This window comes from Lonchura striata, chromosome 3 (assembly GCF_046129695.1).
Source record: "Lonchura striata isolate bLonStr1 chromosome 3, bLonStr1.mat, whole genome shotgun sequence".
Lineage (NCBI taxonomy): Eukaryota > Metazoa > Chordata > Aves > Passeriformes > Estrildidae > Lonchura > Lonchura striata.
In genome coordinates this window covers 18358045-18639786 of record NC_134605.1, presented here as the reverse complement: position 1 = coordinate 18639786, position 281742 = coordinate 18358045, and the positions used below count along the sequence as shown (strand labels likewise).

Here is a 281742-nt window from a genome sequence, read left to right as displayed (position 1 = left end):
AGCACAGCAAGGACAGACAGTGGTTTCCTGACGACCTTGTGATACAGTTCTTGTTCCTGGAGCACTAAAGACAATAATGGAGCCAGGAGATGCAGTCACAGCCTGCAGCACTGAGGGTGAATGTGGCAAATGCTCTTCAGAGAGTGGATAAGCAGTGCTTAGCTCACTTTCCCTCCTGGGGAAAGAGAAGCAATTCCCTGAAGCTGGGGTTGGGTAGCTCAGTATTGCTGGGAGAGCAAAGTCTGCCAGTATGTGTGGGACAGAGACCCTTTCTCTTATCAGCTGCTTTGCTTGCCCTGAGCTTGCAGGTGGAAATAAAACTTCCTTTCTAGAGGGTGTTGAATAGGCTACCACTTCCTCTGAGGCTGCTTGGTCCCCATCCAAAACCAGAACAGCTTTTGGTGGCAGGAGGTGGTGGCTTTCCTGTGAGAGGGGACTGGTTTGTGGTTACTGACCAAGTTCCACAGCTGCATGCCCTGTGAGAGCAGCTCTGTGGTCTCCCAGGACGTGGTAACGGTGGGGGCTTCTGATGCAGCACCAGGCTGGCTCTGCCACACAGGGCAGCAAGCACACTCCAATCCTGTACCACAGGTTTTGCTGACTAAAGGCTCCAGCATCCTCTGTGACGGATCCAGCAGTGCTCAGGGCCATGTCTGATGGCGAGTCTTTCACACAGTACTAAAACCAGTATTTTGGAGGCTGAACAAACCGGCTGGAAAGCTGGTGTTCAGAGTGACAACTGCCAAAGCCGGTGGTGCAGGGCTGGAGCAGGTTCCAACCAGAGGCACTGGATCGGGCAGAGAGGCTCCAGTCTGGACCATGAAAATGGCCAGACCAGCTCCTCGCTGCTGTGTCTCAGCTGGGTCCTGCAGAGGAGCAGCCAGCGTGCTGTGCATTGGGACTGTGTCCAGCCCTCTGCCTATAGCAGGGTGCAAAGCTCCTGGCTCCTCGCTGCCTCGGTACCTTCACAGGGTCTGTCACAGCGGTACAGACCGGGATCTTCTGCCATCAGTTTAACAAACAGCCCGGCTACAAGGAGCCCTGGGCGGGAGGGGAGCTGCGTCGCCTCCTCGCTGCTCGGGGCACTCCGGGGGCGCTGGCAGGAGCCGGGGGGTTCGCAGGAGCTCGGCGGGGCTCTCCCCGCGCCCCGTGCCGGCGGGGCTCTGCGGGGGATGGCGCCAGCGAGCCCCGAGCTCCGAGCACCGCGGCGGAGGCACGGGGGGCCGAGCCGGGCGCTGCCTGGGGTACCCCACTCCTCCCGACCCCGCCCGGTTTCCGGTGACCGCCCCTCCTCCGGAACCCCTCCCGGCGGCAGCGGGCGGGGCGGCGGCGGCATGGCTGGGGTCCGGCGGGCACGCTGACCGGCGCGGGGGATGGCGGCGGTGCGGAGGATGGCGGCGGTGCGGGCACTGCTGGTGCTGGGTGAGTGCGGGCCGGGACAGCCACCGCAGCCTCCCCCGCGCAGGGGACGCGGGTCCCGGCGGCGGAGCTTCGCGCCTCCCCTCGAGTGCGCGGCTGCGCCGCGCTGGGGCCGGCGGGCGGGGGTCCACGGCCGGCCTCGGTCGTGCCGCCGTGTCCGGGGCCGAACCTCCGGCGGTCCGCGCCCCCCCGGCTTCCCGTGAGCCCGGGGCGATGGGGCCCGCTCGTCCCGCCGGACTCGGGCGCGGAGCGGGGGCTGCGTGCGGCCCCATCTGTTCCCCCGGCCGGCCGCGCCCCCGCCCCGCGCAGCCCCGCTGGGCTGCGGGAGCCGCCGGGGCGCCTCGCCCGGCTCTCCTTCCCCGGCGTGCGCCGGCTCGCCCGCTCCGAAGGGGGAGCGTCATGCCGGCATCCACGGGGATGCAAATACGCCAGACATTTGCCGTCTGGGAGACGGCGAGCAGGCGGCCCCGGAGCAGCGTGCACCTGGGTGGGCTCCCGGAGACCCCTTGGCTCCGACCTGCGCCGCTCCGGCCCCGTGGGCAGGGCTGACACCGGGAAGGCTGCGCGGAGCAGTGCGTGGTTTTTCCTATGAATTCAGGTCAGATCAGAACCCGGAGGAAAAACAGGGCGCGTGGTGAGTTGCCACCCATGGAGATGGACCTCTCGGCCGCTGAGGGGTTTTGTCCCTTGCTGAGCGCATCTGGAAGAGCCCCTCTGCCCCGCCCCCCGTGCCACCCTCCTGCCCGTCCCGAGCTCCGCGGCCCCTTGGTTTTTCTGGCTGCTGCTTTTCACAGTGTTCAACTCGCCTTCGCTCGCTCTGCTCCGTGGTGTTTCTCCCCACTGGCCTCCTAGCACCGTTTTCCTTGTCTGAGGAACCCGAGGTCTTGGCTGTGCTTGAGTGAAGCTGTCTTCCAGCCCGGCTTTGAAGGGTCCCACGGCTGCCCCATGCCACATCACCTTGTTTCTTCACTTAGGAGCCCTGGCAGTAGCTGTTTGTGGTCCCTTCTGTCTCAACGTGCACAGTTGTAGAGTTTGCATAGCAGTTTCTGCTATAAAATCAAAAGCAATATTAGCTTAGCACCTGGGTGGAATATTGCCTCTGAGAGAAAGATGCCTACAGCACTGCTGCCGTCCATATCTGGAGCCGTGGCTGAGCCCTGCTGCCAGGAGGCAAGTATTGTCCAATTTACAGCTGATAAGCACGAAAAGCAGCACTTACTTAGCTGATTAGCACCGTGATTGCCATCCGCCTTGGCAGCCTTCTGGGAAGGCTGTTTCTGGCGAGGGAGTGCGTGCTTAACCTGGGCTCTGTTTTGAAGTTGAGTGCCAGGAGGCCACCACTGGCAGCTGGGATGTGCAAACCTGCCTGTGAGGACTGTGTGCTCCCTTTCCTGCCACTCTGCAGTTGCTGGAATTTCTGTACTGCTTCAATCACGTATGCTCCCCCTTGTTTCTCTTGCTGAGCAGGATCACATCCTACAGCACTGGGGGCAACATGCAGCTGTCCAGCTCACAGACACTGCAAAAAATCTCAGGCACCATCAATGTAGCCAAAAAGTGCAGCTTGATGTCTAGCTTTTGCAGGCTGGTGGTAAGAGACTGCAGGGCATTGTCTCTCTGCCTGTGGATGGTGTTTGGAAAGAGCACTGGAGAAAGATCTGGAAGGTGTGGAGTATCCATGGCTGACGAGGTCTTTGCCATGTATGTGTTCCAGAAGTGTTTGATGCCTGGACTGCTCCTTCTTCCTCCACTTCATTGTTCAGTGAAGCTGTGATCTTTCTGGCAGTGGCACTGCAGCATGCCAGATGTGTGCTGACTTCTGCTGGAACATGTGGTTGAAATGCTAGCAGAGGAAATATTTGCTGAGTCAACTTTCCTTTAAAGGAAAAAAAAAAGAAAAAAAACAAACCCAAAACCAAAAGGTCTATTTTGTTCTGGAATTGCCTTCATGTCCTGTGTTGAGCTGTGTGTTTCTGTATGGAAGTCCTTTTCTCATGCTTCTTAGCAAGCCTGATCTTAAAGAAGAAAATTTATGAAAACAGGAATGATCTGATCCCCCTTGGGACTTGGCTGTGTTCAGACAGTGCTCTGGGCAGGCTGGAACCTCCAAGTGGCAGGAACTTCAAAGGCATGGCAACTCCGTGGTCATGGCCATAGGCACTTCTTTGTCTGCACAATGGGCTCCAGAGCCATTGGGAACTGGCACTGGTCAGGGGGGTGTCATGTTTAAAGATTCCTTAAAGATGTGTTCTGCGCTCTTAATTGACCTGGGATGAGACCATCTTCTAAAGGCAGATGGGCAGATGTTTAAATGCAGCAAGCACCTGTGTTTAGTTGCTGTGCTAGGTGATGCATGTTCTTGCTGACTGGGAGCGTGTTTCCTCCCAGTCTGCTGAATCCCTCTTGTTCAAGGGAGGTGAGGGGATGGCAGCTCACATTGCTAATAGCTCAGATGGTAGGTCTCACCTTGTTTGGCCCAAGGCTGGTTTATGCTGCATCCAAGCAGATAGGCAGGGAAGGCAGATTGCACTTCCTCTAAAGGCCATGGAGCCCAAAGGGAATGGAGGGAAGAAGGTAGGAAAAGTTAGAAAGAGAATAGCCTCACCTTGAGGCAATGGACAAGAACATAAGGGCTAGTTTGGCTGTGATAAGGCCTTCAAAAAGATCTGAAGGCTGTGGGGTCTGGTTACAGGTATTTACTAGAGGATCTTTACACTAATATTTTTCTTGTGTTCATTTCAATTCATCTGCTATTTAAGTTGCAGAGATCAAAGCTATATTCCAGCAAGCACACGTGGACTAAAGTAAATAGCAGGACCTAGTACACCTCTTCCCAGTGAATAAACACTCTTTCCTCTCTGAACATTTTCAAGCATACCTCTCAGGCCTGGAATGCAAAATATTTCACATTAACAGTGGGTGTTTCCACTGCTTTCGATATTTGGGAACTTGGAACAAATGCTTATTTAGAAGTAGACAGACCTGGGTACAAATGTGCTCTTTGTGAAGGCAGTTGCCGCTGTGGTGTTTGGAGGGAAATTCCCCTGAGATTGGAGGACATGCAATTGTTTGTCCAGACCCCAAGGAACAGTTCTCATTCTCCTAACATACAGTGTCGGTCTCAGGGGTTGGGACAGGCAGCTCTTTGGAGGGCAGTGACACTAGCATGATGCTTGGCAGACACACAGGAATATTCTTCTTGATGAGGTTTAAGGTGCACAGGGTGTTAGCTTTGTGTTTGGTGGGGTTTGCAAAAGCTGTGAACCAGCACAGTGGATTTTGCTGTGTAAGGGAAAGAGGCAGCCCTACCTTTGGCATGGCAGTACCTGCTGCAGAAAGCTGATAATGTCTGAGGTGGGAGAAGGGCAACTGTAGTGTCTTCTTCCTTTATAAAAATCAACTGTGTCTGTGAGAAGAGGAGGAAGAGAGATGGAGAAATGATAATTTGACAGTTGGTAACATGTTGTTTCCTGGGCTCAGTGTGTTTCAACATGGCAGAGGTGCCAAAGTGGGTGGCCTGATTCCATGTCTTGCTCCTTGCCTGGAAGATATTGGGAGCTCTGGCATCCCAGAGCTACTTAAAAATACTTTTGAGTCTGTTGGAAGAGCAGATGTTGTATTGCACAGAGGGGTTAAAAGGCTGTGCTGTGCCTGTGGCATACCTTGTGTGCTGCCTTGCCTGAAAAAAAGCAATCATACTGCTGGACACTGAAGGATTTGTTCTCTGGGGGAGACTTGATGAGGAAGGGGTGGGAATGCTGCAAGTTTTCAGGCTTTTCATGTGGCTGCTGCTAGAGCGGTGGCCATTCCCTGGCCTTTGTCATGGTTTGGAGGCTCTGCACATGGTTCATGTTTCTCCTGATGTCCATATGAGCTTTCAGCAGTTCAGAAATGTTGGGCTCTGGTTTTTAGGGAGGCTGTTCAGAGGGAGTTGCTAGTAAGGTGAGGGGTGCGGGGTCTTCTAGAAACTTTTTTGCTTGCTTCCTAATGCTGACGCTGCTGTACCACAGCATATGGAAGCAAGAACACAGATTTTTGATTCTGGAGGATGTGAGTTTGATTCTGGAGGATGTGTGTTCAGAGTCCTGCATTTCCACCTCCTTCATCCTACCAGACCCTGTCAGGATCTGCTGTGATGTGTTGATGAGCTGTCAGCCTTCTCCTTTTTCTTGCCTATCACAGTGACTGCTTTCCTGCACTGCTGTTGGGTGTTACAGGAAGGAACAGTGTCAGGTCACCTCTGAAGTCACACAGGACCAGCAAATCCACCTTTGCATTGCAATGGGAACTGCTGACTTTGCCATTTGGTTTGGAGTGGACAGCTGGTGTGTCTAAAAAAGGACCAGACTGAAGGAAGGATCATCTTTGTGGAGAAGACCATCTCCTGTTTCAGTCTTCCTGTGCCTTCTGAATATATCACTATGCAAGCAGGAAGGAAAAGAGGCTTGCAAGGCATGTGGATGTAGGTTGGTTGGGAGCTAGACCAGAATCTTGCTTTTCAGGAGGCACACAGGTGTCTGTAGTCTCAGGGAGGGAGGAACACGAAGAGCAGTTGTTCAGGGTCTATTCTGGAAGAGGGTGAAGAAGAGTGAAAGCTGATTGTAGTGAAGCTCCTGTAGGCTCTTGAGGTTGGAGGCACATTCAGTGTTTTAAGCAACTGCAGCTCTCCAGGTTCAGCCTCTGGATCCAGGTGCTGCTTAAATAGAGGCTGAATAGGTTTGTCCAGCATTTCCTATTGTCTCTGCCTTATTTGGCACAGGACAACACAGTGAGGATGAACCCATGCCACCCAGTCAAGGCAAGGACTCAATTTCTGGTCATTCCTTTGTTCCAGGGAAATAGTTGGCAGTAAGCACTGTTCTGTGTTTACCTGTGTCTCCTTTTAATCTGTGCAGCTCTTGATGAGTAGCTGTGGAAGACCTTCAAGCCAAAACACTAGTGGTCTTTGTTTCAAAGCATCAATTTGTGTTGGCAGCCAGGTCTGCAGTGCATGTGCTTTTCATTGACTGCTGCTTCGGCTCAGTTTCTCACTCTTGCCAGCTCTTTTTTAAAACTTAATACAGAAATGTTTTTCCTGAGCTTAGAAGGCTGACCTGTACAGTACTTCTAGTCTTAACTTAAGCCTTGTCTTTCTCAGGGAAGCAGTCTCTGTCTGGTCACAGAATAGAGTGCTTACCTCTGCTTTGAGAGATGACTAATACACACTGTCTGATCAGCAAAGAGAGTGGCAAGGGGGTGCACTTCAGAGTGGTTTGCAAGTTTCTGAAAGCCTGATCTGTGTGCCTGGGATGAGCAGTTTCGGTGTGCCTGCTCAGCTCTGACTTTTCCCAAGCTTGCTTGTCTTAGCAGTTTGGGAAAGTTAATGGGTGGGCGCTATTTTGATACTCTTTACAGACTGTTACTGCCTGGGGCTGCTCCTTTTATTTGATCAGCTTTCAAGAATCCATCCTCTATTCTCTGATTTTGACCTTCTGAAATTGTTCTGCAAGGGCCTCTTTTGAGAATGCATGCTAATTCTTAAAAATTGTAAGTGCCATCCAGGCAAGGCCCGTTGTAATTAAGATATTTCTGCTGGTAGTGAACAGATGAATGCTGATGTGTTCAGGTGCCTCCGAGAGCAGACTGAAAACTGTCCGTGTCCAACTGCGCAATTTGGGATGAACAGTGAGGAGCACTTGTGAACTCCTGTCTCCCTGCACAGGGGGTGTGCACAGGTTGTGTGCCAGGAGAAGAAGCATGGCTGGTTTTAGGTGATGATTCCTCCTGTGAGATAGTGCTTGCCGGCGGGATACCAGTGGTGTGTCTCCTCCTCGTCAAATTGTCTGACTTGAATGGAGCAAGCAGGGATTTTGGCACTTGTGAACTGGAGCATGCACAGGGCCCCTGGGCGTGCACAAATTGAATCCACCACTGTCAGGTGGTCTGCACCTCTGGGAGGTTGGGATGGCTTGGATTGATGGTCGTATTGTGCGGGTTGATGAATGAAGAAAACTGATACGAGCAGATTCCTGTCTGGAAAGGTGGTGTGACACATTTGATTTCAGGGCATGAACCTTCTTTCTCTGGAAAACAAGGTGTTGTGTGCTGGGAGAAAGCAATGACGTAGGGCTGTCATTGCTGGGATATGTGTGCTGGGACCCGGTGCAGAAGGGGGCTGGGGTTTAAGTGAGTGAGGATGACAAGGCTCTTTGTATTTCAGCCCCTGGTTGACCTGTGTTCAGTTCCTAGGTGACTTCTGTCCTGTAAGACAGCAGTGTCTGTGAGCACTGTACTTAGACCTTGGTGCTAATGCCCAAGATGTTTGTAGCTCTAAGATATAAGGCTTTGTAACTTCTCCTCTCCTGTGATGCTGTTGTGAAATGAAATTTGCCCCAGCAGCAGGATTTTACATTTTGATGCAGCTCAGGCCACTCTGAAGAGCAATCAAGACTCCTTCTGTCAATTTGGGCAGACCAGCAGGTTGGCTCTGTCCTCTGTCACTAGGGAAGAAAGCCAGATGAGTCTGTCCCCAGAGCCATGGCAAGTGGAGGCCAAGTCCCACTCTGGCTGCAGAGGGGAGGCTGTTGTGCCTCTGGGCAGCTCTGGGGGGCTGTCCTTTCTGAGAGTGATCCTGGCACAAGATAGGCGCAGTATTGCTTAAGACCTGCTATAAATGCTCTCCTCCTTGCAGTTGCTCATTGGCTTCTTTGGGAGCACAAAGGAAGCCTTTGATTCAAACCATACAGTGGCTGTCCAAATGGTTAAGGGCAGGACAAGCTGCTGCTTGCAAGTGCCTTTATTGCTCCATTGCAGCGTGCCTTGGTGTGTGCCCTGGATCTGCTGGGGCAGCCTGGCACTCCTGTGGCACAGAGCTGCTCCATGCTGCTGGGTCTGTTGAGGTCACTGGCAGTGCCTGGATTGCTGGGAAGCATTAATTGGAGAAAAGATTATGGATTTTGTCTTTCCTAGCAAAGACGAGACCAGATAGAGTAAAGCCAGGCAGTCTTGCAGGATGCCACAAAGGGCAGTGCATCCAGTTCTCCTTAACTATTCATGGGAGCATAGGTGGGTTTGTGCTGCTGAGATCAAGCTATGCAGTTGCCTTTGCAGAGGGACCAACATCAAAAATCTCTTTCAGCAGTCGCAAGAATTGTACAAATTGTCTTGGACAAAAAAAACCCCAAAGCTTCTCATGAGTTACTTGATGTTCTTTCTTTCTGTCCATCCATATGGCCTGCTGTAAACACCATGAGCCTGGCACACATCTGAGCACCTGGCAGGAGCTATGAGACTGGCCAGTTCCTGGGTTGAGACTCCTTCTGTAGCAGCGAGGTCTTGTTCTGTGATCATTCTTTCCTCCAGCTAGGGTCAAGCAGTTCTTTGTCCACCATATTCCAAGCAAAAGCTGAGCAACAAAGGCAACACATCTGATTTTTTTTTTTTCCTCTTCTGAGTTAATTCCTGCTGGCTCTCCCTGCATGTTGTGTGTGTGCTTGTGCTTGCAGCTTCCCGATATGTAAGAGCTATTTGTTGGGCCCTCGCCAGCACTGACCCTCCTGCCTCTGTCCTGTCTCTGTCTTGCTGCCTTTTTCTGGCTCAATTGCAACTGTTTCTTTTCCAGTTGTGCCTCCTATCTCCACCTCTTCCTGATTCTTCTTCTGTATCCAGACCTGCCATGGCATGCCACACGCCCCCTTCTCAGACTTTGCTGTTGCTTGGTTTCTCTCCAGTGCCTGCCTCTGGGCACTGCTGTTTTCCCAGGTGTGGCTGTGGCTTCTTCCTGCCATCTTGAGATTGCCTTTGTCTCCGTGAGCCTAGCCTCCAGTTCACAGCAGGTGATGAGAAATCAGAGCAGAGCTGGGGCAGGGCTGCTGAGATGTTCAGGTGGTCCTTGGAAATCATGAGACTTTCTGGATGCGGATTCTTCCACTCAGCTGAAGAAAAGTCTCAAAGCCATGTGGCCTGAAGCAAAAAACATTAATCTGAGTGGTTAACATTTTGGCAAGGAAATAACAAAAGACTGTCATCCTGGGCATCCTTCACCATCATGTTTTGTTTCTGTGGCCTTGCTGGGATTTTGGCCTGCCTCTCACTGGCTGGAGATGCATTCCTGCAGACATAGGCCTGCCATGGGTTTGATGGAGCAATCCATTATACCTGGGTTGCTGAGTGGCCACACTGAGCAGCCAGGGAGCTGCAGGTATCTCAGCACAGCTCTGTGCTCTCCAGGACCTGGCTGTGTGCTTCCTTGGCATTTGGTTGCTTACGGTGTCCAGGTACTCTTTGTACTGGTGGCTTTGTGACTGTCCCGTAAGAACTATTTGTTCTCCAGATGTATTGGAAATCAGCTTTTCTGCTGCAATGGGGAAAAGTACTTACTTTTCAAGGAGATCTGGTTAGTATGAATTTCTGCCTCAGTGAGACTGTTATAGCCAAGCTTTTCTTTAATTTGACATGGGGGCTTTGCATTAGATTTATCTGTAGCAAACATCCTGCCTAGGTATTGATTAGTAAAATATTCCAGAAAGTGCCCTGCTGCATAGTCTTCCCACTCAGGGACTTTTTTCCATTTTTAGCTGCGATAATGTAGCAATGTCTCATAGGGAAGCTACCTCTTAATTAATATTGCATGAGCAGAAGAAATATTAGCTTCTCCATCTGCTTTCCTATTTTTGTGGCTTTTAATATAGATTCGTAAATGGCTTTAATGAAAATAAACAAGGAACTGTTCTTTTCTGTGCCCTCTGCTTTCAGAGGTGATACTGCAGGTCCAGCCTCCCTGGTGATGTTTTCCCAGGAGGTAAGTCATGGACAACAGCGCTTCCCTGCACGATCATAAATTATGATTGTGAAATGGGGCTGATCTTCAGCTTTCTAGCAATGGAAAGAGGAGGATCTAGGATAAATCTGCAGACCTGTAGGACATAGCTGGAGGCAGCTATGGGGAGTTGTGGATGGTGCTTTATAGCCAGAAAGAAGCCAGTGCCACACAGATGGAAAATGGATGTGCAGTGCACAGCAGGGAGTGTTTATGAGCAAGTGTTCCTGAAACACTCGTGAGGGTTGGCACAGAAATCCCATGAATCCAGCAGGAAGCCCAGTCCATCCTCCTAAAGTTTCAGAGGCAGCCAGAGGTCAAAACCCAACCTTGCAGAGCCCATATAAATAAAAGAGGCACCAATGCAGGTAATGGAGTGAGGCCTATTTCAGGTGTCTCCTCAGTGCCTTTTCACAACAATTTTTTAATTTGCAGCACTGTGGTGGCTGCTAGAAAAAGTGATTGCCTCTCCTGGGAGCTTCTTTCCTTCCTGTAGGAGGGGAACAAGCAGGTTTTTACCTTTGGTGAACCAAATGGTGAAGCAGGATGCTCCAGAGATTCACCTTGAGCAAGACCCACAATGCAGCTGTGCTCTGTGGGTGCCCAGCAGTAGGATTGCCCTGATGTAGTGTTGTATGGTGGCATTCTTGGGAAGGCAGAGTGGCTGGGTGCATGCTTGTGGGTGGGCTATACAGAGGCAGCAGCAGGAAGGAGTACACAACTGAATCCCTGCAGCAGTTGCCAGAGCATGGGTGTCATTTTCAAGACCATGGCACTGGATGAACCATTTCTCCCGTGAGCTGTAAGCTGTCTGGAAAGCTTGGCCAGCTGGATCTTCATGGCAAATCCATCTGAGTCTTTACAGGCATATAACTAAGGGAAACTTAGCTGTAAATATACTGACATGACCTGGAGAGAGATTTAAAATATTTATCCTAGAGCAGAGCTTGGGATATAAATAAGCTCCCTGTCTGTTTCCCTGCACGCAAGGCTCAGAAGTGCAGCTGTCCCTTTGTCCCCAGCTCGCAGAGTCTTGTTTGGGACCAGCAAGTTGCTTATGGGTGGGCTTGAAGTCCATACAGATGGTGTAAACGTGGAGCTGTCAGCAAAATGGAGAGGGTATTTACAGTAGTATAGATGGGAATTTTCGACTGCAACTTCTGTCCCTTTGTTGCTCCTACAGCTGCTGGCTCTGCTCTGTAGCTCTCGGGGTGTTTGTGGAGTTTGCTGGTGAGCCATGTCTTGGGGTGTGCTGGGTAATGCTGTAACCCTCTCACTTGGGCCCCTGAGCAAGCAAGATTTGCAAGATGTCCAGACAAGCATACCCAAAGGAAAGCACAGATTTGGGTGGTACTGGAGATGTTTTCTTCCTTCCAGTGGGTTTGGTGTCAGCACACAGAGAAACAGCTCACTCAGGCACTTTGAGTGGCAAATAAGCTTCGTTCCCCAGCAAAGTCCTGGGAGGGCAAGGAGGGCTTGCTGGCAGGAGTGCTCCGTGGCCAGTGCAGCCTTGGTGACCTCGCTGTGTGGAGAGGAGCTGGCTCTGAGCAGCAGCTCTGTCTCCAGTGGTGTGTTTGCTTGCAGGCCTCATGCATGCTGCTCCTCTTTGCTCGGCTTCCCTTGCCCTGGCCTCTTTCTACCCCCACCCCCACGTCCTTTTGTCTTTACAGCCTGAGCTTCCATTCTCTGGAGCAGCTGGCTGGGGCTCCTGTTTGCTGCAGGGAAGTGCCAGACAGTTTTATGGAGCTTCTTCTGGCTTTTCCCGTCATCTGGAACAGTGTTTCAGCTGGAACGGGAATAACACAGAGCCCTGGCCAGGCGCTCCATCCACACACACACACACACACACACACACACACACACACACACAATGCTCTTATGGGGGAATCCCTCTTGGCTGGACTTGGGATGGCAGGAACAACTTCAGCCTTTGGCCCTCAGCCTGAGTGCAAGGATGTGGAGATGGATTGGCAAGAGCTGGTGTGACACCTGGAGATGCTGGCCCCGGCTGCCGTGGGATGAGCTCTGAACCACACAGACCCTCACTGCCACTGGGCCTTGCTCCCAGCCCCGGGGCAAGGCGTGATGAGGCAGCCCTGTCACAGCTCTTCCTGGCTGGCAGGACCCTGTTCAGCACTGCCTGGGCTCTCCTCTGCCAACAGCAGTTTTGCTTAGTAAAGATATCTTCATTCTCACATGGCCCATGCTTAAATTGTGGGGGAAGCATGATCTTTCAAGGCCACTGCACAGGAAGCATGTGGCTCATCCTGGTTCCACTTGGCATCTTTCTACTGTGTTTCCTTTAGGGGGAGAAAAGTGCAGTGCCTCTGCTGTGCTGGCCAGAGAGAGCCTTCAGATCCCTGTGCCTCCTGCCAGCAGCAAACATCAGGTGTTTATGAGGAAAGCAGGGAATTGCTCAAGGGCTCAGAGCAAGCCTGGCAGAGTTGGTTGGCAAGACCGGTGGGTGCAGCAAGTCTGTCAGTGGTGCTGAGTCGCCTTTGAAACATTTGTGTTTCTCACTGGGGCTTGGCAGTGCGGCTGGCAATGTCTGCTCGGGAGCCCTTGGCTGATGCCCCATTGAAGATGGTTTCATTGAGCCAGCAGGATTCCCAGCTCCTGTGCTGGGCTTGAAGCCTCCTGTCTCACTTGTTCCTCTGTCTCTCTTTATCTGCTATGAAGATGTTGACCTGGGAGTCCCATGGCCACCACTCACTGTGATGCCCAGCAAGCAGGCATGGTCCCACTTACTCAGCCAAAGCTTCCTTTTCCACTTTCCCCAAGTTCCAGGGGCCAAGTGGTGCTGCCAGCACCAGCTGTGCCCTGAGTGTTTGTGCAGAAGTGGTGATCTGGCTGCTGTCTCTGCCCTTTCCCAGCTCCACTGCAGTGCTGCACTCACGGCTTGGGCTGGTTCTCTGTGCTGGCTGCTCAGGGTATCTGGACTTAGGGGCCTGGGACCACACAGTGACCTGAAAGAATGGCATTCCTTCCCTGGTGCAGTGTCCTGTGGAGATGCCTGTGCCCCCTCTTGCAGCAGGTGCCAGGAGCACAGGTGCAGCAGAGCATGGCTCAGAGTGGTGTCAATGTGCTCCCAGGGCAGACAGGCAACTCCTGCAGCTCCAAGTCCAGTTGTTCTGGTTCAGCAGCCCCAGCAGTTTCAGGGAGCCAAGGAGCTTGGCTACCACGGGGAGTTCTATCTCTTGCTCCAGTTTTTTTCAGTTTGAGTGAGGTGCTGAAATGTTGGGAGAAACTGTGGCACAGAGCTCAGATCTCAGTTCAGCCCAGACATGTTCTCCGTAAGGACAGCTAGCAAATCCCACAGCCTTGGGGACAAACTGTGCAACATGCTGTCTGTCCCACAAGATCAGGTCAGCCTGCAGTGGAGTGTTGGTTTACAGCAGCTGTGCTTGGCTTGGGAATGAGTAGGAACCTCCCGAAATACTCCCATTGCTCTGTGGCTGCAGAGTAGCACCCGTTTGCTGTTCTTGTTCATTGCCAGAGTAGCACCTAGTTCTTCCCTTACTCCCCACCTACCTGTCCCTGCTTTCAGAGGGTATCATGGCATTCTGCTGCTTTGGATTGGCTGCTGCTTGGCTTTGGGCACACAGGAAGGCAGTCTCTGTTCACTGCTGGTGTAAAAGTGAAGCAGGGAGCTCCTATGGCAGAGTTAGGAAACTGAGCTTGGAATGGTCTTGGTCCTGGAAGCAAGCCTGTGGGATGTGTGGCTGGGGAGAGAACTGGGGTTCAGAGGGTCTGGACTGGGGAAGTAGGAAGGGCAGCATGAGGAACAAAGGCAGGGAAGCCCCAAACTAGTTTGAACTGGACAAGTGAGTGAGGTCAGTGCCAGGGTAGCCTCGCTATCCTGACACGTGCTGACAGCTGTCAAGGGTCTGCAGCTGGTTTCCTGGGCTCAGTGTCCTTGTGCTGAGCCTTTTTTCAGTTCTAATGGCCTTTTCTCCTGCAACACATCTGTGAGCAGTACCTGCCTGCCTTGGAATGGGGCTGTGTGCAGCAGAGCCTGCCCTGCTGTGTGTGGCAGTGAACTCTTCCCAGGTCCCAGATGTACCCCAGCACATCACTGGCAGTGCTGCCTTAGCATTTGCTCCAGCAATTGATTCAGTATTCAAACACCAGTGGCTTTGTTCTGGTTTCTTCTGATAACTTCTCAGAAACTGGGCTTGGCTGTTCCCATATTGGGATCCTGGGCCTGGAAGGGTAGGGATACCCTACAGCTTGCAGCCTCTCTGAACAGTTTTTGGGAAGCTAATGGGAGTTGTGCTAAGTGGTTGCTGCTTTATCCTTTTTTTGTTTGTTTTTTGTTTTGGTTTTGGGTTTTGGGGGTGTTTTTTTGGTTTTTTTTTTTTGTTTGGTTGGGGTTTGTTTTGGTTTTGGTGTGGTTTTTTTCCAATTCTAAAGCTATGTTTGAAGGGCAGAATTAGTTTCTTAATGTTTGCTTAGTTGTGCTCCACACAGAAAGCAATAGAGAGAGGTGCTGTGTGCCACCTGGAGTGAGCTCAGTGGTGGTGTGAAGGCGTTATGTCTCTTGCAAATCTGGAGGGAACTGCCACAAAGGCAGAGGTTCAGTGGCCATCTGAGCAGACCCACACTCTCACAGCAGAGCTGGTGGATCCAGGTGTGTGATACAATTGTAGGGGCAAATAGATGATGTTTTCCCAAGTTCCCAATCATCCAGATCCACCACAGTATGAGCTGCAGCTCCTAAGTACTGGTTCAGTTTCTCCTACCTCATGAAGCCAAAGCCAGTCTAGCAGAGCATTTCTTGGAAGTGCTGCTTTGTGCCCATGATTGCTTTCCTGGGTGCAGAGTGAGTTTTTGATTTTACTTTAACTGGAGTGGGAAAAGATGTTGTTTTAAAAACCTTATGTGATGAGTGCCCAAAGACTTTCCAGATGTTGTGCTGCTTGCTGTGTTCAGAGCTCCTTGCCTGAATCAAACCATTTCCATCTGGCCTGGTGGTTTATTGCAAGTCTACCCATCTGAGAGGCTTTCTCAACTGGAACCTCTGGCATGGAGGAACACACTGGCTGGAAATAATTTGGAGATGCAAATATCTCTGGGTGTTTGGCTTGGCTGCTGTTGCTGCAGTGTCTGCTAAGCAGTGGAAGAGGCTGTGTGTGGAGCAGGCATGCTCCCAGCAGCTGCTTTTCGTGGCTGTAGGGGCCAGCCCAGGAGGCAGGGGGGGGTTGCTTGCATTTACTGAGCATTCATGATTTTCCTTGCTTGCTTCTATGGTTTCAGCTGGTGCAAGTGAGCCTGCTGGCTCTGTGCTTGTGACCAGGAGGGGAGGAAAAGCTGACCCATGTGTCGTTCCCTGTTCTGGCATGCCAAAAATCTGCTTTTATACGAGCATGTTCATAATAAGCTGTGCCAGGAAACACATGGCTTGCTGGAGACATGAATGGGAGGTCTGTATGGGGCCCTCTGCTCTCTGAGAGCCTCGCAGGGACAAAGAGCAGATGCTGGTGTGCTTTGCTTGCTCTCTGGCAGTCAGTGTCCTGTGGGCTGCAGAGGATGGGGAGCAGAAGATGGGATCAAAGTACGAAGTGCTTGGCTGTTCCAGTGGTGGCAGAGAGGACAGGACAGGAGGCCAGGTGAGTGGTTTTACTGCCTGCTGCTCTTTGTGGCTCTCCAGGTCTGGAGAGGACTGGCTTGCTGCTCTGGAGATGTGGCTGTTTGCAGTGAAGGCTGGGTTGGAAGGAGCCCAGGCACTGCAGGCAAGCAAAGTGCTGCTAATAACTTAGGATGACAGTTGTGGATGGGAATGAGGGGAGAGCAGGAGAGATATGTCAAGCCCATTGTGTCCTAGGTTCCATGTGGGCAGAGGGGCTGTTCAAGCAGTGCTGGCTGCAGCAGGAAGAAAAGGCTGTCAGGGGAGAGTTGCAGTCCTGAGCATTAGCAGCACTTATAGTGTCTTGAGTGTTTCTCCCTTGTAGGAAGTGCTGCCAAGCCTGCATGGGCTGAGCTGCTGCTGAGCAGTGCACACACAGCACATGAGGAGTTAAACCTGCCTGCAGGCAGTGGAGCCTTGTTCTGACAGAGGGCTTGTCGAGTCCTCTGGACCAGCAAGCTCAGGATGCTCTAACTCAGTGATTTCATTGCCCAGCCTTTGGAAGCATGCCAGGGCTTGAACACAGAGTTTGCTGCTCTTTGATCCAAGAGTGACTAAAAGCAAAGCCTAAGTGCTGGAGCCATTCCCGAGGACCTGGCAACTGAAGGAATTGCTGCCTGTAGACAATGACGTTAAAGTTGCTCCTAAAGACAAGACCTGTTTGATATTGCTTTCTGGGAGTGTGATACTGAAACCTGTGAGAGGCCAGGACCGCAAGCCCTAACACCATCTCTGTTTTGCTTTTTGTGGCCTTGGGATGGAGCACAGGTCATGGTCTTTTCTGAAAATGTGCCTATGGTTGCCTTTGACACCACACTTCTGCTGTGGCCCAGTGTCTTTCTCAGAGAATAGGTGATAAATTAGTCCTGTGTTTGGGACATGGGACCTGAGTGTGAGCTTCTTAGTCTCTTCTGCTCTTTCTCCTTTGGGGACTGTCTTTCTTGTGGCCCCTAGCTCTGCCCCTGGGCTTGCAGGGAGCCAAGTCGGCCTCCAAGCTGTGGTTCTGGTTTGTTGGTTTTGCTTGGGGTTAGCAGCAGCTAAACGTGCTGCTGAGGGGTGCAGTGGCAGCTCTGCCTGTGTCTGCCTTGCCTCGTTACAGGTTTACAGAGCTGGGAGCGAGTGCAGCACCATGATAAGAGTGAGCGCATTAGCTTATCCAAATCCTCCTTTCCTTAGTGGTTTCTCATCAAAGAGCAATAGCCTGTATTGCTGCTGGACAAATTGCAGAGGCTTTGTTTCTTCAGTGGTCTGAGCAGTGGCAGGGGCAGAAGCATAAAGGTCACAGTGTGGATATGGTGGGGTGGTCGTGTATTGAGAATGGATTCTGAGAGGGCTAAAAGCTGTCACTGCCACCTTGCTTTGCTGAGGTCTGTTAGTTAGCTGACACATCCAGAGTTGGCAGCTGAGTTAAAAAGTGGTGAAAAGGTCTCTTAGTCCTGGTCTTTCAGTCTGAATCTGAAGTGCTGCAGCCTGAGGTTAGATTTAGGCTACTCCTGCTGTTTACCTCAAGTTAGTGGTGGGGACTAGGGCATCTCTGACCAGGTCAGCTTGCTCTCTCCCAGCTGTATCCCTGGACTCCTTTCTGCAGGAAAGTGCACTGTGTGGTTGCTGCAAGGGGCCCACGGCCTTCCCTTAGTGAACTGCTGTGCTCCTGTGGGTCTGCAAAGGGCCCTGCAGGTTTGGGGAGCCATGGGGATCAGGCTTCCCAGCCGTGTGCTGCAGCAGTGCCTTCCCAGGGAACACGGCATCTTTGCTAACCATGAATGAAGATGGACAGGGAGCCAATGTTTAGCAGTGTGTTGCACTCTCTCTCCTTCAGTGCTGAGCTGGTGGTGTAAATACATTCTGCTCCTTCCTCAGGTCTGAGACTTGCACCCTTGTTGTGCAGCCGCAGAAAGAGCTGGCTCCATGGTGGAGCTGGGACAGCTGTGAGCTCCTTGCTCTGGCATGGGAGCATGTGAGGTCCACTCTGCTTTCAGAGGCCAAACAGATGCTGGCCAGTCATGTCCTCTGCCAGAACAGGTGGCTGGGCCAGTTTTTGCAGCTGGCTGCTTCCATCACATCCTGGTACTTATGGGTCTTAGTTTTGTTTCCTCTAAGCCAGATTTTTCCCCTCCATTGCTGGGGTTGGTCCAAGGCCTCCTGCTGGCAGGGAAGAGGAGGAAGAGGATGGTTCCCTTTTGGGGAGAAAGGATGGATGCAGTTTGGGTGCTGTGGGCTTTGCTATCCTGGGCACTGGAGACAAATTGCAGCTCCTCTAAACTGCTGTTCCAGGTGCAGAGCATTAAAGAAATTGGCTTGCACATCTGGCTGAGCTGACCCAGGGTGAATTTTGCTGAAGTGCTCCTGGAAGCAAGTCTGCAGAATAATGCTCCTGGGACCTGGCTGGAGAATGGGGCTGGGCTACAAGCTGCAGAAACATCACAGTGCTGGGCTTGCTTTCCAAACCAGGAAACCTTATACTTGCACAAAGCCCTCTCCTGAATCCCATTCCCATGCTTTTAGTTCCTGGTTTGGTTGCAAGCAGCTTTGGGATTACTCATATCCTGTGGTGTCTCAGAGATTGGTAAACTCTTGTGTACGATGTGAAATGGATCCTCTCCTTCTCCCTTTCTGTCCTTTGTCCCGAGCTCTGTTATTTTGGAGGAGCTGGTGCCCAGGAGCTGCGTGCTGGGCATGCCTGGATTGGGCAATTTGGGGTGGATGAAAGCATGGATCTCCCACAGGGCTGGGGATGTGGAGCACTGCATTGTGCTTCCAGCTGCCTTGCCTGTTGCTTCCCCAGTGGGGCTGTAGGTGAGAGAGGTGACTGTGGACTCGGCAGGAATCTGAGGCTGTGCAGCAGCTGAAGGCTTTGTGGTTGAGGCTGCATTCCCATGCGATGTCGTTAGGGAAGGAGACCATGATTTTTGGATTGTTTCAAGATGTAGGCAGCCTGGCCTGTCAAGCAGGGCAGGAGATGTGCTGCCAGGTTTCCCCAGCTTGCACGGTTCCTCTGCAGCACCCAGATGGTGTTGGGCTGCTGGAGTGTCCCCAGGTGATTCTATGTGGCACTGAGGCATTAAAGCAGTGAATTCTAGCTAGCAGTTCTAGCTCTGGAGAGTGGTCCCAAAGACATTCCCAGTCTGTGCTGAGTCTGCTGCTACATCACTGCATTAAAGCTGTGGCAGCCTTCAAGGAGCTTTCCTACCATGGGGCTGGGTGTCCTTTACCAGAGCTGTGGAGAGTTCTTTGCTTCCTGGCAATCCCACAGGATTGAAAACTTATTCTGCAGAGCTTCAGACAGCAGTGACTGACTTCATAGGGCTGCTCAGAAGACTGTCCTGGATATGGCTTTGTTGATTTTATTTGTCACCCTGAAATGCTCTGCACGTGCTCATGCTGGGGTCTGGCAGTGGCTGAGTCTTGGGGGCATCCCAAGACAAAAAAATGAATTGACATACACTTGTTAGAAATGAGGACTGGTATGCAGATATATTAGTGTCACTGTTTTTCCTGGGAAGCTGCTGTTTGCTTCCCTAAAAAAATGAAATTAGTTTTGAGCAGGGGGTACCGCTGCCTGAAGGATGCTGTATTCCTGCACTCAGATCTTTGCCAGAAGGATGATCTCAGAGCCAGGATGGGATTTGAGCCTGCTCTTCTCTCCTCTTTGTGTATCCTACTAGTCCATGGCCCCTCCCTGCAGATGATTTGCTTTGTGGTGTGTGGGAATGATACCCTGTGGACCTATAGGTACCAATTCAACCTCCCTACACAATTCACTTAACCTTTATCTATTACCTCAACAGGAGGGCTTTGCATTTTAGTTAAGTACCCTTTGGGTAGCACACCACTGGATGTTTTCAAGTGTGCTGCATTTCAAACATCTTTATCTAATCTGGCTGAAGCTTTCCTGAAAAGCTTTCTGTAGCCACAGTTGAGACAGTTTTAGGCCAGAAACATGTGTGGGGGTTCTTTTTCTTCTAGCCAGGGGTGGCTTGTGTCACATGCATATGCAGAGGCCGGATGTTTGCCAGCACACACATTGGAGACTGCTCCATGCTGGCATTGGCTTTGCAGGACCATGGCTGGCCCAGCTGTGTTGCTGGGGGAAAGCTCTGCAGTGGCTCTGTCTTGCTAAGGCTGATGTGGCATTGCTGGATAGTTTTTGAGGTGACTCTCACTAAGGGAATCATTTTGCTTTGTTCAGCAGCTCCTAGCAATGTGTCCCAGCCCAGATGAGCTCATGAAACCACAGCAGAAGCTATTGGGAAGGTGTCCAGTGTGAGCTGGGGTTCCCTTTGCTCTCTCCTCTGGGGTAGCCTCCAGTGGCTGAGCCACACATGGCCATGGCTCTGCCACACAGGAGAGCTGGGAGGTCCTGCAGCGGCTGAGTGGAGCAGACTATTCAGCACAAGTGGAGATTGTTGGCTTTGTACAGGTTTTACCCAAACTCTGACATAATGGCATCCCACACAGTAGCCCTCTCCTTAGACAGCTTCCTTAGCCTCTGTCCCAAAAGCCCAGGAGGTGGAGGGGGGTGCATAGACCCTGCTGACTGCAGCCTTTTCCTGGGCCGGGGTTTTGCAGCTGTTCCAGGCAAGTGCAGCAGTTCCCATTTCCGAACGCTGGGCCCTGGTGCTCTGGATTGAAGTACTGTGAAAAACTGTGTCCAGCTCTGGGCTTCCAATGTTTTCTACCCCAAAACTGTCTGGACCATATCTAGCTGTGCTTTGTCTTTTCTTGTAGCCCAAATGTGCTACATGGTTGGGACAATGGTTTCCAGCATGTGTAGCGAGTTCATTGATGGCACCTTGGATGCTATTGTCAAAACAAAACAGGTTGGTGGCTCTTGCTGCACTTTGTACATTTATCCCAGTTTGCCTTGACATCTGTGTTCATGAGGTGTTCATCACAGGGATCTTGCTTGAGCTAAAATCGTTGTGTTCATTTCCCCAGCATGGAAAACAACAACATAAATAATTCCTCCTGTTTCACCAGGGAGCTGGATCCCAGTGTTTCCTGGCACCTGGTAAAATCCCTGCTTCCCATGTGGGACTTGTGCCAAACCACCATCATGTCCTCTGTTCACAGAGCCATGTCCTCCCACCTGGACATGGGGCATGCTGAAGCAGCAGGATGCATGTGATGAGGCAGCTAAAGCTCTCAGGTGATCAGTGCTGAGAAAAGTGCAATTGTGCTGTCAGTGGTGGGGTGAAAGCAGCTCTGTTGCTCTTTGATGTTGCATTGGTAATTCTGATGATGTAATGTTAGAAGTGCATGTAATTTAAAATATGACATCTTAATACCTAATGGTCTGCACCTTCAGAGAGAGGTGTCTCATCACAAATGAGCCCAGTAGGCTGACACTCCAAGCCCTAGCATGCCCAGTAGGCTGACACTCCAAGAACATGAGCTCTGTGTACCCTGCCACTTTGCACATGATTTTTTCCATACTGGTATGGTTTGATGGACATATGCCTGGTGTCCTGAGGCCTGTCTGGGGAAAATGACAGACCTGGGTCCTGTAGATTCAAACCTGAGTGGATTTGACTGTCTGTTCACCTTTCCTCCCACCTGTCTGACCCAGCAGCTTGCTCTGGCGTGAGCTCAGCTCCTGATGTTCTGGAGATTTTAGGCTATTGAGGACATGGCTGTATTTGAGTGAGACTGGCTGGTTGCTGCCTTGCTGAGTGCTGTCATTGGGACAGATCTAATGTGACATGTTCCTGCACGTTGTATCACCTTGAGGCATGTGTTCATCTCAGGTTCATGAGACAGCTGTCACAGACTGATGGATAGCTCCTGCCTTTAGGGGAGGTACATGGCAGCTGGCCATGGAGACTTCACTGGACTTGCTGACCCTTGGAGCACAGCATGTTGATGGGACTTGTTGATGAGACCCAGGAAAACGGGAAAACCATTCAACGGGTTCCGGAGAAATGCATGGAGGTGGCTGTTCTGCTGCAGAAGTCAGGACAGCCAAACTCAGAGTTCACAGCTCTGGGATCAGAGGAAATTTAGTTGGGAATTCAGTGGCAGAAGGGTCACTGCAAAATCCAGCCCCTGCTCCTGGCTGATGTGTTTGGTACAGGTGTGAAACCCTGTTTGAGTGCCTGTGTCAGTGCCTTGCTGCTGTGAGTGGGGTAGCTCAGACCAGTGCTGCAGGAAATGTGTGGCTGATGCTGGAGTGCCCATGAGCAGTATTGCCTTGGCCTCTGTGCTGTGTAGCAGGCTTCAAAGGCTTTCCAGCATGGGAAGGGCTCTTGTGGCTTTCTGGAATTTGATGGTCTTCAGAACATCTCTTTTGGAAAAGGATTCCTTAGCCCTAGCTCTGTCTGACTGAGATGTGTTGTCAGATTGTATCCCTTCACCAGGCTCTTACAGAAATGTCAGGTAAGAGGATGTGGCTGAGCGTCCAAAGAGGAACTGCCTTCAGCTGGACTTGGATACTGCTCTTGTAACTTGTCCAGGCAACCACTTTCTGAAGCGGTTTCTCTTGCAATGGTGGGAGCAGACTCTTTTGACCACGCTCTTGTTCATCATCATTCTAAGAAGCTCAAAATCTGCCTGGCTTGGCCCCTTTCCCTGCAGAGCATGGCTCTGGTAACAGAGTCCAAGAGCCATCGTCATGTGCTCAATTGCCTTTTGTTTGCTTCCCTTGCTTTTCCAGCTGGTAACCAGAGCAGAGCGCCTGCAGGGCTGGCTGTGGGCAGGCAGCAGCCACATTTGGGAATGTGTGAGCGTGGTCCCTCAGCAGCCATGCCAGGCACTGCCCAGGGAACTGGCTGCTCTGTCCCCAGGACCCTGAGCTCTTGGGCAGGCATTAGTGTGTCAGGGAGGGTGCTTTGGGGTTTCCATCTCTGTAGGGAGATGCCTCCAGCCCCTCAGGCCACTACCAGATCCTGAGGACAATCGCCATTTGTTGTTTCCGCTTCAATGTGCGAGTGGGCTGAGTCACCAGTGCAAGTTTGTGGTGTCTCTGTTGCATTCTCTTGTGCTATGTTCCAGCAACTGCTGTATTTATTCACATAGGTAATCCTTGTTCCACACCAGTGTTTCTCTGAGTAATTGCTGGGGATGTGGAGGTGAATCAGACATAGTCCCAAGGAGAGGGACTTTGAGGAAAACCTGGAAACAGTCTGTGGTATTTCTGATCAGGGATAATCTTGATGCAAGGCTGGAACTTGGGATGCATCCCAACAAACAGGACAAGAAACACTCGAAGAAACATTCCAAGTGCTCAGGAAGCTGCTTGATCTCTAGGGTTTTGGTGACTGCCTTCCTGGCTCGTACATTGCAAGACACCTTTCTGTTCAGGCTGGCAGTGTGACACTCAGTAGTAGGTCATGGGAGCTCCCTCTTAATGTCCCTGTTCTCCAGGGAGCAGAGGGCTTTCCTTGGCTGTGGCAAGCTCAGGCACCCCTGTTCCAGTGATTGGTGCAGACAGGCTTAAAGCAGCTGTGCTGGCATCCAAGCACAGATCTGTTAAAACTCTGAATTAGTTCTGACAGATGTGCTTTGAGCTCTGTTTCTCCTAACATGGCTCGGACTGTCTGGAGACCCTTGAGAGCAGCACATGCTTACCTGATCCATTCTTCTCCTTCCCTTGCTCTAAACATGCTCTGCCTTTTCTGTCTTGCAGCCGTGGGGACCCAGGCAAGCATTCTTTTCACAAAAGAGCCATACTCCCAGGATGCCCTGCACGGCCGCAGCGCCATCCTCCGCTGCGAGGTGAAGGAGCCAGCGGACATGGAGTTCGAGTGGCTGCAGAACGGGCTTCCCGTTCAGGACACGGAGCAGCGCTTCAAGGAAGGCAGCAACCTCCAGTTTGCTGCCGTGGATCGGCACCGGGATGCCGGCGTCTTCCAGTGCCTGGCAAGGAACGTGCTCAGCGGGGAGGAGGCGCGCTCAGCCAACGCGTCCTTCAACATCAAGTGTGAGTGTGGGGCAAAGGCAGCGGGGCACACGCCGCAGCCTGCTGCTGCCCACTGTGCTCAGGGAAAAGCATTCTCCTGGGGGAGCCCGAGGCTGGAAATAGTTTTTCTAGGCTAATGGTAATGCTTGTGTGGGTCAGACAGGGATTGGATGGCTTGGAGTGCTCAAGTAGGATTCCTCGCCAGCTGCCATGTCCGTCCTGCCCTGTAGTCCTCTTGTATCTTCTGGTGCCCCTGAGGCTGTCAGAGATGCTTTTTCCTGCTGCCTTTCCTATTTGTGCATATGCAACTGGGACATTACTGCAGCAAGTGTCCTGGGCACTGCACGTCCTTTCAGAACTCACCTTAACCCTCAAAGAGCAGCTACACAGGGCAAAGTGAGATCTCTGCAGTGTGGGTGTCTCTTTACTCCATGCTGGCTTGAGGGCATATGTATCTCTAAGCATGCTTGTGCCCTTGCTGCCTCCTCTGGTTATCAGTGAGTCACTAATAACCACAACCTGGGCTCTGGAGGCTTGGAAAGCCAGCTGTGTTGGTATTCTTTGATCCCACAGGGATTGAGACAGGCAGTGTGGTTCTGAAGCAGCCGGCCAGCGTAGCTGAGATCCAGCCCTCCTCCACAGTGGTTCTGCGGTGTCACATCGATGGCCACCCACGGTAAGGGTTGCCTCCTGAGGAGTGGACCCTGCCAGGGGCCCCTGCACCTTGGCTGTGTGGTCTCTCCTTCTCTCTCTCTCTCTATCCCCCTCCCTCTCCCCCGCCACCTTTTTCTTTCTGCTCCTCCCCCACCTCCCCTCCTCTCTCCCGCAAGAATTCAGTAGAGTCAGGGAAGGCGAAAGGCAGGATTGAGCCTGTGGCTGAGCGCCGTGGGAGAAGGCAAACGGCTTCCCCAGAGCCGCGTAGCGAGGAGCACAGTAAGGATGGGCTGTCACAGTCCAGCTGCTGAGCTGCTTGGTGTGCTGCAGTCACTCTCCGTCGCTTCCCAGTCGTGTCCCGTCCACTTTGGCTGCATGTCTCATGGCTTCGTGTCTGTGTCGGGGCCAGCAGTGGGGACGGAGAGCCAGGGAAATGGGCCATCTCTGGGCTGTCTCCTCCGCACACCTGCTCTCGGGGCAGCCCTGACAGTGCCGTGCCCCTGTTCACCTGCTTGCCCCTGTCTTGCAGCCCCATGTGGCAGTGGTTTCGGGATGGTAGCCCCCTCCCGGACAGCCACAGCTCCTACTCTGTCAGCAACAAGGAGCGGACGCTGACCCTGCAGAGCGCCAGCCCCGATGACAACGGGCTCTACTACTGCTGCGCCCGCAGCGCTGTCGGCTTTGTCTGCAGCCACAACAACTTCACGCTCAATGTCATCGGTGAGTTGTGTCCCAGCTGTCACACTGCGCTGCTCGCAGCCTTCCCTCTGCTGCAGGGGAACCTCAGGCTACTGTGACTTTTCTCTGTGCTAAGTCTCTGGACAGAGACAGACCTGACAGATCCTGGCCAGGCTGGAGCCCAGGCCTGTCTGTGTGTGTTAATTCACCCGTGTCTTTCTGGAGCAGATTTATGCTGTCTTCTCTTGTAATGGAGCAGCCTGGAGGCCGTAGGTGCTTCTGGTTTTGCTAATGTTATTGCCATGTGGGTAGATGCCCTGTTGGCCTTTGGAGGCAAGACCTAAGGAGGGCAGGAATTGTCGACATTAGAGGAGTATTTGGAACTGGATAACGGAATTTTGCTATCCAGTGTCAGCTTTGCTCTATTCACTAGGAACCAGGGTGCTCAGGGTGTTGCTGGAAACAGAAGGGGTTTTCCCCTTCTGAGCAGCTCCCACATGCAGTCCTGAGCTCTGAGTCTGTGACTCTAGCTGCGCCGGCACATTTGCCTCCTTTGGTTTTGTATGGCACACCCAGCTCTTCTTTGAGCTTTTCCCAGAGCACTGGTATGGGGACACCACAGGCCCCTCCGTCCCTCTCACCCTCCTGTGTTTTCTGCCATTGCAGATGAGAGCTTTCCTCAGGCAGTGATCGTCCCACAGGACCTCATCGTGACCAAGAACGAAGAGGCCATGTTTGACTGCCAGTTTGCAGCTGTGCCCCCTCCCACACAGGAATGGCTCTTTGAAGACAACCCTGTCACCAACAGATCCAAGTAATAGGGACCCCAGTGATGTGGGCAGGGCTGGGAGGAGAGGGGCACTGTGTTCCAGAAGAGAGAGGTCAAACCCTGTCTGTACATGAGGGCAAGCACGCAACATCAGAGTGGCCATGGGGGTTGGTTTCTCAGCTTGACTGGCTTGCGTTTAGTAGGGACTTGGTCCTTGTGCATGGCATTTACCTGAGCAGGACTCAGGGAGCAGTTTGTTCTCACAGTAATCTATGGGGCTATCACTTCTAGATGCTCATGCATGATGGCCCCACAGTTAGGGATGTCTCTCATCCGCAGATGTGGTGATTCTATAGAGCCAGGGAAGCTCAAGCTCCAGACACTCACTTGTGGCAATTCACAGTCAGGGATGTGTCCCAGTACTAGATGCCAACACGTGGTGATTCCCAGACTTGGGAATGTCTCCCAGCCCCCAACATCTGCGTAGCAATCACTGGGCCCATGGCTCTCTTGCACTTCCATATCCAATTGCATGATGATCCCCAGAGCCAGGAGTATTTCTGAGCCCCAGACAGCCTAAGCATGGGGCAGTCTGCAGAGCAGGGACAGTGATCCCGGAGCTGGGATGTGTCTCTTGCAGAACCTGGAAAGCAAGCAGTGCCATCTGGGTGCTGCCCTCGGCCTGGCAGCCCCTGGGCGCCACCTTGTGTCCCCTGCCCCTTCTCCTGGCTCTCTGTGCTCCCAGAATTGGCTCATGCTTGGTGATTCATTTTCTGGTGGGAGCCAGCTCTTCACCAAGAAAAAGACTTCTATGAGCTCATTTCCTCCGTGAAGAATGTGTCCCAACCATCTCTTTATTTATGTGTGGTGGGAAGCTTTGGCATGGCACTCTCTTGGTTTCACGGGCTCATGCAGGACGTCTCGGCGCTGTAGCTCTGGCCCGTGTCCTGCAGAGATGCCCACTGAGCCCTTCCTTCCTCTCCCCACGTGCCCAGGACCACCGTGTTTGCCAATGGCTCCCTGCTGATCACCCAGGTTAGGGCTCGCAGCACCGGTGTCTATAAGTGCGTCGGCCATGGGCAGAGGGGGAAATCTCTTGTGCTGAAGGCAACTCTGCGGCTGGCAGGTGAGGTCTTGGGGCTGGTGACAGGGTGGGGCGTGGGTCCCAGAGTTCCAATGGATCAGTATGTGCAATGGTTCATCCTTGCTGTCTGGATGAAGGGAGCAAACAGTTTGTGTGCTCTCACCTTTAAATGGTGCCTCCCCTGTGAATGATGGTGCTGGTGGGTTGGCTATATGTTCTTGCCCTCTGAGCCCTGTCGTTTCTTGTTCCTCTCAGAGATTGAAGACATGGCACCCTTCTCCCCGAAGGTGCTGACAGCAAACCAGGGCCATCGCGTGTCCTGCACTGCCCCACAAGGCATACCCACACCCCAGGTCTGGTGGGAGAGAAACCAGGAACGAGTTCCCACTGCTGGAAGGGTGTACCAAGAGGCAGAGCAGCTCATTTTCACCAGTATCACCGAGATGGATGCAGGGATCTACACATGCCATGCTGCCAACAAGGCTGGAGAGAAGAAACAGGAGCTGAGCATCACTGTGGCTAGTAGGAAACTTTTTGAAAAGGGTGGGAGCAGAAGAGGGGCTGGATAGGGGGTTAGGGTGAGCTGGGCAGTGGCTCATTACCTCACTGATACAGAGAGGCACCTCTCATGGCGGAGGTGCGGGGCCCCATGGATGGTTACACTCTGCCTGTGTGTTCTGTTCTGCACTGCTGCTGGCCAGGGGGGTAGTGAGGGGCTCCGTGTAACCCCTTGCCTTCGTGCCCAGCGGTACCCAAATGGGTGGAGATGCCCAAGGACAGCCAGCTGGAGGAGAGCAAGCCAGGATACCTGCACTGCCTCAGCAAGGCCTCCCTGAAACCCACGGTCACCTGGTACCGCAATGGCGTCTCCATTTCTGAGGTGAGGCGACAAGGCAAGCCCCTGCCCCTCATGGGCACTTCTGCTGGGCACGTGCTCTGCTGCTGCTGTTTCTTACCTTGTTTCTAGGCCCAGCTTCCCTGTCACCCCCACTTTGGCCATATTCCTGGCACTAGCTCCATCCTACTGATGTGTGGGTGCACAGTTGGCTGTCTCTTGCCGGTTGGCTGGCAGTCAGCCCTGTGCTTTTGGGGCAAGGGTGAGAAAAAGGTCCCTGCAGCTTGCCTCAGTTCTCTGTGTGGGTCTCAGCAGGGATGTGTTTATCTGTGGCATGGGGAATGTCAGCAGTGCTACAAGTGAGGGCTAACCTAGGGCTGGTGACAGTGTCATTTCTGTCCCGCTCCTTCCCCCGCTCTGGGCAGGACTCACGCTTTGAGATCTCGGAGAACGGGACACTGCGCATCAACAACGTGGAGGTGTACGACGGGACCATGTACAAGTGTGTGAGCAGCACCCCGGCAGGCAGCATCGAGGGATACGCGCGCGTGCACGTGCTGGGTATGCTGACAGCGCCTCACGTCCCTCCCTTGTGGGTGCAGGTGTGATACCTCCAGCTCCAGGGTCTCCTGTGGCGGGGAGGGAGCCTAAACATCCCCTCTGTCTGTTGCAGAGAAGCTGAAGTTCACCCCACCACCTCAGCCCCTGCAGTGCATGGAGTTTGATAAGGAGGTTACAGTGTCCTGCTCAGCCACAGGCCGGGAAAAACCCACCATCCAGTGGACTAAGACAGGTCAGGGGATTTGGTTGTGATATGCCTGCTTCTGACCTGAGGCTGTGGGAACTTCATGTTGTCCCACCTCTAGCATGGGTGAAGCAGCAGTGTGGCCCAGCGCATCCTGCATGACTGCTGCATCTGTCTCTTGTGTCCTGCAGATGGGAGCAGCCTGCCTTCCCACGTCAGCCACAATGCTGGCATCCTGTCCTTCCACAAGGTGAGCAGGAGCGACTCGGGGAACTACACGTGCATCGCCTCCAACAGGCCGCAGGGCGAGATCCGTGCCACCGTGCAGCTCGTGGTAGCAGGTGAGGGCTCTGTGGCAGGCAGGAGCGTTTCCTGCTGTGCTGGCCTTGCACTGGCTTTGCCTGGGTGGCAGAGAAAGCAGCGTCTGGCCTGACCCTAAGCTGTGTCCCACGGCATCCGACTGTCTGGTTTGTCAGTGCTTTGCATACAGCCTGGGAGGGCACGTGCCACTGTGCCACCGTGCTGGCCGTGCTCCGTTGTGGGAGCTTAGCACCATTCCCAGGAGCTGACAGCATTCCTGTCGGCCTCTCTGCCTTCAGTTTACGTCACCTTCAAGCTGGAGCCAGAGCCCACAACGGTGTACCAGGGCCACACAGCCATGTTCCAGTGCCAGGCAGAGGGGGACCCTGTACCGCATATCCAGTGGAAAGGGAAGGACAAGATTTTGGATCCCGGCAAGCTCCTGCCCAGGTACACAGCCTCCATTCCAAACTGACACGTGGCACAGCAGGATGTTCCCAAGTATCCCTTATCCCTGCCCAGTATGAGGGTGCCGGTGGTGCAATCCTGGGTTCCTAGCTTGGTGGATACATAACTGACTCCACGTGCCAGGACCTGGACTCTTCCTGGCCCCAGGCTTTCCCTTTCTGCCACAGCCTGCCAAGCTGTGATTAAGCTGCAATCATCTGTTCTTAAGTGTTGCACAGCCTGAGATGGAAGCTGATGGCTGTGGGGACATGGGGCTGAGGCATCCTGGGGAGATGGGGCTGCAGGTGCCCCAGGCCTGCCTGTGCCCTCTGGTGTTTGCAAAGAGCTCTGTGTGTGGTTGGCAGGATTCAGATCATGCCCAATGGCTCCTTGGTGATTTACGACGTCACCACTGAGGACTCTGGGAAATACACCTGCATCGCTGGCAACAGCTGCAACATCAAGCACCGGGAGGCATTCCTGTATGTTGTAGGTAAGGAAGGTGCCCAGTGTTAGGACATGACCTCCTGGAATCCCTGGCAGTTCTAGGCCCTGCTTCTGGCCCTAGCTGTGCCTGCCACGTAGTCACAGCAGCATTCCCATTGGAATGCAGCAGAGTGTGCTGTGGCATGTGCCCAGAGTGCTGTGGCTGGGTGAGGAGGTGGTCACAGCAGTGGATAGGGGGCTGGGGGCTTTTCACATCCTTCCACCACATTCCTGAGCAGGATTTGGGAAACCTCTCCACACCCCCATGTGTTGGATGCTCTCTGCCCCACAGACAAGCCAGCAGCAGAAGAGGATGAGGGACCTGGCAACCACACACCCTACAAGATGATCCAGACCATTGGGCTCTCAGTGGGGGCGGCTGTTGCCTACATTATTATTGTGCTGGGGCTGATGTTCTACTGTAAGAAGAGGAGAAAAGCCAAGAGGCTGAAGAAGCACCCAGAGGGCGAGGAGCCTGAAATGGAGTGTCTGAACGGTGAGGCCGGTACGCCTGAGGGTGAGGGCTTCACTGCTGATCCCCTGTCTCTGTGCTGGAGGGGCTGAGGGGCAGGGAGCTCCCAGGGAATAGGATGACTCCTAAACCATGGTCTCTCCCTCTGGTTTTTGGCTGGTGGCAGAGACCTGCTGCCAGGTGAGAAATAAGCAAGTTAGTGTGAACCTGACTCCCAGCCTCACATTGTGGTCATCTCTGTCTGCCGAGTTATGTCTCGCTCCTGCATCCCAGCACCTGCACATGGGATCACATGTACCAGGGGAGGGAAGGATCCCTGTTGCAATGTAATGAAATAGTAGTACTCTCCTGGCTTCTTCAAATCTCAAAGGGGAGATGTTTCACTGAACTCCCTCTGTTATATCCAGTGAGGACTTGTAAGCAGTCGGGTGCAGTTGAGTTTGCTGTCCCTAATTCCTTGGTTCTCCCCATTCATACTCCCCATAAATGCAGATGTTCCCTCTCCCAGTTCTCCAGCACACAGCCACATCCTGATCATGTGCAATTTGCTGTGAGGGCCTGGCAAAACATAACTGCTAGGTTTGCTTCCTAGCTTTCTCCTTGCATTGGCACTTTGAACAGAGACAAACCTCCAGAAGAGAAGTCTGGCTGTGGGGAACCTTCTAGGAGCAGAGATGCAGGAGCATCTCAGCAGCTTTGTGCTCTGCATGTCACCGCTATGAGATCTTTCAGTGGAAAAGTCACAGGCAGCTCACCTGTGCCAGCAGGCTCTCGCCAGTATCCCCTTCCTGGGAAAAAGTTTATTTCAATTGTTTCTGAGGTGGTCTCAGATTTTTATCTTGGCCTGTATTTATTATATTTATTTTCTGCTGGAGTTTGCCTCTTCTTATTCGCTTCATTGGAACCAGGTTAGCTGCCAGCTGCATCCTCATTCTTACAAGCAGACCTAGCTTCCCAGATGTCTACACTCCTTTTTGTACCTTTGTACCTTTTGGTACTTCTGTAGCCTCTCTGGAAAAGTGGTTTGTGTTTGCTGTCAGCTCTAGTAGAGTCATTCCATTCACCACAGTCTTCAAAGATCTGTCTCTTTGCCTCTTTGATGCCTCGTTAGCTGGGTGACCCAAAGTATTTCAGCACCTGCCTAAGTACCTACAAATACTCCCTGACTGACCACCAGCTGACTTTTCCAGTGCCCTCAGGATCCAGACAGATTTTACCTCTCCATGGACTTGCAGTGGATCTTTGCTATGTATTTCCTATGGATCTTTGCACTTCTAATCATCCAGTTACTTTCCAAGGTCATGTCGTTGGTGTGCCACATCCTGTGTAACGAGATCTTGCTCTCAGTATCCATGGCTGATTCTGCTACTTTTTTTTTTAATTGTTGAATACAGACATAGCATTGGGGAGGTTCATGGCTGTGGGGACTGATTTCCATGCTAGTGTCTCTAGGGCAGCATGGCTGTGTCTGTTTCTCCAGGAGATGCTCCTGTATCTGTTGCAGGCAGGTGGGCAAAGCTGGCAACTTCCTTACGCTTGGTTCCCCTCTGGACTGCTGGATACATAATTGAAGCCTCCTATCCCTTTGTTACCAAGTGCCTTGTCCAGACTCTATGAAACGTGGGAATATGTGTTCTCAAAGGTGTCTCTTGTTGCTGCCTGCTGGTGCTGTCTCTCAGTGGCAGCACACTTACTCTGCAGCTTTCAGGATTTTTTTGGCACAGTTGCAGTGGTCGTCTTGTGTTATCCTCTTGGCTTCAAGCTTGTGGTCTTGAGACACGATTAGTCATGTGTGCAGACAGCACAGGGTCAAGCAGTCCTGCTGATAATGAGTGTAAAAACAGGGTAAGTGCAAGGAGCATCCAGCTTTGATTTATAGGATAAGTGGTGGTTTTTTGCTTTTATCTTTGCAAATCTTACTCCACCATGTGAGAGCAGACAGCTGGCAGTAGCCATGACTCTTAAGTCAACATATCTCAGTGTTCACAGCTCCAGTCCTACCTGTGACAAAGCCATGGTCCCTGTCACGGTGGCCAGGCCTGCTCAGGATGTGCTGGTACCTGTCTTGTACATGTGCATTGTAAGCAGGCACGTACACACACTGTGATCCAACAGCCTGTGATGGAAACTACATGCAATAGGACTCCTATTGGAGTTACTTAATGCTGGGTTGCCTTAATTTCGTTAAAAAATTCCTATTGCGTGGCTGTTTGTCTAGTGCTTATTCCAGGAGCAGATGAAATGGAGTAGTACAGAGTGATGCTGGAGGTGTGTGTGACCCTAGCTCAGGGTTGTTCCCTGCTTTAAATTCCAGCTCCCGCCTTCATGTTATGGAAAGTACCACTTCCTAGTAACCAGGTCTGATCCAAGCAGTAAACACATTCAAAATCAAGGTTTGCCATCTATGCCATCATTTCCCTACAAGATATCTGTAAAATGCAGGGTTTTTTACTTTCTCAAGGCAATCATGTTTTGTCCTGTTCTCTGGCTTGTGTTTGTGCTAGGGAAATTTCTAGTGAAGTTTCTGTGCAGAAGGCTTGCTGGGGCTGATTGCAAGGACAGTGCTTCCTAGCACTGCTTTAACCCAGCTGGTTAAAATCCAGACTGGTCTGGTCTTACAGGTTCAGCACTTCCAAGGACATTCCCAAGGCTTGCTGGGAAGTGAGTAAGGATCAGGGACATCAGACTGCAGCAGCTGATGTCAGATAGACTTGAGAATCTCTTGGGTATCAAGAGACTGGTTATAGCAAGCAGTGTTCATCTGTTCTGCCTCTGCCTTGCCCATCCCATCTCCTACTGCTGTCCTGCAGAGTTTTGTCAATGGTAGTTTGCATGTAGCCACTGCTTGGGGATGACTGAGTGGGATGGACAAGGCCAGATGGGGCTGGCTGGCTCTGGGACCAAAGCCATTGCTCAGCATCTGATTTCAAGGGTGGCTGCCGGGCTGCCAGAAATGGGGCAAAAACTGAGGCCAGGCCACTTGCTGCCTGGGGCTGGAGTGCTTTGAGTGTCAGAGCCCCAGGAGGGGTTGAGCCCTAGAATAACTTTCACTGTGTGGCCTGGCAGGATGCTGAAGCTGTTTGTGCTTCCCTTGCAGGCGGTGCTTTGCTGCAGAATGGGCAGATGACAGCAGAGATTCAGGAAGAAGTGGCCTTGACCAACCTGGGCAGCAGCTCGGGGGCCAGCAAGCGCCACAGTGCTACTGACAAGATGCACTTTCCACGTTCCAACCTGCAGACAATCACAACCCTGGGTATGCTGGGCTGCCCTGGCCTTGTCCCCACTCCAGCAGGAAACCTGTGGCTGAAACCCCATGTCCCAGCCAGAAAACAGGATGTGCTGAGTACAGAGGGCTCTGCAGCCCCTGGAATATCAAGCACACCTGCTGTCCTAATGCACATCGCCTTCCCTTGTGCTTGTCTACACTTCCAGGCAGGGGGGAGTTTGGTGAGGTGTTCCTGGCGAAGGCCAAAGGTGCAGAAGATGGTGAGGGTGAAGCGCTGGTGCTGGTGAAGAGCCTGCAGACAAGGGATGAGCAGCTGCAGCTCGACTTCAGGCGGGAGGCAGAGATGTTTGGGAAGCTGAACCACGCCAACGTGGTGCGGCTGCTGGGGCTGTGCCGCGAGGCAGAGCCACACTACATGGTCCTGGAGTATGTAGACCTGGTAAGGGCTCTGCCAGTGGTAGAGCAGGGACATGGCAGCAGTGGGTGTGGGGCCTGCAAGTGTGGCAATGGACTGGCAGAACAGGGCAGCCAAGGTATGAGAAGACCAGGTTGAGCTCACTGCTGTTCCCAGCCTCTGCAGCAGTCTCAAGGGGAATGGGAGTCTCTTGCAAGACCTGGAAGTGACTTTGTCCTCTACAATCTCCTGGTTTCTGGTTTATGTCCTGGACTCAGCTATATAAGCTAAGCTGTGGGACTTCATGCTGCAGAATGGCTAAGGGCTGTGAGGATTCTGGAGTTTGTAGGAGAGAAATAAATTTGGGGCATGAAAAATCTGGATATTTCAGGCCTACTTGCCCTAATCTTAGCCCAGAAACAAGATACTGGCTTGCCCTACAAGGCAGGGACCAGGAGGACAGGAACCTTGGATCGGGAGATGAGGATCTGTGGTCCTGCCACATCCAGGCACTGCAGGGACCAGTGAGCCTTGTCAATATGTAGAGGTGCTGACTCTGAATTGCTGTTTGTTTCCCAGGGGGACCTGAAGCAGTTTCTGAGAATCTCCAAGAGCAAAGATGAGTCTCTGAAGCCACAGCCACTCACTATCAAACATAAGGTGACCATGCAGCTTTGGAAGTGCTGTGGGCCTGGGGACCCTAAGGAGGGCAGCCAGTGCTGACAGCTCTCTGGGGTCAGGTGTCTCTCTGCACACAGGTGGCTCTGGGCATGGAGCACCTCTCCAATGGCAGGTTCGTGCACCGGGATTTGGCAGCCAGGAATTGCCTGGTCAGCGCCCAGCGGCAGGTCAAGGTCTCATCCCTGAGCCTCAGCAAGGACGTGTACAACAGGTCAGGGAGCCTGACAGGGGAATGGGAGGGGATGAAATGGCACCAGTCTCACTGCCTGCCTGTCCTGCCCACAGCGAGTACTACCATTTCCGCCAGGCCTGGATCCCACTGCGCTGGATGCCACCTGAGGCTGTGCTGGAAGATGAGTTCTCCACTAAGTCAGATGTGTGGTCCTTTGGGGTGCTCATGTGGGAGGTCTTCACGCATGGGGAGATGCCCTACACTCCGCTGGCAGATGATGAGGTCCTAGCAGGTATGTGGAGTACCTGTACTGTCCCTGGAATTGTAGCCCACTTGGTTTTCATGTGGTAAAGATGCGGTAAAAGAGGCCAGACAGGCTGTATGACAGTACTGGTCTGGCTGGGGAAACTGAGTTCTCCAGCCTGCATGGAGAACTGCTGGTCTCGTTGCATCTCCCAGAAAGGATCATACCCCTTGCCAATGGTCCTTTGGACTTTTCTTTCATGCCAGGTCTGCAGTCAGGAAAGACGAAGCTCCCGCACCCCGAGGGCTGCCCCTCCCGCCTGGCCAAGCTGATGCAGCGCTGCTGGGCCCCCAGCCCTAAGGACCGGCCCTCCTTCAGTGAGCTTGCCACCACCCTTGGGGACAGCCCAGCTGACAGCAAAGCCTGAGCACCCCAGCCCTTGCTGGTGAAGGATGTGGCGGGGTGGACAGGGGTCTGTCTGTGCTTGGGGAGCCCCTGGCACTCCCACAGCCCCTTGCTGAGCCCGACCCCAATGCGCTAGCGAGCAGCTCAGCATCAGCAGCTGCTGGACTCAAAGCACAAGCCAGTGTACCCCAGCCCCACTCCCCTCCCCTGTGGGTCCCAAAAGACAGCCCTTGCTGCCTCCTGCCCCCTGCCTGCTCAGCTCATGCCCTTAGGCTGCTGGTGTGGATGGAGTGCAGCTGCCCCTCCCACGGCAAGAGCTTGGGCGTCCCTGCTCGCCACATCCATCTCTGCCGGCCTGGCCCGGCTCTCTCTCTGTCCGTCTGTGCTAGGCATGCCTGCCTTCCCCTTCCCCATGGGGACAGGCCAGCCAACAGGAGCACAAAGTGCCTGGCATATGAAGGAGCTCACTACCTTTCCCAGTTACCCTGTGCCTTTTTTTGTACTTATGACTCTGGGCAGAGCCCCTGTCTCCCTCTTCCAGAGCGCTGACTCCTCCCTACCATAGTATTTCTGTTACTGGAATGCAGCCTAGAGTGGGTTAGTTTGTTTGCTTGAGTGGAGGGTACTGCAGCCAAGAAGGGTTGGGTTTTGTTGGGTTTTTATGTGCTGCTCTCAATAAAGAAGGCGCTTTTTTTTTTGTTTTGTTTTTTTTCGTCTTTGTAAAATACTGCTGTCAGATAGTGATTTTCTTCCACATGGCTCCTGGGAAGGGTTTGGGGCTCATTCCTCAGGCATCTGTCTGCTGTGTTTAACCCCTTTGCCCCCTTCTCAGGTGAATCTGAGATGCTGTTCCCAGCCCTGTGTGCTCTGAGGGAGCACTTTCCCTCAGCACTTACTCTCTCTCTGGGCAGTCATGAGTTTCTCTCCAAGGTCTTCTCTCAAGAGAAAACGTCCTTCCTAAGACTCCAAGCAAGCAATCACTCATGGATATGTTGATACCCACTTCAGGTATTGATTTGGTTTGTGCACCTACCTCTGGCCTGGGGCAGCTTCACAGCCCACACTGGGTTGTGGTTTTGTACAGGAGATTTCAGCTGCTGCTTCTTACAGGATGCTACAGGGCCAGGCCTGGATGGGGACCCTGGGGGATATCCTGCTGCCACATGTAGTCTGCAGCCCTCTCCTCTGTGTTTATGGCCCAGAATAATGGCAGGGTCCTGGCAGGCTCTTCTTGGGAGAGGAAAGGTGTGCACATGGTGTACAGGAAGCCCAGTCCCCACAGGATTAACATGAGCCAGGCCAGCATGGGTTTGTCCCTTGGAACCAGAGCACTGGGACCAGTTTCACTTAGCTGTACAGCCCTGTGTTGAGGGGTTATATAGATGGATCTGAGCTTTTGCAGGAGGCCTGATGGGAGGTAGAGGGCATAAGCTGCACAAGTGACATTCATTCTAGGTATTAAGGGAAATGCTTCCCCTCAAGGGTAATACAGGTATGAGTCCTAGAGAAGCTGTGGCATCTCCATCATCATCATCAGAAATACCCAGTCCTGGACCAGAGAAGTCCTGAACTACCCAGTGTAGTTTGCCTTGCTTCAATCAGGGATGGACCAGAAATGTCCAGGATCCTCTTCCCATCTCTCGTACCCGAAGAGGTTATGGAGATGCTGGAGGGGGAAAAGTGGTCATTTCTTGGAATATGCTAGCTGACTCTGAGCTCAGATTTGGTCTAGGCTTGGAAACTGGGTGCAGGTAACTTTGCTGGCAGTTGCTCTGCCAGTTATCAAAGGTGTTTGTCCTTTTTCCAACACTTGCAGGTGGGAGATATGGACTCTCCCCAAGCCAAGGTCTCTTGGCAAGCTCAGCTGTGGCAATGGCTGGCTGTTGTGCCCCACTCTAGAGGAGGACAACCAGGTCTGGTTCATTGGACCTGGTGCTCTCTGGTGTAATAGGCTTGGCAGCAGGTGACTGCCACCCTGACCCCTGGCTGCTTCCATGACCAGAGAGCCTGGCCACAGAGTGGGGCTGGTGGCACTGTGCATGCTCGACAGACCTGTTGGGGACAGAGGGATCAGGATGTGCCTTTCCTTCTCTGCCCCTTGCAGCCTCATGTCCCTCTTGTTGCTCTCCCAGTCCCTCCCAGTGTGTGTGCAACCCTTCTGAAGTGTGTGAATGTTGTGGCACTGCTGCTTACGTGCTCTCCAACTTGCAAGTGACCTGTCTTGTGAATTTGCTGTTGTTTGATGTCCTTTTGTTCCACTTCTCACATCCATTCCATTCCTGTGGACTTTCCTGCCTGCTGTCCTTCCTTCCAGGTAGGAACACTGCACTCTGTGGGCTGATTCCTGCAGCCAAGCCACTTGTGGTGGCCTAGCCAAGCAGAATCTCAGCTCTGCCGTGGCTAAAGACCAGAGATGCCAAGGATTTTGGGGATACCACCCTCGTTCTGCCAGCTCTATGCATGCAGGCATCTTGTGTGGTGGGAGGATATAGCATGGGTGCAGGGAACTGGTTCTGTGAGCAGCATCAGAATTAGGGGCTCCGCTTTATCCCAACACATCCTGGAAGCTCCATGGCCTGTTTGCCATGCAGTCAAGACCTGGTGACTACAGGGAAGCACCCAAATGGAAAGCCATCAAAGCTAGGATAAACTCCAGACCCAAAGAGTACAGAATGATGGGGTTTGGCATTGTGTATTTTTGGGAGTGATGTCATGAAAAAATTGGGGAGGGGAGAGATGTTGGCCAAAGTAATTGGAAACAGCAATCTGAGCAAATACAGTCCCAGCTAGAGGCGGTGGAGCAGAGCAGGGAATCAGAGCCACTGAAGGAGAATGAAAGCATGTAGGCAGTTGAGAAGAGGTGGGATCCAATTGCCTCAGCCCAAACTGAAGGAACATCTTACAGAAGACCATGTGTGGTATCCAGGGCCAGAAAGATGGCTCCATCAGAGCACAGGTCCACCTAGAGAGCCACCAGCTGTGACCAAAAAGGAACATTACAGAGCGGTGTAAGAGAACAGCAAGCAGATGAGTGTTAGTCCCAATGAAGAACTCCCTAAAGCACAAAGACATCCACCAGACATTTCTGGCAGTCCCTGATGTTTTCTCTTGCCCTGAAATTATCCAAATTCTCCCTGCACTGCTGCACCCTTTGAGCACCCCTGGTCTGTGAGTGCCATGCAGTTTGAGGAAGGGCTTTTTGGTTTGCTCTGATTTCCTCTGCTGCCCGTTGGGTCTTCTGCAGCTGTGTCAGGCACTTGTTTGGAAACTGTCTTAATTGTCCTGAGCAGCCTCACCTGGGACTTCCTCACACTCCTGAGCTGCATTTAAGCTCAAGCCTGTGTTTTCAGGTTTGTTTTAAGCAAGTTTGTAGGTGTTCGTGTTTTGGCCTTGCCTCTAGCCCTGTCTTGTAGGCATATGTGGTAGCTTTATTATCCAGTCAGGATTTTGGCTCTATCTCACAACCAAGTGGATGCTGGATTTAGTCCATGGTTTGCTCTGTGGATGGCTCCTGATACCAACACCTGTTGCTGCTCTGCTCATGTACTGTGGGTTTATACCTGTTCATGAGGACATGGAGTCACTCCTCAGGGAGCAGCCCCATTCTTACACCTGTGTGTTGAACAAAAAAAAAAATTAAAAATTAATAAAGGCTATTACCTAGTTTTGCATGTGCAACAGTACCTCTGTTCTAGTTGTTACTGCTCATAGAAGAGATCTGGCTGTTAAAAAAATGAGCAGCTAACTGTATTCAGCAGCAGTCAGAAAAAGCAGCTGGATATCAATAGCAGGAAGATCAGGAACAGGATGGAAACCATCACAACCCCAGCACCCAGCTGCAATATGGATGAAGAGCTGGAAAAGGGTGAAGAAGCACTTGTTGCAATGGCCTAGAGAAGGATTGAAAAGGGGAGGTAGAGGGTGGGTGTCATGCTGGCAGCAGGATCCATGCTCCCGTGGAGCTGTCAGGCAGCTTGTCTGGATGGAACTTTGGGGGAAATCAGGTAAGAGACTTTTAAGGTATCGTATCAAGTGCTGTGCCCTAAAGCTGCATAAGAACAGGGCTAGAAATGGGAATTTTATTATGTGGGGTTGTAAATGAGAAAATCCTTGAAGGCTGAAAACTTGCTTTAAGCTGCTTCCAGTTGTCAGTGGCTGCTGGTTTGGTTAAGGGAGGACCTGCTGGTAAACTTGTGTCCTGTGGATGATGGTGGCTTGGGGAAGGGCTTGGCTCTCCAGGGTGGGTCTGATAGCCTTGGTGAGAGATTGGCATCCTGGGAAGCTGGGGTAGGCTGAAGCTCTAGGCCTGTTCAGAGCACAAGGACAGACATCTTGGAAAGGATCCACAGGATGAGGCTTAGGAAGGAAAGGAGTAGAGCAGAAGGGATGAACCAGCCCACAATGACCCAGATCTCACCTTTTGCCTGTGTAGACATTTTTGCAACTTGGGAAGCAAAAGACCTTGCAATTGGAAGGCCCAGGGAAGAGGAGGAAAAGAGTGTGTAGCTGTTCCATGAACAAGAGAAAACCAAATCCTGCTACCTGCATTGACTGTCCTGCCTGTGGCTATCAGATCCATGTGCTCATTGTTCCCAGCCTAACTGGTGACCCCAGCCAGGCTGAGGGTCCTGCTGACCCTTTCTCAGCCTGGCAGGACATGGCGAGGCCTTGGTCTCACCTGTGCCAGGTGTAGCTTGTGCTCAGCTTGAAGGGAGGGTGGCCAGGGCATGTGATGGGAGGCATGTGAGCTCCAGCAGCCCTGCTGGAGCTATAAATGGCATGTGTGCTCACTGGAGGAGCATGGCTGGCGGGAGGAGGGGGAGGCGGTGGTGGCAGTGAGGGGGGTGTCTGGGTTTGCAGTTACTCCCTTGCTCTGTAGGAGGTTGGCCTGGGCTGTGGGGGACAGCTGTGAGGGCTGGTGCTGAGCGTGTGTGTCCTCTGAGTGGTGAGGCAGATATGGAAAGGGCTTGTGCGAGCTGCACAATTCTCCATGGGGTGCCCGGGAGACAAAATGGGTCTGTGGCAGGACTGCTGCTTCCAGAAGTGGGGTCTTGCCCTGGGTTGCAGTTCTTGTTTGCAGCACAGCGTGTGGGAGGACCCTTTTTCTCAACTAAGAATTCTCTGTTCTCACAGTTTGGAGCTCTGGGGCTGTGCTATTCCTCTCACAATTTTGCTGACCCGCACGCAGTGTGCCTTGCACACGGTTGTCCCTTTGCTCTGGAGGTGCTGGGTCACACCTGCACAGAGGATGTGACTTGTGCCAAAATGCTCAGAGCCATCTGATGTGCAGAGCCAGGATGGGCATGAGCCAGGGTGAGACCAGCCCCTTCCCGCCTGTACAGGTGCTCTGTCCCACCCGTGGATGGCGGTGGTACAGAACCCCAGCCTCGCCTCCTGCGGGCTTGAAGGTATCTGCGGCCCATCCTGTTAAACGGGAGATATTTTTTCTGCTAAGTAGTCATCAGCCCGTGCCTCAGCAATGCGTGTTTTGGACATATCTGCTTCAGTCCTGTGCCCTGCATGCCCCTGGGCACCCACGTGTCCCCCACACCCTCTCGGTGCCACTGCAGCCACCGGAGACAAATGGACGGCAAGTTTTCCCTTGCGGGCTGTGACAGCAGCCGGGGTGCGGAGTTGCCTGGAGCAACAGCTGGTGGCATCGCTGGCAGTCAGGCGCGGTGGCGCGGAGCCGCTCCTGGCTGGATCCTGAGGCTGGCGAGGCACGCAATCTTTGAGCCACGTGGTGTGTCCCCTGCGAGGACCCGCGTGCCCGGAGCTGGCGGTGGGAAGGGGCCCGAGGCAGGGCTGACAGCGGGATGTCCCAGCTCGCTCGCAGCCCGCGGTCTGTCCCGTCCCCGCCCCGCCGCAGCCCCGGCCCGAGCGCCGCGTTCCCCGGGCCGGCCGCGCGGTCCCTTTAAGAGCCGCCCTGCGTGTTCCAACCCGGGCGTGACGCGAGCGCGGTCCGACCGTATGCAAATCAAACGCCAACCGACGGCCAATGGGCTCCGGCGCTCGGCGGCCGCCAGCCAATGGGGTGACGCTTCCCGACGGGGCGCCGTCTCGCCCCATATAAGGAGCGCCTTCGCCATAAAAGGCAACATTGTATCGCTTTATATGGGGGCGGCGCGGCGCGGCGGGGGCGGCGGCGGAGCGGGGCCGTGAGCGCGGAGCGCGGCGGGGACATGGCGGGGCCGGCCTGACCCGGCCCGACCCGACCCGCGCTCGCCGCCGCGATGTTGCCGAGCCAGGCCGGGGCCGGGAACGGCGCCGCCGCCGCGCTGGCCCGCGGCTCGGGGCTGGGCCGGTCGCCGGTGCCGCGTGGGGCGAACGGCGGCGGGGCGGCGGCGGCGGGGGCGCCCGGGGGCTGCCTAAAGCGGGAGGCGCTGTACAGCGGCAGCGAGGGCGACTCGGAGTCGGCCGAGGAGGAGGAGCTGGGCGGCGAGCGGCGCGGCGTGAAGCGTGGCCTGGCCGAGGCGGCGGCGGCGGCAGCGGCGGCGGGGCCCGCGGCGGGAGCGGCGGCGGCGGCCGCCTACAGCGGCGGCGGGGGCGGCGGGGCCGTGAGCGGCGCCAAGCCCGGGAAGAAGACGCGGGGCCGGGTGAAGATCAAGATGGAGTTCATCGACAACAAGCTGCGGCGCTACACAACCTTCAGCAAGAGGAAAACCGGCATCATGAAGAAGGTGCGGCCCCGCGACTCCGGCCGGCGCGGGGGGGCGGCCCGGCCCGGCCCGGCCCGGCCCGGGCGGGGATGCTGGCCGGCACCCACCTGTCCGTGGGAGTCCCGGCCGGGTCCGAGCGCCGAGCAGGCCAGCGGGCTGTGCCCGGAAACGGCGGCGGCTTCCCCGCCCGCGGGACGGGGAGGCGGCTGGGCACCAGCCCCTTCCGGGGGGCTGCGCGGGAGCCCCCGGCGGAGCTGCGGGCAGGGAGCCGGGCGACCGGCAGCGGGAGCCCCCGGGGCCGGGGGATGTCTGTTTGCTTGGCGGTCCCCAGGCGTGTGATGTGTTCCGGGAGGCCCATCCCGGTGCAGCGTCCAGACTCGGGCTAGAGCTGACCGGTGCCCTCGGGGCTCCTCGCTGTGAGCCACCACCAAAACGCCGAATGTTTGGTGGCACAGCTGGACTGTCCTGCCCTGTCCCCGGCAGGACTGCCTGCTTCGGCCGGTCCAGAGTGCTATCCGTGGTTCCCGGTGTGCAAAGACAGATTAGAAACCTGGGGGATTTTGGGTGCTGCTGGCGGATTTGTATCCCTGGTGATGCTTATAGCATCTTTTGAACAACTGGGTAGTGCTGCATAGCAGCTCAGCTGGACATCATGCACTCTGGGAAGGTAGAAATGGGTGCGAGTTACTGCTGGGGCACATCCCGGAGGTACAGGACTACGGGATGTGGAATGAGGCCATCCTGTCTGTAGAAGCTTGTGTGAGACCATTGAGTGTGCAGTGATAGCATATGAAGAGTGTACCTCCTAGTCCACAGGTATTCACCTGGGGCATAGTGACCTTACTGCAGGGCTGTTTGGGTGCAGCTGTGCTCAGAGTTCTGGAGCCTGAGAGGAGAATCTGGGTCGGAGCCTGAATGGGGTGTTGGTGAGGGGAATGAGGTAGCAGAGACGTGTGCCAAGTAACATCACTGAGAGGTGAGGTGAGGGAGGCATCCAGACATGTCTGGAGAAGCTAGTGGGATTTCCAGAATGGAGACAATCCTGTGTTCCAGTGTTATCAGACTTCTGTACTGAGGGGAGCACTCTATCCATGGCGTCTGGGCAGGCACATCTCCTAGGGGTGTGCTAAAGGGGATGGGAGCACAGCACGGGGCAGTTCAGTCTGTAGGGAGCCAGTTGGTTTTAGAGGCCACAGTTCCTCTGGGGTGGCAGGGAGCTGAAGCTGGTGTGAAGAGAAAGAAAGCCATTGTGGGAACGTGGGGACATGCAGAGACTTTTGTTCTGCACTGTCTGTTGTCCCTGTCACCTGTGACTCCTTGTTCTTCCTTGTCCTGCTGGCAGGCCTATGAGCTCTCCACGCTAACTGGCACTCAAGTCCTGCTGTTGGTGGCCAGCGAGACGGGCCATGTGTACACGTTTGCCACACGAAAGCTGCAGCCCATGATCACCAGCGAGACGGGGAAGGCGTTGATCCAAACATGCCTCAATTCCCCGGACTCGCCCCCACGCTCGGACCCCACCACTGACCAGCGCATGAGTGCCACTGGTTTTGAGGAGACGGACCTCACCTACCAGGTGTCCGAGTCGGACAGCAGCGGGGAGACCAAGGTAATGTTCCTGGGCACTCAGGGAGGTGTGGGCTGTGCTGGGAGCCCTGATCATCCCCAGCCCTCTTTAAATAGCAGTGTTGGGCGCTGAGGATGAATCCCCTTTTGCTGCGACTGCAGCGAGCTTGTGTCATGTCATCTCTGTGCTGGCTGGCTCCGTGGCTGATAGCAGCAGTGATTGAAAGAGGGAGGGAAGTGCGTGGCAGGTATCCTGGTCCTGGCCCTTGCAGCATGGCTCCCCACTGGCCCAGCCCACCCCCCTGGCCAGCTTTCAGCACTGTTATCTCTCCCCAGGCGTCTCCTTGCTCTCACACTCATTGATAAAAATTTGATTCTGCCTCCATGGCCTTATAAGGCCTGGTTTCCCTCGCCAGAGTCCCTGGCAGGGCCCCTCACATTCCTTATAAGCTGCAGCTGTCTCTTGCTTTGGTGCTGTTTTGGAAGGGGGCAGGGAGGACATGGGGAATGGAAACATTTGGCTGGACAGACCATTTCTGCTCCCTGCCTGTTGTCCCTGCAGACGCTGGCCCCTGCCTGCCCGTGTTACTTGTGGCCTTTTGCCCAGGGTGGCCTGGCTGTGGGTGAACGGTTGGGCAGAGTCAGCTTTTCTGCTGGAAGGGCCCCTTCTTGTCTCTGCACTCCCTGTTGCTGTTCCTCAGAGCTGTGTCCCACATCCCTGCCACTTCCTTTGCAGGCCGATGCTCAGATCCATAGGTACTTGGAGATGGGAGGCAGGAAATTTTATGGTGCAAGACAGGTGGGATGGCATGCTGAATTTAGGGCTCTGCCACAGCTTCCCAGGCCTGTGTGCAGCTCTGCTGGGTGCTGGGAATTAGAACAGCCCTGCTGTACCTGTGCTGGTGTCATGGGTACTAGGCTTGCTGCAAAAGTGTTCTTCCATTGTCCTTGTCATAGGAGCCCTCCAGCTGTCCATGCTCAAGCCACAACATTGTTGCCGTGCAGTAGCCTCTAGATATTAAGCAGACAGAACCTGGAAACCTCTGCTGTAATTGCAAAGGTACTGAGTGCAGCCCTGAAATATGCCCAAAATGTCTGGGGCTGCTGGGGTATTTAGGTGCCTGTTTTTATGACAGCATAACAGCTCTGGTCATGGTGCTGCTGGGTACCCCCTGTTCCTTAATGTCCACTTCCCCACATATGTGCAGTGCTGCACCAAGCAAAGGCTTATTGCTGCTGAGCCCTGAGACTCATCAGCAGCCCCAGAGATCTCTGCAGGCAGAGGAGCTGTGGTGGGCCAAAGTGTGGCTTTGGCCCACCACTTTGTGGAGTCTCTTTGCTGTAGCCTTTAACAGTCCTTTAGAATGGCTCCTGCTGATGGGATCCCAGCAGCAGTCCTGGCTGTTTCAGTCTGTCATATCTTCCCTCGTTGCTAGTGTAAACTGTGCCAGCCCTATCCAGTAGGCAAAGAAGCCTTCTAACACCAGCAATCTCTCCCTTGTGCAGCCTGTGTAAGGTATCCTGGTCCTGGCCCTTGTACAAGTCCTTTGTAAGGACTTGTGCCTCCTGGGCTTCTCCTGGATGAAAAGGCAAGTCCTGTGGGCATTTCGTAATGAGACAAATTACCTGTCTTTGGCATGAGACCTGACCACATCATATCCCTTTGCACTCTTCCTCGAAGTACTGCTGGTTGGCCCCAGGGGAACTGTGCCCTTGGGGTGCAGTTACTCTGCAGAGACCTTCTTAACACAACTTCTCTATTCTCACTGTCTGATGCAACCCTGAAAGCTCCATCCCAGCGCTAATGCTTAGTGTGGGGTGCTTTGTGGCCACAGCCAGCATTTGATGAGAGGCTGGAGGAGCCCTGTGGCCCTGTCTTCTGCTTGACATTCTTACTAAATCCACCCCTGGCTGGCTGAGAGTTTCTGTCATGGCAAGCCCTGGGGCTGGGGACAAGGGCTGTCCTGTTGTGCCTTCTGCAGGCCTGGAAGCCTGGTGGTGGTTGGGCAGAGACCAGCTCAATTCAGATAGATCAAGAAGTCCTCTGAGGATGAAAGGAGCCTGTGGATGGACCTTGCTGGGTGGCTGGTGCTTGCTGAGGGGTGGGTGGTGCACAAGGCTGGGTTACTGGTGCCTCACTGGAGGAGGTGGCAGGAGATGTGCCTGGACTGTCAGGTCTAGCCATGCAGGATGCTCCAAAAGACTCCCTTCTGGGCCTTCTTGTGTGAACTCTGCTTCCCAGATCTCTGTATGGACAAAACCTGCTTGTGTTCAGTGCTGCAGCATAGTGGGGAGAGCAACTCAGCGGGCTGTCACCTGCAGTCAGCAGCCTGCTGGTTATTCCTCTGTGCTACACCAGCAGCAGCTCTGAAATCCTCCTACTGTGCCAGACCCAAACTCCCTGCTGTGGTTGGTGCTGGGATTGGGGCTTGCTGTACTTTTGAGACAGTAGCTGTATCCTCATGATGATACCTCTTTCATCTTTTGCAGGCCCCAAAGGACACTGCCTGCATGCAGTCTCCTGGGTGTGCTTGTGTGGGAAAGGATATTTTGGAAGGAGCTCAGAGGCTCTAGACTGGGGTGAGAGCATGGGAGTAGCCCTGATCTGGTCATCTCTATGGAATGGGAAAACGTGAGACTTTCTGCCACATCTGGAACACAGACCAGGTGTTGGAAACCAAATTGGGATTTCCCATGTACCTCTGAGGCCTGTTGTCCTGCTATACCTGTGTAATAATTCTGTCTAGGAGGTCTGGGCCATGCTGAACAGCATTGCCTCAGGCAGTCCCTAAAAGCTGTGGAGTGGGATCGTTTCTGTCCTCAAGACCCTGCTGTGGTCCAGGATGGGCATCAGCTGGCCTGGTCTGTATGCTGTGACCCACTCATGCTGCAAAGCAGTGGTGAGGGTCTGGGCAGACACCTGTTGCTGTACTGCAACTCTGCTGTGTGCTGCTTCTGCAGACACTGAGGTTTGCACTGAGCTGGAATGGATGTGCAGCTGGGTCAGGAAGGGAAGAGCTTTCAGGGCTGCTGTCCATGGCCCCTTGGGTGATGTGTGCTTAAGTGACCTGTGACTTGCCTCATGAATGTGGTCTGGGCTTTGCAGGGTGCTGGGAAGAGCCAAGGTGCCCAGGGGATCACTGAGGCATCCCAGACACTCATGAGGAGATGGCAATGGATGTCCAATCCCAGAGTCTCTCCCAGCTCTCTTTCTGTATTGGGAGCTGTTGCTGCAGCCCAAGAGAAGCACAATAAAATGGGAGGAATCTGAGTCTCAACAGGGTCAGAATAGGGGGGACAGAGGTGGGCTGTGCATTATTCAAGTCTGTTGCCACAGCATCTCTCCCAAACGCCTTTGGTTTCTACTGAGATTTGCCCTTGTGCTTCTAGGGAGCCCTGAGAATCTCCCTGAGATTCTCCCTGAGTAGAGTGCTGTGAACTTTCTGGGATGCCTTGTCCAGGCCTGGGAGTATGGAGTTGACTGGGTGCTAAATGCCCTGTCTGGTTGGGGGTTTTATCTCATGGGTATACTACTCTAGAGCTATAGCTGGGCATGAGGAACCATGGCTTTTCCAACTGGGAGCAGCACCTGTCCTGCCCAACTCTGCTCTGGCTCCCTAGTGGGCTGGGGAGCTCTGCCCTGTCACCCACGTGGGGAGGGCACCCACAGCCTCCCATGTCCCATGTGGGATGGCAGGAGTTTGTGGTTGAGCTAATGGAAAGTGCCTCTGTTGGGCTTTGCTCTGTTATCACGTGCCTCTGCTAATTTGGACTTCAGGGACTGCAGTGCCAAGGCAGAGGGGTGTTGCTCTCCTCCCTCCCCGGGCCCTGGGGCACAAGTGAGTGCCTGGGATTGGATCCCCCTGTCCAAAATGGGCTGCCTTCCCTTTTTTAGCTGTTCGTTGAGCTGTGAATTCCTTGCTCCTGGCAGCTTGACAAGCTGGGAACAAGGCTTAGCACGTGGGAGAGCTGGGCCCACCAGCTGCAGTGGGAGGGGTGGGAGTGTGGCAGCCTTAACTCTTCCCAGGCGTGCTGGCAGCTGTGTCAGGGCACGGGGACAGCAGGTCGCCTGTGGTCTGTGACATGGGCTTGGGTGAAGCAGTGCATTCTCAGTGTGCTCTTGGCCAGGTGAGAAGGACAGGAGAGGAGTCATGGGCACCCTGGCTATTCCAAAGGGGGTTTGGGGGATGGAGAGAAGTTAGGTGACATGTGACTGCCAGAGGCAGCAGGAGTCATGCTGGGCTTGGTTGGTTCCTGGAGATCCAAGGCACATCCAGCCAAATGCTTTGTGGCTGTGGAAACTAAAGTGTTACCTCAGCTTGGCACACACGTTCCTCCCTTGTTCCCACACCTGGGATGCCAGTCTCTCAGTCCAGTGTTTGCCCAGCACAGAGCCCTTTTCCTGGTGCTGAGCTCCTCTGGCAATGCTGTCCTTGGACAGGCATGGAGCTCTGACATTCCTTGCAGGACCATGCTGGCTGTAGTGAACACGTGGGGTCCTTCAGAAGCATTTGCCTCATGCCCATCTCCTGCCAGTGGATTGGCAGATAGGTGTTTCCTATGGTCAGGTTCTCCTAGCCTCTGCTTCAGGAGGTGTGTGGAGGCATCTCCCAGGGCTTGCCAAAGCTGCTGTCAGGGCTGGGTTTGGGCCTCCCTAGTGTCCAGGTTTTCCTCTAGACACCTCTCCCCTGTCACTTCCAGTGTACAACTGCTTTTAAGAGCAAGTTTTCAGCTTGCTCTTGATCGTGTGTTTCCTGCCTTAATGGAAGTGGTGTGTGTTTCTGACAGGAGACTCTATGCCTTTATGTTTGTCCCTGCAAGGGCTGCTTTTCCCTGGTGTGTGCCAAAAAGAGGCTATTCTCTTAGACATTTTGGTGACTCCTGGGGAGTGGAACAGTTGCTTTGTCCCCTAGTGTGTTGTAGGGAAGGCTCTCAGGGGACCTCTGTGGCCCTGGGCCAGCATCCAAAGTTTATGTGGAGCTCTCTTCAGCCCTCCTCATGTTTGTGCAAGCAGCTTTTCTCTGCTCCCCTGGCTCTGCTCCATGTGCTGGCAGCAGGCTGTGAGGGGTATGGTTTGGCAAAGGGATGATGCAACCTACAGAGCCTGGTTTGGTCTCATGGGCAGATGTCTCATGGGCTGGTCCGAGCTGTCACAATCTCTCCTTTTGCAGGACGCCCTGAAACCCGCATTCACTGTCACCAACCTGCCGGGAACAACGTCCATCCAGACAGCCCCGACCACCTCGACCTCCATGCAGGTCAGCAGTGGCCCGTCATTCCCCATCACTAATTACCTGGCGCCAGTGTCTGCCAGCATCAGCCCCAATGCCGTCACCAGTGCCAACGGGACAGTGCTGAAGACTACTGGAGCCAGTGCAGTGACGTCTGGGGGCCTCATGCCGATACCCACTGGCTTCACCCTCATGTCAGGTCAGTGCCTTTAGGGACTGAAGACTCTGTCTGTCCATGCCTGCACCTGGAGTGTGTTGCTGTTCTCTCCAGGGGAGAGGAGACCTAGTGGCAGAAGGGAAGCAGAGTGGTTGCTGCTGTAAGGTGAGCCCGGCTGTGATTCCATGCTCAAACCCAGCCAGGCCAGTGGCCGGAGAAGGGTCATGTAGTGACTGTTTCTTTAGAGTGCTACAAGCTGGCCATGCTGCTGGGAGGTGGCAGGGAGCTGAGCTGGGACCCCAGGGCAGCACCGAGAAGCCTGGAGGGAGTGAAAAGAGCTGGTGGTGACAAAGCCTTTCTTTCTCCCTCCTTTTGGCAGGTGCTTCCCTTTCTCCGGGGACCCCTACCATTCCTCTCACTCAGTTACAGCCGCACTCCCTGGCTCTTTCCAGCCAGCAGGGCCAGCTGGTCACGGGTACAGCTGGACCGCTGCAGCAGGCACAACAGACAGTCTTCCACTTCCCTGCCAGAGCTGGAGGGCATATTGTGTCGCTGACAGGTCAGCACTCGCTTCTCCTCCTCTTGCTAGAGATGGGGGGATTGAGGTGTCTCTGGGGTCCTGGGCCTGGCTACAGAGCTCACCCCTGACTCTGGGAGCACAGAGGAGGCAGAGCACAAGGAACCCTGGCTATGGCTGCTGGGGAGAGATGGGAAGATAGGACAGAAAATGCTTGACATAAGCAGGAGCAGTGTCCTGGGGGATGCAGACTCAGAGGAAGCAGCAGATTTTCAGTCTCATGCCCCAGGGCGTAGCCTGTGGCTAGCAAAGGCAGTAGAGGCAGGTCCCTAGTGCAGCTATGCTGAGGATGAGCTGTACTGCTAGAACTGATGGAGGGATAGCACAGGGCCTGAGGTGCCCAGTGGTTTATTGACTGATGGCATTTGGCTGTGAGCAGCTGCCCTTGCTTCTCTGTTTCTATCTGCAGTCAGACACTGAACCACAATGCAGAGGATAGGTTAGGGGAGACCCAGGGCAGAGTAATGGTGCTGCTCTGCTACCTTGTATGCACTTCCCTTTGTAGGAATTTCTTCTTGTTCTGAGTTAAGTCTCTCCAGGTGTTTTGTTTTTTGGCTGGACATGTTCTGGATGGAGTTTCAGAGTAGGGCAGGGCTCTCCTTTGAGGTGGTATCCATCATCTGAGGACCAGCGCTGAGTGACACAGTATTTCTCGTGTCCTGCCTGTTTGTGCCCAAGTCCATGACTCTGGCAACTCCTGTGCTTTCTTGGAATGCTTAAGGCTCCTGGGGGCCTGGGCTGACAGCAGGCTCCCATTCAAGGGAGCTGAATTTTCCTCATGATCTGGAGGAGGAGAATAAGTGATGTGTGTCTCTGGGGTGTGATGTGTGGGGAAATACCCAGTCTGAGAAAGCTGGCCAGTGATTCTTGCTCTCTGGCATCCCTTGCTCTTCCCTCTGGAGGCAAGACCTCCGCCTTAGGAGACCTTTCTGTGCCAAGCTGTGTTTCTCGATCTGAAGTGCTTTGCAGAGAGTGGTCTGGGACAGAGGCCGTGTGGCCTGCACCTCTGGGATGCACACCTTGAGACCAGCTGTTCTCTAATCCCTCTGTAGGGCACTGTGATGTCCTTAAGGTCACAAGAGGGGCGAGAGCTGCACCCTGAGTGCCATGTGGAAGAGGGAGCTGGGCTCCAGAGTGTGAAGGCAGCAGAGCCCAGCTGATGTAGGCATTTGGGCTCTTGTGGTTCCACTCAGTGCAGCAAGGTGATCCTTGCAGAACTGGCTTCCCTCTGTGGAGGAAAGGCTGGCCCCTCTCCTCCCAGCATCTGTTCTGTGTCTTGGTGGAGCCAGGAATGGCAAGGAGGATCTTGGATATTCTTAAACCACGGCTGGGAGTTGGGCAAAAGGTGTTGTGGCCTTTTCTTCATTCTTGGAGCTTTGTAGGCCAGTTAACCCCTTCTTGGCCCACATGCCAGGAAATGAACAGGTTTTGATCTCTGCTTTCTGCCACACACTGCTGCTGTGTAGCCTCCCCTGGTGCAGCACCGAGTGGTGCTGTGGAGCTGTGTGCAGCCACAGAAGGACTGCAGGGCTTCCACATGGCCCAGCGTGCCTGTGTCCCTGTGGAGCCGCAGGCTGACAGGCTCCTCTCTCTCCCCAGGTGGTACCATGGCTCAGCAGGTTCCAGTCCAGGCAATCCAGGTGCACCAGGCACCGCAGCAAACGTCTCCCTCTAGTGACAGCAGCACTGACCTTACCCAGACCTCCTCCAGCGGAACAGGTATCGGTACCCGCCTTCTGTCTGCCTTCCTAACCTCTGCTGAAAACAACCCACACCAACACGCCTCACACCTGCTCCCTGGCCAGTTTCCTTCTTCAGCTCTATCCAAAGCTTTCTGACAGTTTCCCAGGCCAGGTCCTGTATCCTGCACAGGTTACAGTGTAGTCACTGTATCCTATGCTGGGCATAAGGCACCTTATAGGAGATTTCAGAGCCTCTTCAGATACATCAGCTGCTCTCACTTGCAGCACAGATCTGGGAACAGGATGCTGAGTTCTCAGAGGGTTCAGAATTGCCTCTAGCACGGGGCATCGGTTCACATCTGCTTGAGACTTCTACTGTCTATGCAGAAGCCATCTCTTTGTCAGCAAAATCTGAGTTCAGGTGCCTGGATGCAGGCTGAATCTAGTTCAACAGCTCTATTAAAGTTTCACTGGGGAATTGAGATACAGGTTGAATTTAGTTCTGCGATGTTTGGCTACCGTGTTTTCCTGCCCCTTCATACTCACGAAAGGAGAGGTTTGAGCTCTCCTGCTTGTTTACCTGAGAGCTTGGAAGACAGAGGTGGGTATCTCCATGCACTGTGCTTCAGACAGCATTCCTGGGGTGGCTGTGGTGGAGGTGCTGAGCTGGTAGGTGAGCGTGGCAGGTTCCTTTTGTGTGCTCACGTGTGGTCTGTCCCGGTGGCAGTGACCCTCCCTGCAACCATCATGACGTCGTCTGTGCCAACCACCGTGGGCGGCCACATGATGTACCCCAGCCCGCACGCGGTGATGTACGCGCCCACCTCCGGCCTGGCCGACGGCGGGCTCGCGGTGCTCAACGCTTTCCCACAGGCGCCCTCAGCGATGCAGGTGTCCCACGGCCAGGTCCAGGATCAGGGTAAGGCAGCTGTCCAGGTCAGTGCTCCCTGAGAGTGCACTGACATCCTGGTTTTCCTCATCCTGTATTTATGCTGCATGCTGATCACAAAGGGTTTTCTTCCCAGCAGTCCTGGTGGCCGCACAAAGACCTGGCAAGGGCGATGCTCAATGTGCGTTTTTAAGCCTCGCCACTCTCTTGTGCAAAGGATTACATGAGCTGTTGATGGGTACAAAGGAGGGTGAGGGTCTCTGGGATGAGAGCAGCATGTGGGCTGGCAGCAGAGGGAGCCAGGAGGCTCTGGAGAGGATATGTGCTTGCCTGATGGGGCAAAGTAGCATGAAGCCATGTGGGCAAGACTTGGATTGAGGCCTTGTGCCTGCTTCTCCCAGCATTTGGAAAACTATTGCATGTGGCTTTCTTCTCGAATGTCTCCATGTATGCAAATAGGCACCTTTGTCCTTGAGTAGCTCCACAGAGCTCAAAGAAAGAATCCATGGGGGAGTACTTCTTAAGGGACAGTGTCATTTGTGCTTCTCTCTGTGGCAGGTGGTGTCCCCCAAGTGTTCCTGACAGCCCCATCAGGCACGGTTCAGATCCCTGTCTCAGCTGTCCAGCTTCACCAGGTAGGCACAGAGAAGTACTTGCAGGTGTTCAGGGCTTATTCTCGCTCTTCTGTCTGCACATCCTTTGTGTGTCTGGGTGGACCTGGCTGGGTAGGATCAGTCCCTGGGTCTGGGAATGCGCTCTGTACTACCCACCCTTGGGTGAGGGAGTGTTGTCCTCCTTGGACCGGTGCTGGGAAGGACGTTGCCCCCTGGCTGCTAGCACACATGGTCTCAGGGCGTGCTGTCCCCCAGTGGTTCCTCCTCCCTTCTCTCTCTAGATGGCTGTCATCGGGCAGCAGAGCAGCAGTGGCAGCAGCCTGACGGAGCTGCAGGTGGTCAACTTGGACACCTCACACAGCGTCAAGAGTGACTGAGAGGCCTCTGCTGCTGGCCTTCTGTTTCTGGCTTGTCATGCCAGTGTTGGAGCTGGCAGCAACTCCTTCTCGTACAGACTGCACCAGTTATTTATTGTTGCCTTTTCACGTTTCCTTCATCCACACATGCACACACACACACACGCACTCACCCACCCCCACACACACAGGCATGCGCGTGGGGCTGCAGGACCCACCCGGGGTGGAGCTGTGCTGGGGCCGTGCAGGGCTTTGGGGCATTTGGATGCTGCAATAGCTGTGCTTGTCTCACGCCAGCCAAAGAAATTTGTCTTTTGAGGGGAGGATTGCTCTGCCCTGTAAATAAATACTGCAGGCCATTCCCACCTGGAGGCTCTGGCTCCTTCTGGGTGCTCTGAGTCACCTTGCCCATGAGTGTTTACTCTGCGTGGGGCTCAGCTTAGACCTGGAGCCATCGTGCAGGTGCAGCTTGGAGCAGAGTGGGTTGTGGCTGTGCTGCTGGCCTCAGCAATGTGCCTTTGTGGGGTGACAGGTCCTGGCCGCAGCAACTCACCCTGGGCTCTGGACCCAAGAGAGGGGCCAGCTTGCATGTGCATTTCTGGGCCTGCATGCCCTCTCCCCAGAGGGCAGGGCACTGCCGGTGGCACATGGCCCTGTCCTCCTCGTATGCACTACAGTGAGCCCTCTGCCCTCAGTGCCTCCTCGCTGGGCTGCCTGGCAGACTTTCAGCCTGACTGGCCCTGCCCCACTGGCTGCCCTTGCACAGGTGAGGTGGTGAGATGGATGCCCAGGAACACAAAGATGCCCTGGAGAGCTCCTCAGGGGCCCTGTGGTCTGCTCAGCCCCACACTCTCAGCCCTCGCACTGCTTCTGGACTCCATACACCCAGGGGAACATGGCTGGATCTTTCCTACATCCCCCTGTGGCTCCAGCCAGCGCTTTCTAAATTTCTGTGTCCAATGCAAGGTGGAGAAACACCTCAAATGTCAAAGGGAAGAGCCTATGGGGCACTGAGCTGCTAGGCAGGTGGCAGGCTGTCCTCTGAGCACCAGGGTGATGTGCAGGCCATCCTGGGCTGTGGGGGAGCTGCTGTGATGCCTGTACAGGCTCAGCAAGGCTGGGGGAGGAGGGCTGGGGCATGCTTGGTCCTGCATGGGAATTGCTGTGAATGGCTCTGCTACCTAGCCCTGTCCCTGGAGGGAGAGTGAGCAAGTGAGAGAAGCTGCTGAATCCTTAGAAGAAGCAGCTACTGTAACTTTTTTTTTTTTTAAGTTAAAGACAAAAGAAGCCTTGGAGAGAAAAAAAAAAAGAAAAAAAAGAAAATTACTTTATTTTTCTAAGTGTTAAACTCAGTATTTATGTAATTCTTTAAGGAATAAAAGTTTGGCTCCTGTACAGTTTTAATGGGGTTTGTACCAGGGGGATGGGAGAGGGGTGGGTGGGCGGGCATGGAGGCAGGAAAGGGGCCTTGCTTTTGAGTTTGTATTGTAACCTTGGACATGTTCCCTCAGCATTAGCGTTTAAGCTGCACTCTCCATCCACCAGCATGTGCCAGGGATCAAGCTGAACTGAGTGGGATGCTTGTTTCCTACTTACCTGTAATGACGACTTCATACCTATAATTTTGGGCTTAATGGGCAGAAGGCAAGTGAAGACCAGCAGTGGTTGGTCTCTGGAAGTGGTAAACCCATTCCTCAGAAGCAGGCAGTTTGCAGTGTGCCCAGGAGCCAGAGGTGGGCTGGGTTTTCTGATGACTGCCCTGTTCACTTCTGATCCAAGGAGCTAGAGCTGTTCTGTCACTGCTCTTGGCACCGAGCAGTGCTGCCTGTGACTGCCTAAGGGATATGGGTGTCCCCACTCCTCCCTGTGGTGAGTGACCAGCAGTGGCTAATCCCTGTTCTCCCTGCTTGCTGTGCAGGCAGCATCTCCTGAACTCCTGGGTGACAGTCTGGGCTGTAGTTCCCCTTTACTGCCATTCTGCAGCACACAGACGGGGACAGGTCTCCTCCAAGCTCCCTGTGCAGAGTTCCCAGAAGAGCCTTTCAGCCCTTGATCTGTTAGCAGCCTGTGAAGGGCTTGTGGGGAGTGGCCCATCTGGTGAGGGTGATGTTGCATGCTGCCTCCACTTAGAATTCTTGCTCTAAGAGTGATGCAAACCCTGCAGCTCAGAGCATGTGGGAGTGTTGAGCCATTTCCCATGGCTCAGTGTAGGAAAACTGTTCCATGATGCTTCCAAAACCATGTAGGTACCTAGGAGTTCATCCAGGGAGAAGTGTGGGATCAGAGTTTGCATTGTCCTTTGCCCCAGCACATCACTGTGGCCTGGCTTTGCTCTGCTTTGCTTCTGCTGGCACTATGGAGCAGAGCTGTTGGGCCAGAACGGCAGGAGAGCCCCTGCTGCTACAGGGTGTGTGACTGCATCCCCTCCCTGGCTCCCCAAAGGCAACTGCTGGTTAAACGCTAATGGTGTATTTTATTTAAGTGCAGACTTGTAAGAACACTTGTGTATCAGGGATGAAATGGCATTTATTGTGTGGTGACATTTTTAGTTCATTTTGCTGGTTTGAGGGGGGTGTGTGCGTGCGTGCGCGTGTGTGTGTGTGTGTAAGCATAAGTGTGTGTGGGATTATTTTTTTTTCCCTCCAGTTTCCAGGGTTGTGTTTCTGGAAGGATGTGGAAGTAATCACAGTACTATGTACAGAGCTTTCTTTTGTATTAAAAAAAATTTACTCTTTCAATAAATGTTATCATTTTGTGCACAGATTTGGGATCTTGACCATGCTTTGCAGCAGGGGATGACACACGCCTTAGGGCAAACAAATGGGGATTGGGGCAGATTCCTGCACCTGCTTGTGTTCTGAGGAGGATGGGGAGCTATCTGAGCATGACGTGGCAAAGAGGGGCTCTTTGCAAAAGTTTCTATCCATACTGCCTCCTGCACAGGTTATTCCTGACCACCTGGACTTATCCTCTGGAATCTCAGCCTAATGTGTGGGCCAGACAGGGCCAGTGCCTGACAGAAGGGCTGTGAGGGCTCTTTCCTGAAAGCTCTGGAACAATCTCCCTGGTGAGCAGGGCATGGTGTCAGTCAAGAGAAGTAAAAACCAGCAATGAGGAGGAACGAGGTATTTTGAAAAGGAGTTGTTGTAATTCATGTGTGTTAATCGGGAGGAACAGGGAGACTTAAATTCCCTGCAGAAAACTGCTATGAGATGATAAGGCAATATTCAAAATCCAGTCTGGAGAGACATCACTTAGTCAGAGGCCTAGAAGCCCGATCAAGGACACATGGAGGCTCAGCAAAGTGTCCAAAGGTATAAATAAAAGCAAAGAGAGAGGCTTATTGCAATCATCAGGGCTGCTGGAGCCAGAGTATGCCAGCTAAAAAAGCAACTAGTGGCCACTCCATAGCATCAGATCCTGGAGCAGATGCCAGTGTAGTGTGAGGAAAGCTTGGCACTGATAAAAGTATGCAGTTGGGAGAAAATACCTCAGGAGGGAAGAGGATTGTGCAGAAAGTACTTAGGAGCAAAAGATGTCTGAAATGGCTCTTTCCCCATTAGGAGGTGAGGTGCCTCTTACAGTACAACCTCACTTTTAGCCCTGTGCCTACACAGGTGTGGCTTGTGGTTCAACACCACAACCACTCTTTCAGCACAAGCAATCCCACATCACCTGTGCACAGGGGCTTGTGTGTCACTTATACACCATGGAGCAAGATACCACAGATACATATATATCTTTGTTTTTAGGATAAATGACTTACTAAGCATGGAGGCCATCAGAGCAAAGACATAAACAGGCTGTGTGAATACCACAGAAAACCTCTCACAGAAAACAAGGATGTCTTGGTAGTGAACGGGGAAGGAAAATGACATCTTAATTGAAAACAGAGATTTCAAGAGCATCCATGGGATTCTTGAAAGAAATTATCAACAGAGATCACATGTACTAATGGAGGAATCAAGAGTGTAGCTTGGAAACATAAACCTTTACAATCCACCAATGGTGCCACAGATTTAGAGGATGGTCTCCACAAACTGATGTAGCATTTCACTGTTTTATCCAGCCTATAATTAATTGCAATTATATTGTTTGGATTAATTGCTGACTGCTATTGTAAAATGTGGAAATTGTCTAATCCATTTCATTAGTACTGAGGGTAGAAATTAGGTTGGGCACATACAAGTTACTCCAGGATCAAATAAAAAAGCAAATACTCATCCAGTTAGCTGGTGATTTTAATGACTGTTTATAATTTAAAACAAATCTTATCAGACTGATAGAAACTTGTATCCCAAGGAAGGGAAGTGTGGGCACAGGATAAGAATTTAGATTTTATGGTATGGCCATTTCATATCAGTGTAACACCAGAGCTGGAAAGGAGCTGGAAGCAGGCCAAACTTGTGTGCAGCTGGCTTCAACTGGCTCTGCAGCAACACTGAGAACAGGGCAGTCTCAGAGCCCCAAACCTGCCTGGAGCCAGCACAGCTGTCACTGAAGCCAACAGGGTGGATGGAGGGTGGGTGCAGGGCTGGAAGCACCCCAGGGCCAGAGGCCTGACATTGCCGCACTGTAATTCTTGATTAATGGTGCATTTGCAGTAATAATATTAGTGCTGACATGACATGCTTTTAGCTTTCCTGCCACACATTCTGCTACAATTAATCACCAGAGAAATGGTACCAACACACAGCATAACATTGCCACCTTACCAAAAAGCAGCTCGCTCTAGCAGATGCCTTCTTCAGCTTGCAACTTCCATTTGTTCTGGTTTCTAACATCAGCCAGGGGAATCAGAAGATATTCCAATCTTTCATCTTTTTCTGCCGCTCACCACCATTTCTGGTGTGGGGGAACAGCAGCTTTGTGACCCATGGCCACAGACAGGCCCGGGTGCCAGCTCAGGCCTGGAAACCCTTTGGGAGCCATGAGCTGTCCTGAGGGACCCTGTGGGGCAGCCAGCAGAGCTCCTGTGGCACATTCCCAATGGAATCCTGGGGTGCACTGGGAACTGCAGTGCCAGCAGGTCAGGGAGGTGATCCTGCCCCTCTACTCAGCCCTGGTGAGGCCAGTCTGGAGTGCTGTGCCCAGTTCTGAGATCCTCAGGACAAGAGAAACGTGGAGCTCCTGGAGAGGGTCCAGCAGAGGGTGACACAGATGATGAAGGGACTGGAGCACCTCAGTTCTGAGGAGAGGCTGGGGGAGCTGGGCCTGCTCAGCCTGGAGAAGAGACACTGAGAGAACCTCATCAATGTCTGTCAGTGCCTGCAGGGAGGGGCCAGAGCATGGCCAGGCTCTGCTCGGCGGGGCTGGGCAATGGGACAAGGGCAGTGGGACAATGGGGCAGCAGCTGAGGCTCAGGAAGCTCCACCTGAACATGAGGAAGAACTTCCCCGTGCAGCGCCCGAGCAGATTGCCCAGACAGATTGCCCAGAGAGGTTGTCACTGGGGATGGTCAAGAACCATTTGGACACTATCCTGTGCCATGTGCTCTGCGATGACCCTGCTTGAGCAGGGGGGTTGGAGCCGATGACCCACGGCGGTCTCTTCCGACCTGTCCCATCCCGGGATTCTGAGGGACGGCGGGGACTCGGCGGGGACACGGCGGGGACTCGGCGGGGACACGGCGGGGACTCGGCGGGGACTCGGCGGGGACACGGCGGGGACTCGGCGGGGACACGGCGGGGACACGGCGGGGACACGGCGGGGACTCGGCGGGGACTCGGCGGGGACTCGGCGGCGCGCGGGCGCGGGACGCGCGGCTCCCGCCATTCCCCTGTCCCTCGCCGCCTCCCGTAGGGGGCGCGGAAGCCGCGCGCTGCTTCCGGCGCTCCCGGTGGCGCCGGGGCCGCTGGAGCCGCGGGCAGGGCCGGACGGCGCCTCCAGGGCCGCTTCCTTCTCCCCCTCGGGGCTGAGCCGGCTCCCCGCCTGCCGGGGCTGGGCCCTGCCCGGCTCGCCGTGGCTCCGAGGGCAGCGGGACAGCGGTGAGCGAAGGGCCGGCACACGGGCGCGGCTCGCCGGGGTGTCCGGGACGGCCCGGAGCAAAGCCCGTGTGTTCCGCGGCGCCAGGACCGAGGCGCGTCGCTGCGAGCTGTCCTCTGTGTGTCTGTGCACTGTACGAACTCATTTAAGGAAAGCAATTCTTTGGCTTGTGGTGTGGCATCTAAAGGCTGTTAGAAAGCACAGGAGAATAACTTGTTTTTTTTATTACAGAGGCTGCAAGAAAATTCCCATCTGGCATGCTGCAAATTCCAATGAAGGCACCACAATTGAAGGTAAGCATGAATGTCTTGGGAGTTAAGGCTGCTTCTCTCTGCACCTGGAAAATATTTAAAATGTGCCTATCATAGTCTTTGATGGCTGGTATCTTCTTTGGTTAAGCATGGATTGACTGTTTCTCTGCTATCTGGCTTCACTGCTTCTCTTGCCAGTGTGTGTAAGTGGTAGGAGCATTTCCCCTTTCCACCTGGCTGAGCTTCTTGCTATCGGCCTGATCTGGAAGCCTTTGTGAGCTCAGTCCCTGGTTTTGACTGCAGCTGGCTTGCTGATTGCTGGCACTCAGTCCTGGACAGCAAATTATTTCCATGCTGCTTTTTGCATAGATGAAAGCAGAGAAGCACTTGTCTTCTTTATGGTCCCAAGATGCAGAACAGTCAGGAAACAGAGAGCAGAAATATTTTAGTTCTGTGGAATTTGTCCATTGATGAAACATTGTAAAGGCAAAGAATTCTGAGAAGAGGGCAAGGAGGAAATGCTGAGAGACTTTCAGGTAGTGAGTCTGATTTGATGTGTATGAATTAGATCTGAGAAACTGCTAGTTATTTTCTTCGGGGCCTGGTGATGTGAAGGTTGCTGGGCACAGTGAGAGTACCATGAACTCTAGGTGAACTCACACTCTAAAACAGTTATAAATGGTAAATAGGAAGAGGGAAGACAGAAGTGCAAAAACAGCAACTTGTAAGGGTCATATTATGGGCAGTGGCAGGGATGCGAACAGGACTAAAATCTCTCGTCATCTTTTGCTGTCTTATAAAGGGCCCTATTTTGCCTTCATGTTTTGTGTTAGTTTTCTTATTGAGGAGAACCTCCTTCTATGTGTGCACTAATGCTTGGGACTGTTTCTTTTAATGAAAAATTGCCTTATTTTCTTGGAAAGGGAGTGTGAGCCTCTGTAAAGTGGGTTTTCCTTCGAAGCATTATTCTAGGATCTCAGAATCAAAAGCTGTGCCACGACCACTTCTACTGTCAGTGCTAGCTCATACTTTCCCCAGCATGCAGCTCAGGAATAAAAGCTTGACCCTGCTTTCCCTCTGTCTCTGCAGACACATCTGCTGCCATGGTGAATGAGAAGCACAATGGCACCCTGCTTGTGCAGCTGGGGCCCAAGCTGCAGGCCCGCCCAGAGAAGCTGCTCCGGCAGCGGCGGGGCCACGACGACCGTCCGGAATACCTGGTGCAGTGGAGCGTTGTTAGCTTGGAAGAGAGAGCAGCGGGAGGCGGCAGTGCCTCCTCTGGAGAGACCAAGGCAGAGAACATCTCCATGTGGATGTCTGCAGAAGAGGTCTGCGCCAGCTGCCCGGTGCTGCTGGGCCAGAGGAGACCGGAAAGGCCAAGGCTGAAAGAGGAGAAGGCGCCTGGTCCCTTGGCCACGGAAGCCTCGCTGGCCGAAGCCTCGCTGGCCAAAGCCTCGCTGGATGAAGCCTCGCTGCTGGAGATGAAGGCCGATGTCAGGAGCCTGGTGCAGCGAGCCAGGCGCCAGGTGGCCGAGGCCGGGACACCCGAGTGCTCCATCCTGAGCACGGTGCACGTGCTGGGTGCCTACGCCAGCATCGGCTCCCTGGCGGGCGCCTTCAGGGAGGCGGGAGCCCTGGAGCTGCTGACGAGGATGCTGTGCCACAGGGAGAAGCAGATCCGCCGCAGTGCCGGCGAGATGCTGCACGCTCTGGGTGCACACGATGCAGGTGGGGGCTGCTCCTGCTCGGTGCCACTGAGGAGGGGTTGCTGGGCAGCTGAGGGGTGCCAGGCCTTTGGGACGGGTGAAATGCCTGGGAAGCAGCATGTCTTGGGGCTTCTTGGCAAAAGGGGAAGAATCAGTGTGGATCTTCCAGACTTCCATGGTTGCAGTTGTCTGGACCGCTCTTGGAGTTAGAAACTCTTTCCCTTGCCAGGTTTCTGAGCTGGGATGCTGATTAACTCTTAGGAGGACTTAGGCCAAAGAGATTGGCAGAGTGTGGGGTGACTCTGCTCCAAGCTGTTAGTTGGAAAGTCTCTGGCCTATTCTTGGCAGGGAGCCTTTCCTCAGGCCCTGGATAGAGGCTACTACTCATTTAAGAGGAGCTGCCATGGCTTGGAAGTGCCTGATGAGACTTGGGTGCACCTGGAATGTTGCTGGTTGTGGTGTATCCCACAGGAGATATGGCTTTCCCTGTCCTAGTGCCTGAGTTCATGCAGCTCTGCAGTGGGGCAGAGGAGGCGCTTATTCAGCGTAAAACCTGACTTCTTTTCTTCCCTGGAACCCTGTTATAGAATCAGTTATTTGGGGTTGCTGCTTTGTGAGAATCTCACAGCTTTAGGGGTAGAAAAAATACACTGTGGAGCAAAATGTTGCCACTCCAGAGGAAGGGCCAGAACGTGGGTCAGGTGACACTGAGCAGCAAAGCTGTTCCTTCCCTGCAGCTCTGTCTCTGTCAGGGAAGGTGGGTGAGGGTTGTCTTTCTGGGGCCTGAAGAGTTTTTGTTGTTGTTGCAGGGAGCCGGGCCTATGTGCTGCTGTCCCTGAGCCAGCAGGATGGCATTGAGCAGCACATGGACTTCGACAGTCGCTGCACCTTGCTGGAGCTGTTTGCTGAGGTCATGTCCTCTGCAGAGCACTGCATGTCCTTCGAGGGGATTCACCTCCCGCAGGTGGTGACAGAGCCGCCAGCAGCCCTGGGCCTGCGGGGCATGAGGGGCCAGGAGGGGTGGGAGTGGGGGCCAGGGCTGGCAGCTTGTCTGGGACAGGAGGGGAGCTGAAGGTGGGCAGGTGAGCAGGACTGGCTGGGGGAAAGCTGGCACAGGACCTGGGTCTGGTGAGAGGCTGGGGGTGGTGCAGAGGCACCTGGAGAGCCTGGTCTGCGAGCAGGGAGGGGAGGGTGGGCTGAGAGGTCTCTGCTGTGCCAGCTGGTCTGGAGATGTCACAGGAGCCTGCCTAGGAATGAGCTGATGGCTCAGAGAGCTGGGGGCTGGAAGTAATCTGCAGGCCGAGTGTGAGAGCTGTGCTTGTTGCAGATCCCTGGGAAGCAGCTGTTTGTGCTGGTGAAGCACTACCTGTGTGTGACTTCTCTCCTGGACAAGCTGAGCAGTGGCGTGGAGCAGGGAGAGGAGCAGCAGGGCTGTGCTGTGCCCAGCCCTGTCCCTGAGGAGAGGAGCCGTGTGAAGCAGGAGTTTGAGTTCAGCATGGCCATGGCAAACCTCATCTCGGAGCTGGTGCACGTGATGGGCTGGAGCCACAGGCACAAGGCAGAGCCGCTGCCCCAGCGGGACCTGCAGCCTCGCCCTGTCCGTTCCATCTTCCAGCACAAGACCCCAGCCAGCACTGCTGTCCAAAATCCTGTGTTGCCTTCAAATCCCGGTCCTCACAAAAAGCAGGGCTGTGCCTTCCTGACAGCATCAGACTTCGCAGACAGCAGTGACTACACAGAGTACTTGCGGGCAAACCTGGTGCGTGGCATGCGGGTGCGCTTGCTGGCGGACTGCGGTGACATTAGAGCTGGGGAGGAAGGCGAGTTTCTCCAGAGCACGGATAACATGCACACAGTACTGGTAGGTCATGGGGAGACTTCTGGCTAGAATGGCAGAAGGGCATGACTGGGTTGACAGATGAATTCCTAATTATACTTTTATGTGCAGGAAATTGGACAATAGGCGTGGCATAATGTGTATCACTGTCTGCATCTGTCCTAGCAAAATACTCCCCTTTCAGAGCTGGAGGGATGGGTTGCATGGAAGGCTAGTCTGGTTTTGTATGGGTTGTGCCACTAAGATTATTTATCCTCTAAAACAGGTCGTACTAAAAAGCCTCTCCCCGTTTTTCTTACACCTCCCCTCTAAGAACTTGAGAGGTCACTGTAAGGTTTCCCTGGAGCCCTCTCTTCTCTGGATTGAACAACCCTAATTCTCTCAACACTTCCTCAAAGCAGAGGTGTTCCATCCCTCTTACTCTCAGAGGCCTTCCTCTTTACCTGCTCCAACAGGTCCATGCCTTGTACTGAAGTCTTCAGAGCTGGATGCAGTTCTCCAGGTGGGGTCTCACCAGAGCAGGGCAGAGGGGTAGAATCATCTCCCTTCACCTGCTGGCCACACTGCTTCTGATGCAGCCCAGGGTATGGTTGGCTCTTTGGTCTCCGAGTGCACGTTGCCCGGTTGTGTCCAACTTTTCATCCACAATTTCTGCTAAGTCCTTCATAGGGTTGCTTTCAATCCCTTTGTCCTCTGGCCTGGATTGGTAGTGGGGTTTGCCACAACCTAGGTGCAGGACCTTGAACTTGGCCTTGTTGAAGCTCATGAGGTTCCCACTTCTTGAGTTAATCCAGGTCTTTTTGGATGCCATCCCATCCGTCAGGCATGTTGACTGCACTGCTCATCTTGGTGTTGTCAGCAAATCTGCTGAGAGTGCAGCCAGTCTCACTGTTGTCACTGATGAAGATATCAAATGGTATTGGTCCCCATACAGACCCCTGAGGGACACCACTTGTCACTAACCTCCAGCTGGACATTTGTGAGAACTCCAGCCTTATTCTGGGGTCCCATTTGGTGGTGAAATTCCTCCTCCAACCCGTGCTTCCAAAGAAAAACTGCGCAGGCTCTTGCTGTTTGGTCTCAAGGCAGTTTATTGTGAGTTATCTAAAAGATTGTCTTCTCGGGCTGCGGCTGCTTGGTCAGCAGCCTGGGCAGAGGCACACACACACCCTGACATCCTCTCTGTCTGCTGTCTTCTTCATCTCTCCCCGCGCCCAGGGCTGCTGCTATCTTTTATATGATATATTACTTATTACATGTTTACAGTTATTCCCCAATACCTACTACCTATATTACAAAGTGCTTTTCTACTCTAAACCAATCTGTGAGTGCCAACATCACCAAGAACACGGAGGCAAGGAAAAGGAAGGAGGAAGAACAGGATCAGCCCACTTTCCTCCATCTTAGAACTTCTGACCCCCATGTACAAAGTAAAACCCCCCCTGTACATGTGCTGAAACCCCCCTGTAAAATACTAAAAAAAATTCCCCTCTGTTTTGTAACTACTTTTACTATACTATCTAACCTTTTGTGACTGCTTGTTCCACCTTCAAAGTTGGTAACTCATTCCATGGCTCAAACTCAACATCACAGCTGTTTCCAGCTGCCTGCCAGGATCTAAAATGCTTCTGACCAAGGCCTGGAACCTCTAAAAATGTCTGAGAGACATTTTGAGTTCCCACAGACATTGAGCTGTTGACCTCTGAATATGACCATTCAATCAATTCCTCATCAACTAATAGTCCATTTGTTGAATCCATGTCTCTCCAATTTGAAGAGAAGGATGTTGTGGGATTGCTGTCAAAAACACTACAGAAGTCCAGAAAGGTGACAGCCATAGCTCTTCCCTTGGCCACTAATGTAGTCACTCCATCATAGGTGGCCAGTAGGTTAGCCAGGCAAGACTCTCCTCTGGTTTTCTGGAATCACCTCCCTGTCTTCCATGTACTTCAGTTAAAAGGCTTTTCTAGTTCTGATCCATGCATTGGTCGTGTTTCTATTCAGGCTTCCTCAGCTGAATAACTGCTTTGCATCTTAATTTTAAGTGGTTTATAAACCTCTTTTATAACCCACTCCATAAACATAACTTGCAAAGGAAATGTATTTCATACTGATTCTTTCTTTGTCCTTATACTTCTTGGTTTCTAATATTTGGGTTTTCCTAAAATTGTGATATTTGTTTCTTACAAAGTTGTACTTGCTTTTAGTCTTAATTATCTGGGCACTTGGAAAGGGCACCAAGGTCTTTTGATATTTTCTCCTGTTGCCAGTGGCATAAATTTCAAAGGGTTTTCACTTCAATGTTGAACTAAAGTGTACTGTTACCTTCCATTCCCTTTGTCCTGTTGGTCCCTTGGGTTTCCTCTGCTGTCTATTTTTCTGTTTAATTAGGTTGAATGAATTTGCAGTTGCTCCATTCAGGCTTATTTTCAGTAAGTTATTTTTAAGGCTCATACTATTAACAAAATCAGATCTGAATGGCAATTGGACCAGTCCATCACAACTCTGTTTCTTACCTTGTCTCATCTTTCCTTTGTTGCTCTGATTTCTGTTGCTGTCCTTTCTCTCCAAAAAAAGATTTTCACTGTTGTGTCTGGTCCTGCAGCCATATCTTTCCATGACTCCTTTGAGATGGTATTTGGTACATAACTAGTTTAGGTCAGAGATACATTGAAAACTATTTGGTGTTGTGTGTAGTTTAACTCAACTTATTCCATATGGTGCTTTCTCAAAGTCAGTCAGCATCTCATCTGCCCAGCACAATGAGTTCTTAGTAGCACTGGTGTAACTCCAAAAGAGCTCAGTGAAACAGGCAAACCATATGTTTTTCTGCTGGTTTTTTAAGCTGCTGACATGTTGTACTTGCTGTTGCTGGGTTCTCCTGCTCAGAAGGTTAAATGCAGCACTATGGTACGGGAAGCCATAAAAAGTCCTTCTGACCTTTGAGACGCAACTTGGACAAAGCAGAGGAAACAATTGCTGCCTTTGAGACACACTTATCAAGAGCCCAAAAACTGTTTGAGAAGGTTGATGAATGACCAAGGTTGTAAAAGTGAGGTACTTTATATAAGGCTCATCTGCCTCGAGATAGTGTTGGTTATGTCCTTTGTCTGCTTTTCCCAAGCACCTGCAGCTTGACATTTTGGGAACAGGTGTGATTAGCTGGATGTACTCATGCCTCTGCTGCTGTACTAAGTGAGATCTGTAGTGGTTGCAGGCAAAGTTAGTGTTTCTTTAAAAATAAAGATCCAGGTGTAACCAAGGCAAGAATTTAGTAAAGATAGTGTGCCTCAAAACTGGACAATGTGTGTGCTGAAATTTGTAAAAAAAATGTGTAGTCTTCTACTTCTTTGGGAAATGGGAGGACAAATGTATCAAGAGGACTGAGCAAGTGAGCAGATCTGATTGTCTGGATTTGTTTCACCTGTAGGTTTTACAGCAGTCAACGGGTCGGACCTACTGGGTGCATTGGCACATACTGGAGATTATTGGCTTTGGGGACCAGTGGGAAGATCCTGCTGCTCAGGTGAAGGAATGTAGTGTGAGAAAGAGCTTCACTGTGGACACAGGTGAGATTGTGATGCCTGTGTATGTAATCTCTTTCTGATTATCCTGTGGGATAGGAGTGGGGATCTTTATATGGCCAAACACATAGCAAGTAGTAGGCTGGGTTTAGAAAGCACTATCAGTTTGTGTGACCATGTAAAGCTAGTTAAGGAATTACATGCCTTGTGATTGAATGGAGTATTTTTGAACCCTAGACTTCTGTAAAGATGTGTAATGCAAGTAATGATATAAAAAGTATAAAATTTAATTTAAACTCCAACTGTCAAAACTTTGTGTTTGAATGAACTCACCGAACTGCCAAAACATGAACTTGGAATTCCTCTGAGATGAAGCTGTATGGGGGCACTCAAGTCCCCTTAAGTAAGTGATAAGTATTTTTAAAAGCATCAACATAGCAGCAATTTGTTTAACTTCATACTGTTAAGATTTTAACAAGGTGTTAAAGTATTAAGGAACTGTTTTTGTAAGACATCTGCAGCATCTCCTAGAATCATTTAACATTTCCCTTGTGCTGGGAGAAAAAATGAAAACCAGAATCCAGACTTCAGATATGCCTTTCTTGTTCAGCATCTGACATGATTCTAGCCAGGGAAACCTATAAAAGTAACTCTTATCACAGCAGTGGTCTTCTAGAATATTTTTTGTGTAGAGTGGTTTGGATTTACTGGCTGAAAGAGAGAATATTGAGATCAGCAGCTAATTGCACACTTTGAAACTATTCTTTTTGATGGTTTCTTAAATGGCTTTTACCTCTTGTATTTAAAGGCTTAACTTCATGTCAGTGTGCAGTGTCTAAGTTAAAACAAACTTAGTTGGATTTCTTCTTTTCATGGTCTTTCTGATTCTGGGAGAAGCAGGAGCTCTGTTTCACTTCTGTGTATAACTCTTTCCAGGCATCATATCCAACTTAGAATATGAATTGAAATGTGGGTGTGCAGCAGAGGACGGGGGAGTTGGCAGAGTTGACAGTGCCCTTCCTTGCTCTGCTCCCCTGCAGTTCCACAGCCATTCCTGTGCAAGCCCTTGGGGGGGCTGTACTCCCTGCCTTACCTGGGGCAGCGGCTGCCCAAGGCTGCAGACACACTGAGCCGTGCCGAATGGTGGGAGCTGCTCTTCTTTGTGAGGAAGCTGGAAGCACAGGAGCAGAAAGAGATCACCTGTCTGATCCAGCAGCACCAGGGAGAGCAGGTAGGGGCCAGTGCCTGCAGCAGGGAGATGGGAGGGAGAAGCAAAGGGAGCATTAGGGAAAGGAGCAGGCCCAGAGGAGATGGCAAGTGTGAGCTGTGCAGGGACAGCCTGAACGGGGCAGAAATGGGAGGGTGAGTGGGGATGGCGAAAGCTTGGAGAGCTTGGCCCAGCAGAGCAGTGAGTGGAGATGAGAGGAAAGGCAGTGTCCCCTGACTGGAAGAGTGACTGTCCAGCAGGGTTTGGGCAGGCAAGGCAAGGCCGTGGGGTCATTCTGCCAGTTGCAGTTGGGTGGTGAGCATGGGTGGGGAAGTGTGGGCTGGTGGGAATTGGGCTGGGGACAGGCAGGGGAGGGTGGCAGTGGGGAGTGGCCCTGGGCATCTCTGGCGGTGCAGCCTTTCTGTCCGTTGTGCCAGTGGCTGCCACAAGGGCCGTGGGGTGCGTGGCGAGCCCGAGATGAACTTGCCCCCGTGGGTGTGGCTGTCACAGGTGGATGAAGAAGCCCTGATGCAGCTGTCGGTACCTGTGGAGCTGGCCCAGAAGGTGCTGCAGGTCCTGGAGAAGCGGTGCCAGGGCAGCTCTCTGCGTGACCTGCGTGGCTCCCGTGTCTATGCCAGACACTTCCTCGGGAGACGGGCAGAGCAGGATGGTGGAGGGAGCACCGCAGCGTCCTCAGAGGGTGACAGGAACACCGGCCCTGAAGGCACAATGGCCAAGGCAGTGGAGGGAGACCTTTCTGCAGCCCCAGGGTCACCCCAAGGCTGCAGTGAAGTGGCAGTGAAGTCGGACTCCCAGCTGTTCAGCGAGCTCTTGGAGAGGGAAGGGCTGTTCTTGCCAGAGGTGACGGAGGAGCAGAGCCAAGGTAATGTTCTGCTGCACGCTGGGGCGCAGGTGCAGTGCTGGCAGCAGCACTGCTGCCTCCACAGGGGAAGGCTCTGGGCAGGGCTGCCTGAAGTGGGGTGCCTGTGGGTGCTGGGTGTGTGGGCGTGTGGCGCCCTGGGAGCTGCTGGAGGTGTCACCTCCAGGCTGTCCTGACGCCTCCGTCCCTCCGGCCAGCGTTGGGCAGCTCCAAGGGGCTGAGTGAGAGCGGCTCGCTGGCCAAGGTTGCGGCTGTGGTGGAGGTGATCCAGAGCAGCAGCTCAGCGGTGGGGCTGCGCTTAGCTGGGCTCAAGCACATCCTGAAGATGCTGGAGGAGGAGCCCAAGTCGGAGCAGCAAGTCGGCACAGCCCAGGACAGGCTGGGCACCGGGAGAGCTGGGTGAGTGCTGGGGTGCTGCGCACTCCTCCTGCTGCCTGGAGAGGGCCCTTTGGGCAGGGTGGGGGACCGTGCTGAGCTGGAAGAGCGGGAGTGTGAAGGGTGGTATGTGCAAGAGGAAAGGTGGATTTTGTGTCCCTTTGTCCCAGGCAGGCTCATTGGCAGGGCTGTCCCAGCTGCAGCGTGGGCAGGAAGGAGGTGGCTGGCAGGGCCCAAGGGTGCTCTGCCTGAGGTGTCCTGTGACACGCAGGGAGAAGCTGGTGCAGGTGTCAGTGGAGCTGCTGAGCACGGAGGTGGCAGAGAAGGCGCTGGTGGCGGTGACGCTGCGGCTGCTGGCCGTGCTGCTGGCCCGGTACGAGTGGCGCGTGCCCTTTGCCACAGAGGGCGGCGTGCGGGCCGTGCTGGCCTGCATGCAGCAGCACGGCTGCTCCGCCCTGGTGCAGCAGGCCGGGCTGGCGGTGAGCGCAGGGGGATGCGGGGGTGGGCAGGGGTGCGCGGGCTGCCCCGGGCGTGGTGGAGGGGCCGCTCCCTGTGCGCCGCTCTCGTCCTCGCAGGCCCTGAAGGTGCTGGTGGGAGCTGCGGACGCTGAGCCGGAAGGTGCCGGTGGGAAGTGCTTGCCCTGGAACCACGGCGACGCACAGATGATGCGGGAGATCTTTGCCAGCATCGGCTCTGCCTCCAGCAAGGGCTCTGCCGGCCTGCTGAGCAGCATCCCTGCTGCCCTGAGCACCATGCAGAGGGTCCCAGGGTAGGGGCAGAGTGTGGGGAGCGGCTGAGGTTGGGGGGAAGGATGGGCAGGGCGGGCAGGTGGCTTGTGGGTGCAGGGGAGGCTCTGTGCCTGGGGTGGAGAGTGGCACGGCTGTGTTCCCACAGGGGCTCCTCAGGGGTGCAGAACGGCCTGCTGGTGGTGAACATGCTGATGGATGGGCACCGGGGCCTGGCGGAGCAGCTGGCGAGCTGCGATCTCCTGGCAGTGCTGCAGAGCTGCTGGAGGGCCGGGCAGAGCAGCGGCTGCCCCCAGGCAGTGCTGGCCCTCAGCGCCATCAATCGCCTGGCGGAGCACGGGCTGCCCCTGGGCCCGGAGGCAGCAGGTACCGTGCTGCCCACCCTGCCCGTGCCACGGCCCCGCGGGTGCCACGGGCAGGGCTGCCTGGCCCGGCAGGGCAGAGCACCCTGAGGGGCTGCTGCCGCTGGAGTGAGTGCCTGGGCTGGGCTCATGTGTCCTTGTCATGGCAGGCAGAGAGGTCCTCTTGGACCCAAAGGGCGTGCAGATGCTGCTGGGTGGCCTGGACGATGGCGGCTTGTCCAAGGAGGTGGTGGTGGCCCTGGAGCGGCAGCTGTGCAGTGAAGGCCCTGTTCCCTCTGGCCACGTGGCCCAGCTGCTGCAGGACCACAGCTGCTTCAGGCTGTTGCTGCGCAGCTTGGAGCTGCTGGAGACAGAGAAGGCCGTGAGCCTGAGCATCCTCAGGTGGGTGCAGGGCAACTGGGGGGAGCGTGGGACCCCCTGAGCAGGTGTGTGAGTGCTGGTGGTCATGCTGGGGAGACCCAGGGCAGGTTTGTGGGATCTGGTGGGGGTATTCTTCACTGGGGGCAGGCTCACCCCAGCCTGTAGGCAGGTGCTGATTGGTGTGTTCTGGGGCACAGGGCCACATGGAGCCAGAGCAGCTGTGCCTGGGTGCTGGTGGGGACATATGGGGCAGCAGAGGACATGCCTGGGTGCTTTTGGTGTGTGCAAGGTGCCAGGGAGCCTTGGTTCCCAGTCCTGGAGAGGTGCCTTCCAGGCAGGGCAGGGAAGCAGGGCTGCCTGTAGCACTGCTGTCCCTGTGCCCCGGCCTGAGCCTGCCCCCTCCGTCACCCAGGATCCTGAACAAGTTCCTGGACAGTTATGAGGAGGATGTGCTGCCCTGGCATGAGTGTGTGGAGCCCTGTGTGTCCTTCCTGATCACCCACAGCAGCAGCTGGGAGGTGAGGGGGCCCCGGCACTCCCAGCAGGCAGGATGGCTGTGCTGGCTGTGCCTCAGGCAAGCAGGGCCCCGCGGGTGGCAGGCTGGCCTTGTGTCCAAGGTGCTGGGAGAGGTGGGGAGCGGCTGTCCTGGCCATGTCCGTGACCTGGTGGCCCTGTGCCCAGTCTGGCTGTGCCTGGCCAGGCTCTGGTGGGGCTGGGATGAGGGGAATGGAGCTGCAGCTCCGGTTGCTGGGGGGCCCTGGGGAGTTGCCAGCAGTGCCCCACGTCTGCTCATGGCTGCATCTCAGTAGGTGCTGCAGGAGGTCGTGGGCTTCCTGCACCGCCTGGGCAGTGCCAGCAAGGACTGTGTGGTGGTGATGTGCCACGTGGGCACCCACGAGGCTCTGTGCAAAGCCCTGGAAAAGCACAGCACAGTCCTGGCGCTGGCGCCGGCCCTGCTCAACCTGCTGACGGAATGTGAGAAGTACGCCGGCCTCTACAAGAAGCTGATGAGCAGCATCTTGGCTGGCTGCATCCAGGTGAGCCTGGGGAGGCACAGCTGCCTGAGGATTTGGGTCTGGGGGCATCAGGCTGTGCCTGCTGCTGAGGAACGGCCTTGTGCTCTCTGGCTGGCACAGCCCTGCAGGGGCTGAGGGGAGCAGGACCTGGGGCCCCTGGTAAGAGCCTTGCCCCATCCCACAGCTGGTCCTGGGACAGATTGAGGAGCACCGCCGGAGCCAGCAGCCCATCAGCATCCCCTTCTTTGATGTCTTCCTGCACAACCTATGCCAAGGTGAGAGGAGGCAGGGGGAGTTGAGCCCAGGCTTGGTGGCTGGAAACTCCTTGTGCTCTGCCCACAGGCTCCAGCATGGAGGTGAAGGAGGACAAGTGCTGGGAGAAGGTGCAGGTCTCTTCCAACTCGCACCAGGCCAGCAAGCTCATGGACAGGAACCCCAGGACCTACTGGGAGTCGAACGGCAGCACCGGCTCCCACTTCATCACTGTGCACATGCAGTGTGGAGTGGTGATCAGGTGGGGCTGGGCCGGCAGGGCTGTGTGTGGAGGAGAGGGCTTTGGGGATCTGTGCCAGCCCTGCCAGTGTCCCCATCCTGGGGGCAGCGGGACTGACGGGCAGGGCGTGGTGCTGTCAGGGTTAGGGCAGGGAGGCGGGGATGGCCGGGCAGCCTCGTGTTTGCTGTGCTGCAGGGAGCTGAGCATGCTGGTGGCCAGTGAGGACTCCAGCTATATGCCATCGAGGGTCGTGGTGCTGGGTGGGGACAGCCCTGCCACCATCAGGACAGAGCTCAATGCGGTGAGTCCCCGTGGGAGTGGCGGGCTGGTCCTTGCCGTGCCCCGGGGAGGTGTGGCTGTGGTGTGAGGCCCTGGGAGGTGCCCTCGGGGAGGTGGGAATGGCAGGAGCTGCACTGTGGGAGCCTTCTTGGGCTGCCTGTCACGCTGAGGGCTCATGCCTCCCTGCAGGTGACCATCCTGCCCTCGGACAGCAGAGTGATCCTGCTGGAGAACATGACCCGCTTCTGGCCCATCATCCAGATCCGCGTGAAGCGGTGCCAGCAGGTAGGGGAGCTGGGCCTGGGGCTGGGAGCGGGCAGTGTGGGGCGCTGGGGCTGTGCCCCAGGAACTGAGGGTCCCGCTGTCCTGCAGGGTGGCATCGACACACGCGTGCGTGGCATCGAGGTGCTGGGTCCCAAGCCCACCTTCTGGCCCATCTTCAGGGAGCAGCTGTGCCGGCGGACGTTCCTCTCCTGCACTGCTCGGGCTCATGCCTGGAGCCAGGAGATCTGCCGAGACCGGGGGCGGCTGCTGCAGCTCTTTGGCAGGTGAGTCGTGTCCTGGCTGTGCCATCGCATCCCTGGTGTCCCGGGGGGACATGGCTGGCAGCCTGTAGGGAACTGCGGGGCTGGGAAAGGAGCAGCTGGCTGTGTCACCTGGATGGGAGGGGCCCTTGCTCCTTCCTGGCCACCAGAGATCCTTCCTGGCCAGAGCCACCTTGGGGTCATCTGGGTTTAAGCTGGGCTACCCCCCTAGAGCAGGATGCCGGTCCCCCCAGGGCTGGCACGTCCTGACAGAGGTTGGCCAGGCACAGCAGGATCTCGTGGCCACAGGCACTGCACAGCCCCCATTTGGCAGGAGGGGCGAAGGCCCCAAGGGCCATTGGGGGCAGGCCCCGAGACAGCAAGGGGCTCTCCCTGGCTGCTGGTGGCTAGTGGGGCCAGCGAGCCATCGTGCCTTGGCAAAGGGCAGAGCAGGGAGCCACCACTGTATTCTGCTTTCCCATGGGAGTTCTCCAGCCCTTGGCACCGTGTGCTGCCCGGTGTCTGTTGCAGACTGAACCGGGCGCTGCGGCACGAGCAGGGCTTTGCCAACCGCTTCCTTCCCGACAACGAGGCAGCCTGGGCACTGGGCAGGACGTTCTGGGAGGCCCTGGTGAAGCCCTTGGTGCAGAGCATCACCAGCCCAGGTACCCTGCGCTCTCCGGGACCCACCTGTGCCGTGCCCCAGGCAGAGGCACCTGGCTCTGAGTCTGGTTGGCCTCGCAGACCCTGATGGTGTCAGTCCCCTGGGCTGGCTGCTGACTGAGTACCTGGAGAGCGTGGAGCTGCCCCGCTGTGCCACAGGACACAGGGCTGCCTTTGCTTCCTGCGTGCGGCGCCTGACCCAGCTCCTGGTGCACGTGGACCCCGGCGGCCCCGAGCCAGAGGAGACCAGAGCAGCTGGTGAGCCAGGGGCTGCTCCAGAGTGCCAGGCTGTGGCCCTGGGGCTCCTCTTGGGAGCATCCTATGGCACAGAGGCTCCTGAGCCGGATCATGCTCAGGTCATGCTCATGCTTGTGGTCATGCCCCAGCAGGGCCGTGCCTCAGCCCTGCTGTGGCAGGTCAGTGTGTGGGGCCTGCTCATGGAGCTACACTGAGCCTGAGGTTGACCCTTGGCAGGTGGGAAGGAAAGGAAGAACAAGGAGGTGCCAGCCAGGACTGCAAAGGCGGTGGTGGAGAAGTCGAGAGGCCTGTGGGGAATTTCGCAGTGCTGGCGCGGTGTGGTGCAGCAGCAGGTAGAGCTTGGAGGGCTGACTGGGAGGGGTGTGGGACCTTCCCTGGGTGGTTGGAGCAGGGAGCGGGGTCTGGCAGTGCCATGGGGAGGGCAGAGGGCTGTACCTGGCCTCCACAGAGCCTGGAGCGATGTGGGGACAGCCCTGCTGTGCTTGTCACGCTGGCACGGCTCGAGTGCCAGCCAGGCCAGGAGACAGGTCTGGTGCCAGGCTGTTACTTCCTGCTGGGCTGCTGCTGCGTGTCCACAGTGCCCGCACAGCCCCTGGGCAGCCCTCAGAGCTGCGCTCCCACCTCGGCAGCCCTGCAGCGGCAGCAGGGCCCCGAGTCCCGGGGAGCCAGGCAGTTGGTGTCGGCAGGGCAGGGCTGGGGATGTTCCAGGGGCACGTCCCGCTGCGGGCTCAGCCCTCGCGCTGCTCCCGCAGGTGCAGCGGTTCCTGGAGGCGGCGGGGCAGGCGCCGGACCTTGCGGAGCGCTACTGCCGGCTGTACCGGCGCCTGCGCGGGGCCACGGAGGAGCTCTTTGGGCAGCAGGCCGCCTTTGTGCTGGCCCTGGGCCAGGGCTTTGCCGGGGCTTTGCTGCAGCTCTCCTTCCTGACTGCGCTGCACGTGAGTCGAGGGAGCACGGCCCCGGTGCTGTGTCCCTGGGCAAGGGCTGGGGAGCTGCCCTGGCCCACGGCACTGGGGCAAGCTCTGGGTGGGTGGTGTCCTGTTCCCTCTGAGCCACAGAGCCCTGCCCCGGCACCCCGGATGGTGCCCAGCTCAGGTGCGTGGTGCTCATCCCAGGGTGGGCCCAGCCCTGGCACACTCTGGCCTTGGGCTGGTGCCTGGGCACCCTCGGTCCCTGGGAGTGCCAGAGTTTCCCAGCTGCTCCCTGTAGGGACATTCCCCCATCCCGGCCCTGTGGGCACCTGGTGAGTCCTGTCTGTAGCCAGCCCTGTCCCTTGCAGGTGAGTGAGCAGTTTGCCCGCTACCTTGACGTGCAGATCCAGGAGCTCCGCAGGGCTGCGGGCAGCACGGGGCCTCTGGAGCGGCTGCAGCAGTTCTTGGAGCCCTTTGTCGTCTTCAGTGGCCTGGAGTTTGCCCACACCTTTGAACACTTCTACAGGTGAGGCTGCTGTGTCTCCAGAACCAGGGGCCTGCTGCAGCGTGGCCTGGTGTGCTGGGGGAGCTTGGCCTGCTGTGGCAGTGGTGCTCCCACTTTGCTTTTATGGGATCATGGAGTGCAGAGGGCCTGCGGGTGCTGCCAGTGTGTGGAATCACATTCCCTGCTGGGGACAGGGAGGGGCCACGTGCCGTGGAATACGGTGGGCTCGGACCTGTGGCTGTCTCCTGGTGGGTGGCTGATGGCCACAGGGCTCGGGGCCAGCCCTGACTGAAGCTGGTGGCCGTGGCAGGCACTACCTGGGGGACCGGCTCCTGACACAAGGGCCGTCATGGCTGGAGGAAGGCATCGTGGAGCAGATCGGGCTGTGCTTCCCCAGCCGCTTTCCCCAAGATATGCTGAGCAACTTGGCCGAGTCGGAGGAGCTCCAGCGGCAGTTCCGCCTCTTCCAGCTGCAGGAGCAGGATAAGCGGCTGCTGGAGCTGGACATGGGCCTGGAGGAGGTGAGAGGGAAGGGGGCGTGGGGAGGCCGGAGGCCGCCGGCTTTCCTTGCGGGGATCCCGGAGCCTGACTTGAGCTGCCCTCGTGCCCCTGTGCCCAGGTGCTGGGAACAGCCACAGTGCCAGACGTGCCAGAGGTGAAGGTGCTGGCCCTGTCCCCGCGCTGCTGGCCTGTTTCCCCGCTGTGTTACATGGATAACCCTGGGAGGTTTTTCCCAGCGGTGCTGAGCTCCCCACTGGATGAGTTTGCTGACTTCTGCTGGCAGAGTGAGTTCTGTGGCTGGGGGTGTGTGCCCAGACCCTCCAGGGCAGCTCAGCCACAAGTGGTGGTGGGCTGGGAGTGCCTGGCAGGGCTGGTCCCCGTCCCTGGCACTGACACTGTCCCTGGCAGGCCAGAGCCAGCTGGGCTGGGAGTGCACGAAGCCCCGTCGGCTGCAGTGGACGTGGCTGGGCCACGCCGAGCTGCAGTTTGGAGACTGCGTTCTGCATGTGTCCACACTGCAGATGTACATCCTGCTGTGCTTCAACAGCGCCCAGGTAGGGGCTGGAGCCACGATGGGGCCAGGGAGGCAGGGGAGGCTGGAGCATGGCAGGGCTGTGTCCTCCCTTTCCTTCTGGTGGGGTCTCCAGCAGTGTTTGGGGCACAGGACCCCATTCTTAGGCAGGGCCCGTGGCCAGTGAGTCTTGGCCATTGCCCTCCCACCCTGTGCTGCAGGAGGTGGCTGTGGAGGCCCTGCTGCAGGCTACAGGGCTCCCTGCTGACCTGGTGCACCAAGCACTGACACCGCTGACCCACGGCCAGGGCATCCTGGTGGGGAGCTGCACGCCAGGGGGTGAGTGCGGGGCTGGGGCACCCAGGGGAGGGGCTGGCCTGAACCCCGAGGGGGTGCTGGGCTTAGGGGTGCAGGAGCTTGTAGGGCTGGTGAAGGGGCTGGGTCCACGTGTTGGTGCTCAGGGCACGGGTTGTGTGTCAGGGTAGGGCCTGAGGCCAATGTAGGGCTGGGGGTGATGTGTGGGGTGTGGCTTGGGGCCATGGACGGGGCCTGGGTCAGTGTGGGTGGGTGGGTCTCAGGTCTGTGTATGGGTTTGGGCTGGGGCCAGGGGCCGTGTGCGTGGCTGTGGCTTGGAGCCACATGCTGGGGACAGGGCTGGGGTGGCCAGCGGTGCAGGCAGCTGCAGCAGGCCCAGCTTGGGTCCCCCAGCCCCACGTGTGTCCTGGGGCTCCTTCAGGGCTCAGCTCGAGGCTTGGCTGAGCCTGGGTTGGGGGCTGGCTCCAGGTGCACTGCGGCTGAACCAGGCAGCCCTGGCCCAGAGCTCCGACCGCCAGCTGAGGCTGCTGCCCCAGCAGAGGTACCTGCGGACAGAGAGGGCCGAGGTGAGCGCCCTGGAAAGGAAGAGGAACGTCCTGTGCTGCCTCATCACCCGCATCCTCAAGGTGGAGAAGCAGCTGCACATCGACAACCTGGTGTTCAGGGTACGAGGGTGGTGTGGGCAGAGGGGGCACAGGGGCTGCGTGGGGCTGCAGCCACTGCAGTGGGGCTCCCTTGCTGCTGTAGGTGATCGATGCCTGTCAGAAGGGCGAGCTGGGCCCCGGGGTGCAGTTCCTGAGCTTCTGCTGCCACAGTGTGGACGTGCTGTCCTGCATCCTGCACCTGCTGAACCAGGGCTATCTCCAGCGCCAGGAGGGGAGGCCTCATGTCTTGGAATACATCTCTGCTGAATCCACAACACCTCTTGGCGGCCAAGCACAGATAACTTTCCAGTGCAGGCCAGCCCAGGCATCCCTGGAGGAGGATGGCAGAGACAGCCTGCATTGGTAGGGGTGCATGCTGACCAGGTGTGGAGGGGTGTGCATCTCCACCCTGTCTGAACATGGCACATTTCTCCATGTCAGGTGGAACCCTGGAACAGGCAGAGCAGAAGAATATCTCATGGCAATGCTGCAGGTGCCAATGGGACACACGCTCAGTCCAGAGGAGGCAAAGCTGCTCATGAACCAGACAGTACAGCAGGTCCAGGATACTCTGAGCATATCGGATGATGTTGCTCGACACCTCCTCATGCACTGTAGGTGGAATGTGGATTTCCTGATTCAGTGTTACATGGAGAACCGTGAGGCCCTGCTCGTTTCCTCAGGGCTGCAAGTGCAGGATGTCCAGCCTCCCCCAAGCCCTGGAAGCCACTGCCCAGTCTGTGTGAACCAGCTGTGTCCTACTGAGAAGCCACCAACCCTTTGCTGCATGCACTACTGTTGCAAGGTGAAGAGCCTTTGGTTCCTGCTGCTTGACAGGCAATTGCTGCTGTCTACTTGGAGCAGATGTTCTTTGTCTTAAGGTGTTATCAGGGGATTTTTCAGAGCTTATACATTCTCTTCTCAGCTCACTTTTTTATGATCCTTCACCCCTGGTTTGTCTATTCCCACTTTTGTGCTTTGGGGTACTTACCTGTGATCTGTGGGGTTTTGTGCACCCTCTGCTGGGTGGGGAGGGCTTCCAAGGTCACATGGCCCTGCTTAGGTCTGATCTCTCCTCTTGTGCCCTGACAGCCCTGTTGGAGGGAATATCTCACAACTCGCATTGAGCAGAACATGGTTGTCAACTGCACCTGTCCCATATCCGAGTGCCGTGCTCAGCCGACCACAGCCTTCATCTACTCCATCGTGTCCTCTGAGGAGGTTATAGCCAAGGTGAAGCAGGAGGGGTGGCTGCTGGGTGTTCAAGCTCTCCTGCATTTTGGTCAGCACTATCAGATGATTTTGTTGCTGCTTTCCCTCTTCCTGTTTCCAAGACTGGCAGCATGATAATGGTGGCCAGCCAGATTTTGTCTGTTTTCTCTGATTATGGTCAATTCCAGCTGTTCAGGAAAGCATAACATCAATGAAAGAGCACAGTGGTGTTTCCTCTTAAGTATATCTCTAGCAAGCAACACTTCAGGGACATCATTAGTTCAGGACTAGATGAGAGCCATGGTAGCAAGGTCATGACAAATATCCTCCACTGGTGTGCTGGAAGCAATTTAACAGTAACAATAATAATAATAACAATAATAATAATAAATCAAGGCCAAATGACAACATGAGTAAGTTCATTTTACTGCTGCATCAGTGACCCCTATGTCCTTCCTCTTCCATTGGTCTCTGGCTTTGAGCAGTTCAGGTTTTTATGAAGATGGCAGGAATTGCCACATCACATCAGACTTAATCTTCACTGTAAGTCTGTGTGAGTCTGCAGACTTATCTAAATCAGGCTTTCTGAGCTCTGCTTACTTTAGTACTTGGTCATCAAGCTACAGCAGTAGATGCTTGTTCTAAAACCTACTTTTTCTGTTTTCTCAGCTTCTAGGGCTGAATGCCCTCCTGACCTAATAGCAGAGCTGTAGCTGTCACATGACAGACTCTTTTTGTTAACTGCTTGGAAGAACAGTCTCTTTCCCACTGCTCTATTCTTTGACAGTTGTATCTTTTGTCTTTCTTTTAATAGGAAGTGCTTGGAGAATTAGTGCATATGTCTGGACAGTTAGTCCTTAGTGCATTTGCAAATCCCATAGTCACACCTGTCTGAAAGCAGGATTTAGTAGCCTGTTGGTGTGACTGTTTTATAAAAAGAAATAATTATTGCAGATTGACATAAATAGCAGCTAATTTTAACAAGTTGCTCTGATGCTCTCACCAAAATGTTATGTTTTCCTTTTGATCAGTAAGTGGTGTGGCTGGAGTGTTAATGTCTGATGCAGAGTCACACATACAGTCATAGAATATTTTGGGTTGCAATAATTTGTGGAGTTCTCTGGTCCAATCCTGAGCTCAAAATAACTAGATTATTGTGTGAAGATCTAATGCTGGAATTATATTTAAACATAAGAAAACTGGTTGTTGGGGTTGGGGATTTCTTTCCAATAGTAAGGGTAGTGAGACATGGTACCAGTTTGGGGGGAGAGATCTGTGGTCTCTGTGCTTGGGTATATTCAAAATTCAACTGGACACAGTCCTGAGCATTCCTGCTTTAAGCTGGACAGTTTGAACCAGGTTTTATTTCCAGAAATGCCTTCCAACCTCAGCAAATCTATGAAATGCTTCCAGATATGACATGGGCGGGGATAGAAAAATGAACACAAAGGGAATGAAAGGGTAAACTGACTGAGTGCTCTTTTGTTGGGTGCAGCTGTTTGGTGAGATGCATAGCCCAGAGCACCAGACACTACTTTTAAGGCCTAACCATGCAGCTTCTCAGACTTAAATCTTTTCTGTGGCTTCTCATTGCAGTATGAAAAAGCCCTCCTTAGGCGCTATGTTGAGTGCTGCTCCAACCTGACATGGTGCACCAACCCTCAGGGCTGTGATCAGATCCTTCTTAAGGATGGACTTGGTTATGGAGCAGCCTGTTCTAAGTGCTCCTGGATATCCTGCTTTAACTGCAGCTTCCCAGAGGTGAGCCTGAGCTGGATCACAGGCTGTACTCACTTAGGTTTGGCACCCACCCTTCTGCTTTTTTATGGCTGAGTGATTGTCTTTTCCTCTCTCTCAGGCCCATTATCCTGCCAGCTGCAGCCACATGTCTCGGTGGGTGGATGATGATGGATACTATGAGGGAATGACAAGTGAGGCCCAAAGCAAACATCTGGCTAAGCTCATTTCAAAGCACTGCCCAAACTGCCAGGCTCAGATAGAGAAAAATGAGGGGTGCCTGCAGTGAGTATACAATTTTGTTTGCTACTGTGTTTGTGACTGGGTGGCACAGTCCCTGGCTGTAGTGTAGGGGAGCACTGTCAGGAACTGTCTGCAAGTGGCTTTCAGGACTGAGCAATTGCCATTGTCCTTCTGCAGTATGACATGTGCAAAGTGTAATCATGGCTTCTGCTGGCGCTGCCTCAAGCCCTGGAGGCCGAATCACAAGGATTATTACAACTGCTCTGCTATGGTGAGTGGTTTGCTGTATCTCCTTGGTTCATGATTGTGTTCAGAGGCCCCTGTAGCCTCTCAGGATCTCCACTTGGGCCCTTTACTCTGGACTTCGTCATTTTGCCTGTAATACTGGCATTTCCAGGTAGCCCTGCTACTCAAGGGAAATTGCTACAAGTTCCTGTACCTTTCCTTCCAGGTGAGTAAAGCAGCTTGGCAGGAGAAGCGTTTCCAGGATTACAATGAGAGATGCACTTTTCATCACCACGCAAGGGTAAGGCCTCCTCCTTCACTTGCAGACACTGACTGCTGCTCAGCCCTAGTGAGCAGGGCACTTTCTTGTTTCAGTGGCACTTTTGTGTCAGTGTCTTGTCTGCTTAGAAGCAGGCTTCACATCCAGGCTGGGATCACTGGATGATCATTTTTCCCTGGCTCTGACATTAAGGAGTAGTCCTTGGCTGCTTTCTTCTGTCCAGACTGTTGTGGAAACTGAGCACTTGACTAGTGGTGTTGAGGGGCTCAGAGTGGTGCAGGAGTTGGAAGCATTGGTGACTGAAGGCTGAACTCTGCTCAGAGCTGAGGTGCTGTAAAAGCTTGAAGTGATGGCACAGTAGAAATGTCATAGTTGGATGCATTAAATGCTCTTCTGCTGCCTACATATTCTGGGATGGCACTTCAGAATGCTTAGCAATTATTTGTGTGGAAGGTGCTGTTTTTTCAATCTTGTGAACCTTGACAATGACATTGACCTTTTTTCCCTCTCCTTTGCTTTTTGCAGGAATTTGCTGTAAGTCTGAGGAACAGCATTTCTTCCATCAGAGAGATGCCAAAAATTAGGAACTTGAACTTTGTCCTTGATGCCTGCAAAGTGCTAGAACAGGCACGGAAGGTAAGGCTGGATAATACAGTTTTGCTGAGGTTTAGACTTAATTTTGCTGGTGTGAGGAGACACCAACCTTATTCTCCAATCAAGAGGATACAGAGAAAGCTTGAAGGAAGGAGTAGCATCAGGATAGGGGAAGAGCTCATGTCTGCCATTCCCTGCTTTGAGTCTGAGTTGAGCTCTCTTTGGAAGCAGTGAATTACCCCACTACATGTCCTCATAGCCACATTAAAAAGGATTTGTGGTACAGCCACTGTACATGTGCAGTAAGCCTGTGACATCTCAGGTCTGTAATACCTGTTCTGTGCTGAAACATCGGCAGGAGGTGGGAATTGTCTTTGCAGTACTGACTTTGCATATACACCCTGGTTTTGCAGGTAGGCTTGATTTTGAGAGAGGCATGTGGGACAAGGGTGCCTGACCCTATTTTGTCTTCTAAATGTGATGGCCCCTGAGTTTTCTGGGGTACATATCATTGTTGCTTGCTGCTGCTGTTGAATTTCTGGCCCATTTCTTTCAATGGAAATGGTGCTCTCATTCCCTGCTGGGTGTCTATATGGCTTTAGGGGTCATTCATTTAAAACTGGAGTTTGCCACTTGTTGAAATACGTTTGTTGTGGGCTCCTGGTGCTGTACAGCACCATGCCTCCTCATCTCTACTTCCCTCTGGGCTCCATTCTCTTTGTTGTTCAGCCTGGGCTGCCCAGCATTGCCTAGTCCCATGTGCTGAAGGGTTTGACTCTTTGCCTGCTGGTCAGTCACACTTATTATGCATTTACAGTCTGTGTTCTTGTGGTGGTTTGCAAGTGGGAAAAATCAGTTGCTTTAGACTTCAATATAAAATAATTGCACATTCATTTCCAATCCTGCCAGTAGCTTGAGTTAGCCTGGTACTGCTGTCTCTTGTCATAATGGGTCATTGGGCTATGGCCACAGGCCAGAGGCCACTGATAATAATGAGGTCTGGAAGGGTTTGATACTGCTCCCTTCTTGCCCGCTCTGAAGCTGAAGGAGAGTGCTCAGCAACATGATATGTACTTTTCCAGGTGCTGGCCTACTCTTGTGTGTACAGCTACTATAACCAGGACACTGAGAGCATGGATGTTGTGGAACAGCAGACTGAGAGCCTGGAGCTGCTCACTAATGCTCTGCAGATCCTTCTGGGTAAGTCCTGCAGCCTCTTTGAAGTTGTGACTAACATTTCCAGCTGTAGTCAAAGGGCAGCAGCTCTAGTGGGGCGATAGCATATATACCAACACCCAGCTGGCCTCACTTCTCCCAGTCCAGTCCTTGCCTTCTTGATGTAATTTCTCAGAAAGTCCACTGGAGCAGTTTGGCTGCCAGTGGAGATGGATGCAGTATTGAACAACATGTTCTGTTCTGAAAGAGGGGTGCGTTTGCGCAGGAGATGTAAGCAGCTATGGCTGGCTTCACAATCAGAGCCAAGGACTTGGTCTCTGTTCAAGAGTGTGGGATGCAGCATGACTTTGTTGGCCTTGAATTGCAGAGGAAACCCTGCTGCAGTACCAGGACCTGGCCACTTCTCTTCAGCTTCTGAAAGCAGAGCACTTCCGTGTGGGTTTGGAGTTGGTGCGGCAGATCAAGGAGCGTCTCTTTGCAATTCTCTGGCACTCCACACAGGTGAAGGCCACATGGCTGTTCGTGGCTTGTCTTGCTCTGGTCTAATTTGATTGTGGGTAAACTAAAGGGTTTGATCAGCTGAGAGCATAAACTCAGGATTGTGTGTCTGCATGGTAGGGGTTTTGAAGCACAAAATACACCCCAAATTACATACTGTTTCTGTCTCTTTTGGCTGTTTTTTCCTACTAACAGGATTTCCATGTTGGGCTCCAGACTTCAGAAGATGCTGTTCAGAGAAAGTTGAAACTTGCAAATGTGCCTGCTTCAGCCCTTGCATGTACAGGGTGAGTTTTCTTAGTGGAGTAACAGAGGAAGGTGAGTGAGTACGCACAAAAAGCAGGTGTGCAGAGTTTTCTCCTGTGCTCACCGCCATACAAAAGAGTGAATGACAAACACTGATTACTTGTGTCCTGTTTTGTTGTTTGAAGTAGCAATTTAAGTGATGTAGTGGTGTGGGGAAATGAGCAAAACCTCTGCTTGTATGCAGCTATGATCAAGAAAGCTCCATCACTGGCAGACTCAGTTATGGAAGTTGTTCTGCCTGGACTCTCCTGAGTTTCTGTGGTGGGGATGCTGAGACAATGACAGTAGGGTGTTGTGGGGCTGGGTTGCGGCTGATGCTCACAGCAGTCTGTTTTTATGCTTTGTTCCTCAACAGGCAGAAACATATCATCCTGTGTGACTCCCCCAACACAGATGAAGGTGGCAAGGATGTTGAAGATGAGGAGTATGAGCCACAGTGGCAGGAAGACTATGATGATGATGATGACCTTGATGAAGATAACTTTATGATGGATAATGATTCAGATTGTGATTCTTACTTTGATGATAATGATAGCTATCGTAGCTAACACTAGAGTGTTCTGTTACCTAGCCTGCCACCTTGGACCTCTGCCTCTACTTTGTCTCAATCGGTTTGTGTTACTGTTTTTCCTCAAAGCAGGGAGGAGCTCTCAGATGGAACAAAACATTTTCTCTGGGAGGTTTCTTGCTCAGTGCCTCTTGAATTGCAGGAACATGCTCTGGGCAGCTGGTCTGTGTTACTATGGCCACCTCTCTCAGAAAGACATCTTGCCTTTTTCCCTTGTCTCCAGTTCTGCCTATAGCTATTTAATTGAGTTAGAAAGCCCAACTGCAGAGTGAGGACCACTTGCCACCTGTAAAAGGCCTGCTCCTTGTTCTTGGTGTGCTGTCCCCAAGGGCACAGGGGAGGGTGGCACATGTCCCAGCACAGCACTGTCTAGTAAGGGCCAGTGTCTAGAAATGCTGTAAAAAGATGCATTTACACTCAAAGCCTCCCAGCTGGAGCTGGTGGAATTCTCTCCAGCCACATGGAGATGGATGTGGTTTGGTTCCTCTGGTTGAGAGGAACTGCATTTTTGCCCTTTGTTGGAGTTTTCTTCTCTGTTATGAAGCAGGAAGGGCTACTACGAGTGACACAAGTTTGCAGGATTGTTTAAGTTTATAAATATATGCACACACATATATTTTATATACATATATATATGCAGAGGTTGTTCAAATAATACTGTATCTTTGCAGAAGAAAAAAAAAAAAAAAAGAAAAACCCTGAGGAACAAGGGTTGAATAAAAGTTCTGTTTAAAAAAATAAATAAACAGTTTTCTTCCAGCACAAGCCTCTTGTTGTCTGTGGGGAATGGGGGAGTGGAGGAACAGCACGATATCTTAAAGTAAGGATGTGACCAGGATGTGCTTATCAAAGAAGTTCCTTGTGAAATTAATTATTTGTGAAATTAGTTAGAAATCACAAATTAGCTGGGTTTGGAATCCTTACCCAGACCACACAGTCTGTCCTGCAAAATGGCTTTTCCTTCCTGGGCAGTTCAGGGAACAGTGAGAGGGTGTGGGGAGCAATGGGAAAGAGGGCAGGGGACCAGACCATGCAGAGTAGTGGGGCTGGTGTTTCTGGGACCAGGTGCAAGACAGGATGCCTGCACGTTGATGGAGGTGGTAACGTTTGGTGCCCCGCAAAAGGCATATGTGGGAACTGCTATCAGGGCTTGAGGGGTGATTTGGGCTTGTTTTGGAGATACAAGGCTCTTAGGCCTTGGATATCATCGGGAAGGGATGTGGGGTTCTTGTGGACAGGGAGTAGCTGCCAGACAGACCATGAGGGAAAACTGATTTTTCCACTTCCCTGCAGCTGGTAGCTCCTAGTCCTGCTGAATTTGTCCTGGTGGAAATCCCAACCCTGCTCCCCATATGTGGCAATGGGTTCCCTGTGGCGCCACTGGGCCCTCTCTTCAGGGCTCCTTGCAGGAGCAACCTGAATTTCCCAGGTTGTTGGGGATGGAGCAGAACATCCTAGATGCCAAAGGTGCTTATGTGGAGGCTCACACCTGCAGTTCCTCATTCACTGTCTCCTGGATGTCTGCTTAAAACCCAAAGAATCAGGATTGTGAATCTCTGCTCTCATGGAGTGTTTGTACTGAACATCATGATCAAACCTTGCTCTCCTGCTCTGTGGGAGGTTTCTGTCCTCCCTGAGCCCGTAGGACACCTGTGTTAGGGTGTGACAGGACAGTTTGTGCTTTGCCAGTCAAACTACCTACCTGATACTGGCCAAGGAGTCAAAGGCAACAAGAAGGGCTTCTTCAATTGTCATTCCTGTACCACATGCTCTGAGATCACCCGCCTTGAGCAGGAAGGTTGGACCAGGTGACCCACTGCGGTCCTTTCCAACAACACTCCTGTGATTCTGTACTATATGGAGTGCACCTGAGAGTACTGACAGTGTTGGCAGATGCCACAAGGCCACTTTTCATCATCCTTAAAAGGTCATGTCAATGAAGAGGGTGCTCCTAGTGACTGGGAAAAGGCAGATAATATATCCATTGTCAAGAAGGACAACCCAGGAAATGAGGCCAGACTCACCACAGGGCTTGGGAAAGAGATGGAAATGCAAATTGCACCAAATTGCCAACTCGCTACTAAAACAATCAAATTGATAGTTCATCAAGAAGGTACAGAGAATTAATTCAGAAAGTTGTGGATTGCTCCAGGAGGAGGAGAAAACTAAATTCCATCAATCTGGAACCAAAAAAGTAACATAGTGATTCCAGAAGCAGTCTGTAGTGAGACCCTAGTTTCTGAACTGAAGGTTTTCTCTCCAAATACCATCCTTTGGAGATGGAGTGACTGGAGGAAAGATGAATATTTGCACTGTACTAGATTGCCATGTCAGGAACATAAGCGAAAGAAGCAGTAAGATACAGTGTTATATAAAAATTAACATAATACAATTAAATTCACTGCCTGTTAAATCCCCCCAATGTACACACCACACTTAGCCATCTTCCCACATTACCAGCTTTGAAAAGCACAAAATTAGTAATAACTGGAATGCATTAACATTTCCCTCCATCCATTGGAGGCATTCCCAACAAGAATATTATTAGTGCCTTACCATTTAGAATGAGCAATATACCCCACAAGGTAATTTCTAGCTGAAAGTCTCTTGCTTACCTCTTGGTAGGCATTGTTCTGCAGATCAGGAACTCAGGTTCAAAAAGCATAATCAAGAGTGTGTTCTGCTGCCTGAAGAAACTCAAAAGAAGGGTTGGCAACATTCTAACCAGTCACTCCAAAGAGATCACAATCACCAAAATCATCCTTCAGGGATCCCTGCTCAGAGGACTTGATTATTACACAATCCCAGGCACCAAAGCAGCCAGCATCATGCCCAACCTCATGCTGCTGGGACTCAGGGTTGCCTGCCCAGTAGGCTCTGTGGTCCTTAGTCCCAGGATTCTGCAAACTTCAGGGGCCATGGTCCCAAGGGCACTGTTGAGGCACTTTCTGTAAGTCCTCACCTTTGCTTTGTAGTCATTTTTTGTGTGGTTTTGTTTAAGAGACATTAGGTTTAGGTATAGCAAATAGTGCTGAAGAGAGGGTGAGGGTTAGGGTTATGGTCAGTGTTGGGGTTTTAGGTGACGGGTTTGTATTATAGTTAGTCTTGAGTTTAAGGTTGGGGTTACAGTCACAAGGGATAAAGTTAGAGTTAGCTCTGAATTTAGGATTAGGGTTACTGTTTATAGGGATAGCATTAGGTGGTAGAGTTAATATTAGATTTACAGTAATTTTGGTTATATTTAGGGTTAGGACAAGTGTTGGACTTAAGGTGAGGGGTTAGTTGAAATATTGTTAGGGATAGAGATACAGTCATTAGGGTTAATGCTAGAGTTATGCTTAAGCTTAACTCTATTAACTGGGTAGCAGGTGCAGTTGTTACGACTCATTTTTTGTTAGTTTTTTGGGATATGATCATCTAGGTTTATGGATTTTGTTGTGAGGGATTTCGGTTAGTGATAGCCACAGAATTATTGTTAGGGCTTTTTTTTTTGGAGTGGTGGAAGTGTGGTGGGTATTATGTGAGGAGAAGGCACAGGACCAATCCTAGTAGTGAGAGTATGATAATGACTGTGTCTGTTTTGGTCATTATGTACTTAGTAAGTTTTTCAATAATAAGTCATTTAAACAGGAATCCTGGTAGCAAGGGAAGTCCTGCTAGGAAACCTAAGACTAATATTGAGATTTTACTGTGTATGTGGATGTTACAGTGATTGACAAGGGTGTTGCCCAACAAAATATCTCCCAAGGCTGCAGCCAATCTTGCTGGCCAGGACCTGAAGGGGTGTGGGGTTCAAACCAATGACAGCATCCAGACTGGGTCTTTCAAATGCCCTATATAAGGGAGAGGTTGGGAAAGTAAAATTTTCTGTAGTTTTCTGTTGCCATGTGAAGTTTGGGGTGAGTGGTCTCTGTCTCCTGTCCCCTCAACACTCTCCTCTCTCCCTGCTTCCCCCCACCCCTGACCTAACATGTGGATATTTTCATTCTTTAGGCCATTATCATTGGTAGTTTTTGAACTTTGTTTGCATTGAGAGCGAGGACTGTTGTGGCAATTATAAGGAAGTATAAGTAGAAAGTTAGTAGTGGGTGTTTGGCTATTACAGCCATAATTATTAGGCTATTCAACCCAAGTGAGAATTCCTAAGACTTTTCCAATCTGTTTTTGATTTAGTCCAGTTCAGCCATCAGTCTCCTAGAGCTGCTGAGGCAAGGATTATGGTGATTAATAATTTTGAGTAGAGTGATTTAGGACAAGAATGGTGATGGGTGGCAGTGAATTTAATTATTGCTGATAGCCCAGTTGTTGATAATCCCAGTGATTAGGGATTAAGTACTTCTGTGAATCAGAAATGGAAAGGGACTGGGACTAGTTAGACTGCAATTGCTGTTGTCAGTAGGGGCAGGACATTGTGTGGTTTGATTTGTTAATGTCACACTGGTTCTGCTTCAAAAGAAGATGAATGCTGAGGCGGCTGCTTGTACTAGGGAAGTATTTGATTATGGCTTCAGTGGCTTGTGGGTGGTGGGATTTGCAGATTTGGAGGTGAGTGGAATGATAGTGAGGGTGTTAATTCCTGTTCTTGTTCAAGCCATGATTCAGGGCTGCACAGATCATTGGTATGCTGGTGCCTGCTTCATTCTAGCTTGGATTCACCTTCCAAAGAGGCTCAGTACAGAAGAGTGGGATTCCATTTCCTACTGCCTGGAGTAATCCAAAGGGGTCTACAATGTCTGGGCCTTATTAGGCTTGTATGTAGGATTTTTCATTCTTCTAATATTAAGAAGGCTAAAGCAATTAAAATTGGGATACCATGGGACTAGGAACATGACAAGATAAAGATATTTAAAAGTAGAAAGTCAGCCCAAGAGTAGCTATGGTGGGAAAAGAGATGAGGTAGAGAAATTATTTGAACCTCTGGATAATGGGATTAAATTTCTGACCTCTGCTATGGGAGCAGTCCTTTTCCAGGACAGGGGATAGTACACACTTGGTAGTTTAATTGAGTTTATTACTCACGATTGCTTGTACTCACTTTATTTGTCCTTTTATAAATGAAAAAGTTCATTGTAGAGAGAAAATGACCTGGATTGCTCTGGTCTGAACACAGCTTGAAGATACAAATCCCTAAGAGCAGCTGCTGCTTTAGGATGTTCTAATACAACGTTGAAGTTGTAAACTTCATGTCAAAATGGGCTCTTGGAGGACATTGAGCAGTTTTCCCTGAGTGGTTTGTTCAACTGCAGGGAAGGGGGAAGGATAAAGAATTTGGGCTGGGGTTGAGTTAAAATGGCACTTTGCTGCTTCAGATTTCCTCCCAGCTTTTGCAGCAGGGTGGCAGCTCCATCCCTGCAAACCACTCCCTTCTACAAACTGGTCCATGGTGGTCAGTGCTGTCTCGGTGTCAGAGTAGGTGGCTGACAGCTACAGATGATCCTGCAAGGACACCCATGGCATCACAACATTCTATCATTATTTAGTTTACTCTGCTTTCTCCTTTTTGACAGTGGCCAAATCACTCACACTGTCAGCCAGGACAGGGACTGTGGCCACAGCTGATCACAAATTGGACATGGTCATGAGCTACAAGTCCTGTTGCTTTCTTTGCCATCAGTGTCGGCTCTCATGACAGATAAAATTCCCCTTGTTCCTTCTCCTTGCTGATGGGGTCCAACACTGATGATGGTATTACAGTGCTATAGAAACAACATAAGGCCTGTCTGCTTGCAGAGAGGTCTTTGTGGTTTGCAGAAATAGCAGTCACAACTGTGTGGGTTTTTCCTGTGGATTCACAGAAGGCCAACCTCAAGAAAGAATCTTTTTTCCCTTCTTATCATTGGAGCCTACCACCTTTCCCTTCAGACTTGCTAACTCAATACTGTTGAGAGGAATTAAACACAGGCTAGTTCAATGAAAAATAAAAACAAATATATTTTCTCAATAATTACAATTATTCCCCTCGAGTGTTGCACCCATTAGATGCGTTGATGGTAAAGATCGGAGTTCACCCAACTCACTTCTTCCCTTGAGAGCAAGGCTCAGCCTCACACAGAGGTGAGGGGGAGCTGGGCCGCTCTCTGGTGGGAGGAAGGCTCCTGTGGCAGCCCAGAGAGCCTGTGCACATTGCCAGGAACAGCTGTGCCCCGTGTGCCCCTGCAATGAGCTGTGCTCTGCCAGTGCCCCTGGAGCTGTGGGGCTGCTCAGCTGTGGGGCAGGGAGAGGAGCAGGAGGCTGCATGTGCAGCTGAGCCATTCCTGGAGAGCACAGGGCTCTGGGCTCCTGCTGTCCCAGGGCAGCCCCGAGGCCAGGCTGCTCCCGTGGCAGCCCTGTGGAAGTGGCTCAGGGTTTTCCCCGTGGGCTGCTCCAAGGGGCTGCCAGCAGGAGCATGTTTCCATGTGCAGCTGTGTAGCGATTTCTGTCGCCGGGACGGTGTAGATGGATTGAGGCAAGAGATCTCTGAAGGCTGCCCTTGGGGAATGAGGTTTATTTGGGATGGAGAAAGGTCCTGCCTCGAGCTGCCAGATGCAGCACATGGTGAGGCTTAAGGAGGTAGAGAGACAAAAGGATGCTCTAGGAGAGGGGGAGTTCTAAGAGGAAGGGAAGTTCCAAGAGACCGCATGGCTCCTCAAAGCCCCCTTTTCAAGGAGCTTCAAGGTGGGCTGGAACAAGGCATGGGCCAATGGGGTTACAGGCACTTCATGTTTTGGGGGAGGGAATACAGGTGTGGGGTGAGCCATACATCTTTTGGGGAGTGAGATGGAACAGTCCACTTGACCCCTGGACCCATCCATAGGCAGGGGCATTGTCCGGCTAGCAGGGAGGACTGTTTTATCTTGGCTGCATTATTTATGAATAATTATATTTATCCATCCTCTGCAACACAGCTGTTCAGAAGTTTCCAGGAAACATGTCCCATGAATTATGGAGCTTCAGAAGCTTTAGGTTTGCATTGTGACCTCTGTTATATTTTGTGTCTCCACATTGCAGGCCTGACTGGCTACCCTCTTACCAAGAGGTTTTCCCTGGCAAGTCCCTCAAAGCTTCTTCCCTCCAAGCCATTGCCTCCCATACAGAAGAGCTCTCCTTCTACCAAGCCAAGCAAGATTTGCAGTGGAGAGCAGAAGAATGGGAAAAATGGCACCGGATGTGATGAGGAGAGTAGAAAAAAACAGGCGATGAGTTCAGAGGGAAAAGGACGTAAGATAAGGAGAGTAAACTAAGTCCAGTGTGTTAAATTTTCAGTTTATGTGGTGTTTGGCAGAGCTCTGAGACCTTTCCCCTGACAGGAACTGACCCATTCACTGAAGTTTGAACAGGTCCTGATTTGGCTCTTTAGCTGGGCCAGAAATGACGGGACACTAAGGAAAGATGTGCATCTGCCTCTGCTGCCTCCACCTCCCTTCTGGGCCATGGCATGGGGGCCCTGGAGGAACTCAGGCAGGCAGAGACCTTGCAGAGAGCAGCAGGGCAGGGAGCTCTGCTGAACTTCCTAAATGCCAGTGAGCCTGGGATGATGCTTAGGGAAAATTAATCAGCTTTGCATCATTTAGGAAAAACCCAGCAATGTTTCCAAATTTTTGGGTGGGAAAAACACAGTGAGCTACTGGAAGTAGCCACAATTGGAGGCAATTTTCCATGGGAAAGTCAATTCTCCAGGCTCTGGGTACCTGCTTAGAGGTGGCATTTGGGGCTGTAAGATCATACAGGTTCCTAGTTGCTGACATCTGTAGTTTGGGAGAAATCCTGCTAAATTTGAAAATGTTGAGGTCAGGCACCAGACGTTACCACCTCCATCAACGTGCAGGCATCCTGTCTTGTGTCTGGTCCAGAAACACCAGCCCCACTACTCTGCATGGCCTGGTCCCCTGCCCTCTTTCCCATTGCTCCCCACACCCTCTCACTGTTCCCTGAACTGCCCAGGAAGGAAAAGCCATTTTGCAGGACAGACTGTGTGGTCTGGGTAAGGATTCCAAACCCAACTAATTTGTAACTAATTTCACAAATAACTAATTTCCCTGTTTTACATCTTCCTGTTCCAAATCTCTGCTCTGCTACCTTCCCACCCCTTCAAATAGGAACGGGGAATGGAAAGCCCTTTCCTAGGGCTGGTTCCCAAGGGTTCCAGATCAGCTGCAAAGGAGAAGCCGTGGTGGGAATGATGGGGGGTGGTACCTCTGGAGGGCTTCTAGCACCCCAGGGCAGGTGCTGCTCTAGTCTGGGTAGGAGCTGGGGAGGGTTGCAGGTGATTTCAGAAGGTGTATTTCCCAAATGTGCTCATTAGTTTGCATAAAGGCTACCAGAGAGCCAAGAACAGTTTCTTGATCTAAAATAGAAACTTGAAAAGCATTTATTTCAAGCAGATCCTCATTCCTGATCCTGGGATATGCCCTTCTCCCTTGCTCAGGGAGATATTCAGCCTAAGGAATGCAAGTTTTTCCTCTAGCAAATCAATGTCCTTGAAACATCTAACATCGTCTTAGCATGGCTGGGGGAACTTTTCCTGTGAGAGGCAAAAATGATCACAAAATTGTCATTAAATTTGATTTCCTTTTTGGCTTTAAATTAACCTCTAAGCTGGAGGATTTTGTATCACCCAAGGAAAACTATGGAGTAATATTGACATTTCTTATTTCCTTGGTGCTAAACCTTCAAAAATGCAAAGCTGCACCCGTGCAATTCAAAAAGAGATGCAGCACATTTTTGTGCCGCTGTTAGCTCAGTGTTTCTTCTTCTGGAGCAAAGAGATGCCACTGCTTCCCTCAGCACAGCCTTAGGGATCCAGAGGCAGAGGAGAAGCAGCAGCAGGCCAGTGGTCAGGCTGGGGTCTCTCCTTGCCTGCTTCCCCTGGGCGGTGGAGACACCTGGGACCTAGGACTGGCATAGTCTGGTACCTCAGCAGAGCACAGTGGGCAATTTTTTTTCAGAATTTCAAAATTTGGATTTGGAAACAGGTGCCAAATAGGAAAGTAGCCCCAGTCTAGCAGAGACTGGAGTTAATGTGAAGGTGTGGTGCTAACTGGCTTGCCTTGCTAAGGACCCAAACTCCCAAGAATCCAAGTCCAGCTCTCACTGTCCTATCTACCCCTCTCATGCAGCTCCTCCCTCTCACTTTAACTGATGCCTGACGTGCCTCTTCCTGCAGAGACAAGGAGCTGGACTTTAACCTCCTGATTCAGAGGCAGAAAAGTGGGTTCAGTGTTTGGTCACTAAAGCCTGTTGGCTAAAACCCTGGGGAGTTGGGCACTGGGCTTCCATTGAGATGTCTTCCCTAAAACTGTCATCCTGCTTTCATGTGTTCAGAGTCTCTCCTGTTTATGATTCCCTTAACCTCTCTGCTGTAGTACTTAATTTCCAGGAAAGATCAATAAAGGAGTTAAGCTAACTGGGTCTGGGCATCTGTAACAGTGGCTCTTCCTTTTGGCCTTGCTTTTTGGAGGATTTTCATTAAGCTACTCAAAAACAGGGCAAAAGTTGTTAGACCCTGTTCACTGACTGATTTTTTTCTGTGCTTTCCCCCCCCCCCCCTAAACAAAATTTATGATCCAGCTCAAATGCTGGAGGGCTGCTAACTGTAATGCTTCTAACAAAATTTATGCTGAGATCTCCTTCTCCCAAGTCATCTTGTTCCTCTGGCTTTCCTGGAAAAAAAACAAAACAAAACAAAAAAATCCCACAAAAATATCTGTGAAGCCAAACACTGTGAAACAGAATAGAAATTTAACAAGGTAGAAATCCATTTCAGATTTAAGTGAAATGTGCTGTTTTAAAGTCTAGTAACTCTACTATGCTCAAGGCTCCCTGTTCTCACAAAAAACTTGTACTCACAAAATTACCTCAACCAAAGAACAAAATGCAAACTTCAAAAATAAAAAGAGCCCCTTGAACTTTGAAAGACAAGAGCCTAAAGCTGAGGCTTCAAGAGATGAACAAAATGACCAGAGTTCTCTCTGTACAAGAACTAATAAAAACTAATTGCACATTGTAATGCGAAACCACTAAAATAAATATGCATGAACCTATTGTGAAACTCTATGCATATAACAAGCAAAGAGAATAAAAAAAGTTTTCAAATTCTCAAAGGTGCACATGTCCTTTGAGAAGAACAATCCCCACATGCACCCAGTGCTAAAATAAACATAGGGGCTTTAAAAGTTTTACAAGTTGTGAAGTAAGTTTTTTTTTTCCACAAACGAACAGTGTACCAGCAGCCAAAGCTCCATCCCTGGAGGTTATTTGCCAGCATGTTCACATCAAGCTTTCTGGTGTGTTTCCTCTTGGTCTGATGAGGCTGCAGATAGAGAGGGAGAGCAGGAGCAGATCCCTTCAGGGTGGGAGGAACAGTCCCTGTGAGAGGCACAGAGCAGGGGGACCAGCAGAGCACTGCAATGATCTTTGCTCCACATCATCACAATCCACAGAAAACTGCACTGTCAAGCACCATGTGCTCTTGTGCACAAAGTCTTTGGGGCTAGCCCAGGAATAGATGAGAGACCTCTCAGGAAAAAGACCCTTCTGAAGAGCTTTCCTGGGTTGACTTCCCTGCCTGAAGCACTGCTAGTCTGGGAGTGGGATGCCCACCAGCCTGGAGCAAGCATTCAGCCGAGCATCCCTGGGCCCTGCATGTGGGGCAGAGGCAGGAGGCAGAGATTCCCAAGCTACAGCTGGACTTCACAGCTGCAAAACCTTCCTGCTGGAAGTGATGAAGCCAAATGGCTGCATCCTTTCCTGGAGCAGTAAGCACCTGGAGGTGACAGTGGCACTACTGTGATGGAGCAGGACAGAACTGCCCAGGTCACAACCATCACCAGGCCTTGCCTTACCTCTTCTCCTGTTGGTTTGCCTCACCCTATGAGGTAGGTCTGGAAAAAATAGTGGAGAAAGCCCTTGGCTCAGCCTTTTTCTGAAGCAGAACAGATGACTGGCACACAGCAGATCCACATTACTTGGGATGAGAGCCACTGTTCTGTGAAGGCAAAGCTCAGCCCAGCAAGGGCTGGAGGCAGCCACTGCTTAGGATTTGTCATGCCAAGAGCTGTGCTTTCACCCCTGGACATGTGTGCATGGACACACACACACACACACACACACACACACACACACAAACACACGTCCAGTTGCCTCAGGGCCCTCCCTGCACATGTAGCCATAAATGGATTCCAGCATGATTACATGAGATTTGGGAATAGGCAGATTAGAGGGCTAACCACAGGCAAATGCAATTATGGAAAAGTAGTCAAATAAATAGAATCATGCTCCCCCACCCCAGTAAAGGATTCCAGCCAGGCCTTGGGTACATTTAGGATAAGGGGATCAGGCACTGGACATGGAGATTACCAAGGATCTGGAAATAGGACATGCTGCTGAGAGAAAAATCCCAACATCCTTACCTGCACTGGTCAGTGTTTGCTTGGATGCTGTTTTGGATCAGGGTGATGGTTTTCCAGTGTGGAAAGCCAAGGCCAGCATTGAGGTAGGTGCCTTCTCCCTGTCCCCTGCCACAGCAGCAAGCCAGGGCAGAGCATAAGCAAAGATCAGACTTGTTCTGCTTTCTGGCCTGTCAGTCACCAAGTGACTTTTCTTCATTACCTACACAAGGTGAAGAAGAGCTTATTCTGCCAGCATAACTTCACCAAGCACAGGTGATCAAAAAGATGGACTATTCATTTCCTGTAGTTATCAATCAACAAGCAGCAGATTTTTTCACCTTGATAGTCCTCTTCATTGGCCAGTCAAAAAAAAAAAAACCAAAAAAAGAAAATACCCACCAAAAAAAAAGACTCCAAACAATCTTGCAAATGATCTCACATCAGCACACACTCCATTTCCCTTGTAATGTCACTCTCAGCACTGCACCTGCCTTTTAAATACTTGCAGGGATGATGAACCCCACCACTTCCCTGGGCAGTCAGTTCCAATGCTTGGCGAATCTGCCCATGGAACTTTTTTCCTGACATTCAGCCTAAACCTCCCTTGGTGCAACTTGAGGCCATTTCCCCTGGTTGTAGCAGATTTCATAACCTCATAACACTGAAAATCTGACTACGGACAGGAACACTGAACTTTTTGTCCAACCACATCAGACAGCAAGCTAAAGAGCCTAAATATCAAGTCCAGTCAGGAAGAGCGTGAAAGGTTGTTTGGCTGATGCCAAAAAGCCAATCAATGGACCTGAGCAATTTTTGATCAAAATTTCCTTATTATCTAGTTGTTAACACTGGGGCTTCAACACTTCTAGGGTTTAGTACTGAGATCCTGCTACTCTTCTCTATTGCTTTTAAAGGCACTGCTGCCACCATCCCCACCATGCTGCACTAAATCTAACCCTGAATTAGGGTGCTAATTCTAACCCTAATTAGGGCTATGAATTAGGGCTGTTCCCATATCACCAATTGAGCCTAACTAAAAAGGGAAAAGAGTTGTTTTTTCCCTCAAAGAGAAAATAGATTTTGAGAAAGACACTAACTTGGACATTGTTGGTCTTCCTATTTTTCTCCTGCTTCTCCTCCTCCTCACACAGATCCAGACCTTTTGGTAGGAAAGCCATGCTGAACCCAGGGTTTGCTTGCTCTGGCCTTTCTCTGCACTTGGCTAGCCAAGGGCAACCCAGGAGGCTCAGAGTGGATTTTATTGTGCTCTGCAACCACCTGGAAGGAGTTTGTAGTGAGCTGGGGGTCTTCTCCCAAGTAACAAGTGACAGGACAATGATATTAGGGAAAATTTTTTTACCAAGAGGGTTGCCAAGCACTGGAACAGGCTGCCCAGGGAGGTAGTTGAGTCACCATCCCAGGGGGTATTTAAAGACATGGAGATGTGACACAGGGGCATGGCTTGGCACTGCTGAGTTGGACTCAAAGACCTTAAAGGTCTTTTTCATCATAAATGATTGTGTGACACTTTACAGCTCAACAAGTCTAATACCAGGGACTCACCCTGCCTTTCCCTACTGGTTCAGTGCAAAGAGGTTTAAGAATAGAGTGCAATGCTGCCATCCCATGACTTTGGAAACCCCAACCCAGGAATTCCATCTTCTCCACTTCAAAACCCACTTAGAAGTCAAAGAGATATTATTTTTTTGTATAAGCACATTTTCTGATCTTCTAGCCTCAGAGCTCATGCAATGCCTCTGGGTCGCAGCTCGACTTTTGTCCTGGAAAAGGAATTCTGAAATTTAAACCTGATCAGCTCACAGCATCCCCTAAACTGCATCCCCAGGTCAGGGCCACCAAAGTTCTGGATCAGATCAGCTGAAAGTCTCCTGTCTCCAGGAGCAGACCCTGAGAAGGGCTTAATGCCTGGAATTAATTTCCTCATGAACAGGAGGGGATGCCTTTGAGTATGGTACCCCGATTGATTCTTCTCTATGAAGCTGCTCAATCACTTTTCAAAACTCTGCAAAGGTTTGGCAGCCACAGCACCTCTACCATTCCAGGCCATGGAAAGCAGTGCCTCACCTGGCCTATTTGAACACACCAGAAGAGATTTATCTGCTGGCTGCTCCTGGTTCTTCTAGTACAGGACATGAATGGTCTTTTTTTATCCATCTGCTCTCTCCCATCATTGTAAGTAGCTCTTCTCCAGGCTAAGATAACCTTATATATTTACTGATCCCTCAACCAGAAGCTGCTCAGAAGACTTTCATTAACTTTGGTACCTTTCTCTGTACATTTATTTTTACACTTCTGTGTGTGGAAGGAGGTGGGTGCAGCACCTATCAGAATTTGCTCTGCGTCTGTGGAGGAAAATAATATTTTTCCAAGAGAGTTTTACGCCTCCAAAGCAAGCTTTGAGCATGGTATTCCCAGACTCACGGTCCTACGTGTTCCTTGGTCCCTCGGCGGAAGGAGTTTGTTGGTTAGGAGAGCAAAGAGTGCGGGATGGATCGGAGTCTGCAGTTCAATCCTGCCATCTGCAGCTCCCAGCTGGAACCGCGGCAGCAGCTCCTGCCCGCCTGCAGATGGGCAAACAACCCCTTCTTTAAATATCCTTCCCAGCTGAAGTTTCTGGGCTTCAAATTCCCGGTGGCGAGAGAAACAGGGCTTGAAGAGGAATGAATATACTGTAAATGAGATAAAGTCTTTTATCAAATTGACTTAAGCAGTTAAAACACACACTGCTGACAATTTAAGATGAGATTAGCCTCGGGGGAGTGTCTACTTATCAGCAGTACAGGGGGCTTTTAGCTGTGTTGTTTCCCAGAAGTTCTTACACAATCTTTCAATTTCAAGGGGGGAAAATAATGTTTGTTCAAATACTTTGTCTAGAAAATTTCAACTTGCCCAAACTTTGCATGCCTTCAACGCTTTTTTCATGAAATTATAGAATGGTTTGGGTTGGAAGGGACCTTAAAGATCAATCCCCTGCCACTAAACCAATTCTTTTGCTGGCATGACCTGTTGATTTCTCAGGGTTCAGAAGGTCAGGGTGACCCTGAGATCATAAAGAGTCTTTGCTTCCCTAGCCCGACACAGCCAAATGAAGGAGCCTGGAATGCATCTGATTGTGTTTTCAAGGTTGTTTACTCCTTCTTTTCTATATTATTCTTTCTCTGACCTGCTGAGCTCTGTCCAGAAAGGAAGCCATGGCAATCTGTCCCTGAGCCTCGGGCAGCTCCCACCTTATATACTCAAAACTGCGTGTCTATGTATACAATTTCTTCACCAATTCCTATCACCTATGTTAGACTGTGAATCTCTGCCTTGAACCAATAGAAAAGTGCCACCATCTCACCAAGACATGGAGGACAAGATGAAGGAGAAGAAGACTAGGACATGCCCAAATTCCTCCATCTTGTACCCCCTTGAATCCCATTCTAAAAATCCTAAATTTCTACTTTTCCACTCTGTGTTAGTTCAAATATCACACTGCTAAAACAAAACCTTGTGACTTGTAATTCCTCATACAAAATTGAAAGCTTTTTCCACAGGCTAAAATTGAAGCCACAGATGTTTTTGACTTCTTGCCAAGGTCTCTGAGACCCCTGCCAGGGTCTCGAGATAGCCAGGGCAGCCAGAGGGACGTCCTGGACTCTGACAATGACCCTCTGAGCCATGCCCAGCTGGATCCCAGCTTAACTCTGCGAGCTGTCATCATCCCCATCCAGATCTCACCACTTCAGATCCTTGTGATGGAGGAGAACATTTTACTCCATCCATCTGAACTCCTGTACTAGAATGACATGGCAAATCCCTGGATTAATTAAGTCTTCATTAAATCACAGCATATCTCGTCAAAGTAAAAGAGAAACAACCTGTTCCTGACCTAAAAATTTCTACCTCTGACTTTCTGCCACTGGGTACTCTTGAGTTTCAAGCCTCTCTAAAATCTCTCCCATGTTCAGTCAATAGTAAAAGGGAGTTTTGGAAATCCTGTCCCCTTTTTTATTGATTCACTTTGGAGCTGGAGAAGGAAATAATTCTTTTATGCCTTGTTTGATTGAACAGAATCAATACATCCATAAAGTGTCTTGAAAGCCATGAATATCTGCATAAAAGTCTAATGCCAGTTACTTTTGTTAATGCTGTGTTAGAAGTACATCATTATATTCAAATAATCAAAGGCTCTTGCTTAGTATCTCACTCAAAATTCCCATCTCAGTAACAGCAGTCTGTTCAATAGAGAAATGATTTTTTTGGATGCGTGACTCATGAGTCCCTCTAATGTAGGTCAGTGGGAATGTGTGTCAATCCACCACCAGCCTGGCAGCACAGAGGACACATCCTGAGGCACAGCCCTGATGGCTCAGTGATGATACCACAGCTTCTTGAATCTTTCAGCAGTTCTGCAAGCAGCTCCTGGCCCTTGTCTTTCCTCAGTTTGGTGCTTCCAGCTTGACAAAGCAAAGCTGTTTGCTCAGCCTGCTGCCTCTTGGATGTGACTGATGTCCCACAACATGACCTTCTCCCAGCCTTGGAGACAAGGAGAGTAATAAGGCCTTAAAGTGAAATTGCACAAGGGTAAAAGACCAAAAATTATTTTTACAAATGTGTTTTAATGGGAAAAGGCTTCTTCTATCCCATATTCTGATGTTGGCTTTAAACCCAGCCTGCTGTCTAAGAAGCACCTGCAAAGCCATGCCTTCACATCTCGACAGCAGAGCTGAGTGATTGCAGATGTCTGCCTTTCCTAGGGCTTGTTCCCATGAAGTGAACATGAAGTAGGAGAGCTGGATCCGTCACCTGCTCCAAGAGCTGAGCCAGAGGTGCTGGTTCCCAGCATCTGTCAGCATGGAGCTGTCAGGTCAGCTGTCTGATGGTGCCTGGAGGGACACGAGGCTTGTAAGATCTCCAGATGGTTCTCCCTGTCAGCACCAGGAGCAGCAGCAGAACCTGCAGGAAACATTTTCCCATGGATGTGGTGACCCAGGCCTGCATGCAGGAGTTTGCCAAGCCCTCCTAGTTTGCCTGGTGTGACTTTCCCAGGCCCCATGATTTTTCCAGGGCAGTAAAACACAGGAACCTCCCAGAGCATCTCTGCAGTCACCTCTGGCTGGTGCTTGCACCAAGAACCTTCTGCAGTGGCACAGAAAGTGCTGCCTTTGCTCTCCCGTACGCAGGCCCAGCCATGCCCAACTTCATACTCCCTGCTCCTCTTTATTCCAGCCAGGCCACCTGGTGTCCTGCCCCATTAAAAAGGGCTGGGAGTTTCTGATGCCTCCTTTTGGGAAGGAGGGAAGATGTCAAACCCTCCCCAGGCCAGAGCCAACGCCCAGATGAGGAGTCTGAAATGCTGAATGTTACAAAGGCCACTTAGAAGTCCAGAATTCCCTTCTGCTGCCTTTAAGGAGAAATCTGCCTGGCATCCAGGGCCCAGAAGAAAATGTCCAGGTCCACCACAGCACATTGTTGCTTTTGGTTTCCTAACATCTTCACACTGATGTGGAAGACTTTGTCCAAGGGACTTCTGTGGTAACCAATGATATCTAGGAGCTATGGGTAAGGTGTCCAATTAATCTTCTAAATTTGATTAAACATTGTGCTGGCCTTCACTGATCACCCTAAAAGCTTGAAACTGCTTATTTGTTCCCAGTGATGGGGAAAAACCATTTGGTTTCATCTGATACAATAATAAAAAATGAAAATTTTATGCCAGTGTCTAGGAGGAAAATAAAATCAGAAAAAGAAAAATCTGGCACTCACAGCTACAATTTTCTTTTAGCCATTCTTTCTCCAATCCAGTAAAATCAAGACAGCCTGACAATCTCAGTTTCATTTCATAACTCCTATCACCTCTGAGTTCTAGAGCACATGGAATGCTGGTTTGAAAAAAAAACAAACCCCAAAACAAAAACCAAAAGCCCAAACAATTAGACACATTAACATTTCTCCACATCAATGACTGTGTTTATGTCTTGCAAATCATATACACCATTGGTAAGCAAAGCACCTTCCTGCTCCATGGATGGAGATGTAACTTGTGTCCCTCAGAGATAAAGAGAAGGATTTTATGCCACAAAATTCAAGGGTGATGGAGAAGGTTCACCCCACAGCTTTGCCTCCCACCTTGTCTTGGCATTTCTTCCTGTGTGGAGCTGGGAATCATCATTACAGCCCAACTCCTCAGCATCAGGCAGACAAAATAAGTAAAGAGGAGAGGAGGGTGGATCTAAGACATAGGATGGGCAAGAACCATTCCTCACACTTTTCACTGCAATATTCTGCAGATTTTTTTATTGTGAGAAAGCTCTACTCCACTAAGCTGCTTTTTCCCTGATTTCAGGCTAGGACATCGTTTGCAGTCTGCTCTGCTGACTCAAAATGTCTATGTGATATCACCCTAGAGAATACTCATTCTACAGAATACCAAGTGCCTTTCATATAGGCAATAGTATTCCCTCTCTCTCTCCATGGTAGGTATTTCTGCTCAAACCCTGGGAATGCTTCAGGAGATGCATTCATCATCTGGCTGAATAATTCAGCCTATGGAGATGATATATTTCCTCCCCTTTTTCTTGAATGCATTGCTTTAAAATGCATAATACTGCTTGCACAATAATCTTTCATCTTGCACAGCCAGCCATGATACAGAGGTATTTCTGTGGCAGCTTTGCCTTTGATGCTGGATGGCATCAAATCTAATGGATGACATGAAAAGCAAGGAAATAATATTTCCTCAAGTGGAAAGCTGTATGTAATGTTTAACCAGCACCAGCCTTATGTGGTCCAGTTCTTCTTTCAGGGAAAGGACATGGGCTGGCTCTCCAGACCTTTGGTATCCCAGAAACAATGTCAAATTTTCTTGGGGTGCTGCCACAAAGATCCTTCTCACGGTGGCTTAGGGAATGAGGGGCAAGGGAAGGACTTGGATTTAAGCCTTGCATCTCCTTCCTTGAAGTACTTCAGCCCTTCCCAAGGGCTTTGTGAGGAACGGGTTTCTGCTCGCCAAGAGCTGCGAGCAGTGAGACAGGAGCTGAGGGCAGGGAGCCTCTAGATGTCACTGCCAGACCGCAGAAATGGAGCCCAGAGCCACGGCGGGCTGGGCACATCTGGGGGCGCAGCTGGCGGCAGGGACACAGGGGGGCATTGGGAAACCTGCTGTGAAAAGGCTGCTGTGCTTTGGGTTTGCCTGGGCATCCCCCTCCCTAGGGCTGAAAAGGTGCAGCTATTGCAGGGTGGGACCAGGTGCGAAGAGAGCAGCCAGAAATTTCAGGTTAAAGTGTTTAGTGTGAGGAATTGCCAGGTAAGAGTGAAATGTTTCAGCTGCAACCCTGCAGCAAAGAGATCCTAAATACAGATGCTAAGACTAGGCTCCACAGTGCCAAATAGCCCTGGCAACCCACACCAGAGAAATGATCCCATTATTTTTCTATGCTCTTGCTGAGCCATCTGAACATGGGGAGGGGTCTCTCTTGACAGAACTTCCATCTGCTTCCTACTCAGAGAAGGACAAGTACCTCTTTTGAGAAAGGGTCACCATCCCGCTGAGGGCAGCAGTCAGACCTGAGCATTCCCAGGCACCCCTCCAGGCTGGCATTCCTCCATTGGAATACCAGTCCCTCACTGCTGCACCCCTGCTTGAGACAGGCCTGTGAGTCTGCAGCCCGCAGTCAGGACATTTGCTGTGGCATGGCACAGCTGTTCCCTGCTTTGAGAAATGCATTGCATTAAGAAACAAAAGTAAAAATCATTAGTGCACACTATAAAGGGGACAGGCCGCTGGGCTGCTCATAGGCAGGGTCTCACCCAGCCTTCCCCTCTCCAGCCATGCATGTGGTTATGGAATAATTAGCCCTTTTTTCCTGTATAATTTGCAACAGCCATTTCTCTGTGAGAGACCTGAGGCACAGCCAAATGGAGAGAGGGAGGTTCGGTTGCTTCAAAACTGGCCATGGACACGCTCAATCTCCCATGCCACAACAACAAGATGTGTTCACTGAGGTGTGGGCATCAAACCACAGCCTTCAATGTGCCTGGGAAAGCCTTGACCCAGGCTGCTTGCTCAGGAAACTGACCCTGTAGGTAAAACATGTGAGAACTTCCTCCTCTGTCCATCTTGGCATGATTTGGGCACAGCCTTTGGCAGGCAGACGTAAGACATGAGGCCTTTGGGTCTCAGGAGAAGGGCAGTAAACAGGAGGGCTCCAAGATCCAGAGATGCAGAGATTATACCACTCTGCCCAAAATCCTTCTAAAGGTAATGGTTGGCTTAGATCCTACCTAATTTCATCAGCTTTATATCCCATCTTCTGTGCTAGCGAGTTCAGCATCACTAATCTCATCTGCTTCAGCCTGCTTCTTACCCTCTTGAGGGCTTTAGCCTCATGAAGATTTAAAAATAGAGCATTTGTTCGAGGTCCTTCTCTTCAATTTCTAACAGCAGATTCTCTTAGGGCTTTTCAGACTTGTGTCCCTGAGGACTAGGAACTGATTTTAATATAAAAAAATTAGAGAGGATATTATCATAATTGGATGACTCTCAGAGCCTTCACAAGTGCCAGAAACCTCATGGGGACCGCACTCACATTTCAGAGCTGGCAAACACAGATGAAGGGGCCTGAAGATTTTAACAGGGGCACCATCCCCATAAAGTTTGCCTTCACAGCTTAATCACACAAAGATGAAATGTAGACGTTTTCTCTCTTTATCTAACATCCCACTGATCTGAGCTGCCTTTGTTTTCAGTGTTGGCTCCAGTATTTGTGAAATGTATTAAGCTTCTTGTTGCTTTTGGAAATAACAGTCACCACTGTATTTTGGCCAGATCATTGCTTTTCTTCCTTATTGACCCCTTTTTTTCTTCAGGCTACCAAACACCCTTGACTTTGTTCGTGGGATGGTTAATCAACAAGTCTGTCACAATGATGGATTCCTCCTGAATTGTTGCTTAATTAGCTTGGTTGGAGGTATAAATCAAGTGGAATACCAATTCTTCCAATGCCACAGACAGGCAGCCATGCTCAGCTTGACAGCAGTGAGTTATTACTCTGCCCCAGTGCAGGATCAGCCTGCAGGCACCAGCCTGCAAAGCCAGAGGGGCCATGGGTTGGTCCCTGAGAGTGCTGGTGTGCACAGAGCCACACACAGCTGGGTGAAGGGCTGGTGGGATGGAGCTGAAGATGGGCTCTGTGCCTGGGGACACTTCCCAGAGCATCAGCCCCAGCAGCTGCTCAGGGGGAGACAACTCATAGATAGGTGATGTTTCTCACCAGGGGTGGCTGGTGTCTGTGTCTGCTTTTTAATGAAGAGGAGACATTTCAGTCCACGGCCAGGCTGAGTTATGAGACACGAATCTTTGTCTCCTGACAGGCAGAATTGCCTTCCACAGAAAGGCAATTATGCATCTCAACAAAAGGAGAAGTAATACACAGGCTGCAAATTAAGATTTTTAAGATTAATCTAAATGGCTTGGTATTTTTATAGATGAGACTTTCACATAACAAGAATTTAAGTATTTAAACCAGTTGACTTGAACTGAATTTTGCAACTTGAACAGAGATGACTTCTCTGTAGCTACAAAGAGCTTGTTTTCAGCAGGTCTGAGCCATCTTGAGCACCACTGAACTGTGTGGTAGAAGTCATCCAAAAGTACTTGGAGTTTTTAAATTATCCTTTTTGAATTCCCAGGCTAAGCTACATAAACATTCCTCTGAAATTATTCTACTAATAAAGCTTTTTTAGCGAAGCATATTTATTTTTCCATGCCCCCCTTTTTATCTTCTCTCTTTGCCAACATCTGCAGAGGGCTTAATTAGTGATTAATGATTTCAGGTGGGATGTGTAAGTCTTACTCTGGAGAAGGAATCCGTTTGTTCAAAAATTACTGAAAAAAAATTTAAATAATCTAATTTTACTGATTTCCCCTTGCTCTAATTTTCAGTAGAAGAGTGGGTTCAGTGGCCCCTCTTGCCCAGGACATACCTACATGAGTAATGCTCTCCAAGCTGCTGAACGAGGCAGTGACACAACACAGACTGTCCCCATGATAACAAAGATCTGGGTTTCATCTTTACCTTGTGATGTAGTTGTTGCTCCAAGTGTGCAACATCTCCCTGGCAAATGGGTAAATCTGTTGCTAATGTGTGGATGCCTCAATGGAAACCTGTGCAAAGGGTCTGGGTGAATTATATTGCCATGGCAACCCAGGATTTCTTTCATCCATTGACATTTGCATCCTTTTTTATGGCATTTTCACAAATACAGTATTCATATTTTTTTTTTTTCCCCAATAGTTGAGTGGAATAGATCACTAAACTTGCTGTTAATACCATGATAAAAAAGTATGAAAGTGAAGCTCATGTGTGGGTACAGAGAGGTTACAGTTATTTTGCAAGTTTAAGATAAATTTTTGAGCAGGAATTATGTCTGAAGAAGCCCTACATTTTTAAAGACATCAGGAAAGAGGAAGAGAATGCAGCTCAGATAAACTTTTATACTCCCAAACAGTCCTAATATAGATTCTGGAAGTCAGAAAAAAACACTGAACAATCTGTTCTATATCTCTAATATGCCACTCTATTTCTGTAGCAAATAAAATGGAATACCTATAGTTGATGAACTTAAAAATGCCTGAGACTTTTCTTATTTCTAATTTATTAATAAAAAGTATTAAGAAAATAAAAAAGCTTCTGGTGTTATTTATGAGTTATGACTAATTTCTTCAATCATTTTCTGGCACATATAAATGGCACACAAGAAAATTAAAAAATAATTAAAATAAAACTGTGTCTTAATTGTTTATGTAACCTACATCTTACACATTCCTTTCACACAAAAGGCATGGGTCTGTTCTTTTTCATAGTGGAGTTAATAGAACTATTCCTAACTTCTGTACTATTTATGAAAGATGAGAAGAGGTTTCACTCAACACTTCCAGCTTGCCCAGACCATTAGGCACTGCCAGCTTGCCCATGGAGTACTTTCATTAGAAATTCTTCTATCTCCAAGGCACCTCCAGTTTGCCTGGAAAGGACTCTTCATCCCAGCATCTGAGTACCACCAAGCACAAGGACACCTGGCTTCACTCCTTCACAGTGGTTTTTCAAGAACTCCGTGGATGGCTTTTGTATGGGATGGTCTTGGGCACTGCTCTACTGAGGAGGAAGAAAAGTCACCTAAAACAGAGGTAAAGAGATTCATTCAGAACACAGCCAGCTTCAGGTCAGCCTTTAGGAATCACCAATGGGAATATTTTTGCCAAGATAATTTTTTCAGCGAATTACAAGTGTGTTTTCCCACATCAATCATAGTTTGTTAGGCTCCAGTTTTAACAGTTCTTGATCCTCTGAGGGTCCTGTGCCACGACTGCCCAGGCTCCAGCTGCAAGTGAATGCTAAATTGCTCAAGTGAACTGCTTACAAACACCCTGCAGGCAGGATTTCATTCCAAACTGGTAAGTGAAAATTATGATTAATTATATATTCCCAGAAGTTATGATCAGTTTATGAATGATTCATAAAAAAAAAAAAACTACTAAATAGAATATGAATATAATTTGCAAGCAATAATTTAAGCAACTTTATCTCTAAAGGCAAGGTCCTTCTCATATTTACCTAATGATAGTCTGCAGTGCAAGTGCTGGGTGCAGCGTTGTGAATATTCTGTTTCTACACACCAACACATCAAAATGCAGGTTTGCACTGTCCACAGCTCTGAATGCAAAGGGCAGACTTTCAAACAAAGAACTGTTTGCAGGCAGAGCTCAGGGGGTGAAGGCATCACAGTGCTGAGTGCTGAAGCCCAGCTCCTGCCACAGCTGGACACACTGGGTGCAACCAGGAGCCAAGAGGAGCAGGAGCCAGGAGCAGCAGGGCACAAATGTTGTCCTGGAGTCAAGGTGAAAGACATGGAGCCATCCCTGCCTTGGCTCTGAACCTACCATCCTTTCTCCCCAGTTATACACTTCCCCTTCCAGCTTCTTGCCAAAGATGGCATCCAATGCGAACTTCCTTCAGAAACATGGATTTCAAAGAATGTCATGGGTTTGATATTTTGACTCCGTTTTTGTAACAGGCTGATAAGGAAAGTCTGATTTGCCCATGGATACTCCACAAATTCCTGGGGAAAACTGTCCCTCCACTGCACATTTTACTAAGGATTTGGTTTGCTCCCTGCTTTCTCCTCAGTGACAAATGTTTGAGACCAGCATTAACATTTTAACACACTGCAATTGGAACAGTTGCATCACAGAAGGTTAGCAGAAGCACCATGGCCGAGATGGTTTTCGGATGTATAAACAGCACAAGTTTTGCAGGAAAAGGCAGAGTCTTTCACAAGAACCAAGCAGCAAAATTGGGAAGTCCAGAGAAAAAAAGTCCCTCTCTAGGCCTGACATGAACATCAAAAGAAGCACAAGGTAGGGATTGTAGTTCAAATGTAAACCAAATCATGTAATTCTGTTTAGAATGTGAAATCAGACTGACCAAGAAATCTAAGTTACTTTGTATACCCACCTGCTATTTGACTATACATTTGCTGCTGTGTAAAATATACAGAGGTAATTGCACCCCTCAGAAGCCAAAAAGTAAGTTATGCTCTCTCATCTATTATTTCAGGTAGAGGCAAGTTTCTAGCTGAGCTATTGGTGGTCTCCTTGACTGGTAAGGTCATCAGCAATTCCCCAGGAAAAATTAGCCCAAAGTCCAATTCCCTTTGCAGCCCTTCTCATGCTGCAGGTCTCACCTCTTTCCCTCTTCCTCTCACAGCTTCTTGTCTCAAAACCCCCCATAACTCCAGCCTGAGCTGGGCCCCACCCTCTCTTGTCAACACTGAGGAGATTTCTTACCATGACCTCTGGCATCTCTCTAGGTGTACATGACAAGAGTCAGCCACTGGAAAAAGGAAAAGAAAAGGTGCATTTAGACAGTGATGGTACACCAAGTCTTCAGGCATGTCACAGAAGCATCAGGGGTGACCCAATGACTGTGGTCCTTTTGTACTGCACCAGATAGTTAAGGGATTTTGGAACTGCCTCTTTCCCTTATTACAATTCAGACCCAGAAACTCTTTCCATATGTTGTTTTCCATGATAAATTATTGCAGCAGCTGCAGCGGGAGCAATTGCTGGGAAAGGGTGGCACCTGCCTGATTGCAAGTGGAAGAGATAGAACTTCTGGGAACCTGGCTGTCCTACAGACTACCCTATAAAATAGGTCCAGGTCCTCTGCTTGCGAACTGTGCTCTGCCCTTGGTGCAAAACAGATTTAATGAACAATGAGGCTCTGCACTAACCACAGAGTGTGAACAGGAGCTGGTGAGATTGTAAAAGGCTCTTTTAAAAAGTCTTTTTAAACACTGGGTTGTCAAATAACAGTCCCCAGACTGATAAAATGCAGTACTCAGGCATATCACTATGGAGCACAGCAGGATTTTTGCTTCAGACTAGCTGATAAAAAGCCTGATGCATTCCCATTCAGTGAGCTATCCTTCAGGCTGTGCTTTTAAGACAAACAGCAGCAGCAAGCATTTGTTTGCTGTTTCTTTCTTAAAACCAAGATGTTTTGCAATTCAGGATTAACAGATGGGGCAGTAAGAAATGAGGGCGTGGATTTTATTTTTTCTTTCTTTTTTTGTCACTTTCTCAAAGTCACTTTGTGTAATGTTTCCAGCAATGACAGAGTTGATGTCATTAAGGGAAGACTCCATGCCTTGGCCAGGGATGGCCACCTCTGAGCTGTGCACCAGTGGGGCCAGGGAACCCCGGGGAAACACCTCCCACACAGGATGTACTTCCAGCCAGGCAAAACCTCCACCACTATTTGCTAGGACAAAAGCCTAGCAACACACATCACACATCATCTTTAACTTCACCCTCCTGACAACATGTGCTCCCACTTTGGAACTGGAGAGAAGAGAAGGAAGGAGCATTCTTACCTCCATTGCTGTCATCAAAATTTGTGATCCACCCTCTGCTAAGTTTTGGAATGCATCTAGGGGGCAGAACAAAAAAAACCTTATTTCATGAGGAAGAAGCAAGAATGCAATGCAGACATAAGGCTGTGGCAGCTGAGGAGCAGAGCTGTAATCCCTGTGTTGGGATGCTCTGCCTGGCTCAGGTGTCCTACCTGGCTACATCTCACTTCTGTGCTGCGTACCCCTTCTGACTTGGCCCTGGGATCACAGCCTGGGAAGGCATCCCAATTTTGGGGCCAGAATTTGGCAGAAGTGTAGGGACAGGCAGTGCTCAATGTGGCTGCTTTCATCTCTCATAATTTGTTTCAATTGTTTTCCTGCCTGAAGAGTGACAGGAGGACGGTGAACTAATGAAACACATCTTCCCAGAGGGAAACTTTCTGCTGGTCCTTTTCCATCCTCCCTGGCAGTGAGTGAAGCCTGGCCCTAAAGAAAGTGATTCTCTTGAAGTCATTAGTATGCCTTGCAAGCCTTTTGCAGGGAATATAAATGCAGATGCTGCTGTTATTCAGCTAGAGTTTGAAATTAACATTGCTGAAAGTTTTTTTGACAGAACACTTTGCCATCAGGAAATTTAAATCCATTCAAATATTGTTATTCTATGTGCATATTTATATTGCAGTATGTCTAGGAGAAGTTTTCAAACCCAAGTGTTTGGATAAACTCAAAACACAGTATTTTGAGGGGTTTTATTTATTTTGAAATTACTTTTCTCCTAGAAGTGTGCTGTTACAACAGTAATAAAAAAAGTTGAAACAAATTTAAGTCTGCCTATCCTTGAATGACACATTTCTCTGGGAGCCTGGAGTTTCCCACCCTGAATGGAAAAGACTTTGTAAGATTACAGGTGTTTTGAAACCTTCCCAGCCTTTGAAAAAGGCTGCTGGGAGAGGGTAGGAACAGGGCACAAGGGCTCATTGCTCATCTGCCCCTTAGGAGGCCACCAGAGCTCCCTGTATGGCCCAGAGCAGGGAGGAAAGGTGGCACATCCAGCCCACACTGCTCTGAAGAAAGGCACGGAACAAGGAAATCCTCATGTTGTCCAGTCCCTTGACAAGGCTGCAAATGCAAGGCTGGGCTTGCACCCAGCAGTCTTTTTAGGAAAAAGTGGCAGCGCTGAAATTACCTCCTCTGGGCAGAGGTAAGTGCTTCTTTACTGCTTCATTAACTCCAGTTAAATAGAATTTGCAAAGAAGATGCTGCTTTTGATTTGGGTCTCATCTCTGGCTATCTTGAAAGGATGAATAATGATTTAATGGGACAGATTTTATCTTCCCCGCTGCATTCACATCATCATAAAGGTTGACTGCCTTTTATTCTCACTTGGCACCCTTATCCTCTCCTGTAACAAACTTATTCACAATGATCTAAAAAGTTTGAGAAATGTATTCCACATTAAACCCTCTGTAAAATGATAACTGAAAGAGTGGAGAGCATTTTAAAATTCTCATTACAGACAGCAGTGAAACTTTTAGATACTCCTTTCCACATGGATGCAAAGGATTTGTCTATACATTGGCTCTTAAAATGCAAAAGGATCTTTTTTAAATGAAAAAAAAATACTATGGCACTAATTTAGGCATAAAAATTTTCATCTACAGCAAGTGACATGTATAATCACAAAAAATGGGTGTTTACAAGCTTTTTTTTTTTTTTTTAATGGAAGCATTAAAATCGGGACACGCTCTGATTTTACAATGCTTTCAGAGCTGCTTCTTCTGTACTCCCTTGAAATGGGATTTTCAGCAGTGTCATCCAAGCAGATCTGCTGACCACTATTGGCCCATTAAACATCAGTGCTACAAAACACATGGGAGAAAATGAACGCTCATTTCCATGCACTGTTGAAACCCAGCTCATTCCAAAGATGAAATAAATTGCTGAAGCAATGTTCTAGCGCAGGGGTCACAGTTGCTGACTTTATTTAACTACCAGTATCTCCAGTCAAAATGCTTATTATTAGAGTAGCAAAAATTACAATTTTGTAAAACAGAATTTCATTTCCATTCAGGCAAAAGCTCATTTACAGACACTCCCTCCTCACAAGTGCCAGGCAATAGCTGGATGCGACATGGAGAATGGGTTTGTTTCTCCACAGAGGACACTGGACTTTCTCCTTACCAAAAAACAGAGAACTTTACTGAACACTGAACTGCTCTCTAGCAGCCAGTTGCTCCAGTGCACAGGAGATAAATCCAGCTCCTGGCAAACAGGCTGCCCAAAGAGCTTCCAGGCCACACCTGGGCTGGGGTGTGTCACTCCAAGCTACGCTGTTAGACGGGTATTTTCACGCCTCGTGTTGTGTCCCTCGTCCCTTGGCGCTGCTCTTAGCCTGGTTTGCAGGCTGCCCTGCTGCCACGTGCCCTGGCAGTGCTGGCACTCACGGGTCATGGTGTCGAGGCGCAGCATGCAGCACACGAAGTCGGAGAAGCCAACCCTGCCGGAGGCATCGCCGTAGCGCAGCGTCATCAGGCGCAGCAGCTGCGCGTCGCTGGCCAGACCTGCCGAGGGAAGACACGCTGGGAGGGCATGGAGCAGCTCAGATGGCCTCCTGCACCCTGCCAACAAGCTGGGGCCACCCTCAGCCCCCTGCCCTGTCGTACATTCCTGGACAGCTCTTCCCCCACTTTGTGCCTAGGAGTTGGGGTAGGTTAATGGAAAGCCAAAAGTCACCTTACTCACTGACTCCCATGGCGGCTTAAGTCAGCAAGCTGCAAACATTGAGCTAACTAATCTAGTGTTATCTTGCTTTGCCTTTCTAGCTTTTATTTTGTATAAGAAAGGGTGATTTTCTTTGGCTCATAACTGTAAAAGTCTGAGTGTAGCATTTCCAATACCACTGGCTCTTTCTGCTAAAGAGGCAGATGCTGCATTGCTGCATGATAAGGCTATATGCTGCATAGCATGCTTGGGATTCTTAATTTTTACATTTTCTCTTCTATTAGAAAATGGTGAAGGGTGCATTTCTTTTTTAATAGCTGATTATTCAGTATTTGTGTCACAGTCTGTTTGGATGGAAATTGGTATTCAATTGAATGAACAAAAATTGCTTTTTAGAATGATTCTTTTATTAGTTAAATAAAACTACCATAAATGTGCTGGCTATATAAGAACAATGATTTAAATATATTTTGCACTAAAAGCTGATTTGCAAAACGAAAGGGAAATTTTCTGCAGAGATCTGGACTGATAGCTTTGGTTTAATGTCTTCTCTGAGACTTCAGAGAAGTCTCATTCGCTCACTCCAGGTTTTAGTAGCTCAGCTGGATGTGAAGTAACTTTCTGGCTTTTTCAACCAGCTCTAAACTTTTCAGTTTTAAATGAACTCATCATGGAGCTAAATTAGTTGAAAAAGCAGAAATAAAAGAAATGGCTTTTCTACACCTGTGTAAGGAGAGAGAGAGCTGATGGAAATGGTTTAGCACCACCATTGACAAACTCTGGTTGCGCGAGCCTAGTTGGAGGTCTCCAGCAGGAAGCAGGTACATTATGCTGAATACTTAAAGAATGGAAATACATTTGGGCTCAAGATACATTTCAAATTAAAGTAAACATGATTTTATATTATTTTCAAATGAGATAAAGATAGTAATTAAAAATTAATCTAATTAATTATCTTCTTTGAGTCTGGTTTTAAACCACTGTAGCAGTGAACAATGATTTCTATTTTTAACATTTTGAAGACAGCAGGATTCAATCAATCTCTCTTCAGAGACTGGATTCCAGCAAATATTACTTATGGGATGCTACAGTCAAATCACACCAGTAAAACACCAAGAATTCGGCCTGGTCAGTCTGGGATACACTTTCTTTGAAATCTGCTCACTCGGCAATGTCTCTCAACCTCATCAACCAGACTGAAGGGTCAGTCCTCTCTGTTCCAAAGACTTTTCAGCTGATTTGTAAGACTACTCCCCAAACCTTTTATCTGCTGGATTCCTCCCTCTGGTTTTAGCCAAGCTTTTACTTGCTGACTTGTTGTTTCCCTATTTATAAAAATTATTTTGAATCATTTGCTGTTGCCAAAGAGGAGTTTGTAAACACATCAGGCCAATGCTGCTGCGTTTCAGGGCAGCACTGCTGTTGATGCAGCTAGCCTGCTTTACTCTGATCCATTATTATTATTGGAAGCATTAGGAAAACAGTGAAAATTAAGCACACATTGAAGTGTTTTGTTGGGGAAAGCACTGAACACTTCAGGGAACAGCTGACTAGGAGCTGAATTTAGATACATTAATACCATTCCTAGAGGTAGCACAAAGCTCCCATACACCTTCTGGGGTTCCTGCTCAAAAGCCAGGACAGGGATTGTCCCATTGCCAAGCCAGATTCAGATGTCTGGCTCAGAAGGCAGCAAGAACGAGCTTGTAATTTTCTTCCCCACTCAGAACTACTTGTAGCCAAACATGTATTGAATTTGACACTTAACAGTGCCTTTTTATCCCTTCAAACAGCTGCACTGTTGTGACTGACAGGACTTTTCCATATACAATTTTCCTCCCAGTTTTACATTTTAGCATCTTTCTCACAGAATGGCCCTGGAAACTTCTCCTTTGACATTTGGCACATCAGTACTGCACTTCTCAGACAGATGCTGATACTTTCCCCAGCTCTCAAAAATATTATATATGCATATATAAAAAAGCTCTCTTTGCCCAGCAGCAAAAAAAATTATATATGCATCCCCTCAGCTGATGGCTTCCAGGGAGAGTAATCGTGCATCAGTTTTCTCCTGGGACAGCACCCCTCCGAGCTCCAGGCAGCCAAATGGGAGCTTCTCTACTGTACTATTACAAGGGGATCGCTGTGTCAGAGAGGTACTTCACAGATAAAGTCTCCTTCGAGACGGCTCAGCTGAAATACTTCACTGGTGCACTCAGTAGCCAACAGAGGTCAGTGCAAACTAAACAAATGCATGTCGGTGTGGCATTCCCATCTAGACTTAATCACTGCCCTGGAGAGAAACTGCAGGAACTGAGGAAAATGCACGAATCCACTCTTCTTTTCTCCCTTCCTCTCTACTGGATGTTCCATCCATGACCTAGAAACAGGTTTGGCCAGTGCTGCACTTATCTGCATCTCTCTGCTGGCCCCCCAACACAGATCTCTCGGCAGAGCTGTGATCTCACTGGCATCTCTGTGAAATCCAAGCCACTTTCTCCCTAAAACTATTTTTTTATTTCCTCTTTCTTTTTTATCCTTTTCTTCACTGCCAGGGGGAAAACAAGGGGAGCTGCTCGGCAGCTCTGGGCGTACCTGCTGCCTGTATCGCATTCTTCAGTTCAGCAACATCAAGAAATCCAGAATGGTTTCTGTCTTCCTTGAAGAAGATATCCTAAAATATAGTGCAAAGGCATATTTCAAGCTCTTACCACCCTTCCCCACATTTACTACTACAACCAGTTCTCCTCCCTTAATAAATATGCTGCAAAGTTCAACAGGTGAGATGGGGTGGCTGTGACAAGGGAGACGCATTTTCAGAAGGCTCTGACAATGTTACTGTGTAAGAAATCTCAGAGTTAGGGGTGGGCAGAAGCATTTTTGCTTTCCTAACACACCACAAACCACATTTGAGGAGCTGTCAGTGGGAAGAGGACCCCTAACTAGCTGGTCTCAGACCATCTCAAGAGGAATGGAATAAATTGGAGTCCACCTAAACCTGAGACTTCAGAAAACCCTCCTGTCTTGCACCAAGGCTGGGGGAGAAGGACCTGACACAGAGAAGCTGCCATGCATGCCTTGAAGAATTTAGGTGGGACCCTAAATACTATGTCAATGCTTCCAGTGCTTGTCCTAGAGCAGAAACATTTCTCCCAGACAAACTCTCATTAGATCCTATACATTGCCACTAGAAACTGCAGAAATGAGGAAATGACATTTTTCAGGTGACTCTGTTCAAGAAGTAATTTCAGCTTAGAAAGTTTTTCTGATTAAAAAAAAAAAAAATGCTAGTGGTGGCACAGACAGAGAGATTTCCATCAGATTCTAAGCCTAAATGGCCTTCCTGCCTTTCCCCTCAATGTTCCTCAATGTTCTCTGTGCTGGAAAATCCTGGGCTGTGCATTTGGTGCGCTTTACACACACCACTGCCTCCCTTGCGTGAGAGGAAGGAACTCTGTCCCGCTAAGCAGCCCCCGCAGCGCTCCGAGAGCACGGAGCATCTGCTCCCCGCTGCTGGAAACCCCCGGGCTCAGAACCCACAGTATCCACATAATCCCAAGTATCCACAGCCAGGAGAGAGCCACCCCCTCCCCCGTACCATGTACTTAGTGAGACTTCGCCAGAGGCTCCCGAACTCCTGCAGGGTGAGTCTTCCGTTCGAGTTGAGCTGCGCATTTAGTTAAGAATCGAGCACTTAATGAGAGCTGAACCTGGCTGTCTTTGTTGCCGGGGATGCTGCCTGCACAGAACTGAACAGATAAGATGCAGCCTCTCCTGTCGGTTACTTCGTGCTGAGAAAGCTGAGAATTTTCCTGCTCTCAGTCGTGTTTAAATCCATCTTCTTTGTCACATTGTACAGCTGCTCATGCCTGTGCTCACAAACCACAGAAGGTTTCTATTTATAAGGTGCCTTTAACCACAAGGGAAGCTGCAGTGACATTTAGCCCTGGAGCACGGACACCCCTGTGAATGAACATGGCCCCATGGTCTTGCCTCTGCACGGGGCACCACAGGATTTGCTCTGCCTGGATCCTCCAGGAGAACAGGCACTGAGGAGTCAAGAGCATGAGGCGATGATCCCAAACCTGCTCCCCTCCATGCTCCAGCCTGGAGTCCTGGCAGACACACAGCACCCACCCCAATGCAGGATGGTAAAACCTGCCCGAAAGCAAAACTCATCACCAGTGAAATACAAACAGATAAGCACCACTGTCATGGAACCTGAGTGAAAAAAGCTGATCCTGACTTTGCAGGCCAGCATAGGTCACACTGTACATGGGTTATCTGCAGGCCAGAGAATTAAAAATCCATCCTGAATTATAGCAGAGCAGAGGCTTTGTCAGCTCTTTGCACATGCCATGCATTTACAGTACCCACTTATCCCAGGACAAGATTTGCAGAGTGGGAAAAGTCTCTTTCATTGGCTAGATGCTGAAAGCTGGAAAGAGAGAGGGACTTCTGGTCATTTTTATTCATTCTCTGGCAGTTTTTAAAGGTCTGAAAATGTCTCAAAGCTTTTTCAAGGCATGGAGGAAAAGAGACAATGAGCAAGCAAAGGGAAAGAAACACATGAGGGAGATGTATGTTTCCATCAAGGAGCCCTCTTGTTCTATAATGACCAGAAATGTATTTCTTGTGTTGTCTTGTTAAGAGTAAAAAGACTGAGTCATTCAGCTAAATAGGAAAGATAACACCAGAAATATACTCTGGGATGGCCTGCCAGGCCAGTGCCTGGGATTCAGCAGTGACAGTGTTTCTGCCCCTGACACCAGCACTGTTGGCACCCTGCTAAAGTGCCACCCCAGGCCAGCATGGTGCAACCTCCACAGAACAGCTGAGCTACACCTAAACTCTCTTCTGCCTCCTTGTCTCAGCTCTGCCTAAAACCCCCACCCAAGGCTGAAGCTTAGCCAAGCCCCAGAGAGGGCAAAATGAGAGAAAAGATGGTAGCAGAAGGTTGATCCTCACCTTTCAGCAGACACACCAGTGCCAAGGCATGCACAGCAAAGTCCTGCATGGACTATGGGCCAGTTATTTATAGGGAATTGGGGCTAATATTTACTTGCAGGTCCTCACACTGGGATGCTCAGCTCAGCCATAACTCAAGGCAAGGATGGGCAGCACCAGGGAAGTTTATTGCTTCTGCTGAAAGGATACATCCATCAGAGCTAAAATGCCTCTGCATGAATCAAAGCTGAATCTCCCTCCCAGGCTGGTCATTTCATCTGCAAGGATTGACAAAACAGAAGGAATTAGCAAGAGCAAGGGCTGTGACAGGCATCAGGACACTGTTCTGAAGGAAGGAGGACACCAGGCTGAAGGCTCACACAGCTGAAAAGCCCCAGCTCTGGTTCAGGTTCTCAAACAGCAGCAAGGGCTCTGTGCCAAGCTGAGAGAATCTGCACATCTCAGACACCTCTACCTTCCCCAAGGACAGTTTGGGCACACTCTGCACAGCCCCTGCCCACGGATGGAAACACTTCCCTCTTGAAATAAGGAAAATTACAATGACAAGAAAGGCCATTTATGCTGATTTAGCAAGTCCTAAGAGCACTTTGAGCCTTGTGCATGGCTGAGTTGGCTCCAGCCCCCCAGCTGTGCCCCTCTGTCATCCCACAGTGCAGTAAGCCACAATGAGGACTGTTTAAGGACCATGGGGACACCATTAAATCCTATGTCTAAGGATAGGGAAGACAAAAAACAGTAGTTGGGCTGTAAAAGCTTTACCTTGCAAGATCACTTCATTAAGGAGTTGTTGCAGCTGCGAGGCATCAATAGTTGAGCCCTGATGCAAAATAAAACACAAAGAGAGGTCTGTGAGCATAAAGTTTTCTCCTGTGTCACTTTTCCCCAAAACTTTTTTTCTCAGGCACGGTGGCAACCAAGAACCTCTGTTAATACACATCAAAGGAGCAGCAGCATCCCCTCTGGAGCATAAGAAGGCTCTCCACGCTGCTGGGCCACTCCAGGTCCTTCCCTACAGCTGCAGGGGAGTTCCAGGGATGGGGAGCTGTGGATGGGCAGCACAGCAGGCACTGTGTGAGTGGGCTGGGAGCACAAGCACTGCTGCCCATCCGCCATCCCTGCCGAGGCACCCCGGGGTGCCCGGCGTGGCAGCCCTGCTCATTTTCACCTTCACGCATTGATATAACCATTAACTGTGAGGGGTTCATTGTGCACAGGCTTCTGACAGCGATTTTTTTCCTCTTGACTAAGTCAAGGAGTTCTTTATAACAGTTTATTAAACCATTAAAAGCATCTCCTGTGAACACAGAGCTTGGCTCTGAAAGAGCAGGAATCAATTACTCAAACACTGACTGATGTCTGGTTTCCAAGTGCTGAGAAGGCAAATGGAAAATGATGCTGATGAGGTGGAGGGGGGGGGGGGGGAACTACCCAAGGCTTTCTAATTGCTTCAAGCAAATAAACAAACCAAAGCAGGAAAAAAAAAAAAAGGAAGTACACATGCAAGCCCATCACCAGCTCAACAATAAATCTCTGATATTCCACTGATATATGGCACTAGACAATCTATCCCAGCTGAATGTCCCATTTTTCTGGGGGTTTTGGCAGGTTAATCAATACCATTTTCAGGGTATCCACTTGAGGATTGAGCAACATTTAAAAATAAAAAAAAAATTCTAAATGGATTTGTATCAACATCATAGATCAGTTTTTCTTTTTGCAAGTCCACAAGTGGTTTTTAATTTTTTTTCAGCAGTATGTTCTAGAGAGGGTACCTGCTTAGCGTATCTTAGGAAAAGAGCCTTATAGGAGATGTCCTGGTTCTGTCTTGGTACATCCTGCATCAAAAACAAAGGGGCAGTCAATAAATAATTCAGCTACAAAACAACTGGAGGCAAAAGTCTGCGGATCCAAACAGCACTTTAGAGGGGCAGGGAATGTACAGCACAGGCTGCAGTTTTCACACCCCCAAAATAAAGTGGAGTAGGAGTGAACAACTGCTACTGCAATGAAGGAAGAAGCATATTTTGGATGTTAGCAGCTAGTACAACCAGGAAGGAGGAGTTCAGGGCTTAAGGAAGATGGCAGAACACATCCAGGATGGAATTCAGCAAGTCAATACATGAGTATGGAGATACAAGACCTGATGCTTATTGGTGGACCTTGGTTGGGACCACTGCTCAGGGCATGGGAAGATTCATGTGAACCAAGAAAAGGGAGCATAAATTGACTTCCTTGTACCTTCTCAATCCCATGACAAGCTTGGACTATATCTGAGCAATTGCAATTCAATGGTTAAGTGATTTTTTTTTCAACCTTCCGGTGAAAAGATCCACCAGACAGTAAGGGGAATTATCCTTAACATTATAAAGTTTTCAGAAAAAAATCTAACTCCAAGACCCAATGCCTTCATCTCTGTGTGAGATACTTCATACCAAAGAAGCCCAAATATCTGAACAGGAGCAGAAACAGTGGGTACCACAATTCATCAAAGTCAAAGCATTGGCTAAGGACAACAGCCAGGTAAACTGACAGCTTGTCAATGGAAAAAGATAAAAAGTCACCGTTTACACTACCCCTCTAATGGGGCTTAATTGTGTGCTTGAAAATGAATCACAAGGAAAGGACTCAGTTTTCAGTTCTCCTGAAGCAGCTTCACACCTCTGGCTTCAAAGATCTCTGTCTTTGAAGGTTGTAAATAGCAGTCTCTCAGTGACAGGGTTTTGCTGGTGGGACCAGCAGGGGCTGGACCAGCCCTGGCAATGTGCACAGCTCACAGCAAGAAGTTAAAAAATCCATGGTAGCTGGGCTGGAGAGGACAAAAAGTGGGTTGAACTAGAGATGCAGCCAGTTTCAAAGTGTAGCTTGCTTTACGTCTCTGTCTATGAAGATATCCTGATGAAAATCAGCAGAAATCTGATTTGAGTCTCATCCCTATGGACACCTGTGCTTTATAGGGTACAAGCACTTAAATTGAATCATTCCCGTGGGGAAGGCATGTCCAATCCCACTCACATGAATTGTTTCCCTCTCTCTCCCCCGTAGATATATACTCATTTTACAGACATTGAAAGAAATTAGAATCTTTTAAGCATTCTCTCCCCTGCTATATTTGGTTTGTCAAAGTGTTAAAAGGACATTTGGACAGACTGACAAAGGGACTGTATAAGACCTGTTTCCTCAAAAATCAGGCTCTGAAATAGACATATGAGAAGAGGAAGGGCTTTGTTGTCACTCCCATCTCTCCAGAGAGGTGTCCTGCCCTTCCAGCAAGGTTGCAGGGTGCCAGAATCAAACTCTGGGACAGTAGTAGGTGGTAAAGAGAGAAAAGAGCAGATGAAAAGCAGTCAGTTGAGGTGACCAAATGATCACCACCAGAACCTACACCAATTTTCAGACTCTTACCATTGGCAGCACTGGGCTGGTCGGGGAGTTTGAGTTCCTAGAAAAGAGTTACAAGAATCAAACTGGAAGAAAAGAGCCCTTTCCAGAGGGTTGTGGTGCAAGGCAGGCACCACCAGCAGCACTCACCCAGCCCACAGCCCCACAGGATGCTCAGCACCCATGGCCCAGCCTGGCCCAGTTCAGCCAAGGCTGCTGCACCAGTCCTGGGTGTCTCTGTGCCGCCAGGTCTGAGTCTCCAGCTGCTCTGGAGTCACTGCTCTCCCCAAGCCAGCTCTGTTGATACCAGCAGCAGAGAAAGGGTAGCTTGTCTCACCCTGAGCATGCCAGGACTAACCTCACCAAACACAAAGCCCTGTCTTGAGCCACAGAAATTTTTCATTTCCTTTCTCTTTGCTCACTTTAACAGTCAGGAATAAAAACAGCACCCAGGCTTTTAAAAGGCAACATCTAAATGTCTTCAGACTGCCTGGAATTGGGCCAGGGTCACCATTTCTAAGACACACTTAGCAGCCACATTCAGTACTTGAGTTTTGCTTTCAGTAGAGAAATTAGACAAGCCATGTTCTATTTTTATAACTTCAGTATGGGTAAGTGCTGCAAAAACCCACTGGAAGGTCATCTCCACACTTGGCCGAGCTCAGGAAGGTCTGTGAGGGTCAGAGGCTCTCCTGAAAAGCTCAGCTCCAGGGCTGAGCTGTCTCACACATGACTCAGTCTGCTGAAGGCATTCCAGCCCACAGCACCGATTCCTTCTGTTTGCTTCTATAAGTCAGGAGCTGCCTCAGTTGGTTCTGGGCTATTTTTGCCAGGGGCCAAAGCCTGGAAAGCAATCTCATTATCAAGATATGGGCCAGTGAGGTAAGAGCAGCAATCACATCCACTCTAAAGCTTGCTGAGGGAAAGGCAGTGCAGGGGTGATGTTTGCAGGTCATTTGGTGAATGCCTCAGGTAAGCTTGCATACCTGCAGTAAACCACACCCAAATGTAATACCACATCCACGTGGTAATGTGAATGTGTGTGTGTAGTAATAGCTGCCTTTGCATGAACTCAGACACCATTTTTCCACTAAACTTATCTTCAAGGCTGCTCTCCTGCCTACAGGGAGCCCTGCCTATGAGGTGGCTGAGTGAAAGGATCAAGGCCTTTCACTGCTCTTGGATTCTCCAGGTCCCACTCCAGGCAGAATGGGATGTGATCCATCTGGCGTCCAGCCAGCAGAACATAAGAAACTACCAAATAGCTGTTAAGAATTAGGGAAAACAAACTCCCAATCCTCCTCTCAGCAAATGTTCCCACAATCAGGGGTAGAGGACAGATCTCACAATTATTGCTCTCTTTGTGCCAAGCTGAGACCCTTGGTGGCTGCAGATGAGCCCCTGCCCTGCTCTGCAGTGGCCACCCTTGCACAACTGAGTGTACACTGATCCTCCTCAATTCCTTTACATTCTTCTGTGCCTTCCTCACCCTCCAAGGATACACTAAAAGCAAAATGCCACATCAGTTATCTTGACATTAAATAGTTAATTCCTGGCACACTGTGAGTTTGGGGCCTTTAAGGAGTGTGTATGATCTTACTCATGGTAGTCTTGATTCTTTATGAAAATTCGTAAGAGAAATTCGAATTCCTGGTCCTCTGTTGCAGCAGGAACAACTGCATAGGTTCCTGGGCTCAGGATAAAGTAGCTGGTCACATCTCGAATCCGGAGAAAGATTTGCTTCAGAACTCTGGAGTTCTCCTGAAAGAAAAATACAGCTGGCTCTCTTCCTGTTAGGGACCAAAGTAAATCAGACCAGCAGCCTGCCATTGCCACACCTCTCTGAATGCACACTGCCTCTATCACGCCTCGACCTCCCCCATGCCTGAAAAGCCCCTTCAGGGGACAGGCTTTTTCCAAGGACATATCAAAGTTGCTCAAAGGTGGAGAAACTGAAACAAACAAAAGCCAAAATGAATGTAAGGAGATTTGAAGAGAACTTCAATTAATGTTAAGCAGAGTTCATAAAGGAATCAAGAATGAATACTATTACTAAAAATTTCCCTGAGATCTTCTGTGACTCAAAGAGGTCAGAGAGCCCTCTAAGCATGTCACACAGATGACAGTGCTTCAAGAATCCCAATCCAAACTAGCAAGTGTCACAAGAAAACGGAGTATTCTGATCTTTCATCTGTTATTCCAGTATTTTTTTGCTGAGATGAAACAAATATAATGCAACAGCTATTACTATGATGACATGTAAAGATAGCATAATAAAAAACCCTTCCTTAACATATTCCCCAAAATATATCAGCATGTATAAATTCCATTTAGAATGGTTATACAGCGTGGCAGAGTTATTTATGAGCCATGCCTTTGGGAGACAATAACATAAAACTGCTATTTTGGAAGAAAAAAAAAATAGGATGACTAGTGTTACAGATGGCTGGGAGGTACACAGACTGCCAAGTATTATGGGTCAGATCTTGAGCAGATAGAAATGGGCACTGCTGCAAAGAAATAAATGGTGTAATACTTTTTTTTCCTCCACTTTTGAGCCTTATTCTGCATTCCTTCTGGTAAAAAGCAGAAGTAGATTAATATCTCAATGGAATCAAAACTGGTGTGAGATAAGAATCAGCCTCTACACATTTCTCAGCTCTATCACACAACATTAACCTTCCCTCACAGCCATGTATTAGTGTTCCACGTCTATATTTAATCAAAGGCTTCCTAGAGCTATCAGATATGTCCATTCTGCTTTGCATCCTTGCCTGCACTGCATTCTCCTCTCATCCTGCCAAGGGATAATACTCCTTTTACTTCACAGCAACAATTTGATGCATCTCAAAAGGTACCGAACAACGGATGCTGCTGCTAATGAATCATAGCAGGGAAAGCAGATCTGGGAGGAAGAGTGAAGCCACATGAATCTTGCCAACTGCACTCTTCCTTGTGCAAAGAAACCCCTTGTAAACTTCTCCCCAAAGGTGTTCTGACTGCTCTCAGGCACTGAGGCTGAACAATGGGAAATTAACTGAGGGAATGGCACTCACACCCAGGTTGGTTTTAGCTCCTCTTGGCTTTTGCTGCTACCAGGACGGAACACCAGGCTGGCTGTGAGGAGCTGGTAGAGCAGCTCTCATATTAAAATACTTAGTGTGTGTCCATGAGGGAATATTTTTTGTATAATCCTCTGTATGAATATGCACCAATATCATTATATTGATAAAAGCTATGGTGTGACAGAGCAGTCCTACTGCTCCCTGGCCCTTGCTGCCCAGGTGCTCCACAGTAATCCTGGTGCCTCCAGTAGCGCTCTGTTCTGGCCCTGCCCTCCAGCTCCTGTGTAGGAGGAGGTCACTCATAAGGTCAGACTGAGCCCAAAGGGAGCCTGAGGTGAGCTATGGGCTGGCAGCCCACAGAGGCCATTTCATCCAGCTTTGACAAACTCATTGAGGTTCATTCCATCCTTGATCCATCTCATACCAAGAGAGAGAAAACACACCTGAGCATCAACTGGAGGGGAAGCAAAAATTTAAAGCAAGAATAGAGAAAATCTGTCTCCTAGTCTGCTTCCTGATTAAATAACCCCTTTTTTGAGTGAACCAAGACCTATATCATCACCTCCCAGTAAAGGTCACGCCTGTTAAAATGGGTAACTAATCAAGGTAGACACGCATTGTGCAAGAGCACAGAGAGAACTCCATGTCTGGTGACTTTGGGGATGCTGGAAGGAGCAATTTCCCTTTCACCAGGAGCAGCAGCTCTTTCTGAGTGGCACAGCTGGCACGATGGAGTGCTGCAGGCTTGATACCTGCACAGGACAGAGGATATTCTCATACAGGGATAGTGAGCTCCACTTGCTGGAGGGATGTGCTTTTAATGACACCTTTTATTTCTCGGACACACTTTTTTTATGAGCTCTTCCTTTATGAGGAGCTGTTAAACTTATGGCATCAATTATTTAAAGTCTGGGACTAAGGCAAACCTTTCCAGTAATAGAATGAGGAGACATTAGGGTTCTAGCAATCCCTGCTTCCTTTTTAGTCTTTGGGTTTGGAACAATAGCCTCCCACAGTCATCAGCCAACAACAAAAATACTTTGGGAAAGGTGAGCATCCATCCACACTAGCAACTGTGCTTTCAGTAAGCCTGGTAATGCTCTGAGAACAGCTTGAAAAGGCACCTCTCTGGACAGTCACCAAGAAAAAACCCAGAGAAATTGCAGTGGAGGTCCCAGGTGTCTGAGTGGATTTCGTCTACAGTGGTCTCCAGCAAAGGCTCTCATGTGTTTCATAAATGTTTCTACATGGCTTTTCAGATAGAAAACAGGAGGATAAGTAAGACAGCCCACTCTGGGTAATGAGAGACAATCTGCTTCCCTACTATACCTGGGGTGCTGCTCAAGGGCTATGGCTAGTCCTGGCTGTCATGCCTTGTGCCCAGCCAGCACGGCATGTCACCAGTACTGCTGGTACAGATGATATTGCCCTGGCACATCTTCTAACCTGGGGACTCCATGAGTTTCCCAGGACTATTCTGGGATGCTACAGAACTAAAAGTGCCACCTTTGTTCCTTAAGACATGAATAAAAGAAACTAAGCTTGCTTAACTCTATTTTTACTCCGAGTTTCTACAATAGAAGGCACCCAGAAATTCACACCGCATACTGACTTTTTAACAGCCCAAAAGACAATTCAGTCTTGTATTCCTAAACCACACAGAGAACAACAGTGCCCACATGGTACCTGATTGTGCTTACCGTGGTAATGAAAAAGCCAATCTTCAGGTTTTTTTCATCCTGCACATGCTCGGCGTGTTTTTGCATGAGTGAAATTGCTACATTACAGGTTTTTGGGTTGTGATCTAGCACTTTGAAAAAATACTGAGGGTTTGTTGAAGCTGCACCTGATGAGAAAATGTTAATAGGTTAACAGTAGGCTGAGAGATGTTCCAGCAGTAGCCTGTTGTGTAAGATCTTGCTTGTGTTGACCCAGAGGAACAGGCAGTCACTGCTCCAAGATCCTTTCATTAGAGCAGAGCACTAATGTAGTCACTGCATCAGAAATTGAGGCATCTGGAGGTAAACTAATTGCACATTTATCATTTAGAAATCTTTGGCAAAGTCACGGAAGTCATGTGGATTTCTCAACCCCTCTACATCTGCTTCACCTACATGGCAACATGGCACACTTTCCCAGCAGCAGAAAAGCAGTGGCTCTTGATCAGGCACCTGACCCAGAGGCTGAGCTGGAAAGGACTGTGGCTTTGAGATGATAAAAACATAGAAAAGGACAAAATGGTGCAAAGCTATCCTCTTCTTCCCTGCTGCTAATGTTTGTGATGGACAGACAGAATGTTGAGCACCAGAGGGAATCAGCTGCTTCTTGGCCAAGGCTTTGGTTAACAGGAAGCATTCCTGATTAAAAAAAAAAAATAACAAAATGCCCAAAGTGGAAAAAAAGTACTGAGATGGCAGCAGTGTAGAATTTAAGCCAGATCCCTGTGTTGGGTGGCCTTGAAAGTTGCAAATTCAATGATTGCACTTGGACAGGGACTTTGCTAGAGGGCTGTTGGGAAACAGCTCTAAGGAAAACAGCTCTGCCTGCACACTCTCAGTTCAGGGCCTTCTCTGGAGCTTGGCACACCCCATCTTTCCATTTTGTAGCCCCTTGCCTACAGGAAGCCCCTGCACCTCCTTGCTCATTCCCAGTGACTGTGGTGTGCAGCAGCACAGGCATTGCTTTGTTATCACACCTTGGAGACCTGGTGATCAGGTTAGAAGCAGAAGCCTGAAATCCATAAGCCAAAACCTGTTTGCTGCCAAGTCAAGGACTGTCATTTGAGAAAAAAAGATGCCTCTTCACTGATCAGATACTACCATCCTAGATTAAAAACATAAAGTCCAAACACTGATGCAGCTGTAAAAAAAAAAAAAGTGAGATGAGATAAGATAAAAATGTAAAAATTTACTACTACTGATTGGAGCTTACAATGTCAGAAGAGTTCTTGCACAGGCAGTAAAACCACTGATATTATCAGCACAAAAAGACCTTTTTACCTTAAAAAATAGAGCTTTGTAGCACAATTTTTTTCATTCCATATTTAATTTCAGAGTACTTTTCGCTATGTAAAATCAACAGCATATTTGCCAGACTAGACTTTCTGATGAGGTCCCCAGTAACACCTACTGCAACTGGCTGAAAGAAGATCTACAAGATCATTTTGACTTAAAGAGTCCAGGGTTCCTAAATCACAAGTCTCCCTTTTTAACTCAGCAGCCAGTGCTGTTGCTTTGTTTCTGCCTGTTTAGCTGATAAGTGCTGTAATGGAAAAAGCAGGCATTAACACCTGGCAATCAATACTTGTGCAATTCAGTGCTCAGAGTGAATGTTTCACATCAGTGGAGAGGAGGAGACAACCAGGTGACTGCAGGGAGCATCCATTACCTGAGGAATAGCGGTTCCTCCTGGTGGGAAGGCCTGGCCTCCATAGGTTGGTGTAGCTGTTCAGAGACCACGTTGTTGTGTAGGGCTCATCTCCAAAGTCCAGAAATGTTGGGGTGTTGTTACATATATACAGCCATGAAAACTGCTCCTGGAAGTTCTTACAGGACATCCTGCAGAGAAAGAGGGAAATCTCATCATTCAGTTTAAAACAGAAGAGCATTGCCAACAGGTAAGGGAGGGAATCCTGGCCCTCTACACAGCCCTGGTGGGGCACATTTGGAGAGCTGTGTCCAGTTCTGGGCTCCTCAGTACAAGAGAGGCATGGAGCTCCTGGAGAAGGTCCAGCAGAGGACAACAAAGATGATCAAGGGACTGGAGCATCTCTCTTATGAGGAAAAGGCTGAGGGAGCTGGGCCTGTTCAGCCTTGAGAGGGAACCTCATCAGTGTCAGCATCTGAAGGGAGGGTGTCAGAGGTTGAACCAGGCTCTGCTCCTTGGTGCCAAGCAATAGCACAAGAGGCAACAGGCAGAAACAGATATACAGAAAATTCCACCTGAATAAGAGGAAAAATTCCTTTACTGTGCAACTGACCACACACTGGAACATATTTCCCAGAGAGGGTGTGGAATCTCCCTCACTGGAGTATTCCACAGCCATATTATCACAATCCTGTGCCCTGTGCTCTGGGATGACCCTGCTTGGGCAGGAGGCTGGACCAGATGACCCACGGTGGTACCTTCTTCCACTCTGTGATTCTGTGAAGACACCAGTTAGGTATCCACAATCACCCCATGTCTTTAAAAAGGGATTGCTGAGGGCACTGCAGGCACCTGCAGCTCTGCTGGCTGCTACCTTGCAGGAGAGCTCAGCTCTCAATGCATTTTGGGCTGCCCCAACTGCCCCTAATGCCCCAGGGTAAACCACAGGGCATGTGCAGGGGTATCTTGCTGGAGCCCTGCCACCTCCAGCACACCTTCGCCACTGTCCCTTGCCCTTGTACCTCCACAGTGTTCTGTCCCACGCTCATGCTTCATGTGTGTATTTCAGACCCACCTGTTGTTGCCCTGCTTTCCTCAGAGCCCCACAGGGCACGTGTGCACTTTCTGAATAATCAGTTTTTCTGAGGGACAGCCCATGCATGGCTAAGCTGTATCTGGGAGCAACCAGAGGCAGTGAAAAGCCACAAGCACCTGCAGAGCAATCAAGTGCACAAGCTCAGTGACCTGCTTAGCCAACTGTCCCCTTCAAGCATCTGTCAGTCCAGAGTTCAAACCACATACTTTATGAGGAGTGGTGGTGTGACAAAATGACCAGGTATCAGAGGGTTGGATTTTTAGTTCTCTCACTTTTCTTTTTTTTTTTTCATCAGCCTGTCACTTAATCTTGGCCAACTCAATTTTTTCAGGTCTTGTTTTCACTGAAACCACAGGGTCAGGACAATCTCTAGTTTGCTGCTTGCACATAGCTAACTCAGGGTGCCTTGAGTCACCCCAGAAACAGAGAACTGCCAAAATTACTTTTGTTGGTCTCAGATTCAGTCAAAGAGAGAAACTGAGAGTTTCTAACCAGGCAGAAGCCTGGGAATCTGTTGGAAAAGAATGTAAATAATCCCTTATCTCTTGTTGTTCACATTGTTTATAGTTAAGTTCTACCACTGTGTGTCATGCACTGTGCACCAATGGTGTGGTTGTTTTCACTTCAGGACCAATGGAGTTGATCTGTACAAAGCTCTGTATAAAGAGTGATGCATTTTGAAATAAATCAGAGTTATACTCTCAGCCTTCTGAAGTGGAGTCATGTCATTCCTGTCCTGCCTCAACAGTGTCACACTTTTTCCATAATGAAGGTGAACAGAAAACTCAGTAGACAAAGGATCAATAGGGAAATACCAGAATTCTCCATCATCCTTATTTCTGAGGAGGGCTTCTCTGTATTTAGGCTCAACATGGTCCCATTGAGGAGACCTGCAAAAAAGAACAAATCAACAAGATGTGAGGCACAATTTTTCATCTTTGGCCTGTTCCTCTAACCAGCCTGTCAGGCCATGAGGGATCAGGAGAGGGGAACAAACTGTGCATTGGAAACAGAATTGTGTGTGATAACTTCACAGCAAGGCCAGCAAATGAAGCTCTGTGCCTTTGCTGTGCCTGAGCTGCCCAGCCTGGGGTGGGGAATCCTCCCTGCTGTTCTGGTCACCTGTCCCCGTGCTGGAGAGGTTAGTGAGGCACCAAGCCACAGCACTCTGAAGCACTGGTATTCCACTGACATGAAGAGAGCACATTACCCAGTCAAATGTGTTGTTTCCAAGCAGCATGTTTATAATTAAGTGATAATTGTACTTTCTGCCGAGTTTAAGATAAATAAACAGCACGTGAATCAATAATTTATTGATCTGTGCAGCTTACCTGTGAATGTGCTACGGACATTTCAATTACACTTAGGATTGTAGTCCACCCTTCCAAAAGGATGGGAGGATGCTGCCTGAGCAGAGAGTTGTTATCCTAGTCTTAGACACATCTACACAACCCACCAACCCCTCCAGATGCAACACTCCAGCCTGATTTTTCTCAGCAGAGTGCCTGTGTGTAGTCCTAGGGAGGGTTGGGATGCTATTAAATAACCTAACAGTGGCACAAGAACATCCCTCTAATCATGGAAACACTGATGCAATTCCAAAAGGAAAACTAAGATCTATTTATTTACAAAATACTGTTGCAGTCTATATCATTTCTTTCTTTAAGAAGGAGATGTTAGATTATCACACAGGCAGCAAAGTGGTCCTTGCATCCCCAAAGCTGCATGAAGGATCCAAAAGATTAGTTGAAGCCATTCCCTGGCACTTTGCCTGGAATAACCAAGGACCCATCCTGTCCCTCTGTGTCAATACTGCCCTGCTCCATGGACTTCCCAGAGTCACTCTCATGGGAGCAGAAGAAAGAGGAGGAAGGTGAATGTGTGATTTCTGCAGAAGAATTCAACAGAAGGAACCAGCCAGTATCTAAGGACATGGTCAAAGCTTGCTCCAGGAAGTAAGAGCTCTTTCATCCATGACCTCTGTAGAATTATGCACTGGGTAAAATGCATACGCATGGACAAGAAGGGACACCTGAGCCTAGCAAGGCTGCATTAATTTTCCCTGGATTGGATTTCTGCAGGCAGTTGCTATGCAGATGGAAATGATGTTCATAATGAACTGATTTGGAAATATCTGTTTAGTTAAAATGGGTGCAGGGCAGAAGTTTTCTTATAAAAGATTGATTCCCTATGACATTAAAGCTTTAAGACCCTACTTATCACTCCAGGGCCCCTTCCACTCCCCATGGCCCCATGGATTCCAGATCCTGATGATATGTTTCCAGCCATTCTTGTAAGGGATCTGTAAAGACGAAAGAAAAACAAACTAAGTCACAGCTTTTCACAATTGTGATATTCAGTGAAGAGAAAGGTAATAAAAAGGAACTTCCTCTACACCTTAGAGACCAGATTTAACCTCTGATCTCATTTTCCCAGCAATGAAAAATCAGTGCCTTCTGCTACACTGCAAAGGAATGATGTGTGAGAGAAAACAGCACCCATTTTGCTTTCCCGAGGATAGTGATTAGCTGACACAGAGAGAAGCAGCAGCATTCCTGTCACACTGCATGAATTCAACAGCCTTGGGAAATTCCAGTGCCTAATTCTGCACATCTGATGCTGTGAGTCAGCAAAGGCTGAGACTTTGAGGAATGAGGTCACCAGACTGCCTGGAGTGAAAGCCAACATTCAGCAAAGAGAGTGGATGACAAACAGAACCTGTGGGTCTGTATCTACAATGCTGTGCTTTGCAGCAGCTGGGGTTTCTGGTGCTTTCCTCCTTTTGTTGCCACTGATTTAAATCAGAAGCAATTAACTTTTGCCAGTGAAACCAAAATGGTAGAAACGGAGAGGCAAACCTTTGTTTTCTAGCTCTCCTTATGCACACAGGCGGTGTTGGAAACAATATTATAGCAGTCTCTTCCCAGGCAAAGGCCCAGCCTCTAATCATTTCCCCTCAGGACAACCCCTTGGATGTCTTGGCACTTCGTTAAGTGGGGCAAAGACTGTTTCTCCTCTCTCACACATCAGGAGCAGCAGGAAGCTGGAACAGCCTACTTCTCCTCCAGCAGAATTGGGCACTCTTCTGCCCCTGCCCTGCAAAGAGACATCTGGGGCTTTCTCTGGAGTTTGGCAACCCCCATCTTTCCATTTTGTAGCCCCTTGCCTCCAAGAAGCAGCATGCTGGCTGTGATGATAGCATAAGCATGCCATGGCACGAGAAAACTAACAGAGAGCGGGATAAGGGAGAAAGTAGCTTAGGGAAAGCAACATCCCCTTTCCAAGGTATTTTAGGTTCCAAGATACAAACGTTTTGTAGCTATCTTGCTTGACAGCTTAGCTATTGTTTGGTTTCTTTCTTCACTGTTAACTCTCCCTGTGTGCACTACAGCTTACTGGGCTAAGCCATGTTCTGACTTCTGGCTGTAAAAAATCCTTAATTTCTTTTGATCCATGTGATAAATTTGTTTTCAGATCATCAATATTAATATTCAGCCAGGAGCAGTTCTGCATGAGTACAACAGCTTTAAAAGATGGAGAAATGCTGTTCTTGAACCAGCGATTTACTTTTCATACAGTGATTTTTGGCAGCTTGTGATTGAGCTGAACAAATGTAGATTTGCATCATATGACAAATCCCACAATTTCAGCCAGTGCTTCTACTTGCATTTGAAACACGAAAGCGCATTTTTAAAGAGTCAGCATGGAACAAAAATCTCCAGAAATCTCCATATTTGACACACTGGTATTGTATTGTATTTGGGACACACTGCTGAGGTACCCCAAAACAAGAGTAAATTTCAGTTGCATTTTCCATTAGAAAACAACATATATTCAGATATCCTCCCTCTTTTTGTTGTGCCAGAGTCCTTCCATCTCTTGGAATTTGAACTATGTGCTTTCAACAATCCCCCCTGAGTGTGAAGCTAATTCACATCACTCTGATGGGAACAGCAACACAACCACCCTGCAGTAGATCATCAGTACAAGATCTCCAGGCAGGAGCAAGTCCCTGACCTTACCTTCACAGCTCCTGTGATGGTGTAGGCATGGCCCTGTACAATCCCATTCCTCAGCTCTATGTTCCTCCTTGACTGCAGAAGGGAGAAAGCACAGCTTTTAGCTCCTGCCACACCACACAGACACAGCCACCAGCTCCCAGAACTGTCATTTGCCACAGCACTAAATAAAGCCTTGGGTCTGACCACAACAGTATCTCAGAGATAATCCAGAGGAATGTGGCTGCTATTCCCACTGCAGCTATAAGCAACCCAGGAAATTTAACAAAGCTATAGATCTACGCTTCTTTGCAAGTCCTTCCACGACGCAGAGCTGCTGCAACTGCAGAAAGACCTGGACTGGGTGACTTGCAGTCAGACTTGGGGACTGCAGAATTTCCCTGCCACCCACAGCCAGGTCAGCCACCTGAGCTGAGGGAACAGTCCTTGGCTTGTTTGCAGCTGCCAAGCTTCCTGTCCTGAGGAAGCAGGCACCTCAGGAGCAGTGTCACACACTTCACAGACACATGTCACATGCTGTAGGGGAAGCCTTGGGGACATCTTGTCAAAGGTTCTTGCTGAATATCACAAAGCCTTTTGCAACTTCCCAGCACTAATGCCAGTAAGCCTGCAAGCCACAATGAGAGAATTACATCCTTTCACAGAAGAGAGGTGTGTTTTGGCCTTGCCAGAGCTGATCACAAAGTTAGGAGGCTGAAATCAGGCCTGCTGGAAGAGGACACCACTCTACTGCAGTGGAATTAGCCAAGAGAGAAGCTACAGCCCCCTGTGGGACAGAGCAATCCATCTACATCTGCCCAAATGCCTTTACAGTGCTTACCAAATAATCTTATCCACTTTCTGCTGCCAAGATCACTTCAGGCATCCATAAACTGCAACTATTTTACAGAGTGATTATGGCTTTCCTTTTCCCCTCCAAAGAGAAGCCTTTGTGCAAACACAGTGAACCAAGAGAGGCTGTGTGACTCACCTGGCCTGAGGTGCTGCACCCCATGAGACACCGAGATTTGTCAGCTGCTTTCAGGATCTCCTCCAGATCAGGAGGTGGGTCCTTCAATGAAAACTGCACTTGGACTCCACCTGTGAGGTCTACTAAAGCATCTGAAAGGTAACCTCCATTCAAGTTCTGGTAGGAGCCTTGTAGCCTATGGAAAAATTTAAAAATATTTTTAAAAAAGGAAAAAATAAGAGAGAGAGGTGTTAATGAATCCTTACACTGTTTTCATAAACAATACACAGTGCTTGCTTTAAAAATGAATGTGTGCATTGAGGTGGTGAGCACAGGGGAGCTGGGGTGTGCAGACATTGTGGCCAGGTAATGAAAGGAAACATGATCAAAATACTTGGCCAGGCACAACACATGCCCTGCAGAAGGAAGGAGACAAAGGGGGAGCTTTTTCTATGCTTTCATCCCCTTCTGAGGCATCTGTCCAGAGCCATTCACAGACAGTGGAAAATAATAAGGTGCATCTCATGCCAAGACAGGCATTTTTGGGAGATGAGCTGCATCTCATCATGAAGCATCCAGTTTCTCTTTTCTGAACAGGAAGGGAGCCAAGGATGACTAGATCAAATGGATGTTTCAGGTCAAATAGAGCTGAACTGTTACTTTCTACATCCTACTTATACAGGACTCTTCACAAAAATAACCAATATTCCTTTTGCAAATGAGAAAAAGGAAAAGAAAGGTGAAGGTATTTACCCATGCTTCCAGGACAAGGCAGAAATGGGTTCTCAGCACTGTTCCCAGTTCACTCTGCTAGAGTGCAATAATAGGATAATAATTTAATATTGCCAACACAGCCCTTGTTGTTTTTATCGTGTGGTTTTTATTGAGACAGCAAATAAGCTGGAACATGCTGTACTTAGAGCAGGTAGAGCATGCTGTTAAACCCCACCATACACACTGTATTTAATGAATGTAATCAAATGAACTCTGCAGCTAATTGTATTTTGAAGAGTTGTCCTTGTCTTACACTGATGAAAAGAATTTGTCTTGGGCACTGGGGAATAACCTCTCCAATGGGAATCTCATAAACAGCATTGCTTGCAACTTTAATTTAATAGAGGTTTGGTATGCATTGTAATTAAAATCTTATGCAGCAAATTGATACTGAATCCTGAGTCAACTTTCCTGAGATATCTTAGGGCAAAATGCATCCTCTTCCTGAGCTGTTCTCATGATGCTTAAACATTTGCTTATTCCTGACCAAATCTGCCAAAATTATTACCTCTTTTCTTCACCTCTTCTTCACTGCATTGCAAATTCTACACCAGCCTCAGGTACCAAGTTCCAGCCCCTCATACCACCCCTAACACAGGACTTTTTCTTTAGCATTTTTAATAATGAGAAATGGGCAAATGCTAAGGGTCCACAATCCAATTCCTTCTCTCTCCAGAGGATTAAAAAAAATTTATATCTTTATTAGGCATTATTTACCCTGCATACTCTGGGACCTCATCTAAGAGCCAGAGCTCTCTGTGAAGTGAGAGCTGATCAGAGAGTCCTTGGAGTGCATGTGTTGTGCTTGGGAATGTTCTTCTGTCATGCTTCCTTTCATTTCCTGCTCCAAATATCCACATGATCTCTGATTAGTGACTGTAAACACAAGTAATCCGTGCTTAGACTCTGCAGCCTTAAACAGAGGACAACACAGAAAGGAAAACAAAGACAAAGAAGTTTGCCTGAAATCAGGAGGGCATTCCAGACCCTTTCGTGTCACCACTGCCCTGCTCATTTTGCTTCTCAGGCATTAACATCCCAGAGCTGAACTGGGTGGATTTAGGGCTGGGTAGAGTTAGGTCTAACCCAAGGCCAACATCTCCAGTTTATGTTTACTCTATGTTTGCTGCAGCCAACATAAGCACAGTACCACATAGGCAGCTGTCAGCCTGAACTCTTTCCTCTGTGCTTTGCACAAGGCAGAGGGTGAAACCACCCACTGAAAGCATTCAGTGCTGGGTGGAAGAACAGACCAGGTGTATTTACTTGGCATAAGCTTTTTCCAGCAGGGATGGCCAGAATTCATTTGAAGTTCGGGGGTGTACAGACAGGTATCTTCCATTTAGGAATGGCAGCCGGTCATCTATCACTACATCCACCCATTCTCCATATTGCCAGAACTGGAAGTAAATGAAATAAAAATGTATTTTAAAAAGAGATAGAGAAAACAATGGGCCTCTTTTAAGCACTAGTGTCCATGCCAAGAAAAATCCTCCTGAACTAGCACAGGAATGAACCTAAAGCATGGATATGTGCAAGTTCTCTCCTGAACTGCCTCAGGCTAATGGTCCCCATTGTTAAACAAGCCACCAATTGGCTGGATGTCCCAGTGGCAGGGGAAGTCCTTGGGGAGTATAGCTAGTCCTGCAATCAGTGGGAGCAGAGATTCAGCATGGGGAATATGCTAATATTGTTGGGCAATAGCAAGATTTCAAGAAGATAAAGAATGATTCAACAGGTGGATTCCATGAGCCTCTCTCCTCAGCCACACCTGGGTTTTTCCCCACAGTGTAGCTCTTGGCCAGAGAGGCTTTGTCAAGATCCAGCCTCTAAATTTCCTTTCCTCTGTGTTTCAATTAAGACTCTGACACGCTGTCATGGATGGAGACAGTGTAGTGACTAAAGACTGTTTTGAGGTGTTATCCATCTCCTTGATGGATGAGAAGGACACAGGCAGTCTCTCCAGCATGTGGACAGAGCAGGTGTTTCTCCAGCTGATCCAGCTGATGAAACTTTTTTAAGAGAAAAGACAGGAATAGAGATCTGCAGGGATGAACTAAAGGAGCCATTTCCAGAGTCATTAGCAGATTAATGTAGCTTAGCATGATTTGAAATCATAAGAGGCCAAGCTCTTATTTGCAGTAATGCTAAGGACTCTAGTGGAAGTATGCCAGCAATAGATTTAGTCTAGCATGATTTTATTTCAACAGCTTTGGTCAATGAAAAACCCCAAAATGAGCTGTTCTGCTAGAAAAGCACAAGACCAGATCTGCCCAGCAGCAAAGCAGCTTACAGACTGCTCTGCTGAAAGCAGGTCTGATCCTACTTACACTTCTGCCTCACCCTTCCTACACTGGTGGTGGCAGGAGGCAGCAGGATTAGGACCTCTACCTTGAGCTCCAGGAGAGCTCTGGGGCTTCTGCGTGATGTTGGCTTGGGGAAAAGCCTTCCACTGGCTGTCCTCTGCCTGAAGGAGAGACAGGCAAAAGGACTGTCCAAAAGGAGCTGTCCTTTCAGTCACCTAAGGAGCCCTTCTGCCACCAGCCAACACCTAGGAGCAGGTCTGTGTGGAGAAAAGGTGTGATGTCTAGGGATGCCTCCCCCCGGGGATTCATGTGCAATCACAACAGGTAAATAAAAAGAACATACAGAACTCGCTGTGGGGATTAATGCAGTCCAAACCCACTGAGTGATGTTTTTCCAAAAGTCAAGTTCCTTGGCCATGTTTTCTAGGGAGCTCAAGCTTTAAGACTGGCTGAATGCAGCACTGTTTTTTTCCTGACTGTCACAAACCTTCAGATGGTGGTCTCATCTGAGCTCACAAGGACAGGAAAAGCCACAGTGGGAAAAATAAAACTCATGAGAAATCCTAGAGTGCTCTGGAAGTACAAGATTGGTACAGGAGAAGCCATTCTCCTGCTTTCATTTTTTGGCTTGAGTCTGGCTTAATGAAATTTCTTTATATTCCTTTATGGGATTTAAGTACTGCAGCTGTGAATGTGATAGTAAATAAAGCGAAGAATTGCTATTTAGGCAGGATGCAAAGAGGGAAGTTCTTTGCCTTCACATTTATGATAAGCTTTTTAAATCAGGACTTTATTTTCCTGAGCTTAAGAGAAAGAAAAAGAAATGGACAGTCCCAAAATGACAACAACACATCTAGGGTCTGGATGGTCAAAGAGGGAATGCTGTGGGGTTATTTTGGGGTTATATTTCCTTCCCAGACAGAGATCTTAGAATAAACCAGTTCTGAAATTGAGTAAGGAGAAAATCACATGACTATCAACTAACATTAACCTTTTGTACAGTGTTAAAAAGCACTTTTTGGATGTTTCCTGAAACTGAGGTCTTGACCATTTATGGTCTTTAAAGATTTCATCTCTTTCTTCCTGAAAGCAGGGACATTAACACCCAGGACAGATCCCTCCACTTGTGAATTGATGCTCTGTGCAATAACCTCCTGTAGTCCCCTGGAGAACACTTCTGATTTTTTCCCAAGCTGAGGTGCTGCTCCTCACTGTCACAAGAAGTGACAGCTCTGCCTCATAGGCACTACAGCTTCTATGGCAGAGAAAGAGATTCCTATACAAACATGGGATCAACTTAATCCCTGGGGAAATAACATCACTGTAATTATTCCCTAGATAGAAACATTGCCCACTTTAACTACTAGCTGATGAAGTGCTTAACACCCTTGACTCTTGTACAGCTTGTGAGGTACAGGAACATTGGAGCAGCCCCTTGTATTCCTGAGAGGCAAGATGCTCCAGTTCCAAAATGGTGGGGGAAAAGTTATAAGCTAAAATTTTTCTATTAGCATATGATACGCCTTGTTTGCAATTCTTCACTGAACTGAGGACTAGTTGCTTAGCCTGTGGATGGCAGTAAAATATCTTTGATGGAATAATTGAAAGGCATTGCAGAGAAGCATTTCCATTCAGAGGAGCTTTCTCAGGGGTTTATTGCTCAAGGAAAGCCAGAAACAGTTGCATTGATTTGCAGATGAGATGACAGGGGAAACATTTTCAAATACTGTAAGGTATTTATACTGCTTAAGATTTAAGGATTGTGCCTAACTAATCTTTTCAAAGCTCCCATGAAAGACAATCTAGCTTCCATCCTTTTAATGTGTTTTAAGCAGACTGGTGTCCCTTCAGCTGGTTTATCTCACACAGTGTGTCAGTGTATGCTGGAAATGGGCCAAGATAGAAACATCTGGTATCCTAAGGAACAGAGGAACAGAGCAAAATTTAGACTGTCCACAAGATAATCCTCCTGGTGCTGCTCCACAAGAGCCTAGAAGGTCAAAGAAGTCCCACTGCCAGAGCTCTTTGTTTGGTGCTGAACTGCATAAAACAAAAGAGATTCATGAAATAAGGGGGATGAGGAATGGCTGAGTTTATCCAGATTTTCTCCACATCCAGTTTAGTTTCTGGAGTTTAATGGTGCTGCAAGCTCTTCTAATCCCACCAGATATTTGTTTGACTCAGACACAAGCAAGCAGAGCCTGGCAGTTGCTACCCGAGTCAACCTCCTGGGAGATTCAGACAATTTTAGGAGTTGGTAGAAAGTGGGATTTACTAAAAAGCCTTGTTCCTCTCTCTGAAACAAATCTCTTTTCAAAATATCAAAAGCCTGTTCCTCTGATCTGTCTCCAAGGATTTGTAATTTCCAGCCGTTTCAACAAGCTAAAAGGGCAAGGTGAAGTGGGAAAACAGAAAATGAGCCCAAATAGATAGTGCAGGTGAGATGACAGCCATAACAGACTGCCCAAATCAAAGCAGCCACCAGAATGCCATCTAAAACATATATGTACACAAATCTATCTGAACAGCTGGTACCACTGCCTTTGCAGTCATAACTTTCAGAAAAGGGCATCAAATTCCCTGAAGTGCAATGGCACCACCTGGAGCACAAGGAATCATTTAAAAATTCAGGATTTTGTTCTGGAATGGGAGTCAGCATTGAAGAACCAAAGCATTCAAGAGTGTTGGGGTGTGGGGCTGCAGCTTGGACCCCTCTGCAATCCAACCAGCCAAGCTCAAGTGGTACCAACACCACAGGGAATACATACCCGGAAATGAAAAATCCCAGCATAATCATCCTGGAATCCTTGGTCCTTGGGTAAAACATTTTCCAAAAAGTGTTTTCTCAGTGTCAGGGAGCCCAGGGCAGCCAGCATCCAGCAGTCACCTCAGGGGAGGGAAGAATCCGGTACATTCAGTCAGTTTCTTGCTGTTCTGGATCACAGCTGACTCTTTAGAAAGGGAATGAGCTGCAACATCTAAGAACCGCTTTGCTAAAAGCAACCAACGTTCTTCTGTCTCCTTTTCCCCTCTCCAAAATGCTGAAACACTACCCAGGATTCACCAGCAATGTCCACCCTGCTGTCACCCAGCCACCCTTTTCTCCTATCACGCTGCTCCTATCTTTTGCACTCATGTTGAGACTTGCAGTCCAAAACACTCTTTAAGAAACCTTCAAACTTCTCAGTGGAGTGAGAAATGGAAAGGCATTTCTTTCTACATGGGAGCAGAGCTGCTCCCAAAGACAAACATGGTCAAGGAGTACAAGATGGAACTGACACAGGGTGCAAACACATACTCTGATACTGGGTAAGTATGGCTGGAATTGAACGGAAATATCCACAGGAAGGAAAACACTGGCAGCCCCAGTGGCAGTTCCATCCATTCAGATGCAAAGAAAATTCAGCCCTACAGAAGTTGGAGCCGCACCTATTTACCTACTTACACTTAACTGTGTTTTGGCAGAGCTCACCCTATGTCGGGGGTGGCTCCGTGTGGTGGAAAAATCTCTCCTCCAACCTGTGCTTTCAAAAAAAGGCTCAGAAGTCTTCTGTGGTTCAGTCTCAAGGTAGTTTACTGCAAGTTATCTAAAAGATTTTCTTCTTGAGCTGCTGTGGTCTGCTCAGCAGCTCAGGTAGAGGCACACACATCCCTGACACCCTCTCTGTCTCTGTCTTCTTCTTCTCTCCCCCTGCCCAGGGCTGCTGCTATCTTTTATATGGTACATTACGTGTTAAATGTTTATAGTTTTTCCCCAATGCCTACTACCTATATTAAATGGTGCTTTTCTACTCTAAACCAATCTGTGAGTGCCAACATCACCAAGAACATGGAGGAAAGGAAGAAGAAAGAGGGAGGACAGGACAGGCCCAAATCCCTCCATATTAAAACTTCTGACCCCCATGTACAAAACCAAAACCCCCCTGTACAAGACTTAAAACCCCCCTGTACAGCACTCAAAAATTCTTCCCTTTACTTTGTGACTACTTCTACCATAATATCTAAACTTTTGTGACTTCTTGTTCTTCCTGCAAGGTTGGTAACTCATTCCATGGTTCAAATCCAAAATCACAGCTGTTTCCAGCTGCCTGCCAGGGTGTCAAATGCTTCTGACCTGGACCCAGAACATCCAAAAATGTCTGAGGGAAATTTTGAGTTCTGACAGTGTTTGACCCTTCTTCCTGAAGCATCTACCTGATCTCAGCTGGATCTCCATTTCTAAGCTTGGCCTTACAAAGACAGAAGGCAGGTGCCAGACAAAAGTAACAAAGATTTGAGCTGCTGCATTTGGGAATCCTGTTAAATATCTGCAATAAGTTGTGTGTGGACTTGTGCCAGTCTAGATTGACCTGCAGTGATTGTTTACTGCAGCTACCCTGGTCAACATCTTCCCACCGAGCACTTGGAACACCCCAAAGCAGTCACAAGTTATTGCTTTGTGCAGATTTCCAAATCAAGAATATCACCTTACCTATTTCTCCTTGCATGATGTCAAATCTGCTAACTCCATCTCTGATCAAATAAGGATTTCTCTGAAATTCCTGGAGGAAAGAAAATGCAAAGAACAGTGTGAGTACCCAGCCTTTGCCAGCAGTATGTTTCTGCCCTTTGAAGACCTTGCCTACCTTTTACAGGTCTGAAAACTGCTTTTCTTGAGCCCTGATGTTTTGCTGCCTGCCACTAACAAAACCAGAGGAAATACTCAGTCACCTCTTCTTTAATCTGCTCAGATATTCCTAGGGATGGGGATCTGGAGGTGGGTGCTCCCTGAGTTTTCATTTGAGTTTCTCTAATGCTACTGACACCTTTGAAAAAGAGCTCTGAGCTTGCTAGTGAAATCATGCAGTTTCCTGGGGCACAGCAGGGCAATGACACACAGATGTCCAAGAAAAATGGAATAGGGTCTGTACTTCAGCTCAGCAGTGGGTCTGGGAGCATTTTACACTCTAAGCCTTTTGTGTTTCCTTTCAGGTCTAATACAGGTCAGCCTGGGCTGCTTTTCTTCACTCTGGTGAGGAAGATATAGAAAGAGAGCTTAATCTCTGTCTGCAAAATCCCATAGGCCTGGCTGACATTTTTGATTCAGAGAGAATTTTCCTTGAGAGTCTTGCTTGGGCAGTGAAGGGGGAAGCACTTCAGAGCCTGTCTTTGCACACAGAAATGTGAACCATTCTCCCAGCTGTGTCTGCTATTGGCCTGGGATATCTGAGTGCTCAGGAGGGAAGGGCCTCAGCAACCTCCATGAGTAACCCTTGGCACTCTCCATCACAGTAAGGTTCTATTTTGAAAGAGCAATCAGCCTGAAATAGGCAACTCATCATACATATAAGAAAACAAAGAGATAAAAGGAAGGGAAAAAAGTCCTGGTAAGAAAAAACAATACAGCAGCCCTTCCCTGAACAGGCCCTGGCATTCCTTCTCGCCAGCTGATCTGACATGATGCACAAAAATGAGACCAGCTCACAATGTGACTCGTGACTTGCACTGTTGCGTGAGCTCATCATTAGCAAATGCTGTCAGCTTTCTGAAACAGCTTCACAGGGATCAAATACCTCTAAAAAGTTTCCCTGTCAGGAAAAGATGCAATGCAATATCACTGCTCCAGGTTGATGGGCAGATCATGCTCCCATAGCACTGCTGATGTGGGCAAAGCATCCTCAACAGGCAAATTCCTGGAGATGTGCTTTCCTACAGCCATCCCCACCTGTCCCAGGACTTTGGGGATTTGCAGCAGGAGATTTACCTATGGCATGGGAGCAGGCCTAAGACGTGTGGCCACCAGCAGCAGTGGTTGCTCATTGTATAAGGAAGAAGCAACATTGAACCATTCTCCCTTCCGCTCTACATCCATCCCACCCTCATCTTCTCCCGACCTCCATTTCCCAGAGCAGTTTGTGCCCTTCACCTGGGTGAACTCGAAACTTTCCACAAGCAGGAAAGATTGCTTGGAAAGGCTTTGAACTTGCCTGTGCTTTTGTCTGACTTGCTAGTAGTCAACCCAGAAAACCAACAGCATACAGAGTGGCTATTTTTGTTTCCCCCATCACTTCTGAGGACATTGAAGTCTGACTTCCCAGAAGCAGGGTGGCTGGGCTACAGTGCATAGCTGCCACAGGGGTAAGCACACCCAGAAGCATGAGCCTGAAACTAATGAGAAGGCAGCTGTGTCTTTATGGGATCCCTGAGAAAAGGGCTGATGCTGTGCTCTGTGCCAGGACGCTAAAGCTCAGAAGTGCTCTGTGGATCCTGCTAGCCTGTTGTGGGGACTGGCTCAGAAGTCAGCCCATTAGATGCCTCACCAAATATTCTATTGCCCACCAAGCTGTTCGACTCCCCAGGGAACAAACAGGGATGAGCTGAGTCATTAAGCAGGCTCCTTGCTGGGAGAAACTGGCAATTTAGTCTAAAACCAGAAAAGACATGATCTGAAGTCAGCCCCAGCCAACCCACCTCGACTGTGCACACAGACATCTCTGTGGCTGGCAGAGGGAACTCTCCAGTGCTGCATTCCCCATAGCAAGTGGAGCTCTGCTTCCAGGAGTTTGCACTCCCCACAGGCTCCGGGGCAATAATGGAGACACAATACAGACTGTGTTGTTTCCACTAGCCAGGGGAAGGACCTGCTCAGCAGCTGTCTGGACCCACAGAGGGCTTTTGACAGGGAACAGAGAGGACATAATTGTAATGGAAGTGCTCTGGAAATCTGCACCTTTTCACCTGGGAGGAAAGGAAGTCTCAAATTAACTCCTCTTCCTTCAAAGGCAAGAATACAGCAGTCATAAAACACCATATTGTCCATTATTGCAAAACACAGAGAAACACAGTTACCACTACACAAAATGTGCAAGCCTCACTATTTCCTACTGCTCAAATTGCATGACAAAGAAAGGAACCACAGTTTTAACTATATGTCTGTCCAGAAGCAGTGCCCTGTTTCACTGAGAAATGATGAGGCTTTGTGGTATTTTCACAGAGACTTTTCAGTTTTAGCTGGAAGGGGAAAGAAGAGGGAGCTCAGGGAGGCACGTGGTCTCTTCTTGGAGTATCCATGAGCCCAGCAGTAAAAGCAACCATATGGGCTGCGAGTCAAGCAGTCTGCCTGAACTCATCCCCCCAGGACAAAGCTCTCATCACTCGCTTTCCCTGGCCCACTGAAAACTTCATTAGGTATTCAAAAAGAAAGAGAAGTTCAAGTTCAAACCAGTTCATCCTCTAGAGCATGGTCTTACCACAGAAGTACTGTTCATCTAAAGGGCAAGACAGAGAATTAATCTGAGAGGTGAAGGGAAAGTGTCCTGTACATGCATTTAGCTCTAAATCTCTTTTTATAATTGCTTGAAATTTTTAGGGAAGAACAAGTCCCCAGAAGGAGCTGGAGGGGACTAGTGTAGATGTAGACCACATGCAGACATGCAAAGGACACAGTCAAGCAGTTCTGTGCAAAATTGGAAGCCTGAGGTGGGATTTCCTAGGCAGTGCAAGCTGGTCTGGCTGCAGGCTGCTCTGGTTGGGTGCTGGCCACTTTCTCCCACATTTCCCCAATGGACCAGCATGAACCTGAATGCAGGCACAAGGCCACCGAGGGTTAAGAGGCTGGAGCTGACTGTTTGCAGAGCCACCTCTTCGTCAGTTCACCTTAACTCTAAGATAAAATCCCAGCCCTGTTTCTGTTCCTGCCACAGGTCCACATCCTTCCCTTCAGCTACACTTAAGTTTCTCCTCTCTGCTGCAGTTCCACCATCCTTACACATCCTGCCATCATGAGTAATGGTGCTCCCTGTACAACACACACAAATTATGACAAATAAAAAGGCTGCTATTTATTGAGAGCCAAACTGTTCTCAGCTGGACAAATGTTAATTCAGCAGCACTGCTGTGCCTGTAATAGTGTTGCTGTGGATTAATAAACACAGTACCACAGTTCTCTGGGCTGAAGACCCTGCCCAGCAGTGTGCTGAGGAGGGGTCAGTCACACCATTGCCATACATCCCATAACCACAGGAAACCTCCACAGAAATAAGACAGTTGGGATAATGGGGGAGAGCAGAACAAAGGAAAAAGTTAGTGGAGGGTATGGAGCACAAATCTTATGAGAAGTGGAAAGGGAGCTGGGTTATTTTAGCCTGAAGAAAAGGAGGCTCAGGAGGGTGACTCCACATCTGTCCAAAAGGAGGTGGTAGCCAGGTAAGAGCTACAGAGTCTCTTCTCCCAGGTAACAAGTGACAGAACAAGAAGAGATGGCTCCAGATTGTGCCAGGGCAGGTTTATGTTGGATATTAGGAAAAATTCATTCACTGAAAGGATGGCTAAGCACTGGAACAGGCTGCCCACAGAGGTGGTACAGTCACCCTGGAGGTATTTAAAAGACATGCAGATGTGGTACTGGGGGACATGGTGGCTTGGCAGTGCTGGGTTAATGGTTGAACTCTATGATTTTAAAGGTCTTTTCCAAGCCACACAGTATAAGCTGTGCCAGGCCACACCAAAGATCTGATGTGCAATGACTTGTCCCCAACAGATCGGAGAGGGAGAGCATAACTGAGCAAGCCAAAATAAATAGGAAAAATCAGACTACTCTCAAGGGGTGTGCTTGCACTGATAGAACTCAATTCCCTGCTTTACAGCAGAATAGCTCAATTCTTAATTGCCTGATTTCAATACAAATGCTTTGGTTGCTTATGAAAGCCATGCTCTGCTCCAGTTCTCTTTTGCATTGGAAGAATGAGTTCACCAGACTCCACACAGGCATGGAGCCCATGAATGTGAAAGCTAAGTCCTGCTGGAGGATGGACTGGTGTCAACAACCACACAAAAACAGAAACCAGCTCAGATTTTACCTGAAACCTGTTTGCTTTGTGTGGTTCACTGCTAAAACAAAGGAGGCAAAGACAAAGGAGGTAAACAAGAGAAGTAGTCCTGTGTACCTTGAGCCTTTGAGAGGCAGTTTCCTTAGAGGTCTTGGAACCTCCCCTGGGATCATACAGTAAAAGCTGGAAGTGCCACGGTGTTACCAACCACCCTCCAGCCAACACAGCCACATGATCCTGCCTGAGACTCCCCAGCCTGAGAAGCAGGGCAGTCAGCAGACCTTCACAGCAGCACTGCTTTCCAATCCACCTAGGATGCACAAATTCCACCCCCCGCCACAATCCGCTCGCCCCAAGGATCAGTGGATTTGGGAAACACTATGCAAATAAACATTTTCCATCTTCCAGAAGGACAGATGTAATAGCTGGTGATGCACTGCAGCTTCCCCAGCCCACAGTGAGGAATTCCAGGTTGAGGTGAGGTGCAATCAGCTGAGTAGGCAAGGGCTGAGACAGTGGCAGCCTGGGATGCTTCTCCCGTTCAATTACCCTGATTGCACATGCAAACTCGGGAAGAACAAGGTGGATTGATTTTGATTTTCATCACGGAGAAACACTGAACAGGATCCAAGAGCCTCCAGGCCCCTGGGAAAGACTGAAGCTGTGAGCTCCACCACAAACAGCTGGTGAGCAGCTTTGGCTCATGGCAGGGACTGCTGGCCCCAAAGTGACAGACGTGCAGGGCACCACTATCCCTCACTGCCACACATTTCCCATGACTTCCCTCATTAAAGCAGCTCATGTGACAACCTGCATTTCTTTTTTCCTCTTCTTTTTGTTTTTGGTAGGTTTTTCTTCATTTTCCCCCTCTTCTGTTGCAGACTAGTTTCTGGGTTAACTTCAAATTGTTGTCTAAATTCTTGTCTAGATGAAATCTGCTTTTTAGTTCCCTCCAGCTACAGACAGGCCAAGGCTGATGCAGTAGGAAATCCAGCTCAGCTTATCCGTCTAGAAAGATGATAACTTAAAAAATTTTTTTTAAAAGGTCCATTTTTAAAAGTCAGTTGCTGGATTCAAAATCCCTTAATGCTGATGCTAATTCTTGGAAATTTCTGCAGAATAAATAACAGGCCAAGGAACAAATAATCACCAAAAGTTATGCAGGATAACAACAGATACTCTGCCTCTGAAAGGTGGTTATGTTTTCTTTGGGATGGGGCAGAGGAAGGGAATTAAAAACATGAGCAAGCTCTTTTACAAAGTGAGTGATTCAAATGATGAATCACTTTTCCCAGCTAGCAAGCACTGGCTCAATGAGTGTAATTTTCTCCAATGTTTTTTAGGTGCTGAGTGCAGTAGCACAGAACTCTGCTATGAAAACAAGGTGTATTCCCTTGCCTGAGTTCACACTGCCTCTTTCTGCACCTTCCATCCAAGGAGTTTTCTGGACACCACCTTTCTCATCACCTCTATGCCTTGTAAAGGCTGACCTAAAACAGAGGCTAGAGAGAGTTAAAGAATAAAATACGTATTTATTAGAAGGCCTCTATGGATCCACCTTGGGCAGTACAAGAGCCCAGCCAGGGCTACATCCAAGATGAACCCAAAATGGTCACAAAATGGATGACTGGTCACAAGGTCTCCCACTTTTATAAGTTCTGGTCATTTGCATATTGGAGTTAATTGTCCAATTACAGCTTCACCATATGAAGTCCCATCCTTCTTGTTTTTCTCTCTTCATTCTGCCATTCTTTATGCTCTTGTGCCTGAAATTTGGATCATTTGTCCTTGGTCCCCAGCTAGAGAAGGAATTGTTTTGTCTCCCTACTCTGTGAAGGGAGTTTACTATCCCCTAATATGAAATTCAGAGCTACACACTAAAGCAGTACAGAATCTGAAAAATACAAAAGCTAGAACCTGAGGCATCAACCTGACCCCAGACACCTCAGACAAGCATTCAAGGAATCTGTTCCCTGATGCTCTGAGCAGACTGATGATGCAGACAAAGCCCCTGTCAGCTCTTTCAGACAGTCCTTTCACCAGCCACATCCCTATAAGTCATATCAGAGGCCCTCAGAGATTCCTCCCATGCTGATCCTCAAACTTCCACTGGCCACCTTGAAGCTTTTCTTCCAGCTGCCCCCCCACACAGGTGTCTATTCTAACCAGAGGACAGATCTTCTTATGCCAGCTCCTGCTCAGCATCCCCTCATTCCATAAAGGAGCTACAGGGTCCCCAATAGACCAAGAGTGAGCAGGCAGGAGCAGTAATCTGCAACCTTGAAGACCCTTCAGAAAAGCCTTCAGCAACTTCACTCTGTGCCTATTTTAGCCTTCTTTTAAAGCATAAGCACTGAAGATCATGGACTATCCTTCACATTTACAGTGGGCACCATACTGAGCCCTGGTGCAGGGTTAAGGCACTGCTGCACAGGTGGTAATCTCTCTGCCCTTACACACACATATCTGAAAATATAACCAATGTTAGCAGAAGCAATTCACATTTAGCATCATGACAATTCACATAATCTGGACCATTCTCCTTCAATTTCTTTTTGCATCTGCACAGTATTATGCACTATGATCAGAACAGAGAGAAATCTTTAGCCTGAACATTAATTGAATAAAAATGCATATTCTGCAACAGTTAATCATTTCATGGCTTTCTCGGTTCCAATCAATAGCTTGTGTGAAGGAAAAGCTACAAACAAGGAAAAAGAATTGTTCTGAACATTTTAAAAGGAGCATCTCAATTTTTAAAATCTGACATAATTCTTCACAGAGATTTTCACTTTGATTGATCTTTAGAAAAGCCTCGCTATAGGAAATGCTTTATTCAGTCTAAAACAGAACTTCTTTTCCATTTCTCAAAACTGTTGGTGAGCCAAAGGAATAGTTAATTGTGAGGTCCTGCTGTATTTGGTACCTTCAGCCTGACCTCTAGCAAAACCTCTGTTACTGATTACACATTTCAATGGGCATAGATTGAGGGCCTGGGGATGCAAACACAGCCTGAAGCAGTCCCCATCTGATAAGAAACTGTAACTATTGCAGAGCTGTGAAAAGTGACATTTCAAATGTTGTCTTGGTGCTCCTGATGCACCTTCCCTCCCTTTTCAGGCACATGTCTATTAAACAGGATGAGTTTACAAGTCAAAAAGTTGTTTCTGACTGTCACTGCTGACTGTTTCTCTCTGAAATCAAGCTGTTTTCTCTCCACTTTATACATTACCCCCAGATATGAAGACTCCAAACTCTGAGCATAATTGGCAATTCTCTTGACAATGTACAAGGTAAAATAGAAGCAGCATGTTGCTCAACTGCTCAGTTGGATCTGGAACAAAGACAGCAGCTATAATTGCTATCTACCACTTAAATAACCAGATACTGCACAACAGTAAATGCAGGCTAAGAGATTATTAGGACGGAGATGCCAGTCACAGGTACAGTTCCAGACAAATTTATTTTAATGTCAGAGTGAGCTAATGGTGGAGGCTGGGAAAAATACAGATATAGGTTAAATTGGCCACGATTTGTCAGCAGGATACAACTGCATTGAGTCTCTGGAAGATTCAGGTTGGAAACAGTCTCAGGGAAATTATAGATATCTCTTGGCTGAGTTGTTTAGGTAGCTTGAACACCTGGCATCACACATCCTTAGAGTTAGCAGTGCAATGGCCTAGGAACAAAGATTGTACAAACATTTCTGCATGGCTGAAAGGTGCCCAATGTGATATCTCCTGATACCTCCCTCTTCTTCCTGGGGGACCAGCTCCCAGAGGCAGATGGACACAGCGTTGGCTTTTCAGGACTTATGAAATGCAAACACAGTTTTATTTGCTTCCTGACCCCTCACTCAAAACATCTGCAGCTCTATAAATGACAAGGAAACACTGCAATTCAGCAACACCTTCTACCCCTGCTTAATTCTGTCAGGAAAGTGAGGCCTCACTTCGATGTCACCATGACACAGCATGGCTGTTGTGGAGATGTTTGGGAATTTCTGGTTGCTCTCCTCAGCCCTTTATCTTGCATCTTTTCTGGCAAGGTGAAGCCTGCATGGTTGGGAGACATCTACAGGTGAAGCCTTTGGTCAAACTGAGGAAAAAAAATGGGGTTTTCTTCAGCACTGGAATCCTGAGTTTCTGATCCAGATGACCCAGTTGAGCTGGCAGTCTCAACTTTGCCCTTTGCCATAGAAGGGCAGCTGATGATGCTGCTTTGGCCTCTATAAAAGAACGAAAGGCTTTTCAATGTTCACATCACGTGCCCTGGGCCACGAGCACATAGTTTAATTTTTTGAAGGAGAGTTCTAGCAAAGCCAAGGATTTTGATCCTGCTCCTTTCTGAAAAAACACTCTGGAAAATTTTTGGCTGCTGTAAAAAAATTCTTTAGAAGGGAAGTGGAGGATGGAGAGGACATATGTAAATTTTTGAAATCAATTGTACAAAAACTTTTATTCACAACCTTAGTATTCATGGATTCAGCAAAATAGAAAGGAATTCTCCAATACCTGCCTCACCTGACAAACTTCAAGCACTAACAACAGCAGATTCTGTTTTTGGCAAGGTATGTCAGTCCCTTTGCACATGAAATAACTCTCAGGATATTAGAATAGGATAGATGCTCATCCCACAGCGCAGTGCCTCAAAATCAGTGGTATTTGTGTTTCTAAGTCACTTTGTATGCTTTTGTAGTCCTACACTTCTCTGCTGCAAAAGCACCGTGGTGTTAGTACTTAAGAGAATTGTATCATAACATTTCATTCCAGTTTATTCATCTTTTAAATGCCCCTGGAGAGTCCTTTCTAATATCTGTGTTTGTCTTTTGTGAGTCTAATACTTAGTTATCTTATTTTTTCTCTCCCAGACAGGAAACAGAGGCAACTAACTCTTCTCCTTTGCATTTTTAGTTACTTTCCTAATACAACCGACTTTCAAGAGAGATTATTCCCATCTGCTGTGAACCCATAAGCAGAGTGCTGGTGTAAAAAACTCAGCATCAGCTGCACTCTCACCAGACACAGACTTTGAAGGAAAACTACCTAAGGACATTCAGCCTGTGGCAGAAGCAGCTTCTGCAGAAGAGAATGATCTCTTTGTGGCACCTCCACAGAATACAGCACCTCCACACCTTCCAATCCATGTGCTTTGTTTCCTGCCTATCCATGTGGGCATCCACATTTAGCAGCTCTGCAGGCTGTTCTGGCTACTCTGCTTCCCTTCTGGGATCCATGAGTTTCAACATCCACGCTGGCTGCAGCCTCTGCTGCTGCTGTGCCAAGGCCACCACGCTGCCAAGCTCTAGCACACCCTCACTGCCCTAACACATCTGCCATCCCAATAAATATTTTCCTGTTGTTTCATGCTGTCTCTTTACAGTCTCACAGTCACTATCTCTACACCCTGAAGCTTTGTCCCAGCCCAGGAAAGACAAAGGCCCCAGGCACTAGCAGTGTGCTCAGCAAAATCCAGAAAAAGGGCAGCACGTGGCTCATCCAGGAGCTGCACCAGCAGCAAATGGCACACAGCAGTGTTCAACTAAGCAGTTGGACCACGGGAAGATTTCCTAAATTAGGTCCTAGGATAAAAGAGCTGAGCATGTGATTCCACCTCCCATTCTAAACTTCCATATGCCAGATGATAACTGCCTATTAAATTGCAACTGGGAATAAGCACACAAACGTGCTGCATCTCCTGCCTTGTCCCAGTTACTTTAAAATAGGTATTGCTGACTCAGTCTCCTGGATTAGAGAAATCGGAGATCTTCAATAGAACTTAACTTTTCAGGTTTGCACAAAATCCTCTAGAAACAGATCAAAGGGGGAAGAGTAGCTCTAGTCAGGTTCACAGGTGGAAGCAAACTTCCTACAAAAATGTACCTAATAAAATCATTAATGTTGCAGAGGTTACGTTATAGATGAATAATATAATACTTGGCTCTCACAACTGAGAGATAGATATTATGTAGATGTTAAAATGCATAGCAATGTTATTGTAATATGTGCTCCCCATAGTCCTCTTTCCCCTCCCCCTTGTAAAAGCATCAGTAGTCAGGGCATTTAGAGAGGGCCAGCTAATTACCAAGAGTAAGCTCGGTGAAACAACACCTGACTTCCAACCAAGATATAAGAAAGTAATCTCCACAAATGGACAGCAGAGAAAGAGTTTACTGACAAAACTTTGGGAGGGGCTAAAGGTATAAAAGGCAAAACATCAATTTTGTAGATGAGCATGTGGCTAATAGTCATGGGGGCTGATAGTCATTTAGTCCTTTTGTTGTAATTTTTGTTAATGTTTAATAAACCTTTAAAATTTTTAAAAGTGAGCAATCATTTTTTACAGGTTTTCTTCCCTTCACACATCCCACAGCAAGGATCCCTCCTTACAACTGTGCTTCCAGTGTTCCCCTTGAGATCTGCTTTCCTGCTCAAGACAGACCTCCCACCCTAGAGTGCAGGCCTTTAGCCACTGGCCATCACTGGTCCCATTCAACAGCAGTGCTACAAAGCTCCCCAGCTGGAGGAACTCACCGTTGGCCTCTTCCATTGGATCTGCCAGAGCTTCTCCTCTGGGAGCAGGGTGGGACCAATGGAGCTGATGTGAGCAGGGAAGGTGGCATCCTCAAAGAGCAGCCCTTGACTCAGGCACAAGGCTCTCAGGTCTCTGAAGTCCTGGCTGTTAAATTTCTTCAGGTTCTGGAGGCTTCCTGCTGCTCCCGTGGTTTGCTCTGGCATCAGAGAGGAGCTGGGGGCGAGCATCGTGCCCTTTTCCTGCGAGGGGCAGACAGGGACTGCCATTAGTCTCCCCATGCAAAGTGGGCATCGAGAGTGTGTGGGATAACACCAACCCCTCCTCCCACCAGGAGGACTCTGGAGCAGCAGCTTGCAAAACTGAGGGCAGCCACAGTGACAAAATCCTTATTAGCTGGAAATGCATGGGGAAAGAGCAGTCGTCAAATCCCGACTGGTTTATCTTAAACCAGTTCTGTCAGTGCTACAAATTCAATTTGGAGTCTTCCCTGAGGACAGAGAGCAAAGCTGTTAGTGAGCTGCTGTGTGAGCACTGAGGTACAGCTGCAATATAAGCGAGCACAGGGGATGGAACAGGAGCTGCACGTGCAGGGGAGTGGGAGTGGGAGCAGGGATGATGCCCCCAGGTAGCCAGGACTCTCCAGGTCAGGTATCACAGCTGTGCACAGGATTTCAAGCTGCTGTTTAAACTGGGCAGGCACTGCATGGCATCTCCAGGTATTCCAGTCTGAAGCATGGGTGAAGCCCTCTCTGTTAATATGTCTAACAGAAAGAGGAGCTTTAAGTAGGAAAAAGAACGTTTCATACATGCAGTGAAACCCTGGACTGAACAGACCTGCTAATACACCTGATGGCACAGATAGGGATGGATGCAGGAGCCAAAATCTCCTGTTGGGGTTTTTTTCCCTTTACAGGCATCAAAAAGCGCAGCAGGATTCCTGCCATCAAAGATCTACTTTTGTTCCAAAGGGAGGCAGCTCAACTTCCAAGGAGACACTGGACTGTGGGATGGGAGAGATTGTAGTACAGGAGTGGTAGAAGGACAGAAGAAAGAAAAAAACCTGCACATTTGGAGGGACCAGTGGCACTGGAGCTTAAAGAAAGCAATTTGTTCTGTCCAACCAGAGCATGAGTTTTGAGGTGTGCTCCCCAGAGCCACATGGATGTACAGAGACACACACCTGGGCACCAACTCCTGGTGATGTCCCTTCAGCTGAAAGGCTCTGCTGTGGTTTCAGGGCTCAGAGAAGTAGCAGGAAGGTTGTGCAGCCTGCCTTGCCTCCTGGTTCCTTCAGCTTCTATTGTAACACAGAATTACATGTTGCTGGATAAACACATGACTCAGGGTCCACACCAGTTTTCATCCTTCATTCCCAATTGCCCTCACAAAATCAAAATACTAACTATCCTGAGCTATATTTCCCCTTTTGCCTCTTTCTATATGAAAAGAGAATCCCCTTATCAGCAGACTTTTAAAGGCAGAATCCCTGTGATCGTCCTCTGCCATCTTGCTTTATGGATGACACCACACTTGATCCAGGGATTCCTGCCCCCAGCCCCTGGCTTCCATAAATTAGCACTGGAAAATCCACCACATACCCTGGGCAAGCCTCACCTCCAATTAATTAACTTTGCTGAGCTAATTTCTAGCTTGAAGTCATCTAGTTTCACTTTCCAGCAACTGGATGCCATAGCTCTTTTGGTTGATTGGTTTTGTTTGCTTGTTTGATTTTTTGTCGTTGTTTTTTTTTTTTTTTTTTTTTTTAGATGAAAAGGCTCTTTTTTACCAAACAAATTTATCTGTCAATCTGAGATGTCCCTGGTGCTGCACGAATAGAGCAGACGGCTCCAGTAAGAGCAATGCCTCAGGTTTGTATTGTAAATTCTTCCCACATGTCAAAAATACAGCTCAGCTGCAATGAAGGTGTGATACAGCCCCCCACCCCCCTCCCTACACCCTTTTTACTTAGTCTCATCACCTTTCTCAGTGCTTCAAGTCACTTAGCCTCCTGGCATGGTAACAACAACCTAAACAAATAAGTGGTTTTGCATCTCATTGTTTTAATTAAAAGCCCCACAAAAAAAATCCAAAACCACCCTCGGCCAACAAGAAGAGAGAGCATTCCCCTGGGGTTTGCATTTTTTAATACAATGGAAATAAATCTTATGTAATGTACCATAACACGACAAGGGAATGGCTTCTTAACAAATACTCATTTGAAGCTGTGCCCAGGCTCCGTGCATGCTAAGATCTATTTCTTGAAACAGCGTTCCAGCAAAACTGATTACTAATTCCAAAGCTCAAATTAAAATTAACAGAGCTTGAAGGCTGGGTCTGACACGCGTTCCCTCTCTTCTGACAGAGAACAAGAGTTTTTAGCATGTGTGTGTGCACGTTTAATTACGTTGTTTAACATATTGGGATTAAATTAGCAACCAGACTGAGGAAAATAACACACTTAACTACTATTCCCTTGCAGGAATATCTTCATCAGCACAGACACAGGAGTTCTACACCCACCCATGCCCCTCTGCAGGCTGTCCATGGGGACAGGACCTGGCTAGCAGTGCCCTGGCTGCTCCAGCACACTCTGATGGCCACCTCTTTCGTAGCAGTATCCTGAATCCTGGCCACAGCTCTCCCATGTGGCTCTCACGGGTCTGTCAGCAACAGCAAAGGTCACAAAGTTCTTATTATTGACTGCTTGGTTGGGGAGCTTCTTACTCTTTCTGACCTCGAGAGCCAGAAAGGCTTTCAAGGGACAGTTATAATGGAATGGATATTGGAGATGTTGCCCTTGGACTGCTGCCTGCCACAAGATGCAAGGAGAGAGGGAGGGATTTAAAACATTCACAAAATCTGCTTGATTGTCAAACTCTAAAGAAAAAGAGACTTCTTACTAAGGAAAGAAATTATTATTCAGAAAGGGGTAAACATTCAGGAGGGGCTAAACAAACATTTGTTTAGTCCTGGGATCTCCTTCAACACACGTACTTATCTAAAATGGGGAAGGGAATCACACCCAACTTTGCTGCTCTTTTTTGGTTCCTCTTCCTTCTCAGCAGAGGGACATCCGTGTTGTCTGTCTCTGAGAAAGGGACAAACAGAAAAGAAGGAGGGAGAGAAGGTAAATAGAGGAAAACCTACAGAGAGAAGGATAAAAAGAAGTCAAGTATTGCAGCTGGAAGGGATGTGAAGGAAAGAGGAGTCTCCAAGCATAGCAGGGCAAAAAAGTGGTGACTCCTGCAGAAATCCATGGGGGAACCCCAAGCAGCCACGATTCTCTGCATTGAACAGCTTCAAAAGCAGCAGGGAAGGTGTGTCCTGTCTCCCTCCTGCTCTCATTCAGGAAAGATGTCAAGCCACAACTATAATCAGCGGCAAATGCTACTGACAGCTAATCACACTTTACATAAAGATTTATGTCACAGTACAGACATCATTTCCTTCAATGGCTTTGGTATTTTTCACAGAGTAGAAAGTAGAAATAGGCAATTAGAAACCACGTGTACTTCATAGCTGAACCTTCTCCTCTCCACTGATTTTCTCAAAACTTTTTCCATTATATGTTGGCTTAGCTGAATTTCTGTACTTTAGAAAGAGCAACTAATCTTCTCAAACACAACTAACAGTACCAGAAGAGCTGAAAAGCCAGCAGCCCTTCTTCCCCTGTTTCCTCTCAAACACTCCAAACTATCAAGCTACATTTCATCTCCCCATAATATTAAATATATGCTACAGTAACACCAGCACTCTTTCCTCTAAGATCCTGTCATTCACATACTTGAAGCATTGTAGAAACTTCAGGGACTCAGTTCCAGAATTATCTCATAATGAAGGAAAGGGTGAGTTTATTATCCCTCCTAGCATTCAGAAGAAGAAAAAAAAGGGAGCCAACAATCTCCTGCAGAGACAGCGAGCTGAGGATGCAGTGCAGGGACCAGAATGTGGGTGTCCCAAACCCCAGATGGACAACAGCTCCTTGTACACACACCTTGTACAAAAGCCTTGAGTACCACAGAAAATAAAAAACCAAAGCCAGGCACTCTGGCAACCGTCCAGGAGATTACTTTCCCAGTGGCTTCTTGCATGACCTTCTGCTCCAAACAGCCTGTGAAGTACTCCCTTCTGGCTATTTATTAAGTCAATTTTCTTCTGGTTTTGCATACACAGCATAGGACAGTTCCAGATACCTTTTTTCTACCTCATTTAACATCAGCCTACAGTAACTATAGAATCCTCCTCATCTTAGAATCTCTACTCCCACTTGATCCAATTACTTCTGACAACTTACCGTTTTACAAAGGAGGCTCCTTCTAGGATAGCAAATTCATCTTTTCTTTCCCTCCAGGTAACATTAAGGATAGGGACTCTAATTTATTCTGTCTCTCCAAGGCAAATCCTTCTCAATGTGTCTGTGGTGCTTTTCCAGCCCTATTACTTGTATTTCACCTGCTTCATCTTGTACTAAATAAAACAGCAAAGGGATGTTTTTTACCTGCAGTGCCTCGGGCGTAACTCCAGCCACCACCAACAGAGAGACATGGGCTGGCCCAATTCCTGCTCTCCATCTCTCCTTTATAGGGAAGCTTTTGCCACGCCTTGAGCAAACACAACCAAGCTGAAGTTCAACAACCAATCTGGCGTGGGTGTAATAGTTTCATACAGAAATGAAGATACACACATATATATAGATATAGATATGCACACACATACTTCTGTTAGCCATCCACAATGAATTGTCTGTCGACCTACGTTTGTGGAGAGCATCCTGTGGCCATCTGTGGCTTCAGCTGCAGTTATTCTCAGAGGAAAAACAGTTTAATTTGCACCTCTTACCTGTTTTTCTCCTCTCAAACCACCAGGAAATGCAGTAATCATTCTGGATCCAGGCACAGCCTGGCAGGACTCACCACAAGACAAGTTATCAGAGGTGCGTGTCATTCTTTCTGCAGCAGTAAAATCAGCAGATATTTTTAGGCCAATGCCTGTTAGCATTTATGCTGGGCTCTTACTTAAATTCCACATCAGTTCACTTGGGCAGCTCATTTCCTCCAGGACTGCCTGAGGAAGAAGAACTTATCCTTTTATTTAGGAAGGGACTGACCTTCATTATGCGAAAACCCAAAGCCAAATAATTAAAGAGTATCTAGCAAAAATGTGGAAACATTTATTTTTGGGAGACCAAACTGAGACAGCCTAAAGAGGCCCAAAATTCAAGGCAATGTGGGCAGACCATTCTCAGGGACACATTCCCTGGCAGCAATCCTAAGTGTATTCCTACAGCCTGCAAGCATGTATTTGAATAAAAGTCCTGGTGTACAGCCACCTGAACAAGAGACAACGATGAACCCTTGCAATTGGGCAAACCAAGAGCCCCCTGGGCAGTATGAGTTGCAGCACAGCGGGTGAAGGCAGGAGACCCTTCCATTTTGCACAGTATTTTTGGGATGATATGTGCAATTGCTATACCCAGTTTTGGACTGCCCAGTGTAAGAGGGGCATCGAAAGTTCAGCAAGTTGAGCAGAAACACACCAGGATGGTCAGGGGGCTGGAGCACATGATGTGCTCCAGAGAAGAGAGCAGAGAGTGTGGATGCTCAGGCAGGAGTGACACCTAATTGCACTCTCCCACTATCCAAAAAGTTCCAGAGCAGGTGGATCAGGCTGCTCTTGAAGGTGCACAGCAGATGGGCAGAGGCAACAGGCACACCGAGCAGCAAGGAAAATGACATGTGGCTGGAGATAAAAAAGATCTCCAGAGTGGCTAAGCCCAGGAACAGGTGCCCAGAGAGATATTGGAGATATTCACATGGACAAGGACATAAGCACCAACACCTAATTCAGAAGTTAACCTACTTTGAGCTGGAGTGGGACTCAAAGACCCAAGAAATTACCCTCTCTTTTTCAAGTTACCACAGCTTGTTCATGAAAAGTTACTCTGCAGTGAATGTTCATGAAGTTCACCTTGGGGATTAACAGAAAAACTTATCAATCCATAGCTCTTTACTTATCCAAAGTAATCCTACAATCACCTGGGCTCAGGAATTTCCCCAAAACTTTCTGTTTGTTCTGCAGTCTCTTTAAGCTGGGATGTCAACAGTTCACATAGCAGCTGGTTCCTAGGAGCTATGGGAGCTGAAAACATGAAAGTTCTCATGAAAAAGACAGTTCCTCTTCTTCACCAGTGTTTACTATAGCTCTGTGGGTCTGAAAGCTGGGTACTGCACTCTGCCTGCTCGTATTTAAGAGCTTTCATTTCCTCATGAGCTCCCAGCATTTAAACTCTAATAGAAAATACATCCATGTAAATTAGAGCAAAATCTGTCTCAGAGGGCAAAACAGGTGCAGTTTTCCTTTAAGAGCTGTTTTCCATAACCACTACATAAATAAAAGCTGATTGCAGCAGAAGCGGGGAGCGAAGATTTCCTTCATTGCAGCGAAGGAGCTGTGAGGTGATAAATGCCATAGCTGCTGGCTCCTCTGACAGCAGGCACGCTGTTCATCGCCTCTTCTCCGGGGAAGCGGCAGGTATATCCCCCTCCAGGTGTGGGGATTCATTGTCTGGAACTGATATCTCTGCTTAAATGGTGGATTAACATGATTTAAGAAATATTCATTGCAAAGTTGATTAGAAAGCCCCATCACCAACCTGGCAGGAGATTTCAGTTGTTGCAGCATGAGCCCATTTTGAGGCTGTCAGCTTTTCTGCAGAAGGCTGTATTGATGTGTCCATTTTTGCAGTGGCTCCAGAGAAGGAAGCCCAGAAGGCTGAGGGATTTATGTGCAGTAATGAGTCTTGGGATTATTTGCTACCATAAGTATCTGTGGAAACCTGCAAGGGAGAAAAAAAAAAAACAAACAATAAAAAAAACCAAACCCATGAAGGATTTGAGTAAAGTGTACAGGGCTGTACATTGGGAGAGCAGGGGGATTTTCTTCCAGTGGTACCCTGTGAGATTGTGACAAGTGCCAACAATTCCCCTGAGTTAAAGGTTGCTTTTGCACAGCAGGGACATGAATCCATCTAAGGGTAGATGTGCAGTTTAATCTACTCGTGAACAAAAGATGCTGAAGGATCACTGAAAAATCAAAACTGCTTCTGCTCTGTAAGGCACCGCCTCAGGGCTGGTAAAGCCCAAATAAAAGGACCAACAGCTTCCTCTTTCACAGGGTACTGGCACCAGAGGGCAAATACCAACAAGTGCTGTTGAACCCAGGTTTTCTGTGAAGCCCACATGTGAGGTCTCAGCTGGCACCACAGATTTTTGGCATCACAGATTTTTGGAATTTAGTCACTCTTTATTCCTCTCTACCCTGGGATAAAAATACACGGAAAAAAATATGCACAACACAGACGCTCTTTTAAACAAGATTTTAAACTAAACACTTATATCTCCTCTTTGCCTGGCTTTCCTGAGGGTAGACTGTTGTTCTGGATGGATGTCATGGTCTAACAGCAGCTGTCAGCTCGCTCACTCCACCACCAGATCAGTAAGAGAACTGGAAGAGTAAAAGTGAAAAAACCCATGGGTTGAGGACAAGACACCTCAAAAGGCAGAGCAAAAGCCGTGTGCCCAAGGAAGGCCAAACAAGGAATTAATTCCCTGCTTCCCATGGGCAGGCAGGTGTTCAGCCATCTCCTGGGAAGAGAGGCTCCATCACACATAGCAGTCATTGGGGAAATCAGTAACTCCAAACACCCCCTTTCCTCCTTCCTCCCCCAGCTGTATCTGCTGAACAGGATGCCCTGGGGTGTGGGATGTCCCTTTGGCCAGTGGGGATCAGCTGTCCTGGCTCTGTCCCCTCCCAGCTCCTTGTGCACCCCCAGCCCACTCGCTGCTGGGTGGGGTGAGGAGCAGAAAAGGCCTTGATGTGTGCAGGCACTGCCAAACTGTAACAAAAACATCTCTCTGTTATCAGCACTGGTTTCAGCACAAATCCAAACTATAGCCCCGCACTGTAAAGAAAAATAAATCTAAGCCAGTTTAAACCAGCACAGTAGCCAGCAGCATGTCTGAGGCAGAGTTTTGCATCATCTTCCAAGGATGTCTGGGGAGGAACTGCATGACTTTGCCCAAGTGCTAGTGGAAGCCTTGGCCTTAGAAAGGGAATTCTCCTCACTCCACCCACAGAGCTTCTGCACTGAAGTATTAAGACTGTTATTTTTTGCAACATTTCAGACATATGCCTTAATTTCTTACTTCTGCTGCTCTTACCCCTGTGAAGATCACACTCTTTTTAGCAAAAAGGCTCTTAATTTACACCATGGTAAGTAAAAGAAACAGGCTGGGAAATTTTCCAGGGTAGTGAACACAAATAGGTTTTGTGTAAAAGAGGAATCATCCTTCAATCATTGTCACATTTGCTGCAGTGATTGGGCATCCCACTGTTTTTGCATTATGGGACTAATGTAAGAATACTATCAATCCATTTCATTTCCTCATTCATAATTTTGTATATAGGTCAAGTGTTACCATTTATTTGCTTCTCTTACACAAGATGAAGTGGAGCTATGATTAATATTAGTCATAAACAAGCTCCTTTGCTCTGTGTTTATGCAACTCCTATTTCTGGCAGAATCTGCCCTTCTAAAACATAAACTTTTATGACTGTAAAAACTATCAGGCAAGTAACAAAGTCCTACTTCAGCATCTGTTTTTACCCAGTCCTCACCCACGAGCTGCTCCTCAGTGCAAATTCACCATGAGCTGCAGCACTTTTGCCACATTCACACATGAATCATTTTGCTCATAAATGAAGTACAAGTGTTGCCGGAGTGAAATGTGGCAGCTGCTTAACAGTACATAATGAATCCACAGAGTTAGATCCTACTGCCACTTGGGGGAGGGGAGATTTGGTTTGAAAAATATCTCTCTCCAGAGCCCTATTTTCATAAGAAATATCCACTGACTTCAGAACCACAGTGGGAATTCTTTGAGAATAAAAATAAAAATAAAAAAATAGGCAGTCTGCTACTGACACCCATATTAACACTAGAATTTCCCAGTGGACTATTTTTCCTTCAGAAAAATGCAATTCTGTCAAACATGAAAGACACTAACAATGAATTTTCACCACAAGAAAGACACAAACATTTCAATAATGCCATTGGGCTCCATTCTGATTTTGCAATAGTTGCAACTTTTACTTATGAAAACCCCATCACTTCAGGCTCATTTCTGCATTATCCAGAAGGTTTAACATTGCAAAGTAAAAAAAGATTTCAAGTGTTATTGCAATAGTTCTCTGCATTTGGTCTGATGCGATTTTTAAGAATGATTTCCCAAGAAATTTTGGACTTTGTTTTTCATTTGAATGAAGAACAGAATATGGCAGCACTTTGAATTCCGAATCTCTACAAAAGTTTGGCCACTCAGCAGCCAGCAGTGAAACTCTCCTTGAGAATAAGCCCATCGTATCACCAGGAGTAACATCAAAACATATTTTAAACAGAGCCATCCTGACATTGTCCTTGCAAGTGACACAGCCTCCCACCTGGTCATGGCACTGCTGCTTTGCTTCACCAAACCTTGCTAGGAACTGTTTGGAAAAGCAAGGAAGGAGCACTTTTATTCCTCTCTCCTTGATGTCCTTCATCTACCTCTTCATAAGCAGCTTTTGGATTCCAGAGACAGACTTTTGTGCAAGGCACATCAAAATTAAGCTCTTGTTTTCATCAGCATATTAGCCCTTATTTGGCATTTCTGCCTCCAGCCTCTTTCAAGCCCCATGGGTATGAGAAAGTTTATTTCACGCTTTTTTGTTTTGTTTTTGTCTTGGTGTGAACAGATTGTGACAGTCTCACATTTGTTTGTTTTCCAGAAACATTCCCGCCATCCTCTAAAGGAGAATCCTTGGCCTGCAGATTGTTCTGACAGCTTAAAGAAACATTTGAGGTTCCCAGTTCTTGCCTCAGTCTTTGCTGACTACCGACATGCACAGCACAGCTGCTTCTTCCTTGACATCTTGCCATTTGTGAGGTGCCAACAAGGGTGAGCTGCTGGCATTCCACCTTTGCTCCTTGCTGTCCACCTCCCTCCTCGCTCCCCCAGGACATCCAACACCTGGAGAAATTCAGGGCTGCAACCTGAGGCAAGCCAGACGACGCCTCTGGGATTCCATGTCCTGCAGCACATACCCGAAACCTGAAAATGGGGTTCATATCCAAATCAGTGCAGAGGGATCTGAAGCTAAATTATGGCAAACCCTAATACCATCACAGGGGAATTAAGGCCATGAGTTGGCTGGAACACAATGTGACACCCTGCACTTGTCCTCTGAGAAGTGCTGGTGGAGCTTCTCCCTCACACAGCAACTGTGCTGGATGCTGACAGTGTTTGCCACTGCTTCAACATACTGGTTCCACAAAACACAAATAATGGCATAGAAGGAGAAATTGAATTAATCTTTCAAACTAATAATCCATCACCAAATTCTTGCAAAATTAAAATATTAGAAAAAACAGAAATCATATGGCTTTATCCTCCCTTGATCCACCAGAGGTGACCTCTCCTGAAGCAGTAGTACCCAAGCATACACACTGCAAGGTACCCAGGCAGTTTAAAAAGAAAGGCTGTCTTGAGAGAGGATGGTGAGATACCTACAGACCTGATAGTAATGTCAGAAAAAAATTTGTGTTCACCTCAGTTACTGTGTTAGGTAAGAGTGGTGCAGATCTTTTCTGCCTTCTGGACAGGACAGCAGGCAATTCTCCTGGCAGTCTCAGGGAGCATGGTGCAAGGCTCCCAGGATCATGCTGTGTTTCCCTGGAATACTCAGGGTACCTAAACCTGGTGTTTTTCCTCTGAAAGAAGCACACCACACGTTGTATCCCACTAGGGACCCATTTGGTCTCCCTCTAAGAATTATTTTGGCCAAAAGAAGAGTAATATCACAGCTTTTGTAACAGCACCAGCACTTGCCAACATCACAGGGTCAGAGAGTAAAAACCCTCAAAGATCCTCACCAAAACATCACCAGCCTGAGTTTTCTCATCCTGATGACTTTGTAGCCAGATGCATCAGAGCTTTCTCATCTGACTGACACAAGTAAAAAGGAAAGCACTGTCCATAAAGAAAGCTATTCAACTTAGTCTGGAGACTAGATTTATTCAGCCCAAAACCAAAGGAGAATATGACCTCTGATTTGCAAGGCATACGAAGGACAGCAAATCCATGAAGAAAAGCTCCAGACAGAAGTGGTCTCCTCCAGCAACTGAGACAGCTTTGCTGCTGAGGCCTGCTGGCAAGAGAGGAAGGAAAAAAAAAAGCAACCATAAAATCTTGTATAGAGAGAGTTTAGGGACTTACCAGGATGAACTGTACAGATTTGGAACCAGAGAGTTCCTTTGCAGCATGGCTCTAGGACATGTGGACTGAATCCCATCCAAGCTGAAAGAGAAACAAAGATCAAGAGGTGAAGCTGTAGAGCACAAGTGGAAACTCTGAGGCACAGAGCCCAGTGGTGCCCTCCCAGGGCAGTCATCCTGAGCAGCACAGCATCTGGACTCAGCCTGGGCTCAAACCTACAAATCCCCAATGGAGAAAGCTGCTTTCCCCAAATTCTGCTTCCCAAGAGCTATGGGGGGGCCAGCTGTGACCTGCAGGGACTAACAGAGCAGCACATCACTGAAGCTCCCGTGATAAGAAAGGGTTTGTGTGTTCTGCTTCCTTTTTTCACCTGGTTGCCACATGCCCGTGGAGCATGGGCATGGCAGCTGCCACCACCTTTCCCAGGCTGGCCCTGCACTGTGACCTCTGTCCCCACACTGTGCTGGCAGCAGGCTCCCTTTTTCTGCCTCAGAGCAGCTCCAGCCCTGAGCTCTTTTGTCAGGATGAAAGGCTCCTCTCAGAGCTGCACGGTGTGCTTTGATAACAGGGCTGCTCTCTTTGCTCTGCTCTATCAGTACATGGAAAAATGAGGATGGGTACTCTATCTGAGGTATTAATTAAATACCTTAAATAGCTAGATAAGGCACTTAGCTAGGGCTCAGAGCCATGTATGCAGAGTGAGATGCCAGTGCAGAGAACAGCATATGGTCCCTAGTGAATGTTTCTGTCACTTTTCATTGACATTTCAACTAATGTTCTTCGCTGATTATCTATATTCTACAATGTATTAAGGAAGCACATCAGACACTGCCTTCAATTTGTCCAGCCAAACTGCACTACATTTCTAAATGCTTCCTTCTTCCTGGGGGAGGAGGAAGAGAAGAACTGAATTGTCTGTTTCCATGGTCAAACACAGGAGGCTAAGGGTAACAGTCACGGGATAGAAACAGGGCCATAATATACAAGACTGTAAAAAGAAGGGCAGAGTCTCAGGTTATTTACAGAGGATGACTTCTGTGAAAATTATTCCATCCAGTAAAAAAGTGTAACATGCAAGGTAATGCCAAAAGGGAAGAGGGACACTAGGAGAGGACAAGGCTCAGTAAAACCATCCCTAGGCTGAGACAGACTTGGAAATGATTGCTTCCCACTGAGGTGAGAACTGGCACAGTCCCACACTAGGAAACACCCAGAGAGAGTAAAGACTGGAAAACAACATGATAGTGCCTCGATTCCTGGTGCATTTTTAATTAACTTGTTCTGAAACAAAACTTGTCAATTTTAAATTTGGTGAGCTTATTAGAAAATCCCAGACCAAATCACTAATCTCACTATATCAACACTAATATAAGAGAGGGTTTAAGATGGAGCAAGAGCGGAATGAGAAGCAGTCACTTCTCCCCTTCAGCCCACCTGGTGAGAAAAATCTTGTCCCTCTCCCAGACATCTGACTCCAGCTACTCTGATGTTGGTGAGCCACAGGAAGATACAGAAAGGGAGTGAGAGTAGAGAAGAGCTGCATGAAGCAGCTCTCCTGACTCACTAATGGAAAAGGCAACACAAAATCTAGCAACTCCCAGGAATGAATCGGGGACCTTGACTCTGCCACAGTGAACCAGCAAAAGTTTCTTCTCCAGAGCAAAAAGCTGAGACACTTTGAACCTAAAAACAATCACTGCTGGGATCTTTATGTACTGTCATATTTTTTTTTACTAATATGGGATAAGGCTTTGGGGCAATACTGAATCGAGCCCCTTGTTTACTGCATCCAGGAGAAAACTGTGTATAACTAAGTGGGTGATGTGCTAAGATGAAGACTAAGCCTTTTCTCTCCTGCAGTCTGAATTTCAATTACTGTGCTTGTTGCAGCACACTGAGTACAGGCCTTGGTAGCCATTAGCTGGAGAATCCAACTCTAATGTGTTTGACCCAATATAAGCCCCAGTGAGTGACAGGGAATGGTATTGAGCAGGAAATACCACAGGCTGTGATGGATCGTATTCCCAGAACAAAGAATTACCTTCCTCTTCTCCTCTCCCTTTATATCCTCCTGCCAAAGCACTGAGGATGGTCCTATTAACTATGGGCTACACAGAGCATTGGAGGAAATCACAAAGATGGGTTTTGCACTAAATAACTGGACTGTCAGAGAAGGAGAGAGGGAAAAGACATCACTGCATTGCTGGGAGACAGAAACTGAAAAATAGCCCATCCTGCAGCTGCTTTGGGGCCACAGGTTTATTATGTGTGTACAGTGCCTCACACAGTAAGACTTTGATTCTTTGAATCTTGAAAGACCTCTGTAATCCAAATAGTAAGAACAAACAATTATTCTGTGTCAGGATGAGGAATGATTAAAATCATTTTACTGTATTTTAACTGTTGGGTATATAAAAACCCAAGGAAGTTTCAGAATAGTTAAAGATTAACTTTCTTTTTTTTTTTTTTTAGCAGACTTCATAAATCTCTGGGCATTTTGTTAATGACCGCAGTTATGGGCTGTGGAAAAGCCAAGTGATTATAATAAAAAATTATGTATTATTAAGAGTTCTATGTTTTAGTTCTACTTGTGTTACATGGTCAGCAATACAGAGCTCCAGGGCAGATACAGCCACTTTTTAAACTCCCCCTCCTTATAAGTACACACCTTCACCTTTTTTTGCCCCTACTTCTGGTAGCAGTTTAGATCATCTTATCTCAATCAACAGGGAGCAGGAAGAGCAAAAATTTTAAAGGTGAAACATTCACAGAGAGACAATCTAAAGTGAAATCAGAAACCATTTAGTTGGAAAATTAATTCCTGTTTATGACTCAAGAGTCCATCTCAGAAATACACCTGAAAAATCTTGTTTCTCTAACCAGGGATTAGCTCAAGGCCTGGATTTCTGAATAAAACCATGCCCAGGTGCCTGCTGGCTTCAGGATCTAACCCAAAGGCTACTGACTTGGACAGAATAATCCAATAACTTCAGTGTAGGCTGGAGCACATCTGAGACAAGGCAGCAGCACCCCACCCCTTCCTGGGGTCAATGGTCACATCAGGAACCAGCTGCAAACACTGAATTCCATCCCTACTGCTAAATACCACAGGAGATGCCAAGGGCCTGAGTCTGCCTCTGAGGCCAAGAGCCACATGCCCATACCAGACTTATTTTCTGCCCTAGAGAAGGCATCTGATCCAGGCTGGAGGGGATGGGCATCTGCAAACTGCCATTTGGTAAATAAATAATAGCACTGCTTTTCTAGCCAGCAAAAGCAACCTTTTGAGGTTACCTTCAGACCTGCAGGAAAGCCCACATGCCTGACCATTTCCCAGTTGCCTTTCATCTGCTCTCTGTTGATAATTTTAACACAAGATGCTACATCACATCTGCATCTGTGCAAGGCTATTTAGTAAAATTTGTGTCAGAAGTGCTTGAAAAGTAAATATTTGCAATGACCAGGTCCACGGACTCTACCTGCTGACTGTTACCTGGGGCTGGGTTCCTCATGGGCAGCAAGCTGGGTGTCACCAGAACACAGGAACACCATCTGTTGACTCGTGCTGCTGCCATTGTCTGAGGCAGGAGTTGGTTTGACTCACACACACATCTGTTTGTTCTCGATCCAGTAGAGCACCCACAAACACCCTCCAGCACTCCTGTGGCCTCTAGGCAGCAGCGGGGCAGGGCCAGGAGCTCTGCCCCACACTCACACACAGCACCTTTGGTTTCACAAGGTTACACCAGGGATGAACTGCACCCTTGCACAGAACCAGGCATCTCCCACTGATTTTTCTCTCTCTTCCCCCAGAGACCCAGAGAGCTCATCCCCAGGAGGTGGCTGGGTGGTGGCAGGCAGAGAGTGCCTTTCAGAATGGCAGAGAGGCTCAGGAAGGTTGGCACATCCCTGTTTGAGGTCGCCATGCTGGCATTCAATGGAAGAGGCTTATAATAGCTGTGTTGTTTTTCTGAGAAATTATCTTTTATCTTTTTAAAAGGCTTGCTTTCTTCTGTGGTTTTTTTTTTTTTTTTTTTTTTTTTTTTTTTTTTTTGTTGTTGTTGTTTGTTTTTTTTTTCCTTCCAGGTTCCTGCTAACTTCATGTTACTTTTCTACAAATACACTCTAAATAATTTTACTGGCAATAATATATCCAAAAGTAGTATTCTAAGAAAATATTTTAGCGGCAAAAAATAGTCACAGAAAACAGATTTCACATTGTGTAGCTTGAGTCACTGAAAATAGCTGGAGATTCTATCATTTGGGTGAAAACTCACAAAATTTTCACATCAACAGACTACTGCAATGTCCAGTCTGTAGCTAATGAAATGCAGAAAGCTTTGCTAGGAACAGTCCTTATTAGAGAAAGCATTCATACCAAAACAAACCATCCTCTTCCACCTCTGTCTTTTTCTGGTATAATGGAAGAAATAATAAAACAGATGGTGATGGATTTACTCAGGGTTTTTCTGCAAGATATGGGAAGGAAATGTACAGATCAAGAAGCAATCCTGTCAAAAGAAGCTGGGGGAAAGTTCACTGCTATCATTTGTCAATAAGGAGCCCACAGCTGTTCCTTCCTAGCTCTGGATAATATTCTTAAAGCACAGGCCAATTACTAAGAATTTTAATGGCTTATTATTTTTAGTAGTACGAAACATTTTAAGGTCACAATCATTTTGTTCACAAAATAGAAACACATCAAGTACCTCAATGCATTCAGACCAGTTAATCAACACATCAGCACAGGCAGGATTTAGAATCTCAAATACCTCACTTTGAGGTGCTCACAGACTGAAAAATTCATAAATCAGAAATGACTAATGGCTGCATTCAGCAAATAATATCAGACAGCGACTGCATTCGAGAAGCCCTCAATCTGTCCATACGAAGATCAGGAATGATAAGAGGAGGTGACTTTGGCTGTCCTTCCTTCTCTGGCAAATATGCTACTCATAGGAAGCCCCAGTTTGGCCCCCAAGAAACCATCCCTGAGAGGCTGGGCAAGGCTGTGTCCAGCTCAAGCTATGCTCTTGGCAGTAATAGCAGCTGCCTTGCAGGAACCCTCAGGAAAAAAGTCTGCAGAAGTGATCAGATTTATTAAAAAGAACTACAAATCTCTGTCACTCCATCCCTGTGGTTGGCTCAACCCTGCAGGAAAAGAAACATCTGCTGCTGTGGTGGCTGGCTGCCGTCTCCACTGAAACGCATGTGTGGCTGTAACAAAGCATTGTGAGGATTTAAAATTAAATTTACTATGAGATGGAAACTGGGCAGACCCACAGGGTGATCCCAAACCCGCTGTCCCACTTCCTGACCACACAGAAAGGCTCTTGTTTGGGTGTCCCTCCCACTCCTTCCCTACATTAGGCTGGGAGGAGATGCTGAAGGCACTGGAGCAAAAAAAGCCCCTTCCCTTCCTGTCTCCTCTGCTCCCCCAGATCACTCAGCAGGGAGAAACCCAAACCCCAGATATTTCCAGCTTTTTTCCCTGGCTCTCTAGAAGGGGCTGCCAGGGAGGAAGGAAAACCAGGGCACCCCTGCCACAGGGCAGCTCAGCACCTGGGAATCCTCCTTACGGCTTCCCCCACCATCCAGGGCTGTGCCACATCCCATCCTTGTGACAGAAAACAGCTTTTTGTCTTCCCACCCACGTCTGGCTCATGCAGGAGAGACCACACCTAAGCTAGAACACAGGTGACTATGCACATTTGAATCCTACACACAGAGGAAAGATGTCCATCCATGCCTATCTCAGGAATCCTTCATGTGAGGGAGATCTCCCTCCCCATTCAAGAACATGGGAGGGCCAAAATGTGCAAAGGTATCCACAGAACAGCCACCAGTGCTGAATGAGAACACCTCGTGCCATGTTGAAGCACATGCCAAATCCACTCACTCTTCCCCATCATACAGAGATCCAGTTAAAATGAGAAGCTGCAGCTCACAGCTGGCAGATCGGCCCCATCCAGCTGTGCTGTTCAATGCTGGGCATGGACTTTGGTGTCACTCTCTAATCAGCTGTTTTTCAGGAAAAAAACCAAAACAAAACCAACTCTTTTTTGGGGTTGTTTTGTTCAGAACTTCACTCCACTGGTAGGATTCTACCAGGCTCCTGGGCAAATCACTCACACCACAGATTGAGGGTTTTCACTGGAGTTCAATATAATTGCTAGCATTTATCACTTTAATAGCCTAATGAAGGTGAGATGTAATTAGAAAGGGTGTCAATTGGAATATGGAGTTTGTTTTACAATTACCTATACAGTGTGTAACCACTGGCACTGAACAGTGCAGTTTATAAAGCTGGTAATATGTGGCATAAATGCTCATCACTGGGTAACTTAATGTGACCTAAAGCCATGTTCTGTAATTGCTATTTTTTTCCTAAGTGTTTGAAACAAACACAAAAAGGTTGAACTCCTCCCAAGGCAGATTTCCAGCCAATGAAGATGGTTTATGCCCATGAAACTGAGCCCATATAACTGTCACCTTATCATCATTCCCACTTGCAGAGTGATCAGCAGTGATTTTGCTTGAGTGAGCTTTGTCTGTGTAAGCAAGCTCAAATGAATGCAACAATCATAAGAACTTCCAGCAGGGCTATTGCCATTGCAAAAAAAAAAAAAAAAAAAAAAAGAAAAAAGATAAAAATTTACTAAGAATTAAAAGCAATTCAAAAAGTTGTTTTTCTCTCTGTTTTACTCAAAGAAAGTGTTTGGGTAAAGTAAGTTTTATGCATTTCGCAGGATGGCTGACCCTTGTTTAAGGCAGAATGTCTTAAAGCAGAAAACTTCTCCTGGATAAGGAACTCCTGCTGCTAAATAGATACCAGGGCTTGTTGCTTGATGGATATTGTGTGGTAATGAGGGCTGATGGTGCTGTTAGCAGACAGCTTGACGCTGAATCTGAGACCTGAGAGTCACACAGACAGGAACCCCCTGAGCCCAACAACCACAGCACAAAGCATGACTCTCCTTAAAGAGCTGATCTTGCTTCTGAATAAGAAAATGCAGTTTTAATTTGTATAATCTCTCGAGGGTTGGTCAGGTTACTGGAAGAGTGATTACTTCTGGGAAACAAGCCCTTCCCTCTCTGCAAAGCGGAAATGCAGACTTTGGTACTCATCTCATACCACGAGTTGTACCCTAGCCCCGGCAGCTTTTTCCACGTGTTATAGCTGTAGGATTAACAAATAACTTGCTGCACTACCACCCTCTGACATTACCTCAAATGGCTTTTAATTTAGTGCAGAAGACTGACAAGAAGCAATGTTGAAAATTTTACCTTAAAAAAGTCAGAAACAGCAAAGGTGTGGTCTGGAGGTGTAAAATTTGTGCTGTGGCCAGCCCTGCTGTAAGATGGAAACAGAGGGTTCATCCTGACAGGGTCCCTGAAGTCCTACAAACCCACAAGTGGCTCTGCACAGAGTCCCCCACTGCACATGCAGCAGGGGCTTAGGTGGGGTTGGATTCCTAAAGCACTCCCAAATGACACTCCTGTCATTAGTCCACCATTTAACATTTTCACTAGATGGCAGGAAGCACTGACATCTTCAGAAACATCACCCTAATAGCTCTGAAGGGAATCCCTTTCTGCATGAGGTGACCAGCTACAGTGCTTTTGAGGAGTGTGGTCACACCCTCGTCACTCTGCCTCTTGACACACAGTCCCAGCCAGGTCTTCATCTCCTAAACAACCTGCCTATCACCCCCAGGTGGCACTTATTGTCACGATGGCATATAAATAGAGTTTATGAAGCTCCTTAAAATTCAGGTTGAGATCTTATTCCCTATTTCCTGTACTTTGTGTAGCCATCTGAAGCTACAGAAAAAGGACATAAAAAAGAAACATTTCAGAGAGGCACCATTTTGCAGGTCACCTTGCAGGGTTTTAGGTGTCTTCACAGCGAAGAGGTATTAGCTCAGGTACTCCCTTTCCTGTGGTCAGGTGAGCACAGCTTCTTGATATTATTACATGGACACCCCATAAATCCACATAGGCTGCCCCAACAGGTGGGATCCTGCTATAATGTGGAGGCCATATGATGACAGTGATGGCTCAGATAAAGTGATGCTGTTAATTGCAGTGATTAAACAGTAATGACATAATTAATGCAAAAATTATGCATGGCTGGAATCCAAGCTATTGCAGTGCAAGAGGTATTCATCACACCTAGATGAAAATAATTCCTGTGGTGATGGTATCGTATCTGCTTTTATGACTTGATCAGGGATAATGGTTATGGGGAATTCAGGGAACAGTGACAGCAGTAGAAGCAGCTGATGGGAATGGCAATGGCAATGAAACACAAAAGGACTTTACATTTGAATGGACAAATTAAACACTGAAGGTGAAGAGAAAAAGTCATGTTACAGCAAGACCCTCCAGATCCATGCCCCAGACTAAAAGATATCTGTCAGAGTGAGATGCAAAGACTGGCTTCAGTTGCAAATAACATTCAAATGGACAACTGGTATTTCCCTTTCCAAGTGCAAGACAATAATGAGGAACAGAAAAGTCAACTGGTTCATTTTTCTCTTTACAAAGCAACTTTTGATGAAGAACAGGTTTGAAGTTGATCATTAACTCTGCATAATCTACATCCTGCATTTCTAGTCTAGTACATTCACAAATCCCCAATCTGAGAAATTAAAGAATACAATTTAAAGTGACAGGAAATGTTAAGAAATTTCTGTAATATTGCTTAAACCTCAAAAACCAGGTATTCCCAGATAGCTGATACAAATAGGTGAAAAAAAAAAATCAGTCTGATATATTTGCTCCATCCCTGACTCAGCTCTCAGTCCATTCCACAGTTTGGCTTCTAAATTTTGAAAATCCACTTTGTCATATTTCAAGGTATCTCCCAACAGGGCCATTAGGGGGACATGTTAAAAATATGGCCAATCAGGCCTCATAAATTACAAAGAAAAGACTTTTTTGATGTTCAGAGCCAACTGTGGAAGCCCACAGTCAGACAGTCACATCACTCAGATGGCTGTGCCTAGGAATCCTTTCCCACATTTAGACCAGAAGATGTTGCTGTGATTGCTGTTTGACTGCGCAGCAAGAGCAGAACTGCAAAATGTAAAAGTTCCTTGCCCATGCTACAGGTTGAGAGCATCGTTTGTATTGGTCCAGAAATACCCTGGATTTACAAAGCTGGACTGAAAACATGGCCAGCCCCAAGCCTTTCCCACAAATCCAGCTTGAAATATTATTACATTAAGCGGTGGTTTACTTGAACTGTATTATTTATGCTTCCATACTGGGTATCTTAATGTGGCAATAAATAAAACCAAAATGTTCACTGTGTATTACCGGACATTTTACTGATTGATTTTTTTATGGACAAAGGCATTGGGCTCCAGGAACAGGGAAGGACCGAGCAATCTCTGAGCTGAAAGTACACTGTGCATTTAAGAAAGCAGAGCTGCTTTCAGAGGGTTTTGTACCCTGGTCCATAAACATTCACTGTTAACCAATTCTTCTGTGCTGAACCCCGAATTCTTTCTCCAGTTTCTTTCTCTTCTTTCTTCACTGGAATGAAGTCACCAGGGAGTTTTGAGAGTCAAAATTAGCATATGGTGTACAGCTTTGTCCTCCAGTAGCTTCAAACACTTTGGTTTGTTAGCCTGTAGCTAAACACAGAAAGCCCTGAGGTCCAGTAAAGCAGACTGTGTATTTGTGTTCAGGCACTACAATGTATTGGCCATTTGGCTTTATGAACATACCTTGTTTGGTGTCTAAGGAGGAGTGATGGTTTTCCATTTAGACTGTGGAGTCTACTGCTTAATAATAAATACAGTCCTGACATTGTTAAATGATAGCCTACTTCTAATAAACCCCATGCTGATCCCTGTGTTGGTTAGAGTGGGTAATTCATCTTCCTGGGCTGTTAAAACTTTAGCTGAGATTATAGAGACAACATGAATCAGACATGATCAGCATGTCCCCTGCTGGTTTGCTCATTTTCTCCCCATAACAAAATGCTGGCTAGTTTTCCCTTCACATTGCAGGTCTTGTTATTAGTTGATTTCATTATTAATTGCTCCTAAGGCTTGGGAGGCCTTATCCAGGCACATCCATAAGGGATCCACAGGGTCTAGAGTAAAACATACCCCTGTACTTTCATGCTCACACTTCTCCCAGGCTACTTGATATCAAGTTGTAATCCCTTTGTGTTACTGAGTACAGCCTGCAGCCACACTCTGAACACACAAGAATTAACTGAGAGCTCCAATTTTTCCCTTGATTTGTTCCCAGAAAGAAAGATGGGAGAAAAAGAAGAAAGAAGAAAAAAAAAATCTTATTATCCTCAAATCTAATTACAGCTCAGTAGCTCCTGAGGATTTGGCTTCATGAAGTGGTTCATAAAGCCTTCCTTGTCATTATGCCCACTAACACCCTTTGGTCTCATGTACTGATAAGGGCTTGTGTAAGTAATTTTAAATTAGCTGATAATATGCCAAAAACTGCAGGATGCTCTAGGCACAGCCAGGTATCCTAAAAAGAGCAGCCTCCAAGGAACAACTCCCAAATGCCTGAACAGACCTGGCTTCTCACTCCCTTGGGTCCCACCGAAGGTAACTAACTCCCTGTGCTCCCCTGGCTGTGCTGGGACAGGCATCGGGCCCCAGGAGTGTCATTCCAGGAAGGGAAGGGGGCACAGCACAGCCAGGGGGGCACAGCAGCACACATCCCCCCACGGCCAGCACGGATGGAGCCTCCCCAGCTCCCCAGCACAGCCCTGCACCCCTGAGCACACAGGACACCTGATAGAGCAAGCAGAGCTCTTAACCCTGGATCCATTGCCTCTCATTAAGGCAGCTCAGGGCTGCCCTTTCCAATCACAGGCTGGGTAGCACACAGCCCCTTCCTGCACATCTGCCCATGCACAGCTCTGCCATCATTGTTTGCCACAAAAAGCTGAAGTCGGGTTAAGAACGTGTTCTTTTTCTTTCCTCAGTCCAGTAACTTCTTACAAAATCCAACTGAGGCACCACAGATTTTTCCCTTTCCTTCTAGATGCTTGTGTTCTCAGGCACTTTTTGACAACACATTAATTATTGTGATACATGAACATGGCATCTTTCATTTCCACAGCTACGTGCAGCCAAACCAACAGAAGATTTGCTTTCTGCCATCAAAAGCAAGAAGCCCAGATGTGAATGCCACCCTGTTCCCTGCAGAACAGCCACTGCTTGCCCCAGGCCAGGTCAGCCACAGTCCTTTCCCCTGTAGTCCCATTGATAACCTGAGTTGGCAGCTCTTGCTAGGAATCCATCTGCTCCTGTTTGGAGAAACTTCTCAGTGTTCCTGAACCAACTTGATACTTGTGCTGAGGGAAAATGGCAATTCAGAACCCACAAAACACACCCAGTCTTAGAACTGGAGCTGACAACCTTGTGCTTAGTGAAGGGAAGGGATGGCTGCAGCCCAGAGTTGGACTGCAAATCCACCTGTATCTTCAACACCACTGTATTTCCCAAGCCCTGATACCTCTTAGATATCCTACAAATTAGATTATTACACCTCAGGGATACCTATTACAGTAGGTCAAGAGACTGGGAGAAGGAAAGGAGGAAAAAGTAGTGGGTTTGTTGTGTTTATTTTTTCCCTGACTGTATTTCCCTTTAAAGCATACTTTCTGTTTTGCTCTTTCTGTAGGTTGGCTAGCACACTAAACAAACAGTAACCAACTGAGGACCAGTCTGGAAGGACTGAGTTAGACAGTAGATAAAAGACACCAAATCTATCCAGAAAGAAAAGCAAGCCACATAGATGACCCTCCAGAGCCACTACTTACTGGGTAGCAGTACAGGTAAAACCTCACAGTCCGGCTTCCAATCAGTGGGAGCAGTTTAGCATCTCATTTACAAGGCCAGTCCCCCAAAGTAGATAAAGCTACCTCACTTGCCCAGGTTATGTGCTCAGTGTTAACACCACCAGGCCTCCCTAGTCTCTGTAATATGATTGGGAAATATGATACACCTGTCCTGAATTAGAGGAGATAGGTTTATCTCATTTCAGAGCCAGCTCACGGATGGGTGGAGATCAGATCAGCTGTAAGAAATTCTTTTTATTGTGTGACTTGTTACTTGCAGTAGGGTGAAAACGTCTTCTAAGGTGATCTCATGCACTCTGAGGGATATCTTCTTATCTCTAATGTAGTTTATACAAACCAAATTGGTTTTTGCTTCAAACAGCCTTCTGTAGAAGAAAATCAATTTCAAGATGCAATGACTGCAATCCTTCACGCCGAAGATCCATTGCAAACATACCAATGCATGCTCTGGCAATGCACAGCTGCAGCGACAGGACAAGCAATGCCTGTTATCAACATACAGGCCGTGTCCAAATCAAGGTTTCACATCCAGGGAACTGAATAATCCACTGCCACTCTAGTAACAGTTCCATTAACAGAGCTGAAAGTATGTTGTGACTAGGTAAGAAAATTCTTTTTAACCCCTAGAGCATTCTGGGACAGCCATTTCAAGCACTGGATCAGTTATCAGTCAAAATAAATCCCCCCTGAAAGTGCAGGGTGCTGATCTGAGATCCACCCACACTCTGCACCTCTGGGTGCAGGTGTTTTCATGCTCAAATTATTTGAATTCTCCTTGGTAACTCAACAGCCTCACACCTCCGTATCTTGTAAATCCATCCACCTTGACCTCCATCAGCTGCAGTGTCAGCCAGTGCTTCCCACCACTGCCAGACTCCAGGAAACCTTTTCACCTTGCCTTCTGCACAGCCCTCTCCCAGACCAACCTCCCAAGGATTATTAAGGATCTCACAGCAGCCTCAGTATGAGGATTAGAATGCCCTCTCCCAAAGCACAGGCTCTCCTGCTTCTGCTGAGATGATTGCTGCACGTTCTTGTTGTCAGTGGCCTCAGGCAGCTGGAGTCCAGGAACATTTATAAAAGCCATGTAAATTGTGTGGCCTTAGGCCAAGAGGGTCAGAGCTGATGTTAGTAATACCCTTAGATCTGCTTGTGACTATGCATAGGCTTTGGGTGTGACTGCATTTAGAGAAAACAATCATCTCTGCTGCATAACATAGGCTGGACGGCCATGGGCATGATCCAGGAATTGTCAGCAGGATCAGAATTCATGAAAACTGCTCAAAGGGCTTGTAACACTGATTCTTCTGAAAACATTTCAAATGCCAGAACACCATTACAGCACCAGGATGTCAATCTCCATTAGAAGAGGTTCACACAACTGTTCCAAAGCAGTGAAAAGGAGGCAGGGTTTTATCTGGCTGTTGCAGAGACAGACACATGGATCATCAGGTGTCTCCACGGCCAGAGCTAGTCAGGACCACAAGGTGCATGTTGAACACCTGACATGAGCACAGCTTGGGCCACAGGAGCAGTGCAGAGGCTTGTGTTCTTTCAGAAAACTGTAGACTGAGGGGACTTCCTTTGGGTGGTGTGTTATAAACTTGTCCCCATGGTGCAACTCTGAGTCACTAGGGCTCTTAAAAGTAACCCTGAATACATTCCTACTGACTTTCAGACTTCTAAGCCTTTCACCCTGGGAACAGTCCAAATTTCACAATATCCTTCTTTTATTGCATCTATCAGGTTACGTCCAAGCTTTCAGTGCTCGTTCTCTTTCTCCTCTTTGGTTGGTTGGTTGGATGGCTGGTTGGTTTTACAACTGATTTTAACCCTCTGCAGCAGCAACACTTTGTCTGAACACTTTTTCATGTAAATCACAGGAAAAAGAGAAGCATCACTCATTGTGATGGACAGTTGATAATTATTACACGAGTGTTTATGCAGAACTCAACCTTGAAACAGAGTCATGACTTCTTTTATAAATCACACGGAACCAGTTTGGGTTTCTTTAGTGCCCAAGCAGTATCAGAGAAAACAAAACAGCTCCCAGCTCAACAAAATGGGCATCCTTACCTGTAAATTTACGTGTTGCTTTTTGTCACCTTTGTGCTAAAATGAAGCTCCATTCGAAACTTAATTAGATTTAGTTGGAGAGGCAGCAGCTTGCAACAGGTTTTTATTCTTACAGGGTTCTGAAGGCACTTTCAGTGAGAAACAGAACAGTGAACATTGGGAAAACATCCATAAATCTGGAAAGATGCCACTGGATTTCAGCATGCAAGTCTCCACATAAGCTGGACACCTATATCACAGGGTTCCTTTAACTCTGCGGCCATGTAAAGCAGCCGCACATTAAAACTGGTGCTGGACTGATCATTCAAAATTAATTTAGCCACAACATTAATGAGCAGCAGAAGTTTCTTCTGTTGCTTGTGTGAAACCTCCTTGACTTTGCTTCCTCTACCCTTTCTATAAAAAATGTTAGCCCCCAGCTTTTCTCTGAAGCTTTTAAAATTGGAAATGTGAGCAGTGCAGATCACACTGCAGGGCTGTGATCAGAGCCTGTTACATCACAGACCCTGGTCTGCTTAGAGCACTGGGGTGGGCTGACCCTGTCTGGCAGCTCAGCTCCTACTCCCTCTGCCCAGGAGGATGGGAGAAAGATTCGGAAGGGCAAAAGTGAGAAACACTTGTGAGTCAAGATAAAGACAGTCATGATGGAAAATGAAATGAAATAACCAAGTGATACAAAGGCAGTCACTTGCAGCCTGATGCCCAGCCAGGTAGAAACCTCCTGTAGCAGAACTCCTAGTTTTACCTTTGAGTGTCACATTATATGGTATGAGATGTGTCTTTGGTCTGTTTGGGGGAGCTGTCCCAGCTGTCCCCCATCCCAATCCTCTCCCCCAGCCCCATCTTGCTCACAGGGGCAGCAGAGTGAGATGGAAAAGGCCCTGACACTGTGCAGGTACAGCAATAACTAAAACATTGTTGTGTGTTATCAACACTGCTTTGGTCACCCGTCTAAACCACAGCACCTTATGTCATAAAGGAAATGAACTCCATCTGAACCAGACCTTGTACAGGCAGATAAAAAGGGTCCATGGAGACTGCCAGCCAGTACTGCCAGTGTTGCATGCTACAAAAACAAATCCTTGGCTTTTTCTCCCTTCAAGACACCCAATCGTCACTAAAATTTTGGGGAACTGTGGCAGGGAAATGAAGTAAGCCATCCCAAGCCACTCCTAGAAGCAGGAGAACGGATTAGCACTCAGGGCTGTGCTTGTCCTGAACCATCACCAGTTCTCCAGTCTTCATCCACCAGCCCCATTTTGCTGCTGCATTGCTGGATACACAGAGATCTTTGAATTTGGTTTCCACTTCTTTACCACTAAATCACTACCTCGACATGTTGTAACCTGAGGTTCCTCAGGTGAATTCCCGATTTCCTCAGGTGAACCTGAGGTGCACAAATTATTTGTGCTGTTACCTTGTGGTACTGCACTGGTGCAGAGAGAAGATGAGCACGAGACACCTAGAAATCACATAAGCAGCAACTTAAGGACTGCAAGACTTCTCCAGCCCAACTAAACCAGATAGATTTGTTCTAATTGGAACATGGATATCCTTCAAAAGGGAGGGGAAGTGCTTTTTTTGACTTTTTCTGGTGTGTTTTGGGCTTTGGGGTTTTTTTCAGATAGCCTTAGTTGGTCCTTTAAAAGCCAGTAGTAGTTCTCACCTTGAGTTTCCTGCTCTGAATCTAAATTTCCCAAGGCACAAGAAGTGACTTACCTGGAGATCATAAAGGCTGTCACAAAGCTCAACAGCCAGGATTAGAATCATATTTTCTGCTTTATCTTATGTTCTTTCAAGTCAGTGCAAAATGCTATCAAAAAGCATTACTACCAAATGATGCTGGGGCTTAAGCAGCACTGGCGTGGGAGCCCAACTAGATCCCAATCAGTCACATTGTACCTGTTCACAGCATGACAATCATTTGTCTAGGCATTGAAAAAACACAAAGCAACAGAAGTTCGTCTGCTTTCAGTGTATTTTAATAAATGAAACCTGAAGGTACGAGTTGGATTTCAGCAGCAAGTTAACCTTTTCCCTGACACGATGCAAGGTCTCTCTGCAGGGGTGTTAAGCAGATTTGCTAAATGCCATACTGGGGTTAACTCTGGAGACTGCCAGACCATGGCCCACTTTATATAAAGCTCCCCAGGAGTCAGGCTGATACTCTCAGGCTTCTCTGAAAACATTGCTGATCTATAGGGATAATCTCATTTCCTGGACCATGAAATAAGCTGTAGCCTAAGGGTTACAGCTGATGGCTGTGTGAGACACAATCACCAGTTTGACAAGTGCTGCTGCTCCTCAGGTCTGTGGGGTACGTGGTGGCTTTTGGGCCTGCAAGAGACTTAGCTGAACTTGGCTGCTGCTCCCTGGTAGGGGCTACCATGCCCTATGGCCCCTCTCCACTGCCTGCCTTCCATTGTCCCCCGACATGTTCACAGCAAGCACTGAGCACATATTTTGGAATAGAAGGGGTTTGCTATAGCATTTGTATTTCCCAAAATGCAAGAGAGCTGCAAAGCTGGTCAAACAACTCCTTCCTAGAAACATCCCTGCAGGTCCTATGGGTCCATGTACCCAAGTGCACACACATATGTAGTGAGGTAGCTGTTTCTGCTAAAGCAAAGAGCAGTTTTGAGTGCTTTGGCCGTCAGGAGAATGGAGATTTTCAGCTTTGGTAGAAAACAGTAAAGCTAGATAGGTCTGAGGTCCTGCTCAGAGTGTACCTGCCAGGTGCTGAACTTCATAAACCATGCCAAGCTGTTCAGCAATTTGAATTTTCAGAATCAAGTTGCCAGCTGCTGGGCAGTGCCAGGCTGTGGGCACAGTACAGGTGTGAACTTGTTAAGCTTCAAGCTCTTGGGAGCTGCTTTCCCTTGTAAACACTAGGCAAGGAATTACTACCCCTTGCCTGTCATCACCATTGTGAGAAGTAGATGTGATATGTCCCTGTTCAATTGAAGAGAAGCCCAAGGTCCCTGCCCTCCTTTGTGAAATGGGTCCATTCCATTTGCAGTGTTCCCCTTTGTTTCCTGGCAGAGTGGTGGCACGGAAACAATGCCACCTCCCACCATGAAATGACAGCTTGCTCCAGCCCTCTCAGAACAGAAGCCCTTGAGGCTGGCACCAAGGGAGCTTGATGAGGTTAGTAATCACTGCAACACATGAAAAGCATTTTGCACTGCGACCTTTTGCACATAAAGAGCTATAGTAGTTTTGCTTCTAAAGCCAGGAAGATTTATACACATGGCTTTCTCCCAGCACTGAGGGAGGAGAAACTGAGGCAGTAAAATCCTGAAAGCCAGCAATTTATTCAAGAAGGGATGCTGAGAGCACTTGGAGGCTTAAAGCTTATGGTATTTCACCTGTAGTTTGCAGCATAGGAAACAAAGGATAGGATTTTCACTAAATCCTAGCATTTTTGGACAGAAATTATGTATTTTTTTTTTCCAAGTCACACTAACAGTCCTGTGGAAGTTCTTTTTGAGAATTGTTACTACACGAGGGCTGTGTGCACAGTTCTTGGTGATGCACAGCCAAGTCACCTTCTTTACAAGTTACCTGTGGCTGTAGTGACACTGCCCTGAATGGCTGGAAAGGACCTTCCAGTCTTCTATTCCTAAGACCCCTCCTGAGGTCATCTGCCCTCAGGCAGTCACCTCACTCCCCCACAGAGGCAGCACCTGACATGATCTCTGGTAGAAGACAGCTCCAAAAGCTGAGGAAATAATTTCTGCCTGGTTCTGGCTATGCTAAGTGACTTGGAGAGAGAGGTATAGGCCCAGGATGCCCTGCTCACCGGTGTGAATGGGGAATCCCAAATGCTTTTTTCAGTACTTTACATTGTGGGCTACAAGGTAACTGGGAAGCAAGCCCAAGTAATATCCCTTTTCCTTTCTTGGAGCAGTCTCTAATTTTAATTAAAAATTAAACCTTCACCGTTCCATCAGTAGCAGTATTTTATGGGAGTCCCTTAATCTGTAGTTGGGAAATTGTTAAACAGAAATATGACACAATTACCTTCAATTACCAAAAATATTACTTTTATGGAAGAAAAGTGAAAATCTGAATTAGTCCAGATCTGAAGCAGAGCAGTAAGAGACACATAGCAAAATTTTAGAGTTTGCAGTGACCCATGGCCTTCAGAGAGGAGAAATAATCACGCTACTGCCCTTCCTCCCAGCTTGACAGAAATGTATATCCTTTAATCTCACGCAGTGAATCCTCTGTTTGCTTGGGCTTTGGAGATTCAACAAGCACCGTGTGCAGTTAGCACAGAGCAGGATTCCCCCATCACTCGCTGTTCTGATCCTGGCCCAGCCATCAAGGACTGCTCTGCCTCTGTATACACAACATGGACGTGGACCAGGTACCAATTCGGATGTGCAACACAGCTCCACTCATGCTGCCTGCAGAAGACAGAAACGTCCACAGCAAAGTGCAAAAATAATTCAGTGTCTTCCATTTGATCCCTGGTGATGTTTCTTAGCATTCCTTGGCACATCCCACCCTGTGCACCCACCTCAGTCCCCAAGAGCTACTGAGATGCTTGTTCTGCTCAGTCCAAGTCTCCTCTAGGCATTAAAGGCTCATCTACCTGCGTTGCCAGGGAGATAATCAACGCTGTGCATGATGAAGTTTTGTACAGCCCATTGCAGGAGCCCCAGTCCCCCTCTAAAACATTTCAAGCTTGTTCTTCTGCCATCCCTCCTCCTTGACCATCACCAGGCCAATACCAGCTGCATGCCTGGCAGCCAACATCCGCTCTTCCACCTGGAGTGCCATGTCCCATTTTGATTCAAGTGATTCTCCTCCTGTCCCATAGCACACAGGGACCCACAAAGGTTTGGATTTGAGCCCCATCTGGTGCATCTCAGCCACATCCCGGTGCTCGTCCCCGCCGCACACATCCTCCAGCAGGTCAAGACATCACCATGTCCCAGCGCTGGCTCATGGCTGTGCTCTCACAGGGGTTGATGATGAGCTCTTTGATGCTCTCATGGGTGTCCCCAATGGTCTCAGTGTCCAAGCAGAAGCGTGAAGCTATGTGCTCGATGTGTGAGCCAACTTTGCCCCAGCGCTGAGGGGAGACACACGACAGGAGAAACAGGTGAACAAGCTTCCTCCCCACCATGCTTTTATTGCACTGTTCCAGCTTCTAGAGGACAGCTGTCATCAAGCCTTTGTGGTCTGATGCTGTCAAGTACAAGGTCCCCAAACTCACACCAGGCAAAGCTCACACTGAGCATTTTTCCCATCAGAAGCACACTAATTTAACTCAGCCTCGGCCTGCCTTCAGGGAGATAATACATTACTAACAGCTTTTTCCCCAGGTCACTGGTTCAAATGCCAGCTCAGTGATTAACTGCAGGGAAATGTTAGCATCTGCTGCCTGACTGGCAGCCCATGTGAACTAAATTGCCAGTTTGGGTTTGACTTCTGCATTGAAGTATCCAGATCACCACCCTCACTAATAGACACCCTTATCAACACACTCATTTAAGAGGCAAAGGGCTGAACAGGCCAGAGTCTGTACTCCCAAATTGACTGTGCTTCCCAGATGAAGTCAGAGCACAGGCCATTTAATGTGCAGTAATACTGTGATGAAAGAAAGGGAACTTCAAAGAAAATGGGGGATCAGTGAAAAGGGCTCACCTGCTTGTTGTCACCTTCTTTACAAGGTGACAGCAGCACCTGGGAACCAGGGAAGAGGGTGTACACAGACAAACACAGCTGCTGCTGGCGGACGTGGTGGTTGTATGTGTATGTCCATTCCTGCACAGAGGAAGAAAAAGAAAGGTGGTGAGAGAGCAGTGTTGATTCTTGCTGATCTTTTACCTGGAAAACAAACACTTTGGCTTGGATCCTGCCCCTTACAAAATCAAGCACAAACCTCAATGCCTTCAAGAGGCATCAGGAGAAGTCACTGGGATGTTTCAAGCCTCCCCAAAACTGCAGTTGTCATTGAGGGACTGCAGGTACCAAAGAAAATGTCTACAAAAGCTGCTGGAAGAACAAGTTTCATGAGACAAAAGATTCCATGCCAGAACTGGGCTGTGGTTGGAGAACAGAAGGATGGGGTAAAAAAAACAGAAGAGAGGCAGGAACATACTAACCACACAATGTGCAATCCTATTTTTTCAGGGAAGAGCAGCAGAGATGTTTTGCAGCTGTCAGTGGGAGACAAGAGGTGATATATAGCAAATATCTGCAACTCCTGGGGTTCTGTTCCCAAATATCACAAAAATAAGAGGTAAATATCTGCTTTCTATCAAGATACTGGGACCAAATTTCAAAGGTTTGCTGTAATGGTTGGCTATAACCATTGCTACTCTCATTCCACTGGGTTGTCTTGGAGGATTTTTTCTTTTGTTGCTTTTTCATGTTCACCAGCTCTTTATCAGCTCCTCAGCCCCAGAAATAAAGTTTGGAGGAGCAGAGACTCTTTGTCCTGTGCAGTGCTTACCAAACAACAGGAGATCTTAGGGATTACCATCTTTTTCATCACTGGATGTTTCTGGGAGAAGAGCAGCTGATAAGTTTGATGAGGATTTGCAAATGTGCTGGACAAAGCACCATGGATGTACAGACACACTGCTTAACCCAGGAGTGTTTCACAGAAGTTTACTCCAATGTTTATTCCAGCTGAACATTTTCTATCACTCACCTGTGCTCGTATTACCCAAGAGCACCTCCTGAGAGGATCCCAGCCAAGGGATGTCTGCCTCCCTGTTATTTCTGTGTGCACAAGCAGACAAGAGCTGGTTTGGCTGATGGGAAACCACAAGCCATGCTTTTACACAACCCTAGACAGGGACTTCTGGAACAGGTGTTTTGCTTGTAACTTTCTGTGAGCATCAACTTTGAAATTAGAAGGAGTGGGGCTGCAAGAGCTTTCCGAGGGCTCCCATCCAGGGTGCAAAGCAGGATCAGCTCCTGCTTTGTAAGTGACTCTGAGCAGCAGCAGTGGGAGCAGATGGAAAGCAGGTTTCAGAGCCATGGCAGGACAGGTGAGCAGGGCTGGAGGACCAACAGCTGGCTGGCTTCACTATCAGAGTGCAATAACCCTGCCAGAGACAGCAAGTCCAGGGAGCAAAAGGGTTCCCACAAAAGACCCCAGGAGCCATGGCACATGCTTTAGCAAAGTACAGCCTATGAAAACTCTGAACCTGGCGGGAAAGTAAGGGTGCAAAAAGGAAGCAGAGCAGTTGGGAGCTCAGATATGGAGAAGTCAGAGCTCCATGAGAAGTGATGTGAGCAGCAGTGTTGGCAGTGGAGGGGAAGGCAGTGCTCAAACATACGGCTCTTAGGCTGGAGCTGGAAAAATGGGGCTCTGGAGAGATTTCAACCCTTTCTGAGTGCTGGAGGGAAATGTGAAGAATGGCTGTCCTACTCTCAGAGCTAGGATGCCTGCAGCACCCCTGACTTTGAATGGTGGAGATTTTGGGTTGCATTAGCATGAGTTATTAGAGCAGGGACACGTTTCCAGTCCTTTGGTATTTGTCACTGCCAGCAGCTCTAACTCCTCTCCTCAACTTCAAAACAGACAGGTACAGGCATTTAACTCTTGGGAATATAAATCCCATTTTCATTCAGGTTTTTAGCCAGCTGGAAGGGAAAACACACTTTTACACAGCAGACCCAGCTCCACAAGGACTTCACACTGTGATCCTCATACTCTGTGCTTCTTAGCCCACTATTCCCCACCAGCTCCTGGAAATCAAACCTGGCTTTCTGAACAGCCTGCCCACGGGTTCCTCAGCAAGAGCTGCCCAGGATCTGGGTACATAACAAGCATTCATTTTCAAAGCTGTAATCCACACCCTTCTGGCAACCACTTTTCTTTGTCATATGGAGCAGGGTTCACCTGATCCCACAGTGAACACGTTCCAGACATCCCAACCCTGCATGCTGTCAGCTGCTGTGTAAACCACCAGCCTGGGAAATCAGGTGCCAAATTAGTCCAGCATCTACGAAGAACCAAACCCTATGGGGCAAGCTCCAACATCTGTTCTTGGCACCCATGCTGCTACAAGCTGCTTTGAAAACCTGCTTAACATTTTTAACCAGTTGCTGGTCATTTTAGCTCAGGACAGGGCTAAAGCTGCACCCATGAGGCTCCTCAGCAGCAGCCAGTTAATGCTGTAACTTGTGTATATGCTATATTCTTCAACTAACCCAGGCCATGGGACTTTTTGTTTGTTTGATATCTTCACTGAGATTATCTTACAGAAGACTACTCCTACCAGAGGTCTTCCATTATTTTTTATCCAGACCAGGCTACATTCAAAGCTTCAGAATATTCACATCCTCTCAAGGCAGAGCTATCCTCTCAACCAGCAGTGGACCATGGGATAGGAAGGGTGGTGATAACCATTCTCCCTAAGCTGTTGTTCATCGTAAGAAGTGAGTGGCTCCAGAGCTGGATGTGTGCACCAGTTCCACAGCTGACACTGGATCCTACCCTCATGCCCCCAGGCTGTCCTTCCACTGTCTTTATCTCAGCTGACAGATTTTCACACTGCTCATCTATCTCAGCAGAATGGCTTTTTATGGAAGCCAGTCCTGTTGAAAATATTTTATTCAGCTCTAATCATGTCTTCTTCCCTTTCAGCCCTAGATGAAAGCCAAAGAAAATTATGCAGAAAATGAAGAAATTTGAAGGGGAAGGAGGAGGGAAGTCGTTTGAACACCACAGAATCCATGAAGGACTTTGGGTAAAAATACATGCCCATGGCCACACAAATTTTTATCTTACCCCTTTCTCTTCCCTTATTTTTATGAGTTGGGATTATTTTTTTCTTTTTTCCATGAGGAACTACTTTATCTCCTAATCCCTGGCACACTGACGTGACCAGCATAGCCAAGGTTGTGGTGGATGGAGCAGCCTATAGTACCCCTAAGGAGCCCTGAAAGGAGCTGGCATGGCTTCAGGACTGCAGACTTGCCTGAGGAGATGCCATCAGGGATTAGAGCTGACCCAGAACCAAAGAAAAATAGATCTATGAGGTAAAACTGACATCAAGATTTCCTGCCTTTTCAAAGGCAAAGATGGAGGGGTGGTGGAATCAGGAGGAAGAGGGTGGACTTGGTGAAGAGAGCATCACCAGCTGCACAGCACAACCAGCAACCCCCTTCCTCCAAAGCCTCAGATAACACCAACCCCTCACTGGAGGGCCTGTGACTGCTTCTCAAGGCTTTAGCATCATCTGAGCCGGCACCTGTCACTGTTACTCAGCATTATTGTGAACTGAGCAAATTATTTTCAAGAGTGACCTTTGGCTTGGCATTGCCTGGCTAGCAGATGGAGCAAGGAGCCCCTCAGCCCAGGCAGGAGCAGTCCCAGGGGAGCCCAGCGTTCCGTGACAGCAATGCCTCTGCTGCGAGCAAGAGGTCAGCCGTGCCCTAAAGCAGGGGTAGGAGCAAGAGAGAAGTGTTTCTGAAGAAGGTGGAACCATCTAATTATCCAATTATCTTCTTAAAATCCCAGAGAAGGACTTCCCAAGGCACACGACTGCATGAGTCACCTGAGGACACCGAAGTGCTGCCCTCATCAAAGACCCTGGGATACAACTGGCACTTCTACACTTCTCAGGAGAGGGAAAGCAAAGTACACAAGGGCCCAGGACAACCTGGGTGCAGAGACGACACTGCTGCCCCCTGCTCTGCTTGCTCAGCGTGTCTCCCACAGCTCCAGCCAGCTTACAGCCAGGGCAGGTCACGGAGGAGAAGAATGAAGGCTTTTGAGGGGAGGAGGGTCAGAAGAGAATGTTTATGGTTGAGATGTCTCAGAAGGGTCACTGAGTTTGGACGGATGCTAAATGCTCTTCAAAAAAAGGGCAGATCTAGTCAGCACACAGAAGACCTCAAACCACACCAGGCAGATCATCACACTGCCTTTCCTTCCCAAAAGAGTCAAGGTCATGCCACTCAAATGCAATGGCAGCCACTCAGCTGCAAACCCCAGGTATTTTGGGCTGCAGACCCAGGAAATGGATGCTGCAGCCTTTCCCCTGTTTCCTTGCTTGTCTAAAAGATAGATGCCTGAGCTTTACATTCCTCTTGCAGCAACTGCTTACACATGTGTTATATCCAGGTCAAAGCATCTTCAGATTTTTTATCTGAAGTATGTCAGGTTTCCTGAAGCTGCTAATGACTTAAATAAATCCCAGTCAGATGTCTTTTCCAAACTCTATGAACTAATACCAACTGACACTTGCTTTGAAAAAAATAACCCCAACTACTCACATCTTTATTAGATAGATGAGGACAAAATTATGATCAATTATTTTCCCTCAGATGCATTTCTCTCATGAAAAACTAAATCAATCTGTTAATTTAGCAAATGAGATGCAACAAGGCGTGGAGTGCCGAGGCTCCAGCGGGCAGGAGCACAGGCAGAGTCTGCTGTGTCCTGGGGACTGCACAAACATCTCTGCCTGTCACTAGCTCAGGAGCCCTCTGACAGCCACCCTGAGGTTCTCAACCACCTCAATTCCCTCTGAGAGCCACCCCAGGGGACAGAACTCACCCTGCCCGCTGCCAGGCCTTCTGGAGAGGAAAGGACCAAGTGGATCCCCAGGATGATAAGACAGAGCTCTCCCACACAAAGATAAGGGGTCTTCTTCATCTCAGTGCCCCTTTCAGTGATTCAGGACCAACACCAGACACCACCAATGAGGTTTTTTGAGACTTTCTAAGGGTGTAAGTCTGATTTCACCACTGAGTACTCATCTCAATTTATCCCAGCTATGGATGTAGCCAGAGGTCTCACAACAACCTTCCCCTACACTACAATTAGTAAAACCTACAATGATGAGCAATTGATTGCCACCTGACATATCCTGTGCCTCTCTCCTCAAACCATGACAGCCTAGATCTTCTCACACTGAATCTCAAGACTTCGTGCATGAAATGTTGGTAAAGGGCTGGGGTAGCCCAGCAGGCAGACAGCTACAGAAAGGCAATCAAAGCAATGAAATTACTGCTACTGTAATAGTGATAATAAAGATTTTGGACAGCCAGGATATTTCCACAGTACTTACTGAATGCCAAGGAAGCACAGCTTTGATTTAGCTAAGCCTATTTTTCACAAAATAAAGCTTAGGGTAAACAAGACGTGACTTCAGTATGTTAAAAGTGAAGATTATTGCTCTATTCTGGTGTATCAAATGCAAAACCAAGTAGAATTCAAGGCTGCTGCATAATCAATCCTACACAGCCTGGTGACTGTAACACCCACATTGTCCACAAGTTCAGGTGGTCTTGTGGCAACTGAGTCATTAAAATATAAGTTTCTATTCACAATAAAAGTTTAAACATCCTGTTTTAATCTGAACTATTCTCCATGGGTACAAGTAATAAAGAACTATACTAAAAAGACAGAAAAAGATAAAAAGGAAAGGCTTTTCTCTGTTCCTGCTGTGTACTGAGTGCAGTCATTCTGCAATCTGTTTGTAGTGCATTTTTCTGTTCCTCTGCAAAGTTAGTCCTGGATGTGCACAAGAAATAGAGCTGCCATCCAGTGGGAAGTGTTGACCTATTGCAAACTGCTGCAGAATCAGAACAGGAAGATGAAAAGTTCATGGCGTGAAAAATTCTGAAAATTTACTGCACAGAAATGTCAAAACAAAATGTGTTTGGTAGGAATGAAACAATCCAACTTGTTGGCATGACATTTCTCATTTTAAAATACCACATCAAATTGGTATTTCAGAAAGACCAATACCATTTCATTTTGAAACACTAACTTGCAGCAGCATTCTTCATTCTGATTTTCCCAGATTTTTTTTTTTTTTTAAACAGCCAATTCATTGGAAGTTGCTATTATTGTTAGAACACTTTTCCTTTCTTCTGCAGAGCTAGCCCTGAAAAACCTGATGACCTGCTCTCATCAGCTTGCTGTTTGTGTGAAAAGTCCATGTAGCACTGGAAGGAAAAAAAAACTATTCTGGAACATGGAAACCAGTGAAACTGTAAGAAGTGCTACTGTGTGGCACTTGCAATTATATTAACTACATTTTGTGAACTGACTAATATTCCAATAGTCATTGTTGATTTTTCCATGCTGTGAAACAGATATTAATTTCCTGCCTACAGACAGGCATGCAACTGCATTTAAGAGAGACATACATAATGACATGCTTTGTTTGCAGACACAAATCAGGGATATTTTAAGCAGTCTCCCCAAGCTGGGCCTTTTATATGCACAGCTACCTGGTTTGAATATGTAACCATGAGGGTTAAGGATGTACAGTCAAGTGCAAGCACACCACACCATGTCCTACTGAATTATTTCATGGCAACCACGGAGAAGCAAGGGATTGTTATCCTCCCCATTTTATAGCTGGGAACACAGAACTTACCGACATGCCCAAAATCACAAAGGTGAGTTTTGAAGCTGTGTGTATCTTCAGTGTCTTGCTCCAGAAAGGAGAAAGGCATATGTGCCTGCTCTTGGCTCTAAGATCTCCTAGGCTGTGCTTTTGGGAACATCAATTCATACAGCTTTTTCTCATCTCAATGAGACTGAAAAAACTGAGATCATCCTCATTAAATCCTTGCTAGTTTAATGGGCAATCCAATACTGAGAGACTGCAGACTATGAAGTTGCAAATGCCACTGCAACTCAGTCCATTCTGAGAGAAAAAAGGCTGAGAGATGAGAGGAAGTTATAATTCTCTTTGCCTTCGATCTGTGCAGCATGTGGTGTTCCTGGGCAGTGAGAAGAGCTCAGCACAGGCTCCCACGGGGATGAGTGGGACACACTGTCCTGTGGCTCCTGCACCAGTCCCTGCAGCTGCCCGGAGCTTCCACCAAGGTCAGTTGGAGCTGCCAAGGTTTAATGATAGGCTGCCTAAGGAAAGACGCTGGCAGAATGGGTAAATCCTCCAACAGAGCTTTAGCAAACTTAAGGAATCATCTTGAAGCTGCCCCCATGGCTTCTTCCCATCCAGCATCATGGGGATACACAACACATCTTACCTGTGCCTTTGGCACTGTGCCCTTGCTGCTGTTACAAGGAGTTAAGCTCAGGATGGGGAACTCCTGGTCTTCAGACTTGTGTGACTCCAGGCAGCTCTGCCTTTGCCTGATGATCCCAGTCTGATACAGCGATTCCTTGGGAATCCTGTGGGAACAGCGTGAAAACAACATTGTACTGGCCCACACACAGGGAGGCTCAGTGGGGTAAGGTTGCACCATTTCACCTTCAGAAAATGAGGGGTGGCAAGATCCACCACAATACTGAAGCACTGAGAGCAGCACATGGACAGGGATGCTGCAGAAGCAGCTCTCAGAGATGGATGGCTGACCTTTGTAAGAGGAAAAATAAATAACTGCCCAAGGCAAACAGAGGAGCCAGGAGTAGGCTGTGAGCAGCCTTCAGCTTACAGGAAAGGGGAACTTTACAACAAACTGTCACAGAGCCCTGGCATTGCCCATGATGCTGCTGTGCAATGCCATACATGGCAAAAAAAAAAAAATAGTACGAAAATGGCTATAAATCATCATTTTCACACAGCAATTCTGCACTCAGCTATTGCACCAGCAGGTCCCTGATGGTATCTCCAGAATTGTACCAACCTTTCTTAGGATGGCTCCTGACAGGGATCAGAGGAATTAATGCAATGGCTTCTAGTGTAAATTGGCAACTAAAAGATATCTGCAAAAGCAACAATATTTATCAAAGCATTGGGCAAGGAGCAAGGCAGAGCCATCTGAATGCAAGTCATAAAATCTTAGAGTGAATGGTTTCACAACAGAGAAGATTTGAGTGCCACAGAACAGTGTGAAAGGACTGGAAATTAGGTGCTTGTTTAGTAAGTAGGAGTCATTAAGTACCAAAACACCCCTGCGGACACTACGGTGGATTTTCTGCCTTGGATACTTTTGTAAGGAAATTCACTTATTTCCCTACACAGCCTGTTCCACAGCTTGGGCAGGAAGATATCTAATGAATTCCTGAGAGCAAATGGGAATAACTGGTGCTTTGTCCCTCACCAGCCCTGCAGCAAATTGCTTGGAGGACACAGATATCACAGAATATCCCGAGCTGGAAGGGACCCCCAAGGATCTCCAAAGCCCTGCAATATGTCACACTGTGAGCAAGCTGTGCAGCACAAAATTCCCTCTGCCCTTCTGTGAAGCCCAAGGAAGGAGATGCCTATGTCTCTGGGGCAGAAGAAAGCTCTGTGGGGCAGGAGGGAGGGATGAAGCATCCCATGGAGATCGCACATCCGTACCGAAGTTCAGGATAAACATTTTCCAGGTACCACTTGAAGCTGTGGCATTTCAACTTCTTCCGCAGTTCCACTCTGCTCTGGATGCTGTGGGAAGAAAATAGCACAGAAATGGAAATTATGAAGGTGAGACCCAACACACCAAGAAGGGAGGATGAGAGAAACCCATCAGAAATGCACCGACAGCAAATACAAGAGCATCAGCAGCTCTGTTCCTCTCTGTATGAGCTTGAGCAGTTGTTTTGATCTGTCTCTTTGGAGGTCTCACTTGGTAAAATGGCATGATGACATATTGTCATTTTAACAAGGAGTCTGGATCTGGGAAGGTTCATGGAAGAGCACAGTAATTTAAAAATTATTAGTGAAAAATGTATGCTGTCTACTATAACCCTTACCTGAATATATTAACATACTGGGAAATTAAAATATGCTGTTTGCTATTCTAAGTTACTCTTGGTTTACAGGACTACAGGAGGCCTTGATTTGCAAGAGCACCTAAACATGCTGGTAAGCCAGCAGAAGTTAATCACACAGTGAAACACTTTTCTTTTATTAATCAGGACAAAATTTCTACTGAAGGATCATGCTGTACAGTGACATTTTCAAAACTCCAGCTCCTCCCTGGGCCAGCCTCCAGCTGTGGGGTTGTTATGAACTGGAATTTTATGGAATAGTCAGAAGCCTCCAGTACCTCCTTTTCACATAGGTTAACTTCTCTATACCCTAAGCAGAGGACAGAGCTGCTACTTAATTTTGTGCTGATGGATGGGAGGAGAATATTAATTCAGAGGAAACAGGGGAGTCACCAGGACTCAAATTATTTATCCTGGAGATTGAAGAGTGATCACAAGGAATTCAAGTTTGGACTCAGAACCCCTTGGAGTCTGAAGGAAACTTTCTAAGAGCTATGTGAAAATGAGAAATGCAACACAAATATTTACAGTCCTCCTGACAGGGAGGCATTTCTGACTCATAGAATGAATGGAAAACTCCCTGCACACAAACACTTGCTGCCTTCCAATAAAGCATCGGCAGGTCAAAAATGTGATGATTTTCCTGCCTAGCAGCTGCCACCAACACCTCTGGACTCTCCTTACCAAACTCTGCTCTGGGATCAGAAGTAGTTCTGTGTTATGTCAAGGACAGGACAGAGGCAGAGGGGGTTTTCCCCCCCTGAATTTGGTTCACTCACTGGAATAAACCAGCACCGCATTTAAACTGGCAGTTTATCCACCTCACTGCTGTAGCACGTGCCTATCATCAGTATTTTATTGTCACTACAGAAACAACACAGGTGGGTTTCCACAGCAGGGAACATCTCTGTGAGCACCCACTGCAGCAGGCAGGGCACAGGCAGGGAATGAGCAGGGCACAGGCAGGGAATGAGCAGGGCACAAGCAGGGCACAGGCAGGGCACAGGCAGGGCAGGAAGAATCCTTACTTCCCAAAAGGCCTCCCCTGGGCTGCGGGCCGGGCGGCGTAGTAGTACTGCTTGAACTCGTCCATCCACACCTCAGCTGTGCGCTTGGTATTCCTGAGGGAGGCAAGGGGACATGCTGAAACCAAGGAGGCATGCAGGGTGACATCCTCCAGAATGCACCAACTGATCCATCCCTACCCTCCTCCCACCCTCAGCTTGGTCTTCACTCAAGCCCCCTCTGAGCCAGCCCATCCCTCACTTCTACAGAATGTAGTCCTTCCTTCCCATCACTGCAGGGACCAAACACATCATGCCAAACAAAGCTTGGATAAAGAATTCACCATTTCAAACTCAGCTGGATGCTTTGCATCCACCAGAGTCAGAACTGAAGTTTGTCTTAAGCATTATCTCCAAGACAGGAATGCCTGGGGTTTTATTTAGTGGCTGGGATGGAGCTCTGAAAAGTTTGCCAAAACTTTGCAAGTATTTCCTTTGTTTCAGTCCTGAATGGACTCTCCTGCTTTGCACTCCTGGATTTCACTGAGGCAAACCTCAGCATTCAAAACTTAAAGTGGCCCCATCACTGTGCTGCGGCACGAATTCCACTCTCCCACATCAGCCAGGTGTCTGCAGAAGGTTTCTGAACCTCAGCAAATCTGTTGGCCTCAGATGGCTTTAACTCCTCTTGCAAATCCATTTCCTGTTCCATGCCTATCTGCCTGTCCCTGCCCAGATCAAGGAGTCCTCCAGTCTCCTGCTCCAAGGCAGACCAGAGTCTCCAAGCTATTGCTGCCACACCACTAAGCTGCAGGTGCTGTAGGCAGGCTCTGGATCCAGCCAAGCCCCAGGTGCCCAGAAAAGGATTATTCTGCACATGAAGCCAGCACTACACTGGAGCCTGAACTGTCTCTCACACTGAAGTAGGGGCTCTGTGGAAAAGCAACCAGTATCTGGCAGACAGGTGGAGATTATTTTTGCAAACACCTCTATTTAAACAGAAGTGCTACAGAGCATCAGGTTGCCAGGAGCTGCTTCTGTTCTCTATACACGGTAACATTAAGGCTGATAGATACCCTAAGGTTAATAACATCCCAGCTCCTGATGCCTACAGGTACTTTTCTCCAGACTGATTCTCAGTTCCTTGCTGATTCATGGGCTTCCTCCTCTCTCTCTAAGGCAATAGTCTAAGTGCTCTTGCTCAAGAGATGACTAAATCAGTGTCTACATCTGTACCTAGCCTTCCCCGGAGTGCAAGGTTCCTTTGTTTGGCTTCCTGATCTCATTTGAGTTTACAAGAAACGCAGGGGTAAGTACCAAGGCTCACACCCAGGCATGACACGGACTCCCCGAAGTCCCCAGAGGCTTGTGCCTGGCAGGGAGTCAGAAGAGCTGTACCCATTCAAGCTCCCCTTGCTCCTCCTGCAGGTGATGCAATGCAGGCACCACCTCTTCACTCAGGTTTGCAGTGACTCTGACAGGGGAGAGTTTGCCCCATCCGAGGCCCCTCTCAAGTAGTCTTGCTTCACTACTGAAACCAAGAGCCCTCCTAGCGATTCTCAAAGTTGTGCTCTGCCCCTTGATGATGCCCTGTGCCGGTCACTGCCATCCCCTTCCTGCTCCACCCACTGTGGGACTGGAAATCACACATTAGGTGTTAATGAGAGGTGTAATTTGCACTCCCCCTTGTCTTAAGCAAAGTCTGAGGAAGCTGCGGAGAGCCTGGGTCAGCAGTAACTTGTGGCAGATACCTGGGTCTTCACAAATGCCGCTGGCTCCCTCTGACAGTAGGAAGCCCACACTAAAAGGAAAGCCTGCTGTGTGAGCACTCACAGCTGCAGCTTAGCTCAGAAACAACCCTGCATTTACTCAAAGTGCCCCCAGTGCTTTTCTCTGTCATTCACTTAAGCAACAACATTCACCCTCACACTCTAAAAAGGGAGGAAATCCTTCCTGATCTCACTAGTTGCTCTGATCATCTTTCCCATGCCTATTCCCACTTCTGGATTTCCTTCTTCTTTGCCTAGGATGCTTCCAGGATCTTAGCCCCTTTCAGACAGCCCTTTCAGTATTTGATTCAGTCTGTGTTCCTGTGTGTGAGGAGAGGTGCCCTTCAGCTGGTATGCCCTAGCAGTCCCTTTGGCGTCCAAGCCAGCCAGGTGCTGCCTCTGGTCAGGAGAGAGCACCAGCCTGGAGACAGAGCCACCCTCTCCAGCAAGATGTGTGGCTTCCATCCCAGAGAGGCACTGGGAACCAAATTTTCTGGTTCAGCTGAGCCACACTGAGCCCTCAGCCTAGGTCACTGGCTACTGACAGACATTGCTGGCAGCCTGATTTCAGGTCATCATAAATGTGTTCTGATGACCTCAAGGTCTAAACCATTTGATGTCCCAGCAGCCAGCACTCAGGGATGTGCTGGGGCCATCCCTCCATTTCTGTGCTGATGAAAACTACCATATAAATGTCCTATTTCTGTCATACTCTCAACACTGGAGAAATCCTATGGGACAGCTGTATTGACTTACATTTTCTTCAGCTCAAGAAATTCCTGCCCAAGGATATTTCAAAGTTTCCAAACAAACTTTCCTGCCTGTCTTCTCTGCTCCCCCCTCTCTCTACAAGGCTGATTCACAAAAAAACCAAAAAAGCAAGTGCAAACTACTTACTTAATGTATGTATTGGCATTTCCCTCTGGAAAGACGTAGGGATGTTTCTTCCGAAAGACGTGCCCAACACGGCTGCAGGGGATGATTTCCAGGCTCCCCCCACACATCCACACACGGAAAGAGATTTCTGTAAGAGAAGCAGTTTCAGCACTTTGTCTTTCTGTCCTAAAGCAGTCTGAATCCTGGTATTACCTCTTACTTCATCCTCTGCAACATTAAACTGGGGTAAATCAATTACCAGATGGGCTTTCCTAGGCACAACGGCCTTAAAAGCAAATTTCAAAGCTTCTTTGCAAGCTGTTTGAAGTCAGTGCACTTGAAACCTGCCTCTAGCACAGCAGGTGCAATCACAATGGCAAGTGTGAGACCGTAAGCAGGTCCCTTTTCATACACTGCAGAATCCTCTCGCCAGTTTTGTGCCTCCCTTATTACTTCTGCACTGCCTGTTTCAGAGTCACTTCCCTCCAAAGGGCTCTCAAGTTCAGCAGGAGAAGCTATGAATTCTCTCCATTAATGACTACAAATGTCATCATCTTTATGAATCCACCACTGACCCTGCAAAGTGAACAGAGCTGTGCATCTGTCATCACCTGTCCCAAAATGGACAGGAGCTTACCCAGACGAGGTACTCTGGGCCTTGAGTGCCAATGCTGCAGTCAAGTAAGGCACACACCTCCACACAAGCAAAGGTCAGCAGTGGGAGGGATTACCCCAAAAAACAGGATAAGTTGTCAGTATGGGAAATGTCTCTCAGTCACTCCAAACCACTCTATGGCTGGCCCACAGGGCCCTTCTCAAGGAAAATGAGCCTGTGGCACAACTGACACCAGAAGTTATAAAGCTCTTGGCAGGGAGCTGGATGAGGTAGGAAGGATAAGCAGCATGGCTGATCTAATGGGTCCATCTGGTCCTGATGCTTATGAAGCTATGAATCTGTAGCTCTATTGTCAGACAGTCATGCTCAGATAGAACCAGCGCGGAAAAGAAATGAAATTAAAATGAAAAGGCTTCTGCAGTTCTCTGAATCCTATTTTATCATCTGTTGACAGTGCAGAGATGTATGTAACATGTATCTACTGCAAAATTAGTAATTGCTTTCACATCCACCCCTCCCTCTCCATTTAACTACAGAATTAAGACAGGAGAACACCCATGGTCTTTGCCAGCTTGTGCTCCCAGCAGTCCCCTCATATATGCCAGCACAAGGATGACTTGTCCCCAGGTCAGATGCTGGCAAGACAAGCACCTACGGCAGGAATTGGGCAGTTCCAACAGGACTCTTTCTCCTCCAAGGGCAGGCACTGCTGGCTTACAAAGCTTCCATCCCTCCAAAAACAGCTCACAGCATCAGGGAGCAAGGCCAATTGGAGCCTGGACCACCAAAGCCCTCTGAGCACACACAGCTCAGCCCCGAGCTGCTGCAGAGGTGGAAGCCAAGTTCATGCTGCTCCCATCCCACTCCCAGCACACCCACCTGCTCCTGAGCTAATGGAAAGGGGAGGCTGACACATCTGCAAAGGCTTCTTGTCTTGATGCCTGGGTCCAAAATTCAAGGCCTTGATCTCATCCCCAACAGCTGGCCCTGGCATCCCACAGCAGGGACAAGCAATGGCAGGGGTGGGAAAGCACAGCAGGGAGCAGTATTCCTTCCCATAAATTCCCTTCCCTTCACTGCTGTGTTTACATGCAAGAGCTGCCAACAGCAGCTGGAGCCTCACCACTTTCCCCAGTGCTGGGTATTAAGAGGCCAATAAAACATGCCCTTGTGCCATGTCCTGGTGCTATACTGGGAGCAAGCTTAATCACAGCTGCAGGGAAATGAGATTATGGCAGGATGCGGCCACTCTAAGCTGCTGCTCTCGGTTCTCCTCGCACGTGGCTGCTGCTGTCACTTGTCTGTGTGTCACAGCACTGGCCACTCTGCTGGCACTGCTGTGTCAGCCGCAAGGACACCTGATACAAGGGACAACCAGCTGAGCAGCTGTGGAGCACAGCGTGGCTACTGCAAGCTGCCTTCCCCTCCTCTGGTCCTTCTGCTCAGCCTGGGAGAAGAGCAGCTCCCTGGTGTGCTGAAAGGGAAAGACTCGCACCATTCAGTCCTTGCCTGATCTTTTTAAAGCCTAGTGAAGAGGTCATCTCTGTGTATTATGAACTGGAATGAGGACACAGTGCACAGGAGATGCTGAGGAGTCTGAGCTCTCTGCTTCAGGCTTGCTGCACCCTGCAGAGCCTGCTCCAGGTACAGCAGGAGCAATAAAAGCACAAGTTTCCACAGGGAGGGATCACCCATGGAGCCATCCATGGCAGGTAACAAACAAGGTCTCCAGACATGCAGCCAAGAGCTAAGTGTCCCAAGGGAAGGCAAATTGAAGTAACAACTAAAGCATGTACAGGGTCAACTCAGAGGAGCCAGGAGAGCAGGAACCAACAGTGTGCTTCCCTTGACCCTCAGGAGATGTTGCCAATGCACACAGCCCCTCCAAGTGACGCCCAGGAGGGGTGTGAGCAGTACATGTTGGGGTGCGTGGAACTCAGCCCTCATTCAGCAAAATACCTCTAGCACTTCTTGCTGGCCTGCAAGTCCTTCCTGCCATTACTCATGTACAGGGAATTCAGTAAATTTAGGGTGCAAAACACCTACAGTGTCCTCCTTCAAAGCCAAACACGCTCACTTTTGTTCTGCCTGAAGCCTCCAGCCCCCTCTAGCTGCCCCATCAATAACATTAAGGGCAGCAGTGCTGCTCCTCAGGACCAGAGTCCTGCTCCTCCTCAGGACTGAGCTACCAGGAAGAGCATGGTTCACTGCAAGTGCCCAAAACAACCATGTCAGCTCCTGCTGTCCATTTCCTGCTCAGAGCTGGCCCAGGCCAGCAGGGTGCAAAGGAGAGATGGGACACACTGTCCTCGACTGCCACACCTGCAGGAGATGGAGCTGTGAGCCAAGCATGCTTCTGCTCCCAGGAAGATGGGCAAGATAGGATCTGCCCTGCTGCTATGCGGACCTGCACTTTGTTGTTGCAATGTTAACCTTGATTTTGCTCTCCTTTGTCACACGAGGCCATGGTATACCCTGCAGCACTACCAGTGAGTGTTTGATCAGGACCAGTCTCCTGGGGAATAGCACCAGTAAGGGAAACCTCTCCTCTGCAGGATGGGCCACAACCAGGCATAAGGAGCACAATGCCTGCTGTTACAGGGCATGGGAAAGCTGCCAGGATGGAGCTTCCCCCAAGAGCAGGCTGTCCTGTCACTGTTCATCTCCCAGGAGCAGCTCCTGCTGGCTGCTGTCAGAGACTTATGACAGGAACAGACAGACAGCAGGTCAGGCACAGCATGGCAGCTCCTCTCCTGTCTAGTTCCCTTCTTGAATGCTTTGTTTGGGCTATTGATCCAGCAGGGGAGGTGGGAGGGCTGCCACTCCCCTCCCACGTTTCCTCACAGCCACCCCACTCAGATACTTCAGGTCAGTCCAGAGGCAAGACACCTTCCCCCAGAGAGAAAGCATGAAAGAGTGAGATTCCCACTGCATAACAAGATAGAAATAAATAAAATATATCTAGGGGACAAGGCATGTGAAGGAAACACCAGTGCCAGGCAGCGGATGGATTACTGCAAGGCAGCAGCATCTGCTCCCTTGGATGACTGACAGCATCGCTGTGTGTGCTGAGACACAAGAGCTTCCTGGCTAGCCCCACTCCCCAGAGGTGCAAGCTACTAAAGCCAGGTTCTCATCTGTCTGCCTGACATCGAGTGCCTCCCCCTTCTTTACTGGGCACAGTCTGTTGTTCTGATCCACAGCATCACTGCAGTTCCAAAGGGAGAACAGCCCAGCCCAATCCAGTTCTGTTTGACAAGGGGACAAGGGACAGGCTGTTGCCTCTTTCATGTGCCCTCTCAAGTGTGCTTGCAGGAGATTTCTTTATGTCCATCTTGTCCCATGATAAGGGCCAGAGGTGACAGAATTTAGGTGAGTACCCTTTTTTTTTGGTGCAGGAAAAGTGATAGTATCAGAGAGAGACAGGCAGCTCTCAGCCATCCAGGGATACAGGAATGGATAAGCAGCCCTGGCACTCTGCCACCTGTTTGCTGCATGCTGATGGAGCTACAGTTTCAGGTACTCTGCAAACTCAAGGAGGGACTGATACCTCCATTCATAGCTTGGAAATGCTGTCATGAATGGATTAAGACAAATTCTGTTCTTTATTAAGGAGAAAATAAGATCAGGAAGGAATAGAAGGGTGCATGTAGTGTTCTCTCATCTGTTGGTAACACCAAAGCTGAAAAGTGTGTGGTTGAAGTATTTGCCTACAGGAAATCAAAGCAGCACGGAAGGCAGGTGGTCCCAAGTACCAACAGTTGCCCGCTTCCCATCATTTGTGGTTGCTGGATCTCTCATTCTCCTAAGACCACAACCTATGAATGTAAATGAGGGAAACCACCCAGAACATTCAAAGTGAAGTCTGAAATGACCTTGTATCCATCCTGCATGACTCAGAAAGGGAAGCCAATACAGCAAGGCATAGGAGGATGAAGAAACAACTCACCAAAGTTCTCCCCACCCCAGATGTCCATGGCACTGTCGTACTTCCCCAGGTGGTTGAACCAGGCCTTGTCGATCACAAACAGCCCCCCAGCAATGATGGGTGTCCTGAAGAATGGACAAGGAGAAGAGTACACACTCTCAAGTACTGCTGCAGGACCTGGATGCACCGAAGCAGCCCTTCCCTCTGCCTCCTCTTCCATGACCAGGACATCACCTTCTCACCAATAAAAGGACAAAACACCCCAAAATGTATCGACCCCTTTCTTTCAGCTGCTTTGGTGTTTTGCTGCCAATCACAAATTGCCTGGCACTTAATGACTGGCTAATGCACCCGTCAGCACAACTCCTACAAGCCCAAAGTTGACAGCCCTGATTGTAGGCTTCAGCATCAAAAATGCACTTAGCACTCAGGGGTTATTCACTCAGACGGGCTTTTTGCCTGGAGCCAGCCTATTAAGAGCACCATTCCACCGGGGAGAGGAAGGCAGAGCCAATTCAGAAGGGCTTTTTAAAAGCCATCACTAGCTGTGTGATCTTTATTTCAAACCAGGGTTATTTTTCTTTCTTCAGATTAGCTAAGAAAACTGCGCAGAGAAGGCCCGTGGAGGAGGGGAGGGCAGACCCAGAAGATAGCTTGAGGAGACTTGCTGCTTGCTGGCACAAGTCCCATCTCCATTCAATTTGAGACAGTGTGGATGTCTCAGTATAGGCTTGCAAGAAACTGGGGTGATTGCTGTGCCCAGGCTAATCTCCAGTGTCCTACACTGCAGAGTGATCAGGAATGCAAGGCCAGCCTGTGGGAAGCGAGAGCTCCTGTTAACAGCAGTATCCTATGGAGAAGCAGTGCTTTTCTCCTGCCTGGGAGCCTTCTGAGGCCCTGAGCTTCCCCCTATACTTGGGGGTCCTCCACGCCTCACATCTGTCTGGGGCTGCAGACACCAGCACCAGGCTTGCTGCCAGCAGAGATTTCCAGCATAATAAAGGACCCCCTCCATCACATGGCATGAGGACAGATGGCACCTCCTCTCCTGTTCAGCTTTGCTCTCTCTCCTGCACGTCCCTGTTTCTGAGGAGTCTTAGGGAGGAAGAGAAGATCAGTGCTGATCTGGGAAGGCTGGACTAGGCACCAAGTTTATCATGAGGACAGTGCCTTATTTTTAAGTGGTAGCTGAACTGAGAGAAGCAGTTTGCTTCAGCACTGGGCTTTTCCCCTAACCATAATCCTTAGCACTATCAAAATTCCCGTAACCATAAATACACCTCTTCCATCTTTGTGGCATTCTCAGGCCTCAGTGTTGGAAGGTGAAGCTGTACTGCAAAACCCAGGCCAGCCAGGAGCTCACTAGAGGTACTAGAAGTTCAGAGCTGTCCTGGAAGAGACTGCACACTGCTGTGGTGCATGGGGACACATGTGATGTCACATGAGAAGCCTGTCCTGCCCCTCGTTGTTACTCGGGTGCTTCCTTTCCCCTCCTGACTTACTTAATGGGCTCGGTGGGATCGAGTCGTTTGGCTTTCTGCTCCGGGGAAAGCTGCTCCCATTTGAAATGCAGACTCCAGTCAAAACCTAAAACCAGAGTAGAGAAGTGCCATGGGGAAATTAGAAATTGATATGGATTAGGAGGCAATGCAGGCTGCCAAAGTTGTGTTTGATGGAACATTTTCCCCACTTTCAAATGACTTAAGCCACAGAGATGCAGTTCTTGAGCGAAAAGTCCAATGCCTAACATATTTTACTACTACATATGAACAAGAAACAGCACATTGCATTACAATTTCAAAGTCAAGTGCTCCAAAGGCAGGAAAAGTCAGAATTAAAGCTGCTGCTGCAACCTAGTCCCCCCTGTGCACACAGAAGCATGCCCTGATGGATACTGTGTGCTCCAAATAGGACAGGCATACTAATAAGCACTACACTTGCATCTTCCAGTTGTTGCCTAGACATCTCCCATCTCCTCCTGTCGCCCTCAGTGCTGCCCAGGGTGCCTTTGACGTGACACTTCTTTCCTGCCTTACTGCCTCCTTCACTGCAGCAAGCCCACTGCTCACACCACACCCGTGTGTTGAGCAGCCAGCAGCAGCACTGAGCAGGGTTCATGTGCTTTTTTGGGAGGCAGCAGGAAATAGAGGTGTGGCAAAGGCCAGTGCACATGCCCACCATGGAATGGATGCCCACAGGACATGCACAAAGCTTGGACTCACCTCCTCTGAGGTCTGAGGAAGCTGCCACATAGGCAAAAGTGTCCAGGTTGATGATATCAATAACGGGACTGACCACTCGGGTGGGATCCTGCAAAGCAGAAGCAAAAACACCCGTGAGTTCAGATGACACCATTCAAAATGGGCAAGGGGCACCAAACTCCTGGAGACATCAAGTGCCTGGAAACACTGGTGTCATTTGGTTTTACCAGGGACAAGTGTCCCTCACTGCCTCCTCTTCCTCAGACTGTGCCTGTACTTTGCAACTGGCTGGGCTGGATGCAAAGCTCCTTCTGCCTTTTACAAATTCACCAAAATATTCCCCTTTCACCTCCCTTAAATACTTTTAACAGGATTTCAGAAGTCAAGTCACAAACAGGCAATTGAAATGACAGAGGAAAAACATAGCTTAAATATGGGTATTTTTTTTAATGCACCAACTATTGCAGTATAGTTAGTTTTGCCAAAGTTGGAAAAGGGTTAAAAAAGAAAGACCTGATTTATTCAAAATAGTTGGTGGTGATTTAATTAACATCTTGTTATGGGCAAAGAGATTATACAAACAGTTATGAACAAAAATATCTACAGGAGGAAGAGACTCTGACAGCTTTGACTGGTCTCTTATCTCCCTTTTTCTTTTCAAAAATCCCAAACTCCAATTATAGCTCAAACTTCAAGGTTTTACCCTCACCAGATCAAATTGTTTTTCACAGCTATACAAAGCAAAGCATCTGAGCACACTCGGGCTTGCTCTCTCACTGGGGAAAGACTTTGTTTTAGAAATTAGTCCTGACAAAGAAGAATTCAAATGCAGCTGTAGGAAGAAGCAACCAAAGGCCATGAGCTGGGAGCTGGACTAGAGCTGATTTTCCAATTGAGCATGACAAATACTTGGTATTTCCATAACAGGGTCAAGCCAGGGGTCTCACCATCACTTTCTGTGAGTCAAACATCTCACTGAAAGGGCAAGGTCTGCTGCACCTCTGAACTGCACAGGGAAACACAAGCCACATCCAAGCACGGTGAGCCTTTCAAACCCACCAAATCCATCGTGGCTGCTGCACAGGGCCCCCCAAGCTGCCACAGCTCAGTACAGCCAAGTATCCTTTAATTGCCTCAGGCTAGAGGGAAGGTTTTAAGCAAAGCATCTGCTTTGTGTGTTGAGCAGTGCAGGGAAAGGATTGCATCCACTCATTTAAAACCTGCCCCTCAAGCATCTTACTGGTGAGCACTTCTAGCTAGCTGACACCACCCCCAGCTTCAATTCACTGCTACTCACTGCATGGCACAACTTCTTGTAAGAAAATCCCCTTCACATCTGGGCTGAGAGCACTACTGCAAGATGCTAACCTTGAGAAGTGCTGTCTTCTCCCTGCTTCGCTTTCCCTGCCATGTCCTGAGAACACATATTTTTACTCAGCTTTCATGAAGGTCTCTCTGACCCTCAAAAGAAAAGCACGGCATGCTCAAGAGCACAGTGCTGTTGCTATGATTTATTTTGGGCTGAGTACCCAATCTTATTATAGGCAGCTTCATCTTTCTGGGTTTTTTTGCTACCCACCCATACCAGGGCATGCTAATATTAACAACACCCAAGCCTTCAATTCTCTCTCAAAAATCTGAGAATTAATTTCTGCAATACCCTTCTCAAGCACACCAATGTACAGATCTAAACCAACAGGAAAAAACTCTGAAAATGGTCCTGAAAATAACAGATATATTTCAGCCTTGGAGAAGGACCTTGGCTGCAGGGTGGCTCTCAGCCTCTACATCCTAACCTTGTAATGGACAACAAAAAGGGCAACAGTTGCTCCTCTGGCCCCATAGCAGGATTAGGCAAAGATTAGGCAGGCTGCCCTTCATATGTCTCCTTTATCCCAGGAAAGCACCAGACTGTGGGTATTTGACCTGGGAGTGGGGAGTCACCATTCATTGGTTCATCCCAGTGCCATTTGAAAATCCAGTTTTGGGACAAGCTAGTTGAGTCATACTGTAAAAATACCTCGGGATGGATAATTACATTTTTAGAGAAGTTACTCAGTTGAAATGCACCATTAATGACTTTAGAGATATTTGTTCCCTAAGTACAAATAAGAGCCCAGGCCCACGTGCTCAGCTATGCATTTGCAAACATGCTGGTGTGAGACACTGACCATCACTGCTGCTCCCTGAGACAGGCACCCTCCCAGGCACAGGGCTGAGATCCCCCAGGCTCTCTCTCTTTCCCCCACACTCCATCACTTGCTCTTCCTGCTGGTTTCCAAATCCATGCACTGGTTATGTGCTGCCCACACCCACCAGTGAGCATCAGCCTCGGATGGGGAGAGTCATCAGCTGCTCAGAAAGCTCGAGGTGGAGCTTGAGGGGCACCTCCACATGGCTGCATGGTGGCACACATGGGCTCTGGCACTTCCCACCATGGAAAGTGGCAGGAATAGCTGCTCTGGCAGAGAAAATAAGAGAAGCAAAGAGCGGGGTGGCTGGGCTGTGGTGGCAAAGTGATGGGTGTGCCTTGAGGCACTCACTGCTCATTTGCTGGGAACTTAAACCACATTAGCTCAAAACAGACTGTTCCTGGGAGCAATAGAGTGAGAAAATGCTCCTCCTAGGCAGCTGATCCTCATGGAGCAGTTGGACAGGGAGCCCATCTCTAGAGCACAGCCTGAAGGTGGCAGCAGTAACATTTCATACACTTCACTGATCAATACCTTAACCCAGCTGGCAAGGATGGGTACGGTGGGCCTGGAAGAAGGAATCTGAGGACTCTGCCCCTATCCTGCAGCTTCTGTGAGCAGTTAAAAAGCAGGAAAGCTGGACCCCTCTGGCTTGGCAGGTTCCTCAACACTCTTGTAGTACATCTCCCCTGCTGCCTGAGGCTGCAAGATACTGGGCAAGGTCAGGGCAGCATGAGCAGCACTGCAAGCTTACAGACTGCCTTATTTCCTTCCAGCTGGGGAAAGATTCAATCCAGAAGAGTTCACAGAGGTGATGTGTGTGCTTGATGCTGCATTCAGATCACAAGGCACTGACACTCCTATGGTGATGCTGCACATGGCATTCACGCTCACCTACCCCATGGATGCTGGATATGGGGCACCATCCTGCGGCTGTGGGAAAGAAGATCTGCCAGCCCCCTTCCTGCTGCCTTCGATGCCCTTCTCCTGACAAAACACATCAAAAGCTCTGCCTGGGAAAGAGGAAACTGCTCTGGATAGTCCTCACTGAAGTACAAGCGGGGCTCTGTCAAAAAGCAAGGAATGCCTGCCTTTAAAAAGCACAGAGGAACAAGTGATGCTGTAAAGTTTAGGAGTAAATCCCACCCTGGACAGTCCAGCCATGAGGCTCCAGTGGGATATCACAGCATGTGTTCTCATAACTCCACCGGAGCCACGATCGATGATACAACAGACCATTTCCATCACATTTCCATCTATCAGCAGCTCTGTGGCCCAGCCTGCAAACCGAGGTTGGGGCCTCTCCAGTGCTGGCTGTGCTGTGCGTGCCAGCAGCACTGACTGCCATCGTCCATGTGGAGGGACCTGCCCTGGTGCTGTGCCCCCCTTGCCCCTGGTGCCATCACTGACACACAGAGGGGATGCGCAGTCCAGCCATCACAGCTGTCACATCTGCAGGTGTGAAAAGCAGATGCCTTAAGTGAGGGGCACTGTGAACACCAGCCAGGCAGGTTTCTCCATGACCCACCACCTCAGCATCCCCTTGCTCCTCAGCTACCCTTATGTCAATGCAACTCAGGAGTTATAAAATTGCTGAGTAATTAACACTGGCCATCAGGAGCCAGAGGTGTAGCAGAGGTATAGCAGGGGTGAAGGAGCCAGGCACAGTGAAGGGAAAGAATGGTGCATCCACACTGGAGCTAAAGGTTTCAATCCCAGCACTCTGCTGCCAGCAGGTCATGGGCACAGAGCTCCCCTGACTCGAGTGACAAGGAGCCAGCAGCCTCTGTGTGCACGTCTGGCAAAAGAGTCGCCGCCAGAGAAAGGCGAATGTCATTGTCTGCTCCAAAATCAGCAGAATTTAAATCCTATTAAATCAATTTATTAGCGCTTAATTTGCATGAAATTAAATTCGGCCCCTATTCAAGGAGCCATCACTCCCTTAAATCATCATCACTGAGCATTTTACATGAGCCTAATTAAAATCTCTGCTGGAGCACTGCCCATGTATTCCCCAATCACCACTCAACCTGTGCTTGCCAGAGACTGCCCTGGGAGACAACTTGTCCCACCCACCCACAAGCTCCCCCAGTCACACAGACACCTGCCTGCTGGGTGGAGGAAGACCACAAAAGGCCACTTTATACCCCAAAAGGCCTCTTTGTACCCCTTACTGGGATGCTTGCATGCAGCTGGTTATGGTTGGATGGTCACACCCACTGAGAGGAAGAGGAGGGGGACATCGGGATGCATCCCCTGAGGATGACCCTGGTCTCTCAGGAGCACTCACCTCTTTGATCCTCTGCAGCATAGGGAGCAGCCAGTCCTTATTCACCTCGCAGTGACTGTCCAGGAAGGTCAGGACATTGGCTTTTGCCACATCTGCCCCTCGGATTCGGGACCGGATCAGACCTGGTCAGGGATGCACCATGTCAGCTGCTGCCCAGATGGCTGGGTAATATCCCCAGCCTCCTCCACTCATGCCTCTCCTGGGTTTTAACCTGCCTGAATCCCGCCCAGATAAAACATACCCCAGGCTCACTGTCTCCTTTCCAGCACTGCAAGGTATGCCAAGCATTTCCTAAGATTCCCAAAGAAATAAATGGCTCCACCAAGGTTACTGATTTATGGCATTTATGCCAATATGTAATTTGCACAATTAATTCTGCTGTCACCTTCTGGGACAAAACATGACTCAAAATGCTTTCATGATCCTCTGCAGGCAACAAATCTAACACAGATATGAGGCAGTGGGGAATGGGACAGAGGAGTTGAGGGTGGAACACACTGTACCAGAATTAAGCTTTTCTCAGACTACTGATTTTTCCTGCTGCAACCCCTTCTGTGTCCCAGTGATCCCTGGACCTCTCTCCCACCCTGAGGGCACTGCTGATCTGCAGCTCAACGGGAACACATTTTCCACCAAGGAAAGAGGGCTGGCTTTTCAAGGTGCTTGACTTATCAGGGTCATGATGGTGAATTTGGAATCATTTGGAGATGGAAATGGATTGCTGCACGCATCAAACAAGAGGAGAAACAGGTGACTCAAGAGGAGCAGAATTTCTTTATGAAGAAGAAACAGTGCCAATACAAGGGGACATATGCGCAGATGAAGAGAAACAGGATTTCAGGGAGCAGCCACACATCAGGTTCATGCAGGAGGTCACTGACTTTGATACTAAAATTCCCTAGGGGAAAATGGTTAAGCAACAGCCTCTGAGCTGGAGAGGGAACACATGAACAAAGCCTGGAGCATACAGAATTTTCCAAGGTCTCCTCCTCCAATGTAGACTTGTCCCTTTATCTCTGTGACTCCTAAGATCTTGTGCATAGGTATGTTCTTTACCCACCCCTGCCCTTCCCAAATCCTGGCAGCCCCTGGGGGATACAGTTTTAGTGATGTATTCAGCAAGGTAAGGTTGAGTTCCCACACTGTGACTGGTTTATAATAATAACATAATATAACAATAACTGCAGGTCTCTCAAGTGCTGGAGATGAGCACACACGTACCCCCATAAGACAGGGGAGAAAGGTGAGAAGGAGGTGCAGGTCTATGGAGATCTCCCTTGATCTCCTGCCAAAGCAGGAATGTCTCTTTCATCCATTGGACCTGATGCCACCCTGTCACCAGGCCTGCAGAGCTGAAATCCTTTGCAGAAAGAATCCACCTTTTCCACTCCTCAGTCTCCCCAGCCCAACACCGACCTGGATGCATACCTCGGATTTGCAGCACCAAAAAACTTCTTTGTTTTTAGTTATCCTAATACTGCAAACCAGGATTTGAAACACACATTCAGGCTATGGGGAATGGGGAGATGTCTCCAAAGGTTGCCAGCAGCAGTCCAGTAGGACATGCATTCATCCTCTATATAGTCCTTCTTAATCTCTCAAATATAATTAATTATTAGGAAAAAAAAAAATCCCACAGAAGCAGCAGGAGCAGATCTTCTCCCTTTCATTAGAGCTAACATCTTTACAAATAAGACCCGGGGCTTTGTTTTGCCTGTTCTAATTTTCTGGCTAATAAGCTACAGCTGAGCCTCACTGGAAATCTTAATAGTCCCATCTTTTTCAGTGTGAGAGAGGGGAGATCCATTTCAAATCCCAGCTCTTTATCACATTTTCTTTTATCAGGGCCCCCCTTGATCCCAGGAGACACTGAGCTCCTGGCTGACCACTGCATGGAGGTTCCCTGTGGCCCCATCCCTCTCCCACCTCCCAAAACCTGTGTTTCCCACGTGGGCTGTGGGCAGACAGCTCTCACCTTCCCGCCGGCCGTTCCGCAAGCACTTCACCTTGGGGAGCTGGCCCAGCAAGCGGCAGTCATCAGCTGGGGAGAGACACAAAGGGAGGACAAGTCACCCTCAGCCCCCACAGGGGCTCTGGCAGCAGAAATGGGGACTCCTAGGAGAGACTGGGAGCAGGGGGAGGACCCTGTCCTGTTCTGGTTGATGGTTTGTTAGGGCAATGGCACTGCTGGGTCACAACAGCCTCACCCCTCAGCTCGTGAAGCATAAATTGATCCTGGCAGAGCAGCAGTTTTCATAAAACTAGTGTAAATTCAGCAGATTTACACTGAGAGCAGCTGAATTATGCTCTAAAATCAGCACAGAAAAGTTGTGGTTCAGGTCAGAATCTAAATTTCTGCACATTAATGCAAATGACTATTTTTGGTAGCTGCAAAGCAACGCACAAGCTGTTGATGCGTGTCTGCCTGGCGGGGCAGGAGCTTCCTGTGGTGGCCTGGAGCCTTCAATGAGGAGAAAGGGATGCTCAAAGAGAACCCTGTGGTGCAGCTGGGGGGTCCTCATGCCCTGGGCAAGAGCTCCATGGGGCAGAAAGGCCTGACAGCCACGTACATCTGAGCTAGGGAGGGAAGTCCTGCAACCCCACACACAGCCCTAGGATCCCTCCTCCCCCATATTTCTCCCAGCAAAGTGGAGGATGTCAGGTGTACCCATCACAGCCCCCTCCACCTCTACACACCCACACTATGACCTCCACAACCCGTTCATGGCTCTCACCCTTCTCCCTCCTCTTCCTCAGCACTATAAACACAGAGGTGAGTGCCTCATCCCCTCTGCCTAACCCCTGAACCCACACACCCCCTTGAGCACTTTCGCCCCTTCCATAAATCTCTGTCAGCAAGAGATCACTGTACCCACAGCCCTAACAATTCAGGGACAAAGCTGGAACAGAGGAACAGGAGTGGCAGGGCTTGGCTATGGACTCAAAGTGAAAATCTGCTGGGGACAGGGGGAACTCGCGTGCTGAAGAACTGCATCCCAGTGAATAACAGGTCAGCAGGCAGAGAGAGGTGAGAAATGAGACACAACTGGGCATGAGATAAAAGCACTAATTGCTTGGGCTGGGTTGCAGGGAAAAAACTGACCATGTGTGTGTAGTGCATTATGCAAATGAATGTATTTTATGTAAATGCATGCAGAGCAGATGCCAGCAGGCTCAAGACTATCACAGCAAAGATGTCAGATAGCTGAGAAGTGCTGAGTAGCTGAGGGGCTGCTCTAAGTTACACAGGAAACACACTCCCCTCTGGTGCCCTGGGATGAGTTAAAACCCTGCTCCTTCTCCCTGGCTCACATCACTTGGCATGCTGGGACAGGGCATCTGTGTTCCTACAAACCTGACTCCTTCCAGGAAGGCAAGTGCTTTGCCTATTTAGCCAAATACCTGGCATTTACTTCACCCACAAAAATCCTGCTCTGCTGTTCTCCAGGGCAGCTCAAATCCCTGCACCTGCTCTTCTTCCCCATCACAGCCATTCTGCCAGTTCCCAGACTTGCCCAGCCTGCCTGCCCCGTGTGCTGGAGCTGCTCCAGGGCTCACCATAGTCACAGCGGCTCCTTCCCCTAGCTTCAGCAACTTCCCAGAGAGGTGTCAATGCCAAGAAGTGGGTCTTGTGTGAAATCTGTCCCTAATGCTCTCCGAGGCAGTGCCTATTTATAACATCCAAGAGCAAAGCCTAGGTTTTTTAAAAGAAACCTATCTGGCTTTGTTTTCACGCTTCCAAGTAAACAGCTTTATTTTGCAGCTCCTTGAAACATAAGTGCCACAGACCACTCAGCCAGTTTATCATCCTTTTTATGCCTGAGACAGTGTTTCTGAGCACTTAGATCTTCAAGTCTCCCACCAAACTAGGCAAGGTCTTCAGCAGGGGTAGTTCCCTGGGAGCCCCTGGGGCTTCAGCTACCTTCTACTGGAGACCAGAGCTATTGATTTCCATTGAGTCACGCTATTAACTGGGAGGGAACAGCAGGAGGATGTGGGCTGTTTTTGTGGTGTACAATGCTATTTATGGTGCACCTCAGAAATGGGAAAACCCATGCAGGGAGTACTCTTTCCATGGGTGAAAAACAAGGTGGTAAAAAAAAAAAAATCCAGAGTTGCTGACCACCTACATAAATGTATGCAGAATGTACACATAGGGTCAGACTGTCCCGTGGAATTCCAGTGGTGTCAACCCAGAACTGCTCCTGGCTACAACTGAAAGCCAGCTCAAACACACCAAGGTTGTGGTGGGATAATCATGTAAGGACTGGATTCACATCTGCTGGGCATAAAATCATTTACCAAGCGCTTTTCTTGCATTATTTTTGTGAGAAGAGGTTGGATCATCTGGAATTTGAATTCTACACATGGCAATGCAAACCCAGCACAGCAGGGTTTGCTTCTCACAGCTACAGAGCTTTAAATTTCCTTCCACTCCAGCAAACTCTCCCCTGTCTCAGTGCTAATCCCAGTCTCTCACAGGCTTTTGGGCCCTTTGCTTTTAACAGGGAAAGGGTCACTTACGGTCATCACTGAAGTCATCCACAAGTATGATTTCATGGACGAGGTGCACTGGGGTGCGGTTCAGCACGCTAAGGAATGAAGAGAGAAAATCCATGACAGTGCTTGACCAACTTAACAACCCAGCAAATGGAGTGGAAAAGCCAAGGAACTGACCTCCTGCCAAAGCACAGAAGACCAGGCTTAGATTTCTAGAAAGGATATACTAGATAAGAACCCAGAAACTACCCCCCAGTAATCTACAGTGCCTGGCCATCAACTACCTGTACCCTGATCTATGAGCTAAGTGCTCTGTATTCCAAGGAAATAGCTGAGATTTACCCTTCTCACCTTTGTGAGCAAAATCAGAACCCCACGTAAAGCCAAGAAAATCTGGCTTTTTTTTTTTTTTTTTTGTCCAAACTGCACCAGGATTCCTAACTGGGCTTACAGCAAATCTGCCGTCACCTCTCCACCGCCTCTGGGGCTAATGATACGTTGTCCAGCAACAGCAGGGCCAACACAGAGAAAATTACCCAGCTCAAACCCATCTTTACACAGCTCACAGCTGTGGCAGGACAACTCCTGTTTTTATCCACAAGCTGATTGTCTTTCAGAGGCTGCCAAGAGAATAAGAGCAGGGTTGGAGCCCACCCAGGTAATGAAAGAGAGGCTGGAGGATGTGGTTCACAGCTCCCTCCGTGTGAACAGACACTGTGAAACATGGCTCAAAGCTACAATTTTCCCTTAATTAAGACACCAGGGTTATTATTGTTATTATTAAAAAATCTAGAGCTGTTCTTTCCCTTTCTCTCATGGTGCAGAGGTCATGGATTGGTTGCACTGGCTCCAGCAATTTCATTTCCAAATAAACACCAGTGCAAAAGTCACCCTGACACGTAAGACATGGAGTTGCAGTTGCTATTGCACATGCTTAAAATCCTGCCCCAGCAAAGGGTCAAGGCTGTCTGCTTGAAGAAGAAGCCCCAGAGCATTCCAAATGCCGCCTAAGTCCTTGAGTTGGACTTTGATAATGCTAGTCAGATTGTACAAGCTTTTACAGCATTTAAACTTCTTTGCCTTCATCCTGAGAATGGTTCCTTTTCCATAAAGCATTTAAAATCCCGCCAAATTTCAGATCTTCAGACCTCCCACTGGCACAGGACAGCAGTCACCCAACTACCTAACAATCCTGCAGCCCTGATGCCCTGCCAGATCCTTATTAACAGGTTCTCCCGGTCTCTCAAGCTCCCAAAACTCCTGCAAAAAAAAAGCACCTGAAAGTCTGGAAAAAGCACATCCCTGGCTCAGACCGCAGCGAGAAGAGCTACAAAGAGCAGAAGCCCCAGGGGACTTGGGAGCCACCCAACCAGCTGGCAAAAAATGCAGCCCACCCCAGTCATGGGGTTCCCCTTTGCCAGGTGCCTTCTGCCTGCACTGGTGTACTCCCACCTCTCTAGGTGGTGGAATTACAACCCTGCAGAGATAAAGAGTTGAACTAGATTTTTTTTTTTTTTTTTGGAAGGCATACAGGACATCCCAAGGCAGATGCATGAAAAAGAATCACAGAATGGTTTGGGTTGGAAGAGACCTTAAAGATCATCTAGTTCCAATCCCAGTGCCACAGAGAAGAGACTACTTCCACTAGACCAGGGTACTCAATGCCCCATCCCACCTGGTTTTGAACACTTCAAGTAAATGGGCATGTACAACTTCTCTGAGCAACTCATAGGAAAGAATTCCATATATAATCAACCCTTCCTCTATGCTGGTTTTCTTTTCCCTGGGCAGAAATCCTCAAAAAAGGGAGTTTTCTATCAGACCAGAGTGGGTAAGCCTAGCACCACCCCTGTGGAGCTCCTCAAAAATCACTTCCAAGAATTACTTTCTCTGGAAAGACAATCCCTGCCTCTTCCAGTTTCAGGATCTTGGAAAAAAAACAAACATTCTTTTCCCCCACTTCAGATGTCTTGCATGCTAAGGTTTAAAGGAAGAGAAAGCCACTGTCCCCTAAGCAACAGTCTGGAGCTGCTGTGGCCACCCTGACACTTTGGCTTGTACCAAGCAGAATTAAACAACACTTCTCAAACACCCACAGCCTGAACAAAGTACTGGGAAAAAGTGGCTCAGCGCCCCTCCTCCCACTGGGGCACACAGAACAATTTAGATGTGCTGTTTCCACCTGTCAAGTGTTTTTTAATTATTGTTATTAACAGGCTTATTTTTTAGAAATCCCCGTACGCCAGAGCTGAGTTCAGCAAATTACCGTAGCTGAGCATCAGTAGACAGAGACAGGAGAGCAATATCATGCTCAGTGGAATATTTAACAAGTGTTGATTGCCTGGAAACCTAACTCTGTGCAACCTGCAGGAAAGAAGCAGGCTTGTAAAAAAGCCAGCAAAATAAATAAATAACCCACCGAGAGTGGGAGGGGAGGAGGCCGTAGGAAACTTGGAACATTCAAGGCTTGCCTCTTCCTGGTCTCCCCTGTAGCTGACAGAAATGCAGTGCAGGGCTTAAATCTAGGGGAAGGTGGCTGTGAAGAGGCTGATTCTGCTTTTGCTGGCACCAGCCAGAAGAACTCAACCAAAGCACTGGGCTGTGTAGGCTCAGGCCTGGGCTCTAAGCAGTACTCAGTGCCTTAGAGGATCTCCTGCCAGAGAACATCTTATGGAAGAAAACGGACCATTTCCAAGGCCCTGGGCTGGGAAGAGGTGCAGCCCAGTCTCAGCTCAGCTGCAGGTTCCCACTGTCCCCAAAATTGCTGCCAACTCTGTGCCTGGGCTTGCCACCCCATAAATCAGGGAAGATGACCCCAGCAGTGGCCATCTGTGGGACTGACCAGAGCAAGGGGGGAAAGGCCAGCATGCTGACCCGTGAGGGAAGGACGTCTCCAAGGTCTCTTCCATAAACTGTTACCCTTCCATGGGGTGAATGACAGACACCACTGTGGGTGGCACAGCACCCCCTCACCTGTACCATCACAGCCTTCTGCCAGCAAATCCCTTGTGGGACTCACTCACCACACAACACCTTTCCCAAATTCGAGTGAACAACTCACCCCGATGAGAGCAGTCCAGAGGCTGGCTCTGTGGGACCTGCTGTCCACTGGGTTCAGCACCCTTTCAGCTCATTATTGCCCCTGCAAATCGATGCACAGACCCCAGCAAGCCCAAAACTGCTGCTAAGCCAGGGGCCACTTGATGCAGGCACAGAGAGATGCCCAGCAAAGCCAAATTCCTGTCTCAAATGCATTTTCTGCCTGGTGCTCTATTAATCACACAAGATCACGTGGTGCTGCAAACACAGAATATAAGCACCCCTCCTGCAGTGCTCCTCAGGGAGGATGGGAAAAAGAGGTATCAAATCCTCCACGTTTTCAACATTACAGTTTTTTTTTTTTCCCCAGATAGACCATAAAAGCACTTTTAAAAATTCAAAGCCGGCTTTTCTATTACTTGTGCCTCTGCTCAGCTTTGATTTTTTTTTAATACTTTCCTTTCTTTATGTCTGTGCATGGCTTTTTTTTCCCTTTTATATGGGAAAAATCAGAAGACAATATTACAGTGCTTTGAAGTCCCTCTGTTATTATGTATTTTTTTCACTGAAATCAAACATAGGTAGACATATAATGCAGTGATGGACATATTTGAACAAATCAAAACAGTTTTTAAGTTCTGCTGCACCAAAAATCACAACATTTTCTCCCTTAAATTGCCAAAAGACCTGTTACCATCAAAATGAAAGCTCATGCCTCCAGTCCAGAAAGTGTTTACTCACCCTAATAAGAACAGGTTTGCTGCTGAATTATCTTTCGACAATGCTGAAATTTTCTTTGTTCTGATTTATTTTCCTTATCCAGACATAGCCATGGAGAATTTCACCTTAAATTTTCATTGTAAGGTCCCTTCTTCCATCCTCCTCAAGAATTTGTTGGGATCCTTTTTCACCTACCCAGAGGTAAGCACTGGATCCAGCAATTTCATCTCCAAATAAATACGAGTGCAAAAGTCACCCAGACCATGTAAGACATAGAAAATGTTTGCAGGAAGAAATTTACACCTTCTGACCAAGTCAGCGTGGTTTTGGTCATCACCCACTTGCTTTAGAGAGGTGACTGTGGACACCCATCCTTGAGAACTCATGAATCTGTTAATTCTCTCCATGGTAACATATTAGGACTTGTTGGGAGGGAGAAAAACACCTTTGGGAGGATAATGAAGTATGAAAAGGGCCATGGGTCACAATTATCGAAATCAGACAGAGTATGGAGAGAAAATACCCACCAAAATGAACTGCTTCAACAACCCCAAATGGCTAATTATGTAGGAAGAAAGACATCACACCAAGAATAACCATAATGAGCTTTGATTACACTGCAGCTTTCGCATTTTATTCTTTCAAATACCCACCAAGCTCTTTGAAATTCAAGAGTTCTCTTATGTTAACATCAAAAGGTAAGAGCGCACGGAGGGCTGTGTACTCAGTCACCGCGAGAGATGATTAGCAAATTAAGAGAAAAAAAAAGTCCAGGGTTTAAGCAAAAAGCAGAAAGGAAAAGAAGAAATGAAAAAATAGTCCGCACAAAGTGCTAATTATACAGTTTCTGTGCAACACCTGGCTTGTTTTTACTTCTTTAATCAGGCTCATTTCAGTTATGGCACAGACTCCATATGGTGCCTAAGCAAGGAGGCTTTGTCACCTCCCTGTCTCAGATGTGTCTGGATGCAGACAAGGCAGTGGCACAAGGGGAAGGTGAGAGGTGCTGGCTGCCCAGGACACTACTTCTTTCACCTATGAGCACTGGAAAATGAAAGGCATGATATTCATTCTGTTAATTAATGATCTAAATATTTGATGTGGTATTCACAGCACTTGCATCAGGACTCCTGCCAAAGGATGTGTTTTGGTTTGTCAGCAAGAGGTAAATAATTTAAGTTTTCTTATTCCTGCCCTGAGCTCCCCAGCTGCAAGTTTGAAGAATAAATAAATAAAAACCACTCAGCAGAGTAAACGGGACTGTCTCACCATCTGCCCAGCAGGTCAACCACATGACAGGATTAGGATTCCCTTGCTAAATCCAGGTGTGTATAGAATAGAAAGACAGGAAAGAAGAAACTGTTGGTTTGGTGGGGTTTTATTTTATATTTTAATGCCTCTGTATTGCTTATTTTCTCCCTTGCTCCCGCCTTTCAAACCTTGGGTCTATTCACATGGTCCCATCTCATGCACTGTTGGAGACTCACAATTTTTAGGCACTGAGCCCTGGAGCTTGAAATATGTGAAACTGAACCACAGAGGGATAAGTAACTTGTTGAAAAGTCAGTGGTTGAAACAACCTAATGATACTTTCTTCACCATCTGCACAGTGAAAAAAAAACTTTAAAAAATCTCCAGAGCTACTTTGCTATTGACCATCTCCTCCTTTCCATCCTCTTTTCCTATTTTCTATTTCCCCTTCTCATGACACCCATCCCCTACTCCCTAGACAGTTGTACATATTCATAAGCACAGTTGCACATGCATTTATAAATGCTGGCTTCATTGTCTCCAGAGATGTGGGCCTTAGATAAATTTACTTTTTCTTTTTATTTCCCCCTGCTTTACTTCCAGCTGGCAAGTGGTCAGAGAAAAAATCATGAAACTTTTAAATGAATACATTATTCAATACAATCCAATAGCTTCTCCCAATACCTCTGACAACACAAAATGTCCATAAACGAACTGTCCCAAGCGCTCCCAACGTGACCTAGATAAGGCCACGTGTTGCTGCCTCCTAGCAATAGCCTGAAACACACAGAGCCTGCAGCATAGCTCAGCCTCAGCACTTGGGGAGCACTGAGGCTCTCAAGCATCCAGGAAAACTGCAGGAACAGCAAAATCCCCCCTGCTCAGTAGGTACGTGGCCACTACTGCAGAGGCAATTCCCTCCCTTGCTGCCTTCAGCACTTCCCTCTGCCACTCCTCTGTGTTTACATGGGGTCCTGTAGGGAGTGCCCTTTCTGCAAGGACAGTGCCCCATCAGCCATGGTTTTGGACAAGCCAAGAATGTCCCTTTGTCCTATTTCTTGCTCCTGACAGGGCAATTAACTTTGAGAATTGCAATTAACATGAGTATATTGATTCTGCAATGAGGCTGGAAAATCCAACATACTGGAACTCAGGAAACCAGGTTTGCAACTCAGAATCTTCCACCAGCTACAGAGAAATCACCTCTCTGTTCCTCAGTCTGTCCATCTGTCATCTGGGTTATACCACTGTGGACATGTACTGGGGAGAAAAGGGTAGAAGAGGTGCCAAATTTACCCACCACAGTGCTAAAAACAGTTGGCCACAGACTGCCCCAAAAAGCACAAAGCACTGTCAGGAGGACAGAGTTTGTTTTGAATAGCCAAGGAAAATGATCCATGTTGTTACAACCACTGTGGGATGGAGTCATCTGGAAGATCTAATTAAACCAAGTATTTGGCCAGCAAGAGGGAAAAAGCCCCAAAGCAGTCAGAAGGCACAGCAAATTAACCTACAGAGGCTAAAGAGGCAGATGAGTCCTCAGCTGGGTCCAAAAAGAGGCGGGGAGGTGGCAATATGTGCACAACCACATTTAGAGTGGAACAGAGCAGGAGCCAAGTTACCAGCTTGCCACCAAGGATCAGTATGCCCAGGCTTGGCTGCATCAGGCACTGCATCCAGGAGAAATTGGTGAAGACTGATGCCAAAAGGCCACCTCCAAACCATGGGGACCAGAAAAAAGAGGGTCAGCCCAGGATCTCAGCCCAGGGACAGACAGAGGAGAGTGAATCCAAGGTTGTCATCTCAGTTCCTCACTGCTTGGGCTTGCCTCTGGATTGCAGCTCAGTGGGATGCTCTGCGGGGCTCTGGAACTGTTGGGGGATGTACCTACAAGAAAGAGGGCTCAGAAGGGCCCCAGAGCTGGGGAAACCTCCCCACAGATAAAACATGAGCACTGGAATTGCCAGGGCACATAAGCAAGGAGGAGCAGTGCAAAGGGACAAAGTTGTGTTGAAAAATCACACATGACCAGGTAAGGAAGGCAGTAAAGCAAATTAATCAAGTCAAGCAAATTGAAAAAAAGAGGAACAAGGAAGAAAGTCTTTCTATGCTGGAAATAAGAAATATCAAAGGACAATCACCTTGAGGAAGAAGTGAAAATTCAATGTACTTGTACTTCTAACCTTGCCAACACTGCAATAAGCAGTTTTCTAATGAAGCCAGATACGAGGAATCCAGGCCCAAGAGCTGTACCATGGGTCTAACATTTCCCATGTGACAACATCATTGATGATAACACCTTTCAGGACAGTCAGGTGCTGAGTTATGGGGAGAAATGAAGTTAAAATCCATCCCTGCACTTCACATGTTATAAACCCCCTATATCTCAGGAGCTAGAGGACTGCACTTGCCACCTCTGTTACAAATACTACTGGTTCTGGAGAATGGCAAACTTAGGCAAGGCACTGTAAAAAATGAAAGGGAAGGTCCAGGATCAAAGAGGTGGTACACAGCACCAAGCATGTGTCACCCAAAATCTACATTCCAGAGAGAAAAAGCAGTGACAGATTACTGAGTGTGAAGCAGAGAGACAGGATTGGGCATGAAACCATAAAGCAGAGCAGGAATTCAATTTCAGGACTGTCAAACTCACTTGTGGCCCTGGATACACTCACCTGGAGAAGGATGCTGAAAGAAAAGCTCAGCAAAGACATGACAGTGAGCAGGGCCCAGCTGAAGCCTCCCCCTAACCAGCAACCCCAGTATGACAGTATGACCAGCATCAGCAATGGTACAGGGTCCCTGGGGATGCCAGGGTTTAAAAGCCAATACTTGCAGTGGGGCACAGATCTTCACTAAGTGTACATGAGCTGCAGCTGCAAAGCACTACTGGCACAGAGCACAGCACACCCAGCCTTGCCACAGAGCAACCCACCAGCCCACACCTGGACATAACTCACCAGACCTTCCCACAAGAGAACCTGCAGAGATTTAAGGCACACATTGGGATTAAACACAGATTCCAAAAGCCTGCAGTGAAAATGAAGCCTTCAGTCTATCCATGACAGCAAAACACAGCCAAGAACAAACCGACAAATGAAGGAATGGCCACATGCCCAGAGTGCTCCACCGTGTCACTGCAGGAGTACAGAAACTATCCCTGAAAATCTGGTCTGCATGTGTGTCATTAGGGCTTCTCAATTAGCAAGCCTTTCTGGCACTCGATGGGACATGGGAGAAGATCACAGAGCAGCACTGGAGCAGATATCCATAGAATGATAGCTGTCTATAGAGGGCTGGGACAAAATACAGCTGAGCACTCATACCCAGCTGGATATAAAAGCTCTTAGCCCAGACTCTGTTAAGCTGCTGATGATCCCTCAAGAGTTTCCCATGCTAGACCCTGCAAAGGGAGCACGGCTCCTCACTTTCCTGAGCATCCCACTCTAAAACCTACTTTTCAGAGAGCGACTTTCAGACTAATTTCTCTCAGTCACCCACCATTTGAGACCGCAGCTGGCAGGTCTGGTCCTGTTGCTGTGGTGAGTGCAAACAGATTCTGCCTTTATTCCTGATGACCACTGGCTCACTGACCCTCCTTTAAGAGACGCCCAGGAGCTCTTACCTCCGAATTGTCCTTAGCAGGGTGGACCTGGCCTCGTTGTGGAAGGTGATGATCACGCTGGTGGGCGGGAGATCCTGGCTGTAGTGCAAAGTCGTACACCTGGGAAGGGAGAAAGCAGAAAAGGCTGTTCAGGTGCTGGAATTCAAAATGAGAGTTCATCAACACAGGCAGCACAGTCTATTAGTAAATGGTCTCCAGCCACTATTACAAAGAAATAAATAAGACTTTTTCTGTGTGAATCATTTCTAGAGGAATCCAGAAATTGCCAACTAAGCCACCAAGGATTAAAGCAGCAAAGAACTTAACTGTTCTTAATGGGAAGGGATGAGAAGGGAGGCAGCCAGCTGGTAGACCTTTCGTCTAACCAGTGCTTCCCCACTACCCACCAGGGCTTCTCTCATCCCCCTGCCTCACAGCACCACCACAGGTAAGAGCATCCCTGCCGTTCCGCCTTCCTTCCAGACTCCTGAGGAAGCAATTCCCACCAGCCAGTTGTAAGGTAAGCCAAGCCTTGTTTCTAAATTAATTGTTTCCTTATTAATTCTGCCTTAATTGCATAACCAGACTAAAGGGAAGATTGGGATTTAAAACTGTCCAACCCTTCAGAAGGTGAAAACCCACAGCTGCAACCATAGCCCCTGCTGCCTCCTTCCCAGGAGGAAATGTCACAGACTCTAATTACTTTGACCTTTAGCTGATTAAATTTGTGGCTTTTATAGACCAACACCAATATATTCCCAGCTCAGAAAATCCAGATACCCCTTACATCTATGCTGCCCTTTCCAGGGCCCTATCAGTTCGTTAAGATGACACAACAGTAGGTCTCCATTACAGCCATCCTGTCCCTTGCCAACCACATGCCACTTGTTTGCTCTTGTGTCACTGCCCAGGTGCTGCCAATACCATCCTCAAACAGGGCAGGAAAGAGCACTGAGCAACCACTCTTCCAACAAACCATCAGTTTGCTCCCCTAAAGTTCTGGACCACAGTACCTGCAAGGTGAAGTAAAAACAGATGGAAAAATTAAATTGGAGATGGAGAGGAGAAAGCACATAAGAGCAGCCAGATATTGCTGGTTTATGCTATTCAGAACAGCATGTTGCTCCTCTCAAATGCCAAAATGCTCCAGATACTATTTTTAACAAAGTTTTCCATGTTTTAATTTTGAAATTGCATTTCTTATTATTTACAAAGTAAACAAGAGTGCGCAACAGGAGAAACAATTCCAAAGATAAGGAAAAAATGGTATCTTGGGTGGGACAAAATATTTGCAAGCTCATGCTAAATTACTTGCTGCTTTCTCTAATTGTTTCACTCAAAACCTTTTCCAAATCCAGTTTGAACTTGACCAAAAGTAGGTTTCTCATTACTCCCCTGTTCTTTCAGCACAGTCATCTCCACCAAAAATTCACCTTCGAGCCAATTCTAATTCTGGGTCCATCCCCAAAGGACGCCAAAGTCGCACAGCTATTCCATATGCAGGAGAAAGTTCAGCAACGTTGCCCTGTGTGACAACACCCTCATCCATCAAAACTGCATCTCAGGGATGCTGAAAACAGAGCGTTTCTGAATTATGAAACAGCACCAGGTCGTGCCCTGAGCTGCTTCTCTGGGTCACTGCGGCCCCTTGCAACACCCAGTTCCCCGCTCCAGCCGAGCCATCCCGAAGTGCTGCCGCTCAGTTGTGCCACGCTCCGGCTCAGCTCCCGTTTGCTCTGCGGAGCTGCAGGGACAGACGATGGCAGCTGCTCTCCCTCCCTGTGCTATTTATACACCGCTCCCAGATGCGTGTCCTTCCACCCACTTCCAGCAGGGCTCTGTGGAGCCAACAAGGGAAGCTATTTCTGGCAAAGAACGAGCGAGACTGGAAAATACGAGTCATCGATACTTTACTTATGCTATTACAACAGCCCAGGAGCTGGTAAAGAAAGCAGGAGCTGGGTGTGTCTGTGCCTCCCACGGGTGGAAGTGCTGGGGCTGCTGCAGGCTGCCTCAGGCTCCTCTTGAGCAACAACCTGCCTCCAAAACTCCAGATGTTGATGCACCAGACCGGCCCAACCAGGCAATGTGCATGTGGGAGAAGCTGGAATGTCACACATGGGCACCTCCAGAGCTGCAATTCATCCCTGGCTTCCGTCTAGTGAGGCTTGTCACATCCCGAGGACAGGAATGATGCTGCTATGGACCTCCAGCCTCACTTCACCCCTGTGACCAGCACTACACCACAGCTGGGACTTGCCTCTCCAAAATCTGCTGGCAAAGGGTGAGGCAGAGCTGCTGTGCTCCTCCCAGTGCTCCTCCTCCTGGGTGCTTTATGGCTCTGACTCTGTCCTTGCCCAGGATTCTACCCTTGGGTTCTTCTTACAGGAGCCTTCCCAAAGTTTCCTCCACTTAGTCCCTTGTGGTGTTTTCCCCCCTTCCTCCCCAGTGTTACTACAGCTAAACATCCTGGGTCCCCAGAAGGCAGACTTCAGTTTAAGTTGTTGGGTACAAGTGTCTTTTTTTGGCACTTACTTGGGTAATAAAAACCACAGCTTGGAAAAGCATTAAATCCAGCATGTCCAGAATTATTTTGTGTGACAATTACATCTGGGGTAATTTCAATTTAATACCTCACTGCAAGTGAAAATTGCAGCATGCAGCCCTAAAATTGCTGTAATAATGAAAATAAACCCGCTAAAAGCTGCCTGTGCTACCTCAGGCTGTCACTGGATAAACATTTTGTGCTGCTGATGGTATTTCATAGGTCGCCCAACAAAAAAACCAAAACAAAACCAAAAACAACACCCACAACATTTTCAGGAAACGAATGAAAGTTTGAGGTTTTTTTTTGATTGTTAAAAAAAGGAAAGAAAAAAAGGGGAAAAAAAAGTAATAACTGCACTGCCTGTATTTGCAGCGTGTTGAAACTCACTGGCTAAAGCCATTTAAAGTTCAATGCTTTGAAACCTTGCAGCACGACTGGGAAGCAATCCTAGCACAGCAAGTGCAAGCAGGAATGCTGCCAGGCTGTTCTGCAGGTTCCCCTCACCTGGGTGGGGTGAAAGTAGACAGAAGCCAGGCTGGTCTGCCCTAAAAACCCCAGGGAGAGCATTCAGATGGAGAACAATTCTTATTTCCTCATGCAAGAAGTCAAACTTCATTTGATAGGAAGAGGCACATTTTGACTGAAGTTTTTTTTCCATTCAAAATGGAAATAATTTCACAATCAGGAAGTTCTGAAAGGGGTAGTCTGGCTACAAACACCTTAGGAATCAGCCTTGGAAAATACCAGCCTGGATTGGTTGTCTGTCATACTTCCTTCAGGTTGGACAGGGCAGCAAATCTTGTCTCTGTGTTCCCAATGCGCTGTTAACAGCTCAGGAATAAATTATGCAGTGCCTGTGTGTGGGGACATGGAGCAAACAGACAGAGCCCTGCACTCACTGTAGGAATTGCAAAGCTCTCCTGTAAAGTCCAAAACTTTGGACACTCCAGCATCATCAGGTCTCCAAAGTCCCTTTCTCAAGATATTTTTCTTGAGTTTCTTCAGCCCTTGTGCTGCTGGTGAGCAGAGGGGTATCACAGGCTGGTGGCCTTCACACACACAGCTGCCTCTGCAGCCTTAGAGATCCTCCTGACAGGGCAGCACATGCCCATTCCCAGGAAATCTGAACCCATTTTATATTTAAAATGGCAAATTTCACTCACAGTGCCCCTCACATAACCAAAGCCCATCTTGCCACCACAGCTGCACAGCACAATGGTGAAGATTAACAGTGCAGAGATGGATCCTGTTCCACAGCCTCTTCTGGTGCCCCCAGGCTCAGCCAAGGGCACATCACATGTCCACAGTGCTGTGCTGTCTCTCTCAAAACCCACCTCTTACATTCACCTTCTCCTGTGCCTCATTAACTTCCTTCAATAAATGATCATCCTCATCCCACTCCCCTAGATTCCCCCTGCCAGGCTTCTGCTCATTCCTCTGCTCTACTTCAACAGCCACCACTTGCCAACAACTCTGCTTTGAATTTTTAACGTTTTCCATGAAGTCCAAACTCTCTCTCAACATAGCTCACCACTTTCAAAGCACTCTCTGAATATTTATTTCAAACAGCCAACTGCATCAGGCAGAGCTACACCATCTTTCACCTCCCTGCTGGCTCCTCTCTTCTCCTTGGAAACACATGGGAGAACACAATCTCATCACCACACATCCAAAATAAGGGTATTTGGGTTTGTCTGCACTCTGCAGCCACAGGGCTCTCACATCAGCCCAGAGGGACAGGGACCTGCCATCACCAACTGGATGGGTTCACACCAGCCCTGATGGACAAACCATGCTGATTTCAGACAACATTCCCCAAGGTTTGAAAAAGTACTTCCATGGAGGAAAATGGAAATTGTGGCCCTGGTGAGAGACAAAGCCACTACCCACCACAGGCAATGAAAGAGTTGTCAGTGGAAAGGAAAAGATCAGAGCTCCAGCTGTCCTGGCCGATAGCAAACATACGCAGGCTCTGAACACCAGTAGGGATGGACAGCAGGACAGGCAGGCACCTTGGTCATACCTCACAGGACAACCTCTCAGGGTGTCATACACAACAATGGAAAACTATTGTGCCTAAGCCCTGTTTTTGAGCTGAAGCAAAAATCACAAATCATAAAAACATAGAATGTTTTAATGTTGCATTGGAAGGGACCTTTTAGATCATCTAATTCCAACTCTCTGCCTTGGGAAGGGACACATTGCACTAGAACATGTTCCTCTAAATCCCATGCAACACTTGAACACCTCCAGGGATGCGACATTCCATAGCTTCTCTTGGCAACCTATTCCGGTGCCCCACAGTAAAGAATTTCTTCCCAATAACTAACCTAGGAGACTTCCATGAAAATACTCTAAAAATTGGAACCCTGGATATGGTTTGATATAGAGCTATAAAACAATGTATGTGCCAACTCATATGGAATCTAGTAAGTTAGAAGAGCTTACAAACAGCAATGCTGGACAGGACCGTGCACCACCTCACCTGACCTCTGGGCAACACAGCCTTTGGCATTTCTCCCAGTTATTTCTGCATTTCGCAGTTATCCGTGCATTAAGTCCAGTGACTTGTGCCTGACTGCAGAGTACCTTTCAAAAAATCATTACCTGATGACCTCCAGAGATGGAAAATCCAAGAAGTGCTGTTCACACCACAGTCAACGCACCAGTCTTGTACAAGAGTATAAATGGGACACAACAATTCAGAATCTGCTTGACTAGAGCACATAGAGGGGTCAAGTGATCTTCATGGCATTCATGTCCCATCAATACCCTTGCTTCTTCTTCACTCTCCCCAAGTTACCCCTCCTGTATGCTGCCTCAAAATATTTTTTCGCTCAGCTTTGGAAGACCTTCAAAATGTTCCTTTTTATTCCCAAGTTATGCCAGCATCTCCTGCTTCTTCTCTGGGTATGCTTTGCCCCTCCTCAGTCAGGAAGAAGCTGCCAAACAGAGGGCTGGCCACGGTCTGTGCATCTCCAGCACCACCACGGCACCCAGAGCCTCTCCAGGGCACAGCAGTGAGCAGTGAGACAACTCCTGGCACATCCTGCATGTGGGGTCAGGTCTGGCGTGGATTTGTCTCTCTTGGGGTTCCTAAGTCAGGGTGACCCCAAGAGAGATTGTAAAGAGTCTTTGCTTCCCTAGCCCAAAAGCAACCAAATGAAGAAGCCTGAAATGCTTCCAATTATGCTTTCAAGGTTGTTTGTTTCTTCTTATCTAAACATTCTTTCTCTGACCTGCTGAGCTCTGCCTAGCAAGTCCACCATGGCCATCTGCCCTGAGCCCTGGGCAGCTCCCACATTATATACTCAAAACTGCATGTCTATGTTTACAATTTTTTCACCAATTCCTATCACCTATGTTAGACTGTGAATCTCTACCTTAAACCAATAGAAAAGTGTCACCATCACACCAAGACATGGAGGACAAAACAAAGAAGAAGAAGAAGGCTAGGACACGCCCAAATTACTCTACCTTGTACGCCCTTGAACCCCATTCTAAAAATCCTAAATTTCTACTTTTCCACCCTGTGTTAGTTCAAATATAATACTGCTAAAACCCTTGTGACTTGTAATTCCTCATACAGAGTCGACAGTTTTCCACAGGCTACAATCGAAGCCACAGATGTTTTTGACTTCTTGCCAAGGTCTCTGAGACCCCTGCCAGGGTCTTGAGACAGCCAGGGCAGCCAGAGGACGTCCTGGACTCTGACAGTCTGGCACAAACACCTACTGAGAAAGCTCTGGGATTCCCTCTGGTGTTGCCTCTAAGCTCCACCAGGATACACCACAATCTGAGGACGTGGCAGCTCAGAGCACAGGTGTGACTTTCACAGCACAGCAGGAAAAGCAGTGGCGGCAGGAACTGCCACCAGCTACAGACCCCTTTGTGCCTAACCTGGTCCTGCAGGTCCGCCTCAGGCTGGCCATGGCTGTGGGCAGGCTGCTGCTACTGAAACACCAGAGCAAAGGCCTAGAGCAAAGAGAGGCTGAAAACACAACTGGAAGGCTCGGCAGTCCGGAAAACAGCCGTGCCAGAAGGAAAGAAGAAAGGACGCGGAGTCAGATGTCAGCTGGCAGTGCCACATGATTGCAGGGAATGCCAGCTCAAGTTTGGCTTGCCAGAGTAAAAAAGTACCCTTGAGAAAGGTCAGTAGGATTTCTCTGTGCTGGACTGGCATGTCCCTCAGGTTTGCATTCCCAAAAAGGGGCTGAAAAATCCTTTGGGTGGCGTGCAACAGATGCTGTTGGGGCTGGGAGAAACTGGTGATCCAAAGAGAGGAATCCCTGGCTGAGCAGATGACTTCAAGGTGTACAAGGGCTTCAGCAAGGTTAAGGAGGCACATCTGCAACAAACACACACTGGTGGTTACCACCAGACCTACCAAGGAATTATTCAGCAGGCTTGAACTATATGTAATTTGATAAAATTGTAAAGAAGACCCTCAGGAAAAATCAGCTGAAGCTGTGAACCAGCTCTGGCTGTAGATTAGATGTGCAGAGGAACCTGTCCAAGTCTGCACCTTCCCCACAAAAATACTAGAAAATGCACAAAAGAGTAGAGTCCTGTAAATTGGGGCAACTTAGCCACTGCTGACCTGAGATCAGTATGCTTAGGTTAAACAAGAAGGACTTTTTTTACACAGCTTCTGGAACCTGAAACAGTGCTGGATTTGGCTAGCATGCAATTAATATTTCCTCTAAGTTACTGCCTCTTTCAGTCTCTTTCTTTCTTCTCCCTGCAAGACAGATACCTAAAAAATTAATCAAACAACTAAATTTGAAGAAAAGGGGAAATGCAAGAAGGCAAAAATAACCTTCTGTGCACATGACATGCTGCTGCCTGTGAACCTCAAAACTGATGAGAAGATGCATTTATAATTCATTAAAAATTTGCTGGGTTTTTGTCTTCAGAAAAGAGGAGGGAAAAAAATGAGAATTTACTAAGAAGAAAGAAAGAATAGCATGGCTGCCTTTAAAAACAAGTTAAACCAGATTGTGTGTCTTGATTTTCAAGGCAGCTTATGAATAATTCAGACTTCTAGGGCCCTCCACACAGACTCAGGGTCTGTCTTACTTCTTGACTCCCTCCACCTTTCCTTCCTCAGAACTGAGGCAAAAAGAAAAATGGAGACAACATAAGTGAAAAGAAGAAAGCAAAACCAGTACAATTCAGTAGAATTTTAAACTGATGCCAGTTTTACTGGAATACCAGAGCTGATGGCAAAATTTTTCACTTGGTGGAAGTAAAAGCAAAATCTGGTACCTTGCACCTCCCATGGAAAATCACCAATCCATTATTAAAGATCTTTAGAAGCCAGGAAAACCTGAAATTACATTCAGAAGGTTGGAACCCTCGATGTAAAGACTCCTTAGGGAGGATGCCTTCTGACCAGAGGGCTTCCTGGCATCATGTGGCAAGTAAAAACAGAGAAAGTCCCCATCTTCACAACATCTCCATAGTCACAGCTGGGGATGCAAAAACCCAGCTCCACACTGTGACAGCTCAAAAACACTTCCAACATGTAGGGATCTGCAGTGCTCACAGCAGAAATCTATCCAAACAGCCCTAAAAAATGCCCTTTTGCTGCAGCTGATGGAGTAGGAATTTTTAAGGTGCTGGCTAGAAGAAAAAAACAAACAAGAGCTTGATGGAAGAAACTGTCTCATGGCCTTAATTATCAACAGGAGCAAGTCTTGGAGAATTGGTTCCATTATTTACTAATACTTGACTTTGATTTCAGCCTACATAAACATATTAGGTCAATAGAAATAGCAAGACAAGCACAAGAGTTAAACAACTTCATTCTGTCAGAATTACTTGGTGCAAGTTATCAAAGTAATCGATGGCACATAATAACTATAAGACAAGTGGTCAATATATTACAGCAGTCAAAGGCAGAGGATGGTTCTAGCAGAAGGTGATCAATGACACTCTGGGAATGCTGAAGCACTTAGTGATGAAGGGATGGCCACCATGAAATCATCACAGGGCCCAGGTGTGGTTTAGGTGTGCCCTCTGAAGGGCACTGAAGTAGGCAAGGTTTTCTCTTTCCTATAAAAACCCCAAGATCCTTTCAGTCTGTTGCAGGGAAGTAGGTCCCTGGAGTTGAAAAAAGAAATCCTGTGCCCCCATGGACTGACTGATGTTGGCACAGCCACCCTGAGGGTCACAGCTGTGTCTGCAATCAGTCCTGGTCTGTCCAAGACCCCCATCCCTCCCTCCACTGGGAAGAAGCCTCTCCCTGGTGCAGTGGCTGCCTCCCACCAGCAGTTCCTGCACCTGTCAGCGAATGTTGCAGCATCACTTCCACTCCAGCACATCGTTTGTTTCTCAGGAGCCCAATGTGTACTTTTCATCTGATACTTGCTTTTAAATACAGCTTGTCATTTTTTACATGACTAAAGTGTCAAAAACATTTGAGATCTAAATGAAATTTTTCCCTTTTCAGGATGAGAAAAACAGATTTCTTTAGCTTTAAGTTTTCCTGCCTTTTTACTTTTAGATTCACCAACAGCTTTGCTTTTGGTTTATCCTGAAATTGCCATCTCCTGGCTTTTCTTTCTCTTAAATAACCAAAGAACTGAAACACTATTATTCACTCAGCTCTACTGAGCCCTACCTACCCACGTAGCCCCCAGACTCAAGCTCCAGAGATGTGGCACTGACAACACAGACACAGCCCAGGTGTAGGCAGCGAGGTGGATCCCACCACCCACTCTGTCTCTGTTTTCAGCTTCAGGCTCTTGAACAAAAGTAGCAGTGCCTGTACCCAGGCATTGCTCACCTTGAAATGGAGCAGCTCGTCCTCAGGGCACAGTGACTGGCAGGTCACTGTCTTTTATTAAATTCCCAGCTCTCACTCCTCCACTCCGCTGTGTCCCCCATTGTGACAGGGACACGCAGAAAGATCATTGCTCCACAGACATATATCTGGGGAACGAGCTTTTATCTCTGGGTGAATGTGTCACAAAAGTGGAGCTAATTAACTGGGGCTCTGTTTTTCAAAAAAGGTTAATATTTTATCACATGTCTTCTGTCTTGAGGAATAATTAGCCCTGGCAGTAGTAGCTCTGCCATTTCCCAAGGGACTGAGCAAGAGACTGGAGGCTGGAGAGAGACACGTGGTATTGATGGATAGACAGTGGCTCAACTCTGGGCTAACAGTGCATCTCACCAGCAGCTACTCCTCAACACAAACCAACCCGCCAAAGGATATTAACAGAGGCAAGCCCCTCTCTTCAAAGCCTGTACACATTCTTCTTGTCCATTCCACGCCCTCTGTGCAAGGACGCTTTAAAAAAACCAAGGCACTGTGACTCAGCCAACAGCACTGACACTGGAACACCAGTCCCCATCCCTTCTCCCCAGGCACTCTCTTCCCTTATTGCTCCAGCACCGCAATGTACACAACAAAAGGGAAATCCCACGGGCTCTCCTAATTCTTCCATCCCAAAACCAAACCTGTCCTCATGGGGGAACCAACAAATGAAGTAAATTCCCATAGGGACTCTGCAGAAGGAGGTTCCCCCAGTGCCTGCACAGAAGTCCTCAGTGCAGTGCACAACATTTCTCCACAGGGCTGGGATGCAGGCAGGGAAAATGGAGGGACTGAAAAAGGACGAGGGAAGGGTCATTTCAAATCGACCCAGAACTGTTTTCACATGCATTTTTCTTGGCAAAATGCAGTGGATGGGTGAATAGAGAATTTCTAAAATGAAATCAAATCTATCTCATAGGGAAACAAAGCCAAAATGACTTAGGGAAAGAAACACATCACTTTGTGGTGGGGAGGGAGAGGAGAGGGAAGTTCTCAGCTTTTCTCCCTCTCTGAAACTGCAATTTTTGGCAAGGAACACAAAATAAAGGTATTCTTCAGGGAAGGAACAGCAGGGATGGAAGCTGTGTCTGCTCCCCTGTGAGCTCCTCAGATTCTCTTTGGGAGGATGCCTGTCCCATACAGATGCTCTTCCCACCCAGCAAGGCACTGAGGGGTTGGGAAGAGGGACAACTTGGATAAGCAAAACTCAGCAGTAAGAAATTTAGTATTATACCATGATATTTGCTGGAACAGCCCAGTCATCCCCACTGCCTGAAGCCAGACTCCAAGACACCGAATCCCTACAGAGTCCCCCATCACCCACCCTGACAATCCCCTTTGGTCTGCAAATATCTTTTAGCCAAGAATACAGCTCAGGAATAGTTTCTGCTTGCTGTGTAGACAAGTGCCATAACTCACACTCCTTGCACAGCCCATTCAGATGGAAGTAGCTTTGCTCTCCAGAAAAAAAAATGAGTAACACAACCACTTAACTGGAACATCCTCCTGCATCCCAAACACCCACCTTTACACTTCCATCAGCTCCTCAGAGAGCCTAGCTCACTCCTCAGCTGCTTCTCAAGTTACCCTCATCCTTCTCATGCAAGAAAAAGAAGTGGTTGGGAGGAGCTCCTTTTCCTGGGATGCAGTCAGACTGGTGGTGACGATGACCCTGTGTCCCTGCCAAGGAGGCAATGCTGAGTGACCCAACCCACCACCTCTAGCTCCAGGGTTGGAGGGCACAGAGCAGTACCATAGGCTGCCTCAGGCATCTGGATTTGGACTGGGATCTCAGTGCCTGGAAATCTCTTTCCTTTCCATGGAAGTTTTGCAAGTCACACAGGGTGGTTTGGGCGTCCATAATGCCCAGGAAGCACACTAACTCCCAGGAAAGGCATGGGAAGATCCAACGTGGGCAATGGCAGAAGCCCTGTCACATCCAAGGGGGGAAGAATGGGCTCTTCAGGACAAGTGAATGTTGGGATGATGGTCTAGCCACGAGTGCTGGCCAAGGATAGATCCCAGCTCAGACATGGGCAGCCATCCCCAGGGAATGCAACTTCTCTCAGTCACAACTTCTCAGAATGCAACTTCTTTCAGCTCAAACCCACTAGAATCCCATTTCATACAGACCCTTCTCATCTACCCTTTCTTTCCTCTACCACATTAAAAAAAACCCAAACCCAGAAAGTTTCAAAAGAGGACAGTATGTAGAAAGATATTTGAAAAAAAGATCACTGCATTCATCAGTTTTTGTCCCCTGAAGCCACCAGTCCCTGCCTCAGAACCCATCAGGTCAGCTGAGCCCTCCACCTCCACCAGACAAAAATGTGGGACAGCAAATGTCACAGACACCGGGGTGGCCACAAATACTCCCAGTATGGGGACTTGGACATTCCCCAGCCATTTTCCAGGATTGTGTGTGTCCAGCTCCATTTGCAGTTGGTGAGTCCCCACCACACTTCTACATGAGCTCTCCAGGAAGAGAAGGTGCAACTATTAGAAAAAGACACCTCAATGCAGGTATTCCCACACCTGTACCAGATACCAACTCCAGCAGAAGAAGGAAAACATGAAATACTGGATTTCTGCAGTGCCAAAATGGTCCAGTGAATATTTCTGTACACTTTCAAGCAACATAATGAGGTTAAGACTCCATAGGATTTTTGTCTTTGACCAAACTTTCTCAAGCCTGTCTCAACCCCATTGTTGGCAAAGCTTTGCAATGTTAAGCCAGAGAAGATACATAAGTGTGGTAGTTAGGTGAATCACCCTAAAGTGATGAACATCAAAAGAGGAGATGACAGCACCTCAAGGAACTTCAAAGTTGTTTCACAAACACAGGTAGGCTGGGGCGAAAGAATTACAAATTCCATGTGCTGCAACCAGGGTTTTTTAATTACATCAGCTTTTACAAAATGCTGGGGCAAGCCCAGGAGTCCCAGTGGGATCATTGCTTTTTGCATTGAGACAAACCTGGGCTGATTACAGAGCTGACCGGACTTGGAGAGGGAGGCTGGATCAGAGACCTCCTGTGGTCTCTTACAGCCCAAATTATTCTTTGACTTTATGAAGTGCCAGTTTCTGATTAATAGCTGTCTTGCTTTCCTTGCTTATCTGCCAAGAATTGCCAATCTCAATATTCCCTGTTCTCTGTGCTACCTGAAACAATCTCTCTGTTTTGATCACACAATGGTTCCTCAAACCCCCTTGCAGTTTCAAGTCCAAATTCACGCAGAAAACCAAGTGCAAATGCCACTGTGTGAGGTGAGCACTCCACATAAGCATGAAAATTTCAAATTTAGGCCACAAAAGCCATCTGATCAAGGGCAGAACCAAGACCTTGACCAATGCAGGCAGTTCTAGTTTATCCCAAAGGAAAAGCCAGCCCCTACTCTACTTTAAAGGATTGTTTCATATCTTCATCCCGAGAGATCTCAGCCTAAGGAGGTAATGGAAAAACACAGTGCTGGGAGCTAACCTCTTGGGGTCTGGTGTCCAAGGAAAAAAAGCAATCATGTTGTTTCCTAACAGAAATGCTTTTGTGTAAAACGTGTTTTCCACCACTGATCTGTGTACCTGCTCACCTGCAGGGTCATGCTCTGCTCTTGCTGTCACTAGAAATAAGGAGACCAAGACCAAGATCAAAGGCAGGGGTATCCCAGATCTTCTCTTACCCAGCTCTTTCAGCATTTCAAAATGCTTTGCAGGCAGAAGATTTGGACAGCCCTCACACAGACAGGATTTTGCTGAAATGTGATAAATTATATTTTGCAATGAAATGACAAATATCCTGGCTCTGCCCAGAAAACAGAGTAACAGCTGGAATAACAGATCAAGCGACAGAAAAACTCTTCAGGACATTGCTGACAGCCACCCAGCAGCTAATAATGAGCCCCAAAGGCAAGAAGAAACCTGAAACCTCTCACACCCAGCCACCCCAAGCTCAAACAAGGTGCTGCCACCCTTCTCCTCTCAGGGCATCATGCACTTCTCATGGGTGAGCACCCACACAAAAGGGCACAGGACAGAGCAAAGCCAGCAGCACAGACACCTGGCCACAAGAGGACACCTCCTCCAGCCTTCACCAATGCCAGGTCCAGAGATGTGGCAGCATCTGAGCACTCCCTGTCTCCCATCCTCCTCACCTGGCTCCCTCCTTCATCCAACCTCATGGGTAGGGGTCCATCCATCTGCACTGCAGTCAAGACTCCTCTGCTCTGTCCTGCCCCACCACCTCTCTGCCCCAAGCAGACGCACCCAGAAGCATCAGGCACAAGGAGATCACAAGCACATGCACCCCTGCCCACACCACCACTTGCCCTGCTCTACCACACAGCACACCCCAAGCCAGCAACTCACAAGACACTGCTTGAGTAAGCACATTTTAAAAATAATAATCCCTCAAGACTTAGTCTGTATTACACAGGAAAGTGGATTAGACCAGCTACAGTCCAGAGGCCAAAGCAAGAAATGTATGGAGTCAGCAAAGTGAAAGATAACAGGAGACCTCAAAAATCTACCGGTTTGGTTCTGCTCTCAATTGTGCAAGGTCCATCTAGGTCCCTACAAACCTTCCTTCAAATTCAAAGTGGGTTTGGTCATCTGCTAGGGACTGACCTGCTTCTGCAGGTTTAATGTTCACATACCAATGAGGACAGCAGAGCAGAGCCCACACTATGTCCTGCCTGGGCTTTTCCATACATGTTGGTCTCCAAACATTAAGTTCTTCCTCTGGGGATTCTCAAGAAACCAGGCAAGAAAGGTAAAATGTTTAGACATCTCTGTGGGGCAAAAAATACATTTATGGCTGCTGAGACCCAGTGTTCACCTCAAGAACAACCTCAAACTAGTTTTGGTCTGGAGGGAAAGGAAGTTGGAAGAAGACAAGGCAATGTGAGAAGTCCAAGGGCATCATAAACATGCTAAACCAAAGGCAATGCTGTCAGCTTTTCTCCCCTTGGACTCCTCATTCCCAAGAAGACAATACCATATTCCCAGGGCTTGACATTCCTGGGTGGCAATCATCAGCTCACCCAAAAATGGAGCCCCTCCAAAGCCTGCACTTGCCACAGCTGCCCTCTTGTCATCTGCACAGGGAAGCCAACAGGTGCTCCTACGTGCCATGTGCCAGCTGTGTTCAAGTGGGACACAGGGAAGGGCAGAGAGCCACGCTCAGCCCTAGGTGACTGTGTACACAGGTACCACAGCCAGCAGAGGTGACCCTCAGGACCACCTATTCTTCTCAGTCATCCCCACACTCAGCACAGCCAGGTATTTTTGCCTACCCCAACTACAGCTGCTCCACTGTGATGTGGAATGTGCAAGCTCTGCACCCTTGGGATACAAGCTGAAATTAATAGGTCAAAACAGCACTGCAGTGTGTAATGCTGCTGCCTGAGGGCTGAAATCCTGGCATTTCTGGACCTTGAGAATACAAGACAGTAGCGCTCTGCCTTAGGAAAACCTCATAGCCATCACCTGCATCTTCCCATCCCTCCAAAAACAGTCCATATGAGCAAAGCAACCAGTCCTAAGCAGCCTCCCTATCCAAGGGATACTATCCAGCTGGCTTAGCATAAGGATTTAAGAGAATAAATCTGGAGGAAATCTTAAGAGTGTGTGCTGTTGTCCTCAAAGAGAATAGGACACACTATAACAGCAGAGCTTTTCTAGGGGGCACAAGTTGGCAGGACCTGGCTTCTGGGCTGCCAGGATGCTCTCACCTTCAGCAGACAATGTAACACCTGACCTTCATGCTTGTAGCATTCCTGCCAGCCTCATGTTTCAATCACAACTTGATCTTAGCAGCTGCTTTCTCTACCTCAGACACACACACACAAACACACCCCTAAGCAGCTGTAAAATTAAATTTCAGTTGGGTAGGTAGAACCTCTTGTAAAGCACTTGTGACTCGGAGAAGGAGGGAATTTCAAAAATGCAGTCTTATGCTAGAATTTGAGAGGGCTACATCCTCAGCCTTCTTGCTTTATCAGTTCTTGAGACAGCACTACTAAACATGTACCGGCACTGTTGAAGTAAAAAGCAAAACAAATAGAGAAAAACAGACACTGGGAGATGCCTGAAGCTGGCTGACATGATCTGCATAACTGGAAAAGTCTGCTGGAGGCTCTCACCTCTCCTCTAGCCTCTGATATCCTCTCCTTATCCCTAATTTCCCCTCTCTGCTTTGCCACCCTCAGCCAGCACAAACCCCCGCTCAGGCCGGTGCTGGCCGTGCCGCGCGGTCCCAGCCGAGCCTGGCAGCCACAACAGCATCTGCACATCCATCAAACCTAGTGGAGCGCTGGGAGGCGGAGGTCAGCCCAAGCAGCATATGGAGCACTGGCGTGGTGAATACCAGCCTCCCCAGGAGCTGTCTGCCACAGATGGAAAAAGCCCAGGAGCCATCATGACAAAATCTTCTGGCTGGGGGCGACACGTCCCCCCTGTCGGCTTTCCAAGCCGCTGAGCAATATTGGAAAGCTCAGCTCCTCTCCCCCCGCCCCTCGCCTGGCACTGACTCATTCCCTGCCGCTTCGGTCCCGCAGTTTGCCGGTGGGAGTTGTAGGAGGTGGGATGTGGGGATGAGGTAATTCCAAGTGCATGTGGCCACCGTGGTGGATGGAGATTAGCCACCCACTCCAGAGGCATGAGCTGGCTGTGCACAGTCTGGATGTGCCACCAAGCTCCAGGTCCGGTCTGCTGAAGCAATCACCAGGATGTTTTAACCTTGACTTTTGTGGGGGATGGGATGCACCACCACAGGACCATCCAAGGTCTTCTCCTTGGAGAAGGGCAGCCCTTTATGTGGTCCAAGGGCTTAGTCAACGTACAACCAGGAATGGAGTTAATGGCAGTGAAAACACAAGAAGGTCACCAGGAGCAATGATCCAGCTGTGAGATCTCCCAGGCCAAGTGACACAAAGTAGTCCACAGAAAGCATGACAGTTCCCTGGCTGAAATCACCCACAAACCAAGCTAAAGTTCATAGCCCTGCAGAACTAGCCAGAGGCAGGCAAAGAGAGCCACCACAGTTTCTCCTGCTCTGATTTCTTGGAAGACTACAATTCCTCTCCATCTGAAACTATTCCACTGGCTGCAATTTAAAAACAAAATCAATCCAGCAAACATTGCTAAGCAACTGGCTGTCAGTGCCACATCCCATCCCATTGAAAGTATTTGCCCTCTCCATGACCTCCTGGCAAGGAGCTTGCTGCTCAGTCCTTGCCAGATTTTGTATATTCAGCTATCACTGGAAAGTCCAGATGCTTGGCTGGATTAGCAGAGGAAACACCAGGAAACTTTCTGCAACCATCCTAATGAAAAACACACCACAGAGAAGCTGTAAGGAGCAGCATTCCCACATCCCAGTCCCTAGGATTAGGATCAAATGTGTGGGTCTCTGAGATTACCATGATCTGAAGGTCCATCTCAGTGCTGCCACACATCATACAGAGGCATGAAGGATGGAGAGCCAACACACTGGAAACCTTGTCACAGAGCAGAGCACAACATCTCAATGAGAGGCTGAAGGAGAAGTTGCTCATCAATGGCAATGAGCTGAAATGATGGATAAGACCTTCTCCAAAGCCTCCTAAACTCTTGCACAAGCTGGGCAGGAGCCTTTAGACACAGTGGTGCCCCTTAGTGTGGGGTCCTCAATTGCCTCAAGTCAGCTAGAGAAGAATTCAGACCCGACTCTGTGTTCACTCTGAGCAGCTTAATCCAGCTTCTCCATTGAAACCAAGCCTCTAAACACAGCCTCCAGTAGGACACGCAGCAGGAGCACTCTGGGTGTCCTTTCTCTCACAATAGCCTGGTCCACACAACCCTGCTCTCCCCTTCACAGGAGGGCATCTAGTCAATCCCATGCTGCATTCTCTTTATACGTTCTTGCACAGCCACCAGCAACTTCTCCCTGCTCCAAGAGCAGGCCATGCTTATCCATGCTTTCTCACACATTTCTGCTGCACAATTCCAGACCAGCTTCCAGGTTGCATGGCAGGGCCTGACCACCCACCACCTGCAGCAGCTCCCAGGACAACTGTGCTCTAAGTAAGGATTATTTTTCCAGAGAGGGCTCAGCTCTGCACTTTTCTCTCTCCCTCAACCGCCAGTCCTCCATCCTTCTCCCTCCTCCATTCTCTCCATCAGCACCTGCCTCCCCCAGATCTGCCAGCAGCTCCATTTCCTCCGTGGCTACTCTAATACTTGGCTAATGGTGCATCATCCGCAGCATTCCTCAGGCATATTCAATAAATCAGAATCCAATTACCGGGTTAAGGAAATTGGAAACAAATTAAATTAGCCCCAGCCCCTCCCACGTGTTGTGCCCTCACTTCCTCCTTAATGAGAACTCTTCTTTCACAGGAGCACTCGGTGCCACATCTGCCCGCCCAGGAACAAGGTGGCTGCCACCGCACAGTGAGGGTAGGCAAGGGGCAACCGAGCCAATCTTCCCTTTTAATAGGGCAGATGGTTAATATCCCTGGCATTAATTCTCTCCAGGAATAGCACATTCGCTCTCTGCTCAGCTATAACAGGCGTCCGTCAGGGCTGACAGCTCCTCTCCGGAGAAAGGAGCATCTGGTCCTTACAACAAAAAGAAGCTAAATAAATAAATAAGCACATGGCTTGCTACAGGGCTGGGGAACTGGTGCTGTTTCAGCATTTCAGCCTAAGTGCTGCATTTGAACTGGAATAGGGGAAGTTCAGAGTTGGGTCAGATGCCAGGAGTGGAGTCGCTCTGATCTGGAAGCAAGGTGCAGCACGGGCAGCAGGGTGCCATGGCTGGGTCCAGCACAGAGCTCCCACCAGAGCAGGACTTCCCCAGAAGGGCTCCCAGGACAAGGAAGTAGAGACAGCTGCTGCCAGCAAGCTGGGACATAATGCCAGGCACAGCTCCATGGAAAGATCTTGCACCAGCTGTGGACTGGTGACGGACAGCAGGAGCCAGGCGTACTCTGTGTCCTCAGATGCCAAGGAGGAAAACTGCATTGAGGGGACTTTGGGAGCTTTTCCTTCCCCACTGGGACATCCTCGCATCACTCCATCCAGCAAACTAACAACCCCACCGACCTTCAGGGAGGACAGCTCTTCCCCAGTGAGTTTGGAAAGACAACCAGAGGGAGACTACAGCTGAGACCTCAGCAAGTATTAAAACTCCCACCCCACCCCTCTCACACTGACAGCGGAGTGCAGCTCCATCTACAAGGCAACTGTTGCTGCAAGTCAAGTTGCCTTTCCCAACAGCTCCTTTGGGCACCAAAGGGTATTTCTGACCTTCAGTGGTGCTGGAGTGGCTAGCAACCAAACAAGCTCGTACCCTTCTCTCCTCACTCAGCAATTACCCCTTATTCCCCACTCCTCTCTCTGCAGAGCAATTTCAACACTCAACAGTTATTTTATCCCCCTTGCATCACCTCATTGCATCTGCAGAGCAAGAGTTCCCAGCACCAGTAAAGACTGCCCATCAGTGACACTTGCTCTTACAAACCCATTACTTTTCTGAAGGGAAAATAAAGGCCTTTCCTTCCTTTCCCTATAGTTCTCGAGTAATTTATACAGTTTCAATTAACAGGTTTAAGACTTCTGGACATGCCAAGAAATCAAGCAAAGACTCCATTCCAGAAACACAACCCAGGCAGACCCAATCCCAAGAGCACCCAGTGGCAGCCCAAAACCACAGCCCTGAAGGGGAACAGGACCACGCCCCCATGCCATGAAGTTTGGTGAAGGAGACCGGGAAGAGCCAGGGGGAGGCAGAACCTGTGATGGCGGGTGTCGCGGACAGCGCGGTCACTGGGGATCCTCTCGCTCTCCCGCTGGTTAAAGGCATGCAGCCGGTACGGGTCCTCGCCGCCCTTCCACCTCCGGGCACTCAGGTACCTCCGCTCTTCAAACTGATCCCAAAGGTCGTCCCAGTCCACGTCCGATTCCTGCGCGCACAAAGTCAGCCCCGTTAGAGACAGCAGAGACTGGAGGACGCCTGACCCCGCTCCAGAGGTGCTCCCGAGCCCGCCGGAGGTCGGTCAGCCCTGCAACGTGGGCAAGTGCTGCAAGAGCAGGCTAACCAGGAGTCCCGGTAAGGTCTTCAGAGTTTATTCTTTGTCCTCATGTCCTGAAACAATATGTCAAAGAGAGCTTCCAATTTGAATAAAAATTACTAATTTGAACCCAAATTCAGGTCTCTGGTGGATGTCCCTCTCAAGCAGCACCATCTCAAGAAAACATACAAACATTTTGTAAGAGTTTTCATTTTTCTGCAGGCAAAAAACAAAGCTATTTTACATCACATGACCCATTGCCCCCATAACCCTTCAGGTAGGAAAGGAGTAATCCTGCATTTCCACAGCCACATCCTAGCCCCAGCTCCAGCAACAGGGCCCTGGAAGAAGGGGGCCATCATGCTCCCAACCCAATTTCAGTCCATCTTTGCCACCACATGTCTCCCACTGAGGATTTCACCCCTACCACAGGGAGAACATCAGGAAAGCACGTGTCTGTGTGGTCCTCCTCACTCCAGAAGGATGGAAAAGCTGCATTTTGGGGTTACCCAGGAGCTGCAACAACTTTGGGGGAGTTTAAGCATTTCTTGATGGTTCGGTGCTGTCTGAGTTGAAGCATCCCTGAGCAACAGAAGCTGTCGGGGGTTCAAGCATCCTCTGGCAGCATCTGAGGCAGCCAGCACAAAACAGAACCGATAAGATCTCATCGCTACAGCAGCACAACCTCTTTGATCTCAGCCTACCTGTAACACTGAGAGATGCAAACATTTACAGACATCTCAGCCCTAAAGAAAATTGTGATCTTATCCAATAATTGATCTTTTCTTCTGCTTTTCTTTTTTTTTTTCCCCTCCTCAGTTCACACCATCTCAAAGCTGATTTTGCCTGCTAATAGTGCAAAATGAAGCTTTTGAAAAGGGCGATTTTTATCCCATAATTGATTTTACTCGCATCTGGCAGTGCATTTTTTTGTGGTCACAGGAAGGGGAGGAGGGAGCACTGGCTCCTGAAAGTGAACCATCACAGAAGCAAGCCAGGCACCTCCAGCTATAGGATGCCTCACATTTCTCTGGGTTACAGTGACATGAGCACTCCCAAGAGCCAAGAAATTCCAGGGATGCAGGGCATTCCAGATACAGGGTTGTATCCATCCTCCCCGGTCCTGACCCCATGGCCTACCCAGGACCTCCTCCAGCACCGACCCCAGTGCAAGAAGATCAGAAGAAACCCCTGAGTCACCAGCCATACTGAGAGGAAGTTATTCAGGACTGGAATAAAGTTATTCAAGGCTGGGAGAAAGTTATGAAACCAGTAAGGTCCCTGCAGGAGTTTTACGAGGAGGACGCACATAACCCAGCCACGGAATTTCAGGAGGGCCGACGTGCACAGGGTGATAAATGCTGTTTATGTTGGGTTTTTTCTAAGGCATCTTGCAAAACATGATTTAGCACCGCAGTAAAAGATCAGGGAAAAGTGAGGCGATTGCATCGCGGAGCCAGCGACAGCCTGATGTTTATAAGATTTCACGATGACCCCAGGAGGCCTGGTGCTGCTGAAACAACCACCAGAACTGCAGTCCCTAAATTTTAATGCTGTGAAGAAAAATAAAAGTTGGTTTTATCAAACTTAATAAGAGAGATGGCTTTCAAAAGCGGCCACACAACACTTAAGGCTGTAAGGTGTGTGTGTGTATATATGTTGTTTTGGTTTTTGTGATGTCAGTTGGATGTCAGCCTTGGATCAGCTAGAAGGGTGCAGCTGGGCAAGAATCTGATGGCTCAGGTGGGAGGGCTGGTGGATTTCCCCAAGAAATCTGGAGCTTCTGTACCTGCTACAAGGGCAGCAATGCTCTGGCCAGGCAGCAGAAGCAAGGTTTGGCATATGGCAGGGTCCTCCAGGGTCTGGGATGGCATTTTCCCAGCATCCATCTAACTCCAGTAATGTGCTGTTATCAGGGGCGGGGTCCCAGCAGTAAATGGACAACTACCTTACCCCACAGCATTCACCTCTCATCCTGCTCTGGATATACCTTGCATTTCAGGGTTGCATTCCTGGTTTACTCTGCAGTGACTAATTAATATTCCTGTGCAATCTCCACCTGAGAGACACCAGCCCACCTTGATTCACCCAGGTTCTCCTTTTTGGACTGAGGAAAGCTATCAGTGGGATGGGTACTAAATATTGGGTAATTAAGTAAACACCTGAGATTTACAGTAACTAGATGCCAGAGATTAAAGAGTTATTTTAATCCCTATCTGGCCACAAAACAAGACCAGGGATTGGGTTCACTTTCTCAGCCAGAGGTAGATACTGGGGGTCGGTCATTTGCTTTTGATCTACATCACCCACCCAAATCTTCTGGGTGTTCTTTCCATCCCAAGCCTCCCTAAAAGGGTAACTGAAATTGGAGCAGAATGCTCAGCTCAGACACAGGTGCACAGTGACCTCTGCAAAACACAGCTGCTCAAAGCAGGAGAGGAAGGCATGAAAAGCTCCCAGCTGTGCAAGCAGCAGGAGACAGGAGACCTCACCAACCTGCACACAGGGACTCACCTGTTTCTCACCTGCACCTGATCCGAGACAGTCAATGAGAGATAAAGCATCAGGAAAAATCCCCTGTGCTCACCCAGGGAGAGCACATTGGTTACAGGTTACCAGATAAGGTCTTCATTCTAATATTTCCACAATGTATTATCACCTCTTCCTCACACCAGAATTCTGTCTTGGGAGTTATTTAACTGATGTGCAGAAATCTAAATTTAATTTATTATGATCTAACTCACTTTAGAGGCCAAATTACCCTGCACTAGAAAGGGATCAAGTCAATACTCCACTTGCCTTTCTATTTATCTTCTACAGGGCTCATCTCTTCAAGTTTGCTACACATTTTCTCTCACGTACTAGTAATAAATTTTCTTTTTTTTTTTTTGGAATTAGGTAATTTCTCTTTCAACACAGCAGTTTAATGACTGGTAATAATTATAGGAAACACAGTCAACGCTTAAAAGAGTTAGAGCCACTCAATGAACAGAAGGAAAGAAAAGAAAAATATAACCAAGTGGTGGCTGTCTGCTCTTGGCAAACAAGTGCTGCCTCTTCCAACACCACACAGGGGAGTACACAGGGGTGGTCAAGGAGAGGGACACCCACAAAAAGAAAGGGACAAAACTTATTGTGGAGAGAAGCTTCCATCTCACACCAGCACTCAGCCAAGCACAGGCTTCACCAAGAGCTTTCTCTGCCATTTCAGTAAAGCACCCCCCAAAAAATGACCCACTAAAGGCACCTCCTCCAAAACCACCCATCACCCTCGTTGGCTTAGGGCACACAGCCCAGAGCAGGCACAGAGGCAGCTTTTCACTGTAACTGTACATTAAAGATTAAAAGCCTCTCAGTGCAAAGATGTAATTTGTCATCTGCCTCTTAAATCACAGCTCAGAAACAAAACAAGACAAAAAAATACCAAAGAAACTAAGAAGGGAAAAAAATAATATTTAAGAAAAAACCAAGTGGTGCTGCGGGGGGAAAATGGGTCATTAGCAGTAAAACTACAATTTCCTGGCAACTGCTAATGCCTTGTTTATGTGGATTTCTGTGAATGTGACATTTTAACGGCATAATAATTGTGTGATTACAGTACAGCAGGGATTGCTGGAGCGGGAAGGAGGAAGAAGCAGCCCAGCCGGCTGCGGCGGGCCCGCGGCGTCCCCGGCAGGGCATGGGAGGCCAGGCCAGGCTGGACGCTGGGCAGGGAACGGGCAGCTGTGGCAGCACTTTGGCCACCCAGAGGCAGCCCAGCACTGAAAGGGCACGTCAGGTGAAAAGCCTCCAAGAGGAGCCAGCAATGACTGGGGACAGGCAGGTCACACCACCCTCAGGGCCAGCCTCCAGCTGCCCAGCAAGACCAGGAGTGGGCAGTGTAGCCAAAGGGAGATTCTGATTCACTTTCTTCTTTTGTGGCACTGTTTTAACATAAAGAACTTAATAAGCCTTTGTTAAAATAAGAGCCATTTTCCTTTGGGGGCTGCTGGGTTCTGCCTTCAGACCAGAGTGAATTGGACCAGTGCCATGAGCATCCTTTCAAGAGGCAGCAAACCCAAGCCAGCCCAGAGGGCTGGCAGAGTTGACAGGGTTTTCCAGGGAACCCATTTGGCCAGAAAAAAAGGTTTTGCCTGTGCAGGTACAAAGATGACCCCAAAGGAGTCTGGCAAAAGCCAAATGTTGATTCCCCTCAAACCTAGCTTTCCCTGAAAAATCTCATCCCTATGTAACACCTGACTGAGCACTTGCCACTGAGCCCATTCCCTGGGACTCAGGCATTAAAAAACAGGAGGGGAGGGAGAAATTAAAAATTCCATCAGCCTATCACAAGGTCCAATGAACACGTGAAAACTCTGGAAACTCAGATGCCAGGCAGCACGCTGCTGCCTGGTCACGCTGTGTCACTCCTCTGCCAGTGAGGACATCCTTGTGCTCAGCAGGCTCAGGGGCACTGGAGGCAGAGGGCAATCTTTCAGCAGGAATTGCAACCAGGCATTATACAAATGAGATTTAGAAGTCTCACTGAAGCGCAGGGCCCCTACAAACAGGAGGTTCAATTATAGAGCTGCTGCTGGCCCAGGCATTAATGCCATCTGAAAGGATTATAATACTTCAAACAGGATAGGGCTCATCCCTCCTTGTCCCCCGGTGCCAGCATATGCACTTAAGAGGGTCAGCAGCATCAGAGGGAAAAGAAGTGGGACAGTGTCAGACTGCCTTCATCCACATCCTTGAATAACCCAGATGGAGCAGTGAGGCACAAGATCCTGCAATCAAGTTTTGGTGTAGTTTTCTCAACCCCAGAGCCCAGTGCCTCGGATTAGCCCTGAGCGAGCAGTGCTGTGCATCCTGATGGCCTAGGATACAAGGGGGAGACAGGCAGCACCACAGCCAGTCTCTGTTCCATCCAAAAAGGATGTGGTGGTAGCAAAAGTAGGCTGTAGGTCTTTGGAAAACAGGCTTTGTACTCATCCTGCATCACATCCTCCAGTGCATCAGGTACCATTCAGCATCAAATTCACACCAACCCTGGAAGTCACCTCTTTCCTCTTACCCTCCTTCCCCAAACTGCACAATCCCTAAGACAATCAAGCACTTTGTATAAATACAAACTTAAGTGACTGCAGGCATTTGTAGGAAGCGACAGAAATGCTTGAAGTTAAGTACTTGCTTACGTGCTTCACTGGCTCAGTGGCCCTGCTTTGTGCTGACACAAATCACACACTGGGAATGGAGGTAGCTCAGGGCCTGACCATGATCTGCCCTAATTAGTTTTCTGACCCACGGAGATTATAGCTCCAGCTCATTTATTTGAGGGCTGTGAAACTCCTCTTCCTCCTGCACCGGTACCCGAGTACAACATGCATGAGAACCTTGGTGGCAGCTCCTCGGCGACCCCATGGGGACATGCAGCAGATCCAGGATCCCACCCTCCTCCAAGGAAGACCAGCACCTCCCCCTGCTTGGAGGTAATTTTTTTTGTCTCTCAAAGAAAAGCTTCTGATCTGAGTCTGTAATGACCCCACTTTGGGGGAACTAAGAACAAAACAAAAGAAAAATCAAATAAAATATTAATACAGATACCTAATTAAAGCAAAGCACTTCTCCAGCAAAGCCTGCCCTGCAGCTGGGGTCCCTGGAGAAGCTTTGAACATTCACCATCAAGCTTCTCATTGCCACTGACCCTTTCCTGCTCATGCACATCCACAGGCATTCTGCTCCGTCTTCAAATTATGGAGTATCTCCTCCTCCTCTGCTGGCTCAGCAGGGAGCACGAGTCCTTGAGGACCTTTCAGTGTTCCACTTTCTCACTTGGCCCTGAGGCCAAGACCACACTGTCCACACCTTTTCTGCCCACTACCTCCTGCGTGGGCACAGCCTGGATCTCTCCTTTGGTGCCCACACACATTTAGGCAATCAAGGCACCTGCTGCATCAGGCAACAAGAGTGACAAAGGCTGGAAAGGGGCCATGGAAAAAGATGTGACCTTCAGGAACTGGATGAAGACTTGACCCTCACTAAGTACAGCTGCAGCTTCAGCCTGGATGGAAACATGCCCCTCAAGGTCTTGGAGAAGGCTCTTCAGCATCTTCCTCCAATTGTCCCTACACTCAACCAGCATCAGCACAGGTTGCTGGCCACCGAGTCAGTGCAAGCAGCTGACCCAGGGCTAAGGAATCTGGGCTGCCATTAAGTCAATCACAGATAGAACCAGCAATTTGTGTATCTTATTGTTTGCATCTGTGGTAAGCATTATACATGGTCTGAAACACCCTCCAGAGGCTTAAATATGCTCAAGTCTCTAGCCTAATATAACAGCATGAAAAGCCACTGGAGAATTACTGATCTTTTTCCAGTAAGGGCACCAAAGCTTTAATTTTAAAATTGATGGCCGGGGCAGTCACCAAAATGGGGAATTTATTCACAAATCAGGAGCAGGGGACTCCAAGCTGCATAGAGGGGAAGATGACAGATTCATTGCTTTGATGAAAAGCCAAATTTTGTTTCAAGGGCTTCCCTTAGGAGAAAACAAGTCAGCTCACAGTTCACACCACACTTATCAGCAAGCAACTGCTGCACTGGCAGTGGTGCCAGGTTAAAATATATCCACAACTCCCACAGGCAGCCAGAGCTAGAGCTCCATATGTGGACAATGCTCCTATCCACTGGCTGTAGCACCAGGCCACCATCCTGTCTCTACAGAGGGACAGGCAATGCATGCTAGCAGCCAGCCAGCATCACACACCCCAGACAGAGCCCAGGAATTCCCATGGTGACCCTCACCATCTCCAGCATCGTGAAGAACCTTGTACCTCTCTGTGATGATGGAAAAGAATGCAGGATCCAGCCACCGACCTCTAGAAACAACATCCAATAACAAAATTCCTTGCATTTCTCCACCTAGAAAGACGTTCTTTCATCTTGGACCCCCAAAATCAGGTGTGTTCATAAGAGTCTCACTACATAAAGAACACAGATCTTAACTCTTTAAAATTATAAATTAGCCCATAGGATAGCCTGACACATGGAGACAAATCCTGCATAATTAAAAAGGAAAGGAAGCCGATTATATCCTCCTGGAGAATATTGCTGCCTGCTTCTGTTTTATTTATATGTTAGAGTGTATAATGAGCTGAATATTTAGGAGGTCAGCACAAACCAAGCTGCTGACTGGACAAAAGAGAAGACCCAGCTCTGTCTGTGCTGAGAGTCAAGCTGAAGGATGGAGAGGATTTTTGGTCATTTCCTCCTACGCCTGACCACAGCTTTCCTGGGATGCTGCAGGACTTCTCAGTTCAACTGCTTGTGCTTGGGCTGCATCAGTCTCCCCAAGTTTCTCTCCAAAAAAGGTCTTCTGGGTTTTCCCACAGCCCCAAGGATGAGCAATGCCAGTCCAAGTCCACGGCAACTGTGAACTCTTCTAATGGGTTTACAAACAGTAATTCTAGATGGCAAACCAGACAAAATACATTTTAAGAGTCTCTGCTTTCACTTATTTTTTAAGATTTCAGGTTTTAAAAACCCAAAATAAGTGAAAAACATCTGGACTGGCAGCAGCCCCACAATGAGTTGAGCATCAATTCCCAAGCCAAATTCCCTGAGCTGATGGGAGCAGTCCCTCACCAGTACTGCCACTGCCACCCCCATCAGCAGTGGGATACACACACCTCCCCTGGGCTCTCTCCATCATTCTCCACCTGCTAATTCCCAAAAATGCCTTTGCCCCTTACCAAAGGGGATCCCCTAGCAACCCTCTCTGGGCTCACCAGGGTGCCAGGAGATGCCAAAGAGCATCTCGGGGGCCATGGAGCCACATTAACTGGTGCCCCAGAGGCAGCCCCTCCCCAGCCCTCTGCCCCACTCAGTGCCATCCTCTGCTAGCTGCATGGCTGGTGTGTGGGTGAGTGCAGGAGCTGCTCCCCAAAGGTCATCAGCAATTACAAAGGGCACTAACTGGGAAAGAAATTAAGGCAACACCCCATGTGTGCCCCCCCATCAGCCAGGTTCAGCACATCCCCAGGATCACAAGAGGTGAAATATATAGAGGAGAGCCCAGAGCAATGGTGGGTAAATAAAGTGGCAAAAGGGAGTTCCTACATGGACAGACAATGTTTTGTTTTCCTTCTGTGCCTTTCAGGACAGACACGAGCTGCTTCCCAGCCATGAAGGTCGAGCCAGCCTTCCCAGGCTTCAGCAGGAGCAGCAGATGATTTAGTACTTAGGAGCCCATAGCTGTACTCTGTCTCCAGCTGAGCTTTGCTCCTCCTCCTGCATAACAGCCAAAATCCTACCAAACCAAGAGCTGGAACATCTCAGAGGTCAGGGAAGGTCTTCTCATTCCCCGTGGAGCTGTGGCTCCTGCATGCCAGAGGACAGCCCAGGACAGGGCACATCAGGGGAAAGGAAAGGGAAAAGGGAACAGGGAGGGAAGAATAAAGGAGCCAGCCAAGCAGATCCTTGCTCTGAGGGTCCTGCTTTGAACCCAGCCCTTTAAAAATCAGGAGGTTAATCCCAAACACTCCTCCCAAGAAGGAAGGGATCATGCTGTTAATATAGTCAGCATCCTTGACCCAACATGGCCTTTTCACAGCAGCAAAGCTAGGGGTAATCTATCAGGTAATTGCTTCCATGAGGATATTTACACAGCTTTAGAAACTAATGCTACTATCCTTCCCTGAGCAGCCACCTTTCCAAGGCAGGCAGCAACAAGAGGGGTGATAAGTAACAGCAGCATATGAATGTGAAGTGTCTCCAAGGGAGGGAAAGGTTATAAAAACCCACATATAACATAAAAATAGATATTAAACAAAAATACAATAATTGCAAATACACAAGATAGTTACATGAGTGGCTTTAGCTGCCTTTAAGAAGCCACCAGCTTCACCCTTCCCCTTCCCTCTGACAGCTAACTGCTTTGGGGAGCAGAGATGCACCAAGACAGCACCAAGGCATGACCTGCTCAAAGGAAGGAGCTCAGCAAGAACAAGAAATGCTGTCAGACCAAACTCCCCACTTCTGCACTTGATTTCTGGTTCTGGAAAAGCCCTGGACTCCCTCCAACCATGCCTCAGCTTCCCTGCTCCTACAGTTAAGTTACAAGGCTCCCACTGGGTGGAAGCATGGCCTGTGCTGAGCAGTTCCAGTACAAGGGCTTTTTTTCCCTTTTTCCACCTCTCACTCTTAGCAGAATGGGAAGAGCAGAGGAAAACCCTTGCTGGTGACTAACCAAAATGCCCCGAGCCTTTGCAGAGAGCCTTTCTGCCATATGCCCACTGTGCAGTGATGTGCTACAGCCTAGCCCAGTCCAGACCATGTCAAGCAGCTATTGTGGTAGCAGTGGAGAAATTCCTGGTGAAAGCTCACCTTCTCCAATAGATTTAAAAGCATCACCAGAAAACATGAGAGCTGCCCTAACACATGTGATGCAGGGGCAGCAGAGACTGTGGGGTACTGACCTACAGGGCAAACTCTCAGGGCTCAGCTGGAGCTCAGGACCTGCCAGTGCCCGCCTGTCAGACACCATCCCCCTGTCAAAAAGCACTGGTGACCCATGTCCTCATCTCAACAAACACATTTTGCAGAGGAAGGTGTTTCTGTAGCCCAGAGCTGGTCCTCAACACACAGGCACAGGGAGATGAAGTTCAGGTCACAGCAACGATGCCCCAGGGTGCGTGTACTCCTCAGATGTACCAGCCCATCCTCCCCCCAACTCCCCTCAAGGAGAAACTAGATATAAAACATTTGTGACAGCAAGAACAGATCTAAACCTTTGATCCTTAGGTACCTGCTGCTGGAGTGTCTGCAAGATCCTCGGCCTGGGTACACTATGACTGACAGCACCGGAGATACAGCAGCATAATTTAGAGCATATGTGTCAGCCCAGCATTCCTCTATCTCAGCTCAGTAATAGAAATAAAAAAATCAGTGTTGGCTAGTGAGAAATGCACCCTAGGAAGATATAGCAAGTTTGAAAATAATCAAGCCTGCTGGGGAAGGACTGTGGGTTCCGGCCAGCCATGAGCAAAGGCGCTGCAGGAGCCTCAAGTGCTGTGCCTTGGATTGATGCAGGCTTGGCTGGGGATGGGAAAAAACAGAAGCAGGACGTGGCTGGTGTGGCCTGGCCAGGCAGATCTCCAGGCTCTGGCCATCCTCCAGCAGCACAGCCCTGCTGCTTGCATGGGAAAACCCTGAGCAGAGCCACGTCTGGGCACAGAAGTTGCAGCACGGATATTATAAAAACCAAACCCATGCTAAGTCTCCTGATGCAGCAAACTCAAAACATCCAAGAGCATGGGGATCTGGATGGAAACCAGAAACCAACACCAAGCTTTGCTGTTATTATCCTAAAAAAAAAAAAAATCTGCATTTGGCACTGATTGTCTCTCTCACATACAAACATACGTTTCACTGCAATAAGGAAAAGAGCATTTTAGAAGTCCTCAGTCATGAAAACACAGTATGGAAGTCCTGGTGAGCAGCTTCTGCTTGGGCTTGGACGAGTCCCCTTGTCTGATACAGGAAGAGATTTCCTCCACTCAGGCAGTACAGCTCATGGCATGCACCCATTAAGCTCCACAATTCCACACACTGTGGAAGCAGGAAGCCCTGCCAGATACCTCAGTGTCTCAAACCTCCAAACCTCATCCCCTCTCATGCAGACACCAGGGCAGTCCTGTAGATGATGTTTTGTCACAAGATGCATTTGGGCAAGCAGAGCAATCCCAATACAAGCCAGCAGCAAAGCTCAAATCCAGGCAGAAATAAGCTGCCCTAAATCTCTTGGGTCTTGATGTTTTGGCAGCAACAGGCTTAGACAGTGGCAATGGTTGTGGGCACAGCACAGCTCCTTGCAGACAGCTGGGTGGCAAGACAACACATGTTCCCCTTACTGGCCTAGGCAGCACAGAGGTGTCACCACAAAAGGCTTTCCCCCAGCTACCAGAAACAAGTTGATAGGCAACACCTCCAGGACCTCCAAACCCAAAGAGTCAGTTCTGGAACAGCTCCACACTCACTTCTATGGAGAGCATCTCATCTTGGCTGGACACATCGGCTCCACTAGCAGCTGTGCACTATCTGCTGAAGGCAAAGCTCCCTGCTCTTAGAAAGTCGTGGGAAGGGAGGGAAGTCCCTCATGTGACACAAATAGTGGAGAGCAGAGGCTGGACCCACATTTAGGCAGCGCCATCACCCATCTGGGCCACATCCCAACCCACACGCCTTTGATCCCTCTTGCTCCAGCAGCAACACACTCCCCTTGCCTGCAGAGCTGCATTAAGGATCAGACACAGGATAATACAAATGAGGTCGCACTTGCTGCTGGCAGTAGCTGCAAGGAAACGAGGAGCCAGTCTTTCCAGCCAGAGGGAAATAAGATGCTGGCAAACTCTGGCCAGGCAGGCAAGGAAAAGAGGGATATGGCTGAGACCTGGCTAATGCAGTTTCTCTGCCCGCAGTTTTGGATACAGTGCCTATTAGGCCACAGCTACATCTCCTTGCTGAGGGAACCATGTCTCCAGCTGGGCTTCCTGGTGGAAACCAGGGGACTGCAAAGGAGGCTCATGCCGCTGGAGGGAAGTGTCTCACACCACCCCTGCTGGGCCTGTGTAACCAGAGACAAAACACAACCTTATGCTGTCTGGATGGTCCTGAAAGCACAAGGCAAGGCCCACATTGGTGATGCTGCTTCTCTTAATGTTAGGCATCAACTGGATTTGTTTTTTCTCATAGATATTTTTCCATCCTTATCCTCTCCTACACACTCCAGTAGCTCTTCTCTTCCAGGCTAGGCCCGTCTCTGTCTCCCCTCACTACCCCAACCCTTGGCACCAGTATGTCTTCAAATGAAAGGGAGAAGATGCCTGGGGGTACACTCAGTCTTTGAGAGGCATGCTGGAGCAAGCAAAAGCCACACTACCTCAGGGAAGAGCAGAAACCATGTGGATAGAGAAGATGTGCCAAGCAGCAGACATGCTACTCCATGATCTTTCCCGAAAACACATCAGCCAGTTTAGAGGTCCTATCAGCTGTGTATAAGGCATCTCAACCAGCACTGGTCCTGATGGCTGTAAAAAAACCCACCTGACTGCTTTTGTATTTGATTTACTGTTGTAAAGGCACCTTCAGAGCACAAGCTCCAGCTGAGAGCTCTCATAATCTTTATACCCTTGCTAGACCCCGAAGAAGAAAAAACTCTCATGAGATGTGAAGAGCTCTGGACACAGCACCACAGGCACTGAGCTGGATGACCTGCCCCTGGCTCATGCACGGCCCTGGGAAAAGCAGGGACACAGAGCCCCAGCAACAATGCCTGCCACTGCCCCAGCCAGCCTGCACACAGATGGTGACAGCACTGGTCCCTCCGCAGCCGGCAGCATATGCTGCTGCTGCTGCTGCCCACATCAAGGCAGACGCCTGGAGAGATGCACCAGAAATAACCAGTTACACAAGCCAAGACTTTTCATCTAGGCAGTCAAAGAGAGTTTTAATCCCGAACTGCTAGGTACAGCTCAGCATCTGAATCCATCCCCCTTTTTTTTTGCAGCAAAAGGAACAACCTCTCAAGGGCAACAAAATGGACCTAAAAAAGTGCTGAGACAAAAGAAGGCCAGTGGGATGTATTGGTGGCTACAGACTGCCAGGCTGGTGAACGTCTGTATGGCAGAGAGTTTCTGCTCCTGGTCTGCCAGAGACCTTTATGTCTGCTTTAACACGGGGCAATAATGCTCACTTAAGAGTTTCATGCTGAATTAATCATTGCAAAGTGCTCTACAGTTCAGCCAGGAGAGATAGGAAGGCAGTGCTAAGCACAATCATAGCTGTACTCAGCAAGACTAATGGTCTGTGCTGTGCTCTGGCCCTGGGAAGCACTGCTTTAAGCTCCTGAGCGGGATGCACAGCAGCCCCGGCAGGGATGCAGCCTCCTCCCTGTCCTAGATAGGCACAGAAACATCTGCCCAGCTGCCTGCACTGGCAGGGGGCTCAGCTGGATCCAGCTGGATCACCCAGCTCCAAAACTGCTGAGCTGAGGAAGGTGGTGTTCAGAGGAGCAGGGGAAAAAGAAGATCTCATTTAACAGCCATCTGGACCTTTTTCCCATGCATTTTGTACAGTTACTGCTGAACCCAGCCAGGTTTTCAGCACCCAGAAAATGCTGTTGCATGGGCTCCACAAGCACCTTGCGTCCCAGCACACTGAACCTGCCCCTGCCAGCTTTCTTTGACAATCCCAGATTTTGTCCAGAAAGAGGCTGGAGCTATTTCCTATCCACCATTTGTCTGCCATTAATGACTTTCCAGATCTGCAACACAAACCCCACCCTCCATGCCAGACTGAGCAGCCTAAGGCTACTTCTTGCAGAGAAGCCATCCCCTTGTGTCCCCCCTCTGCACCACTTCCAGCTCTCCAACATGGCAGGGAGCAAAATCAGGCAGGATTGCTGTCAATTCCCATGGCAGCACCCTGCTTGTCCTCCCAAGTTACCCAGGAAAGGCTGTTCAACAGTCCTGTACTCTGCCTCCCTACTTAAACAGGACTACAAAAAGAAAAGCAGCAAAAGCCTCCTTATTCTAAAATACAAATCCAGGCTGCTAAAGGCACCATCATCCTAGTACACCAGGACAAGATGGTTTTCCCCTCCACAGGGTGTTTGGCAGGGGCTCTGCTATTTCACATGTCACAGCTGAGCTCCAGCAGGCTCACTGTGGCTTATCCCTCACTCCTGCCCAGCTTCAGCGATGCCAAATAGGAATGGGCAGCCAACACTACTGGAGCAGGGCTCAGCTGCCAGCAACAGGCTAAGCCCACCAGCCTTTTATTTCCCAAGTGGTGAAGATGAGGAATAAAATTAAAATTCTTTGTTGTGTTTTGATTTAACATTTTATCTGCACTGGAAGCAGCAGGGAAAAGGTGGGAAATGTGGAGCAAGTAACCACTCCGTAGCAGAAGCAGCCAGAAGAAACACTAGGGCATCTAGGGCAAGTTCTGAGAAGCTCATTTTAAAATGTTCCCTCTGCCAACACAGATAAATATTTGAGGAAAAAAAAAAAAAAAAAATGAAAATTCAGTTGACTCATGAAGAACAAGCATGTTAAATATAGAAAATAAATCAAATAATTAAAGGGCAAAAGAAATGGGATTTTAGCCCTGCTTTGAGCAAAACTTTCATTACAGCCTTACCCAGGGAGCTGCTTTTCACCATCAGAGTGGGTAAAGTAAGTGGCAAAGTAAGCTTTTGCCATGCTTCTAGGCCACATTCCCAGGCCTCCCACTGGGAAGCACTGAGCAGTGACTTGAGTGCAGATGTCCTGCCCCGTACTTCCAGAGCACAGCACAGCCTCACCCAGGCCTCCCCATCCTTTCCCCATGTCCTGCTGGGACAACTGAAGTATGGAACAGTGACTGCTTGGCCCACAGAGACCCTGAAATTCTCCATGGGATGTAAACCCACTGGGAATATGCTATAAGCTGTTAGCCCATTTGCTGGGCTATCCCAGAGCTGCAGGTGTATGTGGCAGCTTTTTGGGAACAGTCCAATTCAAGCTTAAAAAAAAAAAAAAATTTAATTTCAAAAATCCAGCTCCAGCTAGTCTCAGAAGCCTTGGGACAAGATGAATTTAGGCTACAGATGTTACAGCCAAATACTATTATTGCCAGGAACTCAGCCCTGCAATTTAAAGGTGCCCTGGCACAAACTCGCACCAAACACAGCTCCCAGCATCTGCTGCACTCAGAAATTACACACGTCAAAAAGGGCAAGTTCAAAGCATCTGCAGCACTTTTGGGAGCTCAGAGCTGAGCTGGCTCACCACAGGTCTCACCAGCCCACAGGCAGAGCAGCTGAGCTCTGTGCTCACTCAGCTGGGGAAGCCCAAGACTGCTCAGGGAGGAAGGAGCCACATGTTCTTCCAACCCTAGAAGCCACTCCCCAACACTGAGGCAGGAAAACACTCCTGGCAAGGCTGTGCTGGCAGCTGTGGGGGACAGCAGGGATTTGGGGCACCAGTGTCCATCCCGACAGGTCTCTACTTCCACAGCCTGCAAGACACAGCGGACAAGGGATGTGAGCAGCAGACTAACAGCCAGGAAGACGATAAGCTTAGGGTCAGGCTCTCTTTTATTAACATCCTTTTCTTTTTTTCTGACCCTCAAAAAGGTCATTTTCTCTTTCTGAAGTGACATCGTCCTAGTCTCCATGCAACAACAGCACCAGAGCTTGGCTGACCTGGTCAGCCCACAAAGGTAAAACAGGAGAAACAACTCCAAAGCACATTTTTTGTATCTGTGATCAGATGGCTGAGAACCAGCAGCATCAACTCCCTAAATAGCACATGGCATCTGAGGCTACACCACTGATCTTGGCAACAACCTCTTCCCTCTCAGCTACAGAAAACCTATACATAGAAAAATACACATATGGATATAGACATGTATGACTTCCACATTACTTTGCCTTTTCCAAACAGTCCAGTAAGGCATCCCAGATTTGCTCTGGCCAAGCAGGAGACTGACATGGCTGTGGCTAAGCAATGTCTCCCATTTGCTGTGCCACACTCAAAGTGTCAGCCTCTTGCTTTTCCTGCCTTGCTTCAATGTGCGCAGCTCAGTTTTGGTTTTAATTGCAAAGTCCCCACATTCTGCAAACCAAATGCAGCTGGAACTGAAATTAAAGTGTAAAACCACCCACCAACAAAATCACAATGCCAAATATCAAGTGGGATGCACAAAGCAGAGAGCTTAAACAGGGAGGGGGGAAATGGAAATTACACTAATAGCATGTTTTCATTTGTAATAATCTGAGAGCTGGGTAATGACACTGGAAGGTGAGCTACCCTTGGCCCAGAGAGGTGGCTGTTTATGAAACCATCTGACTGTCAGCAGCTCAAACAACACATGAAGGAAGAGTGTAAAATGGACAGGTAGAGCCAGGCTGTCAGCAGCTCTCTGGGCTGGGAGAGAATATTCTGTCCTTTACCTGACAGAGAGGGAGGAAAAAAAAAATCTAGAAATTGTCTGCATTTTGGGGAAGAGTAGTAGTCTGTGGTTTATGGGGTTTTAGGTCTTTTTCATTGTATCTAATTTGTTTATTTAAGAGAAGCATCATAAATCATTCTTTTCTCAAAAGCAGCACCACGAACAGCTACAGGAGAGTATTCCTTTGCTTTTAAGAAAGCATTGCACAAAAATGATCGGATGTATTTAAAGGGCTGTTGTAATGCCAGTCTCTTACGTTATCGTGGCTCCTAATGATTTTACAAAGCAAAGAGCTGGAAGAGATTGACTTGGAATTCCTGGCCTCTGCCATTACATTCTGCTCAGACACAAGCAGCATAGCTGAACAGCAACAGGTGGGATGATATTTAATGCCCACCTCTATATCTTGACATTGTCTGGTTTGAAATAGAGTCCTCATGCCATTTACTGGCAGTGAAACTAATAGGATTCTGTAAAAATCAATCCATAAATGCACAGACGCTAAAATGAATGGTTTCCTTTCTGTTCCATTTACGGGAGGGCTCTTTTATGGATATCTATATGCCAGCGTAAAAACTGCAGGAACAACTTTCTAAGTCTTCATTAAATTCAAGGGGACTTTCATAGAGAAGATTGCTTTAAAAGAAACTGCTATTTCCCATGGCAGCTCATTATTACCCACAAACCCAAAAAAACTACACTGGCTTGTGAGAGCTGTCCCAGCTGCCCCACATTCCTGCTGGCCACACCGGAGCTGCAAGAGGAAAACTAAGATCAAGGTTAGGATGGGACAAAAGCCCACCCTGCCCAGCACAGGTGCAGTGAAACCGTGTGTCACATTCACCCACATGCAGAACACTGCCAGCACTGCCAAACCCTCTGCCAGGGTCTGCCCAGCCAGCACAGGGACTGCTGTCAGGGGAGTGTTTCCAGAAAGGAGAAATAAACTCCTCAACTAAACAATGCTTCCTTGATAACATATTTGATGAAAGTGAATGAAACAGAGAGAGGTATTTCTTCCTTGCCCTACCCACCACATTAAATGGCAAGGGTGTGGGTTTTGGGATTTAGGGGTTGTTTTTTTCTGGAGGAAGCACAAAAACTGCATGACCTGTCTGTCACTCCTGAACACATCAGTTTATCAGAACAGTCTGCAAACTAAGAGGTTATTTGTATTTCTCCCTCTACATATTTCTCCCAAGACCACTTTCCTGAAAACCTCAGAGTAATTCCTGTCCCAGAAGCCAACTGGGAACGCTGAGCAAACCCCTGCACTACTCGGCACAGCTCTGCATTCCCTTCTCACTCCTCCTAGGAGTGCAGGCTTTGGGGTTTGTCTTAGGCTCCTCTTTGTGGCCCCCAGCCCCACTGCTGCAGGCAGGGATGCTTCCACACGGCTTCCCCTGGCACGTGCCCTCCTGACTCTGCACCATTCAGAAAAAATTACTCAGCTAAAATGACTCTGCCAGCTCTAAGGGCTGAAAAAAGCTGGGCAGATAAGAGCCAGCTCCAGCATGCACAATCCACAAAACCACAACTCTAGTCCCTCCTGATCCATAAGCTTTCTAGATAATGGAGGAGGAGATGGGGATCCCATGGACTGGCTCCACCACTGCTGGCCAGTAACACTGACACCCTTGGTTAGTCCACTGGAATTGTCTCTGGGAAAAGCCAAAAGCCAGAAAGCCACTAGCACATCACCCTGGCAGATCCTCTACCAGGGATAATTTTCCATGGGGCTTACAACTATCTCAAACATAAATTGGGATAGAGGGAAAAATGTACATCCAAGTCCTTTGTACTTCTGCAACAATCCATCTTGTTTCTGTCAACTTAACATCTGCAGAAGGATGTAGCTCTGCTGGAGGAAGAATAGCTCCTAAGTGCTCCTGGTCATGACAGATCCCAAGGCACACAGCAGAAGTTCACCACATCCTCCTGGCCAACAGCCAAGCTGACAGAATTGGATTTCATCTTACCCTCTTTCACCTCCTCCTTCAGACACTTCAGAAGCTTTTCTTCAGCTCTCCTTCCTCGTATTTCACTTCCAAGGGCACAAGACTACAATAGCCCTGTTTTTCCTCCATACCCTTCCTTAGAAAATGAATCATTCCTGACCCATCCAACAAGGCACCTTGCCTACAACACACAGCAGGAAGGTGCAGACCACTCTGCACTGACAGCTACACACAGCTCCCTTAGGAGTGATGCTTTCCCCCATTTTTCTGCCCTCAAGATACCATCCTGGGTCACAAGACACTTTTTTCCCCCCATCTCTTTTTCCTTCTCTTACAAAAGCTGTGGCTGAGGGTGACCATGAAGGTATCAAATGGTCCTGCTCCCAGCCATCAAGTGCTTCAAGATACAAAAGCCTGGCAGCAGTGAGGTCCACAAGGCAGTTACACTTATCTCCCTGCAAATAGCGTCCCATCATCCACCTTCATTTCTTCCAACCCAGGACCCATCCCAATGAGACGCCCAAAACTCAGCAGCATACCCAAGGCCGGGGCACGTTCCTGAACTACCAACTGGTGTTACAACTGCATCAGTGCTACTAACACCTCAGTTTCCCCTTCAATTTCTGCTTTTCCTCCATCCAGACTGACAATTCTCCAATGATTTTAGCTGAATTTAGCTCATTTTTAGTTCATTTGGACAAGATTTTGCTAAAGTTAGCTAAGTAGCTAATTTTACAGAGCGTCTGCCATTAAATCTTCCCGTGCCTCAAAGTCCCTCTCTATAAAAAGAGACTCATTATCACTGATTTGTCTCTAAATGACAGAGACTTTAAATCACTGCCACACAACATCTGGTTTGTGGCCCATGGGGAGCCACCAGGCTCTGTGCAGCTGGATAACAACCCACAGGTGGAGATGCCACTGACTCAGCTCCAAACCTCCTTCTACACCCCCAAAGCAAGGGCCAGGGCTCAGAGATAGAGTACAGCCAGCTCAAAGACCTAGAAACTACTGAAATCAGTAGAAGGCTTAAGCCTTGGGGTCTTTCAGCCTTTCACCAGCAGGAAAATGCTTTAAAACTCAAAAAAAAAAGGAAACCCAGCTAAGGCAGAAAGCAAATGAAGGGGTTGCAACCTTAAGAGCTGCATAGACATTCAAACAATAGTATCTAAAACCTTCCCTATAGCTGTAGCCAGCAAGACTATAAATTGGCCTGTGATTTAGCTCCATTTGGTGCCCTCTATCCAGCCCTGTGGTGCAGCCCACGCGGCAGATACCGGCTTCCATCCTTATCTCCACCATCCATTAGCTGCTGCCAGCAAGTGTAGGGGGAAGGTGGGGAGCCAGCACAGCTCTGCATGCACAGAAACCCCCTTTTCCTCCCACAGCAGGTCCCCTTGCAGCACCTCCAGCCATTGCTAGGACCATGCTGCTTTGCTGAGGGACCTTGGCCGAGGCAAATATTTCATCTCATATCCCATCCATTGTTGAGTATGCTGTTTTCTTCCCAATTTTTCCTTCTGTCTGCCCCTCCATTTTTTTTCCTCTTCTCCCCCTTGGTTCATTACAGCCATCACTTATATCCACAGCAGCAGCCAGTTGATTTACTGCTTCGATCAATGCAGCTCCAGCATGAACAAGACACACAGCAAGCTCAGCATGCAACAAGAGACCCAGCTGTGGGAACCTGGAAGGACAAGAGCGAGGGACAGGGAACAAAATCATCCCACCAGCAGCACAACTTTCTGCACTCCCTCTCAGTACAAGTCTGCAAGGACAGGGCAGCGCCAGGGCAGATCCTGCCAGACACTCCTGGAGACAGGAGGTTTGAGGCTGAAGACTCCATGAGCAGGAGACTTGGGCAAGAATTTTTTTTTTTTTTTTCTCTAACCAGGCAGCGGAGAAACCTACTCCATCAGGATCAGCTTGGAGTACTCCTGCTAAGCACCTCGTTTGCTCTCCCACTCCTAATGAACAGCGTGACAAGCTCAGAAATCAATGGAGGCTCGGCGAGCCCCGAGCGCAGCTCCTGCCGGCGCCCAGCCAGGCGTCCCCAGCACCTGCTCTCCCTAACTCAAAGCGACGGCAGCGATTGCCCGGCAGCTCCGCTAATGGCCACCCTGTCAGGGCTCCTCACCCACGCCCCGGCAGGGCAGGCCATGCAAACAAGTCATTTGTGGAGGCGCCGGCCTCCTCCCCGGCAATACCTGTGCAGGAAAGGGGGGCTGCTGCAGCGCTGCCAGGAGCCAGCCTTGGGCAAGTCCCAGCATTTCCCTGCAGCTGAGGATGCTCGGCTCAGTACTTCTCTCCCAAACAGCCACTGAAGTTTCTAGGCCCCTGGCCCCATAAGTAAAATCCAAGTCTTTATGGCTGGATGGACACTGCACATTTTGGGACAAATAAGAAGTGTGGGGAGCCCTCCAAGACAAGCCACCTGCTTGTGATAACCTGCGGCTGAGCAGGAAGGCACACAAGGAAGTGCAAACACAGCCCTGAGGGACAGAGAGGGATGCAGAGCAGACCAACAAACAGAACAGGGTGCCAAGAATCTGGTTTTGGCTCTTTTTCCTTAAAATACCTGGCAAGATGAAGATTGTCTGAGGGAGCTGAGGCTGCACATGAGGGACAAGGCTTTGTTGGAGAAATAGCTGCATCCCAGTGCCAGACAAGGAAACATGGGAGCTGTGGCAGTGGCTCGGGCACGATAGGGTACAAACACTCTCCAAACCCAACACAAATGGGAGCAGCTTTCCACCCAGAAGAAGTTAGGATACAACAGGGCTCTCTCACAAAAAAACAGCCCTTAGCTTCAGTTCCAAAAGCCCCCCCCCACTAAACTGTAGCGCCCTCTGCCACTCCCCCCGCACCACCAAGTACATATCAGTGTATACAGAAAAATACGTATTACTCAGCACACAAATACATATTACTCAGTTTGCTGCTTCTCCTATCTATGCCTGAAAAGAGGACAAGGAGAAGAAGCATGCAAGCATGGCTGCATCAAGCATGGGCTGCCCTGAGCCCTCCAGCTCCTTCCCCTCACAGTGCCTGTGCCCTGTTCTCTTAACTTCTCTTCAAGGGGCTCATTTCCCATCGTGTTTCATGGCTCCAAAATGTTCTGATGTGCTTTGTTTGCTTAAAAAAATGTTGTTAAGAGAAGGAAAAAAAAAAGTAGACAAACAGGAGGAATTTAACTCTGCCTTTGCATCTCCTGGCTGGAGGGGCTTCACACACTACTCACTGTGGCATTGGTGATATAATCATCAATGAGATGCTACTGCAAACGGCAGCAGACAGCAGAGCCGGCAGGAGTAATGCTTCCTCCAACAGTGTGAATATTAAGGGCATTTAACAGCCCTTGTAATCACACTGTGGCTCCTTGCAAGAACACAGCCAGGCAGCACAAGAGAAGGCACTGAACCATGCTGCTGGGTTATCAAACTTCCCTGTGGTCCTTTACAGGACTAAAATCAGCCCTGCTTACAGAAACGCTGCCTTCCCCATATGTTCTCTCCACACCAAATCCCATGTGGCAAAACCCTTAAGCACACACTGGGATGAACTGGGTGTCTTCCTCTTGACGAGTTTGGGTTCTCTGTAATATGGAGCAAACATTAAGAGCTTGAGCAAATTAATCTCCTGTACCTGTGTGATGCACTGGGAAAGGATTACTGGGGGAGGAGAAGAAATCCTGAGCATGACATGAGTTTAGCTGCACTGCAGGACTTCAGATATATCATACTTTTTAGGTCAAGCATTAGTTTGCTCTCAAAGAAGAAATGTCCCCAGCTTTTACACTTTGAAAGTTTTTACTCTTTCATTGGATTAATACAATTCTGAAAAGTTCCCTGTGATTTTCAGGCAAAAATAGCCAGTTATCGATGGCATCCTACTGTAATGAAACACCTCTGAAACACAGCCACTCCTGGACTACAGACTTGAAACACAGCTTCTGGAAACAAAGAAAGAAAGAGCAAATTTATCTGCTTTATCTTTCAGATGCAGTAATGGCTGCTGGTTCTGCCTAAAGATGGGGAGAACATCCTGAGACCCAAGTTTGCATTCAGACAGAGAAATGCTGGGCTGCCCAAAGCCACACACACACAGCTGGTGCCAGTGCACAAACCAAGATCAATACGAGGAGATCAGCATCAAAAATTAGTTGATCCCAGTTGATATTTACATATAGAAACTCAGGACTGTTTGGCTCTTTTAGCTGGACTAACATATGCATTGCCAGGAGCTCCCTCTCCCAGGTTATCTCAGTGCAGTCTGTGCACCGGAGGGAAGGGAATTAGCTACCTGGCCTTTCATTCACACCTTTAATTATTCAGTTCATATTGATATAAAATTAATTGAAGCAGAATAAGCTCTTCTCCTAAATACAGGTGCCCACACACAGGAATCACTGAGATTAAAAGGTGCAAATTACTTTATTTAATGAGTTAATTTCCAGGTATCACATGGGCAAATCCCCGTGCTGGGCCTGTACCTGCTGCAGCACCAGCTCTGCCCCAGTGCTACGGCTGTTGTCCCAGAACAATGCTCTGGGTAAACAGAAGAAGGTTTGGTTACACAGCAGAGATGTGCTTCACTTCTGTGAATGAAACTCCTCTTTCATTGACAGAGTCAGGATTTGACCACAATGATGGTAGCAGGAGCTGCAGTCCCGAGGATGCAGCAAGGCACCAAGAGCAAGGGAGTCCCATTTTCCAGAACACCCCTTGTGCCTGTTGGGGAAGGCTGATTGCCCTCCACATCCCAACAGTTGGTGCCCTAAAGCACCAACACAATTTCCTGCTGTTCCCCACATGCGAGCAGAGCTTCTGCCTGCAAAGGCCAAATTGAAACTGCCTTTCCTTTGCTGACATTGCCTTCAGGAGGAAAAGCGTCCTCACCTTGCTGAATCCCACAGTGCCTCAGGTGAAGAACAACATCTGAACGACCTTCCCCAGCATTCAGATGCCTGCTGGAGCTCACTCTCATCTCGCAAGGCAGATTGTGTTTATATTTTATGTCTGATTTTTGGAAACGCTGTGCTTCCTGAGTGTGCAGGTGCATCCAGGAGGTCCCTGCTGAGGAGACACATCCACACCCAGGTTCAGTAACACAGGCCATATCACCAGGCAACATAACACTTTTCTCATCATTCGACTCCCTTTCTCACCACTTGCAAATCTAATTTCAATTTTCAGATAATTCACTTTCTCACTGTTTCTAGTGCTTCTGACCAAACCCTTCACACATCACCTCTGTAAGGGGTCTCCACCCCAAAATCAGCTCCTCTCATGCCATGGCCAGCAAACACGGCTGCCAGCACACTGCTGGGCTGAGGGCACATGCCCAAGGGGTGCACATGGGTTGGTTCTTTTTTCTCCACAGAGATTTAAATCAGAAAACTTCCTGCAGGATGGGAGAGCAGGATAGGAAGTTCTTCTTGACAAAACATTTTTGCCGTACCACCAAGAGCAAACCATATGCAGCCTACACATCGTACATGGTTTAACTCTGAGCACTATGCGTATATTCATCCATTTGGATCCCAGTGGCAGCAGCAGATGGCTGGGTAATGCATGTTTGAGTCTGCCTCTCTCCAAATTACACTGTATTATGGCACCAGGACAATGCAACGGGCATTATGAATGCCACGACTCCTCCCTGCTTTTACTCCATCCAGCTCCATTCCTGTTGGAGGCAGGACAATGCTATACAAGTCTCCTTCCCAGCTTGGCTCCCACACATCAGCTCCAGCAGCTCCCAATGTCTTCTCACTGTCCAACTCACCAGAAAAAACATGTGCCTTCCCTAACCAAGACCCTGAGTTCTGCATTTCATCTAGGTGAGGTCAAAGTGCAAAGGGCTGCATCCCAAACATCCCCCAAGGCAGATCCCAAAGGATATCAGAGGATATTATTCCATCCTGAATGATCCTGAATCAACCCACTGGGTAAAGTAGATTACTTAGACCCAGATGAAAAAACTTCATTTAAATAAAAATATATTATTTTTAAATCCCCGTTTTGTAAGAAGAACTAAGCCAGCCATTGAAAGTGAGTCTGCTCACACCTGTAACTTCTCCCTCTCAACTTTTCTCCACCTCACCTAACAACAAGCAACTAAAAATTCAACACAAAGGCAAGAAAATATGTGCATGAACTTCATCCAGCCCAGGGGGCCTGCAGCCAAGGCCTGCACTACTGAACATATTTGTGTCTTATTTGTGAGCTGTGTGTCTCCATAATGGGTTATGAGGTGTGGCTGTAACTGGCGGATGCCGACGGTGGTCCTTGAGGAGGAAATGGTGTGTGTCTAAATGAAGGCAAAGCTATTTGGAAAGCCAGGACAAAGCAGCCTTTCTCTCCTGGCATGGGCCAAATCACATCCTTTGGACTTACTCCTTCAGTGGCTTCAAATGAAAAAGAATCATCCGTCTCAATTTTCCTGGCTTCATGAATAATGTTTGGAGAATAGAGGGTGATTTCATAGCTCATTTGTTTTTGCACCGCATGAACCCTGCTCTCCTCGTATCACTTTCCAATCAGGTTTATTGCTGATGTTTCCACAAGAAAACCAAAGAGGGAAAGGCTAAGACCTTCAGTCTCACTTGAGACTGAGGGGGAAAAACAAAAGTTTAAAAAAAAAAAAAAAAAGGAAAAAGGAAAAAAAAAAAAGGAAAAAATAAAGGAGAATCTGTCTTTCCCTTTTCTTTCAGCGTGATCTGAAAATGAACCTGTTTTGCTTCTGAATCAATTCTCTCCTGGCACTGCACTTCCCGCAGTACTTTCCGAGATGAGGTGCAATCATTAGCTCACTTGCTCCTCCAAATAATACCACAAAACTGAAGCTCAAGCTGCTTTGCAGTAAATCATCACTAATTTCTGCCTATGTGTGGTAAGGCAGGGTTTGGCGGGGGACACAAGCCCTGCCACACAGTCCCAGTGCCACCACCCATCTGCACACCTGCTGTCTGGGGACAGTACAGCATCCAGCATGTCACCTTGTCCCCCCGTGGAGAAGTGACACTGGCACATCATCCCTTAGTCGAACACCTCTCCAACGACCCACAAAGGATCACCACTCCTCTCACTCCCTCAGGCTGCAGGAAGGGTTAACCAAGGTGCTTAAGGTGTTTCCAAACAGCAGGACTGAGGCAAACTATTACTACAACAATGCTGCCTCCATGAACCAAGGGGTGAACTCCTGCTGAACCTCTCACCACTGATCATTTTCACCAAAGGCACATGTTAAGGACAAGAAATGCTTCTCCCTGCTCCTGTGGGCAACTCTGTGCCACTGCCACTCCCAGGACACCCAATGCCCATCCCACAGCAGAAGGCCTTCCAGGTACCCTATAGACTGACCCAGCCTGACCTAGAGCTGCCCTCCCCACCCAGCAGCAGCTACATGGGAAAACCTATACCTAGGCAGCCTAACTTTCCCAGCTCCTCTGGAAATACATATGAAAAGTGGAGCAATACTGATTTAGATGAGCAGAAGAAGGGGCTCAAGATCTCCTTGGCTTACTCTTCCTGTAACACTGATTCCTGCTGAGATTCTGGAACCAAAAAGGGTAAAGAGGGTGGGAAATCAATTTAATTGCAGCTTAGTAAGCAACTGCACTAAGCGTCGTTGGCAAAATCTGAACATTTTGCTGTGAGAGAAAGGGGGAGAAATGGCTTTTTCATTGCACAGGAAAGTGGATTGAGAGCAAACTCCCCCCCATCATCTGCTCCTCACCCCTTCCTTCTTTAAACAGGAGGAAACCAGCAAGAAACACACAGCTAATGCCAGCAATCTCCCGCTCCTGCTACTCCAATTAATAGTCAATCCGCTGCACCCTTTGTCGTTAGGCTGCACGTAATTACTCCTTCACGCAAACGTCTTCCTTAAACAGATCCTACTTCTGCTTTCTCTGCAGATACATTCCCCTTAATTGGTTTTATTGCACCAAATGCTGGCCTGCCCTCACAGATGAGACTCTCCCAGGCAGAGTACGTTGCTTTTGCATTTCCACAACTTCTTCCAAGCTTGTTTTTCCCACTGGCAAAGAGACTACAGGACAGAGGAACACACCCAGAGGTACCAAAGTGGCATCCCCGTGAGCTGTGCACGCAGAACACAAACATCCATGGACCCAAGAAAAACACTGAGCATGCAAAACCCCAATATTCAGCATCCCAGGATTTGTCAGCTATTGTCCCAGGGACAATAACACTGCACCTGCATTAATGAGGGATCACAAGACAGTTTTATTTGCCAGGCTGAATCTCCAGGCAACACCCTTCCCATGCTGGAGCTTGCCCAGCTCACACCTGTGGAGCCACAGCAGCTCAGCAGAGTGTGCCTTCCACACTCTGCCCTCATCTCTATACATACAACCAAACACAAAAAGCCTCTAGTCAGTACCATAAAATGCTCCCTGGACCTGCCTTCCTCAGGCACAGCATTCCCATTTTTTACAGCTCTCACCCTGCAGCCATCCCTTGTGCAGAGTCCCCTGCCCATGGGGAGGCACGGGTCACATTGCAGAGCCAGGGACAAGAGATGTCTCAGCAGAGCAAGCAGTAAACCCAGCCAAGACAGGCCCTGGGCCATGAGCCCATCAAAATAAATCAGGATGATACTTTCTTATCAAGGAAAGGAAGAGTGAGGAGAAAACAGTGAGGTTTTGAGTAAACAATCCAACTCTGTGCATATCTGAGGTGGTGAAAGGATAAATAGGACAAGGCATCTTCCCTCATAGTCAGCATCTTTCTCAAGCATGGAGACACTTCAATATACGTGCTGTGTCTCTGAAGCCTTGGCACCCAGACACAGAGCTGATTTTGCAGACTTCCCCATTCAGAAGTTAAGACTTTTGTCAAGACTACCCCTAAAGGTCACCAAGGGTCCCAGGCTGTGAGCCTGAGTCCTCCTAAAAACCCAGCAGCAAGGACTTGAGCCCTTCCGTGTTACCTAGAAAAGGATGATGCCACACCCGTCACACCAGCTGAAGAGGGATGCTGCAGCCTGCAACAATTCCATGTGCAGGGTGCTCTACAGGGACCTTGACAGAAGAAGCAGTTTACAAGAGAAACCATGACACTCCTGAGCCCAACCCACCCTCAGAGCATAACCATCTCCAACACCCCTTCATAGTGAAGCAGCAGGACTCTTCCAACTCTTTTTATCCTTTCAGAGCACAATAGAAAGTATTTTTCTTCTTCTGGTGCTCAACAGTTCTTGCCAACAAAACATGTACCACCTGCACAGAAATTTATTTATACTCCTACCAGAAGAGAAGCAGAATCCCTGCCTCCCTTCCTTCCTTCCCTGATAATTCTTTTAAAAGCACTAGCTAAGAAAGGCACCTGTACATTCCAATGCTCACTGTTTTGCAAAGCAAACAGGTCTTGTTCAATCAATATTTATGCCCCCATCAGTCACAGCTGTAACACAGAGCTCCACCAGAATGTAATGGAGGCAAAATTCATTCATTGCAATTACCAGTGAAAAATTAGGAGGGTTTTCATTGACTGGTTATTGTTCCACAGGTATCCCAGGGAGCGCTGTAATGCGCAGCGGGCAGGTTAATTAATCGAGGTGCACCAGGCAGGCTGCTCACCGTTTGTCCACAGCTGGTTTAGCCACCGAGGTGACTTCCTCACCTCACCCCTGCTCCACCAGACCTCTCCTGCCTGATCCCACAGATGAGGGCTGCTTGGGCATGGCTTTCTGTTTTATCCAGCACTAAACACACAAGCAAGAGAGAGAGGGACTGGATTCCATCACAGCTCCTTTACAAGCAAAGCTCTGCACATCCAAGAAAGCCTGGTTTTACTCCTAGAGATTTCAGAGTGGGATTTCACCAACAAAGCATGAAATAAATTTTGCCTTCTCTCACAACCTGGACCTATCCATGTCCCCAGCCAATACAAGCTTCCTGGATATTAAACACTCTGCCTCTTCTTTTTTTCTTTTTATTTTTTGTTTTGTTGTTTTTTTTTTTTTTTGTTCCCAACAGCCTTGCCACTTCAATCCCTTAATTGTCAAGATCTGAATTTTTGCAGGATACACAGTTATTTTAATCTGTTAAGTGGCTCTGCTGCTATAAAACTGACAGGAATTTAATATCTGGAGACTGTCAGCTGAGCTCCAGGTGCTGCGGCTTTCTAGATGGCAATGATGCAGAAGGAAGCATAGGCTGGTGAAAGGCACATAAGCACAAAGCTGGCAAGGGTCCCTTTGCACTGAGGTCCAGCCATGCAGGGTGCTGAGCAGTGGAGCAGGCAGTGAGGCTGCTGAGCTTCTCCACATCTCCCAGGAGCCATCCCCCAGCTGCATTTGAGCACACTCAGAAAGGAGATGTTGCATTGCAAACACTAGTACAAGTCAAGCAGAACAGGTAATTTTTTTTAATAAAGGAAACTTTTCCTCTGTAGCTTTTCTCCTGCACTCAAGCCCGTCACAGACCTGCTTTCCCTCCAGAGGCTGTCAGCTGTGCTTCAGCCATTCATCAGAGGGAGCAAGCTAGCATGCAGGAAGGAATGAAGGGAAACAAAATCCCAAACCAAACAAAAACTATCTTCCTGTCCCTCCTGCACACACTGCTGACCCTGATTGTGGGAACCCAGACTCCTGAAATCCTCTCCTGCTGCAGGGCTTTGCCATACAGCCACTGTGATCTGATACAGGTGTGGGAAATGAGTTGACCAAAGGCTTATTACCCACCTACTCATCTCCTGCTCCCTCATAAGCATCCCCAGCCACACACTGGCACAGGACACGGGAGCCAGCACACCAGGAAAGCATTGCTGCAGAGCCAGCTACAAGTACTCCTCACAATTAATTTGGGATTTTGCTTGTAATTAATCCCCTCATTATTCCTTAATGTAATTAAGTTATTAGTTTATATGTCCCCCCCCCCCCCTCAAAGCAGAGCAGTGGGATGGATCAGAGGGAGGCAGGGGAGATGCCAGGCAGTAGCATGGGGCCATGAGCCCAGGATTACTGGAACACATGCCAAGCCCCACCACTGCCTCCCCAGTGACTTCAGGTGGGTCTCTGGCAGCCCAATTTTCCAAGACAATAAAATTATTCCAGTTCCTCCGGAGTCCACCAGAGACAGAAGGATACAAAGTTCAATTAGCCTCTCCGGGTCCTGGTTTAACCAGCTGGAAAACTGCTGGGACAAGTAAGAGACAGGCTGGAACTAATTAAAAAAAAAAAAAAAAACAAACAAAAAACTTGCAAAGGTTTGGAAACCCTCCTCCAAAAGGCAGGGAAGGAAGGAGGCATCAGCGAGTCCCAGCTGATCCATGACCCCAGTCAGTCCGGTGTCCTCACAGCCCCATCCATCAGGCTCAGTTTCCCTGAGCCCATGGCTGCTAAGCAGGCACCCGGCTGGGTAAAGCTCCCTGGCAGGGCAGGCGCCCTGCTACAGCTCCTCTTCCCAGCCAAGTCACAGGACTCCATAAAGGGCAGTGAAAGGGCGAGTGTTACAGCACTAACAAGGCTTGATCTGCCCCTTGGAAAACAGAGAAAAATCAACCCCCAGGCAGCAGCGGTAAAAACAGCACTGTCCCTGACTGGCAAAGTATTCCCAGGAACAACTTCATAGTCCTAAACACGGCCACTTTTGTTCTTCCATACCCTACCTGCCCTGCAAGGTTGCTACACCTCACGGCCAGGAGTGAGTCCCACACCCTAAAATCCAGCCTCAACCTGCTGCTGCTGCCCTGGCATGTACCAGCAGCAGCTGCAGGCAGCAGGGAGGAGGAGGAGAAGGGAAAGGAGGTGACAGGGATTGGGAAGCAAGGGCTGGCATCCAGGGGGGGCCTCTGCCTTCCTGCCACCGGGCAGCAGCAAGAGATCCATAGAGAGGGATTGCAGGGGAATACAGGGGGAAAAAATACAAGGGAAGGTGAAGCCAAGTTAATTACAACAGACTGCTGCACCCACCTCGTTGGGCATGAGCAGCTCAGTTGGAAAAGCTCAGCTACTGCTGCAAGACCTTCCCTGGATGCCTGCCTTCACCAGGTCCTTGAGATGCCAAGCCAGCAGCATATTTTGGGCAAAGGAAGGACTCAAACACTGCACCCCTCACACCAAGGTCCTGCTCCTTGGAGACCCTGCCCACCTCAGCATAGGACTGCAAGAAAAACATCACAAGCCTTCCTTTGGGAAGCTGAGGCCTGGACCTGGCTCAGGATTTGGGGTAAAGCAGGGTGCAGTGACCAAAATAACAGTGACTGACGGGCATCCGTGGAGCCAAGGGCAGCAGCTCGGGGAGCTCTCAAGAAGCCACCAGTGTGCCACAGCCAGCCAGCGAGCTCGAGCACCGTGGCCTTCCAGGATCCATGTGTGCCAGGAGCCCTGGGACAGGCACGGGCAGGAGGCAGCAATACCAGCTGGAGCCTAACTGGAAAGGTCTAAAGGTTAAACCTACACAAGGCACGATACACGGTGTGCCCATGTCCACAGAAATACAACTCAACTGGGAGAGAAGGGGGGAGGGAACAGCTTGGAAAATGCTGCCAGGAAAGTTTATGTGGATTTGCTCCATTTCCCCTCTGTAGCTGTCTTAAAATGTTTGAGCTGCTGTTAGCAATCCATCACCTCCTCTTGTTTCCCAAGGAATTTGGGAGGACAACCCTTAACTGTTCAACTTTTCATCAGTAGCAGCCAGTCCCACTGGCCAGGGCAACAGAACACAGCACCAGGCTCCTCTGGACCACAGCACTCCTGTCTGTGTTACCCCAGTCAGCTCTGCAGCCGTTCAGAAGTGTTAACTGAAGGGACACTACATCCCCATGCTCACAAGCAGCTTATAAGTCATACTGCTCCAAAGCAGTTTCCAAAGCCAAAAAATGCAATGCATTAAAAAATAAAAAACAATCTGCACTTTATGTATCTCAAGGGGATGCAATTGTTTGGATGGAAAATTCAGAAGAAATGAAGGAGAGGCAATTTAAGCAGTCAAATTGCTGGAGTTATGGCAAATTGGTAGTGGCAGCTTCAAAACATGGGGACAGATCCTGTGTGGCAGAAGTTCCCTTCACCTGAAGTGGGAGCCAAGACCAACCTGTAACAGCATCCGCAGCCTACACCCCGAGGTGGGGGGAGTCTTGAATGGGAGCAGAAAGCCAAAATGGGCTGCAAAATGGCAGCAATTCAGCGGCAGCTGCTGCTAATCGAGAAGCAAAGTTCATTTCAAGGAGATTATAGTAGCCCCTGTCAAACCGGGGAGGTCTTTTTTTTCAATCTTTATGAATACAGTTCCGACACCAAAGCACAGTTCTAGTTAAGAAAGAACTTGTCTTCTAACCCTGTTTTCACTGACTTATTCATTGCCTTCCCTAGCTTAAATAAATAAACAAACATATAGACAATTATGTCTTTTTGGGGCCTGAAGTCACATAGATTCACTCCCTTCTTCTAGGATTGAAAGATTTACAAAAGCCTGAAGAAACCTCCTCAATCATTTTTATTTAAAAAAAAATACAGAAAAACCAATAATTCCTCAGAATGAAAAAAATCAAAGTAAGCTTTATGAGTTCTAACTTTTTTTTTTTTTCCAATCAGGTCGTTAATTCAGTTGCTGAGGTGACAGACACATATATAAGGCTTTCCAAAGATGTGGCGAACACGTAAAGCTGTCACATATTGTGGGCAAAACACTGCTGGGTGTCACTGGTGCAAAAAGAGGGGGTGAGGGCTCACACCCTTCCTCTGCCACAGTAACCCAAATCTCGGTGTATTTTCAGGAGTTGGGCTCTAACCCGGATTAATTAATTCAAGATTTACAACAGTACAACTAAGCAGCATCTAATCCATGTCCTTTGGAAAGTTAACCCTCGGCTGAGCCCCAGCCGCTCTCAGCCGAGGAGGAGACACGGACCCGGAGAGGAGCCGGGACCTCGTTCAGCCGAAGCTGCTCGCAGCTCCCCTTTCATTCGCAGTGAAACTACTCTGATTCACTCCCTGTGTGGAGCGAGATGCTGCTCGCATCTCTGCCTTGCTGTCACTCCGGGGGCTCAAACCCGACACAGAACGGCGCGATTGCACGGGCACCCTCGTCCCAGCCCGGCCGGGGCTCCAGCCCTGCCCGAGCCTGCTCTGCCACCACAGCCAGCCGCCAAAGCCCCCGCGTTAACCGGGCTCGCCCAGCCCGCGTACGCCAAACATGGATATCCAAGTCTGCTCCGCCCTGGTTTCAGCCCGGACAGGACCGAGCCCTTCTCTTTTAGGGCAGAGCTCGGGAGCCCGGCGTGATCCACGGGGGAAAGGAGCCGCCGGTCCCCCACCCGTGACACGAACCACGCGTTTCGTTTCCTTGGGGCGCACCGGTTCCCCCGCTCCGCAGGGCCGGGAGCATGGGATGCTCCAAGTTGGCGGCGGGACAAAGGGCCGGTACCCCCGGCCGAGGCACCCCCGACGGCCGCAGCCCCCGGTGAAGGGGGGCAGGGGGGTGCGACTGGGGCTGCAGCTGTCCGAGACCGAGCGGAGGGAGGGGACGGGGAAGACCAAGCCAGGGGCTACGGAAAGGACCTTAGTGCCCGCCGCCCACCCCCACCCCCCACAAAGGCACAGGTCCAGTACCCCAGTACCAAACTTGAAGGGGAACGCAATGGGGTGGAGGGTCCCGAAAACCGCCGGGAACTTCTTCCCCGGGCGGCGGCGGCATTGCGCCCAAGTCGCGCCGGAGCAGCCGCGGCCCCGCCGCCCCTTCCTTACCTCCGGCGTGTGTCCCTCGGGCTCCGCCGCCTCCAACTTCCACCGCGCCCCGAAGAAGAAGAGGAGGAGGGCGGCGAGCCACAGCACCCCCAGCAGAGACAGCGCCAGCCGCCGCGTCGGCCGCCTCATCCTCGGGAGGAGGGAAAAGTCCGGCGGGGGCACCGGGAGGCGCTGCCGGGGAGCCGCGGACAGCTCGGGGGGCGGCGGGAGCGGGGCTGGCGGGGAGGACGGTCTCGCCCGCCCGCCTCGGAGCCGGCGATGCGAGTCCCGGGCTGTGCATGCTCTGCAGGGGAGGGGAGGGGAGGAGGGACGGGAGGAGGAGGCGCCGGGAGGAGGGGGGCTGGAGCCGGAGCCGCTCGCCGGGGAAAGGTGCAGCGCGCAGGCAGCCGGGCTGGTCCCCGGGGAGCTGCTGTCCTGCCCTGCCCACTCCGCGCCGGCGGGGAGGCAGCCCCGGGGACGGGGACACGGAGGGACACGGGGGTCTCCGTGTGTAACCGGGGACGCCCATCCCTCTGCCCTGCCTCCGTGAGTGAGTCCGGGCCCCTGGCACGGGAAGGGATGCGCGGGGCTGGCCAGCGCCGCTGCGAGTTTGGCCCGGGTCGGTCCCGGTCCCTGTCCCCACCCGACTGCGGGGCGAGAGGAGGCCACCGTTCAACAACACACAGAGGAGGCTCAGACATGATGGGAAGATTAATTTAACCAATTGAAACAGCAGGGGGAATTCAGGTAGGTGGAATTTAATTACTGGATTTGGAAGAGAAGATGTGTGTCTCCAGAGCTGTCAAGAACACTTAAAAAATAAAATCATAATCATCAGCTGTTGGTATTCCGGCAGCAGCTTAGTGCCGGGCCATGGTCCTGCAAGGACGGCCCTCAGCCGTCATCCCTGTCCCGTGGGGCGTTCCTTGCTGGCTCCATACACAGCCCCAGCACAGCAGGCCTGTCCACACAGGGCAGCCAAAGTGGGAACTACAGACGTTGCTGAGGAGGGAAAAAACCACCTAACACAACTACAGAGTAGGACTCCGGAAAAGAGCTGTCTCACCCAGCTATCCCTGCTCACCTGCCTGAAGCTGTCTCACCCAGCTATTCCTGCTCGCCTGCCTGAAGCTGCTCTTCCGATCTTGCCACTGACAAGTATTACATGAGCTGAGCAAATCTTTGCAGAAGACATTAGAGAATAAATCAAGTATTGGAGCAGATGTGAGTCATTCATGTTAGTATAAAAACTATAGAACAAACCCCATAAAAACAGGAATCCATGCATAAAGTAACATATGGAATGAAATAGAGATAAGATGTCAAATGCTAGAAAGTCCAATGCGAATGTTGTAAACAACCTCTCCTATGCATTTCCCACACACTTCTCCTGGCTTTATTATTTCCTGCAGTTGTTTTCTGTCACTTGCTAATTTATCATTTGCGATCTTCATCCTCTGTCCTCCTCTGATTTATTTCCAGAGCTCAATAAGCCCTTCTCCCTAACATAATCCATGCCTCTCAGGCCCAACATTCACAGAAAGATGCCCAGATAAAAATTTCATTAGCATCCACAAAAAGGGACATTTCTCTTTCTTTGTTTTAAAGCCGTGTGACTTTGAAACACCTTTACCAGAACGAGGAAATCCAGGTCCAGCAGGCAGGTAGTTTGAACATTGTTTTATGGCCAAGCAGGAGAAGAACTAACCAGGTGGGAAGAGGGCAGAAAGCTCTCATGCCCTGGTGAGCCACCACCCTGATGTCACATGGGAAGCCCACACAACCTGAAAATGCAGCCTGTTCCCAGGGTGTGCATCCTTTGTCATGCCAATTAACCTTCCTCAGCCCAGTTTTCAGGGTAGCTGGACCATCACACTTCACCTCTGCCACCATGAGACATCTCTGCCCAACCTAGTTGGGACCTACAGGTGCTACTCTCTCCCCAAACTGTTGCCTTATGCTTTTTCCTGGCAGCCTAGGTAAAACACCTGAGCAGCTTTCAGCAGCTGAGGCACATCAGTGGTAGTTTTTACATGGCTTATAGTTGTTTTCTTGCTGTCCTGCTCTTGGGACAGACTGGTTTCTACTTCTCACATACCTCCTTTGGATCAGGAATAGCTTTCTGATCAAAAAGATCACCTTGCCACAAGTAGAAAATAGCCATGGGTGTTTTCCTGCCTGGGACAAAATGACCTTGGCTGCTGTTAAACAGTGTTCCCCCAACACATTTTCAGAGGGTGCTGAGTTTTTCCTACCAGACCTCCCTCTGTGCAATGAGAGTTTTTTTCAGATAAAGGCACCTGGAGGGTGTCATCATTCAAAGCTGGATTAAAAACCTTGTCTTTTTTGTAGGTCAGACTTTCAGGGGAAGCTATTACCAAATACAGAGGGGAAGTATAGAAAATATCAAGGAAATGCATTACAAATTAGATTACAGGTAAGGTAATAAATAGGACATACCTGACAAAAATGCAATCAGATAATGCTTTCTTATTACCTTGAGAAACAACTCCCTCTGCTGAGGGAAAGCTTCACTGGCAGGGCTCGGTGCCGTGATGGATAACTCGCTGTGCTCGGCAGAGAACGGGCAAAGGCTCGATGCTTCCCTGCTGGCACTGCCACCAGTCCAGCCGGGAAGGGGGACGCTGTACAAATCCCCGCTCTGTGCAACTGTCCCGTGTGGAGGCAGGAGACCCGAGGAGCTCCAGCAATGCGTCGTTCACAAGGAAGCATATTCCTCCTGACAGTGTGCCTGTGTGCTGGGATAGATAATATATCAAGCAGATGATGGTAACAGCTATTTAAACAAGAATAAGGCAAGAATACAAATCTGGAGGTTCAGAGTTATTTGAAGTCGTAGACTTTCAGAGACTTGTATACAAATCCTACTGCAATTCCATTAAAAACATTGCAATAAAAAAAAATCTTCTGTTGTATTATTGACCCATATCTTTCCCAGTTCTTTAATTTTTTATCTGCCAATCTCAGCTGCTTCACAAGTGAGGTCCATAACATATTACCTGTTTCCAACACAACAAAATTTACAGGCAGTACAGCCAGAGACAGAAAAACAATCTAGAAAATGGGTGGCTGGCATTTGTTGGTATCAGCATTGAAAAGATTATGAAAATTATTGTTTCATGAAAGGAAAAAGAGGACATGATTTCTGAGTGGGAGGGGGACTCTTCACAACCACAACTTCGGACAATGGCCCTTCAGGTCCTTTAAGGAATGGGTGGAATGGAAAGTACCTTTCCTTGCTGTTTCAAGGACATCGGTAAAGCACATTTCAAGAGAATTTAATCCCACTGGGTCTACAAACCAACTGGACACTGCTTCAGTGCAGTTTTACTAGGAATACTCTTGGGTTTGAGTTCAGTTCACATCTGAGATTCCATTCACAGAGTGTTTCTTTTTTCCAAAAGGATCACAAATACTTTGCAGTTTTTTTCTCAGAAACTTGAAAGGGCCTTACACAGATACAGTCAAGAAGTGATCAGAGGAAAAGATCAAAATCCACCCCCAACTTGGGGATACTGAGGAATCTCAACTGAACATGGGAGGTTATTATAATATGGAGGAGCCCCACTGAGCTCTGGATGGAAAGGGGCTTCTAGGACAGAGAGTTCCACTGCCAGGGGAGGATCTGGTTCAGTTGGTGGCTTGGGGTAGCCCAGCACTCAGTGCTGCTCATGGCAGTGCACCATCCCCATGAAGAGGTACTGCTTGCAGTAGCACATCTATCAGAAAGACTTTTGTTTGTTTCCAATAAAAGATCAGCGTTTGAAAGGGTCAGCATGGTGACAGGATATAGGGGGCTGGATTTCATTCAGTGGTGCCTCTGTGGTGCACGCTCCAGGCTCAGGGGAAGACACTCTTTCAGAGGTTTCTCTCCCACCCTGGCAGAAGGTGTGCTACTGTGCTCCCAAGTAACTGCTTTGGCAAGTGCTGAGCATTGGCCTGTTTCAGCAGGAGCCCAGCTGTCCCTTGTCACCAGCAGCAGAGATGCCAGCCGGGATGCAAAAGCTCCAGGACAACAAGCCAGCACATGCCCTGGCTTAGCACCACCCCACAGCCCCAGCCTGCTCCCAGAGATGACTCAGAACCATTTCATACCCCTCTATGGGTGGAGCTGTGCTTCAAATGTGAGCAGTCATGTCAGTGACTTCCAGGTTTATATTTAATATGTGAACAAAGTTCCATTTTCCAATCTGTAGCTGTCCAAAAAGCCTCATTTGGTCAGTGTGAGGAGAGGAAGGGCAGAAGTCCTTTGCACACACAGGAGCAGGGAGGTTGTTGCTTTGCTATGGGGGTCCCCAGCTCTGCTGCACTTGACACCACCATGCTGTGGTCCTGTGGAAAGCTGCTGCAGAGGTGCAAGTGTGTGCTGAGCTGGTGGTTCCTACCTACAGCTACCATCTCACAAAGCCCTCAGCGCTGTGAGGGCAGCAAAGGCTCTCTGCCACCTCAGGCAGTACAGCTTCTGTGATGGCTGTTGAAGACAATGTGAACAGTATTCCACATTTTCGTGGCAGGCAAGATCTGCCATTGTTTTTGTGTTGTGACAGAAGCCAAAAAAATCAGACCAGTACTTATATGAAAAGTGATCTCCCTCTGTGCCCTTGGAGAAGACCAAAACTGTTAGAGAGAGCTCTGGTCTAATACAAGGAGAATTGTAATTTAAAGTATTAAAAAAAAAACCAAAAACTTTTTATTGGCTGTCTCCTCTCCCTTGCTGAGGTAACAGAACTGTAACTTGTCCTACATCTGCAGCTTAAATGGGAGGGTCAAACTGAAGCTGTGAAGCACTCACCTTCTCCTCTGGGGTGATGATATCATTGTGCACCTCCTCACCTACTGCTGCACTCAGAAAGGGAAATGCAAAAGTTCCTGCAGGCTTTTTGCTCTATCAGTTCTATCAGTGTTGCAAGCAGATCTCTTCCAGTACCTCTAAAGAATTTTTTTCCTTTTAATTAAACCGCAAGCATTCTTCTCTAGCAAACTTTCCACAATGGCATCTCCAGTTAATTAAACGTTTAAGCTGTCAGGAAATGCTATGCATTAAAAAAATAAAATAAAGAGGAGAGCTACTTTAATAGCATTTGTTAATTGAAACTCTCATCAAGTCAGCTGCAGCAACAGAAGCTGCTTCCCGAGTTGATGGGCAAGAGCACACACCCAGACATTTGCCTGCAGTTCCTACAAGTCAGACTCCCACCTCCAGGCTAGTGTCTGTGGCACTGATGGATGAGGCAGCACTGAGCTCCCCCATCATTGGAACAACTGCAAAGACTTCTCTGTAGTAAAACTGGAAGAAGGCTGGGGGGAATTCATGCTTACCTCAAGCTATTTTCCATCTCCAGCAACTGCAATCAAATGGGCACCCACTTGTACTTATGTTTAATTTCCATGCTCCCCAGTCCTTGTTTCCATTTGGTGGAGCACAGGTTTTTCTGGACTAGATGCAGGCTTTACTCACAGCATTTTCAGGTGCCCAGTGATGCTGATCCAAGCAGGTGTGGGAACAAGGGGAAAAGCAATGGGAGATTTGAAGGGAGACACTTCAACTTCAGTGTGTGACTGAAGGACAGTTTAGCAAAGAACAGTTCCCTTGGACAGTGCTCTTCCACTGAAACCACCTTCAGTCCTGTTCACTGGTTGCTTTTAACTAGCCCTGCCTCTGGGCTTTATTGCCACAATAAAGCTTTCTGGATCCTGTCTGGTCCCTAGATGTCTCTGGTGCTTGTTAGTCTCTCCTGATGCTCCCATTTTCTGGAAAAAGCCCCTGGATAAACAATGGCTGCTGATCTCATAGCCTGTTTTTTCCTTGTTTTGGTGGGGTAAGCTGCCTAGCTCCAGGTCACTGCACCAGCAACCAGTGGCAGGCACTGCAAATGGCCACAAAGGAGTACTTGAGACCAAAGGCAGCAGAGAGTTTATGGGCCAAGTTGCAGCAAACAATCAGTAAATAGAGCACAGGGCAGGTGAATCTTTGCCAGCAGCAGCTGAGCCTGTGAGGTCCTGGGCACCCTGCAGTTCTCAGCACAGCTCTGGTAAAACACGTGCTTCTGGCAGACCCCAGTGCTGCTGGGACTTCCAGGGGAAGCAAAGCTGCTCACCTGCCTCCCAAGGAGTTCTGCTCCTGTGTGCATTCACACACATACACACACCCACTCCCCCACATCCATCTCTAAAAGCAGAGAACCCTGCAAGAATTCAGACCAAACCCTTTTGTTGTTTTGAATGTGCTAAATCAGTCCCTTTTAGCCAGCTTCAGGACTGTGTCTCTCAGACACATTGAAGCCCATAATTGTGGTTTGGACAGGTGACACTCAACAGAATAAAGAACAAGTCATGTGATGGGTGAGAGAACACATTAACTAAAATAAAGCTTTGTCCTTAAAGCACCTTTAATGCCTCTGTCCTTTTGTGTGCAGGTGTTAAGCAGACTTCAGAATTAAATCTCTATTTCTGGGATATGTAAGTATGGCCCAGTGCCAACTGGGATCTAGGCATCTATTAACACAGCTGGCAGTATGTAATATTGCACCAGGCACTTCTGGGGAAGGAAAATTTTCACAGCTGGGTGGAAAATTTTACCCTCATCTTCCTCCTATAAAACTTTTAATAGAAAAAATTCCTGACTGTTTATCTTGCCCTTCTCCAGAGGGAGACAAAAACTGGAGACAGTGCGCCACACATCACCTTACTTCGTAAGATTTTAATCCCATTATTTAGGCGAAGTGTTTAGGAATAGACATTTTTTTTCATATACAATCCAATGCTTTATGCATGAAGACAGTGGTTTCTATTTGATCAGGCTACCTCCCTCTAAGTACAAAAGTTCCAAGGGCCTGACAACAGATAACCCCACAGCTCTCTGACAAATAGTTAATAAGCAGTTACTCTGTACAAAAAGAGTGAGTAATGTCAATGTCTGTGCTTGCTCCATGTTGATCTTTTCATAGGATTCACTGTGATCTCCTACACAAAAACACACATGGTGCTAGAAATCCTGCCTACCTACAAGGGAATGGTATTCTATCCTGAATGTGCTCAGATGGATTAACATATCCTTTCCCATCACTAAATCATTGCTGTTGGTTGGACAGCAAAGCAGCAGCTTGATTCTCCCACTAGCAGGACAAAATTTCAAGGCTGCTGTTTAAAAAACAAAGTAATGTTTAATTGCACACATTTGTTTTGCTGTTATTGAGCAAGAACAAGTCAGAAGCCCAACAGCATTATTTTTCTTTCCCAGCATAGAACCTCATGAATGCATTCAAACCTGTTAGTGTTTGTTAGTCCCAGAGGGTCTTGTTGAACCAGACTGATCAATAGATGCAAACAGAGCAGGTAAAGAGGCAATCAGGGCCCTAGAAACTTGAAATATTTTCCATTAGGACGCCTTAATAACTTCCCCTGAACAAGTATTTCAGCAGCTGGTGCTACAAGCAAGGAGACATCCCAGGCAGGAGCAGTTTGGGCGAGATACGTGAGGGATGAAACCCATCTTGATTTTACCACTTGGAGCAAAATGTGCTCTGGACAACAAGATGTTCTTCAAATAGCTTGGGCCATCCCATGCAGGAGAGGTATTTCACAGGAACTTCTGCATATGGAAGATAATTGGAGGGAAACTGCTCCAGCGTTCGGGGTTCTGATCTCCTCGCAGTAATGAGTGCACAAGCAGGGGATGCATATGCATGAGAACATAATTAGGAGTGGTAAAACCTGGAAGATTTTCAAACTCTGTGGCAATTACCAACTTAAACACACAAAAAATTAAGATAGCCTTATACCCAAAGGAAAGTTATTATTCAAAGTGCCTTGCCTCATTATAGTTAGCTGGAGCTCAAACAGCAGGCTGGTGAGCAGGGGAGAGCTGCCTTCCATTAGCAGCAGGTGCTCTCCCTGGGATGAAGGCAGGATGCTGGCATCCTTCTGCTCTTGCCCAGACATCTCAAATGGTCCCAGAATGCTTCATGGGAACAAAAATAGAAAGCACAGGGCACACATGACTGGCAGCTTGGCCTCCCCTGTTGCTCTTTGGGCCTCTCTGGTGAAGAGCATTCATGGACAGAGAGCTATCCTGTGTAAATAGATTCACTAAATAAATGTGGTAATTATACTGAATATTATTCTCAGTAGAAATAGCAGCAGGCAAATGATTTGCATAAGAAATGTGGATTATTCATGTAAATGAATGTGTTATTTGTTTATAGAAAAGATTAAGTCTTTTCTAAAGACCTAGAACTCAGCTATACATAAAAGTAAACACTTAACCAGCCTTTCATGCCTCCACTGTGCTCTGCCGACCTTTATCAAATTCATCTTTGCAGTACTACCTATGTTTTTCTCATCAGTCCATTTTGCTAAAGCTCAAACTCCCCTCAGTGCAGGGGATAGTTAATCTTCTCTAGGGAGATTGTTTGGGCTGCCACTGAAGAATCTTTAGTGGAATCCAGGCTTTTAATCTTTGTTTCAGCAAGCTGAGCCTAGTGCCAAGAGAAAAAGGAGTGGTTTCTAGGTTTGAAGAGCTGTACAAAAAGCCTGATTTGGAAGGATGACTCCTTTAATTACCCTCCTCCATGTGCTGAATGCAAGGAGGAGCTTGGGTCCCAGGCTGGCTGTTCCTGCACAGTCCAGAAACAACCAGGATTAGCCTCACTTTGGGAACAGTAGGACAGATGAGCATATCCTTGGCAGCCCCCAAGAGCTGGGCTACTGATGGAGACACTGTGTGCCCACCCCTCACTCACTGTGCCACCCCATGGCCTGCTCACTTTCACCCTGCTACCCAAGCAATGCAGAAGGGGTTGATCCTCACTGCAACCACCTCTTGTTAACATCAGAACAGCCTCATCCCTCACTGCAGAAATCCCCAGGCCAGGGTTATTCACCAAAGGAAAAAACACTCACTTCACACAAAAAGCAGACAGGCAGCCTCAGGTGATGCTGCAGGACTTTCACCCTGCCATTCTGCCCTGCCAAACAGCCAGCTCAACTCCTGGACCCAGCTTGGGAAGGGCACAAGCAGCCAGCACAGCCTCTGGGGAAAGCAGCTTTACCAACAATCAGGAGACCTTCTCTCTGGGCTTTGTTAACTAAAGGCAGCTCTTCATATACTGCCAACCACATCCTGGGCTGCATCAGAGGAAAAAAAGCCACCAAGTCCAAGGAGGGGATTCTCTCCCTCTACTTATGAGACTGCTCTCGTGAGACTCCACCTGAAGTATTGAACCAGCTCTGGGACTCCCAACATAAGATGGATGTGGACCTGTCAGAGTGAGTCCAGAGGAGGCCATGAAGATGCTCAGAGAGCTGTAGTACCTCTCCTACAAAGGCAGGCTGGGAGAGCTGGGGTTGTTCAGCCTGGAGGACAGAAATTTCCATGGAGACCTTAGAGCACCTTCCAGTATCTTATGGGGGCACACAAGAAAGCTGGAGAGGGATTTTTTTACATGAGCAGATAGTGGTAAGACAAGGTGGACTGGCTTTAAACTGAATGAAGATAAGATTAGGCTAGATATAAGGAAGAGTTTTTTTTTCCAATTAAGATGGTGAATCACTGGAACACATTGCTCAGAGAGGTGGCAGATGACCTGCCCATGGAAACATTTAAAGCCAGGTTGGATGAGGCTCAGAGTAATCTGGTCTAGTTATCCCTCTAGATATCCCTACTTACTGCAGAAGGGTTGGGTTGGATGACCTTTAGAAGTCCTTTCCAATACAAATTACTCTATGGTTCTATATGCCAGGTCATTGAGGAGAAACATTCTCAGCTGATCACATGGGCCACCAGAGGGTCTGTTGCCTCTGGTTGTTTTAAATAATTTGAGAAAGGAAGAATGTCTGCCTTGCAGCTGGAAGGGCTTATTTCCTGTCAGAGTAAGGTCTCCACTGACAGTGGTGTCTAGCTCAGGTTCTGGCATTTTAATTCAGCAAAGTAATGTGGACTTCTCAGCTTCCTTCAGCTCCATCAGGTGGTCAGAACTGACAGAAGTTCTTTGATGCTCTACAGATTTAAAGCAACATTTTTAATAATTTAAAGAGTAGTGTTGAGGAATGGCACCTCCTTGCAGCCTTCCCACGAAACTTCTCTTGCCATTTTGTATTTCCAAGTACTTGTAAACCATAAAAATAAAAATAAAAAATAAATGGGTGTTCCTTCCTCTGGAATCAGCAGTTTATTCTTGCAGCATATGAATAATTTTCTGTTAATTCATCCCCTAAATTCTTTATGTGCTTAGCTATGTGTTGGTTTGATAGAGTATCCTTTTCTTTTTTGCATTTGATACAATTAAAGTTCTGCAAAACTCAGCGGTTTAAACTCTTGGAAACTTGCACACATTGGAAAATATTGATCCATACAGAGGAGGCTGTGAAGTGCCCAAGCTTTGCTCCCACGCTCTGCCCTGCACAAGTAGAAAAGCAAGCTGAAATGGAAATCAAGTTCTCAGTAATGTTCAACTCAGCTGTTCAAAAAGAATGAGCCCTTCAGATCAAACTACTTTGGAGATGCTCCAGGTTACTTCTCTTGTATGTATCTGCCTGGTGAGTGTTGGGAAGCCAGGAGTCAGAGTCCCTGAGGACAAGCATCTTAACATCAGGCTGACATTTCCGCAGCCTCACTGAAAGGTAGAAGTTCTGCGCAAGGGATGTATTCAGCATGGACACTACCTGGGGTTCAGAAAAGGGCTCTGAGACAAGCATGGCTCCAAGTTTAAATAAGACCTCCAAGGTCTGTGCCACACCTCTCCTGGGTACAGTAACACCCCAGTGCTGGAACA

General features: G+C 48.7%; 5 protein-coding genes across 6 annotated transcripts; 3 read left to right on the top strand and 2 right to left on the bottom strand.

Annotated features, from left to right (window-relative positions):
• Positions 1-1311: 1311 nt before the first annotated feature.
• Positions 1312-36028, top strand: PTK7 (protein tyrosine kinase 7 (inactive)). 2 transcript variants are annotated; one of them, XM_077781919.1, is made up of 20 exons: positions 1312-1422; positions 23467-23760; positions 24313-24415; positions 24923-25113; positions 25738-25885; positions 26836-26966; positions 27180-27446; positions 27671-27804; positions 28185-28320; positions 28433-28552; positions 28696-28845; positions 29104-29254; positions 29617-29744; positions 30030-30233; positions 33307-33462; positions 33642-33874; positions 34409-34489; positions 34570-34721; positions 34796-34974; positions 35193-36028. In XM_077781919.1, exons 1-20 carry the CDS (start codon positions 1374-1376, stop codon positions 35351-35353), a joined length of 3168 nt encoding a protein of 1055 aa, XP_077638045.1. In that variant the 5' UTR covers positions 1312-1373; the 3' UTR covers positions 35354-36028. The 2 variants fall into 2 exon arrangements, with proteins under 2 accessions (XP_077638045.1, XP_077638046.1); XM_077781920.1 differs by lacking the exons at positions 1312-1422; positions 23467-23760; positions 24313-24415 and adding an exon at positions 24586-24672 and having other exon boundaries at positions 30030-30242.
• Positions 36029-41564: 5536 nt separating this feature from the next.
• Positions 41565-55823, top strand: SRF (serum response factor). The gene is made up of 7 exons (XM_021537020.3): positions 41565-42011; positions 43333-43599; positions 48728-48986; positions 51121-51240; positions 51931-52122; positions 52651-52727; positions 52988-55823. Exons 1-7 carry the CDS (start codon positions 41565-41567, stop codon positions 53081-53083), a joined length of 1458 nt encoding a protein of 485 aa, XP_021392695.2. The 3' UTR covers positions 53084-55823.
• A 3074-nt stretch (positions 55824-58897) lies between these two features.
• LOC110473958 (cullin-9) lies at positions 58898-84510 on the top strand. The gene is given in 42 exon segments (XM_077781918.1): positions 58898-59197; positions 59279-59340; positions 60388-61026; positions 61814-61968; positions 62332-62865; positions 66272-66410; positions 67406-67596; positions 68083-68455; positions 68650-68851; positions 69099-69306; positions 69403-69596; positions 69722-69939; positions 70085-70316; positions 70708-70813; positions 71102-71332; positions 71496-71586; positions 71654-71825; positions 72000-72105; positions 72273-72368; positions 72456-72631; positions 73139-73272; positions 73352-73528; positions 73745-73860; positions 74281-74463; positions 74805-74962; positions 75252-75462; positions 75561-75726; positions 75851-75996; positions 76175-76292; positions 76737-76933; positions 77016-77275; positions 77354-77717; positions 78005-78145; positions 79721-79885; positions 79983-80146; positions 80282-80375; positions 80556-80630; positions 81135-81245; positions 82286-82403; positions 82747-82880; positions 83073-83164; positions 83539-84510. Coding segments are annotated over 40 exon segments (7566 nt in total). The 5' UTR covers positions 58898-59197; positions 59279-59340; positions 60388-60401; the 3' UTR covers positions 83732-84510.
• A 23476-nt stretch (positions 84511-107986) lies between these two features.
• Positions 107987-174171, bottom strand: CAPN13 (calpain 13). Its single transcript, XM_077781783.1, has 22 exons — positions 174142-174171; positions 157670-157852; positions 151017-151256; positions 140148-140217; positions 138445-138563; positions 134637-134770; positions 132618-132792; positions 131651-131722; positions 129845-129930; positions 128444-128518; positions 126554-126723; positions 124867-125012; positions 121702-121862; positions 120126-120162; positions 118496-118558; positions 117483-117540; positions 116913-116980; positions 115354-115422; positions 114351-114429; positions 111479-111613; positions 109056-109111; positions 107987-108013 (listed from the first exon to the last, which is right to left on the bottom strand). The coding sequence occupies exons 2-22, from the start codon at positions 157751-157753 to the stop codon at positions 107987-107989; spliced, it is 2124 nt and encodes a 707-aa protein (XP_077637909.1). The 5' UTR covers positions 157754-157852; positions 174142-174171.
• A 6114-nt stretch (positions 174172-180285) lies between these two features.
• Positions 180286-271099, bottom strand: GALNT14 (polypeptide N-acetylgalactosaminyltransferase 14). The gene is made up of 15 exons (XM_021537019.3): positions 270971-271099; positions 238045-238214; positions 218924-219022; positions 210313-210380; positions 207764-207829; positions 205789-205910; positions 201328-201415; positions 200608-200692; positions 199127-199230; positions 194583-194709; positions 191941-192033; positions 190503-190586; positions 189244-189388; positions 181915-182034; positions 180286-181339 (listed from the first exon to the last, which is right to left on the bottom strand). The coding sequence occupies exons 1-15, from the start codon at positions 271097-271099 to the stop codon at positions 181181-181183; spliced, it is 1659 nt and encodes a 552-aa protein (XP_021392694.2). The 3' UTR covers positions 180286-181180.
• Positions 271100-281742: the final 10643 nt, after the last annotated feature.

Coding starts and splice junctions, on each gene's coding strand:
- GALNT14 (XM_021537019.3), bottom strand. CDS start 271,099: ATGAGGCGGCCGACGCGGCGGCTGGCGCTGTCTCTGCTGGGGGTGCTG. Junction 210,381..218,923: donor CTGCTAAGGACAATTCGGAG/GTAAGAGCTCCT, acceptor TTCATTCCTTAG/CGTGCTGAACCGCACCCCAG. Junction 200,693..201,327: donor TTCCTCAGACCTCAGAGGAG/GTGAGTCCAAGC, acceptor CTCTGGTTTTAG/GTTTTGACTGGAGTCTGCAT.
- SRF (XM_021537020.3), top strand. CDS start 41,565: ATGTTGCCGAGCCAGGCCGGGGCCGGGAACGGCGCCGCCGCCGCGCTG. Junction 42,012..43,332: donor AAACCGGCATCATGAAGAAG/GTGCGGCCCCGC, acceptor TCCTGCTGGCAG/GCCTATGAGCTCTCCACGCT. Junction 48,987..51,120: donor TGGCTTCACCCTCATGTCAG/GTCAGTGCCTTT, acceptor CTCTCTCCCCAG/GTGGTACCATGGCTCAGCAG.
- PTK7 (XM_077781919.1), top strand. CDS start 1,374: ATGGCGGCGGTGCGGAGGATGGCGGCGGTGCGGGCACTGCTGGTGCTG. Junction 28,553..28,695: donor CATCCAGTGGACTAAGACAG/GTCAGGGGATTT, acceptor TGTGTCCTGCAG/ATGGGAGCAGCCTGCCTTCC. Junction 29,745..30,029: donor GGCATTCCTGTATGTTGTAG/GTAAGGAAGGTG, acceptor TCTGCCCCACAG/ACAAGCCAGCAGCAGAAGAG.
- CAPN13 (XM_077781783.1), bottom strand. CDS start 157,753: ATGGACACATCAATACAGCCTTCTGCAGAAAAGCTGACAGCCTCAAAA. Junction 140,218..151,016: donor TCCAATGGAAGAGGCCAACG/GTGAGTTCCTCC, acceptor TCTTTCCTCCAG/GAATTTCAGAGAAATCCTTA. Junction 115,423..116,912: donor GCATTTTAGCTCTGATGGAT/GTATCCTTTCAG, acceptor CTAAATGCGCAG/CTCAACTCGAACGGAAGACT.